The 269885-nt window shown below is 45.4% G+C and overlaps 1 protein-coding gene across 2 annotated transcripts; it reads right to left on the bottom strand.

Moving 5' to 3' along the window:
• Positions 1-35078: 35078 nt before the first annotated feature.
• Positions 35079-249956, bottom strand: MRC2 (mannose receptor C-type 2). 2 transcript variants are annotated; one of them, XM_068261975.1, is made up of 30 exons: positions 249819-249956; positions 193234-193620; positions 181261-181434; positions 169856-170020; positions 165163-165276; positions 163049-163186; positions 142680-142871; positions 137575-137729; positions 129054-129161; positions 123902-124017; positions 119637-119785; positions 116799-117013; positions 109436-109578; positions 109236-109338; positions 105215-105353; positions 102359-102391; positions 97906-98066; positions 97030-97097; positions 87833-87933; positions 82026-82171; positions 79535-79649; positions 78941-79101; positions 78692-78797; positions 77580-77818; positions 70869-71037; positions 67109-67258; positions 60008-60127; positions 43981-44160; positions 38961-38987; positions 35079-37401 (listed from the first exon to the last, which is right to left on the bottom strand). In XM_068261975.1, the coding sequence occupies exons 1-30, from the start codon at positions 249925-249927 to the stop codon at positions 37181-37183; spliced, it is 4404 nt and encodes a 1467-aa protein (XP_068118076.1). In that variant the 5' UTR covers positions 249928-249956; the 3' UTR covers positions 35079-37180. The 2 variants fall into 2 exon arrangements, with proteins under 2 accessions (XP_068118076.1, XP_068118077.1); XM_068261976.1 differs by lacking the exons at positions 193234-193620; positions 249819-249956 and adding an exon at positions 183764-183822.
• Between the last annotated feature and the right edge of the window lie 19929 nt (positions 249957-269885).

The raw sequence follows: 269885 nt of genomic DNA, 5'->3' as shown, positions 1-269885 counted from the left end.
AGCAGGACAATGACCCTAAACATAAAGCCAGGGCAACAATGGAATGGTTTAAAGCAAAACATATCTAGATGTTAGAATGGCCCAGTCAAAGTCCAGATCTAAATCCAATCGAGAATCTGTGGCAAGATCTGAAAACTGCTGTTCACAAACGCTGTCCATCTAATCTGACTGAGCTGGAGCTGTTTCAAAGAAGAATGGGCAAGGATTTCAGTCTGTAGATGAGCAAAGCTGGTAGACACATTCCCTAAAAGACTGGCAGCTGTAATTGCAGCAAAAGCTGGTTTTACAAAGTATTGACTCAGGGGCCTAAATAATTACGCACACCCCACTTTGCAGTTATTGATTTGTAAAAAATGTTTGGAATGATGTATAATTTTCGATCCACTTCCCACATGTACACCACTTTTTATAGGTCTTTCACGTGGAATTCCAATAAAATTTATGTATGTTTGTGGCAGTAATGTGACATGTGGAAAACTTCAAGGGAGCCGAATACTTTTGCAACCCACTGTATACTGGGTGCATATACCCCTGGCTACATACACTGGGGACACCTCTACCCCTGGCTACATACACTGGGGACACCTCTACCCCTGGCTACATACACTGGGGACATATACCCCTGCCTACATATACTGAGCACATATACCCCTGCCTACATATACTGAGCACATATACCCCTGCCTACATATACTGAGCACATATACCCCTGCCTACATATACTGGGGACACCTCTACCCCGGCCACCTGTTCTGGGGACACCTCTACCCCCGGCCACCTGTTCTGGGGACACCTCTACCCCTGGCCACCTGTTCTGGGGACACCTCTACCCCTGGCCACCTGTTCTGGGGACATCTCTACCCCTGGCCACCTGTTCTGGGGACACCTCTACCCCTGGCCACCTGTTCTGGGGACACCTCTACCCCTGGCCACCTGTTCTGGGGACACCTCTACCCCTGGCCACCTGTTCTGGGGACACCTCTACCCCTGGCCACCTGTTCTGGGGACACCTATAGACCTGGGGCTACCTATTTTTGGGGAACCACTGCCATATTATCTGTATTGTGGAAGAACCTCTGCCAGATTACGTGGATTTTTGGTGAAATGCTGTAAGATTACATGTATTTTCGGGGAAGGGGAGGAAACACTATGGCAGAGCTCAAACTGCCCCGGCAGACCTTTTACAGCACTACTAAAATCATGTATATTTGGCCCCACCCATGACCACGCCCACATTGTTGCGTGGCCACGCCCATTTTTCGGCAAGGAGCAGGGTATTTGGTTTCAGTAAAAACAATCTTTTGTCAGTAAATGTTTACGTATTTGTCAGTAAAAAAATAACGTGAAAGGTTGGCAACACTGATAAGCACTGATACATCAGTCATAATCATTACTATGCAGCCAATATTTTTCTTTTTTTTTTAATCCTATAGACTATTTGAAAACAGAAGCGCCAGTTAAGGATAAAACTATTAAAAACCATTTAAAACAGAGAGGGTAGTGGTGGACTTACCTCCCCCAAGTAGACTTGACAGTCTATATTCACTGAAGATAAATTTCTTTAATCAAAAAGGTACTCCAAAATAGCATGCAACGCGTTTCACAGGCTACAACCCGCTTCATCAGGCAGTAAAATGAGCTAGGAGGAGCAGATACATGCTAAGAACTTGTACAGTAAAATATAGAAAATTAAATTATAAACAGGGAACTTGTACAGTGTGTACTATTCAAATCAATCCAATCAATTACATATTTATGAAATGGTTATATGGAAAAGATCACAAATTTACTGTATACAATCCAAAGCAGAGCAATAAATCCAGTTATATGTATGTAAAAATGAGGGTCAACGAGGCTTATATTAGTGGGGTTTTTTGTTTTTCAAAAGGGTGTAAGATTAAATGTGTTTTTTTTTAAATCCTGTTAAAACTTGTCAATAAGCTACCATAGACACAACATGGCAGGCATTGGAGTAATTGGGAGACCAAAAACCATATCAATGGTGTGCCACAACACAAATAATATAACCATATAAGTACAAGGATATATAGTAAAAAAGTATTTTTGAAGAAAGTTTCAAGAGGATATTACATTTTAATGTATCAAAAAGTTATTTTGTAAAAACAGAGTTCACAAATCTTCTAGCAAATTCATCTTTGCAAACAACATCCCATTTTCAAGTACCAAAAACATATGTTGAAATATGCAATTGTTTAAAAAGGCGACAACGTCAACTTGGTTCGGAGTAACCTTCTTCAGGCCTTCACAAATAATTGTAATCTGTAATATAGAGGACAAAAATTGGGACGGGTACCATCTGGACAAAATCAAGCCAGGAAACACCACTTAGACTAACATTGGACACAGCACACAGGCAAGATGTACCAGGAGACGGATCCACTCTCTCCTGGTACATCTTGCCTGTGTGCTGTGTCCAATGTTAATCTAAGTGGTGTTTGTGAAGGCCAGAAGAAGGTTACTCCGAAACAAGTAGACGTTGTCGCCTTTTTAAACAATTGCATATTTCAACATATGTTTTTGCTACTTCATAATGGGATGTTGTTTGCAACTATGAATTTGCTTGAAAATTTGTGAACTGTTTTTACAAAATTTGATACATCCAAATTTAATATCTTGAAACTTTTTGTCTCTTCAAAAATACTTTTTTTTTTCTACTATATATCTTTGGTACTCATATTGGCATTGGATTAGGCCAGTTTGACTGAAGCAAGCATCCACATACACAGAAAAGTGCTTCGCATAAACCTGATGCTTTACAGTGCAAATATTCTGACAAACTTTTTTTTAAATTATCTATTACAATTTCATGTATAACGTTATCCACATTTTCCTTAAAGTGGACCTGTGTACCTCTGGGGTATTCACCTCGGCAGGAGTCTCTGGATTCAAGAGGCTTCCTCCATCCCCGCTGTGGGACCCCCCACCCCCACCCCAAAAAAAGAGCTTGTCGACAGGTCAGCAGCTCATGCAAGCGCAGTAGCTCCGTCCTGCTCGGCTTTGTTCAGAAAAATTCGCGTTTGATCAGGCCTGCAGTGCTGTGCTGGTGGAAGCGATCTGCAGTGTGCTGTGCCGGTGGAAGCGATCTGCAGTGTGCAGCAGCACAGACCTTATGGAGTTTGGCTATTTCCGTCGGAGCCAGAGCCGGAAGGAGCTACTGCACATGTACAGGGAGGCCACACTTTAAGGGTCCCAGAGCATCCTTGAGAGGTTGGATGATGGGGTAGCCTCTAAGATCCAGAGGCTTCCCCCTCCAAAGGAGAGTACCCACTAGGGGTGATTTTTCTTTATACAGGTTAGCTTTAAAACTATATGTAGTAGGAGGCACTCAACAGGCAGGAACTTGCTTTCAATTTTATTGCATGTCGATACACACTACATGATTCGGGCTCCGCCCTTCATCATCTGACACCTGATGAATGGCGGATCCCGAAACATGTAGTGTGTATCGACATGCAATAAAATTTAACGCAAGTTCCTGCCTGTGGAGTGCCTCCGTCTACTACATCTAGTATCACTGTGTGGAGCAGGGGTGGTGCACCTGCTTGGAGGAGCAGCACCGGCACCAGCTCTCCTGATCCAGGATTGAGCCAACAGAGCTAAGTTCATTTAAGTATATTATTAGCTTTAAGACTATGCTACTGTGTGTAACATAACATTAATAACGCTTTTGTGAATAAAATATTTCTGTATTAACTTTGCCAACAGAACAGCGGTACATAATTGGTGTGATTTATATAAGTAAGCAAAATTTTAAGAAATAAAAATGCATACTAAAGCTGAGAATTGTACATGGTGCCACTGGGGTTTGCATGCAGGAGTACTATTGCCACCTAGAGCCTACAAGGAGTATAACAGCCCTACTGATGTCTGTTCACTGTGTACATTAGATGGTGAATGAAATGATAATTCTGGTTTGCAAGTACATTTCATGCAGATTGTATGTGACTTGGGATCAAATGCCCTTTTCCAAGCTGCATACATTTTCCTTTAAATTTACATGTGAGTTGGGATTATTAGCATCTGACTATAAACACCATCATTACATTAAAGACAAAAGAAATACCGAGAGCCCAATATAGTGTAGTAAGCAAAACAAGGAGTTGGAAATGAAAAGTATATAATGTATATACTCAAACGTGGGTTACCGCCTAGGCAACTACTGTATAGGCAGGTGAGGAGATTAGACCTGTCCCCACTCAGAATTAAAAGTCGCTCTCTGTAGATAAGGGAATAAGGGGCAACACCCCTCCACCAGAGGTGGATATTGATAATGTAAGAGTGAACAGAGGCGCCAGCAGGATAAAAGGTTCTAAAAAGGCTTAAAATCCCTCAGGAGGTGGTGGTGGACTCGCCTCCCCGAAGCAGACAAGATACCGTCAGTTTTATGACAACAGGTTTATTAATATACTCCAAAACAGTGCAACACGTTTCATGGGTATGTTCCCGCTTCCTCAGGCAATAAACAGATAGGAGTACACAGTATAGTCTCAAGGTCACAAATAGTGCCTCTGTGACGCTATGCGTGACCTTGAGACTGTACTGTGTACTCCTATCTGTTTATTGCCTGAGGAAGCGGGAATATACCCATGAAACGCGTTGCACTGTGTTTTGGAGTATATTAATAAACATGTCATAAAACTGATGGTATCTTGTCTGCTTCGGGGAGGCGAGTCCACCACCACCTCCTGAGGGATTTTAAGCCTTTTAGAACTTTTTATCCTGCTGGTGCCTCTATTCACTCTTACATAACCATCATTACATAGTTGTGCAATAGGGGACCTGAGGTGAGTGATTAATAAGGGAAAATGAGTTTGTCTCTGTTCTTTTCCAGAGGAAGATGTTCATTGGTCAGACCAATGGACCAATGAGAAGCTTCGGTAGTAACATCACCATCCATGGAACACCAGCAAATAGATGTTTGAATCGCTTGCCAGGTTTTCTTATTGGTCTGTTGAACAGACCAATGTAAATCCTTCCTGCAGACAACTATTGTAACAACTTTGATTTATTCCACATATTTTGTAACTTAAATGTGTGAAGTTTTCCAATCCACCTCGGAAGGGGTGATAGCCGAACATCTGTAAAAATATCTAAGCTTGTGTACACATTGTGGGACTGGGAGTAAAACTTATCAACGGTAGAGTACAGTATGTATGTGCACAGAGTACAAAATGTAAAGGAACTACCATTTGCTTCCCCTGTACCTTTGTGATCTGCACAGTTCCAGAATTACACATAATGGTCGTACTCAGATCTAATATCTGATGTTTACTTCAGAACTACAATGCAAGGACTATTACGTTACATAAATATTGGGATATTTGGGCCAGATTCTCTGGATCTCTCTCATGGGGATTGTCAAGAGTGTGTATAGTAAAGTTCTGTGTATCAGCATAGAAACTGCCTGCCTGATGCCGAATGTGTGTTGTAGCCTAAAATAACACTTCCTGCATCTCTCCGCTGCTTTGCTGCATCTGTTCTGTACGGTTACTGAAGTGCGCATGTGACCCGATGCAGGTTAGGTGACACACTGGGAGCCGCACGAGGATCCAGAACAGCAGCTGCAGGAGTGAATAGGACCAGAGGTTTTGTGTATTTGCTGGTTGGTTGAGACTGTAAGATGCCTGAGTTCTGGATAGCTGGGACTTTATATACTTTCATCTTCTGAAAATAAAAAAAATATAAGAGAAAAAAAATTCTTTGAAATTGAAAAAACAAAAAAAACTATCAAACTTATTCTGGGTATTTTCTTGCTTACTGGAGGCTTCAAAGATTTTTTTATTAATAAGGTGTGAAAATAACTCCTGTGAGAAATCTCAGAAAGAAAGGTAATGGAGTATGTGGCATTTGGTGTTTTATTGCATTCATTCACATTGTTTCTAAGGCCCCGTTCACACTTGCGGTTTTGTCAAAACCGCACCGGATGTCCGGACCGCACCGGAGCCGGACTGGACCTGATCCGTACGGTTCCTATCCGGATCCGGTCCGGATCCGGTCCGTTTGCATCCGGTTTCCGTGCGGTGTGAACACGGTTGCGGTCCGGATCCGGTTTCTTAAGGAGATACCATCCTGTAAATACCTGGGGTCTGGGAGGTCAGCAGAAGGGTCTGGGGTCATTGTTGGAGACAGGTGGACGTGTGGAGACCATCCGTGGATACAGAGACTGCAGTTGGGAACATGGATCCAGGCATTTTTTACTCGTAAACCTGGGAATTTTCTCCTTCCTGTTGTTCGCCTCCTCGTTATCAGACATCAGACATGTTGCTGCCAAAACGAGCTCCAGCATGAAATCGCTGCTGCCCTACTCTTTGAACGCTTGGCCCATGTGGTCCCCATCCAAAATGCATAGGAAGTGGGGTAGAACGTCCGGTTTTTGTAGCCAGTGTGTTGTGCGCTCTCCGGCTCTCATTGCTTTGTATTGGCCGGATGGTGCAGTCCGGCTCCGCTCCGGATACGGCTGCCGGAGGAGCCGGACCAAAAAATAGCGCATGTTGGAACGGACGCCGGATCCGGTCCGGATCCGGTCCGGCTCCGGTCCGGCAGAACGGACGCATGTGAACGGACGCATAGGCTTTCATTGCTATTGCCGTGCGTCCGTTCCGTCCGTTCTGCAAGCGGTCCGGCTCCGGCACGGCGATTCCGGACGGCCACCGCTAATGTGAACCGGGCCTAAGGCCTGAAACCCACTAGGAGTGATTTCTAATCGCTAGCGATTTGTAAAATCTCTTGCTAATGCAATGCGATGGGGGATTTTTATAAAATCACATCACTCAAGTGGGATCACACCCATAGCATTACATTAGCAAGAGCTTCCAAATCACAACGGGTGTGATCCCACTTGAGCGATGTGATTTTATAAAAATCCCCCATAGCATTGCATTAGCAAGAGCTTTCACAAATCACCAGCAATTAGAAATCACTCTTAGTGGGTTTCAGGCCTAAAGGTTCGTATACACGTCCGATAAAGATCGTTAGAAATGAACGATTCGTGACGTATGCACGATATTAAAATAAGTGAATAATTGTTCGTAACGAATGACTGTGTACACACGAACGATTTTTGTAAAAAGTACTGGACAACCAATAAAAAAATGCGTGCGCAAACATAAGTGACACTATAAAAAAAAATAAAAAAAATAAAAAAAAAAAAAAATATTGGCCGACATATTACACATGTAACAATGTTTGTTTATAGTAGTTGTTTATAGTAGATTTCCAGGACACACAATACTGGCCCATTGTAATTTTTAGATATTTTGTAACCTCAAATGAAAACTTTCACAGCTAAGAGGGCAATTTGGCCTCGATTCATCAAGACTTATCGAATTGGTTAACGACAGTTTGGTAAAATACCGAATTCGTTAAGTAGATTTCAGGATTCATCAAATTTATCTACAGCTGTTAGCGAGCATTCGGTAATAATTCGGTAAGAATTCGGTAGTGATGCGTTAAAACGGAAGAGAGTGCAATTCATGAAAATTAAAGTGGGCGTGGTTTAGCGTTACATTTAGGATTAGTTATCTCCTTCACTGCTCTGTCGTTATCCTTGTCAGATGATTGCTGACAGAGAAGATGGAGCCATTTGAAGTGGTTAGGTATCAGCTAGGTCTAGAACCATATCAATTTGCAAGAGAATAAATTTATTTGCTATAACAGGACATCTGCATTTCTCTTGGATCATCTTGTAAGAGAACACAGGCAGTGTCAGGGTTAACTAAATCGCTAGCTGCACTATATTTTTTTTTAGAAAAGGCTCCTATCAAATTGTGGGATTGTCCCAAGCCACTTACAGAATCCTGGTCCAGGGGTTAAGCCCTATTCAGAATGTTGCTACGTATTGTTCAAAGGACTGCCTTTTACCCACAATTCCATGGGAATCTTATGGCCTTGTGTTAAATTACCGCTGTAAAATGGGAATATCGACACGTTACCGAATGGTTTGCCGAATTGTTATTGAATTCACACCGAATGAGGAAAAACCTTGATGAACACAACTAGAAATCGCTAAACTTCGAATTCGGTAATTTAACAAACTGGAAAAAGTCATCTCAAAGAGAATGATGAATTGAGGCCAATGTTTCCTAAACTACTTAACCTATCCTCAAGTTCCACAATACACAGTCTTACAGTGAAACTGCCCTATTTCTTAGGAAAAAGTCAATTCGGTCCACATTGAGAGGATTAATTGCATACCGTATGTCGACTTGCTTACACATTACTTTGCAGGATAGCAGAGATGGTAAAGTAGGAGTGCTCAGGCAGTGGCATAGCTAAGGAGCTCTGGGCCCCAGTCATAGCCGGCCTTTGATATGAGCGACCGGAGCGGTCGCTCAGGGCGCCAGCTTTCAAGGGGGCGCCTATAGCTGGTTGCCTATACTGAGGGCACCTACACCTGATTTCTTATACTGGGGGCACCTATAGCTGGCTACCTATACTGGAGGTACCTACACCTGGCTACCTATGGGGGGATGGAAACCTTCAACTGATTCCTATACTGGGGGCGCCTATGCTTGGCAACCTATATCGAGGGCACCTACACATGAGATCCTATACTGGGGGCACCTATACCTGGCTACCTACCTATATTGAGTCTGAGGGCGTTTGGGGGGGGGGGGGCACACTGCGGCTATAACGTGTGGTGCAAATTGTCAGTACTGTGCTATCATTCTAAATGGGGGAGGGGAGGCGGCTAACTGTCCCACTGATTGTTTTTATTAATATTCCTGAAAGGTTCTAGCCTTCATTTTTAAGTGTATTTAGAAAAATGCACTCTTTCCATCCATTCGTGGTTATTATATTTTTTCTATTATACATACGTGATATTTCACGGAGATCTGAGCATTTGGCATGATGTGTCACAACGTCAAAAAGGTTGGAAACCACTGTTCTAGGAGATATCTTAGAAGAAAAGGGGAATTGCATATGGGCCTGTGTGTGTATATATATGCACGTGGGAAGATGTGAAACCTAAGGCCGGCCCTGGCCCCAGTGCAAGCTTTACATTGGTTTCCTCTGGCACTCTATACATAATAAGTTGCACCAAAACCTGCCAAGGACGACCACAGCGTGAGAGGTGGAAGATGGGGAACAGCTTCTTAATGATTACTATTCAAAGCATCAACAGAAGATTACCAGCACAAAACCAATAAAGAGTTAATACTGTGGTAGAGGGAGGGCTCCTAGTGCATCCCTCTGGCCACAGGCCCTGGTGTGGTCACACCTCTGCACCCCCTATTGCTACACCACTGCGTCTAGGTTCGCTACCAGTCAATGGTTTTGTTCAAATCTGGAAAATAAGTAGCAAGTTCCTGCTTTGTGCCAGGATTGCCAACAATGTGCAGTCCATGAAAATTGCTCATATTAACCAAGCTCGTGAAAAAAAAATCTGGGCTCCAGTGTGGAGACCTCCCCAAGCCCGTTGACAAGGCCTTAAAGAGACTCCGTAACAAAAATTGCATCCTGTTTTTTATCATCCTACAAGTTCCAAAAGCTATTCTAATGTGTTCTGGCTTACTGCAGCACTTTGTACTATCACAGTCTCTGTAATAAATCAATGTATCTTTCCCTTGTCAGACTTGTCAGCCTGTGTCTGGAAGGCTGCCAAGTTCTTCAGTGTTGTGGTTCTGCTATGCACTCCCCCCTCAGGGGGGAAAGAAACACACAAATGATCTCTTGAGATTCAAAAGGAAGTCTGTATACAGCCTGCTTGTGTATGGATGTATTTTCTATGTGTGGACATACTGTACATCAACCTACTTCCTGTTTTGGTGGCCATTTTGTTTGTTTATAAACAAACTTTTTAAAACTGTTTTTAACCACTTTTAATGCGGCGAGGAGCGGCGAAATTGTGACAGAGGGTAATAGGAGATGTCCCCTAACGCACTGGTATGTTTACTTTTGTGCGATTTTAACAATACAGATTCTCTTTAAGAATGGCACTTGCCCAGACTCCGCAGGCAGCTCCCACCTGCGCACTAGCATGGAGCTGAATGGGCTCAGGTCTTTCTACAGAGCTTGATCAGTGGCTCTGTGCTACTGCGCAGGCAGGCCATGTGCGCCTGCACAGTGCAGTCAACTCTATGGAACTTGAGGACAGAGGGTCCAAAGACTCTCCAAAGGTAAGCATCTGAATTTTTCACTTTATAATTTCCCAGATTCGCTTTAACTGAACAATTAGAACAGCGACTTGACTTTAAAGTATGTTTAGAGGTCGGTGGGACATTGGTATTGATGCACGTTGACGTTTTCAGGCCAAAAGCATTCAAACTAAGCTTGATCTCTGCACCTCTTAACACCGCATTCAGTGGTCTGCCCATACCTTCAACTTTGTAAAAAAGGACATTTTAAGGGCAGGTTCAGATAGATGCAGCAGCTTGGAGTCTCGTAACAAATGCTTTTCTGCAAGCTTGCAGAAAAGCATTTGTCTTCTTGCGGTGGCACTTACCGGCATGCAACGTTATAGGGGAGGGAGACACCGATATGGTGCAGTATGTACTGGAAGGTTAGGTGAAGGTATACAATGTAAGAATGATACTCACAAATCAGGGTTACCTTCCAGGTAACCACTACGTAGGCAGGTGGGGAGATTAGATTTGTCCCCAACCAGGGTTAAGAAGTCGCTCTCTGTAGATAGGAAGAAAGGGGCCAAATCCCCTCCACCAGGGGTGGACAACTTGTAAGCAAGGTTACAGAGGCGCAAAAAATGGTAAATGGTGTAAAATTAGATAAAAAGTTTAAAAGCAGGGAGGCCGTTGGTGGACTTACCTCCCCAATGCAGACACAGGAAAATGTCGAACTTTCAACACAAAGTTTCTTTACATACAGGGTTGCTCGGATACCCCTTTATAAAATCCGAATTGATCCGGATAGCTAGGTATATCGGGTATCCGAATCCGAACGCATAGATATCCGCGTTCACGCGGATATCCGGACGCATTATCCGCGGATATCTGGGCGCATTTGGATCAAAAACCGGAAGTGCCCTTTAAATTGCTTTAAAAATGTTTTTAGGGTAAATGAGGCATGTAGCATCATTATTTTTTAAAGGGGAACACTAATTGATGATGTGGGGACTTAACCACTTAAAGAAAACCTGAACTGAAAATTAAAAGTCAAAATAAGCATACACAAGTCATACTTACCTTCCATGTAGTCTACTCCTCAGTGTCTTTCTCCTCTCCAGCTTCCTGTTTCTTCACTGTGATCAAGGGAATTTTCCGTCCTCCATTTTGAAAATGGCCATTACCCATAACAGCTTCCTGGTCAGTACACAGTTAAACTGTAACATCGCCCACTTGAGCCATAGGGAAACATGGACATTACCTGGTACATCAGTTTTCCTCTCAGCTATAACTGACAGCAACTGATATTTTATTGACAGCAACTGACTGCAGTCATAAAATCCCTTAAGGACCAGACACTTTTTCCCATTCAGACCACTGCAGCTTTAAAGAGGAGCTGTTAGGTATAGGGTCTCAGAGACAACAAACAAACACATATATCAGTAGATAAATACTGGCTGTACTTACATTACATATGCATTACACTGTCCACGTTCGGATTTCACAGAATTTTTATATAATAATATTTTCAGAGATTGATGCTCCTGACAGCTCATGGCAGGTTCCATGTTTGAGTGTCTTGTCTGAAGCCAGTTGTGATGTAATATCCGCCCTTATACCCTGCTTCCTGATTGATTATTCCTTAGCCCTGCCAAGTTCCAGCCCTCAGGCACTCCCACCAGTCTCTGGTCTAACTGGGTCATATTGTCTGTCACTCAGCGGGGGGGGTGATTGTGATGTTAGTCATTTTGGGGCATGGCTGCCGTCACTCGCGGGGGGTGCGGGCACGGCTGCCGTCACTCGCGGGGGGTGCGGGCACGGCTGCCGTCACTCGCGGGAGTGGGTGCGGGGGCACGGCTGCCGTCACTCGCGGGGGTGGGTGCGGGGGCACGGCTGCCGTCACTCGCGGGGGTGGGTGCGGGGGCACGGCTGCCGTCACTCGCGGGGGTGGGTGCGGGGGCACGGCTGCCGTCACTCGCGGGGGTGGGTGCGGGGGCACGGCTGCCGTCACTCGCGGGGGTGGGTGCGGGGGCACGGCTGCCGTCACTCGCGGGGGTGGGTGCGGGGGCACGGCTGCCGTCACTCGCGGGGGTGGGGGGATCTGGGCGCGGGGCATAGCTGCGGGCAGAGCTCGATGTGAGGGGCTCTCACAACAGGGAGGGGAAACCAGGAAGGAAGGACGAAAGGAAGCAGCCAAATCAGGCTGCAGTAAAGATTTGGAGGAGGGATAAGGAAATGAATGGGAGAACCAGAGAGAGCAGTGGGGAGGAAAAAAAAAAAACCCCTCCCAACATGCTTTGCAGCTTGTTAGGCGGCCTTGCAGCCTCCTTAGCTGCCTGGGGGAAAAGACACTGCTACTCAGCCGACAAAAAAAGTAAGAGAGATTTTTAACTTCAGTATTGCCTTTTTGCCTTCCTTTCAAACTATTTAACACAGGAGAATAGAGATTTAAATTAGTTTTTTTTTGCCTAACAGTTACTCTTTAACTGTTTCTTGCTCGGTCATACAACCGACTATCTAAATGAATTTTACCTCCTTTTGTCACGAATACAGCTTTCTTTTGATGCCATTTGATTGCTGCTGTGATTTTTAGTTTTTATTATATTCATCAAAAAAAAGACATGAATTGTCAAAAAAATGATTTTTTTTAACTTTCTGCGCTGACATTTTTCAAATAAAGTAACATTTCTATGTACATTTTTGTCCAAATGTATTGTGTCACATGTCTGATAAAAAAAAAATCCAATAAGTGTATATTTATTGGTTTGGGTAAAAGTTATAGCGTTTACAAACCATGGTGCCAAAAGTGAATTTTCTCATTTTGAAGCATCTCTGACTTTTCTGAGAACCTGTCAGGTTTCATGAGGTGCTAGAATTCCAGGATAGTATAAATACCCCCCAAATGACCCCATTTTGGAAAGATGACACCCCAAAGTATTCACTAGGGCCCGTTCACACTGCACGCGTTTCCAGCCGCGTTTTGGAAACGCGTGCAGGTGGCCAAAACGCACGACATCAGACATTGCATAGAGTGCAATGTCTGATGTTCACACTGCATGCGTTCCGGACCTGTGCGGTCCGGGAACGCATGCTGCACGCAGATTTTGCAAAAACGCGTGGCTGTCCCATTCACTTTTCAGTGATGGGATCAGCCACGCAACGCACACAAACGTGGATGGCCATGCGTTCGTACGCGTTGCGGTCCGCACGCGTTCCGCACGCATAGCCATCCGCATTTCTGATCTGAACGGGCCCTAAGAGGCATGGTGAGTTCATAGATTTTATTTTTTGTCACAAGCGAGCGGAAAATGACAGACAAAAAATAAAAAAAGTTTCCATTTCTGCTAACTTGTGACAAAAAAAAAATCAAATCTGCCACGGACTCACCATGCCCCTTTCTGAATACTTTGGGGTGTCTACTTTCCAAAATGGGGTCATTTGTGGGGTGTGTTTACTGTCCTGGCATTTTAGGGGTTGCTAAATTGTAAGCAACCCTGGAAAGCCTAAAGGTGCTCATAGGACTTTGGGCCCCTTAGCACAGTTAGGCTGCGAAAAAGTGTCACACGTGAAATCGCCGTACTCAGAAGAAATAGTATAATGTGTTTTGGGGTGTATTTTTACACATACCCATGCTGGGTGGGAGATATATCTATGTAAATTTATTTTTATTTTTTACACACAATTGTCCATTTATAGAGATATTTCTCCCACCCAGCATGGGTATGTGTAAAAATACACCCCAAAACACATACTACTGAGTACGACGATACCACGTGACACTTTTTTGCAGCCTAGGTGCGCTAAGGGGCCCAACGTCCTATGGGTACCTTTAGGATTTCACAAGTCATTTTGAGGCATTTGGTTTCTAGACTACTCCTTACGGTTTAGGGCCCCTAAAATGCCAGGGCAGTATAGGAACCCCACAAGTGACCCCATTTTAGAAAGAATACACCAATGTATTCTGTTAGGAGTATGGCGAGTTCATAGAAGATTTTATTTTTTGTCACAAGTTATTCGAAATTAATTTTTATTGTTTTTTTTTTTACAAAGTGTCATTTTCCACTAACTTGTGACAAAAAAAAATAAAATCTTCTTTGCACTCATCATACACTTGACGGAATACCTTGGGGTGTCTTCTTTCTTAAATGGGGTCATTTGTGGGGTTCCTATACTGCCCTGGCTTTTTAGGGGCCCTAAACCGTGAGGAGTAGTCTAGAAACCAAATGCCTCAAAATGACTGTTCAGGGGTATAAGCAACTGCAAATTTTGATGACAGGTGGTCTATGAGGGGCCAAATTTTGTGGAACCGGTTATAAGCAGGGTGGCCTCTTAGATGACAGGTTGTATTGGCACTGAAGTGCAGGAAGCGCAGGATGTTCTCAAATGGTGACATGGCAGCAGAGAACATGGGCATGTGATGTATTGGGTGCGTAGACCAATAAGACCGCAATACATTCTTTTTGACTAGATTCATCTTAAGGGAGAAGGCCCCAAAAAATGTTACGTTTGGAAACTTGGAGTGGTTTCCACCGAAAAGGCTGGGCATGGTGGCTTCTTGGATTGGCGGTTTCGTATTGTGTGGCATAACTGTTGGTCTCAGCCACAATTAAGTCGTAGAGACCAGCAGTGATCAGAAAAAAAAAATGATGTCACTGCGGTGGGGCGGGTGAGGGTTTGGCCGGGTGATCAGAAGCCCGCAGGGGGCAGATTAGGGCCTGATCTGATGGATAGGAGTGCTAGGGGGTGACAGGTAGTGATTGATAGGTGATCAGGGTGTGATTAGAGGGGAGAATAGATGCAAGCAATGCACTGGCAAGGGGGGTCTGAGGGCGATCTGAGGGTGTGGGCGGGTAATTGGGTGCCTGCAAGGGGCAGATTAGGTTCTGATCTGATGGATAGCAATGACAGGTGGTAATTGATGGGTGTCTCAAGATGTTATTAGAGGGGAGAACAGATGTAAACAATGCATTTGGGAGGTGATCTGATGGTGGGTCTGCGGGCGTTCTGAGGGTGTAGGCGGGTGATCAGGTGCCCGCAAGGGGAAGGTTAGGGTCTGATCTGATGGGTGGCAGTGACAGGTGGTGACGGGGTGATTGATGGGTGATTTACAGGTGATCAGTGGGTGATTACAGGGGACGTATACAGTACACAGGGGGGGGGGGGGGTCTGGGGAGGATCTGAGAGTGTGACCAGGAGCCCCCCAGGCGGCAGTTTAGGACCTAATCTAAAATATAGCGTTGACAGATAGTGACAGAGGGTGATTGGGTGCAAACAGTGGTCTGAGGGGGTGATCAGAGGGGGTCTGAGGGGTGCTGTGGGCGATCAGGGGGCATGATCAGTGTGTGCGATTACCAGGGGGGCTGCCTCCTGCCCTGGAGGTCCCTCGATCACTGGGACCACAAAGGCAGTAGGCAGCCTGTATAATACACTTTGTATACATTACAAAGCGTATTATACGGCAGATCGGGGGTTAACAACCCGCCGGCGCTGCCAATTGGCCGGCTGGTTGATGTCGCGGGTGGGCGGAGCCTAATGCCGGCGGATGCGCGCATGTGCACGATCCCCGGCTTTTCAGTCCTCCATTGGTAGTGGGCGGTTGTGAAGTGGTTAAAGGTTACCCGAAGTGACATGTGACATGATGAGATCGACATGTGTATGTACAGTGCCTAGCACACAAATAACTGCTGTGTTCCTTTTTTTTGCTTTCTCTGCTTGAAAGAGTTAAATATCAGGTATGTAAGTGGCTGAATCAGTTCTGACTCAGACAGGAAGTGACTACAGTGTGACCCTCACTGATAAGAAATTCCCATTTTTATCTCTTTCTTGCTCTCAGAAGCCATTTTCTGCTAGGAAAGTGTTTTATAGTTTGAATTTCTTATCAGTGAGGTCACTTCCTGCCTGAGTCAAGACTGATTCAGCCACTTACATACCTGATATTTAACTCTTTCAGGCAGAGAAAGAAAAAAAAAAAAAGGAAATACAGCACAGTTATTTGTGTGCTAGGCACAGTACATACACATGTCTATCTCATGTCACTTCGGGTATCCTTTAAAATATATTTCTGTGAGAGCAATACAATGTTTCAAACTGGGACAGTGCGCATGCGCAGCAGAGGGCTCACATCCCTGTTGCCATGGTGATGTATATACAGTTGATCCGCCGGGCAGCGGAAGTGTCAGAAACGTCTTCAGCTTCTCTTGGGTTTCAGCAACATCAGCAATTTCCTCGAGAGCCAAACAGGAGAAATACAAACTAACAGCTTGTACAATTAGCTGACTTGGGGGTTGATTCACTTTGTTGAACGAAATCTCTGCACATTTTTTTAAAAAGTGCTTAGAAAGTGATGAGTGCTGACCCAAAAGCACTTATAGTGTCTGAGCCCTAACACTATTTGAGACGAAAAAAAATAAAAACTCAAAATAGGAATATTGGCACCCAAAATATTAAAAATTGTTTTAGCGTTCGTTCACAGTACGGGCGTTTTTGCCTTTTTTTCGAGCGCAAGCGAAATCAAAATCTGGCCCCAAAACGCTTGTGCAATGAATCGCTATGAGAAGGTTCATAACAGCGCATTGCGTCCGCTTTGCGGTCGGCAAAGTGGTGCCTGTACCACTTATGAGGCAATTCCACCTCAATGGAAGGTATAGGAAAAGCGCTAAACGCTCACAAAATCGCTTTGTGGGGTGATTGCTGTCACATTTTAAATAATACATTGTATTTATTTTGCGGGTCAAAGAGTTCACTTCCTGACTTGCGTCAGGGAGTGAATGGGAAAAAAAAACGCTTGGGAAAAGTGCTTAGAAAAAAAAGCTTTGCACAAAACCTCAAGCGCCGGGAATCCAAAAAACAAAAAAAAAACAAACAAAAAAAACCCAATGCGAATGCTAAACGCGAGCACGAGCAAAACGCAATGTGAAGCTTATGTGACTTTTAAGTGTGGTCAAGCAAGTCTTAAGGTGGCCTATAATGATACAATTTGCTGAACAATAGTTTCCAAATTTTTCTTCATCTGAATGATCGGAAATGACAGTAATCTAACCTCCTTAGCGGTATGCCCGACACTGTGTTGGGCATAACGCCGGCTGTTCCCAGCATAATTTTAAGTGATCGTGTAGTAGTAATATCTTCAGCTAGCACTAGGCAACCTAGCAATGGTGGCCGGCATCCGCATGATTACTTCTGATCCTCCCGATTGCTGCGTAATACATTACCCCCCCCCCCCCCCTGGAACCAGCGATGGTGCAGCCGCCCTGCACATCTGCGGTTCTCTCTATGGGGAGGATCGGGTCTGCGCATGATGTCGGCGACGTCATGTTCAATCCTCCCCATAGAGAAGAGCGGAGCTGTCCGGGGAGGCTGCGCCGATCGTTGGATCCAGGCTGGGTAATGTATTTAGCGGCAATCGGGAGGATCAGAAGTAATCAGGGGGATGTCGGCCACCACTACTAGCTAGCCTAGTGCTAGCTGAAGATATTACAACTACATGATCACTTAAAATTATAATGGGGGACTGACTGTTGCAAACCTTCCGGCGTGCGTAACGCCCAGGAGGTTAAGCAATCCGATCCGATTTTTGAATCAATCCCGTCAATCTGATCTTGATTGTGACCAGTAATGGAAAAAAATTCCAAATCAAACGATCATATCCGATCGTTCACATGAAGAATCGTTCGTAAACGATGATTTGGCAAATTATATCGTTAGTGGCCACCTTAAAAATAAAAATTGTGTATGGGGGATAAAACAATGGGCTCTGATCACAAAGGGCAGGTGGTCAAATCATTTTGTTCGGTAATAAACCTCATTCGGTATTTTCCACTTTTCTACCCAAATACACTAAAATTATTCCGCATGAGGCAGAAGTTCGGTAACTTACTAAACAAACAGCCTCAATCCACTAAGCCCTGCTCGGTGTCGCTTACTAGCCGTGTAGCAGGTCGGCGGTGAGGCAGGAAGCTGCATGTATGACTCCCAAGTTTTCTCTGCAGTGTATCCTGTCATCCCTATAGATGTGCTGCAGCCACCAGGGGGCGCTGTTCTGTGGCAGAATACAGATTTACACATCTAAAGGGGTGCAGAAAAGCCCTCAAAAATCACATCCTCTGCTCTGCTACAGTGAAAGCCCCACCCAATACCCCATCGCATCCAATCAGAGTGAGAAGCAGGCTGTGTGGCTCCCCCTATTGGCTGCCAGGCTCTCCCCAAAGGCTGTCTGTCAAGTTACTGCACAGAGACAGCATGGAGAGCCAGTTATCGGCTGCTGTGGGCTGGAGAAAAATATCGAACACTATTGCCCGGTAAACCGAATGTGAAAATCTTTGTGATTTGGAATTTTACATTTGAGGCAATTACTGCATGTCAGTAATTTACCGCACTAGTTGGTGATATTCATTTTCTGTGCGGTAATCAGTTTAGTGGATTGTGATTTGGGAAGGTTATCGGTAAAATTAGCTGTTTTCAGCATTACCAAATGTGGCAATGCTTTATGAGTAGAGTCCAATGTCCTTATCTAGTAGATATCTTCCCCCCCCCCCCCCCCCCCCCCCCCAATTCATCCATCCTGCACCCTTCTGCCAGACCGGTCAACATTTTTTTATATAATGCTAAATGGTTTTGAGCGAATCCAAAATTTACAGCAGCATAGACTTGCTCTGCTCTTTACTAATCCTCACTCCATGGGCCTGATTCACAAAGCGGTGCTAACAGTTAGCACCCTGGTGAAAAGCCCTTTATCACGCCTAAACTCTGTTTAGGCATGATAAGTTTAGGCGTGATAAGTTTAGGCGTGATAAGTTTAGGCGTGATAAGTTTAGGCATGATAAGTTTAAGCACCAACTGGGTTAGCACCGCAGTGCACAGCTGATCAAAAGTTTTACGCTTGCAAAGTCTGGTGCACTTTGCATAGAGTTTAATGGCGCTGCTTTGCGTGCGGGACTTTGCATGCGATCTAAACTTAGCATGCCTAAACTTATCATGCCTAAACTTATCATGCCTAAACTGAGTTTAGGCATGATAAAAATGGTTATCACGCCTAAAGTCTCTAACTGGGTTAGCACCGCTTTGTGAATCGAGCCCCATGTTCCCTATAATTAGATATACTTTCAAATAAAATGTCTTTGTTATGCCCCCCCCACCCAAAAAAAAAAAAAAATTACAGAAAAATCAAATGTGGAATTTGCATGAAGTAGTTTGAAAGCTGCCTTAGGGCCTGAACACACTAGTGTGCGTTCATCCAATGTAAAGTGAACATGAGCACGCCAGCGTGTTCAGGCCCTTCAACTGCACTCGTTTTTAAATGTATGTCTCAAAAAAAAAAAAAAAAAAGTGTGATTTTCTCAAAAAGGTCTTTCAGGCTATATTCACAGCAGGCATTGTGCTTCCATTGTCACAGCAAAACACAACAGAAAAGCAGCACCACACAATGGCCTCTATTCATAAAGCATTCCCGCATGCTGTAATGTTCAAAACAGCTGACTTTACCGACCATTTAGCAATTGCCCATTCATAAAAGCTGTGTCCGCATGTAAAGCTACAATTCCTGAGCAGTGCGGGAAATTACCGCCTTATGCAGTGATTATCTCAACACGTCACTAAAGGCAGCCATACACTGGTCGATGTGCCATCAGATCGACCAGCTGACAGATCCCTATCTGATCGAATCTGATCAGATAGGGATCGTATGGCTGCCTTTACTACAAACAGATTGTGAATCGATTTCAGCCTGAAACCAATCACAATCTGTTCAGCTGCTCCTGCCGCCTGTCCTCCCCCGGCGCATACATTACCTGACGCTGGCTCCCGGGCATCTTCTCCACGCTGCACCGCTCTGTTCTTGCTCCATCTCGGCGCTTCCTGTGTCACTCCGTGACCAGGAAGTTCAAATAGAGCGCCCTCTATTTGAACTTCCTGGGTCACTGCAGTGACCCAGGAAGCACCGGGATGGAGCGGGTGCAGCGCTGAGAAGATGCGGAGAAGACGCCCAGGAGCCCGCATCAGGTAATGTATTTTTCATCGGATCGGCCGCCGCTAGCGACGCGCACTTTACCCGCGGGCGATCGAGGGTAATTTCCCGCACGGCGCGATCGACGGACCGATCCGATTTCGGGAGGGAATCGGATAGTCGGCGGCGTTTACCGCGAACGATTGGCAGCAGATTCGATCCCAGGATCGAATCTGCTGTCGAAACGGCCGGGAATCGGGCCAGTGTATGGCCACCTTAAATGTCAATTCATAAAGATTAGAGCAGGCGGTATCAGGACGGAGAATACCGGCTGTTTAGAAAAGGCGATAAGCCAGAGAATAACATTGAAGTTAATGGAGACAGACCTCCCAGGCAGCAGCAGTGAGAGGAGAGCAGACAAGGCATCCCGCAATACCAAGGCTGTGTTTTTTAACCCCATTGGGTACCTGTTTTTAGATAAATTTCACATCAGAAAGCCTGCATGTGTAACATTTCTTGAAGTTCTTCTAAGCTGCGGCATTTAAATAGATTTAGAAAGACTAATATACAGATTCAGGGCAAGGAGAGGCAGTTTAAAAAGAACGCACATGTAAAGGGATGCTGGGGCTACCTCCTTTATTGTAACTGTCTCTGCACAGAGAAAATGTATCAACTCAGCCAGCACAGCTAGTGTAGTGCGGGAATTCCCCGACCTTTTATCGCAACTATTAGTTTTTTTCATAAATTAGCACACAAAAGTCTAAAATACCGATGCAGTGTTTTCCCTCCAAGATTTTTTTTACGGCAAAATTTTTATGAATAAAGCCCATTATCATTGCATCATACCTTGCATCAAATATCATTATTTGGTGTATATGCAGAGCTTCTGTTTGGGTTCAAGGTGCGTTTGTAGTTCCTGGGGGGGCTCAGCGCACCTCTGATTGTAGGCCATTCGGAGGCGGCCTGGTGTTGCGCTGATCCACCTTTTGCGCAATTTTCGATTTTACTTGATTAGCCGCACCCAGGCTATGCATATACATAGGTTAGGATTTAGTTAGTGTTAGGCCCCTCCCATGGAGGATCGACTTCTTCGCAGTGGGAGGGACGAGTACTTAATAGGTTGCATGCAAGCTGTTACGGAAACCAACATCCTCCAGTGGTAGACAGGTCATGTGTATGCTCGGTGTGTATTATATCCCACAAGTGGGGCTTGCACTCTTTTGCAGGTAGGCACTTGCCTATTTTTAAGCAGCGCTGTTCATTTCCTTGCTATGTACGAATTTAATTCGTTTTTGGTCAGCTGCTCCCACTTAACAGCCATGCTTTTGGTGTATATGCAGAGCTTCTGTTTGGGTTCAAGGTGCGTTTGTAGTAGCTGGGGGGGCTCAGCGCATCTCTGATGGAGGCCATTCGGAGGCGGCCTGGTGTTTCGCTGATCCACCTTTTGCGCAATTTTCAAATATCATTATACGTTGCATCAAATACAATCAATGGAAAGTCCCAGCTGCTTACCTGTAGCAGTGTTTCGGCGAGTCCTCCATGATGGCTGTTGAGACATTGTTTGTCCCTCCCCAAACGGAAACACCTGTAAGAGTAATTAAAATTAAGACAGCACGCCCATAAAAGACACCTCCCCCTTCTCACTTCAGTTATTTGAGAGTATAATCCCATTTCCCCATATATTACATTACATACATTAAAAGAAAAAAAGGGTTGGGAACTAAGCGGCCATCTTGGAGGACTCGCCGAAACACGGCTACAGGTAAGCAGCTGGGACTTTCTCCCATCGTCCTCCAGGATGGCTGTTGAGACCAGCGAGAAATTTACCTTAGGGAGGGATAATAGCCTGTAACACCTTTCTTCCAAAACTTTGGTCCTGGCTTGAGAGCAACTCGACTCTGTAATGCTTCACGAATGTTGAGTGCGTTGACCAAGTTGCCGCCTTACAGATCTGTTCCAGGCTTGCTCCTGATCTCTCTGCCCAGGACGTTGATACGGAGCGAGTAGAATGTGCTGTTATTCTTGAAGGGGCTACTAAATCTGACTCTTTATAGGCCCAACTGATTAACTCTCTGACCCATCTAGCTAAAGTGCCTCATGAAGCCTGTAAACCCTTTGACGCACCCATGTATGAGACAAATAAGTGACTAGACCTCCTCCACTGAGCTTTTCTCTCTAAATAGGCTAGAACCGCTCTCCTGACATCTAGCTTATGCCACTGCCGTTCTCTCTGGTTCTGTGGATTGGGAGAGAAGGAAGGTAAAATGATTTCCTGGGAGCGATGAAACGCTGATGAGACCTTTGGAAGGTAGGTTGGGTCAGGCCTAAAAACTATTCTGTCTGAATGGACTATCATGTAGGGGTCTTTAATAGAAAGAGACTGGATGTCCCCTATACGCCTAGCCGATGTTATGGCCACCAGAAAAGCGACCTTAAGTGTCAAATTTTTTAAGGGGGTCTCAGCAATAGGTTCAAACTTATCAGAAGTAAGAAACTTTAACACTAGTGATAAATCCCAAGGAGGAACCAACTTCCCCGGAACTGGTTGTGCCCTTGTCACGGAAATCAAAAATTTTTTAACAAAAATATTTGAAAACTGTCTCTGCAAAAAAACTGATAAGGCGGATACATGGACCCTTAAGGTGCTTGCCTTCAGCCCCATGTCCACTCCTGACTAAAAATTCTAAAATAAATCTTAGATCATCCGATCGTATATTGTTTTTAACTTTCCAAGAAGAGTATGCCCTCCAAATTTTTGCATATTTCTTCCTTGTAGATTCCTTCCTACATCTTATTAAAGTGGCCGTTACACCTTTTGAGAACCCCAGATTTACAAGGATGTCTTCCTCAACATCCAGGCTGTCAATTTTAGCATCTGTAGATTTGGATGGAAATTCGAATCCTGCACCAACAGATCCTGCCTGTTGTCCAGATGCCAGGGCCCCTCTATTACTAGTGACCGGAGGTAAGGGAACTAGGCCCTTCTTGGCCACCAGGGGGCAATGAAAATTACAGTAGCTTCGGACTGCTCTATTTTCTTCAGAACTCTCGATATGAGGTTGAACGGTGGGAAAGCATAGAGAAGACCCTTCGGCCATTCCACTGTCAATGCATCCAAACGTTCCCTCGAGACTGATGGATGGAGAGAACAAAAGTCCTTCACTTTCGTATTGTTCGGGGCTGCAAACAGATCTATCAGGGGCCAACCCCATCTGTCCGTGATCTGACGAAACACCTCGTGGTTTAACTCCCACTCGGCTTCCTCTATCCATTGCCTGCTGAGAGAATCTGCCAGACTGTTGTCTTTCCCTCGTATATGTACAGCCGAGAGGGACTTTAGGTTCTGCTCGGCCCAGAAACATATTTCCAAAGCTAAATTCCTCAGATTCTGTACTCTGGTGCCCCCCTGTTTCCTTATGTAGGACACCGTTACCATGTCTGAAAAGATCAGAACGTCCTTCCCCACAACATGGTCTCGGAGTTGAATTAGTGCTAGTTTCACTGTCACTGGGCTCTATTCTCAGAGCCAAAAGTACCGCAAAATTTTACCGCTAAATTCCCGCCAGCGGTAAACTCCGCATTTTTTCAGCATTCACTAACATTTTCCGCATGTTTGCCGCATGCGGGAAAAAAGATGCGGAAACAGCCATTATTCATGCGGGAATGATGCGATAAAAAGGTCGCATGAAAAAGTGTTTAAAAAAAAAAGTTAAAGTCCAGCAAGCACAGCCCTTAAGCCTCCACACATTAAAGTCAATGGGATGCGGAATATATCACCTACTACTTGTAGGTGATAAAAAAAATAAATCGGTAATTAACGACGAAATGATGCGCCTGAACAATTTTGAGAATTGATCTTTTATTGCGGAAAATACAGACTTTTGCGGAAAGTTTTCCGCATGAATCCCGCACTTTTATCACACTTTTTCCACATGCGGAAAAAACATGCGGAACATTTTGAGAATTCCAACTTGACGGTATTTTGGGTGCAAACTTTCCGCATGTACTTTACCGCATGCGGGAAGTCTTTGAGAATAGAGCCCACTAACTCTCTGAAATTTGAGGATTGCCGCTTCATCTCTAATCCCCAAACTCCCTGGACCTGGTGTGAAAGGTAATGGGCCCCCCACCCCCAGGCACTGGCATCGGTGAAGACCTTCTGAGGGTTCTCCTGGATCCAAGCACGACCCTGGGATAACTGCTGTGGAACTAGCCACCAGTGTAGTGAGGTCTTCACGTATGGCGGAATTCCCACCTGGTTGTCTAGTGAGGACTGTGTCCTGTCCCAGCTGGATAAAAACCAAGTCTGGAGGCCCCGGAAGTGGGCTTGTGCCCATTCCACTGCTGGGAATGTTGATGACATCTGTCCCAACAGGGACATTACCTGACGACGGGATATCTGAGATGACGTTAAGAAAACCTGAATCTTTCCTGTCAGTCTCTCCTGCTTGCTTTGTGGGAGAAAAACCTTTCGTTTTACCGTATCCCAATTTAATCCCAGAAACACCCTTTCCTGACTGGGTTCTAACTGGGATTTCTCTACGCTTACCAGCCATCCTAAATTCTTCAGGGTCTGGAGAGAAAAATTTAGTTGCTCTCTTAAGATTCCCTCTGATTTTGCCAGGAAAAGAAAATCGTCGAGATACGGTAGAACCCTCACATTGTGGAGATGAAGATGCGCAATAACTTCCGCCACTACCTTCGTGAAGATTCTTGGCGCCGAGGAGATGCCGAACGGTAATGCCTGGTATTGATAATGACACAGAGTGTCGCCTATCTGAACTGCGAACCTTAGAAAACTCTGGTATGCTGGATGGATAGGAACATGAAGGTAAGCGTCTTCCAGGTCGACCGTTGCCATGAAGGCCCCTCCCCATATTAAGTTCCGAACGGAAGACACAGATTCCATGCGAAACTTCTTCTCCACAATGTGGGGGTTCAATGGCTTTAGATTCAAAATCATGCGGAACTTGCCTGAGGGTTTTTGAACTAAGAACACTCTTGAGTAAAACCCCTGACCTTGCTCCAGAGCAGGTACCCTCCTTATTACGTTCTTTTGGAGTAAGTCTAGGATTGACTGAGTTAGAGCTACTGACCTTTTCGGATCCTTCGGAGAATTTGTAATTAGTAGATTGGGGGGAGGAGGGGAATTGAATTCTATTTTGTAACCGTAGGTTATCAAATCGATAATGAACTCGTTTGTAGTTATTTGACTCCAAAGCGGAGCGAACTGAATTAACCTCCCCCCGACCTGAACCTGTGAGTCATTTACCGGGCTTTGGAGGAGGGGGGTTGGGTCTGTTGAACAGAAAGGATGACTTTCCCCTCCCAGTATTGTATGTCCACCTTCTATTCTGTGGTGTACCCCTGCCTGCTTGTTCTCTGCGGTTAAACCCTCTCCCAAACTGAAAGGGCCTCTGAGCAGTTTTCTTTCTTTTATCCGGAAATTTTTTACCCCTATTGGAAGATCTCTCCAGAACCGTATCTAGATCCTTTCCAAATAAAAGTTCCCCGGAAAATTCCATAGCGCATAGCTTATGCTTAGAGGTAGAGTCACTCTCCCAAGCATTGAGCCATACAGCACGACGAGACGAATTTATCAAGGCCGCTGCCTTTGCTGATGCGTGTAATGACTCCGATGCCGCATCCGCTAAGTATGAAACCGTTTTGGATATAACCGGCAAAGATTCCAAAATGGTTTCGGGGGGAGTACCCTTTGCAAGCTGATCCTGCAGACCTCGCATCCACTTGTCTAGATTCCTTGCTAAACAGATGGAAGCAATTGCAGGTTTAAATGCAAAAGATACTGCGTCCCATGCCCGTTTTAGCAAGATCTCGGGCCTTCATGTCCATGGGTTCCTTCAAAGATCCTGTATCTTCAAAGGAAAGGTCAGTATTTTTCGAATACTGCGCTAAAGCTGCGTCGAGCTTTGGGCATTTCGCCCAAGGCTCCTCCTCCTCTTCCTTAAAGGGGAATCTGCGCTTAAAGTATCTCGGGATAAATAAACGCTTTTCTGGATCTTTCCATTGGGATTTAATTAAATCTCTTATAGAATCATGAATTGGAAAAGCTCTAGAGACACGGCTCTTTAACCCTCTGTATATTTCATCCTGTACGGATGCAGATGGTGTATCTGTCTTGATATGTTCTAACTCATAAACTGCCTTCAGTAACTCATCAGTTTCCTCTCCATTAAACAGATATTTTGGGATTTTAATCACTACTGAACCCTCTGAAGTGTCAGAACCTATTGCTTCACCTTCCTTGGTTTCACCTTCAGAAAACCGCTGAGTCGCATTAACCGGAACCAGCGGTATGGCCTGAGCGGGTTGAATGTCAGAGCTAGCACGGGACTGGGGTGAAGATGGCCCTGCAGCATCAGGATCATTAATAGGCATAATCTGACCAGTACTTTGTGCAGTCGGATTAGGTAAGAAGGCAGACCTGAAGGCTGAAAAAGTATTTGTCGTCATTTCATTCATCGATTTCATTAAATCTAGCCGAGCTAGGGTAGTTTCTGACGATTCTCCCTCTGAAGCCTGCTTTTTTAAAACTGGCTGGCACTGTTTACAAATATTCCTAGTAGCCCCCTCATGCAATCTAATATTACACTTCTGGCATCTCAGCCTTTCTGATTGCTGCTGCGTGGGTCTCTGCAAAACAACCAGCATAAAACAATCAGTCAGCTGTGTACATAGACTGCTGAGTCCATTGCGGATGAAAGGCTCGGCTTGGCTTCCGCTGCAGTTCCGGAGGTCTGCTCCTGCTCCATGCTGCATGCTTTCAGCCGGCGTCCCACGTGTGTAATCGCGCTATATGCGCGTGTCAGTCAGGGCGCCGCCTCTGAGGTGAAAGAAGTACTTCCTGCCCTTTGACCAGTGAGCGACCGGCGGAAGTGACGCGCGCATGACGCGGACGTCAGTACGCCTTCCTACCCGGAAGACGCCAGCCGCTCTGACACCACGGGGAGCCCGATAGGCGGCGGGATGGTGGCGATCCTGATCCACCGGATAGCTGCAGCGAAGGTAACATCTACCACACACCCCTGTAGCTAAGGCCGGAGTCTCCCACTCACAGCCTCCACCACCATCCCCAGGCATACCCATGCGATAAATAACAAACTCTAAGACAGGTATCCGCTGGGTGAACATGGGAAACAAACAAAAACTGAAGTGAGAAGGGGGAGGTGTCTTTTATGGGCGTGCTGTCTTAATTTTAATTACTCTTACAGGTGTTTCCATTTGGGGAGGGACAAACAATGTCTCAACAGCCATCCTGGAGGACGATGGGAGAAAGTATGCTAAACTGTCACAGCGCACATTTTGAAGTAATACATTGCATGCCATGGGTTACAATGCCACACATCATACCGCGATGCACTGTGATCACATAAGTGGCACATTGCAGTGCGCCAAGCTGCAGAAGTGGCCATTACCCACCACTGTGGCCTCAGGAAAATTGTCAACTTGCTCCCTTGATTATCCTTAATATACAGACCAAATTTTCAAATGTTAATGCGCAACCCCCCCCCCCCAAAAAAAAAACAAACCCCAAAACAAAACACTAACGCATTTTGGTTGCAATTACACAATGGGCGGAGCAGTGCTTTTCAGCGCTGCTAGATTTGGGCGCAGCCAGCGCCTCCATAGACTTCAATAGGAATCATTTCTATTGAAGCGCTCAGTGAGTAACTTCGGCTCCATCAGAAGACGGAGCCGAGGTTGCTTAAAAACATAATAATTCGGCCTCCAGCAATCGCTGGAAGCCGAATTATTTCATTTCCCCACTATCCATGTCGGCCTGGAGGGGGAATAGTAATTAAATCGGCCCGGACTTGTGCAGAAGCAGGATCAGCCATATACCGCTGTATCCTGCGCCCAAGTCTACCGGCGGCGATTTCAAATGTACTCCACAATGGGCTCTATTCTCAATGAGTTACCGCATGAGTTAAATTAGGTAGTGAAACACCGACAAAAATATCTCCATTTTCAAATTCACAATTTTTTTTTGCTCCCTAAAATACCTCGTGCGATAAAAGTGAGGTAAAAGTGTGGTAATTACCTCAAAAGTATCTCCAATTTGAGATTCTTAATTGAAAAGTTGGTGTTAACCTCCTGGGCGATAATCCTGAGCTGAGCTCGGGGTATATCGCGCAGGAGGATTTCTCAGGCCCGGGTGGGCCGATTTGCATAATTTTTTTTTTGTTACACGCAGCTAGCACTTTGCTAGCTGCATGTAACTTCCGATTGCCGCCGATCTGCCGCGCAGCCCCCCCCCCAAACCCCTTGCGCAGCCTGGCCAATCAGTGCCAGGCAGCACTGAGGGGTGGATCGGGACTCCCTCTGACGTCATCCCGCCCCGTCGCCATGGCGACCGGGGAAGCCCAGCAGGAAATCCCGTTCTGAACGGGATTTCCTGATTACTCTGATCGCCGAAGGCGATCGGAGTGGGTGGGGGGATGCCGCTGCGCAGCGGCTATCATGTAGCGAGCCCTGGGCTCGCTACATGATTTAAAAAAGAAAAAATAAAAAAAAAACTGCTGCGCCCCTTCCTGGGCGATGCAATTGTATCGCCCAGAGGGTTAATTAAGGATTTTTTTTTATCACCTACAAATGGCAGGTGATAATTATCACTTCTGCTTTTGGCCTTCAGGGTGGAGCCTTTTCAGCTTGATTTGCTCGAGTTTATGTCAATTTTACATAGAAGGAGGCAGAGAAGACGAGTGTATCTAATCTCAAGGCGCACTTTCACACCTTATATAGTCTTTTAGATGATTTTATAGATTCCCGAGGAGGAAATTCATCTCTGCTCTAAAAGATAAGCAACAGCATAATAACCTTTAAAGAAAATGTTTTCTTTGTTACAGCTGATACAAATCCAGCAAAAAATCTCCAGTGTGTGTACTTCCTGCTTTCATGGAAGCAGACATAAGGTTAACATTCTGTGGTTACACATTAGCTGCTCTGCTTAGGCAGCCTGCTGGCACAGCCGAGAGCTAAAATTACAGTTGTGATTATTCACAGATGAGGGGGAATTAGACAGGCTAAATCATTCATCCAACCACACAAGCCCGCTGCCTGGGTGTCACCCTAGACTCGGCCCTCTCCTTCACCTCCCACATCCAAACCGTAGCTAGAGCCTGCTATTTCCACTTACGCAACATCTCCAAGATCCGGCCTTTCCTGACCCCAGACACTACCAAACTCCTTGTCCATGCCCTCATCATCTCCCGCCTGGACTACTGCAACTCCCTCTTGTCAGGCCTTCCTCAAAACCGCATCGCCCCCCTAAAATCCATCATGAACGCAGCAGCCAGACTCATCTACTCCTCCCACCGCTCTGTCTCCACAACTCCCCTACGCAAATCCCTTCATTGGCTTCCAATTCACTTCAGAATCAACTTCAAGATCCTATGTTTGGCATACAAATCCTTACACAAGTCCTGCCCAACCTACATCTCTGACCTGGTCAGCAGATATACACCTGGCCGCCCACTTCACTCCAACAACCTCCTGCTAACCACCCCACGCATCTCGCACTCCCATGCCAGACTGCAGGACTTCACTAGAGCTGCCCCTATCCTGTGGAACTCTCTCCCGCTGCCCATCAGGCTCGCTCCCACCTTCAACACCTTCAAAAAAGCACTCAAAACTCACTTCTTCAAGGAGGCCTACATCAAATCAACACTGCCCTAATCCTTTCTGCCAATAACTTCTTGATGCACCCCCTCCTTTTGTGTCACCAGCCCCTCCCTCTAGATTGTAAGCCTTTGGCAGGGCCCTCTTCCTTTGTGTATCATACTTGACTGTGTGCACTTTACCCAGAATTTGGAACTGGTTTACCACTACCATTCCAGTTTATGATCTGGCATTGTACTATTATCTGCATTGTGTTGTGTATCTTATTGCTATTACCTGTATTGTTGTATTTATGGTCTGTTACCTGTATTGTTCTGTCAACCCTGTTATCATTGTCTGTAATCCTATTTATTGTACAGCGCTGCGTAATATGTTGGCGCTATATAAATCTAATAAATAATAAATAATAATAATAAATTATATACATACTGGGTGCATTTCTCTATGTTTTCCTGCTGTCCTGCGCAAGAGTTGAGGTCCCACTGTAACTGTGACAGGCTTTCCTGGGTCCTCTGTGTAATGTAAGTATAGCAAGTATATGGGCTGCCCTACAGTGGTCAAAAAAGCTTTATGTCCGTACATATTACTGACTGTTTTATCACACTTTTATCAAACATTTATCACACTTGGTACATTTTTAGTGAATACTCACTATTTTTAGTGAATTATCACTGGAGGTAATTTTCACCCAGAAAGTTACTGCACATGGTTTTGTGACTAGAGCCCAATGGGCTCTATTCACAATCATTTTCCACATGCGGAAATGCACAATTTCCGACTGAAAAAAGACCATCTTGACATTCACAAATGATCATTTACTGCATGCGTAAAACTGTATGCATTGTTTACCACATACGTAAAAAATTCAGAAAATGTCCGCAAAAGTCAGTAATTCCTGCAAAAAAATAAATTCACACAAAAAAAAAAAAAAAAAAAGAAAAAGAGGGGCACCTTATTTCAGACTTAACTACCGTTTTTTTTTTTAATCACCTACTAGTACTTGGTGACATATTTCGCTTCCCATTGACTTAAATGGAGTCTGGAGCCTTGAGTGCTGTGTTTGCTGGACTTATTTATGCATGGTTTCCACATATTTACTATGTAATTACACATGTTTCCCAATTTGTTTATGCATTGTTCCTGCATGCGGAAAACATGCGGAACATTTTTTAGTGAATGTGCAAAAAAAGTGAAAATGATCACTGGCGGTAAAAAATCTCTTACCGTATGTGTGATTGTGACTAGAGCTCAATGTTTTCACTAAGCAAAACTTGCTGAAATGGTTTCAAACTTCTAAAAAACAAAGAAAAAGTGTATATCATTTGTATGTAAATGACCATCTTTATATACACATAATACCCACCTGTGTTTATCCACTGCAGCATATCCAGCATGTGTTTATTCTTCTGTGTAGCCCACCCCCTGCAAAACAACACATTCCCCAAGAGCAGACTGATTACTCTCTGGTCAGAAAGTAGCATGTATGCTGAGCTAAGGAGCCCACCTGTGCTCAGGGGGGAGGGAATTCCCACACTGCAATACTAATCCCTCCCTACTATTGCAATGTGAGAGTTCCCTCCCCCCTGACCACAGATGCAAATACTAACGAGTTCACACAGCTCATGCACATTTTATAAGCAAATCTATACAGCTTGGAAAAGGGCCAGTTGAATCCCGCCAAGGTGGTGGCCATTTTCAAGCTGCATACATTTGCTTGTAAATTTTGCATAAAACTGCACCAGCTTGGAATTCTTTGCATCTCATTGACCATCCCCAGTCAGGGGCTCTACAACATAAACATTGGCTAGATTTGATCTAGTTCTAAGTTGCAAAAAAAATTACATACAATTAGCATAAAATTGACAACAATACAGAATTGTTACCGTTTAATAAATCATCCCTAATCTGATGTAATTGCAATTGATTGTCTTGATTTCAAACTGCATTAGGGCCCATTTACGCTAGGTATGATTAGCATTAGCGTTTTGGGGCGGAAATTTTCACGGTAAAACGCATGTTTTTGCTGTACATTTTTGTGTTTTTTGAGCAATCGCGATTAGCTTTTTCTTAACATTGCAATAGCAATTGCTGAAAAATCGCGTTTTGCGTTTACCATGAATCTCCGGTTATCGCAGCAGTGAGATCACTGCCATATCCTTTACATTACACTAGCGTTTATAAAAGTGCTAGCGATTGCCGGAGATTTGACGATTAGTGGCAAATGACCGCTAACTGCCCCAGTATGAATAGGCCCTTATGCCCAATCTACACGATACGATTCTTTGTGCAATTTGATTACGATTCTATTTACAATCCGATTAAATCCGACATGTCTGATTGGGATTCGATTCAATTCGATTTGCTATTGCAAAACAATGGCATATCGAATCCCGATCAGACAAGTCATATTTAATTGGATCGTAAATAGAATCGTAATCGAATCGCACAAAGAATCGTATCGTGTAGATTGGGTTTAAGATCTGTTTTAAGCTGTGTACATATTTGAAAGATTAATGAAAGATCACAGACCAATTGTACCCCCTTCCATGTAGTATGAGAGCCATACCTACACAGTCTATTCTATGGAGCTGAACTCCCCATCAGACAGAAATCTTTTCAAGATGCTGCACACAATGGGCTCTATTTACAATCATTTTCCACATGCGGAAATGCACTGTAAATTCCCAACTGAAATGAGACCATCTTGACATTCACAAAATTGCGCGCATGAACATTCACCGCATGCGTAAAACGTTACGCGGTACTTATCCATTAGCCGGGTGCATCCTGCAGGTGGCACTGTTGATGTTAATTCCAATCATAATTACTTCACGTAAACCTGTGAATGTAACCGCCGGATGCGCCCGGCTTAAACAGATCAAGCCGCCGGCTTGCTTCGTGTCTCGCTCTCCTCCCCCTCTTGCCCTCTCTCCTATAGAACACTGGGGAGGGGACCTGCGTGTCCCCCCAGAGTCGGTCGTCGCAATGCCGCGACGACCGACTCTGGGGGGACACGCATGTCCCCTCCCCAAGGCTCATACGAGAGAGGGCAAGAGGGGGAGAAAAGCGAGACGCGAAGCAAGCCGGCGGCTTGATCTGTTTAAGCCGGGCGCATCTGGCGTTTACATTCACAGGTTGACGTGAAGTAATTATGATTGGAATTAACATCAACAGCGCCACCTGCAGGATGCGCCCGGCTAACGGATAAGTACCCGTTACGCATTAATTATGCGCATGTGTGAAAAATACGGTAAAAGTCCGCAAAAGTCGGTAGTTCCGGTAGTTTTTTCACAAAAAAAAAAAAAAAAAAAGGCGCCTTATTTCTGACTTAACTACTGAATTTTTAGCACCTACTAGTAGTTGGTGATATATTTCGCTTCCCATTGACTTAAATGGAGTCTGGAGCCCTGAGTGCTGTGTTTGGTGGACTGTAATTTTTTTTTTTTTTTGGACAAGTTTTTTATGCCACTTTTTTCCACATGGTTTCCGCATGTTTACTATGTAATTACGCATGTTTCCCAAATTTTTTTACGCATTGTTCCCGCATGCGGGAAACATGCGGAACTTTTTTAGTGAATGTGGAAAAAATGCGGAAATTATTACTGGCGGTAATAGAACGGTAAAAAAATCTTAGGCCTAGTGCACACCAGAGCGGTTCGGCAGCGCTTTGCGATCCGCTTGCGGCTGCGGATACGCTTGGGTAATGTATTTCAATGGGCTGGTGCACACCAGAGCGGGAGGCGTTTTGCAGAAACGCATACTACCGGGCTGCTGCAGATTTTGGATTGCGGAGGCGTTTCTGCCTCAATGTTAAGTATAGGAAAAACGCAAACCGCTCTGAAAAACGGCACTTCAGAGCGGTTTGCCAGGCGGTTTTTGTTACAGAAGCTGTTCAGTAACAGCTTTACTGTCACAATACATGAAATCTACTACACCAAAACCGCTAGACAAAACCGCAAAATGCTAGCTGAAATGCTACAGAAAAAGAAGAAAAAGCGTTTCAAAATCTGCTAGCGGTTTATGGTGTGCACTAGGCCTTACCGCATGTGTGATTGTGAATACAGCCCAATGATGCTGTACACATGCAACAGATCAGTATCTGCAAAAGATCAGTTCCTGTAAAATGCATTCATAGTCTGATATCTGCAGATCTTCATACACACCTTGCAGGTATGTTTGATAGCTCACATTTAACTGAAAAACACACAACATAAATGAGAGATGACATTACAAGTGATTGCGTTCATGTTTATTGCCACTGAAAATATACCAACATGGAAGAACCGAACACTCGGGTCCACATAATATAGTGTTTTGATGCCCGACTCCCCCCCCTGAAATTAGCACACGGTGCTCTGGATGTGGAACTCCTGGAACTGCCTGCACCTTTCTTTCAAAAGATGCTCTATAACAAACATGGCACATGGGTTAGGGCTGCTGGGCCACTTTTCCTGCTAGGGGCCTGTAGCAGACAGACTAGTGCCCACTTCTATTGGCTATTCACCTAATTGTGGCTTCACAGCAAGGACTGGCTGCGTCCACATATGTGCAATGTATTTGCTTGCTGACAAGGTACAGTATAAGCTGCTATATACAGCAAAGGCACAATTTGGTCTTTACAGTGAGAAAGAAAAGTGAGATTCTAACAAAACTAATCAGAGGAAGAATAGATAGATAAAGGTACACAGAGCTTAAAAAACAAAAAACAAACAAACAAAGGTAATCTCTATAGACCAGTGTTGCCCATAGTGTGTGATGGTAATCTTCCAGTACATGACATTTTGCAAAGTGGAGAATTCAAGTGAAGAACTGACAAGGGGAGGGAAAAATGCTTAATTGTTATTTGGGGTTTGTAAAGTCTGACCCACTGGCGTAACAATAGGGCCTGCAGCTCCTGCCCCCGTGGGGGGCCCTGGAGGGGTCGCAGCATGAGGGGAGAGCTATAGCCACATTCGGCTGGTAGGGGGGACGGACCCCCCTCCCCTCCCTCACCTCGGGCTCTGCGCTCCCCTCCAGCATCAATACATTTGGGTATGCAGGCGGCGGGCAGTGGCAGTTACATACCTTCCGTGTTAGTTCCTCTATCTAGCCTCTGACGCGACTTCCTGTATAAACAGGAAGTGGTGTCAGACACTAGAGGGAGGAACGTCCGCGCAGGAGCACACGGAAGGTATGTAACTGCCGCCGCCTGCATACCCAAATGTATTGATGCTGGAGGGGAGAGCCCAAGGTGAGGGGGGAGGACCGTCCCCCCTCCCCACCAAATGTGGCAGAGGGGAGAGCCCAAGGTGAGGGGGGGGGGGACCGTCCCCCCTCCCCACCGAATGTGGCCATAGCTCTCCCCTCATGCTGCGACCCCTCCAGCCCCCCCAAAACGGCCCGAGCAGGCCCGGGGGGGGGGGGGGGGGGGGGCTCAGAAATTCTGCAGGGGGGCCTAGTGGGGCCTAGTTACGCCCCTGGTCTGACCTATTACCATACCTCATCATTACAGGCCATGCTTTACTTCAACTTGGACACAAGTTAAATTTTTTGGATGTTCCCGCCCCCCCCCCCCCACTTCTGCAAAGTAGGACAGTGGAGCAGTTTAATATTTACCTGTCCCAGTGCTGCTTCTGCAGAAAATCCTCAAGATGAAATATGGCCCAAGGAAGGATGCAAAGCTTCCCCACTTACATTGACTTTATGGTAAGCTGCCACTTGAGTGGGATTAGCCCCCCCCCCGGCAATCCAAGAGGGAGCCCTGTGGTAATTTTGCTGAGGGGTCCCGTGGAGTTGTTGCCGCACCTGGCTCAAACTGACAATGTTTCAACTAGAAACCCTGTCACCGGTGTGCTCCACTGGAGGGGAAGGCAGTGTGCGGTCTTTCTCTTACGGCTTGCAATGATGCACGTTTGAAGCACTAGAGGGCCACATAAAATAGCAAGGGGGTCCTTGTGTTTGACACCTGTGACCTAGATGAACGGGTGCAAGATGGAAGTGTCTCCTGCACAGATCCATGGAAGAGGTATTTTCTTCCTGGTCCAGAACTGCTCAACTATGACATGCTGAGAAGGCATAGTAACAGCAAGTCAGCGATTTTTTTTTAGGTTCTTAGCAAGATGTTGTTGTAGAGAAGTAAATAGAACCTAAATTGGAAGTACAGTATTGCTTTCCTATTGATGGTAATAACAGGGTGTCACCTCCAAGGCCAGTGACAAAGCCATGCAAATTATTCCTTTATGCCAGTGGTCCTCAAACTAAGGCCCGCGGGCTTCCAATCCAGTTCTGCATCAGGTGACACTGCTGTCCAATTAGATGGCAGGTTGTCATCTGGGTATATTCACTGTCTGGTGCACAAAGAAGTTCTTTGGGCACCGCAAGACTGAATGGCTGCTGCTGCGAGTACTCCTCCGGGCATGACTGGAAGGAATCAATACCTTTTTTTTAACATAATTTTATGTATGTTCTGGCCCCCCCCGGCAGTCTGAAGTATGTTGATCGAAAAAGTTTGGGGTCCTCTGCTTTATGCCCATGTGGGGCAAACATGCAATTCATAGCACATAAACTGGCTTTATTGAACCAAGGTGAAAAGTGCTGTGCTTCCAGCAATACCCGTGGGGCCAATTCTCCTGACAGTTTTGTGGCCACTGTAGGCAGGGCCGGGCCGAGGCATAGGCTGGAGAGGCTCCAGCCTCAGGGCGCAGTGTAGGAGGGGGCGCAGTGTAGGAGGGGGCGCACAATTCATTCAGCTGTCATTCCTAATTGTGTTTGAAGCAGAAAGAAATAAGAAAAGGAGATACATGTCAGTGACTACAAGCCAGATAACTAGAGATTAAGGTGTTGGGGGCCCTGGGGGTGCCTCTTAGTCTAAGAGCAATCAGTGTGTGACAGCTGGGGTGGGAGGGATGGAGGGGCGCACTTTGGTGTCTCAGCCTTGGGTGCTGGAGGACCTTGTCCCTGCTCTGACTGTAGGTAATCGGCATAGCACAGAGCTTTGCCAATGAATCCAGAAATGTCCTCTTCTATTGAGCAAGTTACACCCTCTTTTGGATGTTGTTCCCCGCACCTTGCTGTCTAGAAAGAGGTCACATACATATAGTGACACACACTTTGGGAAACACTGGACTAGTCCAATCACTACATGAGAGATACAAGCACAATACTTTGGTCCCAATTTAGCAGTAAACATCAAAGTAAAAAGTTCATCATTGGAGTGAACGCAGCTTAAGCCTGACCTACCCTTCCCCATGTCAGGGAAAGGGCTGCTATGGAGAATATTATGGAGAGGAGGCTGCTGGGAGTATCATGGCAGCACTGTGTTACAGTTATGGCTTCTTGATGTCGGAGTAGCTGAAAAACAACCATTGCTCAGCAATGTATGACAGCCCCCAAATAACACTGACAGTGTACAAATTCATCTTCAGTAAAGGGGGCATCCAGCACCCTCTGTAATATCAACTACCTCGGTCACCAGGTAGTGGGAAGAATCAAAAGTCTTCAAAGACCCAATCTGTTAAAATGACGTCACTTTCATCCTCTCTTATTCCTGCTCGTTCATTTCCATATCTGAGACCAGTATATTCTTATCGGCCGATCCTCCTGGTCCGGTGCTGGCACGGCTGTATCTCGCACTCTCAAAGGCTCCCTGCTCGGCGGCAAGTTTCCGGCGTCGGTAAAGGTAGATGATAACCACAATTAAGATGCAAAGGGCGAAGGTGGAGAGCACTACTACTGCCACTGCTGTGCTGTGTGGCGGTAAAACTGCAGGAGAAAAAAACATCAGTATAAGTTTGGGTTTGAATGGAATTTGTACCAAAACAGTTAAAATGCAGCCCAGTTTACAGTGAAGCAGGACATGATCTGGTTCTCTCATCATATTGCTGATCGGGGAGATCTCCTCCTCGCTCACTGCCACCTATAAACAAGGGTGATCAATGGGGGTGAGGGCAGTGCCATGTTCTTGTATTTAACCTCCCTGGTGGTACAATAAATCCGCCAGGGAGCAGCGCAGCACTTTTTTTTTTTTTTTTTAAAGCATGTAGCTAGCCTAGCGCTAGCTACATGCTTCCCCCTCCCTTCGCTATCCCTCCCACCCCTCCGATCGCCGCCGTCGCTTTTACCCTGCAGGGAATCCCGTTCTGAACTGTAGGGGCTTCCCCGTCACCATGCCGACGATCGCGATGACGTCATCGACGCCGTGGCGTCAGCGGGTGTTCCGATCCACCCCTCAGCGCTGCCTGGCACTGATTGGCCAGGCAGCGTAAGGGGTCTGGGGGGGGGGGGGGGGGGCTCTGCGGCGAATCGGCGGGTAGCGGCAGCGATCAGACCAAACACGCAGCTAGCAAAGTGCTAGCTGCGTGTTTGAAAAAAAATAATTATGTAAATCGGCCCAGCAGGGCCTGAGCGGCACCCTCCGGCGGCTTACCCCGTGTCACAAAAGGGGTTATCGCCAAGGAGGTTAAAGGACACCCAAAGTGAAAATAAACTAATGAAATAAACAATTGTATCTATATTCTTTCTTCTAAAAATGTTAAGTTTTAACAGTTTTATTGTTTTTGCTCAATGGCACATTCATTGACGTAAGCCAGAGCTAAAAATCTGTTTTGCCGGAACCCGATTGGAGGATTTTAATACCGTGTAGTGATACCTATATTGATTTGATATCTCACAGTGTGTGTGGTGTTTAGGTGGTGGCAGAGAACCAAATTGATCGATCTCAGTTTTTTTTGCATAGGCTGAGGCTGGGCGATTATACTGCACAATTGAGTCGATCAGGTCCCTTTAGTGACAGCTAGCACTCCTGGTCAGGTAGTTGTTTTTAATGTGTCTGATTTTAATGTTTGTGATACAACATGATGCAGCCAAGGCATATAATAAAATATTTATAAGTGCATGAGACAGCAGATTTACTTATTGTGTGTTAAGAATTAATGGATTCCTTTTAGAAAGCAATCTATCGTTTTGGAACATTGGGTGTAAATCTGTAGGTGTATGGCCAGCTTTAGATTTTTTTTATTGCTTGAAATGGTACAAAACAATGTGGCTGTTGGCTGACCTGCCACCTGTTCAACAAAAATGTACCACTCTCCTAATTAACAGCCTGCTTAAGATTAATTATAACTTTATCAATGGGATAAGAGATGGTGAGACGGTTACTGGCTGCAGTGTTCTCCCCAGGTTCTTTTAGCCGGGTGCTCCACCCGACTAATTTTGGGGAACACCCGGCGGCTGTCATCGGCTCACCTCATCATCCTCTCCTATGCTGTAAGAACAGTTTGAAACAACTTTCTATTATGAAAACACTTAAGAAGAACACTTACTGGATTTCGCTGTTTTCTCTTCCTCCGCTATACAAGAACGTGTTTTGAAGAAAAAAGGGAGATAAAACAATTCATTATTTTGGGTTTGCTAAAAGTGCTTATCCTTCCAGTTAAAACATAAGTGTAGTTTAAAAAGTATCCATTAATTTCATTGTAATCATTAACTATATTAATAATAGTGGAAATGATGTCTGTCAATTATTTGGGCCAGGGATGCGATTAGAGCACACCTGAATCAGACCAAATAAAGTGGAGATTTACTTACCCGGGGCGTTTTCCAGCCCACTTTAGTTTTTCAGGTTTCTCTGTGTCCTCTGGGTCCCCAACATTGTGCCACTGCCCCTCTGGAAGATCTTCGACTAGAAGTCCAGTTGAAGGCCACTGCACATGCAAAGTCCCTTCCCCGCTCCTCCTCAATCACGCCTTCTTTCGCCTGGACCACATAACGCATGCGCAGTTGTACTGAGCATGCTCAGAATGCTCCCAATGGCAAGAGTGCGTTGAGAAGATGCACAAACAGGGCCATGAACGCACAATATCCTGTGACTGGAGTTCCAGTCATAGATCTTTCGGAGGAGGCAGCAGCACAATGGAGGTTACAGAGGGCCTTGAAAGACTACAAGAGGCTGAGAGAAGCCTCAGGTAAGTCTCTTTTGGTGTGCTTTAAAGGATACCTTAGCAGTAATTATTTTTCAAAAAGGGCGCCTAATGTATGTGGGGAGATGTGCAGATGCTTACTGCACCTCCCATGCCCTGGCGTCTCCCTCCGTTCTCCGATAATGATCTAAGTTCTTTCCTTCCTGGTCGGTGCCCTTCGAGCCACACATAATACGCTGCGCATGCCCAGTATTGGGTGCCCTCCGACCATGCTTAACCTCCCTGGCGGTAAGCCCGTGCTGAGTACGGGCTATGCCGCCGGGAGGCACCGCTCAGGCCCCGCTGGGCCGATTTGCATAATTTTTTTTTTGCTGCACGCAGCTAGCACTTTGCTAGCTGCGTGCAGTGCCCGATCGCCGCCGCTACCCGCCGATCCGCCGCTGTACGCGTCGCCGCAGCCGCCCCCCCCCCCCCTAGACCCCGTGCGCTGCCTGGCCAATCAGTGCCAGGCAGCGCCGTGGGGTGGATCGGAGTCCCCTTTGACGTCACGACGTCGATGACGTCGGTGACGTCATCCCGCCCCGTCGCCATGGCGACGGGGGAAGCCCTCCAGGAGATCCCGTCCTTTGAACGGGATCTCCTGATCTCCGATTGCCGGCGGCGATCGCAGGGGCTGGGGGGATGCCGCTCAGCAGCGGCTATCATGTAGCGAGACCTCGTCTCGCTACATGAAATTTTTTTTTTTTTTTTTTTTTTAAACGTATTTGCTGCCCCCTGGCGGATTTTGACAAACCGCCAGGAGGGTTAAAGGGGCACTATGGCGAAAAATTTTAACATTTAAAAAATGTGCAAACATAGACAAATAAGAAGTATGTTTTTTCCAGAGTAAAATGAGCCATAAATTACTTTTCTCCTATGTTGCTGTCACTTACAGTAGGTAGTAGAAATCTGACAGAAGTGACAGGTTTTGGACTAGTCCATCTCTTCATAGGGGATTCTCAGCAAGGCTTTTATTCTTTATAAAGATATTCCCTAAAAAGATTTAAACAATGATGCTGGCCAGTTTCCCTGCTCGCTACACAGTTTGTTGGCAGTTGGACAGAGCAACTAAATCCCTGAGAATCCCCTATGAAGAGATGGACTAGTCCAAAGCCTGTCGCTTCTGTCAGATTTCTACTACCTACCTAGTGACAGCAACATAGGAGAAAAGTAATTTAGAGCTCATTTTACTCTGGAAAAAACGTACTTCTTATTTTTATATGTTTGCACATGTTAAATTTTTCAATTCTTCGCCATAGTGTCACTTTAAGCCATATGGGGTCAGGGGGTGCGGCCACCAAGGGCCAAACCGGACTTTCTGCCCATGTGATGTGCAGCGTAGCATGTCCAGGTCGGAGGGCACCGACCAAGAAGGAAAGAACATGGATCACCACCAGAGAACAGAGGAAGATGCTGTGGCAATTTTGCTAATTGCTTAAAGGACAACTGTAGCAAGAGGGCTATGGAGGCTGCCATATTTAATATCTTTTAAACAATACCAGTTGCCTGGCAGCCCTGCTGATCTATTTGGCTGCAGTAGTGTCTGAACAACACCTGAAACAAGCATGCAGCTAATCTTGTCTGATCTGACAATGTCAGAAACACCTGATCTGCTGCATGCTTGTTCTGGGTCTATGGCTGAAAGTATTAGAGGCAGAGGATCAGCACAATAGCCAGGCAACTGGTATTGCATAAAAAGAAATACGTCTGGCAGCCTCCATAGCCCTTTTGCTCCCTTTAAGCAATTAGCACAGACCAATGAATGGAGTTCTTGTCCCTAAAATGGAATGCTCGCTGCCCATGCCCCTCTCTTTTTTCTCCTGTACTTCTCTTTCTCTCTTCTCCTACATACTATAGCTACTATCCCTGAAGACATTACAAAGCTACCATATAAATGGTATTGTATACTAGTAATTGCGTAAAGACCTTGATGGTGCTGTTTTCTTTACAATGAAAATTGTTCTACCAGCTAATTGAGCTTATTGCTAGTTCTTGTTATTTTTGTTGGAAGGCACTCCAGAATTGCACATAATTCAGAACATTCAGATTCCTGCTAGCCCATGTTAGTGAAGTGATTTTCAGTCACCTACCCATGTTATTAGTTAAATAAGTCATTCTAAGTGTGATTTTGATACCATTTATAATTAAAGAGACACTGAAGCGAGAAAAAAAAATTATGATATAATAATTTTGGTTGTGTAGTACGGAAAATTACTAGGATATTAGAAGCAAAGAAAATATCCTCATTTTTATTTTCAATTATATAGTGTTTTTATAACATTGCATAATTCTCTAATATTTGCAGTTTCCTTACTACTCAGCATTCTAAATGATTTTTACAGAGCAGGCTGTGAACTTTTGACCTGTCCTGAACTGTTCTCTGCAGAAGAAAAAGCCTGACAGCTGAGATAATGAACTTCAGATAAAACAGCTCTCTGCAACTTTGAAAGTCTTGGAGCTGAATGGCTTGTTTTGCATAGATAACAACTAGATTTTCTTAACTCTTCCTGTACTGGAAAACATATTAGACTTATGTCTCTGCTCCTAATGTTTTATTTCTTAGATGTACTACACATACAACTCAATATATCAATTCTTTTTTCGCTTCAGCGTCTCTTTAAGCGCCTTTCTGACTAAACAAACAATCTTCGGTAGGTTCATTTGATATGGATTTCAATAAAAACATTACAGCAGAAATATTCATATGCATATCAGTGATTTACTTTTTTGTGTATTTTAAAAATACAGTTTAATTATTGATGCAATAAAAAAAAATCAGTACACGTTAAAATAGCTTCAACCAAATCTAATTCCAATTTCATGGGAGAAGCTTAATTGTTGCCAGATTGCTGCTCCTGACCCCTTTTAGGAAGTGGGTAAGATACTCCAGAAACATGCCAAACGTGTGGTAACCCAAAAGGGTTGATTATACCCCATGCAGTGTTTGACCTTCTGCTGGAAAGTTATTCCTTATAGGTTTGTATTTTGGGTGCCTCCTATCTTGTTTAGCGGTTACTACTTTGGTCCTTCTGGGTCCCCTCCTTACATAGTTATATAGGTTGAAAAAAGACAGAAGTCCATCACGTTCAGCCAGAAACCCTAGTCCAATTTATTCTGGGTCTTGGAGAGCGACTGACACTAAGAAGACTTCCAGTAGACCCGAGTATTGACCAGGGGCGTAACTGGGACTCCTGCAAGACCCTTAAACTACCTGGCGTTATGATTATTTCCAGATTTAGGGTCTAAAAGCTGTTACATTTTTTTCACAAGCTTTTAGACCCTAACAGCAGGAATAAAACATATCAGAGAGAGAGATCTGCAGCAGCTCCTGCATATAACTCAGGCACGGGATTACCGCTCTGAGCTGCGGATTTCCGTCCCGAGCCTGACTCAGAATTATTGCTAAGGAGGTTAACCGCACCCCTCACCCTCCACAACCTTTCAGGATCAAATATTTGTGTCACATGACATGCAGGGACAGGAGCTGCAAGGAGTTATACTGTACGGCGCGGCTGAAGAGAGGAGTGAAGAGGTGTCACTATCTCCACTGACAGGTAATGAATGACTCTTCAGTTTCCGTTGCCATGCTCTGCATCTCACAACAGAGGCGGGCCCCCAGGCCTAAGCTTGTTTAAAGACTCAGCATGCCAGAGCTTTGAACTATAGCAATGGCTGAGCGTAATGTTACCCTCTTACTCCACCCACCGGAAGCCACTATGTTGTACGCTGCGCCATAACCTCCCCTCGCGTGTCTGTCCGCGGTGGGCTTATTTTGAGGCATTTTTTCTTTCCAATTCCCGGCGCTTTGGTGGGCGATTCTTTTTTGTGGTTAGCGGTTTCCGGCGCGTTTTTCCCGAGTGCTTTGGTAATTAACTCCCTGACGCAAGTCAGGAAGGGAACTCTTTGATCCGGAAAATAATAAATACAATGTATTTAGTCTTAAAAACGCGAACACAATCGCTCCACAAGGCGGTTTTGTGAGCGTTTTGCATTTTTCCTATACCTTCTATTGAGGTGGAATTGCCTCAAAAATGGCTCAAGCACCGCTTATGTAAACGGATCGGAAATGAACCGCTTAGATATGAACTATCTCATACAGAATTATTGTGTAAGCGCTTTCAGGGCGTTTTTGAAAAATCGACCACGCTTAAAAAAATAACAAAAACTCCTGCGGTGTGAACAAACCCTTACTGACAGCTTACTTCCCAGGCACCACAAAAGATGGCTTATTTAAGTTTCTACATCCTATTTATCAATATGCTATAAAGGCCAAACTGCAGCACATGGATATCCAGAAGGTTAGCAAGTAACAGCCACCAGTAACACAACAGCATTTCTCAAATTCCCCATGTGGCAGCTCTACGAATATGAAAATTCTGCTCACCTCTTAGTAGCTTGCATATAACCCCCTTGCTGATATTGGTACAAGAGCCCAGGCTCCAAACCCCATTGCTGCCTTCAATCCAGTAGCAGGAGTTGGGACTCAGCAGGCTGGGACCTGAATCTTGCTGCCCCCAGTTAGAATAATTCACTGGTGTGTTATCATTCCAAAGAAGAGAGCTTTCTGCAACATGGGAACAAACAGAATGTTAGGCAACAGCCACTCAAATAGACGTGTCATATACTGTAGATCAAATAGCTACAATCAAAAAAGCATATAGAAAACCATTTTTTTGTTCAATAACATTTTTATTGGAGGTATTTAAGATCACAGCCATCTATAACAATACATTGATATCGTAAATACAAATTTGCATAAACAACTCAATATACTATGAAAAGCCACATAACGACTAAATCTACTTGTTCCGTATGGTCTGATCACACTAGCTTTCAGACACAACTAACTTCTGATAACCCTACTATAGGACCAAAACCGGAATTCAATATCAAGGTACACCTCAAGTAAGATAAAAGCAAAAGAATGCTGAAAATTAAGAGAGGCTAGTATAGTTAAGATAAAAGAGAGAAAAGGGGGAAGAGAGGATCAGAATAGAGAAAATGAGAGAGAGAGCAGAGGAAGAAAGATAGGAGATAGTATGTTTGAATCTGGTAACCTTGGCTGGCCTTCTCCTAAGATACCACTAGGTGTTATAATCAAAGGGAAATCGTAACCAAAACCTTGTCAATAACATGTAATTTATCCTGAAATCTAGCAGTCAGGGGCTTTAAGAAAATTTCACCAGTTTTTGAGAAGGGCCGTTCAAATTTAGACATGGGTTTAGCCAACAAGCAAATCTCTGGTTTTTTAGGGATCACAAGATCCATTTGAGTCTTAATGCAATTGATGACTTCAACCCAGTATAGCTGTATCACCGGGCAAAACCAAAACAAATGATGCAATGTGCCTATATCGCCACAATTTCTCCAGCATGCTGGGGCACCACGGGGAACCACGTGGAGACTCACCGGTGTTTTGTACCATACCATAAGGATCTTGTAGAGATTTTCTTTCGACATGACACAAATTGACATTTTAGCAGCGCTCTGCCAAATGTTGGACCATGTTTCAGGAGTGGTTGAGGTTTGAAAAGCATATCCCAGTAAAGCATATATTTATGCTGGAAAATGGGGTAAAACTGCACTGGGTCATTAAACCAAGAGTACAACAGGTATATCAACCCTTTCTGAGTAGGGCCTTAATTCCAGATAGCCTCTAGCTCTGTTTTATGAGGGAACAAGAAAGTAGTTGATACAAAGCTAACAAAATGGCAAATTTGTAAATACTGTAAACGATAAGTATCGGTAAAATCCAAGCTATCCTTAAAGGAGAGAGGCTGGGGTCCCCGGCTGTCATGCGAACCAGTGTTTGTGATTATAAATTTCTGTTTTTGCAGCTACCAGGAAGCGGTTGACAGGTGAGTGGTTAGGGAGGGGACTGTGTGGGAGATGCCTAAACGCGGCGGTCCCTGTAATAGATGTAATCAATGATTACGTCCAACCAAGCCTCCCGCCTGAATGCTAATTTGTGCAGATCCTGCTAGATCGTTATGGCAGGCAAAGGGTGTATGACCGTGCACCTGATTGGCTGACTGGCGCCTGGTGGCCAGATAGAGGTAGGAAAACGCCTGAACTGGTAGTAAGCATTTGTGTGTGTTGCAGTGTGCATTCAGTTTGGAGGTGATGGGGGTGAAGTCCCTGGAGGTGAGAGAGCCAGGGCTCGCCCACATTTCCCTCTGTGTATCACATGGTGGTTTGGGGGCCCCGGCAAGTGAGAGAGGCTGGGGCCCCCGGCTGTCGTGCGAACCAGTGTTTGTGACTATCCTTAAAGAGGAACTGTAACGACAAAACGGCCCCTGGGGGGTACTCACCTCGGGTGGGGGAAGCCTCAGGATCCTAATGAGGCTTCCCACGCCGTCCTGCGTCCCTCGGGGGTCTCGCTGTAGCCCTCCGTACAGCCGTGACGCAATATTTACCTTCCTGGCTCCTGCGCAGGCGCTCTGATGGCTGTCGGCGCCGAAGTAGGGGGAAATACCCTTTCGCCGTCGGGTCTGCTCTACTGCGCAGGCGCAAGTTTCCGGCGCCTGCGCAGTAGAGCGGACCCGACGGAGATCGGGTATTTCCGTGCCGAAAGTCGCCACAGCGCCCCCGCTGGAGCCAGCAAAGGTAAATATTGAACTGACAGCCGGCTGTTCGGAGGGCTGCGGCGAGACCCCCGTGGGACAGAGGACGGCGTGGGAAGCCTCATTAGGATCCGGAGGCTTCCCCCACCCGAGGTGAGTACCCCCCAGGGGATCTTTTTGTTGTTACAGAGTCTCTTTAAATACATCAAAGGTGTATACTCTCCAAGTCAATGGATCCAGACAGTCAGAAATAAAGTGAAGATGTTTCTGATGCCATATTGGACCAGTCACGATATTTTGCGGAAGTAAAGTCATATGCCTACTCAAAGCAGATCATAGAAGATTAGAGCGGATTGATGAGTATAATCTTATAGCTGTAGAGTTCAAGCCTTCTTTACTCCACATAAAGGCACTAGGGTGACAGGGCTGAAAAGCATGAAATTCCATTTGGGCCTACCTAGCTTAAGGCCCCCATTCACTCCATGCTACCATTTGGGGGGGGGGGGGGGGGGGGGGGGGTGACAGGGGGCTGGGTCGGGTTGGGGGTGAAGCTGCCCATGCCGAATAGATTTCAATAGGGCTCACTGCACCGGAATTAAAATCATATGGGGATACCATATTGGTAGAACCGAAAATATATAAACAATCTTCAACAATTAATTCATTTTAAAGGCTGCCATACGGCTAAACCAAGAGGTATGGTAGTCCTCCCATTTCCTCAAGTCAGCCATAATATGGGAGATTACAGGGATGACATTATGGTGAACCAATTGTGAAGTACAATGCGATATGTAGATACCCAAGTACTTCAAATGGCTTTGCTGCCATCTATAAGGAAACAAAAGCTTCAAATCAGCCATACATGGTTCTGACAAGTGAAATGGAAGGACCTCTGGTTTATTTGTGTTTATCCTATAATGAGAGACCTTTCCGTAGCTGGAGAGCTCTGCGTGTAGTTTGGATGAGATAAGGGGATTTGTGAGGGATAACAACACGTCACATATCTTGAAGTGAAGTCTACCCATCCGGATACCCGTAATATCAGGGCTGTCCCTAATCCTCACAGAAAAACATTTATTGATAAACTACAATGTATCATTGAAAAGTCGACCCCGATATTTGACCATCTTAAGCTGGAATTTATTATTGACTCAAGTATACCCAGCAAAGTTAAGGGCTGCACTTGGGGGCCAGGAAGAATTAACAGCTGGACTTAGGGACCAGGAGGGGTTAATGACTGCACTGCATACAGTATTACAGCCATTAACCCCTCCTGTCCCTAAAGTGCAGCCAATACCTTCTCCAGGCCCCCAAGTTCTGCAATTATTCACTCCCTTTTATACAGCCCAGTATATTCCCCCTCCTGCACCTTTCCTTATTAATTGTTGTGGCCAGGACTTTCAGATCTGTGTTTTCTTGGCACTTCCTTAAAGCGCATCCGAGCTGAAAAACTAACTATAACAAGTAACTTGTCTATATATCTTATCTAAAGTTTAGATAGTTTACACTGCATATCTAGCTGCAAACAACTTCAAAAGTTTATGATTATTTATTCCTGTGATACGAGGGCAGCCATGTTCTGTTTGTCACATTGTCACAGACAGAGGGCTGGCACTGCTATTAGCTTGCCTGTGTGTAAATTCAGTCCCCTTTCCTCCTCCCTTCTGCCCTTGAAATCAGTGGCTAGTAACCTCCTCCTCCTGCCCAGCTCCCATAAGCCCTTGCTATAGTGCCAAGGCACAAAAGGAGCTGTGGGCGAGGCTTGTTTAGTTTATAGGTAATTAGAGTATTAAAACAAAACAAAAAAAAGTATTTGGCTCGAGGAATGCCCTATAAACTATATGAAAGGAACACAATTATGCAATGAGTAAAAGTTTATCTCGGATCCACTTTAATCAAGAAAGAGTCACTTGCCACTCAGTAAACTGCTGCAAATGGGAATGTCACAGTTTACACATTACTCAGTGTTGCTCATAACTTGTGTTTAAGTCAACCCCCATACTTTCATTTGGAGAGTCAGACACAAATTTCTAGACTTATAGTCGACTATATACTGTAGTACATCAAATTGGGATTCTTGCTTTGTATTTTATTATTTTGTAAAGCAAACTGTTACTTAAGAGAAGAACATAAAAATAAATGAATGCAAGGATCCGTGTTAAATAGTAAATTCAAACAACAGCTAATTTAAAAATGGGAGTAGCCCCATTTAAATAAATATATTGAAATAATCAAAAGGGCACTAAGTGCATTTAAAACACCACTAAGTGACAATTTATTAAAAAAGTGTGTGCAATAACAAGAATAAATCGACAGTCTAGACATAGTCTATTTATTCATTTATTCTTGTTATTGCACACTTTATGTTAATAAATTGGTACATAGTGGTGGTTTAAATGCACTTCTTTGATTATTAAAATAAATGAATTACCTCCTGTGCTACTCATCATCATTTCTCCACATCAGCACAGGAGCTGCATTAATGAGATAATGGACATCTGTGTATTCAGGCTCCTGTTGTCTTTGAAAACCACTTGTTGTGTGACGGGTGTTCTTTCAAAAGTTAGCTAGTCTAAGGTATTTAATTTTGTTCTGTCTTAGTGACAAAAGGCCAAATTCTCCAATAGTTTCTTAGGGCTATTCTATGTGGGCAACCAGTGGAAAATTGCCCACATGCCTTAACGTATAACGAACAGTATCACTTTAAGACAGATGCTGTACCATCTTTAACTAAAACAGTAGTGCCAGGCTTCCAGCAGTTACCACAACAGCACATCTCAAATTGCTAGCTAACCCTATGTCTATAATGTGAAGACATAGTACACTGATAAAAAGAGTGGCACTCGTAGCTGGGGAGATGGGTGCCCAAGCCTCAATGGATCCTCGCATCCAGGAATCCTATCCAGAAGTCAGAACGATGATGGAGGCTGGCACATCCAAAGTAGAAAAGCTCTTTATTGTAAAGACATTAAAAACAGTGGCACTACAGCAACAGCCCGCTGTTTCAGGTGTCAGCCCTTTCTCAAGCTGTTTCAACCACAATCACTGAGTCAAGCACGTATACTTAAATACTGCCCACCCTCAGTAACATCCAATAGATTCAAATCCCCAACAGCCAATCAGTTACCTGTATTGTCCTGCGGACCTGAGTGAAAACATGTCTCTGACCTGCAAGCGCAGCCTCTATGGCATTCACCTGAGGCTCTGTATCGTCATCACGCCTAACAGACGCCTTATCCGGCTTCCCATTCGCCGATGCAGGTACATGTGACACCATACTACATGACGTCACCACGCCGGCGCCACGCAGTATAATGTGAACACATGCATGTGAATCCCCCGCAAGCAATTGTGCCGCTAAGTGAAGAAATATTTACATGTAACTAAAGCTGCCTGCAATAGAGGTCTGTGCAGCTCCAAGCTGCTGCCAGAGTGTCTTATCAAACTGGCTGCATCTAATAACAGCAGCTGAGGTTTCCATCTCAAGTAATCTGCATTGTCACAGCCCTGGCGACTCTCTCTGCCGCAGCCCTGGCGTCTCTCTGCCGCAGCTCTCGCAGCTCTCTGCCGCAGCCCTCGCAGCTCTCTGCCGCAGCCCTGGCAGCTCTCTGCCGCAGCCCTGGCAGCTCTCCCTGCTGCAGCGCTGGCGCCTCTCCCTGCCGTCTCTCCCTGCCGCAGCCCTGGCGTCTCTCTCTGCCGCAGCCCTGGCGTCTCTCTCTGCCACAGCCCTGGCGTCTCTCTCTGCCACAGCCCTGGCGTCTCTCTCTGCCGCAGCCCTGGCGTCTCTCTCTGCCGCAGCCCTGGCATCTCTCTCTGCCGCAGCCCTGGCATCTCTCTCTGCCGCAGCCCTGGCGCCTCTCCCTGCCGCAGCCCTGGCGCCTCTCTGCCGCAGCCCTGGCGCCTCTCTCTGCCGCAGCCCTGGCGCCTCTCTCTGCCGCAGCCCTGGCGCCTCTCTCTGCCGCAGCCCTGGCGCCTCTCTCTGCCGCAGCCCTGGCGCCTCTCTCTGCCGCAGCCCTGGCGCCTCTCTGCCGCAGCCCTGGCGCCTCTCTGCCGCAGCCCTGGCGCCTCTCTTTGCCGCAGCCCTGGCATCTCTCTGCCGCAGCCCTGGCATCTCTCTGCCGCAGCCCTGGCATCTCTCTGCCGCAGCCCTGGCATCTCTCTGCCGCAGCCCTGGCATCTCTCTGCCGCAGCCCTGGCATCTCTCTGCCGCAGCCCTGGCATCTCTCTGCCGCAGCCCTGGCATCTCTCTGCCGCAGCCCTCAGGTCTCTCTGCCGCAGCCCTGGCATCTCTTTGCAGCAGCCCTGGCATCTCTGTTGCAGCCCTTGCATCTCTCTGCCGTGGCCCTTGCATCTCTCTGCTGCAGCCCTTAAAATACTGAGACATCACCGTGTTTGTACATATGGCTGAAAACTCTGAAAGAAGAACCTTGCAGCTGCCGCTTCTCTGCACAAAGGAGGTTATTAAAAAAAACCAGGATGATTCAGCTTGCCAAAGTCATATAAAGGCCGGCTTCACTTATAACAGAGATGTGCTGGATCCTGATGAATTCTAGTAGCTTCTTGTATCTTTTATTTATAAAGTGTCATCATACTACACAGTGCTGCCCAGGAGGAGATCAGGAACTGCCCATTCCAGAAAACAATGTGACATTTTCAGGTGACATTTCCTTCAAATACTTTTGTCTTTTCTCATTCTCACAGGACCAGAACAAAACTGTCTAAAGTGTAAACAGCAATTCAAATGCGTACATGTAAAAGGAATACACAATAATTTTGGGCGCCGACTATAGCCACTAGTAGAATATTGGTAAATATTACAGGTATAATACTATGTAATTACGATATTAAAATATCAGTTATTTTTTCAGATATTTAACTATTGCCTAACCTGACCCATTCTCACTTGAACTATGAATGCATAACCCTAACCAACCCCCCAACTGATGGCTAACCCTAACTGTCCCTCCCTTAGACGTAGTGGACCCAGTGCCCCCTATTTTATTGGGCACCAAAGGGTGCCAGAGATGCTTGGGTACCAGCGAAGGCAGTGTGGATATTGGTGAGAGATTGTGACTGGGAGAGGGATGGTTAGGGTTAGGCATAATTTGATGGAAGGGGGTTTGGTCATGGTTAGGCATCTATAGAGGGAGTGTCCAACTGAGTATAAGTATTGTGCTCATAAGTTTACTTACCCCGGCAGAATTTATGATTTCTTAACCATTTTTACAGAGAAAATAAATGATAAAACCAAATCCTTTTTTCACTCATGGTTAGCGGTTGGCTGAAGCCATTTATTGTCAAACAACTGCACTTATGCTTTTTCAATCATAATCACTACAAGAACTACCCAAATGACCTTCATCAAAAGTTCACATACCCCAATTCGTATACTGTGTATTGCCCCCTTTGAAATAAATGACAGCTTAAAGTCTTTTGTGGTAGTTGTGGACGAGGCTTTTTATCATCTCATACAGTAAAGCTGCCCATTCTTCCTGGCAAAAAGCCTCCAGTTCCAGTAAACTCTTAGGCTGTCTTGCATGATCCGTACATTTGAGGTCTCCCGAAAGTGGCTCAGTGATATTGAGGTAAGGAGACTGAGATAGCCACTCTAGAACCTTCACTCTATGTTGCTGTAGCCAATGACAGGTGGACTTGGCCTTGTGCTTTGGATCATTGTCTTGTCATGTTGGGATGTCCCATGATCAGCTTCCTGGCTGATGAGTGCAAATTTTCCTCCAGTATTTGTTAATAACTTACTGCATTCATATTGCCATCAATTCTGAGCACATTTTCAGTGCCTTTGTAGCTCACGAAACTCCAAAATATCAGCGATCCACTACCATGTTTCATAGTAGGAATTGTACCTTTCATAATAGGCCTTGTTGACTCTTCTCCAAATGTAGCATTTATGATTGTGGCTAAAAAGTTCAATTTTAGTCTCATCACTCTAAATGACTTTGGGCCAGAAGGTTTGAGCAGTGTTCTCCCCAGGCTCTTTTAGCCGGGTGCTCCACCCGGCTAGATTTGGTGACCACCCGGCTGTCATCGGTTCACCTCCTCATTTCCTCCTATGCTGTAAGCACAGTTGCCCTGCATTATCAACTCGCCCCACCCAGCTACTTTTTCATGCCACCCGGCTACTATTTCATGCCACCCGGCTGGAAAAAGATTCTGGGGAGAACACTGTTGAGGCTTGTCTCTGGGCTGTTTGGTATATTGTAATCGGGATACTTTGTAGCATTTTTGTAGAAATGGCTTTCTTCTGGCAACTTGACCAAGCAGCCTATCTTTCTTTAAGTGCCTCCTTATTGTGTATCTTGAAACTGCCAGACCAGATTTTTCCAGAGTCCTGTATTTCACATGAAGAATTTTTGTGGGGTTTTCCTTGCATCCCAAACAATTATTCTGGCAGTTGTTGCTGAAATCTTACATGATCTACCTGATCGTGGTTTAGTTTCAACAGAAGCCATCATTTTCCACTTCTTAAAGGAATACTTAAGTCACCTAAAAAAAATGACTTTTACTCACCCGGGGCTCCCCTCAGCCCCCTGCAGCTGAACGGTGCCCTCGCCGTGTCCCTCCGATGAGCCTGGACTCACCGGCGGCCACTTCCGGTTTGGCCGTCACCGGCCGACAGGCTGGGAACGCGGCTCATAATCCGCGTTCCTGGCCGCAACAGCATTATAGAGGGCGCTATTGCGACTGGGGACGCGGATAATCAGCCTCGTTCACAGCCTGTCGGCCGGTGAAGGCCAAACCGGAAGTGGCTGCCGGCGAGTCCAGGCGCATCGGAGGGACACGGCGAGGGCACCGTTCAGCTGCAGGGGGCTAAGGGGAGCCCCGGGTGAGTAAAAGTCATTTTTTTTTAGGTGACTTAAGTATTCCTTTAATTTGAGTTTGAACACTGTTGATTGGCATTCCCAATTCCTTGGATATTTTATAGTATCCCTTTCCTGTTTTATAGCTCAGCTGCCTTTCTTTGACATTTCCTTTGCTTTCCCCATGACTTAGAATCCAAAATCATCAGTGTCGCACTGGATGAAAGATGCAAGGGTCTGTTAGGAGCCCAGAAACACCGTTAACTTTTAAGTTTTATACACACCTACCAACTATCTGTTTAACTATCTGCCAAACTAGTCTGTTAAGCCCCATACAACTTTTGTTGTGAAACAAGTAAAAAGAATTTTGCTATTGCTCAAACAGCTGATAAGACGGATAAGAAGTCAATCCAACTGTTGGATTGACTTCCTATCAGCTCTTTAACAATAGCAAAATACCTTTTTTAGTTGTTTCAACTTGTTTCACAACAAAAGCTGTTTGACAATTGTGCTGCATAAAAGACCGCTGTTGAGCGTGTGAATGGGGCTTAACAGACAAGTTTGGCAGATAGTTGGACAGATAGTTGGTAGTTTTATACACACCATTACAAGCAAACAGATCACAGGTGAAGACGGTACCCTTTATCAGCCATTAAAACCTGTTGTGTCAAGTTGTGTGCATGTTATCTGGCCAAACTCCAGGGTATGTAAACGTTTGATCAGGGTCATTTGAGTAGTATGTGTACTGATCAGGGCTGTGGAGTCAGTACAAAAATCTTCAGACTCCTCAGTTTATGAAACCATGACTCCAACTCCGACTCCGGGTACACAAAATGGCTCGGACTCCTCAACTCTGACTCCTTAGTCTAATACTTACCAGGGCTGTGAATTTTGTTCAAAAATCATCTGACTGACTCCGGTTGCCCAAAATTGCCCCTACTCCAACTCCGACTTCACAACCCTGGTACTGATTTTGATTTAACCACTTTACCCCCGCCCGTACGAATTTCTCCGTCCCTTTTTCCATCCTTTAACCCCCAAGGACGGAGAAATCCGTACTTTCCGCGCTCCCGCCGCTGCCCGCGCTCCCGCTCGTAAACACGCCGCCCGCCGCTAGTAAACACGCCGCCCGCCGCTCGCCCGGAGATCAATGAATGGGAAAATCCATTCCCGTTCGTTGATCTAAGCCCCGCAATGATCTGCTGCTCTCCGATGAGCAGCGCGATCATTGTGAAAAAAAAAAACACTTACCCAGCCTCCTAGTACTTCCTCCAAGAGTCCGGAAGGACGCTTGGAGGTCGCATTAAAACAAAAAGTTACTGTGGCCATCTTGTGGCCAAATAGTAAAACTACACCCTAAACATTTTTAACATACAAATAAATTACTTTTACACAAAAAATTAACTCATTACCTCCCACACTCCCAAATTTTTTTTTTTTGTAATTAAAAAAAAAATTAAAAAATTTACAATAAAAAAAAAAACATAGTTACCTTAGGGTCTGAACTTTTTAAATATTTATGTCAGGAGGGTACAACACTGTTACTTTATAAACTATGGGCTTGTAATTAGGGATGGACGCAAAACTGAAAAAAATGCACCTTTATTTCCAAATAAAATATTGGCGCCAAACATTGTGATAGGGACATGATTTAAACAGTTTTATAACCGGGACAAAAGGGCAAATACATTTCATGGGTTTTAATTACAGTAGCATGCATTATTTAAAAACTATAATGGCCGAAAACTGAAAAATAATGAATTTTTTCCCACATTTTTCCTATTTTCCCATTAAAACACATTTAGAATAAAATAATTCTTGGCATAATGTCCCACCTAAAGAAAGCCTAATTGGTGGTGGAAAAAACAAGATGTAGTTCGTTTAATTGTGATAAGTAATGATAAAGTTATAGACGAATGAATGGAAGGAGCGCTGAAAGGTGAAAATTGCTCTGGTGGTCAGGGGATAAAACCCCTCAGTGGTGAAGTGGTTAAAAAGAGTAAACAGTTGTTTGCCAGTAAATAGCTTCAACCAACCACTAACCATGAGCGAAAAAGTGTTTGTGTTGTCATTCATATTCTCTGAAAATGTGTTAAGAAATCATACATTCTAGTTGGTATGTAAACTTATGAGCACAGCTGTAGGTGCCCCATGTTAATAGCTGCAATTACCGTAGCAGCCATAACTGGAAATTTCGGTGGCGGAGGCGTCAGGTAAAATAGTTGCTGCCAGTGCTGCCTGCTATACAAACTGCAGTGTTGGCTATTTGTAGCTGCAGTTTGTATAAAGAGCAGCCTAAGCGCCCGCTATTTTATTGGATGCCTCGGGTGCCCAAATTTACAGTTATAGCCTCTAATCATGGCTATTAACATAGGCACCTGTAATTACCTACTTTGAATTTAAATATCTAACTACTAAATCTGCCACTCATCCAGTGTGCTCTTCTCCGCCACCATATGGGCTCAGTGACTAGTCTGCTCTATTTAACCCTACATTGTTACATCACTATTATGTGTACCATTGTTTGATGCTATAATGTCCGTGTGTAACGCTGTTTAACATTGTAATCTCTCCCCTATCTATTGTATAGGTCTGAGTAATACATTACTCAGCTCTTTATAAATAAATTTTATTAATAATGAATATAACCCATAATTATATTTCATGATTGCTTTAAGTGACAGTTTAGCTGCTCGGCAGAGACGACAGCAGCCTATTCTATTCCACAGAGATAGGGAGGAAAAACAGAACAGGCAGCAATGATTGGAGACGAAACACCAACACAATGGAGGACTGCTATGGCTGGGTGGCACTAGTACACGTTAGATCAGGAATGGGCAACCTTGGCCCTCCAGCTGTTAAGAAACTACAAGTCCCACAATGCATTTGCCTTTATGAGGCATGACTGTGGCTGTCAGACTCCTGCAATGCATTGTGGGACTTGAAGTTCCTTAAAGGAATACTATCGATGTATGCATTTATTTTTAAATGCTGTATGTTGTAGCACACATTAGGGCAAGTACTAGGAGCAATTTGATTCCTCACACAGCTGTTCCTCTCAGCTGTAAAATCCTCTGTCAGTTTTGGCGTCAGTGTTGGATACAAAATGTATCTAATACGGATGGCTCCCAGAGGGCTAGACCATGTCTCTGCAAAGGGGAGTTGCTATCAACTCCTCAGTTTATTGTTTAATTATCACCTTGCTGAAAGAATCTTGTTGATATGGTGGTAAGGGGTTAAAGTGAATGTTTACCGGTTTAAAAAAGAAAAAGTCAGATACTCACCTAAGGAGAGGGAAGGCTCGGTCCTAATGAGCCTTCCCTCTCCTCTCCCAGTGCCCGGTCCCGCGCAGGATCCCCCGTGGCAGTATTCGACCAGTTCGGTCAAATACTGCCACTTCCGCATGCCGAAGGGAGCTTTCGGAAGCCTTCGGGAGCACTCGGGCTCCCGAGGATGCGGCCGCTCCATACTACCCATGCGCGAGCGCCCTCTATGACGCGCTCGCGCGTACGTAGTATGGAGCGGCCCGTCTTCGGAAGCCCGAGTGCTCCCGAAGACCTCCGAAGTCCCTGCGGCGGCGGACGCGAACGAGGGAGCCAACGCAGCACCGAGGGCACCGGGAGAGGAGAGGGAAGGCTCATTAGGACCGAGCATTCCCTCTCCTTAGGTGAGTATCTGACTTTTTTTTTTCCATTAGCGGTACCCATTGGCTTTAAAGATTCTAGCAATGTGTGTTTATTATCTTTGCTTCTCTTTACTGATAAAGATACTAATAATGCTAATTGTAGACAGTGGTCTGCCCCTCTCAGCAGCTTGTAAAGTGGATGCAGCCTGGAGTGAATCACCTCAAGCAGGCAGCCAGTCTGAGTGTAAACACAGACTAGTGTTATAGCTTAGCTATATTCCAGCAATATTACAGCTCATTTAGTTACCTGTTACCACCTCAGATCAGCCTATTTCTCCTCATGTCTGCTGCATGCTGTGAGTGACACAGTAAAATATGTTGTGAGCTGTGTGACAGAGTAACCAAGCAGCTTAGGGTGACCCAAACTACTATGAGCTGTGTGAGAAATGAATTTTTAAGCAGGGATAGCGAGAGAGAGACCTGGGTGAATAAATAAAGTGCCCCTAGCACTAGTGGTAATGTGTACACTAATATAGAGTATTAAAAAAAAAAGTCGTTTCAATCGATAGTATTCCTTTAACAGCTGGAGGACCAAGTTTGCCCATGCCTGCGTTTGATTGGCCCAATAGGCTGCCTGTCACATGTCTCACAATCTAAGTACGGGGATCACGTCTTAAAACAGTCCTACAAGACCCGACAGGATTGGGGTGGGATTTAGGGAGCGACTGCTACATACAAAGGAGTGCGCAGAGGATTTTTAACTTGCGCTGCTCAAATTAAGCTGCGTTGCTTTATCACCACAGCTTTATGAATCAAGACCAATGTTTCAATAAGTACCAAGACCCCGGTACGCTCCTCTGAAAAGTGGTGTGCTGTTCTTTTACTGCTCACAATGATTGACATCTGAAGCTCTCAAGGCCACATAAAATGGTGAGGAGGGCTGCATTTGGCCCATGGGCCTTGAGTTTGACACCTGTGCTCTAATCAGATCCCATCTTGACTACTGTAACACCTACTCTGTGGTCTACCAAAAACCAGACTGGCACCTCTCCAGTCTCTACTGAACTCTGCTGCCCGCTTCATCCACCTCTCCTTCAGCTCATCTGATGCAGCCTCTCTCTGACAATCTCTCAGTTGGCTACCTAATACCCAAAAGATCCAGTTTAAACTCCTCAACCTATCATACAAAGCTCTACATAACTTGTCACCTCCATACATTTCCTCCATCCCACCCGGAACCTTCACTCCTCCCAGGAGACCCTCTTGTCCTCTAGCTTAGTCACATCCTCTCACTCCTGCATACAGGACTTCTCACGAGCATCACCTCTCCCACAGCCTGTCTGTCATGCTCTGAGCCTTGAAATCTTTAAATACACCTGTTTAGAGAAGCCTATCATTTGCACATATGTGGCATTGGAAGTTTACTGCGTCATCCACTAACCCCAGTGTTTCCTTCCCTAGTGTCTCCAACCCACTGCCCTCTATATTGTAAGCTCACAAGGGCAGGGACCTCCTCCTAGTGTTTCTGATGTAATTTGTCATATGAACGTGTACCGGTATGGATGATGTCTCAAACCCCACATCAGCTATGTATGTATTTGTAATGCTGGATGCTTGTATATGTATACATGTTCACCATTATTTGTTTTGTGCTATGTACAGTGCTACAGAAGATTTTGGCACTATATAAATAAAACATAATAATGCTAGAGCATCTATAATTTATACCTATGCTCCATAATTCTGATGCTGGAATTCCTAGGTCTGTTCTACCTTCTCCTGACACTGTTTTTCCTACTTTTCTGGTAACATTTTATGGATGTGATGTTTTCTAGATGATTTAGCACTGCTTTTCTTGATAAAGAGGCACATGGTTGCTACGAAATGGTGGTTATAAGTTTGCCAAAGAAGGTGAAGTGAGGAGCACCTTAGCATAGGTGGGTGTGCCTCAACCCCGTACCAGTGTCTCTTGGGACCACAGTAGTCAAGAGGATAGATGGGTCGGCACCACCAAATTGTAAATAAAGCTATTTTATTGAATACAGCAGTTATAAGTTTGTAGCATGAAATAAAGTTTTTATGAACCATACTTTTTACCAGCCATTTACTGTTTTATTACTATGGAAGAAGTAAGATCCATAGGTTTGAGCACCCACTGGAAGTGCTAAACCATATGGAGTGCATTTTTATCAACCTCCTTTATTCCTCCATAGAAGCAGACGAGTCACTAGCCTGTAAGCCAGTAAAACGTCTGTATAGAAGTCGGGCTGAAATGTCACCCAGGGGATCGAGTCCCGAACCCTGCAGCGACAGTAATTGCATGTGTGTAGGTAGCTTAAGATGCAGGAGTACTTAACCCTCCTGGCGGTACGCAGTTTCTGAGGCTGCGTCCGCGGGAGGTATTTTTTGAATTAAAGTTGTTTTATCCGTGGTAGCTAGCCTAGTGCATTGTTCCCGAATCCCCGAGTACCCCGAACCCTTCTGATCCCCCGATCGCCGCCCCTATACCTTATCTAGCCGCGATCCCGCGAGAGCTGTAGCCTCTCCAATGTGCTTTAGTCGTCGCTATGGCGACGATCGGACATGACGTCTGACGTCATCATCCTCCCCATAGCGAAGCCTGGCGCTGATTGGAGAGGCTGCGCCATTGCGGGATCCCTGGTGGGTACGTATAATGGCGGTGATCGGTAGAGAGCAGAGGGACTTGGGGGGCAATGCTCGCTAGCGAACTGCTAGCTACAGTGTATAAAACAATTTTTATTGAAAAATACCCTCTCGGGGAAGAGAAATCCTCTGCGATGGCTACCCCGAGTGTAGGCTGAGCAGTGAAGGATGAAACAGAGAGCAGGGTAGATGTTTTCTCTAATGTTCCCACTGATATATATGGTAAAATACACGAGGGTGCTTCGTCTCTGGTTCACTTTAAGCTGGTAGAACACTTTTTAGAATTGCATGCAGCATAGTGGAAAATGCATGCAAATTCATACATAATCCAAATGCATTTTTGGGGAACAATGAAAAAATTTAATAATGTATTATTTCACTTGAACATGCATCTTCAAAGGGATCAGAACCTGCGACTGCAGGGGGGCCCTAACTACTACGTCATTTCCTCCGATAAAGGGGTCCGTCCTTCAGATCAGGTGTTTTTGTGGCTACACTTGTTATGGGTGTGAAGGTTTTGGGCTGTGAGGGTCAATAAGGGAGGAAAGGGTGTAAACACTGGGGGGCCTCCAAAGTTTTTCTGGGGGGCCCCATAATTTATCTTAACGCCACTGGCAGGGATGCAGGAAGAACCGCAGAAATGCACATGGCAGAAAATCCATGGCTTTGGCACAGAAAAGTGTCCTTCCTTTTGTTTTCTCCATCTCACAGGGCAAAACAAACAAATAACAACAACCTTACCTTTAATGCTAAAATACATGCCAAGCCAGGCTCCTTTGGACTGACTTTCATACGTCTGCAGGTGTTCCCACACAAATAGGTTTTCAGTCTCATCTGTGATGCTGAGAACGTCCCCGCCAACTGCAAGACAACACAGAGCCATAAAGCATCCCGTGCGTGCCACAGAACAAGCTGTAACCCATCTGTGAACCCGGCAGCAAAGGGACAGGATTCAGATTCTCATTAAACAAAACCACCGACCAAAAAGATCCATCAAAGAACTCTTAGCTAACCAAGAAAAAGTACAGCAGTGAAAGTCAGAAAGATTCATTCGGTTTACCTTTCATCAGCATTTACAGCACCCCTTACATCCAGCTTAGAGAATAAATGTTCCTTTCAAGCTTTCCTCAGGCAAACCTTTTTACCTGGAGGTAAAAGGCCATTCTTCCAACACCCAATCACTGCAGTATCATTAGTGGGGGAAAAAAGCTCTGCAAATTTCTTTTGACACTATTAGAAAGAGCGGTTCAGTTGTCTGGAAATCCTCACAGAAACCTCCTTTAGCAGCTATTTTCAACACCGAACTTTTGTGGTAGAACCAGGACCAGATTTACGTACGGATAGGCAAAAAGGTATCTCATAAATATCTCAAACAGTTCAGGACTAAGGCCTCAATTCACTAAACTTATCTCCTGTCTTTAATAACTCTTCTAGAGTTGTTACCATGGTGATAAGGCATGTAGTATTCAGGAAATATTTTACCTCAGGCAAGCCTAAAGTTAACTCTTCTGTCTTTAAATTAACTCTCCAATCCTTAAAATAACTCCAGAGTTAAAGACAGGCTGTTAATTAGCTGCATGTGAAAATAACTACAGAGGAGGTAAATTAACTACAGAGGAGGTAAATTAACTACAGGAGAGGTAACTTAAGGAATGAAGAGGTAAGATAACTCTCTCACTGTGTGGTGGTAAGTTTTCTCTTGCCTTATTATCTCCAGCATGATCTTAGTGAATTGAGGCCTAAGACACCTGACTTTGGCATCACAGAGGATGCAGGACTTTTAAAATGGATCTAAATTCAGAAATTCCTCTCTGCTCTAAATGATTAGCCACAGCTTGATAACCTTTAAGAGGGACTGTCGCGAAAATCTTAAAATGTAAAACGCATACAAATAAGAAGTACTTTTCTCCCAGAGTAAAATGAACCATACATTACTTTTCTCCTATGTTGCTGTCACTTACAGTATGTAGTACAAATCTGACATTACCTACAGATTTTAGACTAGCCCATCTTCTCATAGGGGGTTCTTAGGGTTTTCTTTAATTTTTAAAAGCACTTAGTGGATGGCAGTTGCTCCGTCCAACTGCCAAAATAGTGCGCAGCGAGCAGGGAGGCTGCCCAGCATCTTTGTTTAAATCTTTTTCAGGGAATGTATTTAAAAAGAATAAAGGCCATGCTGAGAATCCCCCATGAAGAGATGGACTAGCCCGGTAATCGGTAATGTCATATTTCTACTACATACTGTAAGTGACAGCAACATAGGAGAAAAGTCATTTATGGCTCATTTTATTCCAGAAGAAATGTACTTTTTATTTGTATGTGTTTTAAATTTTACGGTTTTCACAACAGTTCCTCTTTAGGAGTAAAAAAATATTTATTACAATTTATGGAAATTCTAAAAAGCCCTGAAGATTTAACTTGGTATCACTTTCCCGGGAGCTCCGAAAGGGTTAAAGGGGCACTACAGTGAAAAACTGTAAAATGTAAAATATGTGCAAACATATACAAATAAGAAGTACATTTTTTCCATAGTAAAATTAGCCATAAATTACTTTTCTCCTATGCTGCTGTCACTTACAGTAGGTAGTAGAAATCTGACAGAAGTGACAGGTTTTGGACTAGTCCATCTCTTTATAGGGGATTCTCAGGGATATATTTATTTTCAAAGGCACTTTGTGAATGGCAGTTGCTCTGTCCAACTGCCAAAAACTGTGTAGGGATCAGGGAAGCTGGTCAGCATCTTTGAATGAATCCTTTTTAGGGAATATCTTTATAAAGAATAAAAGCCTTGCTGAGAATCCCCTATGAAGAGATGGACTAGTCCAAACCTGTCACTTCTGTCAGATTTCTACAACCTACTGTAAGTGACAGCAACGTAGGAGAAAAGTAATTTATGGCTCATTTACTCTGGAAAAAACGTACTTCTTAATTGTATATGTTTGCACATATTTTACATTTTACAGTTTTTCGCTGTAGTGCCCCTTTAAGCCTCAGTGTTTCCGGTACAGCTGCTGATACAAGCTAATCAGAGCCTTTCATCTAGCTTAACCACAGAGCACAGTGCAGTGAATTTCTTTTGCGACTATAAATGGAATAAAGCCTTTTTCAATGTGTGCTCTGAAAGAGTTTGTGTCCACCTTAAAGTCACAAAACTTATACATGCTTTAAAATTTTACCGGCAGATTCAGATCTGCCGGAAATCCATAGCGCATGGAGCTGCACTGATGGTAATTGCAATCCATTTGTGGCAAAAATCAATAAAAATGAAGACGGAAAGTTTCAGCTGACCGGATGTGCTGGAGGGTAAACCATTGGCCCATAGCATTGCTATATCCAACAGTGCAACACTTCGGTTCAATAGATTTTATAGTGAAATCTATTGAAAATCTCTGAAGTATATGGGTGGATTCGCTCTCTCTCTGATCAGATTCAGTTGAGAGGGATTGATTTGTTTGCCACATTAGGTGCCAATCTAAACCTGTATGGCCAGTTTAATAAGTGACCTCAGGCTTTGCAGTTAGATTATCCACAGCAAATTCATATCTCTATATTGTAGAAGGTTGGATCTTGTTATGTTCAAGTTACTTTTATTGAATAAGACCAGATATCTACGTGGCAATCTGAAATGCCCTCTGCACAAGGATCATTCTTGTTTTTAATCACTAAGATGACACACCACTGCTTTTATACATTTGATAAGGGAGTTTGTATTTAAAGAGGAACTCCAGATAACGTAATGAAAAAAGTGCTTAGGTATAAATAATTACTCAATGTTTGCCCATTGTAAAATTTTTCCTCCTCCTGATTTACATTCTGACTTTTATCACATGGCGACATTTTTAATGCAGGCAGGTGATGTCAATGGAAGTAGCTGCTGCTTTCTTTTTTGGCAGTTGGAAACAGCTGTTATTTCCCACAATGCAACAAGGCTCTCACAGTGTGATGTCAGCACCTCAGTGCTGTGAGGCGCTGACGTCACACTGTGGGAGGGGTTTCACCACATTATCAGCCATACAGACCCCCCTGATGGTCTGTTTGTGAAAAGGAATAGATTTCTCATGTAAAAGGGGGTATCAGCTACGGACTGGGATGAAGTTCAATTCTTGCTTACAGTTTCTCTTTAAAAATTAGCTATACATGCCATAACTGGATAAATGTCCTCTAGACAGCGGTACAAGCTTCCTTCCTTCAGTTACGGCCTTATTATACTTAATGAATTTGAATGCATCTGTTGCGTTTTGGCTTCCGCAAAATACCATGCAGCAAAAAATGCATTGAGTGTAATAGAGAGCTTACTGAGGCATTATTGTCGGGATATCTCTACGCCATCTCCAACATACTGCCAAAGAAAAGCATTGAGTAATGCAATAACATGGCTTCCATCCAATTTTCTGCAGTAATAATCCAAATAATAATAATCTGGATATTTGTATAGCGCTTTTCTCCTGTCGGACTCAAACCACTTAAGAGCTGCAGCCACTAGGGGCGCGCTCAAGAGGCCACCCTGCAGTGTTAGGGAGTCTTGCCTAAGGACTCCTTACTGAATAGGTACTGACCCTAGTCAGAATTCGAACCCTGGTCTCCCATGTCAAAGGTGGTGCCCTTAACCAGTACACTATCCAGCCAGTATAGTATATTTGTTCATTGTGGTATAATAAATACACAATATGCAATTATATTGGTTTTAAGTTGTAGATGAAAGAAAAAGTACATGCACCAATCTGTCCTTGTCCATGTAAGGTTTATTCCATCCAAGAAAACATCACCAAACCTTATACAGAGGAGTCACTCCTAGATGATGACCCTTCCGTCTGACGTCTAGGACAGCCGTGGGGTCGGAAGTGGGGGAGCGGGCACTATGGCGGGACCTGCGAGGCAGCGTGACCAAGCATCGAGGAGGGACTAGGAGCGACTCCTTCGTATAAGGTTTGGTGAGATTTTCTTGGATGGAATAAACCTTACATGGACAAGGACGGATTGGAGCACGTACGTTTTCTTTCATCTACAATTGATGACAACTCTTTCTTCACCATACTGTGACCGGAGCATGCGTCTAGCATCGTCACCTCAAGTGGCTGCAGCAATACAGTAGCTTGATACTCAGTGGCGTAACGGGAACTCATTGGGCCCCCCCTGCGAAATTTTGGATGGGGGCCCCCCTTGACCCTACTGAACACTGAATAGGGACTGTCTGCAAATCTGTGTCTGCAAAACTTTGCACGATTCCTTATCAGTGACTGAGCAGATGCAGTCATTAGAAAAAATGTGTAGAGAGCAGAATTTTTTTTCTCCATACCCTTAGTTGTCAGTCTCTAAGGACAGGGAAAAGAAACTCCTCCCCCCACGGGGCCCCCTGCAGCTTCTGGGCCCCCCTGCAGCGTCTATTGTTACGCCCCTGTTGATACTGTACTATTTCGCTGCCATTATTCCTACACATAGGGGAATGCCACTCTTCACTGCTTCTTCGTCTTCATTATATTGGCAAGTGACCACTGTAATTCTTGTATTTTTATAAATTTACCATAATAAATTAATTAATTGAATGAATATTGTGTGGATAGCTGTAACCAATAGCAACCAATTCACAAATAAGGCACAAAAACACCACAATGGACTCCATCCTTACTAAGCACTACGATCATAAACTTGCTTGCTTGGGAGTGCTAAGCATAGGAAAGAACGTTTAGTTTTCAATGTAACCTATTGGCATAGTGTAAGTGAATAGAAATATGTGGTAAAAGCACCATCTAGTGGCCACATGTAGTAAAGTAGCCACTTATCAGCTGTACTAGAGCCATTAAAGGGCTAAACACATAGGCAGTAATGGTCATTAGTCACAATAAATTGATCATCTCTAACGCCCCTTTTACAATTAGTGCGTCGCCGCATACTTCATATGCTGCATTCTGTCACAAAAGCAATCATGGCCCCATGGGGCTATCACACTTACCGGTGTGTGTCATGACCCACCGCAGTGGGACCCTGCACACTAACGTACTGCATGCAGTGCATTGCTAGCCAATTTCTGCGTCTATCCAGGAAATCATGCATTTTTCAATAGAAAGTATGCCTCACTTTTTATTTTACCTTCCATCGCCCCGCGGCTACAACACGCAGTGTCCGTTTTTGTCTACGGTGAGGTGTGGTCGTTAAAGGCAACCTGAAGTGAGTAAAGTTATTTAAAATAAATCACATGAGGTCACTTCCAATGAACATTACATAGTTACCTTGCCATCAATTCCTCTCAGAAGCTCACCATTTTCTTCTGACAATGATCCCTTCCAGTTCTGACAACATTTTGTCAGAACTGAAATATATCAGTTGCGGTCAGTTATATATCAGTTGATGTCAAGTACAGCTGAGAGGACAACTTATGTGCCAGGTAATGTCCATGCTTCCCTATGGCTCAGGTGGGCGATATTACAGTTTAACAGTGTGTTGACCAGGAAGCTGTTATGGGGTAATGGCCATTTTTAAAATGGAGGACCGTGAATTCCATTGATCACAGTGGACAAACAGGATGCAGGAGAAGGAGATTGAGGAGTAAACTACATGGAAGGTAAGTATGACTTCTGTATGGTTATTTTGACTTTTAATTTTCAGTTCAGGTTTTCTTTAAGGATCGCACCACACCAACTGTAAAAGTACCCTGATTGTGTCAGGTGGATTTCCCCCCTAAAAACCTCACTGCTTGGCTATCTGCTCATCAGTGTATTTTCCTCTATGGAGAGGGAAGGAGGAAAATGAACATGAGTGAGCTGCTGGCACCTACGGCGGGTAATAACACTAGTGATTGGATATTAACAGCATGCCCAATCACTAATGAGCAATCAGTGTGCACCGGAGTATACCTGTACAAACTCTCATATGAAACTGCTGTATCATTCATTGTGGCCTACATTTCATGGGTATGGGTCTTGCCTCTGCTTTTAATATTGGAATTGTGATGACCACAGAATTCTCAAAAAAAAACAAAAAACTGACCCACAAAGAAAAATAAATAAATCGAAGCTAGCACAGCTGCCACTCAATAAGCTGATACTGGTTAAAGAGCAAGCGACACCCATGCTAACCTAGAAATAAAAAACACATATATAAGTAGATAAATACTACTTCTACTTACACAACAGATGTATTGTGCTATCCACGTACTGATTCCTGTGAATTTTATAAAGGAAAAGCAGAAAATCCTATTCTAGGCAGTGGCCATCTTGCCAAGCTAGTGCTGACATCATATCCATCCCGACTTTTGTTTTCCCCCCTCCCTTCTCTTGCTCATTGTGTATTCATTAGCTGCCCTCCTCCCAGAGTCTTCAGACACTCCCACTGAGGTGTATACTAGGAACTGCATTGTCTTATTTTTTTTTTTCTCCTCCAATCGATGAGTCACCTCAGCCTTGCTTGTAAACACGAGTGAGCAGAGGTGTTTCAGATAAGAAGCTAGGCAGGGAAATAAATGGAAGAGGAGGAATACATTATAGATCAAAAGAACCCCCAGCATTCAATGGCACTGACTACTAAAGGGCCAGTGCTCCTAAAGTATGTGATAACTCCAAACCATAACAGCAGAAAACGTTTTGCAAGTTTTGAATGCAGGATTAGCATCTTTATCACTTAATACACTCAGACCAGTTGCTGTTGAAATTTGATTTTTATGGTGACAATACTGCTTTAATAACTCATTAGCTAGAGGCTTTAATTGGATCTGTGTATGTTAGGAGCATCTTTTTCCTTATCACTAGCAGATAACTAAACCAAAAAAGTCAAACAAAGTCAAAAGGGTGTGTGGCTTATGACATTGGTAAAACAGCGGCCACAAGTGAGCTTGTGATGTCTGAATACCTTTCTGGCACCTCTTAGCAGCGTCCTTCTGGCTGACGCTGACCTCCATATGGAAAGAATAGCAATAGTCACGGAACGGAATCCAAGAAGAGTCTCCAAGTGAAGTAGGGCAGCTGCTGTTGAAGCTCCATTTATGAGTTTTGGTAGATTCTGCCCAAAGAGAACAAAGAACATATTACCAGGTTATAAGGGGCACATCAGCGAGTCTTAAAAAAATACCAAGGTGACATGATGAGATAGACGTGTATGTACAGTGCCAAGCACACACATAACATTACCTGTTGCCCCTAATTACATTAGTTACATTATTTATTATTATTTATTGAATTTATAAAGCACCAACATATTTTGCAGCGCTGCACAATAGATAAATGGGTTACCACACAAGGTAAGACATAAGGAGCTCACAACAAAACAACATCATGCAAATGATTTGATAACAGTAGTTCAGTGTCTTTGGTCAAAACAGAGACTGTTCTAGTCCACAAGAGGGGTGATGGATAGTAAGATTGCCTAATCAAGCTGGAAACACTAGGCAGGAGGGCCTTGCCAGAGGCTTACAACCTAAAGGGTGGTGGTAGAGACAATAGGTGCATTTTGCATCTTAAGGGCTTGTTTGATAAATTAAAGGTGGGGGCGAGTCTGATGGCTGGTGAGAGCAAGTTCCAGAGAGTGGAGGCAGCCCTAGTGAAGTCCTGCAATCAAGCATGGAAGAGAAATACGTGTGGTACGACCAGGTGCAGGTCATTGGAGGACCGGAGGGGGCGGGCCGGTGTGCGCCTGTGGACAGGATCAGAGATGTAGGTGGGGCAAGTCCTATGCACCGATTTGTAGGCCAAGCACACAATTTTGAAACTGACCCTGAAGCGGAAGGGGAGCCAGTGGAGGGCTTTACAGAGGGTGAGTTGTAGAGGCGCTGTGATGAGAAGAGTTTATTCGTCTGGCCAGGGGCGTTTCTAGCCATTTTGTCACTCCAGGCAAGAAAACCTGTGGGCACCCCCCCCCCCACCACATACTGTAGCGCCAGCCCTTAGTCCCCTCCCCTCTGTGCCCCCCACCACACACAAACAAACGCTATATCCTTAAAGGTATCCTGCATGACCAGAAGGCCCTGGCTGACTCAGACTGGTCCCAACTGAGCCAGTTACCAGGGATGATTGCGGACAAACAGAGGGCAACGGGATGACTGCCAGGGACGCATCCATGCTATGGGGCAGGAGGAAGCCCCGGGTAAGTAAAAAAATGTTGTAGTGTGTCGTCTCTTTCTGACTGAGGCTAAGATTCAGCAGCAGCAATGCTGCAGCATCACCGCAGACAGCATGATTGCGTGCTGCTGATATCATCATCAGTGGTGCTGCAGCAGCTGCGTCATTCAAACTTAGCCTCAAAACTTACAGTTTGTCCACCTACACCTAGTGACAGCTCAAACCAACTCACAACCTCTGACATTTGAAATGCAGCCACCACTACCTCCGACACTTGTAATGCAGCCACCACTACCTCCGACACTTGTAATGCAGCCACCACTACCTCCGACACTTGTAATGCAGCCACCACTACCTCCGACACTTGTAACGCAGCCAACGATCTTTCCGACACTTGAAATGCAACCCCCATTACCGCCGACACTTGAAATGCAAAAAACGCTACCGCCAACGCTTGAAATGCAGCAAACAGGAATGCAATAAACATTACCCCACACACAATAAAATGCAGTAAACATTAAATACAGCAAATGGTACATCTTACTCCTGTGAAAAACACGTTACCCCACAAATATATTAAATGCAGCAAACCTCAGGACATAAATGCATTAAATGTTCCCCCTCCCATTGGGTGCTGGTGGGGTGGGATGGAACTGCTTAGTGGGATGGGAGGGTAACACTGGGTGAGGAGGAAGGTGATAGTGGGTTAGAGGAGGGTGACAGTGGAGGTGAAACTGTGTGGGGAGGAGAGTGACAGTGAGGAGGAGGATGGTGACAGTGTGGTGGAGAAGAAGGTGACAGTAGGGAGAAGGAGGGTGACAGTGGAGGTGAAACTGGATGGAGAGGAGGGTGACAGTGGGAAGGAAAAGTAGAGTGAAAGAGGAGGTGAAACTGGGTGGAGGGAAAGGTGACAGTGAAGAGAAGGAGGGTGACAGTGGGTGGGGAGAGGAGGGTGACAGTGCGGGGAGGAGGGTGACAGTGGGGGTGGGGGATAGGAGTTACAGTGCAGAGGAGAGGAGGGTGACAGTGGTGGGGGGAGAGGAGGGTGACAGTGCGGGGAGGAGGGGAGGGTGACAGTGCGGGGAGGAGAGGAGGGTGACAGTGGGGGTGGGGGGGGATAGAAGAGTGACAGTGCGGAGGAGAGGAGGGTGACAGTGGTGGGGGCGAGAGGAGGGTGACAGTGCGGGGAGGAGGGGAGGGTGACAGTGCGGGGAGGAGAGGAGGGTGACAGTGGGGGTGGGGGGATAGAAGAGTGACAGTGCGGAGGAGAGGAGGGTGACAGTGGTGGGGGGGAGAGAAGAGTGTCAGTGCAGAGGAGAGTAGGGTGACAGTGGGGGGAGGAGAGGAGGGTCACAGTGGGGGGAGGGGAGGAGGATGACAGTGGGGGGAGGGGAGGAGGATGACAGTGGGGGGAGGGGCGGAGGGTGACAGTGGGGGGAGAGGAGGGTGATGTGGCTTACTAGCTAGCAGCTGGGGATCTCCTGCAGTGATTAGCTTCCAGGTCCTCACGCTGGGATCAGGGGCGGCCAGCCACGCAGTCCAACTTCAGGGCGAATCGGAGGGAGAAAGATGAGTGAATGCGGATGCCGCATTGGAAGAGGGAGGAGGCGGTGGAGGGAGATTGGATGCTGCATTGGAGGATGAAGGAGGAGGCGGGACCAGACGTCCAGAGTCACTTCCCCGACCCGACCCCGCCGGCAGCAACTTCCTTTGAAGTCCATGCCTCCTCCTCGCCGTCACTGGGCTTTGGCTGCGACCACCCTGCCCCCACCTCCCTATGCATCTGAGGGGGACACATCAAGCGGACACAGACTCCTGTCTGCAGCCGGCGTGGCACCCGAATGCCTGGTGCGTCACACGCTGGCTGCACGTACATGATTGACGGCGGGGGGCGGAGTTAGAGGCGGCGCCGCACGAAGTAAACAAAGTACTCGTGCGGCTGCTCGCTCTGTAAGAGAGGAGAGGGGGCGGTCCAGAAGGCAGCAGAGGCGTGGCCGCCACCGCGAGCATGACATTTAATGAAAAAAAAACACACTGCAGTAGTGGCCACGGTGAGCGGTCCCCCGCGTGGCGCCTTTTCCACTCCCGGCGCCTCAGGCGAAAATGTATTCTTGCCTAATGGGTGAGACGGCCCTGCGTCTGGCTGCCGCATTCATTACCGATTGAAGGAAGCAATATGGTTGGGGGGGGGGGGGGGAGGGGGGGGCAGATAAAGGGGAATTGCAATAGTCTAGGTGGGAAATTATAAGGGCATGGATGAGGGGTTTGGTGGTGTCAGGGGAGAGGTAGGAGCAGATCCTGGAGTTACTGAGGTGGAAGTTGCAGGATTGGAAGGTGCAGGAGGTGGAAGTGGGGGGATGTGGGGTGCAAAGGGGAGTGCAGAGTCCAGGGTGACACCTAGACAGCAGGCTTGGGAGGACACACACACATACATACAGAGAGTGAGTGTATGGAAACTATGTAGTGAACAAGATGCAGATCAGTATGCAAATGGAAATTCATCAAACAGCAGCACTGCAAGAGCCTGAAGCATGTGATAAGAGAAAAGGACTTACGGATGTTGTAGTTACAGATGGCTCCCGGCAATCTGTGCTCACAGCCCGCCGTGCTCCAAGTCCCCTGTGCATCCATATAGACACAGCCGCTCGCACGTTGTGGCTCCCCGTCTCTCCAGTTGGTATATGGCAGCCCATTATCCGTTAGCCAAGAGTAAGAGCGACCTCCCTATCAAATGAATGAATACCAGTTTCAGCACACATTTCAACCTCAGCAGCTTGAAGTGTTTCTCAATAAAGGATGTATAGTAATAATAGTGCACATAGCAGGAACATTGAAACAGTTACATTATTAATGCATCACCTGTGCTAGTCACACAAGACCTACCTTTACACTGGTGGATTATCCACACATATCGCTAACTGGCTGTAGAGGGACTATGGGGTGTATGCAGCAAACTGGGTTATGCAGAATTAGATGTGCATAGTCTTAGGCTTTGCTCATCATAACTTGCAAGCGTGATTGCAAGCACAGAGTTTTCGTGCACAATTTTTTTCCAAGTGATTCCCGGCATTTTTTGAGCGTTGGGTGATTTTGTGTAACCGCTTTTCTAAGCGATTTTGATGAGCGATTGAGTTTTTCACATCCTGACTAACGTCAGGAAGTGAACTCTTTGACTCGGAAAATAATAAATACATGTAGCCCCCGGTTTACGAACGCCCAACTTACGAACGACCCGCCGATCCGAACGGCCGCCGACCCGCCGCCATGACGTCACGCAACCGGGGACTACCTCTTCTGCTGCCGTTTTTAAAGCAGAGTAGGAGCAGTGGATGGCAGATAGGAGACATCTCACCTGATCCCCGGCGGTAGAAGGTCCCAGCGTGCTGCCCGGAAGCTGCGCGGCCCGTCCTCTCTCACGGTCCCCCTGGCGGCTTCACACGCGTCGCATAATGACAAAATCAGGAAAAGCCCCCTAGTGGCGGCTCCTCCTGATGCGTCATTATGTGACGCATGAGAAGCCACCAGGGGGACCGTGAGAGAGGACGGGCCGCGCAGCTTCCGGGCAGCACGCTGCGCCTACTCTGCTTAAAGAATGGGGGCAAAGGTGGCGGGCACAGTGTCCCGACTTAAGAACGGATTCAGGTTAAGAACGAACCTACAGTCCCTATCTCGTTCGTTAACCGAGGACTACCTGTACAATGTATTTATTCTTAAAAGTGCTCGGGAAATCGCTATACAAATCGCTTTTTCAATCGCTTAGCGATTTCCCTATACCTTCCATTGAGCCAAAGCGCTCAATAAACTGTACAGGCAGCGCTTTTGGAAGTGGATCGTAATCGAACCGCTCATATGTGAGCACTGCCATAGGGAAGCATTGCACAAGCGCTTTTAGGGCGTTTTCTAGAATTGCCAGCGCTTAAAAAGGACGCAAATGCTCATAGTGTGAAGAAGCCCTTCTAGACACGATGAGTAGTAAGACTATGCATTGCATGTAATGTATGGCATTCTGCTCTACTCCTCATGCGCTTAGACTTTACACATGCTATTCTGCTGAACACAGTTTAGTGCAGATACCCCTATGTTTACGTCTGAGGGTGGTGGGCACATCAGCCTGCAATCTCACTTCAGAGAAAAGTGTGAAAGCTTAATGTACTTTGTAAGCACTACTTAAAATGACCTTGTCACTATGTCATATATTACCAAATGTTGTCAAGACAGGAGATTTTAGGTCAGAAAGGACACTCTCTACACTAATCCTCAGGTAAATACTTTTATGTGCCTTAGGCACCGTTTACACTTAATCAGTTGGTACGCGGTTTTTTCTTCTTCTCCATAGCAGTGCATTGGGGAAAATATTTCAGTTACAACGCATTAAGTGTGAAAGGTGCTATAGGAAAACATGGGACTTACTTTCAAAATCAGTTGTCCTTTCAGTTATAACTGAGCGCAACTGATTAAGTGTAAACTGGGTCTTATGCTATCAGACTTGCCCACATAATAACACACTAGAGGGCGAATGCGCTAAAGTGCGTTAAGCAGATTAATGTCAAATTGGGATGTTTAACTCCAGTCCTCAAGGGCCATATCCATGCCAGTGTTCAGGGCTCATTCACATTGCGTTCCGCTCGCGTTGGCGTTCGTGTTGGGGTTTTTTGTGGTAGTGATTTTTTTTTTTTAATTTCCGGCGCCTGAGTGGGCTTTTCGTTTTTGTGAAAAGCACTTTTCTAACCGCTTTTCCCAAGCATTTTTTAATTCACTCCCTGACGCAAGTCAGGAAATGAACTCTTTGACAATGTATTTATTCTTTAAAACGCGAACGCAATCGCTGCACAAAGCAATTTTGTCAGCGTTTAGCACTCTTCCTATACCTTCCATAATAGTAAAATGGTCCCCCAAAATGGTGCAGGCACCGCTTTGCTGAATGCACAGCACACGAACCGCGCTGAAATGAATCTTCCCATAGACATTCATTGCACAAGAGTTTTGGGGCGATTTTAAAAATCTCCTGCGCTTGAAAACCGCCTCTAGTGTAAATGAGCCCTTAGGATGGACAGAGAAATGGAGAAATGTGTTCTGCTTGATGAACCCCACCATTCCCGATTCAGTCCCATCAATTCATTTGAGCTGTGCCAAAAATGTGGGAGGACTTTGGTCAGTGTTGCCAACTGTCAGCAAATTTACTGACAGTCAGTAAAAAAAAAAAAAAAAAAGTATACAAATCTGAGCTGCCAGTAATGAACGTGATAACTTTGTGGAGTCAGTAAAATAAACTCCCTTCCTTAGTAGATTACAGCACTTACAGCTTGTTCACACCTAGGGGGTTTTCGTTTTTTGTTTTTTTAAAGGCCGGCGATTTTTAAAATCGCCCTGAAAGTGCTTGTGCAATGATTCCCTATGAGAGGGTTCACATCTGAGCGGTTCGTTTCCAATCCGCTCAGCAAAGCACTGTCTGTACCATTTTCTATGCGTTTTTGCTCAATGAAAAGTATAGGGAAATAGCAACCGCTTGAAAAAGCGATTTCCACAGCACTTTCATGAATAAATACATTGCATTTCAGTGTTCTCCCCAGGCTCTTTTAGGCGGGTGCTCCACCCGGCTAGTTTTGGTGAGCACCCGGCTGTCATCGGCTCACTTCCTCCTCTGCTGTAAGCAGAATTGTGCAGAGCAGTGCCAGTCCTGTATTCTCTCATCTCACCCCACCCGGCTACTTTTTCATGCCACCCGGTTGGAAAAAAATTCTGGGGAGAACACTGCATTTATTCATTTCCAGGTGAAAGAGTTCGCCTCCTGACTGATGTCAGTAAGTGAAAAAACGAATCAATCTGCAAAAGCACTTGAGAAAAGCGCTTAGAAAATTGATTTTGTAAGCGCAAAGCGCAGGGAAAAAAAATCGGAAAAAAACCCCTCTCAATAAATCCTTCAGCGCTTGTGATAGTGCTGGCGATTTATGATGTAAACAAGCCCTTACGGCTTATCAGTTCATGTGTCACTCTGGAATGTACACTGCTCTAGCTCAAGGTGGCCATACATCTGTAGACTTGGCGGACGATCGACCATCAGATACATAATTATTATGGAATCTGATGAAAACCGGTGCTGCCAAAAACCTGCATAATGCACACTTCAATTTTGGATTAAAATTGGTCGCATGTATCGATAGGACATGGAAAAATCTCCAGCCGACATGCTCGATGAGGTGTGTGGCGGTAACGGCGTACGATAATCGCAAATGACGAATGCAATGGAGACCCCTGGTCACGCCCCCTCAAATGCAGATGTACCACCCCCAAGTGACCATGCATTAATATGTTACCTATCCAGTCTGTCTCTGCGCTCTTCTTCCTCATTCGCACCCCACGTGGTTGCCGGTGTATTGCACGTGGGGCGCATGTGTGACATCTTTTATTTAATTTCAGTAATATTAGTATATTAGTAAAATAAATATTTCCTCAGTACATTTTTTTCAGCTTTGTCAGTAAAGATTTTTTCCTGAGGTAGGCAACACTGACTTCGGCCCTTGGGGACTGGAGTTGGACATCCCTGCTGTTACGCACGATGAGTAGAGCATAACGTATTGAATGTAATGTATTGCATTCTGCTCTACTCATCACGCGGTAAGACTTTATGCATGTTATTCTGCTTAAAGTGGATCCGAGAACTAACTATAACAAGTAACTTGCCTAAATATCTTATCTAAAGTTTAGTTTACACAGCACATCTAGCTGCAAACAGCTTCAAAAGTTTATGATTATTTATTCCTGTGATACAATGAGGGCAGCCATGTTCTGTTTGTCCCATTGTCACAGGCTGAGGGCTAGAGATGCTAACAGCTTGCCTGTGTGTAAATTCAGTCCCCTCTCCTCCTCCCTCCTCCCATCTGCCTCTGAAATTAATGGCTAGTAACCTCCTCCTCCTCCTGCCCAGACTGAGCTCCCATAAGCCCTTGCTACAGTGCCAAGGCACAAAATGAGCTGTGGGCGAGGCATGTTTAGTTTATAGGGAATTAGCGTATTAAAACAAAACAAAAAGTATTTAGCTTGAGGAAGGCCCTATAAACTTTATGTAAGGAACACAATTATGCAATGAGTATAAGTTTATCTCGGATCCACTTTAACACAGTGTAATGCATACACCCCTAGCTGTAGTGCTGGACCACTTTCCAGAGCGAACGACAGCAGACCAACAGACATGCAGAATGGACCCCATGTTTTACTATGTTAAAGAGACACTGAAGCGAAAAAAATATATATGATATAATGAATTGGTTGTGTACTACGAATAATTACTAGAAGATTAGCAGCAAGGAAAATATTCTCATATTTTTATTTTCAGGTATATAGTGTTTTTTCTAACATTGCATCATTCTCTAATATGTGCAGATTACACAACACTCAGCATTCAAAATGATTCTTTCAGAGCAGTCTGTGAACTAATGACCTCTCCTCTGGCAGAGAAAAAGAAAACAGTTGAGATAATAAAAGTCAGATAACAGCCCTCTCAAGGACTTTGAAAGTCATAGAGATTAATGGCTTTTTTGCATAGAGATAACAACTGGAGTTTCTTAACTCTTCCTGTACTGGAAACAATTAGACTGATGTATCTGATCTTAATGTTTTATTTCTTAGCTGTACTACACATACAAATCATAATATCATAATTTTTTTTTCGCTTCAGTGTCTCTTTAAAGCAGTAACCTGTTCACATGTCTATGCACCGTGTTTAGGTTTGTCCAGGGCATTTCTGCAATGCACAATCCTGACCTGCGCAGGGAGGAGATGAATTGCCAAAGAGATGCACACATTAGCTCCCAAGTGCAGGGAGTGCAGCAGACACTGCCATAGATCACCAGAGTAGTACATCGTATCTATACTAGACTGATTCGCTGCCATTCCAGCACAGTGTGGTGTAGTGTGAACTGATACTGAGTGCATGGCGTACTCAGCATAGCACACTACATGGCTAGCTTTACTAGTTATTGTACTCAGCATACCACATTACTGGAACCATAACTACCAATTTGCCACAGCTCTAGGAATCCATGATATTGTAGCTTCCAGCAAATGTTCAGTTACAAATTCTGTCTTATTTATTGTGGCTTAAAATGAACCCGAGGTGAAAATAATCTGATGAGATAAACAATTCTATTTATCCTCCTACTACTAAAACTTACTTTTTGAAGTATTCCAGGGTTTTCTTTTATATTTAAACATTTACAAAGTAGGTGGAATGTTTTACTGTCTCTAATCAGTGGCAGCCTATTAAGTGCCCCAGAGTTGGAAAAGGTCAATTGTATTCTGCCAGGAAAACTTGTATGGCTGTATTTTGCTTATCAGTGATGTTTACTATATTCCCGACAAGCTACTGACAAGACAGAAGCTGCCACTTCCACGCCTAGAAATGAACTCTTTCAGGCAACAAAGTAAAACAAGTACAACAGCCTCGTTATTAAGTTTTGTACTGTACTTTAACCTTTTGGAAACCAACATAGTTTGAAACTACGTCCAGCAGAAGGTACTGCCGCCCTGACTGGACGTAGATTCAACGTCCACGATAACGAACCGTCCCGACGCGATCGTGCGCACCGGAGCTGGGAGATTAAGCTGTCATATGACAGCTGACGTCTCCACTCCGTGATCAGAAGCCATCGCGCGTATGGCTTCTGATCACGTGATCCCTATGATCGCCGGCGGATCATAGTGATCCCTTACAGAGCTGCGGCGATGGGGGGGAAAGAAGAGGATCCACTCATCTTCCTGCCGTTCTCCCGACAACCTGCGCCCCCCTCCGCTCTGGCCGGCATCCCTGCTGTATTGATGCTAAGTGCCGGGTCCCGGCTCGATGACGTCATTACGCTGCGACCCAGACCTTAGCGTCAGTACAGCGGGGATGCCAGCGAGAGCGGAGTGGTCCACAGCTGCTCATCGCTGGAGCCTGGGAGGTGAGTAAAGGCTGCTGGCGAAAGGGGGGACATCTGGAGGCAGAGGGGACACACAGCCCAGCAAACCCCAGCAGTAATCCGGCTGCCTGACTTCCCCAAACGTGCCCTTTCTCTTAAAAACACTGAAAAAAAAAGGTAGTGTAAAAACTAGCCGGTTGTTTTAAGCATCAAGACTAGTTCTTTCTTTAGACGTTAATAAGATTTTTCTCCATTATGGCACAGAATGAAATCTATCCCACAATCCACTCGATTTGGTCACATGAGATATGGTTTTAACCCTGTAATTTCATATTTAATCCTACAGCAGAGAGGACAAGAGTGCGTCACCTCTTCGTTTGACAGCCCAATCCACACAGGGGTCTTCAGACCAGTCACAGCCATGGTGAGGTAGGCCTGCTGGAAGGGGTCTGGGATGCTGGTTAGGGTGGCGTTTCGAGTCTCACAAAGAAGGCGGGCTTCAAGCCAAGTCATTGGTTTCTGCAGAATGAGATAGGAGCTGTTCCTGTATCGGAGACTAGAGCCTGGTGGGAACGGGAATGGCTCTGACGGTGGGTTCAGAGAGGGCACTGCAAGGAGAACAATAGCATTAACAACAGACACAGAGGTCATTTAAAAAAGCACCACAAAAGGCAACAACAGTAACCAAACACAGTGCAACCAATAGCATTTGAGTTTGATGCAATTAAAGTGGTCTGAAACTCTGACGTAACATTCAATAAAAATGTGTTTTCCTACTTTTTATTACTCATACAGTTATCATATTTGCTTTTGTGCACACGTAATATTGTCTGTTTACAAATTACAAATTTCCAAAGTGTCGTTTTTCTTGCCCTGAAAGCTGCCATTGCATTTTATTACTTGTCTATTATAACTGCTTTTTATTATGTATTAAAACCTTCTAATGAGCTATTCTGAGCTTCATGTGTGCCTGAAACAGAGAGTGTTTCTTTACATTCCAGTGTTGATACATTTGTGTTTAACAAGTACAAAAGATACTGTTATCTCCTGTTTGGATGCGGATTTGAAGCTGAATAGCAGGAGAAAATGCTTTGTTTAACCATTTCAACGATGTTATGCTTAAAATATTTTTTCTGGGATAGTAGCTTTCAAGCTGTGAGGAATCTTTTAGAGCAAAGTAGAAAGTCTGGCTTTCAGACCACTTTTAGGCTCCCTGCACACTGCATGCGATTCTGATTTTTAATAGTTTTTTTACATCCGTTTTTTTATCTGTTTTTCTGTTGATTGCATTCAGGGAAAATCGGATTTGCAAATCGGAAACAGAATCGGAATCGCAAAACGGATTTGCAGTGTGCAGGGAGCCTCAGTCACAGAGAAATAAAATCTGATTGGTTACTATGGTGGACTGCAGCAATAATGTACCTTTGCTTTATCCTATACACAATCTAGGCTTGAAATGTAGTTTCACACTCACAGCGCACCTTTGCTGATCTGGCAGATGTAGCCATGCTTCTCAGAACACAGTTTGTCGTCCCAGCGGCCGGTGAACTGTGGCGGGCCTCCATGCCAGACGGCTGCACAGCTAAGCTGCAGGTATAGTAGGGAGCAGTTCTTAGTATGTTGAGGTGTCAGCTGCTTTTCAGTACACTAATAACATTGCCATTCTCTATAAGCTCTGCAGTAAAGTGCAGTAAAGTGCAGTAAAGTGTATGAAACGTGGCGTGGCTTACCATCTTCCCACTGGACGAGCTCTCTCTGGATGGAGCTCCCGGCGCCCAGTTCACATAGGCCAGAGGAAGAGACTCCTCTTCCCACTGGAATCTCTGCTGTCCGTTGTGGAGACCGATCCAGAGGTCAGTACTGATACTGGGAAGTATGAATGTGATGAACGCTGATGGAATGAAAAAAGGATGACATAATGTCATGTTTCAGTTCTGCTATGACATTTCCCTGCTGCAGCTGAACGCTACAGACTCTTTCACGCCGTGCGCTGAAAAACAGATGCATTTGAACCGATCAGTTGTCCTGCAGCAATGCATTGTGAAAAAGCTTAAAACTCGCAAACCCGAATTAGACTGTCACCTCACTACAGCACCCAGACATATGGACAGGGTCAAGCGGAGTTCTTGTATTTGCAAAGTGGACTCCCCCTTACTCTGCCCACTAGTCTGGGTGCTGAAATGTGGTAACAGGCGAATTCAAGTTTATGAATTTCAATAACCCCAATTCGAAGAACAACAATATTTATAGTTATATATTTTATAGATATTACAGGCCTCAGTCAGCAAGACTGGAAATAGAGACTTACCAAAGTATTAACTTACCCTGTTCTAAGTAGTTGTCAATGGTGGCAATGGCTCCACCTACAAGTTTGCAGGCATCCCGGGCTTGCTGCCATGTCTTTATCTCACCCTTACTGTCCGCTCTCACCCCAAAACACTGCGTGGAGAGAAGAAGTGAATGAGAAAAGGCTGGGCACAGGACAGTATATGTTTTGTCCCTGGTGGAAGGTGTGTACTATGCTAGACGATTATGACATTTTCTAATGTACAGTTGTCATTTGGCTTGATTCTCAGCTGATAATCTAACAAGTAATAGTTTTGACTCCCTCTTTCAACCACTGCTTCTCCGTCAGCCACGCAGAGCAAGTTCTCTGTAATACTGCCATGAACAGCCCCTCCAGCGAGGACCACCCTAAAAAGCACGCTGATCACAAATGCCTATACTTTCCTTGCCTGGATTAAATAACAATCAAGCAATGGTATTATGACTGCGTCAGTGCTCAGTGAATCCAGAGCTGCAGAATGTAGTACCGCCATGGTCCCACCTGTGACATGCCAGGATAATGACATCACTGGAGGTGACAAATGAGACAGAAGATGTGTGACGATGATCCAGTGACAGGAGCCAGTGTTGCAGTGGCATGAAGTCACACAGTGTAGTGTGGTAGAGCGGAAGGCAGAAAATGAGCCAATCGGTGCTGGTATAAGTATCATCAACTGTCAGTTTGTCTTATCGGTTTCCTAAATTTTTTAATTAAGGTAAGATTAAGCTGCATTTTTTCTATGATTTTATTTATAGAATCAGTGATTAAACTGGATCCGAGATTAACTTTTACTCATTGCATAATTGTGTTCCTTTCATATAGTTTATAGGGCATTCCTCAAGCCAAATACTTTTTTTGTTTTGTTTTATTACTCTAATTCCCTATAAACTAAACAAGCCACGCCCACAGCTTCTCCAGTGCCTTGGCACTCTCAGACCCATGTAGCAAGGGCTTATGGGAGCTCAGTCTGGGTAGGAGGAGGAGGAGGTGTTACTAGCCAAAGATTTCAGAGGCAGAGAGGAGGAGGGAGGAGGAGAGGGGAGTGAAGTTTTCACAGGCTGATGGGTGGAGATGCAGAGCAGCTTGCCTGTGTGTAATGATCACAAGCAGAACATGGCTGCTCTCAGTCTACATCTAAATTTAAGCAGCTTAAAAAAATGGACCAATCAAGTCCGGCAAAGGTGGCGTTTGATTGGTTCATATTCAATAATACATGCATTTGCATGCAAACTGTGTGTAATCCTGCATCAACTTGGATTTACATCACACTGACCATCCTTGTTAGGAATCTAATAAAGAAGACATTTTTCTTATTCTCCTGGGGACTTGGGCTTTAAAGAGACTCTGAAGTCTCATAAAATTCAGGTTTTTATTTTAACAATCTCTTTAACATCAATGCCCTACCTAAAACGCTGCATCTCTGCGGCTGAACACTAACTAAATCACCCCAAACTCCCCAGCAAAAATCCATGACTTTCTTGGTCATAGATTTTGCTGCCCAGGGAGACAGAGCTTTGAGCTGCAGCACTGCCTCCATGCGCGTCAATCTGAGCGTATCTCCACCTCTCTCCCGGCCCTCTCAGTGAAGGAAGACTGAGAGGGGCGGGGAGAGGCGGCGATCCACGCTGATGGGCACTTGTAGAGGCAAAGCTACAGCCTAAAGCTCTGCCTCTCACGGAAGCGCTCCTTGCAATGTCCCCCTGGGGAGTTTGGGGGGGGGGGGGTGTTTAGTTAGTGTGCAACCTTAGGGATGCAGTGTTTTAGTTAGAGCAATGATATTAAAGAAATTTTTAAAATAAAAACCTGAATTTTGAGAGACTTCAGTCTCTCTTTAACCTCCCTAGCGTTCTGATTACCCGCGGCTGCACGGCCGCGGGTGGCTTTTTGCAGCTATTTTTTTTTTTATCATGTAGCTAGCCTAGCGCTAGCTACATGATTCCCCCCTCCTTGCTCGTTCCCTTCCACCCTTCCGATCGCTGCCGGCGATCATACTCATCAGGAAATCCCGTTCTGAATGGGATTTCCTTGAGGGCCTCCCCCGTCAGCATGGCGCCGAACGGAATGTCGTCATCAACGTCGTGACGTCACAGGGAGTCCCGCTCCACCCCATAGCGCAGCCTGGCGGCGATTGGCCAGGCTGCGCAAGGGGTATGCGGGGGGGGGGGGGGCCTGTATCGTGGCGGGCAAAGTGCTAGCTGCGTGTATAAAAAAAAAATAGCCAAATCGGCCCACCAGGGCCTGAGAAATCCACCGCGGCGTTACTGGACGAGCTGATCTCGTCCGTAACGCCCAACAGGTTAAATTAATAAGGTTTAAGCCCACCCATTAAACGCAAAAAAGTTCAGAGAGTGTGGTGAATCCCAAAATTGTTGCCCCCATATTATAAATTATAAATCCAGCTTTTTTTTTTTTTACCAGAGCGGTTTCAACTCTGCTTTCTGCTGCTAAACACAATATTCAAACTGTATGGGAAATGTTTGTGTACTCACCTTATTCATGAAGGGCAGCCATGTCTTAGGGCAGCCGCCAGCGCTGGGCGGGGAGAGGGGAGGAAGGGTCGGTGCTGGTGCGGTGCTGTTAGTCCGTTTACAGATATAAGGCAGAGCAGTGATGCATTTCTGATCACCCCACTCACCTAGGAATAGAAACAACGTAGTGTGTGTCTGCAAATCTGGCAGAAGACATATCCAAGCAGTTAACATTGGAACCCTATTCATTGAACTGCTTCAGCTGTAACTTTCCATGTAATGAGATGTATCTGAGAAGCAGCCTAAAATGCAGAGCCTGTGAGGGGAAACTTCATACAGTGGGATAAAAGCTATTTATTTAAAGAAAACCTGAACTGAAAATGAAAAGTCAAAATAAACATACACAAGTCATACTTACCTCCCATGTAGTCTACTCCTCAATCTGTTTCTCATTTCTTGTGTCCTGTTTGTCCACTGTGATCAAGGGAATTCTCCGTCCTCCATTTTGAAATGGCCATTACCCCATAACAGCTGTCTGGTCAGCACACTGTTAAACTGTAACATCACCCACTTGAGCCATAGGGAAACATGGACATTACCTGCCACATCAGTTGTCTTCTCAACTATAACTGACAGCAACTGATATATAACTGACAGCAACTGAAATATTTCAGTTCTGACAAAATGTTGTCAGAACTGGAAGGGATCATTGTCAGAAGAAAATGGTGAGTTTCTGAGAGGAACTGATTGCAAGGTAACTATGTAATGTTCATTTGAAGTTGCCTCATGTGTTTATTTTAAATAATTTTACTCAGTTCAGGTTACCTTTAATGGACATATTCCTAGAACTTTATGCAAAGCACTACTTCACGCTCCTGGATTGTTCCTACAATCTTATTAAGTATCAACGTTTTTATTACTGTTGGTGTTTGAATCCAGGTTTACTCATTTGGAAACACTGATTATGCCGTACTCCGAACTTCAGCACCAAAGCTAGTGGAGGCAGTCACAGGGTTGCTGTCCATGTCACGTTTCACATGACTACTAAGCTTCCTCTTTCCAAGCTGGAAGGAGGAAGCAGCAGAGTCATGTGATGTGCAACATGGATCGCAACCCTCTCCACTAGCTTTGAGGCTGAACTGCAGTGTACAGTATAATCCAGGTTACACATTGAGGAAACCAACTAGTTATTACACACACATTTTTCATATTTGATGCAGACACTCTTGAGAAATTCCCTTTGGAAAAGTCAGTCACATGACCCAAGAACTGTGCATACAATTTTCAGCTGCCAGGCTTCTCCAGCACAGAACTCATAACCTGACTAGCCCCACCTCCTCCTTTCTGTTGTTAGGTTACCATCACTGTGACCAACATGCTCAGCGTGTAATGATGCAGTTCACCTCTCCAACACCCTCTCCAGTCATATGTGCCTCTCATCACCCTGACCTGCCTAAAATAAATATACAATTTTGCACAGTGCAGGTTAATGCAGATTTATCATAATATGCATTAATAAATGGGAGACTGTACTATGGCTTTAACATTGTGGGGCTAATAGTTACCTAGTTCTTCAGTCACATACAGTATTTACAAATTACTGACCTCTTAATACACATATAGCATATCTATTTCTTTTTCTTGTGGTTGATTTTCTTTGGATCTTACATCTCCCTGATAGGGAGTTGTTTTGTCTTTTAAGGGCCCGCTTCCACTTGTGCTGTGGGAATCGCCACGGAAATAATTCGGATGCAAATTTCGCATGCGGTTGCATGCGAATTCGCATACGATTTTGCATGGATGACTATGTATGCGAATATAACCATGGCAGTGACTGGGTGCTTTTCCATTGTTTCTATGCGAAATCGTATGCGAATTTCACATAAAAATTTGCATACCAAATCCGCATGTGCTTTTCCTATTAAATACATTGTATGCAATTCGCATAGCGGTGTGCGGTATGCGAATTCTGATGGCTCTGCCATGCAGATTTTTTCTGCACAGAAAAACGCTCAGAAATCCTGACAAGTGGAAACAGTCCCATCCACTTGTATTGTCTATGCGAATCTGCATGCAGGAAACGCATGCAAATTCGCTCTAGTGGAAACAGGCCCTAATACAACACATTTCAGTATTGATTTTAATGGCTGGAACCCGACCCAAATTATTTTCTTTTTATGTAGGATAGAATAGGGTAAAGGTTGTAAATTCAGACAGTTTGGGTTCCGGATGGGCAGATTATCCAATACCGTTACTTCCTGTACCATGGACAGGGTCACTGAAAACAGGAAGTGAGGTGGCATGGCATAGAAAATCTGTGAGCATCATGTGTGCCAGCTAAAAAAAATTGTGACCAACTCAGGAATTCATATTTGTTGGGCCTGTGTCTGATTTTTTGCAATTAATCTAAGTAACGTTGAGAAAACACAAACTCTATGCAGATGGCTGGGATATGAAGATTGGACACTGTCTTTGGAAGGCAACAGTGCAAAGTACTAAGGGTGCATACACACATCAGACCATAGTCTTTGGAAGATGAAAGATCAAAGACCAATTTTACCCCCTTCCATGCAGTATGAGAGCCATACTCTACACCAGGGGTGCTCAATAGGTCGATCGCGACCGCCTATTTGGTAGATCGCGGCCTCTTGGCCGCGTCTTGTTAAATATAGCCACGCGTGTTCTCTGTGTCGTGCTGCGGCTGTCAGAATCTGCTTCCGAGCGAAGCAGCGCTGATGGGAGAGGCGCGGCTAAACAGAGAGGCGTGGCTGGAGGAGGAGAGGAGCCAATTGAGCAGCGCTGATAGGAGAGGCGTGGCTGGAGGTGGAGAGGAGCCAATTGAGCAGCGCTGATGGGAGAGGCGTGGCTGGAGGGGAAGAGGAGCCAATTGAGCAGCGCTGATGGGAGAGGCGTGGCTGGAGGGGAAGAGGAGCCTATTGTGAGCGTCTTCTCTCCCTCCTCTGTGATGGTCAAGCGTTGTGGCCACGCCTCCCCCTTGTCCCGCGGGCTTCTACCACCGCATCCATCTTTGGAAGGACTAGACTGGAGAGCGGAGGAATTGCATTGCTGCCAAGGTGGGGAATAGAATTATGGTGCTGGTGGGTCGGGTCGCGCTGCAGGTCGGGGCCAATTAGTTTACTGTGGGGCTGCAGGGGGAAGGGGATTTAGTTATTATTCATAGAAGCCATGCGGGGGGAGGGGAGGGAGGGATGGGGGTGGCAGGGGGTTTAACTGAGCTTAATGTGGGCACCCCTAGTTGAGGGAAGGATTGCTGCCAAATATGCTGGGGTGGGGAGGGGGTTAATGTCACTGTGTGGGGTACATTTGTGGGGAAATCTGCCAATGAGATTGTATTTGTGGGGAAATCTGCCAATGAGATTGCACTTGTGGGGAAATCTGCCAATGAGATTGCACTTGTGGGGAAATCTGCCAATGAGATTGCACTTGTGGGGAAATCTGCCAATGAGATTGCACTTGTGGGGAAATCTGCCAATGAGATTGCACTTGTGGGGAAATCTGCCAATGAGATTGCACTTGTGGGGAAATCTGCCAATGAGATTGCACGTGTGGGGAAATCCTCTGCCAATGAGATTGCACGTGTGGGGAAATCCTCTGCCAATGAGATTGCACGTGTGGGGAAATCCTCTGCCAATGAGATTGCACGTGTGGGGAAATCCTCTGCCAATGAGATTGCACGTGTGGGGAAATCCTCTGCCAATGAGATTGCACGTGTGGGGAAATCCTCTGCCAATGAGATTGCACGTGTGGGGAAATCCTCTGCCAATGAGATTGCCTGTGTGGGGAAATCCTCTGCCAATGAGATTGCCTGTGTGGGGAAATCATCTGCCAATGAGATTGCCTGTGTGGGGAAATCCTCTGCCAATGAGATTGCCTGTGTGGGGAAATCCTCTGCCAATGAGATTGCCTGTGTGGGGAAATCCTCTGCCAATGAGAGATTGCAATTTGTGGTCGTCCCATGCTAAACTTAGCATTTATAATGTTGTTATATGACTATACAAGACTTGTATAGTAATATACCAGCATTATTAATGCTAAGCTCAGTATTTGAAATGTTGGTAGATCTCCTGGCCTCGGCGAATTTTAAAGTAGCTCGCGAGCCGAAAAAGTGTGGGCACCCCTACTCTACACAGTCTATTCTATGGAGCTGAACTCCCCATCAGATAAAATCTTTGCAGGATGCTGCACACAAAGATGCTGTACACATTCAACAGATCAGTATCTGCAATAGATCTGTTCCTGCCAAAGATCCGTTCTTGCAAAATGCATTCAGGCTAGGTCCACACAAGGCACGGTTGCAGGACGGACGCTGCAGTCCAGGATCAGGGGAAGTACCACCAGACCGCAAACTGATCCGTTTAAAAAAAAAAAGTGCATCAGTTTTGCATCAGTTTCCCTTCAGTTTATTACCCCAAAGAACGGACAGAAAACGTATCTATCATTAGGAAGGTAGTGGGAGGATTTTTTGGGCCAACAATAAAGTACATGCTATCGGTTTTTGGTGCTATTTTGCCTTTGGAGATGGAGTTGCATTTTCCCATTGCATTTCACTACCCATCCGTGTATCCGTGGTCCGTAAAAATGCAGCAATTCCGGACCTTCCGTTCAGGTTTTGAAAACGGGTCCCTGCAAACGCAGACGGATTTGTTTTTTTCTTGGGTGAGGACGGCTGCTATTTTTAACATTAGTATCCGGGACTCTGTTTTTCATCAGGGCTGAAAAACGCAGCCACGGATACGTTTCCGGACCTAGGGTGGACTAGCTCTCATAGTCTATGATATCTGCAGATCTTCATACACACCTTGTTTAACAGACATTCATCTGCAGATCAGATCCACCAGGATGGATCTTCAGATCTGCAGATGATTGTCTGATCTGCAGATGAATGTCTGTTAAACAAGGTGTGTATGAGAATCTGCAGATCTCATAGACTATGAATGCATTTTGCAGGAACAGATCTTTTGCAGATACTGATCTGTTGAATGTGTACAGCATCTTTGTGTGCTGCATCTTGCAAAGATTTTTATCTGATGGGGAGTTCAGCTCCATAGAATAGACTGTGTAAGTATGGCTCTCATTCTACATGGAAGGGGGTACAATTGGTCTGTGATCTTTCATTGTCCAAAGACTATGGTCTGATGTGTGTATGTACCCTAAGGGCGTCACACAGCTGAGTCGCCAATAACTAATTGATAATCACAGCAATGAGTTCCTGCAAATAGTTGCAGCCAAAGCCAACGCTTCGTGACCAAACCGGGTCCCTTGAGCAAGGCAAATTATGCACAACAGGCAAAGTCTGTCAGCAGCTGCTCAGACACAGCACAGCACTGCTGTGATTGCACCAGTGGTGGTCGCACACAAGACATACTTGTCTGTGATTGTACAGTACGGCTGGCAGACTTTGCCTTTGAACATAATTTGCATGCGCAGAAGAGCCCAACTGATGCGACAGTCAGACAGATACTGGGGCTGATTGCAGTCGAACGGAGCCAACCAGGAGGACGGTGAGGGACGCAGCAGTGCTCATGGGGCTGGAAGAAGCCCAGGGTAAGTATAAAATCTTTCTGCTTCGCGCTCTCAGGTTTCTTTTAATAAAGGGACCTGACGCAGTCCAGAAACCCTGGCTTTGGCTTCTTTGTCTTGAAATATAAGCATAATTTAAAGTGGTCGTCTTTGATTGATTGAACTGCACTGAAGTCAAGTTTCAACAGCTCAGTTGCCCCTGACACATAGGCCTTACAAATTATACAAATGAGCATCTTTGCAGTTCACCAAGACGTGTTCTGCTCAGAAGAACTATTATTCCTTACCTCGAACTGCAGTCATATACACACATTTCTTGTCTCTGGAAATGCGGCCAATCCGACCCGGGGCCCAGTTTACAAAATTGAGCACAGTCTTGTCTGACCATCTGCAGAAAGCACAGTTTACTAAATAAGTTACCAGAATAGCAGTAGACCAATTTCCGTATATTTCGGCATATAAGACGACTTCCCAACGTTACAGTTAAAATATACATTTTAAGATATACTCGCCCTATAAGACTACCCTCTCTTGACTCTTGGACTTTACAATACTGTACTGTGTGTACTGATTGTGGCACCCAGTATGCAACCACTAGCCAATCACGGCAAGCGATGTACCTTACCGGCGATTGGCTGGTTGGTTGTTTTATACAAAGCCTGCTTGGATTGGTCAGCTACCCCCATCTCCAAGATCAGAGTGGTAGAACAAACATGCCTCTTTCACCCATCTGGCCCGCCCTTGTGTACTATTACCTCCTTCTTTGCCTCTCAGATCTCGCACATGTGCTCCTTCGCCTCTTCACTAAAGTCCTAAGGAGCGAGATCTGAGAGGCAGAGACGTATGTATGGTAATAGGATGCAAGGGCAGGCCAGACGGCTGAAAGATGGGTGGTTTTCTGGGTACAGTGCTGCTCTCTTTTTTCCATACCCCGGGCGTCCCGGATGCCTGCAGCCTGCTCCGCCCTTCACTTACACCTTCCCAGTGAGGTGCCCCTCACCTCGCTATCAGGACCATGTTAAGTCACTTCTTTCCAGGAATCCTGGTGAGTGGGTTTTCTCTTACCATACTTGCAGAGCACCGCCCTTGCTGCTTGCATAAGGTCGCCGCATACGGCGGAGATGCAGCCGCAGAGGTTTATGAGCTCACCCACTGTATGCGGCAACTGCAGATTCTCCAGTCCGGCTCGGAAGTTTCAGCATCCTACACCCGGCGTATAAAACTACCCCCTCCATTCATTTAACAGTGAAGCTGTGTCTCGCTCTCTCTGACACAACTAAGTTCAATAGCCAAGATTACATCTTAAATTGGACCTGAACTCTTGCACAGGATGAAAGGAAAACAGAGAGAAATGCACCCAGTATGTATTTACAGAGTTTAGCCTGTCTAATTCCCTCATCTCTGACTAATCACAACTGTAATTTTATCTCTTCAGCGGTGTCAGCTCAGGAATCCCCTCTGCCACGGCCAAGTTGCAAATTGGTAAACACAGGATGTTAACAATATGTCTGCTTCCATGAAAGCAGTAAGTAGACACACTGCAGATTTATTGCAGGATGTGTACCAGCTGTTACAAATAAATGTTTTTCTGTAAAGATTAGTATGCTGTTTCTTTTAGGGCAGAGAGGAAGTTCTGTGTTCAGGTCCGCTTTAATGCCATATTTCACTGTCAGCAAATACTACAGCTAACCACAGATGAGAGGTGACAGCTGGTTGGACTAATAACAGATGATAATTGCTTTGCGTGAAAGATCAATTATAATGGCTAGAAAACATTGTTTGATTTTTATTATTTTGTCGACTATCTGAGATAAGCGTTTGTAGCATCTGGATGTCCCTTTCTCTTTATTCTGGGCAATTGTGAACAATCCACTAAAGACAAACTAACGTTTAGAAGCTGGCCAACCAATAGACATGCACCTGGCTGTTGTAATTGTGCCCTTGTGATGGATTGTCCACAAATACCTACGAACGCGAAAGGAAACATATTATTCACAGCCAACATACAGTAGAGGGAGTCATAGGCTTGCCTACATAGTCCCAGCAGACTGCATGGATATGTTTTCAATAGATCAGACATTAGATACACACTGAATATTTCTGCCAAATCCTTGTCTAACATCCAATGGTAAAAAGTGGTTGAACAGGTAATCAATCAGTATCAGGACAATTTCAATCTTTTACCGGATTTAGCACTAATTGACTGGTGATGTTCAATGTTAAGACATTGGGGTGAGGCTGTGAATCCAAGGTTAAAATAAACTGATGAGAGAATTATATTTATCCTCCTAATCCTAAGAATAACTTTCTTAGATATGGTTATATTTTATATTTAAAGAGCAGATTAAATGTTATGTTGTCTTTGCTCAATGCCAGTCTAGTAAAGGTTGCCGAACGCGCATCGATTTTCTTATTATATTCCTTGCAGATTCGATTAATGTGCTGGAAATTGTTTTTGATCGATTTTGACTATAAATTGATCAAAAGTATGGATCGGACAGGATGGAAAACGCTAAATAATTGGGGGGGGGTTCAAGAGCCTTGGCAGAACGATGGCCTATAGATTTGCTCTGCATCGAACAGTGCAACTCTGCAGTTCGATTGATTTTCAATAGGATCCCTGCTGGAATCTATTGTAAACTGATGGGCAGTGAATGGTAGGAATCGATTCTTCCCCCCCGCCCCCCCGCAGGATGGGCGGCCCCCCGGGGGCCCCGCGCGGGGTCGGTGCGCCCCCCCCTCTCCCCTCCCCCCCTCCCCGGTGGGTCACTTTTTTGATCATGAGACAGCTCGTTGATTGGGGACCTGGGCCCCTGAATGGCTCTCTTTGATGACGCATTGGCAGAGAGGGGGATGTGAGGGCGGGGATGGGAGATGGGAGATGGGGGCTTGCTTCCCCCCCCTCCGCCCCCCGCCCCCCGGCCTGCGCCCTGATTTGGGGGGCGGCGGTCGGGGGGCGGATGGCCCGCGGGGGCGTGCGCCTGGGGGGTGCTCGGCAAGATTGGCCGGGCGCCCGCTGGGCGCGCGCCGGCGCGGGCCGTCGGTGGGTCCCGGGGGGGGGGACGGAGGGGGGGGGGGACGGGGGGACGGCGGGTTGTGTCGGCGCTTTGTACCCCAGGGACCATGGAAAAGGGTCCAGAAGGGAGTAGTGGATGTCTCCCCAGAAAGAGACGTGTTCTCAAGAACCCCCTGAGGGGGTATAGTGGATTAAATCCACTAAGATGGTGGGCTGTGTATGTGTTGAGTGGTGTAGAGAATGAGGGGATGAATGGAAAGGTCTTCCACTTCGAGTATCTCTTTGAATATGTTAGTGTCAAGAACTTGTCCTGGATGCCATCCTTAGCTGAGAAAGAAAACGATAGGATTAATGAGCCAACTTAAATTTCTGTCCTTAAACGTCTGTGGCTTGAATATCCCGGAAAAAAGGACAATGCTGTTGCAGTTCCTCCATAGATCTAAAGTACATATAGCTTTCATTCAAGAGACACACTTGAGGGGAGCAATACACCCAAAATTAACGGATAAAAGATTTCCATATTCTTATTATAGTAATTCTCAGGATACTAAAACCAAAGGGGTGGCAATAATAATTTCAAAGGAGGTCAAGGTAGAAAATATAGAGAAATATATAGACAATGAAGGTAGATTATTATATATTAAGGGAACCTTTAACTCACAAAAATTAACCTTGGGCACAGTGTATGCCCCGAATGTGGCTCAGGTGGCATTTATGGACAAGGCCTTGGACGCATTGGATGGATTTGCGGATGGTCCGAGACTGATAGCGGGAGACCTCAACTTTGTCCTTGACCCAGATCTAGACTCATCTACGGGAGGGTCTAGCCTCTCTCAGGGGGTAATAAGAAGATGTAAACAAAGATTGGTTAAATCACAATTGATAGATATTTGGCGAATACAGCACCCAGTGGAGAGAGACTATACCTTCTATTCAAACCCACATGATAGATACTCGAGATTAGATTATTTTTTGATCTCGCATAGTCTTCTCTCGGAGAAAATAAATACAGATATAGGGGTGGTAACGCTGGCAGATCATGCCCCAATCTTCCTGGAGTTGGGATTAAGGGATCAAAGTAAAAAACAGTATAACTGGAAAATGAATGTCTCCTTGCTGAGTAGGGAAGATATAGTTAAAAGGATAACGGAGGAATTGAAGGAATACTTTGAAATTAATACTGCCACTGATGTGTCTCCTATAAGTATATGGGAGGCACACAAGTGTGTGATTCGGGGAATTTTAATCCAGGAGGGGAGTAGAATCAAAAAGGAAAGGGAAAGGGAAATGATGGAGTGTATACAAAGAATAACCAATTTAGAAAAGATACATAAGAAGACCCTATTACATGAAATAAAAGGGGGACTGGTGGCAGAGAGGGAGAAATTAAAATCAATGATGTTTACAAAGGCACAATATGCGGCTCATAGATGTAAAAGATACTATTATCAATATGGAGACAAGGCAGGAAAGATGTTGGCCAGAGCCCTAAGAGATCAACAGACAGCAAATCATATCACATATATTTGTGACCCCAGTGGGATTAAACATTATAAAAGTGAAAAGCAGGCGGAATTATTCAAACTGTACTATGGAAAATTATATAACTTAAAGAAAACAAAATTAAAGGAATATGAGCTCACGCAATACTTAGAAAAAAGTGGATTGGGGAAAATAAGTATAGCAGAAATGGAACAGATGGAAGCTCCAATTACGGGGTGGGAACTGAAAAGAGCCATACAAAGTATGGCCAGAGGGAAAGCCCCTGGCCCGGACGGCTTTGGGATAGAATATTTTGAGAAATTTTTTCAAGATTTGGAATCCCACTGGGTGTCAACATTAAATGCCCTGGTAGATGGGAAGGGGGATCAAAGAGGATGGGGTCGGGATTCCTTGGAGTCCCACATAGCAGTTATACACAAGCAGGGTAAGGATCCGTCTCAGTGTGCAAATTACAGGCCAATATCGTTATTAAACGTAGACCTTAAGATATATGCAAAAATATTAGCAAACAGAATGCTGCCATGGGTACAGGAAATAATACACCCAGACCAGGTGGGGTTTGTCCCTACTAGGGAAGCACGGGATAACACTATGAGGACACTAGATCTGGTCCAGTGGGCTGGAACCTCAGCCGACCCTGTCATGCTGTTATCGACTGATGCTGAGAAGGCTTTTGACAAGGTCGGCTGGGAGTTTATAAAAGCTGTATTACACCATATTGGTGTGGGAGTGAACATGAGGACGTGGATCCTTGCCCTGTATGGGGGTTTGACGGCTAGGGTAAGGGTTAACGGTATACTCTCTGATCCTCTGGAAATACAAAATGGCACACGCCAGGGGTGCCCACTGTCACCAATGTTATTCGCATTGATATTAGAACCATTCCTATGTTCTGTAAGAAATAACCCCGATATCCTGGGTTTTAAGATAGGACAGAGAGAGCATTGTGTTGCAGCATTTGCTGATGATCTGTTGTTTTACGTGCGGAGTCCACACATCTCATTACCAAATTTAATGAAGGAATTTGTGAAATACGGGGACCTGGCAAATTTTAGAATTAATTGGGATAAGTGTCAGGCAATGGGGATTAATATGTCTGAGATGGAGAGGGAAAAGATAAAAACGAATTTTAAATTCCGGTGGGTAGCAGAGGCGATTACGTACTTGGGAGTAAATATACCTGGGGATATCCAAAAAACGTATCAGTTGAATTATTATCCAATCCTGGCTAATCTAAAAAGAGATTTATTAAAATGGAGAAAGATCAAGGTCTCAATGATAGGGAGGATCAATATCCTAAAGATGAACGCAATGCCTAGACTGTTATATATATTCCAAACTGTACCAATTCCTGTACCCATGAAGTACTTCAGAGAACTCAGAAGGGAATTTACGCGTTTTATATGGAAAGATAAATCCCCGAGACAAAAATTTACTACAATAACGTTACCAAAGAATAAGGGGGGGCTAGCGGCCCCAGACCCATATCTGTATTATAGTGCGGCGGTCCTGACCAGGGCCGTGGATTGGCATAGGGGAAGTGAGGTGAAATTATGGGTAGATATTGAACAGAATACGGTGGAATTCCCTTTACATAATATCCTATGGGTCTTAGGGTCTTATAAGAGCAGACATCCAGCAAGTATATTGATAAACCAGACACTTAAGATATTTAATAAATTTAGAGATAAAAAAGCACTCGCCCCAACCCCATCTCCCCTTATGCCAATTCTGGATAATCCAGAGTTCAAGTTGGGATGTAATAGGAAAGAGAATGGAGAGCTTAGAATGGGGAAGGGAGTAAGAGCTAGAGCGTTACTGAAAGGGGAGGGATGGAAACCTGTGAAAGAGTTGGAAGAAGAGTTTAGAGGCGTAAATATTAAGTGGTGGAGCCTAATGCAATTCCAACATTTTGTATTATCTAAAGGAAGGAAGGAGGATTTTGGCCGTGAGTTATCAAAGTTTGAACAGATGTGTGACTCCGCACAGGGAACTAGGAGAATTTTAGCAAAAATATATGGGGAATTACTAGAGGGGGAAGACCCAACCAATCAACTAAAGTTGAAATGGCAGGAGGATTTAAAGTATTCCTTTACAGATGAGCAATGGGGGAAGATAATAAAATTGTCATATAGGACATCGATCTCAGCAAGGATTCATGAATCAGGATATAAAATACTTACAAGGTGGTATCTGACGCCGGATAAATTAAAGAAGATGTATGTGGATTTGGATGGGATGTGTTGGAGGTGTGGTGAAAGTGAAGGTACATTTTTTCATATTTTCTGGAACTGCTCAAAGATAAGAGGATTCTGGATGGAAGTCAAATACTATATAAGCAAATTAACAGATATGAAACCTACAGATGATCCAGCTTTTTTCTTATTACATTATAGTGAGATTAGTATTGGTAATTATAGGCAATCTTTATGCTGCCATCTGATAAACGCGGCTAGAATTTTAATTGGGAGACATTGGAAGTCCTGTTTGACTCCTCGGATCGCAGAGTGGTTCCAAGAGATACACCATATACAACGTATGGAGGGCTTGACCCACTCAATAAATAAGAAAGAGAAGAAGTTTAAACTGACATGGGAAAAATGGGATAGATTTAGTGAGACTCAAGAGTATAGACAAGTGATGGGGTATCTTTGATCACGAGCGGAGGGGACAAGGAATACATGAGAGCTTGACGTCAAAGGGGGTATGGATCCGGGACGGTGGATGAATTGGGAGGGAATAGAGGAGAGAAGAAAAGGGGAAGAGAAAGGGAAGGGAAGAAGAAGAGAGAGAATGGAAAGGGAAGCCGACGTGAATGGGTAGTGTGGATTTGTGAGAAATGAATGAATGAGTGGAAGGCACAACAAGAGGGGTAACGATTGGTTTTATGAGAAGAAAGAAAAGTAGATGGTAGATACTCAAGTAGAAAAGGTTGTTGATAAATCTGTCAATGATAGGGGGTCTCAATATGTATACCCTGTTGTGGTCTATGTTAGATGTTTGTTGTATATGATAAATATTTGATATGAAATTACTAAAATAAAGAATTTGAAAAAAAGGAATCGATTCTTTGTAGAAAGGAATCGATCAATTTGGAACAAAACATTGGGTGGAAATCTATGAGTGTACGGACAGCTTAAGTGTCCCGGAGTTAACATACATAAACTGTTGACCTTTTTCTCTCTCCCTCCTGCCCTCAGAAGTTGTATTCTGCCAGGAAAACTTTTATGGTTGTAATCTGCTTATCATTGAGGTTTACTACATTCCCGACAAGGTACCGACAAGACAGAAACTGTCACTTGCATGCCTGAAGATTAAAGGGACCCTGAAGAGTAAAAATAAATGAAATTGGTACTTACCTGGGGCTTTCTCCAGCCCACCGGAGGTCCCCCGGCGTCCTCCTGGCTCCTCTCCCGATCCCCCTCCGCTGCATACTGCACTGGCGACACCCATGCCGGGTGTTGGGCTCCCACTTCCTTATCGGTGACGCTCGTCGTCATCGCACCGCCCGCTGCGCGTCCTCATGGCTGCCGTCGTGACAGTACTGCACATGCGCAGTTTAATCGCGCATGTGCAGTACTGTCACGTCGGCAGCTGTGATGACGACGAGCATCACCGTTAAGGAAGTGGGAGCCCGATGCAGTATGCGGCGGAGGGACCGGGAGAGGAGCCAGGAGGACACCGGGGGACCTACCGACCTACGGTGGGCTGGAGAAAGCCCCGGTAAGTACCAATTTTGTTTATTTTTACTGCTCGGGTCCCTTTTACGCTTTCAGGCAGCAAAATTAAAAACAGTCTGGTTATTAATATGTTTTGCACTGTACATACACATGTTTATCTCCCACGCTCTCCTCTAGTGCCCCATTGCCGAGCGCCGGCCTCATGAAGAATTCAGACTTATTGGAATGAAGATCGCAGTTCCGCTCCTCTATAGGCACAAGCATGGCTGTACAGTGCCTGCGCAGGTACGGCCATGATCTGCTGAACTACCTGACCAGACCACTGCCAGCCACATAACTGTTTCTGCCGCTACTTCTGCCTACCTATATCTCAAGTCAGAGACTCTTCCACAGAAGAATGGTCTATTCCTGCTGACTTCACGGTAAAATGCCATGGGCTGTGACTTGGTGGCACCTTGCAGCAAATTACAGTAAGCTGTCACTCACTAGCAGAGGAAGTCCTTCATCTCTAGCAGGGTCTCACAGTGAGGACTGGGTGTCATTTATAACAGTGTTCCCCAATAGCAATCACTAACAGAAGGGTTAAATTGTGGAACGGGATTCATGACTCCTTATGTAACATGATTGACTTGGCTTCATGATCTTCAGATACCTGCTAGATTTCATGTTTGCTTGCATGAGCTCACTGGCTCCAGCCTGCTGATCACCTGACATCTAACTGCTAAACAGTAACCAGCACAACTGCCATCTTCATGTTTGCTATTTACCTGCATCAGTGTTTTACTTCAGCTTACATCTGGAAATATGCCTGAAGAAGGGGACTAGATCCCAGAAAGCTTGCATTATTTAACTTTATCAGTTAGCCATTAAAAGGTATTACTTTTACAAGACTTTTTTTTCTACCAACCCCAAATATTCACAAGTAAGGTAATTAGTGTCTCAGCAGAGATGATTACGGTAACTACATCTGTAAAACATGCACTGTTGGTGGGCCTGAGGACAGGGTTGGGGAACACTAATTTAGACCCTCTATACTGGCTGAGTCTGCATCGCCTGCCGATTATTATCAGAGCTAAAAGTAGTGAGCCAGTTGGACTAAAGCCGCTGCTAAAAAAACATTGGACGCCAACATGAAGTGCACTCCGGTATTAGATGTGAGTGGAGATTGTATGTATGTGTAGGTCTCTCACATATTAAAGAGAGTTCAAGACATTTGAATAACTGAAAATTACAACCTTGCTGCAAACAAGTCTGATTACTGTAGGTTCACATTATAGCTACTCACCTGAATCTCCCATCATTTTCATAGGTGTGCAGCCCAATCCACCAGTGCTGCTCCTGCACCCGGAGGGTCTTGCAGAAAGAAAAACAACAAATGAGATAGAACTAAAACTAAGTGAAAAAAAGAATATTGCATGACCGCATATTGAAAGTGCTGAAATTCTTGAATCCCTCACGCTCTAGATCAGGCATGGGCAAACTTGGCCCTCCAGCTGTTGAGGAACTACAAGTCCCACAATGCATTGCAGAAGTCTGACAGCCACAGTCATGACTCATAAAGGCAAATGCATTGTGGGATTTGTAGTTCCTTAACAGCTGGAGGGCCAAGTTTGCCCATGCCTGGTCTAGATTCTGGTTTACTTGAAGATAGGAGCTGGAACTGTAGGAGAGCAGCAGTGTTTCAATTGACTTGCATAGCTATAGAGAGGAGGTGGCACTGCCGTACTGACTGAGGATGAAGGTGGGAAGTTTGTTTGTCACAGCCAGCCAGTTTGCTAGCGTGTTGAGCTGCAGCATGTCATGTGAGAACATGAAATGAAGCAGAGTAAATTGTCAGGTGGTGTGCGATCATTACAAATTGTGTGTGTGTTGGTTGGAGGGGGGGGTCATCCTCACACGTTTGCCCAAAAAGTCTAGAACCGGTCCCACCACCCAGCGTCCAACTCATGTGGCAGCACTTCAATATGTACTCACATCAACTGCTACAAAAAAACTTGACAAAACAATGACCTAAAGATCTTCCTAATTTGTCATTAAGAAAACTTTTTGTCGAGACTAGAATAATATTTTAACAAAGAAGTCAAATTGAAGTATGAATACTTTTCTACAAAGTGTTATCACTGATGGCAAAGTCTGCCTCATATATAGGCTTGTTGTGTACCTTCTGTAAGTTCTGCATAATGAAGTCCAGCTCCTGCTGACTGTGAACTGATGACAGTTCAGCACCAAACCAAGTGCAGATCCTCTGGGCCTGCTGCCATGTGGAGCGATGCTCAAAGAATTTATACTCTGCATTCTCCAATCTGACCCACTCTGTGTTACCTGTAGGGGAAGACGGTGAATAGAAACCAGACACAAATCAGAAGAACATTTTATAACATCCATGTACAGTATGTATGGATAATAATGAAAAATGTTTAGGGAACTTTAAAGAAAAAAAAAATTACTAAACTATATTTAACCACTTCACAACTGAGGGATTTTACCCCTTGAGCACCAGAGCAATTTTCACCTTTCAGCGCTCCTTCCATTCATTCGTCTATAACTTTATCATTACTTATCACAATGAAATGAACTATATCTTGTTTTTTCCGCCACCAATTAGGCTTTCTTTAGGTGGGACATTATGCCAAGAATTATTTTATTCTAAATATGTTTTAACCAGCCGGGCGGTATGGACGAGCTCAGCTCGTCCATCACCGCCGGAGGCTGCCGCTCAGGCCCTGCTGGGCCGATTTTCATCAAATAAAGAGCAGCACACGCAGCCGGCACTTTGCCAGCCGCGTGTGCTGCCTGATCGCCGCCGCTCTGCGGCGATCCACCGCGAGCAGCGGCGAAAGAGGGTCCCCCCAGCCGCCTGAGCCCAGCGTAGCCGGAACAAAAAGTTCCGGCCAGCGCTAAGGGCTGGATCGGAGGCGGCTGACGTCAGGACGCCGGCTGACGTCCATGACGTCACTCCGCTCGTTGCTATGGCGATGATGTAAGCGAAACAAGGAAGGCCGCTCATTGCGACCTTCCTTGTTTATTCTGGGCGCCGGAGGCGATCGGAAGAACGCCTCCGGAGCGCCCTCTAGTGGGCTTTCATGCAGCCAACTTTCAGTTGGCTGCATGAAATAGTTTTTTTTTTATTTAAAAAAAACCCTCCCGCAGCCGCCCTGGCGATCTTAATAGAACGCCAGGGTGGTTAATGGGAAAATAGGAAAAATGTGGGAAAAAATTCATTTTTCAGATTTCGGCAATTATAGTTTTTAAATAATGCATGCTACTGTAATTAAAACCCATGAAATGTATTTGCCCATTTGTCGCGGTTATAAAACCGTCTAAATTATGTCCCTATCACAATGTTTGGCGCCAATATTTTATTTGGAAATAAAGGTGCATTTTTTTCAGTTTTGCGTCTATCCCTAATTACAAGCCCATAGTTTATAAAGTAACAGTGTCGTACCCTCCTGACATAAAAATTTAAAAAGTTCAGTCCCTAAGGTAACTATTTATGTATTTTTTTAATTGTACATTTTTAATTTTTTTTTAATAACAAAAAAAAAACGGGGAGTGTGGGAGGTAAGGAGTTTATTTTTTTGTGTATAAGTAATGAATTTGTATGTGAAAAATGCTTTAGGGTGTAGTTTTACTATTTGGCCACAAGATGGCAACAGTAACTTTTTTGTTTAATGCGACCAAGCGTCCTTCCGGACGCTTGGAGGAAGAACTAGGAGGCTGGGAAAGTTTTTTTTTTTTCCACAATGATCGCGCTGCTCATCGGACAAGCAGCGAATCATTGCGGGGCTTAGATCAACGAACGGGAATGGATTTTCCCGTTCATTGATCTCCAGGCGAGCGGCGTGTTTACGAGCGGGAGTCCGCGCTAGAGCGAGCGGGAGCGCGGGCAGCGGCGGGAGCGCAGAAAGTACGGATTTCTCCGTCCCTGGGGGTGAAAGGATAGAAAAAGGGATGGAGAAATTAGTACGGGCGGGGGTAAAGTGGTTAAATGAAGTAGACATATCAATATGCAGCTAAATTGCCTTAATTGCCATAATCCAATAGAAGAGAACCGTAGTGATAATTAGCCATTTTCAAAAATTAATAGGCTGAACAACAGTTTCCCGCGAATAGTCCAGTAACTCAATTTCAAGACCAGACAGACAATTTTAATAAGCAGCAATTCACCATAATATATACTTTATTCACAAGTAAAATAGCAACACTATGATGAAATGCACACAGCCATACAGGTGAAATTTGAAAAATTTGAGTATTTTGCAAAAGTCCAAAGGTAAAACTAATCTATGGAATAGGCTCATTACATGCAAAGCGAGACATTTAAAGCCTTTATTTGTTATAATTTTGAGGATTATGGCTTACAGCTTAAGAAAACCCCAAAATCAAAATTTCAGATCATATTGTGAAAATGTTCAACATTCTCGGCTCAAAGTGTCAGACTCTAATTAGCTAATTAATCCAAAACACCTGCAAAGGGTTCCTATTTTATTACCTATATTAGTTTCACCTTTTAAGTTAAATTACTGAAATCAGGGCGCTGCTAGCCCCAAAGATCAGTGGCACATGCACCGGATCTATTCTAGGGTACCCCAGATCAGTGGCGTTCCTACCATGGGGCGGTAGGGGGCGCCCCGCTCCGGGGGTCGGATGCCCCAGGGGGTGTCATCAAGGCCTCCCACAGAGGCCTGTGCAGGAGGGGGAAGCAACACCGAATGGAGGGGTGGTGGGTCCCCCCTCCTTCTGGCGCTTCCCCCCTCCTAATTAACAGCAGCTTTAGATATGAGGGCAGGAGCGGGCGGAGAGGACTTACTCACCTGCTTCCTGCGTTCCAGGCGATGGCGCACAGCGTCATCGTCACGTGACGCTGCTCTCCGCCTTCTCCACCGCCCACTGTGCTTACCTGATTAGTTACTGGGGACAACTATACTAGCTTTACTGGGGGGCAACTATACTAGCTATACTGGGGGCAACTATACTAGCTATACTGGGGGGCAACTATACTAGCTATACTGGGGGCAACTATACTAGCTATACTGGGGGCAACTATACTAGCTATACTGGGGGCAACTATATTACTGGGGCAACTATACTGGGGAGTGGGGGCAAATATACTAGCTATACTGGGGGCAACTATACTAGCTATACTGGGGGCAACTATACTATCTATACTGGGGCAACTATACTAACTATACTGGGGGCAACTAAACTAGCTATACTGGGGGCAACTATACTAGCTATACTGGGGGCAACTATACTAGCTATACTGGGGGCAACTAAACTAGCTATACTGGGGGCAACTATATTACTGGGGCAACTATACTGGGGAGTGGGGGCAACTATACTAGCTATACTGGGGGCAACTATACTAGCTATACTGGGGCAACTATACTAGCTATACTGGGGGCAACTAAACTAGCTATACTGGGGGCAACTATACTAGCTATACTGGGGGCAACTATACTAGCTATACTGGGGGAAACTAAACTAGCTATACTGGGGGCAACTATACTAGCTATACTGGGGGCAACTGTACTAGCTATACTGGGGGCAACTAAACTAGCTATACTGGGGGCAACTATACTAACTTCATTGGGGCAACTAGTTTCACTGGGGGCAACTGCTGTACTAGCTATACTGGGGGCAACTATACTAGTTATACTGGGGGCAACTATACTAGCTATACTGGGGCAACTATACTAGCTAATACTTTAAATTACAGTTAGCTCTGCCATCTGGTCATGACCACTCCCATTTTTTACTGCAGGTTTTGGCCACGCCCATTTTTCCGGGGGGGGGGGGAGGGGGGGGGGGTGTTGTCTTGTGATGGGGGCATGCAGGCTGCAACCGAACCCTGGAGCTGCATGACCTAAATTTGTGGATGCATATAAATGCCACCTTCAAAGGAAGCATGGGCCGAAAGTGGTTAAAGGACAGCTGAACTGCGAGAGATATGAAGGCTGCCATATTTCTATCTTTTTAAAAAATACCAGTTGCCTGGCTATCCTGCTGATCCTCTGCCTCTAATACTTTTATCCATAGACACTGAACAAGCATGCAGATCAGGTGTTTCTGACTGAAGTCTGACTGGATTAGTCACATGTTTCTTTCAGGTGTGTGATTCAGACACTATTGCAGCCAAACAGATCAGCAGGACTGGTATTGTTTAAAAGGAAATAAATATGGCCGCCTCGAACCTGCCACCCAACGTTCAGTGGCTGGGTCCCTATCCAGCTGCATCTATCTTCCTGTGGCAACGTGGACAATGTATCTGTCTGCATATATATTGTCCGTCACTTCCAGGTATTGTAACTATTAACATGGTTATTTGGGTATAGATGTGGCTCCAGGGGGAGTTCCTTACATACATACAGTACATGCTTGAAAGGAAAATGCCAGGCGCCACACTTAATCGGGAGGGTTGTGGACGTGGTGTTTTTTTTTTTTTTTAATCGTTTGAATACTTTTTTTTTTTTTGCAGCATTTTTAAAACGGAAATTTCCCCCTTACGAAGGATTTTCCGCTCCCAGGGATATACGCCCTCTGTGGTGTCCATTCAAACAATCAGTAGCATGGAAATACATCTGCAGCAATGCAAAGACCATCTTTCTGCTCACCTTTAGGTACTTCTGGTTCTTTGATGTCTGTTCCTGGAAATAAAGAGATGCAATAGGTCAGGGACTCGTAGGACGAGTGTTCTAAGCAGAAGCTGCACTAATAAAATAAGTAGTGTCCCCATATACCGATCTCCTGCAACTGCACCATGTTGTGGCCTATGCAGTGCACTATGAATTCCTACTATAGTAGCATCATACAATGTAATGCTGCCTAGGGCAGGTTTACTGATGAACATACAAGTAAGAAGCGGGTGTTTTTACCCCAACTAAATACTGAACAAGTGGAATTCTCAAAAGAATCTAGTTGATTAGCACAAATAAATATTACATTTTGAACAAAACCTCTCAAATAGAAAATGTTTGCAGCTCTGCTTGCCTGCAGCTGTGTACCTACCCACACTGACTTAGGGCCTGTACACAGTGCTACGCTTTTAAAGTCGCATGCGATTTTTAAATCGCAAAGCCTTTATGAAAATAGAAAAATTGCATTGCCCCAGTGTGTACAGGTCTTCGCGACTGTCATGATTTTTCAAAAGACCTTGCGATTTTAAAAGTGCAGCAGAGTGTACAGGCCCTTAAAACGTACCTGAGATGGGGTCCTTTTACAAATTTATACATACCTGGGGCTTCCTCCTGCCCTCTCTGGCCTGATCGCTTCCTCGTTGTCCTCAGACGCCTTCTCCTTCACCCGCAACTGGCCCTGCAAAATCCTCCAGTTGGCGCAGTCCTGCCAGGTGCATTCCCCGATCTCGTTCTTGTTGTTGGGAGCGTTCTGCACCTGGGCAGTAGTACTGTGCAGGCGCAGAGTGCTCCAGATGACAGGAAAACGGCGGGAGCGCGCGTTCGGCCTCTGGCCGAAACGTTGTTTTTTCTGCTGCTGTGGCGCAATACAAGTTTTGCTAATATTGCACAAATCCAGGTCGAGACCCAGTCTTCCTTTTCCTCTGCTAATGTGCCTAAATACCCTGATCTCCTGCATTTGATTCTAGCTGCAACCAGAAAAGCAATATTTAACAGGTAGATATATCCAACCGTTCCTACCATTTAATATGTTAAAAATGTTCTCGTTGACTTGTTCATGATGGACAAAATAGACACTTTCCTCCACAAAGAGAAAAAAAGCAAAAAAGTTTTTCATGAAGTGGAAACCCTTTATCCTGCTGACTTTCACCAAAGATGAGATTCAATCACTTGCTACCCCCACTGGCTGGAATTGAAAAGAACACCTATGTGGCACTCTAGGTCCTTCCTTACTGGCTACATGAGGTCAGATAAACAACACATCAACTCTGCCCAAAAAGGTTTTTTTTGTGTCTTCTTTTCCTTCAGAACTCAAGTTTTTGCGGATCTCTAAGAGAGAGCAATCGGGGTGGGGGGTGGGGGAGTTTTAGGGAGGGTCAAGGGTGTTGGGATAGTGTAACATTTTACTCATATTTTATATTTACCACCTGCAGGTGCTGTCCTTGCAGTGCCTTCTGGGACTTGGATAAGAGATGTGATAGTTTGCATACTTCTCTCTTTCTGGTTTGACTGTATTAGGAAGCTGAAACTGGGAATTGGTTGGTTCATATCTTTTATGCATGAAAATCTCCAAATAAAAATTATATAAAAAAAAAACAAAAAAAAAACGATTGCTCTGTCAGCTGAAGCCTAGCATGAAAGTCAGGGTACGTACAGACATACGATAACGATCGTTCGTTCGTTCTGAACGACGAACGATGTTAAAGGAGGTATCGGCCGATGATTGTTTGAAGAAAGGCTACTTTGAACATCGTTCGTGTACGAACGATCTTGGAACGAGCGTTGCGTGCGCAACATGATGTATAAACTGATTTCAAACACAAGTGTCAAAAAGAACTGTTTGAGCATGTGCAAAGCTTTGAGAACGAACGATCAACGACCGATCGTTGTACAGACATTACTTTTTGAACGATGGTCGTTGGAAAAGATCTGGCAGAATGGATCGTTCTTTACCAACGACATATCTCGTTGGTCGGTCGTTTTAATGATCGTTCGTGCACTTTTTACGAACGATCGTCGGGCAATGCCGTCGGTAACGATCGTTTTAAACGACTATAGTCGCATGTCTGTACGCACCCTCAGGCTACATCAGGAAAATCAGTAAAGTATCTGGGGAGGGAAGAGAGGTGAGGGAATGAGCCGGCATCTGTAGGTTGCGAAGAACATGACAATAAATGAAACAGTACAGTAGGTATTTTCCTTAAAGCTACTACTACTTTTTTAATAAAACTTTTGCATAGGCAATTTATTTAAAACAATGTTCTATGAACTGCACATGGAAAAAAAAAAAAAAAGATGTGCCCGAGGTTGGACTTTAACCTGTTAGCGGTATGCCTGACACTGTGTTGGGCATACCGCTTGCTGGCCCCAGAAATCCCCATGCATAATTAATGCGATCAAATGGCTGTAAAACATTTAGCTAGCACTAGGCTAGCTAGTACTTTGTCCAGCTCCCCCCGATTGCTGCTGATCCCCCCGTTAATACATTACACAGCCTGGATCCAGCGATAGCGCAGCCTCCCGGCACAGCTCCGGTCTCTCTATGGTGAGGATCGGGTTTGCGCATGACGTCATGTGTGATCCTCCCCCTAGTGAAGACCGGAGCTGTGCGGGGAGCCTGCGCCGATTGCTGGATCCAGGCGGTGTAGTGTATAAATGGGGGAGCGACGGGGATCGGGGGGTGCCGCACACTTGTACTAGCTAGCCTAGTGCTAGCTAAACGTTTTACACCCATTAGTTCGCATTAATTAACTTGGGGACACAAACTGGCAAAACCTCCTGAGCGGCCTAACGCTCAGGTGGTTCATGTAGCTAAACTGCCTGCACATGGCCTACCTTTAGGAAGTTTGCAAACCCAATCGATCTGCAAGTCACACTCAGTGGCCACCCACTGCAGAGACGACAGATCCAGCACGGCACACCGTCTTATGTCATCGTGATCTTGATAGCTGCGGCCAAAGTTGTGATAGGAATACTGGAAACAAAAACAGCAAGTCAGTCTTCCCGTGTCTGTGTTTAGAAATGTTTACCATTCTCTGCAAGTATATATTTTGTGGGCTCAGTCATTGTGCATGAGTATACCCATTATTATGGTGCAACACATTACAGAGGGTACAAATACATGTACTCGTGTGAGCACCCAGGAGCGTAACTGAAAATCATGGTGCCTTCCCAGTAAAACTTTGATGGTGCTCCCCAATGTTCATACTCCACGCCCTGTCCACCCCTGTTGACCCTCACAGCCTGGGGGCCCATCTTGCAAGAGTCATAAAACAAGTGTAGACATTGTAATCATCACACCATAAAAATTATAGACCAAAACTCCCCTGATCTAAGGATGCCTCCCTAGAGCATAGAGGAGGACACAAGAAGGGCAGAGGCGGACCCATGGGAGACACAGGAGGACAGAGGCGGACCCATGGGAGACACAGGAGGACAGAGGCGGACACATGGGAGACACAGGAGGACAGAGGAGAACACAGGGAGACACAGGAGGACAGAGGAGAACACAGGGACACCCAAGAGGTGGAAGGGGGCTTGAGGTACAAAGGGGGCATAATCCACAAGATGCCCCTTCACCATAGATGCACCAGGTTTAGTATACATTTTTTCCCCCTGGTTTTTGTCCTCAAAACTTCGATGGGTCTTAAGGTCAGGAGCGTCTTATAGTCCGAAACATACGGTATTTTATTCCCCAAAAGTTTGAAGTTCTCTTGTACAGCAGTCATTAACATGCTCATTCAGATTCTGTGGAATTTAAATTTTCGCATTTTCAATCAGAATTTGGAAATCGGAGTGCTGAGGAAATCTTATTTACTGCAACTCGCTAATTTTTGCCCAATCATAGAACGCTGAAGCATTAGACCAATCAGAGGATGCAGAATTTTTCTGCATAAATCAGATTACCGTGATCATTTTATACCAATTCCAAGATTTTTTTTTTCTCTGATGATTTCTGACCATCCCTGGTCACATCTCTTCCTTGTAAAGCCCGGCCAGCAGCAACACCGAGATAGGAGATCCACGTTCTTTTATGAAAGCAGGCGTATCTGGACTGACTAACATCATTCACAGTCCATCCTACCACAAGAAGTGCCCTGACTGCTGCGATTTTAGCATTAAAATACTATTGTGAGTCCCCCTTTTCTCTATCAAAGTGTTCCTGAGCCAAAGATCAGGTACAAAATTAGATACTTACCTAAAGGGAGGGTAGCCTCAGGATCCTATTGAGGCTTCCCTCGCTACTCAATTGTCCCCCACTGCGGAGTACGGCCCCACGAAAGATTAGCGATGAGGCATTGTTGCTTATTACATGGCCGCACAGTAACAGGCGCCTGCCCATGTGCAGTAAGCCAGAGCCGCGAGCTCCATGCTACTGCGCATGTGGGCTCATGCGGCCACACTATAGGAAGAGGAGCAGCGTGGCCCTGATTTGGAGGGGGGGCCGTGCACAGCAATGGGGGAAGATGGAGTTGCAAGGGAAGCCTCAATAGGATCCTGATGCTTCCCTCTCTTAAGGTAAGTATCTGATTTTGATCCGGAGCTTCGGCCCAGGTACACTTTAAAGCTGCCACAATAGAAAACTACCTATCTCCTTCTGTTTTAGAACCCTTTAAAGTGACCCAGAGACTACAGCTTTTAAAGATTTTTACTTACCCGGGGCTTCCTCCAGCCCCATAAGTATAGATGCGTCCCACGCCGTCCTCCATTAAGCCGCGGTCAGCTGTCAGTATTCGGCACAGTTAGGCCCAGTCTGACACAGTGACATCAGCCGGGATCTTCTGCGCTTGCACAGAAGGTCCGTGCATGCACAGAAGGCCCCCTGCTGACGTCACGGAGCCAAATACCACAGCTGATTGCGGCTTAACGGAGGTACTGGGGGACGCATCTGTGCTTATGGGGCTGGAGTAAGCCCCGGGTAAGTAAAACATCTTTAAAATCTGTCATCTCTGGTACACTTTAAAGAGAACCCGAGGTGGGTTTGAAGAATATTATCTGCATACAGAGGCTGGATCTGCCTATACAGCCCAGCCTCTGTTGCTATCCCAAACCCCCCTAAGGTCCCCCTGCACTCTGCAATCCCTCATAAATCACAGCCACGCTGCTGACAAACAGCTTGTCAGAGCTGGGTGTGTTTATCTCTATAGTGTCAGTCTGCTGCTCTCCCCGCCTCCTGCAGAACTCCAGTCCCCGCCTGCATCCCTTCCCTCCCTGCTGATTGGAGGGAAGGGACGGGGGCAGGGACCGGAGCTATGCAGGAGGCGGGGGAGCAGCTGAGACTGACACTACAGATGTAAACACAGCCTCACAGCATGGCTGTGATTTATGAGGGATTGCTGAGTGCAGGGGGACCTTAGTGGGGTTTGGGATAGCAACAGAGGCTGGGCTGTATAGGCAGATCCAGCCTCTGTATGCAGATAACATTCTTTAAACACACCTCGGGTTCTCTTTAAAGTTGAACTAAAATAATTTAAAAAAACAAAGCGTTTTACTTACCTGAGGCTTCTGCCAGCCCCTAGCAGCCTTCCTGTCCCATGCCGGTCCTCCATGATTCTTCCACGGCAACTGTGCCTGCGCACCCCAAGCCACTCGTATCTTTCTAGCATCCTGCGCTAATAGCGCAGGACGCTATTGCAGAGAAAGATACACGTGGCCCTGGGTGCGCAGGCACAGTTACCGAGTCCACTGAACCGGAAGCAGCTAGCGGCGCGAGAAGACAGAATCATGGAGGACCGGCGTGGGACAGGAAGGCTGCAAGGGGCTGGCAGAAGCCCCAGGAAAGCGAAACGCTTTTTTTAAAAACATTATTGTTATTTCAGTTCCGCTTTAAGTAGGAAATTGCAGCCTCTTTAAAAATCTGAGACAGTTCACTAATTTCTAGTAACATCCTGCGATTTCCCATTGACACACTATTCATGAAACTGCCCCTCTGTTCTTAAACAGTTACCCTATTTGCCTGCCAAGTGTTTCACAGAGTGGTGTACCCCTCCCCGTCCCCACTTGCAAAAGCCTAGGCTTCTCAGGGATGCTCTTTTTGTACCCAGGGCTGTGGAGTCGGTACAAAATGTTACTGAACTGTTACCAGTTAGCCTACGTATCTGACACTGGGAGCTGATGAACTAAGCGTTTTGTTTTTTTTCATAACATATTGCCAACATAAAATTCAAAAGAAACATATATTACATTACAGAGGTGCTCTGCTTGCTACAACTGAATTGCTGTTGTTTATCCCCTGCTTATTGCCTGAAGAAGTGGGCTGTGCCCGCGAAACGTGTTGCATCTTTTGGGGTATTTTCAATAAATGTGTAGATCTAAATATATACAGTCCTTGGTGTCTGCTTTAACGGAGGCGAGTCCACCACTTCCTCCCAGCAATTTTTTAAAAATTTTATGTACTTTTATCCTTCTGGCGCCTCTGTTCACCTACCAATATATTTGAATCCACCCCAGGTGGAGGGGTGATCTACCCCCTTTCTTTGCTATCTACAGAGAGCGACTTCTTAATCCTGAGTGAGGACAGGTCTAATCTCCTCACCTGCCTAATGAGTGGTTACCTAGGTGGTAACCCGTGTTTGTGAGTATTACCATCTCACTGTTTCATTTATCCAATCAATTTTGACATACTACACCATATTGGGCTCTCGATTTCTCTTCAACTTTATATATTACATTTTACATTTGATACGTCTATACTATTTTCTATTAAATACACTATTTAAATGATTTGCAAATGATCATATTCTGTTTTTCATTTGTATCTTACACAGCGTCTAAACTATTTTGGTAATGGGATTGGAGGATGTGTAAATCGGTTTTATTTTGTTAAAGTTGCGCAAGGACTGTTACTGTCACTAACCCCTTGTCCATCGCTCCAGATCCAACTTTGGTCACCGCTGGGATCTCTTCGGTTAAGGCCAATCCAAAACCAGTTCTGTTCTTGGCTATCAGGGTCTGATTCACTAAAAAACAATTACAAACAAAAGAAAAATGACATCAATTTAGATCCGTCACAAGCTCTGGTGCGGTGGAAGGGTTTAGGACAATATAAGGACTTACCCAAATATTTTGTTCAGTAGATGGGCCACATAGTGCTCTTCTTCAACACTGGACACACTGAGTAGCTGAGCCCCAATTTCCCGGCAGGACTGCTGAGCTGAGATCCAGGTTTTCTTGTCCTGCAGGTTCTCTGAGTGATACACCTGAAAGGAGGAGACCATAAGAACAAGCACCATCTGACCAACAACCAGAGAGATGTGTGAGCAGTTCTGAGTACATTACAACAGAATAGGTTAGCAGTACATAAACATCAACAGAGTTCTGACACATAAATACAGGGGCCTAGAACTAAAAATACAAGATTGCAGCCAAGTAAATGTATGTATTTAACATTTTACAACAATGCTTATCATTTCAGTTCTTAAGTATGGACATTTTTGTTCAGTTTAATTTAAAGCCCAAATACATCCAAATAGAACAAGATTAAAGAGGAACTCCAGTGAAAATAATGTAATAAAAAAGTGTTTCATTTTTACAATAATTACTGTATGTATAAATGATTTAGTCAGTCTTTGCCCATTGTAAAATCTTTCCTCTCCCCGATTTACATTCTGACATTTATTACATGGTGACATTTTTACTGTTGGCAGGTGATGTAGCTGCTGCATGCTTTTTTGGCAGTTGGAGTACCACGGTCCTCAGTTTCTTGTGGGAGGGGTTTCACCACAATATTAGTCATACAGCGCCCCCTGATGGTCTGTTTATAAAAAGGAATAGATTTCTCATGTAAAAGGGGGTATCAGCTACTGATTGGGATAAAGTTCAATTCTTGGTCGGAGTTTCTCTTTAAAGAGACTCTAACAAATTTTTCAGCCTTAGTTCTCCTATCCTATAAGTTCCTGTTCTAATGTGCTCTGGCTTACTGCAGCCTTTCCTAATTGCACTGTCTCTGTAATAAATCGTATCTCCTTTCCTCTGTCGTGTCTGTCGGGCTAAGGCTTGAATGTGTGGAATGTGCAGGGCTGCTTGTGATTGGATAGAAGCGATACACACCCTCTGCATGCCCCCTGCACACTCTGTATGACTCACACACTCTGTTTATGTGAGCCTATTACAAGCTGGTTAGTTTGTAAACACTGTCTAAATTGTTAATTACAAGCCAGGATTACAGCAGAGAGTGGCAGAAACAGCACAGAGGGGCACAGGAGAAAATAAGGAATAGAATAAGGAATAGAATGGTATGCTTTTTAGTGTAAGAATATTAGAGTACAGATTCTCTTTAAGGGCCTGGACACATTAATATGTGTTTGTCCACTTTCAGCGTCTGTAACATTGATGTGTTGTTGAAAAGCGGACATAAGCGCATTAGTGTGTTGAGGCCCAAATTCTGGAAGCGGTCATGTTGATTAGTGTAAATTAGAACTATTACTACTGAGTTATATTCAAGTTAACAATTCTCTTGAGACATTGTCTTTGCGTAAACACATATTAAACCGAATCAGGTAAAAAGGGCGCCCTTATGGGAAAAACGGCGCCTATTACAAAAGCCGCGATTAGTGGTAAAGAACGGAAATATGGGTGCTTGGTGGCAGCTGCTTTCAGGCACCTGCGGGCAATAAAATTTACTGGTCTTGTCTCAAATCACAGTTTTTATAATTCGGCAAATATGCATTTGGGTGCCGGGAGGTGTCCTATTACTGGCAAGCAGGGAATATTTCCATATTGGGAGGCACCGGATAGAATAACGGGCTCCGGGGGTTTGCAGAAAAAGCAAGTAGCAGAGCACTCGCTATTTGTATAACAAGAAGAATGGCATTCGGTGCTAAATATACAGTACTGTACAAACAAGCAGCCTGGGGGAAATGAGGAATAATGTGAACGTAAACAAAAGAGTATCCAGTGTTACTACTTCCACTTTGCAATCACTGTTAAGTATCGTCAAAGTACTCCTAGGTATTCTCTTATTGGTTCATTGAGAAGCACAAATCCTGGGTGCCTAGAGCAGGGGTAGGGAACCTATGGCTCGGGAGACCAATGTGGCTCTTTTGATGGCTGCATCTGGCTCACAGACAAATCAGTAGGGTTTGATTCACTAAGCTACACTGCTCAAGCAGCACAGCTTAGTGTGGCAGCGCAACCTCAAAACGAACGGCTGCTTTGATTGTCCCCACTCTGGACCCTGTCAGGTCCAGTGACTTTGTAGGACGAAATCCCCGCACTTTGATTGGCCCACTAGGCTTCCTGTCACTTGACAGGCAGCCTATTGGGCCAAAGTGCGGAGGTTTTGTCCTACAAAGTAAATCAACCCCCAAGTCTGCTAGCTAATTGTACAAGCTGTTAGTTGGTATTTCTCCTGTCTGGCTCTCTGGGAAATTGCGGATGTTGCTTAAACCCAAGAGAAGCTGAAGACGTGTCTGACACTTGGGATGCCAGGCAGATCAACTGTATATACATCACCACGGCAATAGGGATGTGAGCTCTCTGCTGCACATGCGCACTGTCCCAGTTTGAAACAAACCGTATGGCTCTCACAGAATTACATTATAAAATAATGTGGCGCTTATGGATCTCTCAGCCAAAAAGGTTCCTGATCCCTGGTCTAGAGGATGGATCTGCTCTCTTCCTGCAGCATTTTGTGACCGTATTCTACATTACCTCCTGGTTGAGAACAGATGTACTGAATATGGAGTTTACAGACTATGTCAAATGCAAAAATATGCTGCTATTTGTATTTACAATATCCAGAGGCACTCTGTTTAAATATATTGACTGTTCTTTAAAACAGTTTATAAAGTTTGATTAAAAAATTGTTGAGGATAGTGATGTTATAGCTTCAAATTTAAATAAATAGTTTATTCTACAAACTAACATTAAATACAGGTTGCAACCACATTACTTTTCTGCAAGCTGAGCTCTGTGTTCTAATGACAAAGTCCAGCATTGCCCGGAGCAAGCATGGAATGCCAATGATAGACTCTTGTATCATTTATGAGGGAGGAGATCAGCTGCATAGAAATCACACAGCAGTATGTATAACCTGATCTCAAAGCAGCTCATTGCCATTCAGGGCTGGAATGTTCACACTCTGTACTTGAGAGCTTCATCCACTGGCTGCAAAGGGTGAATATGAAATACTGATCTTTAATATTTCACCTATTTATCCTGTTTCCTGAACTAACTTCCTAACTTCAAATCATGAGGCCCCCCGGCAAACTTTGTGATGGGGCCTTCCAATGGACACCCCCTTTCCCTTGCCTACTGGCGACACTCACAGTCTAGGGGTGTCATCTTGGAGGGGTCATTAAACAAGTGTGGGCACCATAATCTCTACACCCATAACAAATGTAGCCACCAAAGCACCTGATCTGAAGGATGGAGCCCTTTATTGGAGGGAGTGATGTAGTAGATGGGGCCTCCTTGCATCTCTGGGCCCACCTGCGGTCACATTGGCTGCTCCTCTCTAGTTACGCCCTTGTCATGAAATCTCCTTCCACGGCACTGAACAATAAGGAGGATGCTGTGAAATGTCATTGGATTTGGGCATTCAGTAGAAAAGTTTGGCAATAACTGGGTCGGGCTGTACAGCTGATGACAAAATCTGTTGTGGGGAGGTGGAGGGAGGGAGATGGAGGGACGACTGAGCAGCGCAGATGTGACGTCATGCGGGTGAGCGGCGTGCACAATAGTGATGGGAATTCCGGCTCTTCTCGGAGAATCGGCTCTTCTGAATCGGCTCCCATTAAAGGGCCGGCTCTTATGGCTCTCAATCGGCTCTTCATTAAATATTACTAGACACCACTCAGAATCGGAGTAAAAGCCGCGCCCCCGTCTCCATGACAACTCCAGACTGCTTCTCTGACTGGTGCAATCCCTCCTGCTACTGCTCTGCTCCGCCCCATACAATCCTACAAGCTGTGAGAGGAGGACTACATCTCCCAGCATGCCTCAGCGCCCTTTATTACACAGCAAAGCAGAGCTGTGTGGGGCGGCTGAGGCATCGGCTCTTTTGAAACTGAGAACTGGCTCTAGTCGTTCGCAGCAAAGAGCCGGCTCTTAGAGCCGGCTCGTTCGCGAACGACCCATCACTAGTGCACAAAGCAATCGGCCATTGCCTTGTGGAGTTGATCCACCTGGCTTATCGCTAGCCGAGTGGTGGTTTGCACATAAGCGGCTGCTGTCAGGGCTGGCTCTAGGCTGGCAAACTTGAGGATGCGCCCCTCCCCGCAATGATCGCTCGCATAGCAGTGGAAAGTGGGTGAGCAGCTGTTCGCCGGAGGGGGGCCCGATTTCTCTCCTCCCTCCCCTAGGGTCCTCCTCCGGTGCTCTCCTCCGTGCAGAACGGCAGCGGCAAGGCACTTATGTGACATCCAGCTGCCGGCAGGTCTCCTCTTTGATGTGCCCGCAGCTGCCGGTCTGTTCTCCGTAGCCACTGCTCGTCTACTTCCTGCAGCAGAAACAGTAAGTAGAGGAGCAGTAGGTAGCTATGGAGGGCAGATCACAGCTCCCTGCAGCAGAAACAGGAAGTAGAGGAGCAGCGGCTATGGAGGGCAGATCACAGCTCCCGGCGGCTGCAGGCACATCAAAGGGGAGACCAGTCGGCAGCTGCAGACAAGTAAAGTGAGCATGTAAGTGCCTTGCCACTGCTGTTCTGCATGGAGGGGAACCCTGGGGGGAGGGGGGGGGGGGAGGCTGGACGCCGCCCCGACGCTGATGCCGCTTGGGGAAGTGGCGTCACCTGGAGTATTGGACGGCCCAGGGCTGGCTGCTGTACACACACCAGATTATTGGCTAAGCCGGTCCTTACCGGCCGCCTCAGTCAACTTAAAGAGAAACTCCAACCTAGAATTGAACTTTATCCCAATCAGTAGCTGATACCCCCTTTTACATGAGAAATATAATGATTTTCACAAACAGACCATCAGGGGGTGCTGTATGACTGATTTTGTGCTGAAACCCCTCCCACAAGAAGCTCTGGGTACCGCGGTACCCTGGGCAAACTGCCACAATGTAACAATGTTCACAGACAGGAAATGGCTGTTTACAGCTGTCTGTAAAGCCAGAACAGCTAGAAACAGCTACATAACCTGCCCACAGTAACTATGTCACCATGTAATACATGTCAGAATGTGAATCTGGGAGAGGAAAGATTTTACAATGAGCAAACACTGACTAAATCATTTATACATAATTATGGTAAAAAATGAAGCACTTTTTTTACTACATTATTTTCACTGGAGTTCCTCTTTAAACCATGTGTATGTTTGCAGCATTACTGCATCAAGGGTAAAAGTGTTATCTTTCAGCATAGTGCAATAGATATTTCTGCCTCAGAGAACACAACACAGAGGTCAATTTAAACTCATTCTATAATAAACAGTGGCCCCTATTCAATTCACCTTTTCTCATATGATTTTTCCTAGGCATTCTATTCACACCTTATCAATAAAATGCCTTTAAAGCAACCAGCAATCAAGAAAATACTGAGAATAATTTTGACAGTACTTTTCACCTGCTTTCCGGTACTTTTTAATTGCAGAGTGCTGAATAGGGATGATCAATGAGATGCAAATTGTTCTGAAATGATGCAAATTTTTATGCAAATGTATGCAGTTTGAAAACTGACCAATCAATTTAAACCCAGGTTTAAATAGATTAGTCTATTTTCAAGCTGCATTTAATTGCATAAAAATGTGCATCAACTCGGGACAATTTACATATCTGTGATCATCCCTAGTGCTGAATAGTTATTTTATACAGATGAAAAGATGAAAAATTAGCTCCTAGGGGAAAAAGTATTAAAGGGCCCGTGGGTTTTAATTGCAGAAATACTAGTTTCAACTATCTTTCCAAACATATGCAAATAGGAACAAAACTAAAAGATTAATTGCAGTATCTGATAATTAGATGACACTTTTATTTAAAGGGAACACAAGGTAATGCCTGGTACACACCATGCAATTTCCCATCAGATAGATGTGTTCGAATCGATTACTTCCAACCGCCCGTATCGGATTTCCAATCGATTTTGTATAGAAGTTTTCGGAAAATCAATCAGAAATCGTACATGTCAGAAATAATCGATTAACCCATCTATCTGATGGGAAATTGCATGGTGTGTACCAGGCATTGGAGCTATATGGACACAACAACTTGGGCTACCAAGGACTCTGCAGTTTAAACTGCAATTATTTCTAGTGATGTTTAATAACATTGACCAGCGAGTTGGTGCAGCCATTATAGACTACAAAACCTTTAAAGCATACAGATTGGCCATTGACACCATTTCATCCTGGTCCAAATAATTGTATCTTTATTGCACAATTTTCCTCAACAGACAAGATGCTCCTCATAGGAACCAATACACAGACAGAAATAAAAACCTTTTTCTGCGCAGAAATAAGTCAAAAGTTAAAGACTAGGAGCCAACCAGCATTACTCGTATTTTTGAACCATCTAGGCTTGTGTCCATTGGAGCTATAGGGAGGCTGTCATAGAGCCATAGACCCTGAACAAGCATGCAGATCAGGTGTTCTGCCTCAAGTCTGACTGGATTAGCTGCATGCTTGTTACAGGGTTGAGACTCAGACACTACTGATGCCAGAAAGTCAACAGGACTGCCAGGCTTACTGGCATCATTTAAAAGGGAAAAAAATGGCAGCCTCCATATCCCTCTCACCTCAGGTTCATTGTAATGCTGGGAATACACCATGCGTTTTTTAGGCAGATAATTTCCGACATGTCCGATCTCACCTTCGATCGTTTAACCCCTCGATTTCTGAAATAAGTGAATGGAAATTGATAAGAAAAGATAAGAGAATCGAGCGGGAAATCGAGCAGAAAAACAAATCAAAACACGATCAAACGGCAAATCGACCTCAAAAACACATCGTGTGTTCCCAGCATAACACATTAAAGTGGATCCGAGATAAACGTTTACTCATTGCATAATTGTGTTTCTTTCATATAGTTTATAGGGCATTCCTCAAGCCAAATACTTTTTTTGTTTTGTTTTAATTCTCTAATTCCTCAAAAACTAAACAAGACTCACCCACAGCTTTTCAGAGTGCCTTGGCATTTTCAGACAGTAGCAAGGGCTCATGGGAGCTCAGTCTGGGCAGGAGGAGAAGAAGGATACTAGCCATTGATTTCAGAGGCAGAGGGGAGGAGGGAGGAGGAGAGGCTGCCCTAATTGTATCACAGGAATAAATAATCATAAACTTTTGCAGTTGTTTGCAGCTAGATATGCTGTGTAAAAGATCTAAACTTTAGATAAGATATATAGACAAGTTACTTGTTATCGTTAGTTTTTCATCTCAGATCCGCTTTAATTAGTTGCAATTTAAGAAACACCAAATTCCCGTCAAAGCAGCCTATCACCTTGTAGCAAAGCTTGATTCCCACCACTTGGTCTTTCCTTGCTCACCTTGTAGCAATGCCTTAGAGTTGGTGTAGAACTCCAGCCATCCGGGCAGCTTCCATTAAAGCTGGGTGTGGGGCGAACTGCAGGTAACAGAGGGGTCATTGGGGTCAGGCTCTGCATACAGATGTATTTTGCTCTGAATGTAACGCAGTCCTTTACCTCCCACAGACCAAGAGCTCGTCCTGTAGCCAACACGACGCATCCCCCTTTATCATACCCTGTGTGGGGAGGAAAACTCAGTCAGATAGGTGTAAGCACCAAGAACAATGCTCCCTATCACAATTGAAGAACAGGATGTGTGGGTCCCCGGTTCAAATCCCAGCCAGAGCACTATCTGCATGGAGCTTATATGTTCTCCCCCGTATCTGCTTTGGTTTCCTCCAGGCACTCCGCTTTCTTCCCACATCCCAAAAACATACAGATAAGTTAATTGGCTTCCCCCTAAACTAGCCCTAGACTACGATACATATACTACACAATACATGTAGGGCAGCACGGTGGCGTAGCGGTTAGTGCTCTCGCCTTGCTGCGCTGGGTCCCCAGTTCGAATCCCAGCCAGGTCAATATCTGCAAGGAGTTTGTATGTTCTCCCTGTGTCTATGTGGGTTTTCTCCAGGTACTCCGATTTCCTCCCACTTCCCAAAAACATACAGATAAGTTAATTAGCTCCCCCCTAAAATTGACATTAGACTTCAATAATGACTATGGTAGGGATTAGATTGTGAGCCCCTCTGAGGGACAGTTAGTGACAAAACAATATATTCTCTGTACAGCGCTGCGGACGATGTTGGCGCTATATAAATACTAAATAATGATAATAATAATACATAAATAGACATGACTACGGTAGGGATTAGATTATGAGCTAGTTGGTGCTATATATACAGTGGGTTGCAAAAGTATTCGGCCCCCTTGAAGTTTTCCACAATTTGTCACATTACTGCCACAAACATGCATCAATTTTATTGGAATTCCACGTGAAAGACCAACACAAAGTGGTGTACACGTGAGAAGTGGATTGAAAATTATACATCATTCCAAACATTGTTTACAAATAACTGCAAAGTGGAGTGTGCGTAATTATTCGGCCCCCTGAGTCAATACTTTGTAGAACCACCTTTTGCTGCAATTACAGCTGCCAGTCTTTTAGGGCATGTCTCTACCAGCTTTGCACATCTAGAGACTGAAATCCTTGCCCATTCTTCTTTGCAAAACAGCTCCAGCTCAGTCAGATTAGATGGACAGTGTTTGTGAACAGCAGTTTTCAGATCTTGTCACAGATTCTCGATTGGATTTAGATCTGGACTTTGACTGGGCTATTCTAACACATAGATATGTTTGTTTTAAACCATTCAATTGTTACCCTGGCTTTCTGTTTAGGGTCATTGTCCTGCTGGAAGGTGAACCTCTGCCCAGTCTCAAGTCTTTTGCAGTCTCCAAGAGGTTTTCTTTCAAGTTTGCCCTGTATTTGGCTCCATCCATCTTCCCATCAACTCTGACCAGCTTCCCTGTCCCTGCTGAAGAGATGCACCCCCCGAGCATGATGCTGCCACCACCATATTTGACAGTGGGGATGGTGTGTTCTGAGTGATGTGCAGTGTTAGTTTTCCGCCACACATAGCGTTTTGCATTTTGGCCAAAAAGTTCCATTTTGGTCTCCTCTGACCAGAGCACCTTCTTCCACATGGTTGCTGTATCCCCCACATAGCTTGTGGCAAACTGCAAACGGGACTTCTTATGCTTTCTGTTAACAATGCCTTTCTTCTTGCCACTCTTCCATGAAGGCCAACTTTTTACAGTGCGTGACTAATAGTTGTCCCATGGACAGAGTCTCCCACCTGAGCTGTAGATCTCTGCAGCTCGTCCAGAGTCACCATGGGCCTCTTGACTGCATTTCTGATCAGCGCTCTTCTTGTTCGGCCGGTGAGTTTAGGTGGACAGCCTTGTCTTGGTAGGTTTACAGTTGTGCCATACTCCTTCCATTTCTGAATGATCGCGTGAACAGTGCTCCGTGGGATGTTCAAGGCTTTGGAAATCTTTTTGTAACCTAACCCTGCTTTAAATTTCTCAATAACTTGATCCCTGACCTGTCTTGTGTGTTCTTTGGACTTCACGGTGTTGTTGCTCCCAATATTCTCTTAGACAACCTCTGAGGCCCTCACAGAGCAGCTGTATTTGTACTGACATTAGATTACACACAGGTGCACTCTATTTAGTCATTAGCACTCATCAGGCAATGTCTATAGGCAACTGACTGCACTCAGATCAAAGGGGGCCAAATAATTATGCACACACCACTTTGCAGTTATTTGTAAAAAATGTTTGGAATGATGTATGATTTTCGTTCCACTTCTCACATGTGCACCACTTTGTGTTGGTCTTTCATGTGGAATTCCAATAAAATTGATTCATGTTTGTGGCAGTAATGTGACAAAATGTGGAAAACTTCAAGGGGGCCGAATACTTTTGCAACCCACTGTAAATACTAAATAATAATAACTACTCATGATACACAGAGTTTTTAATTGTAGAAATCATGTTTTCAGCTAAAATTGTAATTATTTTTTAAGTGGGGAAAACGTAATAATAAAAAAAAAAAAAAAAGAAGGGATATAACTAAGGGAACCGTCTGATTTACCACAATCTTGTAATTCTCCTTTAAATCAGTTCTGCAGAATTGGAGGACGCAGTGAAGGTCACCCAGTGCTACTCTCCAATGGGGAGCACTGATCATCAATAGCTTGTACTGATGCAGTGTTTGGCTGCCTCGAAGTTCCAAGCACCTTTCTGTCATGGTAGCCATTAGGCAGTCAGGCAACATACGGTTGACAAGTTACATACCGGGTTCATCCCGGTTCCAGTGTGTGTAGGTCACTTCATCACCGTTGTACCAGCGGAATACTCCAGTGCGGTTCAAGTCCTGCAGTGCTGTCCAGTAGTAGCTTCCCTCTGACTCATACAGAAGACTGTTGACAAACGCCTGCTCAAACCTGTGTGCAGGAAAAGGAGAAGTACTTTAAAGAGGAACTCCAGTGAAAATAATGTAGTAAAAAAAGTGCTTCATTTTTTACCATAATTATGTATAAATGATTTAGTCAGTGTTTGCTCATTGTAAAATCTTTCCTCTCCCAGATTCACATTCTGACATTTATTACATGGTGACATTGTTACTGTGGGCAGGTTATTTAGCTATTTCTAGCTGCTCTGTCTGTTACACACAGCTAATAACAGCTATTTCCTGTCTCTGAACATTGTTACATTGTGGCAGTTTGCCAGCAGTACCGCGGTATTCAGAGCCTCTTGTGGGAGGGGTTTCAGCACAAAATCAGTCACACAGCGCCCCCTGATGGTCTGTTTGTGAAAATCATTGTCTTTCTCATGTAAAATGGGGTATCAGCTACTGATTGGGATAAAGTTCAATTCTTGGTTGGAGTTTCTCTTTAAGACTTCTAACAGCAACTGCATGCTAGGTAATTACAGAGTGATCAATGAAAGCTAGATGCTTCAGTTAAAGCCAGTGTTTACCAATTTAAAAATAAAAAAGTCAGATACTCACCTAAGGAGAGGGAAGGCTCGGTCCTAATGAGCCTTCCCTCTCCTCTCCCGGTGTCCTCGGTGCTGCGCTGGCTCCCCCGTACGCGTCCGCCACCGCAGGGACTTCGGAGGTCTTCGGGAGCACTCGGGCTTCCGAAGACGGGCTGCTCCATACTACGCACGCGCGAGTGCGTCATAGAGGGCGCTCGCGCATGCGTAGTATGAAGCGGCCCGTCTTCGGGAGCCCGAGTGCTCCCGAAGGCTTCCGAAAGCTCCCTTCGGCTGCGGAAGTGGCAGTATTTGACCGAACTGGTCGAATACTGCCACGGGGGATCCTGCTCGGGACCGGGCACTGGGAGAGGAGAGGGAAGGCTCATTAGGACCGAGCCTTTCCTCTCCTTAGGTGAGTATCTGACTTTTTTATTTTTAACTTGGTAAACATTCACTTTAAGTTCACTTAACTTTTTGACCCAAACTGATGTGCTAAGTCTGTAGCATCCCTACAATGGAAACGCCATTTGCTCTGCATACCACCTCAGCCTCCCCAGAGCATCTACAATGGCCTTGATTCATAAAGCATTACCACATGGGGTTCCTTGCAATGCTGAGAATAGCTGACTTTACCGAGCACTCAGCAATGTGTCAATTCATAAAGGCTGTTACCGCATGAAAAGCTACAATTACTAAGTATTGAGGTAAATTACCTACTTGAGTGGGAAATATGTCAGTAAATGCCAATTCATAAAAGTTCGAACATGCGATAACAAGTAGAAAAAATACAGGCTGCTCTGGGCTGGCGATAGGGGATTGATAGGAGAGCAGTAACACTGTGAAAGCCACAAGCAGAGATAAGCTGTGACTGACAGGAGCAGAGCCAATAGAAACAGATCCTGTCTGCTTCAGGTCCTGCTGATCCGATGCTGATAGGAAATCACCGAACTTCAATAACACCTCTGAACATTTTTATGAATCATTTGTATGTAGAAGAGAGGAGCCAGCAGGATAAAAGTCAATAACATTGAGGAAGTGGTGGGCTTGCCTCCCAAAAGCAAACATGAGATTCTGTCTTCATATAAATCAATACATTTATTATACGGTACCCCCAAAAAATGCACTGAGATGGATGGGGGGGGGGGGGGGGGGGTAAGGGGCGAGGCTAAGGTTAGTTGCACACCGGGGAGGGGGGTAAGATTGAGGGGTTTCTGTGTGAGAGAGAGTAGGGAGTAGGGAGAGGTTAGACGATAGTAAAATATCGGAAAATAATACCGATATTTCACTATATGAATTAAGTAGCAGGATATTGGTACATTTATCAACATTCTACTACTGGCTATTTCCTGCTCCCTTCATAGTGGTAAAACAATTTTCAGTAAAGCCCATTCCCAAATTAGCTTGCAGCGCTTTCAGATGCATGCATTTTCAGTATGCATTTAAATAACCTTTGCATTTTCTTACACATAACAAAGATATGGCTTGGACTCCGTAAACATGCCCCCTGAGTTAATTCATAGGAGAAGTGTACAGAGTCCATTTTCAGCACTTCAAGTGAAATAGTACTAAAAGTACAGGCAAACAAAAATGTCCCGCTACACCATGGGTGGGTAAAAAACTTTCTTCAATTTTATTGGCACATCAGTAGAACAAAAAGGCTGATGCGTATCGGAGCTCAAGGCTCCTTAATCATAGCGTCAGCCTTTTTGTTCTACTGTGGCTATGATTAAGGAGCCTTGAGCTCCGATACGCGTCAGCCTTTTTGTTCTACTGATGTGCCAATAAAATTGAAGAAAGTTTTTTACCCACCCATGGTGTAGCGGGACATTTTTGTTTGCCTGTACTTTTGAGACTCATGATCCCTGCTCCTTTGGGCTATCTACTGGTGGTTGTAGCGATTCCATTTCGCCATACTGAGTACTAAAAGTAGATCAGAAAGTTAATTTGGGACAACTTATTTTGACCACTTCTTGGCTTGTTGAGGGCTGATAAGGTATGTATGAGCCCTAGTGGTTTGGGTCACCCTGAGCTGCTTAGTTACTCTGTTGTACTGGTCCAAGCCCTATCTCATACAGCCATATCAATCCCTACCATGTACTGATGAGGGCCAAAAGCCCGAAACAGGCTGTCTACATGTGGGATTGGTGCGAGACAAAGGGAGGAAGGATACCGCTCTACTCACAGGAGGGAGACAGTGCTGGAACAAGGGCTGCCCAGCCCAGACACAATGACAAGTGAAGATCTGCACGATGTCTCCACAATCCAAAAATGTATTCAGGACGTATCCCAATCAGATAAAAGAGTAACAAGCTGACATGTTTTGAACCAGCACGGTTCTTAATCATGGGGTTAGTGTGGCTGTGTTACATTTAAAGCTATAGACTTGCTATACACCAGCGGTTCTGGATGCTTGCCTTGCTTTCAAGGGCGAAAAAAGGGATAATTTGCATATTCAGTAGTGGTGCATTGTGGGTATCCACAAATGTTCACTTATAGCTGAATTATTGCAAATTTACTTCTGTTTTAAGAAGGCAAATTCCACCAAGCATTGCTTATTAGTAGGAGGGCTTTTCGGTCTCTTTTATCCCCCTATACATTCCTAGTGGTTTGGGTCACTCTGAGCTGCTTGGTTACTCTGTTTAACCATCCACTGTAAGAAAGTTCAGGAGAAAAGTTTATTGAATCAGGGGCAATTTCAGTTTTGAAACAATTTGTTTTGTTTTAAAAAGAGAAGGAAAACTAAAGACTCTGCCAGAGCTACAAAACACATCTCTCCTTTATCTGGGAAAGTGCAAAGTAACTAATTTTTCCAGCCTTTCAACCATGTGGACAAACTTTGGTCAACGCTGGATCTTATATATTGGTAAGTTTAAAACATTGGTAAAAGGTAGTTGACGTAAAAGCACATTGAAAATAGCACATTGAAAACAGAAAAACTTTGTTTACAATATCTTATGTCCAAATCCAGAGTTGTCCAAAAGTAAATAATTTATCTATGTTTCACCATGGATCAGGGCCGGGCCGAGGCAGAGGCTGAAGAGGCTCCAGCCTCAGGGCGCAGTGTAGGAGGGGGCGCACATTCATTCAGCTGTCATTCCCAATTGTGTTTGAAGCAGAAAGAAATAAGAAAAGGGGATACATAGCAGTGACTGCAAGCCAGATAACTAGAGATTAAGGTGTGGGGATGTTGGGGGCCCTGGGGCGCCTCTTAGTCTAATAGCAATCAGTGTGTGACGGCTGGGGTGGCAGGGATGGAGGGGCGCACTTTGCTGTCTCTGCCTTGGGTGCTGAAGGACCTTGTCCCGGCTCTGCCATGGATAACCCACGACTCAACTTACAAACTCACCGAACAGAACCTGATTGTAAGTAGGAGACTGCCTGTACCAGCCAGTAAAACAGGTTATTTTTGAGCTTCACCCACGCAACAAGTGTTCAAATTTCATGAATGACAAACTGATTTTAAAAGAGGAGTGCAGCCACACTAAGCTACAGTCTCCTGGATAGCATCATTGGCTTCAGCACACCATAAAAAGCTGACATGATCATGTAAATATTGACAAGTAAGTATGTAGCACATTCACCTGTTCCTCACAGTGACCAGCCTAGAGGAGCGGTCAGCGCATGACTTGAGGGCTTCATTGTACGTCAGCTGCTCATCACCCCACCAGTAACAGGAAGGACTATGCCATCTCCAGCCCTAAAGTAGTTAAGAATTATATTATTATACCATAAAGTAAAACTATGCTTAAAAGGGCACTTACCGTATATTCCGGTGTATAAGACGACTGGGCGTATAAGACGACCCCCAATTTTTCCAGTTAAAATATAGAGTTTGGGATATACTCGCCGTATAAGACTACCCCTCTTCCAACGCACACCAAATTAAAATAAAAAAATCATGTACTGGTGCTCAGTGGCGTAGCTAAGGAGCTGTGGGCCCCGATGCGAGTTTTACAATGGGGCCCCCCAGGCACTCTATACATAACAATTGATACGGCGCACCAAAACCTGCCAATGGCAACTACAGTGTCAGAGGTGCAAGAAGGGGATGGGGTAGAGCTTGTTAATGTTTACCACTACTCAATGTATATATAGAAGTGATTATTATGAGCACAGGACCAATAGAGAACTAATACTGTAGTTGAGAGAGGGCCCTTCGGGGCCCCTCTGGCCCAAGGGCCCCGATGCGGTCGCTACCGCTGCACCCCCTATTGCTACGCCCCTGCTGGTGCTGTGTATGAACAGATACTGGTGCTGTACCGTATGTGTTACCCAGTATATAGTCCATTGACTTGTTGCATTGGTCAACTCTCCTTAAGTAGACTGGTCAGCTCTCCTTGTCTACCTGTTTATCAGAGCGGTATGGAAGAATAGATTGCGCTCCCTCAGCAGGGAGATCTGAGAGGCGGTAACAGGATAGGGTGTATCACCCGGCATCAGTGACACCCGGCGTATAAGACGACCCCTAACTTTTCAGAAGATTTTCAAGGGTTAAAAAGTAGTCTTATACGCAGGAATATACAGTAACTGAAAATAAATAAATAAATAATTGCCCAGTTACTTACCGGGGGCTTCTTCCAGCACCGTTCCCTTGCCGATTTCACATTTCACCATTCCTCCTCTGTTCCTCTCCGTAACCCGGGTGATTGCACATGCACGCTGCCGGCCATGCGCCGCCTCTATCCCGCTCCCGAGGCCAGGCATGAACTCTATTGGAGATCTATGAGTGATGTATGATAACAGAGGCGCCAAATTTAGAGTAAAATTATTAAAAACAGTTTAAAAGGAGGGCGGTTGGTGGTTACCACCCTCAGGTATATGATGACCAGCCAATGAGTCGTTATATATAAAGAATATAATTTACGATGAGATCTCCAGGCAAACGACGCGTTTCAAACGCCCGTTTCCTCAGGCAATCAATTTGGAGACACACGAAGCTGTATCAATACTCGGGCCCAGCGCCAACAGTTGGCGCTGGGCCCGAGTATTGATACAGCTTCGTGTGAAACGCGTTGTTTGCCTGGAGATCTCATAATAAATTATATTGTTTATATATAACGACTCATTGGCTGGTCATCATATACCTGAGGGTGGTAACCACCAACCGCCCTCCTTTTAAACTGTTTTTAATAATTTTACTCTAAATTTGGCGCCTCTGTTATCATACATCACTCATAGGTCTAGTCCACCCTGGGTGGAGGGGTGCATCCCCATTTCTCTCCTGTCTACAGAGAGCGACTTCTTAATACCTGAGTGGGGTCAGGTTACAATTCTCCCCGCCCGCACTTCCAGTGGTTACCTTAGTGGTAACCCAGACTTGTAAGTATATTACTTATCGTTAATTTGTCTTCTACAATTTGTTCCGGACGTACTGCACTATAATGCATACCCCTTGGACCCATGGTAAGTGTGCAGTGTCATTTTGGCTCACCTGTCCGCTGGTAAACCATCTCCTCCGCGTCTTTCTTCATCTGGGGGCACCTGTACCCCGTGACCCCGCTGCATGTATGTAGTATGTAGTACAGCAGTAATTTGTCTTGGTGAGCACACATGTACATAGGGAGTAGCATGTATGTAATAACTCACCACATGTCCACGGGGTAAGTATTACATATGGAAGGGAAGATCGATCAGGAGTCTGCTGGTTGGGGGGAAATCTGACTACACTACCACTGCGCACCGACTGAGCGCCTTTCAGCAAGATCTTCCCAGCATGCCGGATTGGTCATTTCGATCCATTTCAGCTTAATTTGATTGAAACAGAAATCAGGTGGCCACGTTACTGGATCAATCTCTGCCAGATTGAATCAGTATCATCATTATCAAAATATGATCTAATCTGTGCGATATTGATACTGCAAGTAGAGTAATGTATGGCCACCTTTACACATATACAACTTGTAACATAATATCCACTGCATGTCACAACTTTTATCTCCACTAGATGGAGATATTATATATTGCCAAAAGAATGTTATGTCTATGAAAATTTCTGTGTTTTTTTAATGTTAGCTGTGCTCACACGCAACCCTTCATTTTCTGTCTGATTCTGTTTTTAGTACACTGAGCAAGATGAATGCAGACCGGATCCAAACATGACAAACACAGATGATTTACTGGAGAGTAGGGGGCGTTAGCTGTGAAGTAATAGCAACCTCTTCATTTAGGGAAATATTGATTAGAAACCTACTACCTGCAAATATTAGATAGAATTCACATGAAGCCTACATAAGCCCCAAATTTAGTAAAGCAAATATATCAAGGACAATTCTCACAGTAATAAGGCTGATTAGACAAGCCAAATAACATTTATTTTGCTCTTTTCTCCTGCTGGAGCTGCAGCCACTGGGACACGCTTACTGTCTTGCCCAAGGTCTCCTTACTGAATAGGTGCTGGCTTACTGAACAGGAAGAGCCGAGATTAGTGTAAATCCAGTACTACCTTTGGAAATTACAGTAACTTTTTAAATTCAAACATTGATTGTGTACCTGTGTTTGTCTGCAGCTGTGGACCTTCATATGGACTAACTATCTCTTATCTGATTGGTTGACTTTTACCAAAATATTATGTTACTATTTGTACAACACTGACATCAGTCGCAGTGTTTTACAGAGTCTATAGTCTTGTCACTGTCAGAGAGGGGCTCACAATGTAACCCCTACAATATTAATTTGTCCATTGTAGTCGAAAGCCAATTTAGGAGGAAGCCAATTAGCTTCTCTGTATGTTTTGGGAATGTGGGAGGAATCCAGAGCGCTCTCGCAGACACGGGGAAAACATACAAACTCCATATAGTTAGTGCCCTGGCTGGGATGTAAACTGTGACCCAGTGCTGCATGGCACGAGTCGATTTTCCCAGCAACCGACAATACTTTGAGTGACGAGCAATTGCTTCAGCGATCTCGCGGCGTGGGTACCGATGGGCGATCACATGGACGTCATTTAGCATCGCGTGGTGATAAGGACCGTCACAGTAAATCGGATCTTTAAGATCCCAACGACTCCGCACAAAGTATCGCGATTGCTTGACTTCCTGTTCGCCCCCCCGTCATGTAACGTTGCACATATACTGGCTGGAAGATGTCGTCGCTGGACCCATCTTCCTCGTCGCTGCGGTGAGTGGTCGGCTTTAGATTTGCTCCATCCCCAGTAGGGGATGGTTTTTAGGTAGGTCAGTTGCCGGCCCTCTTTTACCTAAGAGACCCTTCTGGTGCTCACTATATCCTTTTACTTTGAGGAGCAACCGAACCAGAGGAGATCAATGTGCTCTACAGAGAGGTTGGACTCACCGCACTCAAAGCTTTTTACTGTGGTTGTCATTTTGCAACTTTGGTTTGTGAGTACAATATTTATTTCCCCCACCAATTCATTGATTCATTAATACACCATAAGGGGCTCCCTGTTCTCTCCAAATACTTGAGGATCCGCACGTTTTCCAGACTCTCGTCATAGTGGTTGTCTTTAGCACAGCATGGTTTGTGAGTGTCACTCTTATTACAGTAGATTACCTTGTTTCCCCGAAAATAAGAAAATGTCTTATATTAATTTTTGCTCCAAAAGATGTGCTAGGGCTTATTTTCAGAGGATGTCTTATTTTTGGGGGAAACACTCGTAGTTTTCCCTTACAAAATGTATATACTGCATGCCATGCTGCAACACAAGCAGCATGCACAGAGCTTGTGGTTTGCAGATATTGGTTCTCACTTACAAGAAACTGATTCTGCTGATCATGTGGGGAAGAGACTATTTCTTGCAGGCAGAGAACTCTTAGGCCTAGTGCACACCGAGCGGTTTTTGGAGCGATCCGCCGGCCGCATCCGCCTGTAAAAACGCTTGGCTAACGTATTGCAATGGGATGGTGCACACGGGCGGTTTGAGGTTTTTGCCCAGCCGCAAACGTGCCTCCTGCTGCACGTTTGCGGTTTGCAGAAGCGTTTCGTCCTCAATGTAAAGTATAGGAAAAACGCTACTTCAGAGCGGTTTGACAGGCGTTTTTGTTACAGAAGCTGTTCAGTAACAGCTTTTACTGTAACAATATGTGTAATCTGCTACACAAAAACGCACCCAAAACCGCTAGCCATGTTTAGAAAACCTCTCTAAACATACCTAGAATCGTTTTGAAATCCGCTCCCAAAACTGCTAGCATATTGCGGATCTGCTAGAGGTTTTGGTGTGCACTGGGCCTCAGTCAGGCTCAGCTGTGTGTCCTGGGAAAAGGTGACGAGGTAAAGTTCTGCTGATGCTTATCACAACAGATCAGCAGGGCTGGCTCCAAAGAAAACACACATTTCCTGATACACATATACAGGACTGTAGAACTCACACTATACTGCTGCTATTTTGTATTCAGGCTTTGTATTGCGCGTGACTTGCTGGTGTCATGTGGGCTGCTGCCAGGTAGGGCTTACATTCGGGGGATGTCTTATATTTCAAGCATGCTAGGAATTCCTGCTAGGGCCTATTCTTAGGGGATGTCTTACTTTAGGGGAAACACGGTACCTTCTAGATATCTTGAAAATACATAACTATTGTGATTCTTGGTCTTGTCCTCTGAGTTTTATCTTTCAGGTTCTCTGACTCATTCTAACTGGAGGAGGAGAGCTGGACTTTCCTTTGGTTCTTTGTCCCATATCAGTGAATAGCTGTTACCAATACAGTATGCATACTGCACAAAGCACCTAAGAGTACATGTATATTAAGGAACTACAAATCCCAGCATACCCTGCTAGTACCTTTTGGCACCCATGATTGTCCTCAGTAGTCCCCTGGGTGACCAATCCAGGCTTCTTGCAGATAGAGGGCAGGGTCTGGTTGCATGGACTATCATTCCATTTTCCCTCCTATGAGTACAAGAAGGGGAAAAATATATTGTCACAACTTTAAGCAAACCTGTCACAAACAAGCATTAAATAAATCTCCACACTGCCTCTGCCCTTATTGTGAAGTTTTGCCTGTCTGAATTAACAGTTTACCCTGCCTTTTTTTTTTTCATGTAAACAAATAATGTAAATCTTGCGTCAAAATATGAGGGGTTTTTACTCTGTAGTACATGGAGGCAGGGTACTGTCAATGTGAATGCTACTTGTTTACAACTAAAGGGGCCCATACACTGGTCGATTTCAGCCATCGATTCTAAAGAATCGGTCGATCAGAAATCGATTCTTTCAAATCAGCAAATTGATGGTTTGCTGCTGGCAGATAGATCCATGGCCCATGGAGTTGCATTGGATCTAATGGTGCAATAATGCATATAAATCGATTTTCAATAGATCTGTTCCTAGAGTGTGGTACACATCAGATAGAACACTGTCAGATTCAACTTGACAGGCATCTGACAGAAATCGATCTGATGGTCGAATCTGCTGTAAATTTATAAGTGTATGGGCACCTTAAAGGGACTCCGAGCTCAAAATAAAAACGAAATCGGTACTCACCTGGAGTTTTCTGCAGCCCACCGTAGGTCGGGAGGTCCCACGGTGTCCATCTGGCTCTTCTCCCAGGGCCTGGCCAGAAATGGCTCCCCGGCGGCCCCCGGCGACACTGGGCCAGAGTGTCGGGCTGTCACACCGGCCGCCGTGATGACACGAGGCGGCCGGTGTGGTGACGTCAGACGTGACGTGACGTTTCAGGAAGAGAGAGCCCGACACTTGGGCCCAGTGTCGCCGGGAGCTGCTGGGGAGCCATTTCTGAGCGAAGGCCTGGGAGAGGAGCCAGATGGACGCTGTGGGACCTCCCGACCTACACTGGGCTGCAGAAAGCCCCAGGTGAGTACCGATTTCGTTTTTATTTTGAGCTCTGAGTCCCTTTAAGGACTTAGCAAATAAGCTCAGAAGAAGACAAATACACTCTGTCTGCTCCTTTGTTGGGGATTCAGTGGATTTAGAGGATGACACACAAAGCACTTCCAGTGTTTATACAGGACAATAGTCATTATTTGGTAGAGAGTGGAGCTATGAGTAATCGCAGAGGATCATGTGACGTGAAGTCATGGAAACGTTATGCTTAAACTCTGAATTAGATATTTCCCCAATAGGCTTAATTAATGGGTTGTAAACATCCAAAACATTTTTAAAAAATTGCCCAAAAATTATTAGTGCCCCTCAAAATACTGGATGTAAACCCACTTTTTTTGCCATTTTTTTTCTTTCTACCTGGTTTGGTTGCCTTTACCTAACTTTAGTAACAGTACAGTGCCTGTGGAATTGTGGGAAGTGGTTTATTTTAGTTACAGTAACTAGCTTATCTCAGCATGAAAATAACAGAAAGCTTCTATGTTGGGTACGATAAGGACACTAATCGAATCCCTCCCTCATTTTGAAGAGTTATTACAGTACTGATTTATAAAGAGCTAACATATTCCATGGTGCTGTACAAAGTAAGAAAAAAACATGGGGTACATAATACTACAGACAATGGTATACACCCCCCCCCCATTTGCCCCAGTATAGGGAGTTTAGTTACCCCAGGATTGCAAGTGTAGTTGCCCCAGTATAAGTAGTATAGTTTAGTTGCCCCAGTATAGCTAGTATAGTTGCCCCAGTATAGCTAGTATAGTTGCCCCAGTATTGCTAGTATAGTTTCCCCAGTATAGATAGTATATTTGCCCCAGAATAGGTAGGTAGCTAGTACAGTTGTCCAAGTATAGATAGTATAGTTGCCGCTGTATAGGTATTATATTTGCCCCAGTATAGATAGTATAGTTATTATTATTATTTATTGTATTTATAAAGCGCCAACATATTACGCAGCGCTGGACATTAATTTAGGTTACAGACAATATTTAGGGGTGACATACAGCAATATGACAATACAGGAATACAAGAAAACCAGATCACACAGCACAGTATGAGTACCAGGTAATGCTTAGTCAGTCACTGGAGGGGAGCATGGAGATTAGGCAAGTTAGGTTCACTCAAATGCATAGCATGGGTGCACAGTAATGGAGGTGCATAATCAGGTGGGACACAAAAGGATGACGACCCTACCCAAAGGCTTAAAATCTAGAGGGAGAGGTAGGGACACGAGAGGTAGGGGACCAGAGTTCAGCTGTGGGTTTAGAGCAATTGTGAGGGGTGGTAGGCCAGAGTGAAAAGGTGAGTTTTGAGGGCCTTCTTGAAGGTGTTGAAGGAGGGGGCTGCCCTAATGGGTGGAGGTAGGGAGTTCCATAGTGTTGGAGTGGCTCTTGAGAAGTCTTGGAGGCATGCATGGGACTGGGTGATGCAGGGGACGGTCAGGCGAAGTTCATTGGAGGAGCGGAGTGAACGGCTTGGTGTGTATCTCTGAGTAAGATCAGAAATGTAGGTTGGACAGGTTTTGTGGACGGATTTGTAGGTCAGACACAATCTTGAATCTGATTCTGGACTGGATAGGAAGCCAGAGGAGGGATTCTAGGAGGGGAGCAGCCCTAGTGGAGTGATGGGAGGAGTGGATAATTCTGGCTGCCGCATTCATGATGGACTGCAGCAGGGCTATTCGGGTCATAGGGAGACCAGACAGAAGGTCATTGCAGTAGTCGAGGCGGGAAATTATGAGGGCATGGAGGAGGAGTTTGGTGGTGGCAGAGGTCAGGAAAGGGCGAATCTTACAGATGTTATGGCCCATACTCACGGGCTACATTTGTGGCCTGTCACCAGCACACGTGAGCGTGTGCGCGACTGGCCGGTGACAGCTCGTCGCCAGATCCCTCCGCGTACACACGCGGAAGAGGAATCAGCTGTGCGATGGAAGCTGTCGCCGATGTTCCTCCCCCCAGCCGGAAACTCAGTTCTCTGGCTATCAGGTTGCTGTCGCTAGTCCGCATACACACGCGGACTAGCGACAGTTGCGGCGGCAACTGTCGCTAGGCGATTGACTGCGCCAATCGCCTGGCGACAGCAGCGACGATTCGGGGTGCGCGCCCGTGTTGCGTCTCATACTCATGGGCGACCTGTCGCCGCAACGCGCGCGCGACAATTGTAGCCCGTGAGTATGGGCCATTACGAAGGTGGAAGTTGCAGGACTTTGTGAGATTTTGGATGTGGGGAGTGAAGGAGAGTGTGTTGCAGCAGTATAGCTAGTATGGTTGCCCCTGTATAGATAGCATAGGTGCCCCCAGTATAGCTAGTATGGTTGCCTCAGTGCGTGCTCACCCCTCCACCGCGCAGCTGCCCCTCCTGTTACAGTATGAGCTGGCAGCCGCTTCCTCCATAGTCCCAGCCGGCCCCTCTGCGTGCGTGTAATGTCATAATCGCTCACAGCAGTGCATCTCGTGGCTGCTGCGTTGAGTCAGGAAGCAGGAGAGCGGCTCACTGTAGCAGCGATGTATATCGCTGTTACCAGTTACCATGGGAACTGCTGCCCTGCTTCCTAACTCTACACAGCAGCTGCGAGATGCGTTGCTGAGATACGAGCAGACCCGCGGCCAGGCACAAAACATCCCGCGGCCCAATACGCGGACCCCTGATGTATAAATAAAAGGTAATACTGAGAATCCTATCCTATGATGAGATAGACAAATCTGTCGAGGATTACTACCTACTGTAATGCTGGGAATACGCCATGAGTTTTTTTGGCAGATAGATGGCTCGATAGATTTGACAGGTCCGATCTGATTTTTTCTGATAGATTTTCTCATAGGAGTGGAAATTGATCGGAAAATCGATCGGACTGTAAATTTGCCGAAAAAACTTGTGTATTCCCAGCCTAAGGGTCAGCAGCAAAGGAAAAAAAATATTGATAGTGCATTTTAGTTTGAGAGAAATGTAAATTTTATTTTTATGCATTTTAAATTTTACAATTTTATCACGATAGTGGTTCTTTGAATTAAAGGGCAATGCACTGCTGAAATCTGATTCAGACCTGAACTCTTGCGTAGGGCAGAAGGAAAACAAAGAGACATGCACCCTGTATGTATTTAGATAGTTTAGCCTCTCTATTTTCCCCTTATTGGTGACTAATCACAACAGTCATTCGATCTATCAGCTGTGTCAGCTGGCTGCCTCAGCAGAGCAGCTAATTTGTAAACACAGGATTATAACACTGCCTGCTTCCATGAAAGCAGGAAGTAGACCCACTGCAGATTTATTGCAGAATCTGTATTGGCTGTAACAAAGACATTTTTTTCTTTAAAGGTTATTATGCTGCTGCTCATCTTCTAGAGCAGAGAGGAAGTTCTGAGTTAAAGAGGAACTTCAGCCTAAACAAAAATACTGTCATTAAGTTAAATTAGTGATGTTACTTAAAATAGATAGGTAATATAATCTCTTACCCTCCCTTTTTTTAAAGAACAGGCAAATGTTTGTGATTCCTTGAGGGCAGCCATCTTTTTGGTTGAAAGGAGGTGACAGGGAGCGTGAGACACAGTTCCAACTGTCCTGTGTGCTGATCACCCCTCCCAGTTGCTAGGGAACGTGAATAAGAACATAGGAAATCCCATCATGCTTTGCACAGCATCAGGAAAAAAAATCCCGGGCAGTTTTCTTTTATGGGTGGAGCTTAGCTAAAAATGCAGCTAAAAATGATGCTTTGGTAAGAAAAACAAAGTTCTAATGCTGTGAAACTGTTAACGAAACATCAAGCCTTTTCAGCACTGCTGAGTAGATTTTTAGTCTGGAGGTTCACTTTAAGGTCTGCTTTAAGGTGAGTACACACCTTTGATGGATGGTGCCGTTGGAGATCGGTACCCAATACGCTAAGGCAACATTGCTGGGCCAGGCTGCACAGACACGGGGCAGTTGAATCGGCCGTAGCGGGGGGGGGGGGGGGGAGCTGATTGCATGTGGGTTCAGGGATCAGGCGCCTATGTACACATGCCTGAATTTTGGCTGAAGCTGTCGCTATCAGCAGCCTCAGCTGACGTTAATGAAGCGTGTGCGAGACTTTAGAATTCGCACTGTCCAAAATCAACTGGAGGTTTACGAGTCACCTACATTGGAGTCAATTGTTCTCTGGAAGATTCAATCACTTTGACTGAATTTCCCTAAAAGAAAAAAAAAAATCAATTTGGTTTCTATTCAGTTGAAAGCTCATCAATACCCCAATTAGAAAAGAAAAAACAAACAGCAAGGCTAGTGCTCACTGCTTTTCACGGTTATTTCATGTAGGTTTAGTGGTAACGTAGCCTCCTCCTCCCACCAGGTGCTACCACTATCTTCTGAATAAGGTAGCACTGACATAGACCTAGCTTAGAAGACCATTATGGCACCTGGAAGGGGAGGAGCTCGCTATGGAAAATATCACCAGGCATTACTGAGACGGTCAGGGTATTGCTGAGCTAGTGAGAACTAGCCTTGCTATGGGTTTTTGAAAACGAGGATTTATGGGCTTTAAAGAGACACTGAAGTCTCTTTAAAATCCGTTTTTTATAACAAAATCCTGTTTAACATATTAGCCCTAACTAAACCGCCACATCCCCGCGGCTGTAAGCTATCTAAATCCCCCCTAACGCACCCTCCCTCTCCCCTGCAAAATCCACGACTTTCTTGGTCGTGGATTTTGCTGCCTTGTGCGCTTCCGTGTGAGGCCGGGCTATGAGCTGCAGCCCTGCCTCACATGTGTATCAGCGGCGGATCTCCGCCTCTCCCCCGCCCCTCTCAGTGAAGGAAGACTGAGGGGCGAGGGAGAGGCGGCGATATGCGGCTCATAGCCCTGCCTCACACGGAAGCGCAGCCCGGAGTGCCCCCCCGGGGAGTTTGGGGGGATTTAGTTAGCGTAGAGTGGCGGGGATGCAGCGGTTTAGGTAGGGCTATTATGTTAAAGGGAATGTTGTAATAAATGTTTTTTTTTAGAGACTTCAGAGTCTGTTTAAAGGGACTCCGAGCAGTGCAGAAACTATGTAAAGATGCATATCATTTTAAAGCTCTCTTTCTCCTCTTTCCAATGATATATAAACCACCGCCCTACGCCTTTTAGTTTTCACTATTTTCGCGATCGAAATTGTGACTTTTTCTCAAAGTCAGCAGCTCCATTCAGCAGAAAAAGTCGCCTGTGTAATACAATGTAACTATGGAAAGATGGATATCATTTTAAAGCTCTCTTTCTCCTCTTTCTGGCGACACCTAAATCGTCGCCCTACGCCTTTTAGTTTTCTCTATTTTCGTGATCGAAGTCGCGGCAGCGGCAATTTCGATCGCAAAAATAGTGGAAACTAAAAGGCGTAGGGCGGTGGTTTATATATCATTGGAAAGAGGAGAAAGAGAGCTTTAAAATGATATGCATCTTTCCATAGTTTCTGCACTGCTCGGAGTCCCTTTAAAGAGGAGCTGTCAGCCATGCTATGCCAGATAAAAAAAACTACATAAATAAGTAGATAAATACTTGCTCTACTTACATAATAGATGTATTGCACTGTCCACGTGTTGAATTCTGTGAATTTTATAAAATAAAAAAGGTAAATGGAGAGAATTCTGTTTGCTAGCAGGGGCCATCTTTAGCCCCTCTAGCTGAAGCCAATGCTTAGGTCACTTCCTCCCTTATTCCCCCCTCCTCCGCATAGCAATAGCATTAGCATCCATAGGAACCCCCCAGCCCTGCTACTATATCCATAGGGATTCCCCCTGCATTTACCCTCAACCCTGCAGCATCCCCGCTCGTCCCGCAGCATTACAGCACCTAGTGGAGAAGAATAAGTGCAGCTCCATCGCCTGGAACCATGTTGAGACGAGTCTGTGTGCGCTGTAAATATTCTTCCCTGCTATGCTCTACAATGATGCAGGACAGCATTGGATGAGGAGGTGCCCACTGAATGAATCCGCAGAGATGCCTGTCGGGCTGGAGTGCGGGGAGGGGGCGGACGGTGGCAGACTCGGAGGCAGCCAATGAGAGGAGTAGGCGGGAGAGTGACACAGGCCAATCAGGCTGAACTAGCTGTGTCTGTGGAGAAGGGGAGGGAAGTAAAGGAGAACTCCCCCCGCCCCAGCCTGCACTGCAACTTCTCTTTTGCGGCTGAATACTGCGTACTAGAAGAGCTGGGGACATGAAGATTAATAGCTGCAATAAAAAAAAGTAAGCTTGATTTTGAAATTAGGCACTGCCTTTTTAGCATTCATTTCATCTGTTCAACAGATAGAAATAAAGAATTGTATTTGGTTTTCATGTCTAACAGTTACTCTTTAAAGAGAAGATCCGAGGGAAAAAAAAAGTTCTACTTACCCGGGGCTTCCTCCAGCCCCTGGCAGCCGATATGTCCCTTGCCGCAGCTCTGCTCTCAGCCGGTGGCTCGGGGTCCCCTCCGTTGGAGATGCCGACCTCTCCAAGAAAGGCCCAAGTAAGCAGAATTTTTTTTTTTAATCTTCCCTTTACGAAGTGTAAGACAATGGAAAGGAGAATAAAACAAGAGAACATAGTGCTTTAGGGCTGGACTGTGAGATTGTATTCCTGGTGGTAGCAGCTAGCTGTACGCTATGTCAAAGGAAAGAGGCAAACAGAAGATGTCTCTACAACTACAATGGTGGTCAGCTAAGGACTTTTAAGGTAGCCATACACTGGTCGATTTGCCATCAGATTCGACCAACAGATAGATCCCTATCTGATCGAATTTGATCAGAGAGGGATCGTATGGCTGCCTTTACCGCAAACAGATTGCCGCCTGCCCACCAGCTATACATTACCTGATCTAGCCGGCGCGACTCCCCCGGTCTCCGCTGTCTTCTTCTCCGCGCTGGTCTCCGGTCCGGCTGGCTTGCTTCACTGAACTTCCTGTCCAGGGGAAGTTTAAACAGTAGAGGGCGCTCTACTGTTTAAACTTCCTGCCGGGACAGGAAGTTCAGTGAAGCTGGAGCCCGGAGTGGAGAAGAAGACAGCGGAGACCGGGGGAGTGGCGCCGGCCGGAAAAGGCAATGTATCTCCGCTGTATTGCGTCGGTCGTCGCGCATTCGAACGCCGCTATCGACGCACTCCCGACCCGCCAGCGATCGAGAAAAATCTTCCGCACGGACGGATCGATGGGAAACGGCGGGAACGATTGATTTGGGACGAAAATCGATCGTTCTGTCAGCGTTTGCGCGACAATTTCACAGCAGATTCGATTACAGTGATCGAATCTGCTGTACATCGGCGGGAAGATCGTTAGGTGTATGGGCCCCTTTAATCGCATAAGATAATGGTTAAGAAGTTGCCAATGCCATGTGACATATAGACATGCTGGATTGTCAACAAAGACTAACCACAGATTATCTTTTCAAGTAATAAACATTTGAAATGTGTACATAGCTTTAGCTGATCAGAAGCAATCTTGCATTTTCTGATCACACTCTTCACTGCCAGAAGCTTACTCACCGGCCCCCAGATGGTTACACAGTCCTCCATGCTGTCCCTGAAGTTGTTGGGTTCAAAGGGATGCCAAGAGGTAAACGTAACAACACTCCCATCTGACCACTCAAAGTTCATCTGATGCTTTATATCATTCAGTCCAATCCATAACTCTTCCACATCTGCAGGAGTAGAACTGGTGTTAAAATAAAGTCAATAATAAACGTTTCCTTATTTATTTCAAGACAGGTTTTCTTTAAGTGATGCCAGAAAGAGTTCTGAGCCCCCATTAAATGTCTTTAGTATTTGTGGATACTACATCACAGCAGGAAATCAAAACCATTCACAAGCGGGCCTGACTGTCTTCAGTAAAAGTGGTGAATATCAAAGAATAGGGCGTGGCCACACGGGCAGGAGAGGATTCAGTGCTGAGAGGAGACATCCTCTGATATATGCTCTTACTTCGAATGCTTGTCAGTAGTACTACCCATATTTTATACTTTAGTAAATGGTTTTATGCGATGAGATTTCTGTTTAGCAGTGCACTTTGATACTGTGAGAATATTGGCTGTGAGAGAGGCATAGAGGTGGACACTTGCATAGCTCCCAACTGTCCCTCTTTTGGAAGGACAGTCCCTCTTTGTGAGCCCTGTCCCTCTGTCCTTCTGTGTCCCTCTTTCAGGACTTTGTCCCTCTTTCTATGTAAATATATATATTTCTCTACTAAAAAAATGTGTTTGACTGACACTAAACTTTATTCCCATCCTTTAAATTGATATATTACTAATTTGAGAAATGTTAATATGAAGGAAAATGAACCAGGATAGAAAGGACCAGTGTGGTCTGAAATATAAAACAACCCTTTGCTTATGAAATCTTTCTGGTGTGCGCGACTAGGGGTGTGACGGGGGCGTGATCAGAGGCATGGCTTAAAGAGGAACTCCAGTGAAAATAATGTAATAAAAAAGTGCTTCATTTTTACAATAATTACAGTATGTATAAATGATTTCGGCAGTGTTTGCCCATTGTAAAATCTTTTAAAACCCTGATTTACATTCTGACATTTATCACATGGTGACATTTTTACTGTTGGCAGGTGCTGTATCTGCTGCATGTTTCTTTGGCAGTTGGAAACAGCTGTAAACAGCTATTTCCCACAATGCAACAGGGTTCCCAGACAGGAAACTGCCAAGAGTACGTACTCAGAATTTCTTTGTGGGAGGGGTTTCACCACAATATCAGCCATACAGCGCCCCCTGATGGTCTGTTTGTGAAAAGGAATAGATTTCTCATGTAAAAGGGGGTATCAACTACTGATTGGAATAAAGTTCAATTCTTGGTCTGAGTTTCTCTTTAACCACTTGCCGACCGCACGCTTATACCGTGCGTCGGCAAAGTGGCAGCTGCAGGACCAGCGACGCAGTATTGCGTCGCCAGCTGCAGCCTAATTAATCAGGAAGCAGCCGCTCGTACGAGCGGCTGCTTCCTGTCAATTCACGGCGGGGGGCTCCGTGAATAGCCTGCGGGCCGCCGATGGCGGCTCGCAGGCTAAATGTAAACACAAGCGGAAATAATCCGCTTTGTTTACATTTGTACGGCGCTGCTGCGCAGCAGCGCCGTAAGGCAGATCGGCGATCCCCGGCCAATCAGCGGCCGGGGATCGCCGCCATGTGACAGGGGACGTCCTGTCACTGGCTGCACAGGACGGATAGCGTCCTGTGCAGCCCAGATCTCCCGGGGGTGGCAGGTAGGAGAGGGAGGGGGAGGATTTCGCTGCGGAAGGGGGCTTTGAGGTGCCCCCCCCGCAAAATGCCAGCCAGGAGGAGCGATCAGACCCCCCCTGCACATCATCCCCCTAGTGGGGAAAAAAGGGGGGCGATCTGATCGCTCTGAGTGCCCTTTGATCTGTGCTGGGGGCTGCAGAGCCCACCCAGCACAGATCACCTAAAACAGCGCTGGTCCTTAAGGGGGGGTAAAGGGTGGGTCCTCAAGTGGTTAAGTGTCCCTCTTTCTCATCTCAAAAAGTTGGGAGGTATCCACTTGATCCAGGACTGTGCATATCCATACTGTACTGTATCTGTTGGTCTGGGCAGCCAGTGAGCACAGTCCCTGTAGGTGGGTGTCACAAGTTTTGAAGGGTGACCCTCTAAAAACACACAAGGTGATACCCTCAGATCTTAGGTGACGGTGTATATAAGTGGATAGCAGTCTGCGCTATGATTTGTATCTCTCTCGTTTTAGAAGTCCAAAGGAGTAAGAGCAAGGTAAGGAGCTGAATCGCCGGATCTATATCACATGCTGTTGTTGCTGTCTGTGGGCCAGGGCAGCGACATACTAAGGTGAGAGCGGTCCCTAAACGTGGTGGACACAAGTGCCGTGGTGTTATTGGTAGAAACCAAACAAGGGGACTATTGTATGGTGAAGGAGCCATATATAATTGATGGTCTATATGTGATAAAAATCTTTCTCTCATTGTTTTTTGAGGGGACCTGTCAAAAACTTTCTGTTTGAAGAGTGGTGGATATAACATCGTTGGACTTTCTGATTTAGTGGACTGTAAGGCAGCGCAAGGTCTTTTTTGCTATAAATATCAAAGAATACTCAGCAAAAATTAATAAATAAAACTTTGTAAACGCAGATTATTATTTGACATTAACAAAAAAACAAAAAACAAAAACAAAAAAAAAAACTTACCCTTTACTCCAGGATGGCCTGTACACAGGAAAATCCAGAATACAGACTAAGCACTTCCCAATTCACAGAGCAGATGACTCAGAGTCCCAGTCTGGCTCTAACCTTACAATTCCGTTCTGCATAAGTGATCACACACTGAACCTCACTTCTAAAAATGTATAATGGAATGTGCAGCATTTGTACATTTGAGATGTCGATTGCGTTTTGAATTCAGCCTGATGTGAAAAAAAAAATCCTTACATTTTAGCGAGTGTCTGATTCTAAAAACATAGCCCCAGTATCCTGGCGTTGTCCATATCTGCATAATCGCTAGGTATACTAGGTGTTATAAGGGCTATAAGGTTACTCGAATGTCATATTTGTTTAGATTTGATTAGCTATCCTTTAAAGAGACTCCGTAACAAAAATTACATCGGGTTTTTTATCATCCTACAAGTTCCAAAAGCTATTCTAATGTGTTCTGGCTTACTGCAGCAAGTTCTACTATCACCATCTCTGTAATAAATCAACTTATCTCTCTCTTGTCAGACTTGTCAGCCTGTGTCTGGAAGGCTGCCTAGTTCTTCAGTGTTGTGGTTCTGTGATGCATCTCCCCCCCTCCTGGCCCCTCTATGCACACTGCCTGTGTATAATGATCTCTTGAGATACAAAAGGAAGGATGTATACAGCCTGCTTGTGTATGAATGTACTTTCTATGTGTGGACATACTGTACATCAACCTACTTCCTGTTTTGGTGGCCATTTTGTTTGTTTATAAACAAACTTTTTAAAACTGTTTTTAACCACTTTTAATGCGGCGAGGAGCGGCGAAATTGTGACAGAGGGTAATAGGAGATGTCCCCTAACGCACTGGTATGTTTACTTTTGTCCGATTTTAGCAATACAGATTCTCTTTAACAATTTTCAAACTGTTTGCTTAATTAAAACTAAGGCTACGTATCCACTGTAGTGTGAAATTTTCGCCTGCAAAAAAATCGTATAAGATTTTTCTGATTGGTGAAAACTCGCATTTAAATTTTTACGCGTTTTTATGCGAATTTTCGTACGTGAACATTGGCATTACTTAAATATAACAATCTGCCTAGTAACAGCTTAGTCATGACTGCTGACGACTTTTGGTGGAGTACCTGATGGGGAACTGCATCTGGTGGAGGACCTGATGGGGAACTGCATCTATTTTTATGCTCTAATCGCTCTAAAATGGCCGCTGGAGCGCCGACCAATAAGGGTAGAGCATGTCCTGAATAATAAAACGTCATACAACCGACGCACACGAAAATCCGCATTGGAAATTTGCATGCGGGTAAATCAATGCATATGCGTAAAAATGTACGAGTAAAACACCCGGAAGCGTAAATAGTCTAAGACAGACGTTCCAATCCAATCACCTATCACGCATAAAATCTGCCTTTTCAAGCAACAAAGTGGACATGCTCCTAACCGTTAATGGGTTTAATATCAACAGTGTAGAATAAGACAAATAATTTAAGAAAAAAAAGAAAAAAATATCAAAAAACTTCCGCTCGGTGTCTGGCGGCCACCTAAAGCGGCGGGCCAGACACCAAATGTCACAAAAAAAAAAAAATAACATCCCACCCTCCCAGACTGGCGTCCGCTAATAGCGGTGGCCGGTCTGGGCTGGCGAGAACATCAAAGTACCAACTCTCTCCCGACTGGCGTCCACAAACATATGGCGGCCAGTCGGGAGAGAAGCAGGTAGACAACAACAAACAACAAAATATTAAAAGGCTCGCCCGGACTGGCGGCCGCGTCCTATCCGGGATAGCCAACAAAACAAATATATATATATATATATATATATATATATATCTCCCGACCGGCGGCAGCCGGTCAGGGGGGGATTGGAAAAAATTAAACAGAACCGACCCGAGAAGAAGACTCCAGGCATCCAGACCAAAATATTATCAACAAGACCTCTATCCTTAAAGGGAACCAGAGACGCCGGACATGGAAAAAGAAAAAAGACTTCATACATACCTGGGGCTTCTTCCAGCCACATAAGCCTGGATCGCTCCCACGCCGCCTTCCTCCGCTTCCTGGATCCGCCGGTACCGGGTCCCGCCACTTCCGGCGGATGCGGCCAGATGTCCGCATGATCAGGGGATCCCTCCATATCCTTACGCGTGTGGCTGCGCAGTATGCAGCCGCACGCGTAAGGGTATGCTGGTAGCCCCGGTGATGCGGACAATTGGCCGCGTGCTGACGCTGACTGGCCGAAACTATGGATACAGGAAGCGGAGGACGGCGGCGTGGGAGCGATCCGTGCGTATGGGGCTGGAGGAAGCCCCAGGTGTGGATAAAATCTTTTTTCTGGCGTCTCTGGTTCCCTTTAAACACATGGATCCAACTCGCACTCCCGGTTGAGAGTACTGATACATGTGGCTATGCAAAGGTCACACAAAACGTGGAAAACGTACCTTGTTTGATCTGCTTGGTGATAAATTCCAGTTCCAGCAAGGCATGAATGCTGGCCAGGTTGCCCTCGTTCCGCACACATGTTTTTTTAGCGTCCTGCCAGCTCTTTTTCTCATTGATCAGGCGGTAGCAGTTGGTGCCATAGCTCTGCCATCCGGGATCACACTGCATTATGACATCTGGCTCGATGGGTTCTGTCAGGAACAGGAGGTGAGGAGTTACAAGACATTTGATAAAATCGTCTCCTTTAAGCCAAAATCATACTTTAGAAACCAACCAAAGCCTCCACCCCGAGCTGTGCAGAAAATACACAAACCCATAAAGGACAACCTTCATGGCTTATTTCTAAGTAAACAATGTTCATCTGTTTAGAAAAGGTAATTTATCATTTTTAAGCTGGCCATAAACATGGTACTTTTGTCTGTAAATCACAGACTGCCTGTTCTTTTGGTTGACCTGCCTTTAAACTAGTATCAAACTCAACAAAACATAAAAAGACTGGTAACTTTTTTTTTTTTTTTGGAAGGCTTGCACTAAAGCTAATTAATAACATTGCTAATTACAGGAAAAATAATCAGATGTGCTCTGCATGTACTCCTGTCATTCAAATATTGCACAATTAACCAATGCATCCTTACAGTAGGTAGTCAATAGAAACGTTCCACAAGAAAGTGAATGACACTTTTACTCCTGATTTACATGCGGTGCTGTGACGTACGGTATGTCACAGCCCAACTGCACCCTCCAGCACCCCTAGTGGTCCCCGCCCTGCTCAGTCGTAATCTCGGACTGAGCAGAATGTTGAATATGGACCGGGAGGAACTGGCAGTTCCTCTCCCCTAACCCACCCCAAGAAACTGCCGGCTCATGGTTTCCGATATCACTGTGTGTAACGCCACACAACGCAGGAGATCTGCAACTTGTGTGGGCTTAGGGAGATTGAGCTTGGAATGATCAGTGCACTATTGTTCCGAGCTCAATCTCCCTAAGCCCACACAAGTCACAGCTCTCATGCGCTGTGTGCCGTTACTGTGTATCCGGAACCATCAGCGGAGAGTGAAGTTCCTAGGGACGGGCAAGGGGAGAGGAACTGCCACTTTCCCCCCGCCCATATTCAACGTTCTGCTCAGTCGGAGATTACGGCTGAGCAGACCAGGGTCACAAGGAGGTACTTTAACCCTTTCAGTCAGCAAGAAAATCAAAATATGTAAAATGGGTGGCTGATGTTTTTTCACAACAAACACGCATGCAAAAACACACCCAAAATTTCCTATCAAATACATTACTTGCGAATCGCATAGGCTGCATGCAGAGTGCAGAAATTGACAACATTGCTGTGCATATTTTTTTCTGCGCACAGTGGAGACAGGCCAATTGCAATACATAGCTATGCGAATCTGTGTGCAGAAAATGCACACGAATTTGCATGTAGTGGAGACGGGCCCTTAAAGGGAACCTGAAGCGAGGAAAATTATTTGAACTAAACACATGACATAGCTGCAAATTAATATTACATACTAACCTCACCGCCAGTTCCACTTAAAGGCTTACAATTTTCTTCTTACAGTGCTCCCTTCCAGTTCTGACAATATTTTGTCAGAACTGAAATATACCAGTTGCTGTCAGTTACTGTATATATCCACAGCAGTCAGTTACAACTGAATGTGCAAGGTAATGTCCATGTTTCCCTATGGCTCAAGTGGGCGATATTACAGTTTAACAGTGTGCTGACCAGGAAGCTGTTATGGGGTAGAGGCCATTTTTAAAATGGAGGACGGAGAAATCCATTGATCACAGTGGACAAATGGGACGCAGGAGAGGAGAAAGAGATTGAGTAGTAGGCTACACAGGAGGTAAGAATGATGTGCATATGGTTATTTTGACTTTTAATTTTCAGTTCAGGTTCTCTTTAAAGAGGAATAAAACCGAGCATTTCTTCTTTGCTCTAAAAGATTATTTAGAGCATATTATATACTACCACCATTTTTTTACTAGAACATCATTCAACTAGTTAAACACAAGACTTACCAGCTCCCTGCAGGGAAAGCTGGACTCATCTGAAATGGAGATAATGTTATCTTGTGTTTACATTCCTCACTTAATACAATTAAGTAAACACATTCTCTGACACTGCAGACTCTCCTAAACACAGTCAGACACTCAGAAAGCATGTCTGCTTATATTACAAGATGAATTAACCAGTTATGAATAAAATGCAAAGTCAGCTCTCAGAGCAAGAAAAGTGTACTTTGGGAACTTGTAATTTCTAAATGAATAATAATGTTTATGCACAAAAGCAAATATGATAACCGTATGGCATATAACAAGTAGGAAAACATGTTTTTATTGAATATTATGTCAGGGTTTTATACCGCTTTAATCCTGATGGTTTCAGGTGAAGTACTCAAAAACACACACACTGATCAGCTCTCTCCCAAACCGCTTGTCCTGCCCTACAAAGAAGACAAGAGGCAGCACAAGCGGGAACAAGCTGCAGCTGGCAATAACCGTTAGCTGGGTAACGTTACTGTGTTATTTTACATATGTATTAATACAAGCAACATCAGAACCACATGCGTTCAGTGCCAGCCCGCAACAGTGTTTGTGTGAAAAGATCCACCCAGTGCATGTTGTTATATAGTTCTTTTGTTGGTCTCCCTTTTAGAAAACTGTAGAAGATGGTTTAAACAAGGACTCTAACTTCTTGTGCTGGTACGATGGGTTTTAAATGCCACAATTCTTTTAATTTTAATGTTTCTATCTTTTCATTCATTTTTGTGCCATATGCTGTGTAAGATGTAATTCACTGTCACTATTCATTTTATTTGCTTTCAGGTGCTGGCTTTAAATGCCACAATTCTCTTAAGCTTAGAATTAATGGTGCATGTAACCAGGCCAGTTACCATTTGAATTCGGAATTTACGATGTCTCTTCATCACCAGAGTCTGCTTTATGTCATGTTGAGGATTCTATTGATCTTATCAGTTTACATAGGATGCCTGGGAAAGCCTCCTCAGTAACAGTTAAAGGGAACCTTAACTGGCGAGGAAAAATTAATTCACTTACCTGGGGGCTTTCCCTAGCCTCCTGCAGCCGTCCGGTGCCCGCGCCGGTCCTTCGGTGCCCTCCGGTCTCCCTCCGCCGCTAAGTTTCGTTTTCGGACGACTGCTAGTCGTCCTCGGGCCACTTCCGCATTCTTCGTCGTAAACTGCAGTAAAGCGCGTCCGCATGACGCGTTTGGCGTCATGCACATCACACGTTTGGCGTCATGCGGACGCGCTTTACTGCAGTTTACGACGAGGAATGCGGAAGAGGCCCGAGGACGAGGGAGACCGGAGGGCACCGGACGGCTGCAGGAGGCTTGGGAAAGCCCCCAGGTAAGTGAATTAATTTTTCCTCGCCAGTTAAGGTTCCCTTTAAGGCATCTAATTACATTTATGTTTGCTAAAGAATGTCTCTCCTCTGTATGTCAGTGTATATAAGCTGTGTTTTTCAGTTTTGGTCAGGAACCAGTCCGACGAAGGCTTTTTATAAGCCGAAAGCTTACTGTTTATCCATCTCTAAGTTAGCCAATAAATGGTATCATCCTGATTCAAAACTTCTTGCTTTTAGAAAGAGAATTGAAATGTCATGTATTTTGTATGTGTATCCAAATCACTGGAGACCTCAATAAACCAAATCTACATCTAATCAATGAGGAGAACCCCCATGGCCTCACATTAGGCCAACCTCCGATGATCTGCTAGGCCAATCAATCATATTATGATTTGTAAAAAATTGACAGTAAACTGACTGAGTTTGTTTTTGTAATCTTTCACACATAAGAAACCATCAATTTCTCCACTGATCATTTTAAAGAGGTGCTGTAATAATATAGTAATAATTCAAAACACCCACAGTAAATTTTCCTGGTTTTAGCATCAGAAACACTTCCTATAGTTATATACTGTAGCGTGTGTGTGTGTGTGTGTGTGTTTGTGTGTGTGTATGTGTGTGCGTGCGTGTGTCACAAAAACGCCTTCACCGATTTGAACGAAACTTGGTATACAGATCCCTTACTACCTGGGATGATATGTTCTGGGGGTCTCGCGGCCCCCCTGCACACCTGGGCGCAGCTACAAACAGCCAATCAGATTTCACCCATTCAAGTCAATGGAAAAAATGTAAAAGGCTGCAATTCTCACAGTAACCAAGCCAGAGTCCCCACACATGGCACAGTTGGACACTTGGTGACAGAGGTTACAAATCCAGGAAAAGTGGGCGGAGCATAAAACAGCCAATCAAATTCAGCCATTTATTTTATATAGGAAAATGTAAACTGCAGCCATTCTTAGACTGTTAATCGCAGGGTTCTCAAACTTGCCACAGTTGGTCACTGGGTGAATCCGATTAAGATTGGAAAAAGTAGGTGGAGCCTACAACAGCCAATCAAAATTCACCTATTGATTTTCAAGGGGAATATTTAAACTGCTGCCATTCTTACACTGTTAATGTCAGAGGCTTCAAACTTGCTACAGTCTGTCTTTGGGTAACTGGGGTCCAAATTCACTAAAGGGGCGGGGCCACAAACAGCCAATCAGATTTCCTTGGTGGATAAACTGCTTCCATTCACACATTTTTGGTGCCAGGAACCTGAAAGCCCACAAACTTGACAGCCAATCAAAAACAAATTTGACAGCCAATCAGATTTGTTTATTTTTTTAATGGGAATATACAAAGTATTGATACCAAGGACCCCAAAGCTGATAAACTTGATAGAGTGACTGTATGTCAAGGTTAGAAAAAGTGTGCGGCGCCAACAACTTAATTTTTCCCATGGCAGGGTTCCCAAACTTGAAACAATTGGCCACTGGGTGACTGGGATTAATATTCAAAAATGTGGGTGGAGCCTAAAAACAGCCAATCAAAATTTACCTATTGATTTTCAAGGGGGAACATTTACATTGCTACCATTCTTACACTGTTAATGGCAGAGGTCTCAAACCTGATACAGTCAGTTATTGGGTGACTGGGGTCCAACTTCACTAAAGTGGGTGGAGCCACAAACAGCCAATCAGATTTTTTAGATTGATTTCAGCCATTCTGTTATTAGCAGGGTTCTCAAACTTGACACAGATGGCCACTGGGTGACTGGGACTAATATTCAGGAAAGTGGATGGAGCCTACAGCAGCCAATCAAAATTAACCTTTTGATTTTCAAGGGGAATATTTACATTGCCGCCATGCATACACTCTTAATGGCAGAGGCCTCAAATCTGGTATAGTCAGTCACTGGGAGACTGGGGTTTAAATTCTGAAAAGAGAGTGGGCCAAAAAACAGCCAATCAGATTTGTTTAATTTCAATGGTAAAATGCAACTTATTAAAGCCAAATACCACAAAGCTCATAAACTTGGTCAATGAGTGACTGTATGTCAAGGTTAGAAATAGTGGGCAGAGCCAAAAACAACTTTTTGCATGGGAAAATATAAATTGCAGCTATTCTTACACTGTTAATGGCAGGGTTCTCAAACTTGACACAGATGGTTACTAGGGGACTAGGATTAATATACGGAAAAGTAGGTGGAGCCTACAAGAGCCAATCAAAATTCACCTATTGATTTTCAAGGGGAATATTGAAACTGCTGTCATTCTTAAGCTCAACACACACCATACAATCTTGGTTGTACAGATTTACCAAATCTATGTAGTATAAGGGCCAACAGATTGAAAATACCTAGTATGATTGATTGGATAAGCTCTTATACTACATGAAGGTGGTAAGATTGAACAACCAAGATTGTATGGTGTGTGTTGAGCCTTACACTGTTAATGGCAGAGGCCTCAAACCTGCTACAGTCTGTCATCAAGTGACTGGGGTTGAAATTCACTAAAGGGGTGGAACCACAAACATCCAATCAGATTTGCTTTTTTTGGATAAACTGCTTCCATTCACACAATTTTGATGCCAGGAACCCAACAGCTCACAAACTTGGTCATTGAGTAGTGACTGTGCGTCAAGGTTGCAAAAAGTGGGTGGAGTCAAAAACAGATTTTCTGGGAAATTGTAAACTGCAGCCCTTCTTCACTGCTAATGGCAGGATTCTCAAACTTTGCACAATTGGTTACTGGGTGACTGGGATTAATATTCATAAAAGTGGGTGGAGCCTAAAAAAGCCAATCAAAATCACCTGTTGATTTTTAAGGGGAATATTAAAATTGCTGCGATTCTTGCACTGTTAATGGCACAAGCCTCAAACCTGGTACAGTTAGTCATTGGGGTTCAAATTCAGAAAAGGGGACAGAGCCACAAATGGTTTCATTTCTTGGGAAAATACAAATATTATTGATGCCAAGGACCCCCAAGCTCACAAACTTGGTCACTGAGTGACTGTATGTCCAGGTTACAAAAAGTAGGCAGGGCCAAAACCAAATTTCACTGGGAAAATGTAGACTGCAGGCCTGCTTACACTGTTAATGGCAGGGTTCCCAAACTTTGCCCAGATGGTCACTAGGTGACTGAGATTAATATTCAGGGAAGTGGGTGGAGCCTATAATAGCCAATCAAAATTCACCTGTTGATTTTCAAGGGGAATATTTAAATTGCTGCCATTTTTACACTGGTAATAGCAGATGCCTCAAACCTGCTACAGTTGGTCATTGGGTGACTGGGGTTCAAATGCTAGGGAGGGGCAAAGCCACAAACAGCCAATCTGATTTGTTTACCGGTAATTTCTATGGGAATATACAAATTATTGATGCTAAAGACCCCAAAGCTCACAAACTTGGTCATTGAGTGTTTGTGCGTTAGGGTTAGAAGAAGTGGGCGGAACCAACACCAGTCAAATACATACCCGGGCAGCGCCGGGTCATCAGTAGGTGGAGACAAATACAAATTTCACTGGGAAAATGTAAACTGCAGCCATTCTTACACTGTTAATGGGAGGGTTCTTTCTTAAACTTTGCACAGTTGTTCACTCAATGAATGAGATTGATATTCAGAAAAGTGGGTGGAGCCTACAAAAGTGTATAAAGCTTCACCTATTGCTTTTCAAGGTAATATTTAATTGCTACCATTCTTGCACTGTTAATGGCACAGGCCTCAAACCTGGTACAGTTGGCCATTGGGTGACTGGGGTTCAAATTCAGAAAAGGGGGTGGAGCCACAAACAACCCATCAGATTTTTTCATTTCAATGCAAATTATTGATGCCAAAGACCACAAAGCTCACAAACTTGGTCATTGAGTAATTGTGTGTTAGGGTTAGAAAAAGTGGGTGGAGCCGACACCAGCCAAATACATACCCGGGCAACGCCGGGAAATCAGCTAGTATTTTGTAAATGAATATTAAAAATTATAAGCAATTTTATTCATAAGTTATTTTCACTACAGTTCCTCTTTACAGTTCTGTTCTGCTTTATAAACATAATACAGACCCTGAACTAAAGTTTAAACACAACAAGATTACCCCTTTGGACTGAATCTAAAACGTAACTTTTAATAAATCACTAAAAGGCAAACTCTGGATGATACTTAATCTGATTCTGCTTGTACGTATTGCAGGACCTACTAAGTCAGTGAGTCATAGGGTAGCAATATGCTAACCAGGTCCCCTAGCAATACAAATAACATATAAAATCACACAACCCCCACCAAACAACCCGACATGTTTCACTTCTACATGAAGCTTTTTCAAGGGTAAAGTGCTAAATAAGGATAAGGTGCGAATTTACATTATAAAACAAGTATAAGATATAGCCTATAGGCTCCTAGCATTATAGCAGCCAAAGCAGCAAAGTTCTCTTGTACTGCGCCTGCGCAGTAAGCTCTGATGACGCGTGCGGAAGCGAGAGCTCGGCCGCGCAGCCGCAGTGTAATTACTTGCGTGATTACACAGGGACCGTAGGCGAGGAACGGCGCATCGGGGGAGGACGGCGCGGGACATTACAGCTGCAGGGGGCTGATAGAAGCCCCAGGTAAGTGTCAGCTTGTTTTACTTTTTTAGTAACACAGAACTCCTTTAACCACTTCAGGATTCTGCATACGCTTAAGTACGGCCCTGAATCCTGAAGTGGATTCCATGGAAACGGCTGCTCGTATGAGCGGCCGTTCCATGTCAGTTCACGGAGGGTGTCTCCGTGAACACCCTGCGAGCCGCCGATCGTGGCTCGCAGGATAAATGTAAACACACGGGGAAGATCTTCCCTGGTGTTTACATATATACGGCGCTGCTGCGCAGCAGCGCCGTAGAGGAGATCGACGATCCCCGGCCTCTGATTGGCCGGGTATTGCCGGCATCTGATAGGCTAAAGCCTATCCCATTAGGCGCAGGACGGAAATCCGTCCTGCACTGCTCACAGGGGGAGGGGAGAGGAAGGGAAGGAGGCCAGGAAGCGCTGCGGAGGGGGGCTTTGAAGAGCCACCCCCCCCGCAAGCGCAAGCAGCCGGCGGCGATCAGACCCCCCCAGCAGGACATCCCCTAGGGGGGGAAAAAGGGGGGAAGTCTGATAGCCCTGGCTGCTATCTGATCGGTGCTGCGGGCTGGAGAGCCCACGCAGCACCGATCAGCAAAATACCCCCCTGGCACAGAAGTGGTTAAATGATTCTTGTACAGCCGTTACATGTGTGCAGGGCCGGATTTACCATAAGGAACTGTAGGCACGTGCCTACAGGCGCCTGATGCTGGAAAGGCAGCTCCCTCCCCTCCCCTAGTGCCTCCCTCCTTCCTTGCTTCCTTATGCCGAGTCCGAGCAGACTGTAAATGAGAGGTTACTTACCCAGCTCTCGACCTTCCAGTGACGAGATCTGCGGTCATTCGGGGGCACCACTAGCTACTTAATACTGAGGATACCCAGGGCCAGTTCTCTCCTGAAGTAGAGTGAAACATTTGCATCAGGCGCAGAGATTTCAGGGGCAGCATTTTTGTACTGAGTGTACTTTCCTGAGCAGGAATGGAGTGGCTGAGGGGGAGCAGTTTGTCACAGATTCACAGCCAAACAGTGTGCTATAGTGTTGAGCTGCAGCATGTCATGTGAGAACATTAAATGAAGCAGAGTAAATTGTCGGGTGCTGTACTATCATTCCAAATCGGAGGGGTGGGGGGCGCATCCTCACAAGTTTACCACAGGCAGCAAAAAGTCTAGAATCCGCCCTGAGGGTACCTCTGGCTGCCTAATGCTAAGGGACACCTTTAGCTACAGGCAAGGGAAGTAAGGGAGAAGTGACAGCTGGGACCGCCAGCACACTTGTGCGGATCCGTGGGGGTTGTAGGTTCATGGAGGGAAGTCTAAGGTGCCAGGACTCTGTGTCTATAGGCTCTAGTGATGTAAATCCAGGCCTGCATGTGTGGCCAACGTACCTCCTTCAACTAGAAAACAAATGCCTGGTCTTTCTTTAGCAAATGTAGCGTAAATGGGCACTACAGCGAAAAACTGTAAAATGTAAAATATGTGCAAACATATATAAATAAGAAGTACATTTTTCCAGAGTAAAATGAGCCATAAATTACTTTTCTCCTATAATGCTGTCACTTATAGTAAGTAGTAGAAATCTGACAGAAGTGACAGGTTTTGGACTAGTCCATCTCTTCATAGGGGATTCTCAGCAAGGCTTTTATTCTTTATAAATGTATTCCCTAAAAAGCATTTAAACAATGATGCTGGCAAGCTCCCTGCTCCCTACACAGTTTTTTTGGCAGTTTGACAGAGCAACTGCCATTCACCAAGTGCTTTTGAAAATAAATATATCCCTGAGAATCCCCTATAAAGAGATGGACTAGTCCAAAACCTGTCTCTTCTGTCAGATTTCTACTACCTACTGTAAGTGACAGCAACATAGGAGAAAAGTAATTTGTGGCTCATTTTACTCTGGAAAAAATGTACTTCTTATTTGTATATGTTTGCACATATTTTAAATTTTACAGTTTTTTGCTGTAGTGCCCCTTTAAATGTAGGTAAAGGGAGAGGAAAATGTAGGAAAAGCATAAGAAAGAGGTTATATAGACAAGATAACTATAGGAGGAGCAGAGAGACCAGAGAAGAAAGGACAGGAAACTAGGTAGACCTTGAGAGTTTTAACTTAAACTTCTGAATTTGACTTGGCAACTTAAAGAGGAACTCTAACCAAGGATTGAACGTCATCTCAATCAGTAGCCGATACCCCCTTTCCCAGGAGAAATCTTTACTGAATGGATCATCGGTGGGTCTGTATGACTGATATTGTGGTGAAACCCCTCCCATAATGTGATGTCAGGACCTAGGTACTGACAGTTTCCTGTCTGTGAACCTTGCTTCATTGTGGGAAATAACAGCTGTTTTTAACTGCCACGCAGCCAGTATCTCGCCCTGTGCATATGTATAGCTATAAAAAAAGAACAACACAACCTTTTCGCCTATCGCAATGTTTGTTGCTGTGGTTATACATAATGGCAGTTGTTGCTTTGTAGCCTTTTCCCTGTCTGCCAGTAGTAATGATTGATGCAGGCTCAGTGTGGATCAACCAACATGAACGAATTACATGGCGAATATCCAGCATTTCTTGATCTCGCCTCTATTTTTTAACTTTTCATTTTGCAATGTATTGATTTATCCCCCCCCCCCCCCTCTTTTTGCTAAAGTTCCTCTTTAAAGAGAAAGCGTAAGGTATTCATGGCATTTCCTACTTTCGTTTATGGGGTCCAAGGAGACCAAAAGTTGAGTAATAAATTAGAACTAGTGATCATTTCTGTTGCGCGGTCTACAAGACTTCTCACAGCCTATGCGTCTATTATACCGCTAAGAAAAAGGAGTAGGATAATTTATCATCTCCTTCCAGTACTTCCATCTGGATTCCTACTCTAAGACGACCTCCTAAGGTGTTTTCATGAATTATGGTATATAAAGACGTCGTAAAATTCAATCTGTGATGGCTCATTATAGTAAGTCTTAGCTTGTCAAAGGATATTAAAATAGGCTACAAATGTTGCTTACAGCAGTGATTTATGCCAGCATTAGGTTTCTATATTCATCTAAACAGACACTTAAAGAGACACTGAAGCGAAAAAAAAATGATGATATTATGATTTGTATGTGTAGCACAGCTAAGAAAAAAAACATTAAGATCAGATACATCAGTGTAATTGTTTCCAGTACAGGAAGAGTTGAGAAACTCCAGTTGTTATCTCTATGCCAAGAAGCCATTAAGCTCTCCGACTAAGTTTAGTCGTGGAGAGGGCTGTTATCTGACTTTTATTATCTCAACTGTAAGTGAACTGTTTACTTTTCCTCTGCTAGAGGAGAGGTCATTACTTCACAGACTGAAAGAATCATTTTGAATGCTGAGATTTGTGTAATCTGCACATATTATAGAATGATGCAATGTTAGAAAAAACACTATATAACTGAAAAAAGTATGAGAATATTTTCTTTGCTGCTAATCTTCTAGTAATTATTCATAGTACACAACCAACTCACTATATCATATTTTTTTTCCGCTTCAGTGTCTCTTTAACGGTTACTAGGCTTTTTTTTTTTGGTTTTTAACTACAATGCACTAGCATACTACAGCGCCCTTAACCACATAACGACCGCCCCCAGCCGATGGGCGGCGGCAAAGTCTGGGCCCAAACGACCGCAATACGCCCATCGGCGGGGGCGGCTGCGGGAGTGGCTATGCGGCGATCGCGTCATTCGTGACGCGATCAGCCGCCGGGGACTGGCTCCGCCCCCCGTTCGCCGTAACCCGCCGGCCGTTCGGAAGCGCCGGCGGGTTACTGGCATCCGGATCGCCGCTGCAACAGTGTATAATAGGCTTTGTAATGTATACAAAGCCTATTATACTGGCTGCCTCCTGCCCTGGTGGTCCCAGTGTCCGAGGGACCACCAGGGCAGGCTGCAGCCACCCTAGTCTGCACCAAACACACTGATTTCCCCCCCCCCTGCCCCCTGATCGCCCACAGCACCCCTCAGACCCCCCCCTGCCCACCCCCCAGACCACTGTTTGCACCCAGTCACCCTCCTAATCACCCATCAATCACTCCCTGTCACTATCTGTCAACGCTATTTTTTTTTTAAGTCCCTAATCTGCCCCCTACTCCCTCCTGATCACCCCCCCACCCCTCAGATTCTCCCCAGACCCCCCCCAGACCCCCCCCCCCCGTGTACTGTATGCATCTATCCCCCCTGATCACCTGTCAATCACCTGTCAATCACCTGTCAATCACCCGTCAATCACCCCCTGTCACTGCCACCCATCAATCAGCCCCTGATCTGCCCCTTGCGGGCAATCTGATCACCCCCCCACACCAATAGATCGCCCGCAGATCCGACATCAGATCACCTCCCAAATCCATTGTTTACATCTATTCTCTCCTCTAAACACCCACTAATTACCCATCAATCACCCCCTATCACCACCTGTCACTGTTACCCATCAGATTAGACCCTAATCTGCCCCTTGCGGGCACCCAATCACCTGCCCACACGCTCAGATTGCCCTCAGACCCCCCCCTTATCAATTCGCCCGTGCAATATTTACATCTGTTCTCCCCTGTAATAACCCACTGATTACCTGTCAATCACCCATCAATCACCCCCTGTCACTGCCACCCATCAATCACCCCCTGTCACTGCCACCCATCAATCAGCCCCTAACCTGCCCCTTGCGGGCAATCTGATCACCCACCCACACCAATAGATCGCCCGCAGATCCGACATCAGATCACCTCCCAAATCCATTGTTTACATCTATTCTCTCCTCTAAACACCCACTAATTACCCATCAATCACCCCCTATCACCACCTGTCACTGTTACCCATCAGATTAGACCCTAATCTGCCCCTTGCGGGCACCCAATCACCTGCCCACACGCTCAGATTGCCCTCAGACCCCCCCCTTATCAATTCGCCCGTGCAATATTTACATCTGTTCTCCCCTGTAATAACCCACTGATTACCTGTCAATCACCCATCAATCACCCCCTGTCACTGCCACCCATCAATCACCCCCTGTCACTGCCACCCATCAATCAGCCCCTAACCTGCCCCTTGCGGGCAATCTGATCACCCACCCACACCAATAGATCGCCCGCAGATCCGACATCAGATCACCTCCCAAATCCATTGTTTACATCTATTCTCTCCTCTAAACACCCACTAATTACCCATCAATCACCCCCTATCACCACCTGTCACTGTTACCCATCAGATTAGACCCTAATCTGCCCCTTGCGGGCACCCAATCACCCGCCCACACCTCAGAACGCCCTCAGACCCCAGCCCTGATCACCTCGCCAGTGCATTGCTTGCATCTATTTCCCCCCTCTAATCACACCTTGAGACACCCATCAATCACCTCCTGTCACCCCCTAGCACACCTACCCATCAGATCAGGCCCTAATTTGCCCCGTGTGGGCTCCTGATCACTCGGCCAAACCCTCAGATCCCCCTCAGACCCCCTTCCGATCACCTCCCCAGTGCATTGATTGCATCTATTTTCCCCTCTAACCGCCCCCTGAGACACCCATCAATCACCTCCTGTCACCCCCCTAGCACTCCTATCCATCAGATCAGGCCCAATACATCCTGTCATCTAAGAGGCCACCCTGCTTATGACCGATTCCACAAAATTTGCCCCCTCATAGACCACCTGTCATCAAAATTTGCAGATGCTTATACCCCTGAACAGTCATTTTGAGAAATTTGGTTTCCAGACTACTCACAGTTTTGGGCCCGTAAAATGCCAGGGCAGTATAGGAACCCCACAAGTGACCCCATTTTAGAAAGAAGACACCCCAAGGTATTCTGTTAGGTGTATGATGAGTTCATAGAATATTTTATTTTTTGTCAAAAGTTAGCGGAAATTGGATTGTTATTGTTTTTTTCACAAAGTGTCATTTTTCACTAACTTGTGAGAAAAAATAAAATCTTCTATGAACTCACCATACCCCTAACGGAATACCTTGGGGTGTCTTCTTTCTAAAATGGGGTCACTTGTGGGGTTCCTATACTGCCCTGGCATTTTAGGGGCCCTAAACCGTGAGGAGTAGTCTAGAAAACAAATGCCTCAAAATGACCTGTGAATAGGACGTTGGGCCCCTTAGCGCACCTAGGCTGCAAAAAAGTGTCACACATGTGGTATCGCCATACTCAGGAGAAGTAGTATAATGTGTTTTGTGGTGTATTTTTACACATACCCATGCTGGGTGGGAGAAATCTCTCTGTAAATGGACAATTGTGTGTAAAAAAAATCAAAAATGTGTCATTTACAGAGATATTTCTCCCACCCAGCATGGTTATATGTAAAAATACACCACAAAACACATTATACTACTTCTTCTGAGTACGGCGATACCACATGTGTGACACTTTTTTGCAGCCTAACTGTGCTAAGGGGCCCAAAGTCCAATGAGTACCTTTAGGATTTCACAGGTCATTTTGAGACATTTGGGTTCAAGACTACTCCTCACGGTTTAGGGCCCCTAAAATGCCAGGGCAGTATAGGAACCCCACAAGTGACCCCATTTTAGAAAGAAGACACCCCAAGGTATTCTTTTAGGTGTATGATGAGTTCATAGAAGATTTTATTTTTTGTCACAAGTTAGCGGAAATTGATATGTATTGTTTTTTTTTTCACAAAGTGTCATTTTCCGCTAACTTGTGACAAAAAAAAAATCTTCTATGAACTCACCATACTCCTAACAGAATACCTTGGGGTGTCTTCTTTCTAAAATGGGGTCACTTGTGGGGTTCCTATACTGCCCTGGCATTTTAGGGGCCCTAAACCGTGAGGAGTAGTCTAGAATCCAAATGCCTCAAAATGACCTGTGAATAGGACGTTAGGCCCCTTAGCGCACCTAGGTTGCAAAAAAGTGTCACACATGTGGTATCGCCGTACTCAGAAGAAGTAGTATAATGTGTTTTGGGGTGTATTTTTATACATACCCATGCTGGGTGGGAGAAATCTCTCTGTAAATGGACAATTGTGTGTAAAAAAAATCAAATAATTGTCATTTACAGAGATATTTCTCCCACCCAGCATGGGTATGTGTAAAAATACACCCCAAAACACATTATACTACTTCTCCTGAGTACGGCGGTACCACATGTGTGGCACTTTTTTGCACCCTAAGTGCGCTAAGGGGCCCAAAGTCCAATGAGTACCTTTAGGATTTCACAGGTCATTTTGCCACATTTGGTTTCAAGACTACTCCTCACGGTTTAGGGCCCCTAAAATGCCAGGGCAGTATAGGAACCCCACAAATGACTCCATTTTAGAAAGAAGACACCCCAAGGTATTCCGTTAGGAGAATGGCGAGTTCATAGAAGATTTTATTTTTTGTCACAAGTTAGCGGAAAATGACACTTTGTGAAAAAAAACAATTACAATCAATTTCCGCTAACTTGTGACAAAAAAAAAAAATCTTCTATGAACTCACCATACATCTAACGGAATACCTTGGGGTGTCTTCTTTCTAAAATGGGGTAATTTGTGGGGTTCCTATACTGTCCTGGCATTTTAGGGGCCCTAAACCGTGAGGAGTAGTCTTGAAACGAAATTTCTCAAAATGACCTGTGAAATCCTAAAGGTACTCATTGGACTTTGGGCCCCTTAGCGCAGTTAGGGTGCAAAAAAGTGCCACACATGTGGTATCGCCGTACTCAGGAGAAGTAGTATAATGTGTTTTGGGGTGTATTTTTCCACATACCCATGCTGAGTGGGAGAAATATCTCTATAAATAGACAATTGTGTGTAAAAAAAATAAAAAAATTGTCATTTACGGAGATATTTCTCCCACCCAGCATGTGTATGTGTAAAAATACACCCCAAAACACATTATACTACTTTTCCTGAGTACGGCAATACCACATGTGTGGCACTTTTTTGCGGCCTAACTGCGCTAAGGGGCCCAAAGTCCAATGAGCATCTTTAGGCTTTACAGGGGTGCTTACAATTAGGCACCCCCCAAATGCCAGGACAGTAAACACACCCCACAAATGACCCCATTCTGGAAAGTAGACACTTCAAGGTATTCAGAGAGGAGCATAGTGAGTCCGTGGCAGATTTCATTTTTTTTTGTCGCAAGTTAGAAGAAATGGAAACTTTTTTTTTTTTTTTTTTTTGTCACAAACTGTCATTTTCCGCTAACTTGTGACAAAAAATAAAATCTTCTATGAACTCACCATGCCTCTCACTGAATACTTTGGGATGTCTTCTTTCCAAAATGGGGTCATTTGGGGGGTATTTGTACTATCCTGGAATTTTAGCCCCTCATGAAACATGACAGGTGCGCAGAAAAGTCAGAGATGCTTGAAAATGGGAAAATTCACTTTTGGCACCATAGTTTGTAAACGCTATAACTTTTACCCAATCCAATAAATATACACTGAATGTTTTTTTTTTTATCAAAGACATGTAGCAGAATAACTTTCGCGCTCAAATGTATAGGAAATTTTACTTTATTTGAAAAATGTCAGCACAGAAAGTTAAAAAAGTCATTTTTTTGACAAAATTCATGTCTTTTTTGATGAATATAATAAAAAGTAAAACTCGCAGCAGCAATCAAATAGCATCAAAAGAAAGCTGTATTAGTGACAAGAAAAGGAGGTAAAATTCCTTTAGGTGGTAGGTTTTATGACCGAGCAATAAACCGTGAAAGCTGCAGTGGTCTGAATGGAGAAAAAGGCTCTGGTCCTTAAGGGGCGAAAAGACTGTGGTCCCGAAGTGGTTAAAGAGACTCCGTAACAAAAATTGCATCCTGTTTTTTATCATCCTACAAGTTCCAAAAGCTATTCTAATGTGTTCTGGCTTACTGCAACGTTCTACTATCACCATCTCTGTAATAAATCAACTTATCTCTCTCTTGTCAGACTTGTCAGGCTGTGTCTGGAAGGCTGCCAAGTTCTTCAGTGTTGTGGTTCTGTGATGCATCTCCCTCCTCCAGGCCCCTCTCTGCACACTGCCTGTGTATTATTTAGATTAGTGCAGCTTCTCTCTGCTCTATTATCTTTTACAAGCTGGATAAATCATCCTCTGAGCTGGCTGGGCTTTCACATACTGAGGAATTACATACAGGCACAGCTGTCTGCACTCTGCAGGAAGAAACAGCCTGACACTTCAGTGGAAGATAGCTGCAGAGGGAAAGAAGCACACAAATGATCTCTTGAGATTAAAAAGGAAGGCTGTATACAGCCTGCTTGTGTATGGATGTATTTTCTATGTGTGGACATACTGTACATCAACCTACTTCCTGTTTTGGTGGCCATTTTGTTTGTTTATAAACAAACTTTTTAAAACAGTTTTTAACCACTTTTAATGCGGCGGGGAGCGGCGAAATTGTGACAGAGGGTAATAGGAGATGTCCCCTAACGCACTGGTATGTTTACTTTTGTGCGATTTTAACAATACAGATTCTCTTTAAAGGACACCCGAGGTGAAAATAAACTAATGAAATAAACCATTGTATCTATCTATCTTCTCCTAAAAATGACTTTTTAGGTTATTGCACAGTTTTATTTTATGTTTAAATCTACTTTTTAAGTTTTAACTGTTTTATTGTTTTTGCTCAATGACACATTCATTGAAGTATGCCAGAGCTAAAAATCTATGAACTATTGACCCTTTTTATCTCTTTCCTGCTCTCAGAAGCCATTTTCTGCTAGGAAAGTGTTCTATAGTTGGAATTTCTTATCAGTGAGGGACACACTGTAGTCACTTCCTGTCTGAGTCAGGACTTAGTCAGCCACTTACATACCTGATATTTAACTCTTTCAGGCAGAGAAAGAAAAAAAATGAACACAGCATAGTTATTTGTGTATTAGGCACTGTACATATACATGTCTATGTCATGTCACATGTCACCTCGGGTATCCTTTAAGTTGCCATTTCTTTGCATAGTGACTGTTGCTGATTTAGCCTGTTTTTTCAAGCTCTGATTAGCTACCAATCTCTCTGCAAACTCATTTTTTTATCTTGATCATCAGCATTGTGAATATCTTTAAAGACAAACTGTAACCAAGGATTGAACTTTAGCCCAATCAGGAGCGGAAACCCCCTTTCCATGAGAAAACTTTACCTTTTCTCAAAGAGATCATCAGGGGGCTCTGTATGGCTGATTGTGGCAAAACCCCTCCCACAGAGTGATCTCAGGACCCTGATCCTGACAGTGTGCAGTCTGTGAACCTTGTTGCATCATGGGAAATAGCCATTTACCAACCGCCAAGCAAGCAAAACCTCCCTCTGCGCATAAAACCCTCAGCAAATGAACATTCCGTACAGATCAATTGGCAGAACTAAAGGTGTTGCCATCAGTGATACATTTTTAGAATGTAAATCAGGGAGAAGAAAGCTTTTACAATGGGCAAACACTGACTACATAATCTACAAATAAATATTGTAAAAAAAGCTAATGGTTACACACAAGGTACTGTTGCCATGGTAGTAAGGAAGCACACACAGTTATGGGCTTACTATCAGTGCTGAAAAATTTCTGCTGGTTGCAAATGGAAATGGAAAGTTAACTTTTAAAAACAAGCTGCAAAACAAACTGAGCAGCACTGGTCTAGGTTCAATGCTATATAACTGGACTTTCCCTTTACATTTCACATTTAACAGTCAGACTGGGCAGTGTTAATAAATCATGATATTGTTTTGAATAACCAGCGGTTCTTTACCATAAGCACATCAAAACCAAACATTCTATAGCTGAAACACTTTTTGTTAGGGCGGTGAAGTAGAGACTTTTCACTTGCACTTTTATACAAACCCCCACTAGAACTTTTTTCCAACAGCCTAAATAATAATAAGAAAAAAATCTCCTTGCTATAAAAACCTCCAATTCCCTAATCTTGTAGTAGGTACAGGAAAGCTCATACTTCCATCCCCCATGGATGGTGCCAGGCCATCCTTCCACCAGGCAACAATATGTACAAGAGCCCGTAGCACACTGTAGATGGATAAAATGCAGATGCTTTATTGGTGCATCAAAACAGACAGCTACCGCAGAACGCTTGTCAGACACGTGGTCTTCAGTATTAGCTTTGGGCTCCCTTTGCTGAATCTGTCATTTAGTTTGGCGCTGTTATTGGCCTGAGGAAGCGGGCTCTGACCCGCGAAACGCGTTGCCTGTGCTACTAATAAAAACCTTTGTAAAATACAAAGATTTTTTCGTCACTGAGGTAAGCTACCTCAAATTTATTTCCCGTTTTTAAACTGTTTTTAGATGCTTTTATTACACCAGGGCGCCTCTTATACCCTTATTGTTCAGTAATAGCTTATCAGACCAGGTATCTAAAAAGCGTCAGATGCTCTACCTGTCTTTTTGGATGTTACCTACCTACTAGGTCTAAGGCCCGTTTAAAAACGGGCGCTAGGCTCTGGCCGCGAACCCTGCACTGGCTGTCCTCTAAAAAGCTGAGCACACGACCGCACACGCCCACCCCCCGGCCTCCTCTTCCGGCCGCGTCATCCTCCCAGCTCTGCGCTGTGCGTCCCTGTTGCCCTAGCAACCACAGGGAGCCGGCTGAACTGCACACACATGCGCAGAGCAGTTCAGCACAGACACAGGGACAGGTGTACGCAGGGACACTTGTCAATTATTATATAGAATGCTGTGCTGTGGGCTCTTGTACACACTAGTTCACTAATCTTGTAGCAACCCACTCTATGATCCAGATACAATATGACACTGATGTTCTTTTTTAACTGGTTTGAACAAGTTCACAAACTTGTGTTAAGTGGGAGAACAGCGAAGAATAGCCACTAAAAACTTATCATGTATAAGTAAATAATAGAGGAACATGAGAATAAAGACAACACAGTCCTAATACTGTGTTTAGACACAGCCCATTTACATGGACAGTCAAAAAATAGCCTTAAAGTGGACCCAAATTAAAAATACAAGATTTCAGAAATCTATTTTCTAAATTATAATAATAAATAGCAGCCCTTTTTCAGCTGCATGACGACAAATATAAAATATTTTACATTTATTGGAGGAACCCCTCCCTTCCTTTCATATTGCCGGGACAGAACCCGGCAGATTGGTGGAGGAGATAACAAACAAAACACTGATTAAAAAACAAAGCTACTGATGATGTCACAGGGGAGGTGATCTCAGCTTGTGTGAGATCTCACATAGATGGCGCCCCTGTGAGGGAGGGTAGCTGATGACAAACACACCCATGATCTAAACCTCCTACTAAGCTCCGAAGTAATGGCTGCCACCTGTATAACCCTAGTTATGAAAAGAGAAGGGTGAAAAGCATGCACTGAAATGCTCATAGGCTTGAAGGAGTGTTTATTTATCTTTGTATGTGTCAGAGTGGTGCAACTAAATATTTTGAATTACAAAAATGTTTGGTTTGGGTCCGCTTTAAGCTAAATGCACATTGCAGAAGCTCTCCAAATGCCAGACTCACCCACAGGAGAGAGGTTTCTCTTCAAGCTCTTCTTACATACGTAGGGGAGGGCATTATAGCAATTACGGTTTTGCCAGGCACCCGAGGACTCTGTACGAATGACGGCACAGTTTTCTTCTTCTTCACCACTTGGCTGATCTGAGAGAAGAAAACAAATCTTTAGAGGAAGAGATCGAAAGCAAGCAACACGTATAATTACAAACGACACAGCGCTCACCACCTCTTAAACATTTTTTGTCCAGTATGCAGCTAACTGCCACACAGAGTAAAACTAAGCAGTTCTCCTCGCAAGCTTGTAAACAGTTCACAGCAGCGCCTCTGGAATGAGATTCTGTGCAGCGTTATACCTGTATCAAGATAAAAAAACGCACATAGCGGGTAACCTCCAAAACACTTGTACACCCTGTGCATATATCAACACACAATGTGCTTGGGATAACAGCCACCGCATGCAGGACAGGGGGTCACGCTCCCCCCCCCTCGATCCCCTGCTCACCAAATCACTGCTTGATAATCAGGCACATAAACAGATGCTGCCTGGGCGGAGCCTGGATACGCACGCTTTTACCAATCCAACACGGAACACGGAAGAGGGTTTGTTCCAGCGCTGAGACGGGGAAACCTGGAGGGCGCCCATGCCGTTTGAGTCGGCTATGTGGGATGCGTTTTATTGTTCTTTTATCTGGTACGCTTATTTTTATTAGGGGCTAGACCCATATTAAAAAAGATTTTATGCTATGCAAGGCGAATTCTTTATGCTTTATCCTAGTTGTCTGCTGCAGCATCTGTTTATGTGCCTGATTATCAAGCAGTGATTTGGTGAGCAGGGGATCGAGGGGGGGGGGAGCGTGACCCCCTGTCCTGCATGCGGTGGCTGTTATCCCAAGCACATTGTGTGTTGATATATGCACAGGGTGTACAAGTGTTTTGGAGGTTACCCGCTATGTGCGTTTTTTTATCTTGATACAGGTATAACGCTGCACAGAATCTCATTCCAGAGGCGCTGCTGTGAACTGTTTACAAGCAACACGTATAGACCCATGTCATGAACACAAGTGAATATCCTGGACAGTTTGATATCAGCAGAGTTGTGTAGTGGCATTGCTGGGCAAGTTAATTCGGGGCACGTGCCCCGCTTCAGTAGTGAAGTGCCCCAAACCTTTTTCCTCCCGCATCCACAGGAAGCACACTTGCATATCTCTGGTAACTATTTATCCCCCCTGTTCCTAAATATATTGTTCCCAGTTCTACAGGTTCACCTCTGTAATTTGTTCTGCTCCAGCTCCTATGTCGTAGTTATGTAATTCCAGGGAGGGGGCAGGTTATAGAGCAGGCGACTGGTGAAGATGGCACGACACACATGAACATCTGGTGATGTAAATATAATAAAGCACACTCACTGCTTGAAGTGTTGCTATAATGATTGAGCCACAATCGTCATGGGTGACACGTGAATTGACTCAACATCCAATCCACAGAGTGGTTTCTACATCTAGCGAAAGCTTAAAGAGAACCCGAGGTGGGGTTCTGACAATGCAATCCACATAGAGAGGCTGGGTCTGCCTATACAGCCTCAGGGTCTATGGCATAAAGTATCAGAGGCAGAGGATCAGCAAGAAAGCCAGGCAATGTGCATTATTTAAAAGGAACTAAACATGTCAGCCTCCAAATCCCTCTCACCTCGGGTTCCCTTTCAACAATGTGTTCTAAGCACTCTCAATCTGGTGGCTCCTCTACAAACCTAACTTAATATCATTGTACAATCAAGATTATACAGTGTATGGCAAACTTTATCTAGCACTACATATGTTTTATTTAGTAGATCCAAGTAATATGCATTAGTTGCGACACGTCACACTATTTGTATCAACATGGAGTCTGAGTTTTCTTCCTATGTCCTTAGATTTCTTCTTGGTCTTATAGCAGAAGGGGACCCCATTCTGCAATAACAGAGCCTGATGGCAGCGCCTGGAAACCATAACCTTCCTTGTCAAAGGGGCAAGACTGATCTGAAGTATCTATATACACTATAAAAGGCAATGAAACTTACTGGTGCTGTGTATATATTAAAAAGTAAACGAGAATAATGAGACTGTCATTCCTTCTATACTTACCACTCTCCCAGTTCAAGTATTTTAATGGCGAGCCATCTGACCACTGCCAGCCCCCATTAACATTGAGATCATTTAGGCCTATCCACAGAGTGGTACTGTAGCCAGTCAGCAGCCCTATAAAGGAAAAAACAGAAATAGAAGTGAAATATATTTCATCAGCCAAGGTTACCGAGAGGATCCATTTTAAACTCTTAACCCTAACCTAGAAAGTTCTCCACAATCTCTCCCCTCCCCACACATTTCCTCAGTTGTTTTTTGATACCAACCCAACTGCAATCTCAGATCTGCACATAAGCTTAATTTGTCCTCCTCTACAATCTCCTACTTGCATTCACCTATACAAGACTTCTCACGTGCCTCAACCCTCCTCTGGAATGCCCTTCCACAGCACATCTGTTATTCTCCAACCTTTGAAATCTTTAAACACTCTCTCCCTTGTCCCTCGACAAGCATATGCTCTAACTAAGCTTAGGCTATTCCCCGTTTGACCGCTCGTCAAGTTTTACTCCTTTGTAGATGACCTAAACCCACACTGCCTGTATGTATACTGCATACTTCCCCACCTCTTGCCCCCCCCCCGCCCACATTCCTTTATATTGTAAGCTCACAGCGACAGAGCTCTCTCACCCTTTTGTGTCTTGGAATTTGTTAATCTTTCATAGATTGCATTCTGTTATATATTTTATTCATCATATTACATTTGTCATTGTAATCAGCAGTTCTGTATTTTGTACCAGTGTCCATATTTGATGTATATTGTCTGTATCGTTATGTACCCCTTGTTTGTTTTCCTACTTTGTACAGCGCCATGGAATACGTTGACACTTTATAAATCAATAATAATAATAAAGGTTAGGATATGCCAAATGGCTCTCTACAGTCATCATCTGTAAAGGTAAAAACAAACCTATACATTCCCCAGGTTGTATAAACCACACGGTACCCTTACTTGAGCTTAAAGAGACACTGAAGCAGGAAAAAAATAAATTATGATATAATGATTTGTATGTGTAGTACAGCTAAGAAATAAAACATTAGGAGCAGAGACATAAGTCTAATATTGTTTCCAGTACAGGAAGGTTAATAAACTCCAGTTATCCAATCTATGCAAAAAAAAATCCATTGAGCTCCATGACTTTCAAAGTCGCAGAGAGCTCTGTCTTTTGAAGCTTGTTATCTCAACTGTGTGTGACTGTATCTTCTTTTTCTCTGCAGAGGACAGCTGAGTTCTATAATTCACTGGTCTACTCTGTAAAATCATTTAGAATGCTGAGTAGTGTGTAAACTGCAAATATTAGAGAATGATGCAATGTTATAAAAAAAAACACTATATAACTGAAAATAAAAATATAATATTTTCTTTGCTACTAATGTTCCAGTAATTATCCGTACTACACAACCAATTCATTATATCTTAATTTTTTTTTGCTTTAGTGTCTCTTTAAGATAGTAGACGTGACACAATTCCATTCTATAAGCCAACGACTCGTTTTGGGGCCCCGAGGGGTCCCCTTTGTCAAGGTAATAACACAGAATGGTTACCATTCTGTGTTATTACCTTGACAAAGGGGACCCCTCAGTGCCCAGAAACGTGTCATTGACTTATAGAATGGAATTGTGTCACGTCTATTGAATCAAAGCAGACTTGGTCTACTATTGAGTGTGTGGACCTCCTGGATTCATCATTGACTGCATGCTTGGTCCTGCACCTCCGCAGTGGTGTGCAATTTTTCTTCTGGCATTGGATTATCTCTTTAAGACAGCACTATAAAGCTTGATGGCTCAAATCAACCTGACCAACTGAAGCATCACTTGTGATGACTTAGTATCCACCAGGCCACACCAAAGTTCACATGTTCTGATACATCATGGAACATTTTTCTGCCAGTAGCATCTATTGCACTCACTTCTCTAGCCAAAGGAGTAATTTCCATGCATGCAACACATCTACAAATCAGTAGTTTGGGGAGAAGATAGCAGTAGTTTCCCTCTATGTACGGCCAGATGGATGGACAGATGTCTCGCTACCTTGGTAGTCCAGAACACCATGTGAACTGCACTTTACATCATGGTCATAGTAGCTCTGATTCCTGACAAAGTAATTCATAAAAGGTCTCCATCTGTTCACTGTATGATATCGAAGACTTTAGAAAGACTGCACCATAAAAATACACAGGGGCTGATTTATATAGCCCGGTAGAAATCCAAAACACAGCAGCTGTCTACGGTGTTGGCTTTCGCTATGTATCCTATTGTAGGGAAATGGCAGCTGGCATCTGTTTATCCCCGGAAACCTTCCCCCTTTGAGGTTTCTTTTGGAGACGAATGGGTCCTTCTGTGATAAGCGCTCCCTACACAGGCGGCTTTGGCTACCTAAGATCTCTCCCTCTGGACAGGAGGTGGCCTGGAACGTGACAGATCTGCCAGGAGGTGCCAACCCTGCATGGTACTTTCCATCCCTTCTGATTAATATTCATATACATAACTATCTGGCAGGAATGTCATGGGTAATTTGCAGACTCTCCAGATATCAGCAGAACATCTTAAAGAAAACCTGTAATGAGAAAAACCTCCCCTGGGGGCTACTCACCTGGGGTGGGGGAAGCCTCTGGATCCTATTGAGGTTTCCCCCGTCCTCCTCGGTCCCACGGCGGCGGAGGAGATAAAGATCCCCGAATAGCGGGGATGTAAATATTTACCTTCCCGGCTCCAGCGCAGGTGCATTATCGGCTCTCCGCTTGAAGATTGGCGGAAAGAGCCGATCGCTGTCGGCCCACTCTACTGCGCAGGCGCAAGTCTCCTACGCCTGCGCAGTAGAGCGGACCCCACGGAAATCGGCAATTTTCGCCTATGTCCATGCGGAGAGCCGCAACAGCGCCCCCACTGCAGCCAGGAAAGGTAAAGAAATCAGCGCTTATCAGGCTTGTCGCGGGAGGATTCCGGGACACTTCGGGGGAGCCTGCAGCTACAGGGGAGGGGGAAGCCTCATTGGGACCCTGAGGCTTTCCCCTCCCGAGGTGAGTACCCCCAGGGGAACTTTTTTGTTACAGGTTCTCTTTAAATTACACACAATGGCCCATATCCTATTCACATTTCTCCAAGGAGATATTTTCAGACTTTGCCAATGAATTACCTTTAAAGCTCTCACCATGCAAAAAGAACCCAAACACAAAAATAAAATCAAAGGAAACCTGAGAAGAATAAATATAAAAGTTTTATACATACCTGGGGCTTCCTCCAGCCCCTCCGCACCGAATGCTCCCACCCGGTCTTCCTCTGCCTCCTCTTTCTCCCGGTAGAAGCCGCGTTAGCTTGGCCAGTCGGGGCACTCTGCGCATGCGCGGCCCGGCCACACTCTGCATCTGCACAGTACTACTGCGATAACTGAGAGCCACTGATATAGTGTCAAAGGACCCCAACATTGATGAGAGTCAGGAAATAGCTAGAGAAACAGACTACTTTATGATCAGCTCCAAAAACAATAGTGCGGGATTTCAAGACAAAAGAATTGGGTCCTTCCCAATATCTGAATTTTGGACTTTCATAGCACACTCTATTAATGAAAATACTACACAACAAACTGAACTCTCCCCCCAACTAGCTTTACTCCATGTTGGACTAGACCAAATCCTATACCCAGAAAGATGAATAATCTCCCACATCTTATGTTTAGCAAGAGCATTAATTGTAAGCAACTGTGGAGGTGCAGATCCTCCAACTAACTCTCAGCTCAAACAACAAATAGAGCTTAATCTACAAATGGAACAGCAGATTAGGAGATCTAGAAGTCCTGGAAGAAAAATACCTTACAACTTAGAAGTAATCTGGCCCCTTGACTTGACATATCAATCTAATATTCTATAGCCACTAACATCCTAGACTATAATTACAACACAACATAGATGAAGAACAGCACAGTGTACTTTGTGTGGTATCAAACTTCAGTCTGATCAAACCTTCTCTTGGTTACTCAAGGAATTCAAGACCAAATCTATCCTAAAAATGTGTACGAATGTCTACAGACACACGATACCTCCTCTTCCTGTCCTGTCCTTTTCCCCCCCAAGTTCATATCCCCCTGCTGACAACCTTCTGTTATCTTAATAAAACAATGCATAATTGTTCAGTCAAGAAAATATGTGTATATCTGAACGATTATGTATAGTCTACAGGCGATGAATAGCCTGTTCCACATAGCATATCTGATATCTTTTCATTAAAAGTTTTCTCTCCCTATAACAGGGTCCAGCGCACCAGCCATTTAGACTCCTTAAGTGTCTATAATTGGACAATCAACAATTAGTAAACAACGTACTGGTAATTGTAAACCGTTAAATCTTCTCTGATGTTATAATATTTCCTGTTACTATGTCTGATTTCTGCAATTTGTATGCTAATGTTTTAAAAACTTAATAAAAAATTAAAGATTAAAAAAAAAAAAAAAGACAAAAGAATTGCTGAGCGCTGACTAGGAGAAGGTACTAGTCATTGTGAACATAACAGGAACTGCAAGAACACATCTTGAGAGTTCTTTTATATTCTCTATACAATATGTATTTTCACTGGCAGAAATAGTGTCACGTGAGGGCGGGGACATAACTAGGGTGACACCCACTCCTTTGGCACCAGCGGTAACAGACCTTGGGAAGAACCCACAAATGGAAAAACTTTACTAGGCAAGTATGAAGTTTACCATTTATGTACGTCTGCTCGTGTATCTCGTTGATGCTGAGTAAGTTGGCATCCTGCTGTAGGCAGCTAGTCCAGGCCTCTCCCCATGATAGTGACGACTGGAAATTGATCTGGTAGCAGCTATGGGTTAGTGGGTCCTTGTCCCAGAAAGTCTCACAATCGGCACCTGAAACAGTACAGGAGAAAAAGAATTGTTATTACAGAGTGTCTGCACATAATCATATACTCTGCAGATATTTCATCATTTCTCAAATCAGGAGTGTTTCTCTGCTCACGGAAATACAGGTAGTCCCCAACTTATGAACGACCCACCGATACGAACAGCATGGATTCTATGTTGCCGTGGGAACAAGTCAAAACATTTTTTTTTCAAATTGGACTTACAGATTTTGAGAAAATCGATTTTAAAAAAAATCTAAGAAAAAATGGCTTTTATACATTTTTACGCGTTAGTGGATCAATGCGTAAAAATTTACGTATTGAACCATTAACGCGTAAAAATGTTAGTGTTGGGCGAACATCTAGATGTTCGGGTTCGGGCCGAACAGGCCGAACATGGCCGCGATGTTCGGGTGTTCGAGCCGAACTCCGAACATAATGGAAGTCAATGGGGACCCGAACTTTCGTGCTTTGTAAAGCCTCCTTACATGCTACATACCCCAAATTTTACAGGGTATATGCACCTTGGGAGTGGGTACAAGAGGAAAAAAAAATTAGCAAAAAGAGCTTATAGTTTGAGAAAATCGATTTTAAAGTTTCAAAGGGAAAACTGTCTTTTAAATGCGGGAAATGTCTGTTTTCTTTGCACAGGTAACATGCTTTTTGTCGGCATGCAGTCATAAATGTAATACATATAAGTGGTTCCAGGAAAAGGGACCGGTAACGCTAACCCAGCAGCAGCACACGTGATGGAACAGGAGGAGGGCGACGCAGGAGGAGAAGGCCACGCTTTGAGACACAACAACCCAGGCCTTGCATGAGGACAAGAAGCGTGCGGATAGCAATTTGCATTTTGTCGCCATGCAGTCATAAATGTAATACAGATGAGAGGTTCAATAAACAATAAACAGTAATTGGTGTTGTCCAGAATGCGCACAATGCGTAGGTCGCGTTCAATGCAGTCCTAGGCCGAAGAGGTCATAGCCTAGGGTCACAAAAACCTGTTTATTTGGGCAATTTCAATGGTGGCGAGTCAGACGTACATAAATCGCAGCAATGGCCGTTAGCAACGTCTGAATCTCACGAAATGTCTCATGCAGGTAGAAGACATATTGTTAGACTTGGGCTCCAAAGATGGGTTCCCTACATCTCTGCAAACCAGAGTTACAGGGCTCCAAATTTGGTAAAATCCCCCATAGGCTTTCATTGGGCCTCCTATTTACAGTTTCAAAATCTCACATCTTTTCAAAGGGCAATTGCTCAGCAGTGGCAAATTTTCTAGCATTGTAGGGACCCTTAGGGGGAACATGACTGGTGAGTTTTTGGCCCCTAGGCCAAAGAGGTCATAGCCTAGGGTCACAAAAACCTGTTTATTTGGGCAATTTCAATGGTAGTTATGCTGACGTACATAAATCTCAGCCATGGCCGTTAGCAACGTCTGAATTTCACGAAATGTCTCATGCAGGTAGAAGACATATTGTTAGACTTGGATTCCAAAGATGGGGTCCCTACATCTCTGCAAACCAGAGTTACAGGGGTCCAAAATTGGTAAAATCCCCCATAGGCTTTCATTGGGCCTACTATTTACGGTTCCAAAATCTCACACCATTTCAAAGGGCAATGGCTCAGCAGTGGCAAAACTCACCAGTCATGATCCCCCTAAGAGTCCCTACAATGCTAGAAAATTTGGTACTGCTGAGCCATTGCCCTTTGAAAAGATGTGAGCTTTTGGAAAGTGAAATAGGGAGGCAATGAAAGCCTATGGGGGATTTTACCAATTTTGCACCCCTGTAACTCTGGTTTGCAGAGATGTAGGGACCCCATCTTTGGAATCCAAGTCTAACAATATGTCTTCTACCTGCATGAGACATTTCGTGAAATTCAGACGTTGCTAACGGCCATGGCTGAGATTTATGTACGTCAGCATAACTACCATTGAAATTGCCCAAATAAACAGGTTTTTGTGACCCTAGGCTATGACCTCTTCGGCCTAGGACTGCATTGAACGCGACCCACGCATTGTGCGCATTCTGGACAACACCAATTACTGTTTATTGTTTATTGAACCTCTCATCTGTATTACATTTATGACTGCATGGCGACAAAATGCAAATTGCTATCCGCACGCTTCTTGTCCTCATGCAAGGCCTGGGTTGTTGTGTCTCAAAGCGTGGCCTTCTCCTCCTGCGCCGCCCTCCTCCTGTTCCATCACGTGTGCTGCTGCTGGGTTAGCGTTACCGGTCCCTTTTCCTGGAACCTCTTATATGTATTACATTTATGACTGCATGCCGACAAAAAGCAGGTTACCTGTGCAAAGAAAACAGACATTTCCCGCATTTAAAAGACAGTTTTCCCTTTGAAACTTTAAAATCGATTTTCTCAAAAACTATAAGCTCTTTTTGCTAAAAAATTTTTTTCCTCTTGTACCCACTCCCAAGGTGCACATACCCTGTAAATTTGGGGTATGTAGCATGTAAGGAGGCTTTACAAAGCACGAAAGTTCGGGTCCCCATTGACTTCCATTATGTTCGGAGTTCGGCTCGAACACCCGAACATCACGACCATGTTCGGCCCGAACCCGAACATCTAGATGTTCGCCCAACACTACACGTGACCCGTTCGGCCAATCACAGCGCTAGCCGAACGTTCGGGGAACGTTCGGCCATGCGCTCTTAGTTCGGCCATATGGCCGAACAGTTTGGCCGAACACCATCAGATGTTCGGCCGAACTCGAACATCACCCGAACAGGGTGATGTTCTGCAGAACCCGAACAGTGGCGAACACTGTTCGCCCAACACTAAAAAATGTATGTGTTAATGTTTCTACATTAGCGTGAATGCGTAAAAATGTACGCAATGCGGCCCGCCGACCTCCGAGGTTGGCAAGCTGCCAGCGGGGGACTGGAGCAGCAGTGAGTGACTACGAGGGCACAGGATGGCTGCATGGGGCTGGTAGAAGCCCCAGGTATGTGAAACTCATTTTTTTTTATTTTGCTTGGACCATCCCTTTAATCCCTCCCCCCCCCCTCTTTCAGTAAAGGTATGTAAAGGTGTCACTCATTTCATCTCGTCTCCAGTGTCAAAGCTTCCTGTTCCTTTCCGTCTCCAATGCTGTCCAAGTCCATAGCCGCCGGCCACAATGCAAACGTGCACAGAGAGCAACCTGCACAGGCAGCTAACAGCAGAGTACCGAGATCAGGCACTCGTCTGATCTCCTGCATTGCAGCATTTGCAAATGCTGCACCAGCTTAGCCTGCTGCTTTGGTGCCCTTGCTCCTGTGGTGCCATAGGCCATGGCCTAGGCGGCCTTGGCCTAAATCCGGCCCTGGTTCTGGCGGATCGCTTCAGCTGAGAGCATTGTTCTCCTCACAAGGCTCCTGTGTGGCATCCCTCACACACCACTCAGTCTGCCCTCCGCCACCACATCCCGCTGCATAGCAAAACTTGTGCAGGGTAGTGACTTGTCTGTCAGCCTCAGCCGTGCAATGTGCAGGGGTTGGACAAAATAATGGAAACCCCTAACATTTTGGCATCATAATCTTTTAACATGTTTTAAGCAATCAAAACTTGACATATGGTATTTTTTTTTGTTTATTATTTTTGTTATTTGATATGTTTAATTAAAATAATTGTTTTTTTTAAAGATGTTTAAACCAACGTTGGTTATAATTTCTAAAAAATGGCAGATCTCTCAGACTTTCAAAGAGGCCAAATTGTTGTTACTCGTATGGCAGGCGCTACTGTAAAAGAAACTGCCTGAATGCTTGGCATTTCAAGAGGTACTGTTTCAAAAGTAATGACTGCCTGTGAAAGAGAAGGAAATACGTCCTCAAAAAAGCACAGTTGTGGCCGAAAGTCGAAGTTGTCTGAGAGAGACCGTCGGACTCTAAATGGAATTGTTAGAAAAGCTCGCAAGACCACAGCTCCTAAAATCACTGCAGAGCTGAATGAACACCTACAGAACCCAGTTTTCACAAAAACTGTTTGTCAGGAGCTGCACAAATCTGGATTCCACAGAACTGTAAAGCGTTTACAGTGGTGTAGAAACCACCCGAATTAGTCCATCGAGCATTGGAAAAATGTGATTTTCTCTGACGAACCGTTTACCTTATTTCTGACCTCTGGCCGAGTGTACGTTTGGAGACAGCCGAAAGAAGCGTTTCATCCAGACTGCCTTCTCCCAACCGTAAAACATGGCAGGGGTTCTGTAAAGATCTGGAGTGCCATTTCTTGGAAATCCGACAGCCAATGATTTCCCTCCATGGAAGAATTAACAGCCGAGACTATTTAGCAATTTTGGGAAAGTTCATCCTATGGTTCAAGAACTGTTTCTGGAGGGGAATGCCACCTTTCAAGATGATGATGCCCCAATCCATACAGCTAGAATTGTTAAAGAATGGCACGTGGAACATTCTAATGAAGTTGAGCATCTCATCTGGCCACCACAATCCCCAGTGTAAGAAAACGCGGAAAAGCCGCCGCGTGCGCTCAGAGTAAGGCTGCTGATTCCGCGTCCAACGCGGCGGTCTGCACGCGTGGGCCTACATCTGCTAGTATGGCCGAACGCAGAGAAACCGCCGCATGCCTTGATAGTGGTGTCGCGGACTCCGCGTCCAGCGCGGCGGGTGGTACGCAAGACATGTCTGGTGTGACAGCCAGAAGGGAGTCAGCTGACCAAGCCGGTCAGCTGACGATTGTACCAGTTCCCATTGGTCCAGCACTTAGGGGAGGTGCTGGAGAGCGCTGGGCTATATATACTGGGTGCTGGTCATTCACTGGTTGTCTGCCGTTGCGATCACTACATGGAAGCACTCAGACTCAGACCTTTTTGTCAGAATCTGTGTTATCATTCTGTTATACTTCAGACTAGTGCCAGGGTGTTGATGATCAAGGACCTCACACCCAAGATTAGGAATCTGTGTTACCATTCTGTTCTACCTCAGACTAGTTCCAGGGTGTTGATGATCAAGGACCTCACACCCAAGACTAGGCATTGTTTATTATCTGTTATGACCTTCTGCTTTCCTGACCACTCTTCTGTTCACTGATTTGGTACTTCGCTATATCTGATACTCTGTTGCCAAACCCTGCTTGTCTTTGGATTACCAAATCAGCCTCCTGTCTTTGTACTTTGTATGTCCGTGTGTTACCGACCTGGCTTGTCCGACCTTGAGAGCTATCTCACCAGTTAAGAGATAGTTCACAGATCAGTCAGTGGCATCCTTCTATTGGTGTCACTCACGCTCTGGTCCTTCCCTCTCCCAGTCTGACTCTTCCCCACGGGAGAGTCTCAGGCTGTTGATAGGTACTTCTCCAGCAGTATTCCTTACTGCCTTGTACCTGTCCTCCTGGTATTGTTCTCAAAGTATTACTGTTGCACCAAACACTCTTATCTCTCAGGTGTCCAGAGGTTAGTAATATATCTGATTATCGGTGATACTGCAGATCGTCAATATTCAGGTATATCTGTATTCTTGGTGATACTGCAGATCACCAATATTCAGACCCTCTCTGTGTTACACCGATCGTTACACCTAGACCTCAACATTACTGAGCATTTAGGGTCATTATTAGAGATTTAAGTAAGAAGTCGATTTCCGCCGCCATCGTCTCTAAAAGAACTGGAGGGTGTTTTTTTGTTTTTTATTTTAAGAACTCAAGTTGTACATAAAGATATAAACAAAAAGAGAACAGCGGGAATAGCTTATACAGATATCTTCAACTTTTAACTGAGCTTGTTGGGGAAGGAACAGGCATGATAACCAGTAGCATAATTTAGCAAATGAACTGGTGGGTGCTTTAACTGAAGAATGGGCTGAAATTCCTTTGGAAACAATTCACAATTTGTATGAATCAATACCTCGGAGAATGGAGGCTGTAATTGCCGCAAAAGGTGGACTTACACCATATTAAAATATATTTTGTTGATTTTCAAGGTGTTTCCATTATTTTGTCCAACCCCTGTAATCTTGCATGTGTATGGGCCAGTGCTGGTCGTAAAGGAGAAATCTACGCTTACGGATCATTACACGTAATTTTACGCTATTACGCATTACGCAATTACGGTTACGGCGTAGGAAATTATCTACGGTTCATCACTGTAATTACGCGTTAACTTACGCAGTTACGCGTAAGGATACCGTAATGTAGGCGCTTACACTACGATGTTACGCGTAGTGCTGTAATACCCATTAATGCGTATTTTTTGACGCATACGGACGATGTGTACGCAATAGCCATCAATGTGACAGCTATTGCGTACACATCATTCGTATGCGTCAAAACGTACGCTTATATACTGAAGGGCGGGAGAAGATACTATTGGTTGCTTAGGATGTTGACTGATTGGCTACTCTTAGAAAAGGGGAGTTTTTACGTTAGTAAGTATGCGTAAAATTACACGTAAGTCTTCGTAAAATTACGCCTACCTAGCAATTACGGTAGACAGTGTAATTACGATACCACTTAACTCCTTACGCGTAAATAATTACGTGTAAGACCGTAAGTTACGCGTAGCACTTACGCGTAAATTTACATTGAATTACGATGCGTAATTACGCTCATGCGTAATTTCGGCCCAGCACTGGTATGGGCCTCTACACAGAGTTTACTAACTACCGTATTTTTCGGAATATAAGACGCACTTTTTCTTCCCCAAAACTGGGGGGAAAAAGTGGGTGCGTCTTATATTCCAAAGGTACGGTATTTTCGCCCCATAACATACTTACCGGATCCTGCCGCCGCGATCCTAGCCTCCGTCTGTCCGCCGTCATCCAATGTCGCAGCAGCCGTCATCAGAGGGTCCAGCAATCCCATCCAGTATCCCCGACTGATCCCCGCTCTTTAAGTGTCCAAGTCGCCGGCTCCTCTTCACTGCAGTCATGCTTGTATGCAGGCTCGCGGTGATTACGCGCTGCCGGGGCCGCCTTCCTCCATAGTTACGGCGTCCTCTTCTTAGATACAGTGCCCCCTTCTGTGTGACGAGCGGCGCATGTGCGCCAGGGTCACGCATGACGTCAGGCGCACGTGCACAGCTCGTCACGCAGAACGGGGCACTGTATCTAAGAAGAGGACGCTGTAACTATGGAGGAAGGCGGCCCCGGCAGCGCATAATCACCGCGTGATCACCCCGAGGCTGCATACAAGCATGACTGCAGCGAAGAGGATCCAGCAACCTGGACACTTAAAGAGCGGGGATACTGGATGGGATTGCTGGACCCTCTGATGACACCTAATGGGACCCTCAGATGACGGCTGCTGCGACTCTCGGGTGATGACAGGCAGATGGAGGAGGGGAGGATCGCGGCGACAGGATCAGGTGAGATGCAGCAGGGGTGTAGTGTAGTGTTGTTTGGGTTGGCTGAAGGGGTTACTTAGTGAAGTGTAGTGTAGTTTGGGTTGGCTGCAGGTGTTAGTGAGGGAAGTGTAGTATACTGTAGTGTAGTGTAGTGTAGTTGTAGTCAGGGTTAGTGAAGTAATGTGTAGTTGGTGGGGGCAGCAGGGGTAAGGGAAGTGTAGTGTAGCAGGTGTTAGTATAGATGGGCAGTGTAGCTTAGATAAAGACAGTTTTGGGGGAGTTAGAGGTCCATAAGAAGCCCCTGCACCATAGACGCACCTAGGTTTAGTTTATTTTTTTTTTCCTGATTTTTGCCCTCTAAATCTAGGTGCGTCTTATATGCCGGAGCGTCTTATATTCTGAAAAATACGGTACATACTATACATGTGCCGCTAACTTTTCCAAGTTATCTGAAGTTGGGTATGATCTCTCTCTAAGGTAACAGGGACTGTGTGGCTTGGAAAAAAATATCTTACCTGCTGCTGGATTTATTAAAGGGAACCTGAAGCAAGTAAAATTATTTGAAATAAACACATGAGGTAGCTGCAAATAAATATTACATACTTACCTCGTTGTCAGTTCCTCTCAGAGGCTCACCATTTTCTTCTTACAGTGATCCCTTCCAGTTCTGACAATATTTTGTCAGAACTGAAATATACCAGTTGCTGTCAGTTATATATCAGCAGCTGTCAGTTACAACTGAATGTGCAAGGTAATGTCCATGTTTCCCTATGGCTCTAGTGGGTGATATTACAGTTTAACAGTGTGCTGAGCAGAAAGCTGTTAAGGGGTAATGGTTGTTTTAAAATGGAGGACAGAGAATTCCATCGATCACAGTGGACAAATGGGACGCAGGAGAAAGAGATTGAGTAGTAGAGTACACGGGAGGTAAGTATAACCTGTGTATGGTTATTTTGACTTTTTATTTTCAGTTCAGGTTCTCTTTAAGGATCTGAGGTTTTTAGGAGATTAGACATTAGATTTTTTATAAAAGCCCTGAAACTATTGAAAATATATTCGTATAAACTTATTGATCAGAAAAGATATTCTTTTCAAGATTGCCGTGGGTGGGCACCAAGGTGGGGAGCAAGCAGACACCGTGCCTAATGGCAGTCTGAAGCCTTAAAAAAAAAAAAACAACAGATACTCATCTAAGTAGAAGAAAGGCTCTGGGTCCTATAGAGCCATCCCGCTCCTCTCATGGTCCCCACGTTCCAGCCCCTGCTCCAGGTCACTGCGGGAGGCTTTGGCAGTCTTCAGGAGCCTGAAGAACAGGATGGCTCTACAGGACCCGAAGCCTTCCCTCTCCTTAGGTAAGTATCTGTTTTTTCCCATGGCTTTAGACTCACTAAACAAAATTTCTATAGCATTGAACTGCAGCAATCAGTAGAAAAGCTAATGTTGGTAGAATTAAAGATTGTCAGATGTCTGCTGACAGGTAACAAAATATCAGGTGGTGCACAGCAGTACCCAAGTGAGCGATCAATAATAAGTAGATGAAACAAAGGTAAGTTATGGCCCACTATGTCTATCCGATTGGAATTAGATCAGATAGTACTTGATTTCTACTCTATACTGCAAACTCAGTTTTGATAAGACTTCAGCAGAAATCTATCGAGCTTCCATTGATCTACAAACATTGTACTGTGTGATACAATATTGCTTCTGTCCTGTCCGACCCCCCAAGATTTTCTACATGTCCAATTAAACTTTTGATCAATAAAATGCAAATAATTAATCAAAAGAGCACTGACTGGATATGTTGGAGCAACTCACAACTGGAAATGCGATCAAAATGGTCAGTAAAAAAAAAATCCATGCATGTATGGCCAGCTTTAGTCATACATTAACTGTTTACCTGATCGTAAGCCCATCTCATAGTGTAGATAGTGTGATTCAGAGCAGGGCTTCCCAACCCTGTCCTCAAGGCCCACCAACAGTGCATGTTTTGTGGCAATCCACAGAGGCAGTTAATCAGCTCGGCTGAGACACTAATTACCTCACCCGTGAATGTTTGTGGTTTTCTGCAAAACGTACTGTTGGTGGGCCTTGAGGACAGGGTTGGGAAGCCCTGATTTAGAGCAATGGAAATTCAGATTTTTACAGATTCCATTTTGTAACAGGTTTACTCTAAAGGGGCCCATACACCTAACGATTTTCCCGCCAATATACAGCGGATTCGATCACTGATCGAATCTGCTGTGAAATCGTTGCGCAAACGCTGACAGAACGACCAATCTCCGTCTGAAATTAATCGTTCCAGACGATCCGTCCGTGCGGAAGATTTCGCTCGATCGCCAGCGGGTCGGCAGTGCGTCGTTAGCGGCGTTCGAATGCCCGACGACCGATGCTAGCTGCAATACATTACCTGTTCCGCCAGTGCGTGTCTTCGCTCTCTCCGCGGTCACTGTGCTTGGCTCCTCCAGCTTCACAGAACTCTACCTCTACTGTTTAAGCTTCCCCGCAGGAAGTTCAGTGAAGCTGAAGGAGCCGAGCACGGAGAAGGGACAGCGGAGACCAGGGGACGCGCGCCGGCCGGAGCAGGTAATGTATAGCTGGGGGGGCAGATTGTGATCAGTTTCGTGCTGAAATCGATTCACAATTTGTTTGCAGTAAAGGCAGCCATACGATCCCTCTCTGATCAGATTCGATCAGAGAGGGATCTATCTGTTGGTCGGATCTGATGGCAAATTGACCAGTGTATGGCTACCTTAATTAATAATAATAATAATTGCAGTATTTGTATAACGCCTTTCTCCTGTCGGACTCAAAGCGCTTGCGAGGCAGCCACTAGAGCGCACTCAGTAGGCAGTAGCAGTGTTAAGAAGACTTGCCCAAGAAACTCCTTACTGAATAGGTGCAGGCTTACTGAACAGGTAGAGCCGAGATTTGAACCCAGGTCTCCTGTGTCAGAGGCAGAGCCCTTAACCATTACACTATTCAGCCACCTTAAGGCTATCCATACACTGGAAAATGTGGCAAAATAATAGATCTCTCTCAGCAGAGCCAGATCATTCACAAGGCAAACCTAGGCAGTTGACTAGGGCCTGAATAAAGTCTAAAGGTGCGTACACACGCACTACTACAGAGAACGACGGGTCCGTCAGACCCTCCCGCTGGGCGGTCGTTCTCCCGACGGTAGTGCGTGTGCACAGTCTGTCTGCAGACTGATAAGGCTGTTTCTGAACGATCCGCTCAGCGGACAGACTGTACACACGCACTACTACAGAGAACGACGGGTCCGTCAGACCCTCCCGCCGGGCGGTCGTTCTCCCGACGGTAGTGCGTGTGCACAGTCTGTCTGCAGACTGATAAGGCTGTTTCTGAACGATCCGCTCAGCGGACAGACTGTACACACGCACTACTACAGAGAACGACGGGTCCGCAGACCCTCCTGCTGGGCGGTCCCGCACTACTGTCGGGAGAAGGACCGCCCAGCAGGAGGGTCTGAGGAACCCGTCGCTCTCTGCAGTAGTGCGTGTGTACGCATCTTAAGGGCCTGGTAGATGATTGCCCCCATCAAATCTTGCTAAAAAAAAGTCAGGAGACCACCAGCGGTGGACAAAAAACTGCTCTCTTGATCAGACCCCATAAAATCTTATTTTCCGCAACGGGCTGTCGATCTGCCAACCTGCCCAACCTACCATTTAATCAATTTAAGCCCAAAATAAAGTGATCGATCCGACACGTTGGGGTTTGATTTCTAGCAAACTTGATTGAATCGGCTGGATACCGAGAGTAAAAGTCAACCAGTCTATGACCAGCTTAGTGAATTGCCAGTGAGGTGAGAGTTTACAGAGGGAGTTACTACAATATGTAATAAGTGATATCTTACAACACCTATGTAAAAAGTAAAAAACAAAAATAAATGATACACGACACGAGTAGATGTTCTAAATAACTCTGCTTACTTTTCACAGGGCAGAAACCCCATTTCTCATCTTTGCCATAGTCTACAGTGGTTGCACACCAGAGATGACCGTCCTCACGTCCTGTGCTCGTGCAGCTGTAGAACCACTGGTTGTCATACTTGAAAGGTATTGCACATGGACGCCCATTGGAATTTCCTTGAATGGTGTAAATATCTGAATAAAGAATGATAGAAAAAACATTTAATCAGTACTGAAACAGAAGAACAGCATGCCAATAGTAGAATCATTCAGAATAGGGAGCACTTTCAATATAGCTACCAACCTTTTAAGAGAAGAAAGGGGGACGCTTAAAGAGAAACTCCGACCAAGAATTGAACTTTATCCCAATCAGTAGCTAATACCCCCTTTTACATGAGAAATCTATTCCTTTTCGCAAACAGACCATCAGGGGGCGCTGTATGGCTGATATTGTGGTGAAACGCCTCCCACAAAGAAACTCTGAGTAGTACTCTTGGCAGTTTCCTGTCTGTGAACCTTGCTGCATTGTGGGAAATAGCTGTTTACAGCTGTTTCCAACTGCCAAAACAGCAAGCAGCAGCTACATCACTTGCCAGCAGTAAAAAATGTCACCATGTGATAAATGTCAGAATATAAATCAGGGATTTAAAATATTTTACAATGGGCAAACACTAACTAAATTATTTATACATAATTATTGTAAAAATGAAGCACTTTTTTTATTACATTATTTTCACTGGAGTTCCTCTTTAAAGAAAACCTGTACTGAAAAAAAGTTCCCCTGGGGGGTGCTCACATCAGTAGCGGGAAGCGTCTGGACCCTATCGAGGCTCCCCCCGTCCTCCTGTGTCCCATGGCGGTCTCGCTACAGCCCCTAGAACGCACAGGCGACAAATCCGACAGCCTGTGCAATATTTAACTTTTTGGACTCCAGCCTGCGCCTGTGCAGTAGAGCGGCCCGACGGAGATCGGCTATTTTCGCCTATCTCCGTGGGAAGGAGCGGATACTGCACCTGCGTTGGAGCCAAAAGGTAAATATTTACATCGCCGCCGCTCCGGGAGTATTTTCTCGGCCACCCTGGGACTGAGGAGGACGGGGAAAGCCTCAATAAGATCTGGAGGCTTCCCCCACCCGAGGTGAGTACCCCCCCAGGGGAGGTTTTTACATTACAGATATTCTTTAAAGACACGCCCCTGCCACACCTATAACCACGCCCCCCACCACAAACCCTCATCATGCATACCACAAATGATTTAAAAGCCAAAGATGCAGTTTTATCACCACACTGGCCTCTTCTAGCATTAGTTTTTATTAATTTTAACATGTGAAAACAAGAAATATATCAATTTAAATGAATACACATTAAATGAATAATGTTTATATTCAACTGAACACATTTTTCAGTAGAAAAATACTAATATTTACACAGATCTGTACATTAGTCCTGAAAGAGGGACAAAGGGATTTGGTTCTTAAAGAGAGTCTGAAGCGAGAATAAATCTCGCTTCAGACCTCATAAATAGCAGGGGCACGTGTGCCCCTGCTAAAACGCCACTATAGCGGGGCTTAACGGGGGTCCCTTCACCCCCAAATCCCCCTCGATACACCCGGGGAGCGCTTCCTGGTTGGGGCAGGGCTAGTCGCCGCAGCCCTGCCCCACGCGTGTCTGTCAGCGCGTATCTCCGCTTCTCCCCCGCCCCTCTCAGTCTTCCTTCACTGATAGGGGCGGGGGAGAGGCGGCGATGCGCCGCTGACAGACGCGACAGGAGGCAGGGCTGCAGCCGTCAGCCCTGCCTCCAGGAAGCAATAAATCACGACCAAATCTGCGACCAAGTGTCGCAGTGGTCGTTTTGGGGGTGAAGGGACCCCCGTTAACACGTGCCCCTGCTATTTATGAGCTCTGAAGCGAGATTTATTCTCGCTTCAGAGTCTCTTTAAAGCCTCTGAAAAAGAGACAGTTGTAAGCTATGCTTTAACCTTCCTGGCGGTAAGCCAGGTATGCCGCGCGGGAGGATTTCTCAGGCCCTGCACTTTGCTAGCTGCGTGTATACCGCGATCGCCGCGGCCGATTCGCCGCTACCCGCCGCGTTAGAGGCCCCCCCCCCTGAGAGGCAGCGCTGAGGGATGGATCGGGACTCCCTCTGACGTCACGACGTGACATCATCGCGATCGTCGCCATGGCGACGGGGGAAGCCCTAAAGGAAATCCCGTTCAGAACGGGATTTCCTTATGGGCAAGCGCGCTGGCGGCGATCGGAGGGGTGGGAGGGACGCCGCAGGGAGGGGGGCGTCATGTAGCTAGCGCTAGGCTAGCTACATAATAGAAAAAAAATGTTGCAAAAAAAACCTGCGGCCGCGGGAGCCAGACCGCCAGGGAGGTTAACTATCGGTCTACTCAAAACCATCTTCTGGGTTCTTCTATCTCTTGTGGTCTCTATTAACAATATTCACCTGTTGTAGTTTATGTCTCTTCTTCATTCTATAATGTCACAAAGTAATACTTCACTAAGTTATTTATACTTACTCATGAAATATTTTATAGAGCCTGCCTGATACTACCATATAGCCTTGGGATGGTAGCAGTTGTTGGTCAATAGAAGGATTATTATTATTAGGGAAAAAATCTAGAAAATGTAGAAAAACAACAAGATGTGAATCAGATTCCCAGCAACAATGCACAACTGAGTCTAAATTCACAGCAGGGTCATCACCTGGTGCTGGGGCACATGACCTGAGTCCCACGAGTGTCTAATATGGTGGGGATGTTATATCTTGTGTTGTGTGGTGCTATCCGGTCATCATCGTACCAGCCCTTGGCAGGTAGACGGGCCAACCCCTGTGTAACTAAAGAATTGCAGTGATCTTTGGGTACTTTGCAGTTGCCTGTAGTGCCATATTGATAGAGCATTAATCCCCTGCCCGTCTCAAGAGGGAAGTTATAGCAGCTTGCAGCTCAGATTTACATGGAGGAGATCAAGAGGGCAAGAGGCATAAATAAGAAACAGAAGGAGTTAGAAGCAGGGGGTGTTATGGCAATTGGCAATGAGGGAAGTGTAAGAAGCATTGATGAGGAAGAGGGTATGACAGAAGTAGTAAAAAATTGTCACACATGTTAAGGATGTGAAAGCAATGTAAAGTGCAGTCATGGGGGTGGGGAAGGGAATGGGGTGGCAGCAGAGAACATTCTTGAGAAGGAGAATAAGGTAGCTGAGATAGGAGAGGTTTACAGAGGCACACAACATGAGAATGGGGAAGCAGAACAGGGCGAGGAGGAGATGCAGCAGGAAGATTCATAGAGAAGAAATGTAGTGAATATGATGTAGAGCAGGGGTCTCAAACCCGCGGCCCGTGGGCCATTTGCGGCCCTCGATACAATATTTTGTGGCCCTCGCTGGCAAAAGCTTCCTTATAGTTCGCTTCAGTGCTCCAAAGTAATCCGTTGCATCCCCGCCACTAAACGAGGGCTGCAGAGCCCCCAAATTGCCCGGGGGGCAATCCGCCTGCATTTCCTGGAAGAGGCAGAGCTTTCAGCTTCAGCTCTGCCCCTCCTGATGTCAAACGCCTCACGGATCGCCGCCTCTCCCCACCCCTCTCTGTGAAGGAAGAGTGAGAGGGGTGGGCAGAGGCGGCGATGCGCCGCGATTGTGAAATTCTTTATGCGGCCCAGCCTCATCCTGACTTCGCCTCCTGCGGCCCCCAGGTAAATTGAGTTTGAGACCCCTGATGTAGAGCAACAAGAGGCAAAAAGGATAGGGGCAGCAGGGGAGATACCAGATGATATAGATAGGGGTAGCAGGAAACACACAGTTTGAAAGGGAAGGGGTGGCACAAATAGGGGTGTACGCAAAAAAACTGCGTTATGCAGAATTCCATGCGTAAAGTCTTACCGCGTGACAGGGGTGTAGGCAATAGCCATAGCAGCTGCTATGGGGCCCTGGAGCATAGGGGGCCTAGGTGGTACTTAAAGAAGATCCGAGATGAAAAAGTAACTAGAACAAGTAACTTGTCTATATATCTTATCTAAAGTTTACACAGCAAACCTAGCTGCATACAGCTTCAACAGTTTATGATTATTTATTGCTGTGATACAATGACAGCAGCCATGTTCTGCTTGTCACATTGTCACAGGCTGAGGGCTGGAGATGCTATCAGCTTGCCTGTGTGTAATGTGACAAATTCAGTCCCCTCTCCTCCTCCCTCTAAAATCAATGGCTAGTAACCTCCTCCTCCTGCCCAGACTGAGCTCCCATAAGCCCTTGCTACAGTGCCAAGGCACAAAAGGAGCTGTGGGCGAGGCTTGTTTAGTTTATAGGGAATTAGAGTATTAAAATAAAACAAAAAAAGTATTTGGCTTGAGGAATGCCCTATAAACTATATGAAAGGAACACAATTATGCAATGAGTAAGGGCTGGAACCCACAAGAGCGGTTTTGTGAGCATTTTGGCAGCGCTGCGATACGCTAGCGTTTTGCCAAAACGCTCAGCTAATGGTAATGGATGGGGCAACTTCCACAGGAGCGTTTGCATTTCCCAAAATCGCTAACGCAGGACATGCAGCATTTTTGGAGCGTTAGCGCTTCAATGTTAAGTATGTAAGCGCTGCGCAATCGCTGTGCAAACGCAATGGCGCGCGTTTTGTGAGCGTTTTCAAAATTCAGAAAGTACCCAGAAAGCTTACAGCTTCCCAGAATGCTATAAGATAAGGTTTCTGTTTCCTGTTGACGGCTTGTGGTACAACGGAAGTGCGACAGAGCTGCAGGCTGTGTGGAAAGTGGCTTCTTCAGGGCAATGTCTCGGAAAAAATGGTTTGCAACGGAGGATGTCATCTCCAAAGTGCAGCCACATGAAGTTCTGTACAAGAAAACGAGCAGAGACTACAAAGTGAACCAGCTAGCCAACGAATTATGGGCAAAAATAGCAAAGGAGCTGTATGAGGAGGCTGGATTGACATGGAATATGCTGTCACCCAAACTTCAGGATACAAAAAGTGAGTACCTTTTGTATGTATGTATAAATGATGTCAAGAGTCCCTCTCTCTCTGTCTGTTTGTATATATATAAATATATATATATATATATATATATATATATATATATATATATATATATATATATATATATATATATAAATATTATATATATATACATACACACACACACAGACACACACACAATCGATTGATGATGTTACATTGCCTTTTTTTTGGATGCTGTATGAGGTTGTAATGGAGCTGGTGGAAGTTATTCATGCACAATGATGTCCTATTTATCCCGCACACAATTATGTAGGACACATGCAGCCTTTACAATTGTCACAGCATTTGCAGTGTTATAATGGTTGTCCTGCCCGGTCGATACTGGTAGTTCAATGACACATATGTATGTACAATAGCGCGAAACCTGTCACAAATTAACATATTTTAATACTGTTTTTATATTATTTTACAGTACAACAAGTGAAAACTCGCTGGAAGTCCATAAAGGATAACTTTAGAAGGGAGCTGCTGGAAGAGAAAGTGGAAAGCAAAAGTGGTTCGGGGGCATCCAATAGGACAAAATATAGCTTCACTGCAGAACTAGCATTCTTAAGACCATGTATGGAATTGGACGAGTTAGTGTATAATTATTTTTTACTATTCTTAACATACATTCACTTTCTGTACAGGCCAACACACACATCTCTCAACACATTTCTTGCTCACACTTGCAATACTTAACAACCTTTGTCCTTCCATAGGACACAAGATAACATGCCGGCTGATCCTGTGTTGACAGTTGATGACGAAGATGCAGAAGAAGACAGGGGAAATACTACTGTATCTTTATTAAGCACCTCAGACACACCAAGTGATGATATGTAGCAGTGCTACTGTATTGTCTCCTGCGCCTCCTACTACCTCCACTACAAAACAGACAAAACAAATAAGCAGAGGAAGGCGACAAGGTGGAGGTGGCAGATCACAAAGCAGTTTTGAAAGTGGTGTATTAAGTTCTATGCAGGAAGCTGTAGGTGTTTTACATCATGCTAGCTGCGATCACTACAATTTTGCTGTAAGTCTTTGTGAGGAAACGCGGAAGAGCCGCCGTCTCTCACAATGAGGCGGCTGTTTCCGCGTTCAGCAGCGCGTCACAACGCGGAAAAACCGCCGCATGCCGCTTAGGCAGAGCGGCGGAATCCGCATCAGAGGCGGCCCCCGCTCTAGATACATTGCATGACAGTACTGGTGTGGCTGGGACTGATAGTCCACCAAGATTCAGACTTACACGCGCGCGAGCACAGAGGCAGAGTTTAAATAGCAGTTAGAAGGGTGTCGGCTGACCAGCTGGGTCAGCTGACAAATTCCACTGCTCTCATTGGACCAGCAATTAGGGAGGTCCTGGAAAGGTCCTAGAGTATATATACTGCTGGTTGTTCACTTGCTCTTTGTCTGGCGTGCGATCACATATGTGGGAGCACCCAGATCCGTAGTCAGATCCGCAAGTGTGCCAGGACCAGCTGGAGCTGTAATCCTACACTTAGCTAGATTCTGTTGATAGCTAAAGTACTAGTTTGATTGTATTTATTTGTTATGACTTTTGCCTGCCTTGACTACCCTTTCGAACTCTGATCTTGTACCTCGATATTTCTGATACTCTGTTGCCGAACCCCGGCTCGTTCCTTGACTCTGCTTCTGCCTCCTGATTTTGTACCCCGATATTTCTGATACCCCGTTGCTGAACCCTGCCTGTACTTTGACTCCGCCTTTGCCTCCTGATTTTGTACCCCGATATTTCTGATACCCCGTTGCTGAACCCTGCCTGTACTTTGACTCCGCCTTTGCCTCCTGATCTTGTACTTTATCTGTCCGTGTGTGTACGACCTGGCTTGTCCGACCTCGAGAACCGACCTTACTGTTAGAGGCGGTTCCTCGTTCTGTTAAGTGACCCTTCCGCCAAAGGGTTACTTTCAGTATATCCTTCCCGCTGGCAGCCTGACTCCTCCCACCTTGGAGAGCTCAGGTTTGCGGAAGGAATCTGTACAGTACGCCTTACTGTACTGAGGCCCTGTCCTCTAAGTGTTACTGTTACACCAAAACACTACACTCTACTCAGGTGAACAGAGGTTAGCTAGTATATTGGATTATCAGTGATACTGCAGATCACGTATAATCTGGTATACATCTGTATTCCCAGTGGTTCTGCAGATCACTGGTAATCAGATCCTCTCTGTGCTTCACCGATCGTTACAGTCTTGTCCCATACATGAAAAAAGTACCAGAGGATAGAATTTTAGATCTCAGACAGGCGATCATAGATCTAGTTAAAAAAGCTATCAAAAATACACCCTCTACCTCTGCTGAACAATCACAGAGCTCTTCTTCATCCTCAACACCCTCACCATCCCCTCCAGTGGCAATTCCACCATATCACAAGCAAGCACCATATGGCACCTTTCCATACCATCACAGCTATTATCCGGCTGAAAATGAGTATGCCTACCAAAATTATCCATATAGGCCCCAAAGCAACATGGGCTATTTCCCCCCTTACCAGGGACAACCAACCAATAATGAGCCAACCCAAGAACCACTGTTATATACAGATATTGCACCAAGAAGGCCTCAACCAACAAGTGACAATACTGGCCCAAAAGCACCATGTTTTATGGATTTGCTATCACGAGATGAAAATTAGTTATGTGTAAGGAGTTTGACACAATCACTATGTGTTTACAATGTTATTGCTTTGGCCTTCATGGGCGTACATATGACGCCCATGATTTTTTTATTTTTTTGGATGTTACTGTTCTATTATTTATTAATATAACATTGTAATACCAATCAATACTGTATATATGACATCGGGCACAATAATTAGTGTCTTGAAAGCCATGGTTATAAAAAAGTAACATATGTTAACGTACATATTGGTACACAAAACAATGTTTGACATGGAAGGACAACTGAAGTGAGAGGGATATGGAGGCTGCCATTTTTATTGTAAACGAATCAATGCCAGTTGCTAATAATCTGCCTGTAACACTATTAACCATAGCCCATAAACACACAAACAGCATATCATGGGTTGATGACCTTAATATCAGACTTCAGTACAATAGCTGCATGGTTGTTTATTGTGTTATTTAGATACTACTGCAGCAGGGCTGCCAGACAACTGGTATTGATTACAACAAAATAAATATGGCAGCCTCCGTATACCTCTCACGTAACTTCAACTTTATTACTGTTGCAATGTTAAACAGATATCTTTCTTTCTATTATGCATGAACAATCGATATGAACAACAATTACTACTTTATGCAAGCATGCAAGTAAGCATGCATGTTATACTTCCTGTAAGGCCACAAACTGCTGGTTTGTTTACAACTTTTCTTGTACAGTTGTTCAGGTGTGCCTCTAGTCATTTTGTCACTCCAGGCGAGAAAACCTGTGGCGCCCCCCCCAGGAAAATAATCATAATGCGGCAGTGTTTCATCAGAAAATAATAGTAATTATCGTAATTCAGAATCGTAATTCACCAGAAAATAATCGTAATGTGGCAGTGTTTCACCAGAAAATACACTTATTGCAGCAGCATTTCACCAGAAATTAATCATAGGGCAGCAGCGTTTCACCAGAAAATAATCGTAATGGGGCAGCGTTGTCAGAAAATAATCGTAATGTGGAAGCGTTTCACCAGAAAATACACGTAATCCGAGCAGAGGGAAAGAGTAGAGAGGGAGAGGCAGCATAAGATGTAAGAGGGGGGTACAGGAACAGAGAGGGGGAGGGATAGACAGCATAAGATGGAAGATGGTGCAGAGAAACAGAGGGGAGAGGGAGAGACAGCATAAGATGGAAGAGAGTGCAGAGGAACAGAAAGGGGTAGAGACAGCATAAGATGGAAGAGGGGGCAGAGGAACAGAGAGGGAGAGACAGCACAGCACTAAAGCACAGGTTTACAGCTTTACCAGCCTACAGCCTAACCAGCTTTCAAAGAAAACTCTAGTATCAAAAGAGCAGGGCACATTCTAGCAGTTATAACAGTACTGGGAGTCTGCACACAGGACAGGAAGTGTTCTTAGCAGCCTGCCTGCATACCTTTTCTTCTGCCTGTGCATGCAGCTTATCATCTCTGGAGCAGAAACTTCCCTTCTCCCGGGCTGTGTTGCTGTCTTGGGCGGGGACGGGGCTCCAACACGGACACATCACATTCTTCTCTCTGTGACTGCATCTGTCCCCTGGCTGTCTCGCTCCAGTGTCTGTGTGCAGCCAGTGACACAGGTGGGGGGTCAGACTGTCGGGGGCATAAGCTGGCTGGCCGCTGGCTCCAGGTTTGACTGGCGTGGGGCGGAGTTAAAGGCTGGGCCACACGAGGTAAACACCTTACCTGTGTGGCTACTGAGAAGAAGGGGCACGGCTTTAAAGAAGGAGCCTGGCAGAGAAGAGCAGTATTGATTGCTCTATTGGCTGGGGAGAAGTGGAGGTGGAGGCACTGCTGAGCACATGGTAGCGTGCCGAGCACCGGGGACTGAGTCGGGAGAAAATATAATATAAAAAAAAAAAAAACATGGTCACAGTAGTAGCGGCGGGGGAATGCGCCTCACCACCTCATGGCGCCTCACCACCTCATGGCGCCCCAGGCAACCGCCTATACTTGCCTGGTGGGTGAGACGCCCCTGCAGTTGTTACAGTAAACTGAACTCCTGTTTTAGTGATTGTGTTAGTTGACATGACATTAAAAAGAAGAATAACATATTGGCCTGTTTTATTTTTTGAGTGTATTTCCAGCTAAATTATACGATATATTGATGACATATATTGAGTAACCATTGTCAAGTGTGTTTATTCCATTAGTTACATTATGTCATTTCTCACATGGTGACAGTTTCACTGCTGGTAGGTGATGTTCCTAATCCTTTTTTGTTTGCACATTGCAAAGAAATTTAAACAGCTATTGCACACAATACAGCAAGGTTGACATACAGTAAACTTCACAAAGTAGCTACTTTTCTTGCTTCTTGAGGGAGGGGTTTCACCACAATATCAGCCACAATATCAGCCATACAGCTCCCCCTTATGGTCTGTTTGATAAAAGTAATATATTTCACATGTAAAGGGAGGTATCAGCTACTGATTGGGATAAAGTACTATTCTTGGTCTGTGTTTCTCTTTAAATCTTGGCCAAACCTGACATCATTTGAAACAACCAATGAAATAGCAAAACGCTTTGATACAATCGCTAATCGCAAACGCTGACAAAACGCTCATCATTTTGCAAAAAACGCTCCAAAAAACGCCGGAAAACGCTTCAGTTATCGCTGGTAAAACGCGCATACCAAACGCTAGCGCTTGCGATTAGCGATTGCGTTATGCAGTGGGTTCCAGGCCTAAAAGTGTCTCGGATCCACTTTAATGTATTCACCATTAACTTTCTTGTGTTCCTCCACCCTCAAACTTTGGTTTGGTGCCCATGGACTATATGCAGTGTTGATCTGATGAGAATGTAAATAGCCCAATGAACTCATATACATAGAGTAAGGTCCGGTGGTATTGCTTAAAGGGACTCCGAGGAGTGCCCTAATTTAAAAGAATACACTTACCAGTGGCTTCTTCCAGCCATGGTAGGTGACGAGGTCCCGCGGTGTCCTCCTGGCCCCTCTCCTTCAGCCTCCGCCGGCCCCCACGTTCGCGGCGTCACCCGGCAGCGCCTACATCTGAGGGTCCCATGAAAGTTATGGCTATGGGGCCCCAAGATCTCTAGCTACGCCACTGTCACATGATGAGCAGAGCGTTGTGCATTTTGTAGGGGACATAGTGGGATATAACTGTTACAGTACATAGTTAGTTTGGTTGAAAAAAAAAAAAAAGATCTGTCCATCAAGGTCAACCAGAAAGAGGGAAGAAAAACCATCCTGAACCTGCACATATCCCAGCTGATCCAGGGGGAGGCAAAAAAAAAACCTTACAAGGCCTGGGCAAATTAGTCTTAAGAGGGAAAAGTTCTTTCCTGACTCCAGATGGCAGTGAGATAAACCCATGGATCAACTCTCCTGTGACTTTCTTACTAACTATAGCCATGGATGCCCTTCAATGCAAGGAAAACAGCCAAGCCCTCTTTAACCACTTGCGGACCGCAGCGTTAAACCCCCCTAGTGAACAGGCCATTTTGCTAAATTGGCAACTGCAGCTTTAAGACCTCGCTGCAGGGCCGCTTAACTCAGCACACAAGTGATTCCGTCCCTCCTTTTCTCCCCACCAACAGAGCTCTCTGTTGGTGGGGTCTGGTCGCTCCCCCAGTGTTTATTTATTTTTACAAATTTTTATTTTATTATTTTACTAATAAATTTCCATTTATTTTTTAAACCGCCCTCCCTTCCTCCCCCCAGCCAATCACTGTGATCGGCTGTCATACGCTTCAGCCTATGACAGACGATCATCCCTGAGCCTCTGGAGGGGACAGCCGTGTCACACTGCTGTCCCCAGTACAGTGCTGCCTTAGATCGCAGCGCTGTACGGAGTGAAAAGATGGCGGTTTAGCTGTCTAACAGTGTCCTAGCGGCGATTGCCGTTGAGAGTCTGAAGGCGTGGCGGAGCTACCAAGCGGAGATGCGCGCGCATCAGCACACGCAATCTCCTGCAAAACAGGCCCGCAGGACCTTACACCGATCGGTGTTAGGCGGTCCTGGGGTTGCTGCCGTGGCCACGCCCATCGGCATGACGCGGTTAGCAAGTAGTTAAGTGCAGATAAAAAGTTTGCCAGAACTACTTCCTGAGGTAAGATATTCCAGATTTTAACCACTCTCACTGTGAAGGACCCCTTTCTATATAGGCAAAATCTTTTTTCTCCATAAGCAGATCATGGCCCCTTGTCCATTGTACAACCTTAGGGACAAAAAGCTCATCTGCCAAGCTTTTGTATTGCCCTCTGATGTATTTATACTTGTCAATCAGGTCACCTCCTATCACCTTCCTAGAATTTGTAAAGGAGACCTTCCAAGAGAAAGCCATGCTTACCCTGGAACACAGCAGTGCAGATACTCTTATCGGTTCCATAAATCAGCCACTGTCCGATTCTAGCTGGAGGCTGCTGCAGACCGGTGGCGTTAGAGGTTCGTGGGAGTAGCGCAGCAGTCAGCTGCTCCAGCAAAGTTTCACAGCGGCGAATAAAGAAAAGGTTCTCATCACATTCATAGGTAGAGATGGCAGTGGAGGTACTGTTGGTGGTGGACGGCACAGATAAGCAGCGGAGCGTGCCTACATTGAAGAGCCGACGGCGGGACACCCAGAGCCATTGCTGTGCTGGTGAGCTGGAGTTACACGGCCGCGACATCTGAACCACACTATCCTGCGCTTCCAGGCATCCTTCAACTTCAGGACTGTAGACAAGGAATGGTTCCGGGTCTATCAAATGTAAGAAAGAGGAGACATTGTCACTATGTGCACATTATTGTCCACAGATTTAGAGTACTGTAATCAACAAAGAATAAAAAGCAACAAGAAAACAGAAGTATAAAGCAATACATAATCATGGTACTGGTATTACAGGGATGTGGAGGCAGCCGTATTTATTTCCTTTTAAGCCAATACGGCCTGGTTCACATTATGGATTTCTGGAAAGAGATGGAAGACATCAAGCTATACAGCATCGAGGACCTGATTGTCCAAGTGCAGGGGCAACCTTCCAAGGAGTAGGCCTCCGTCCCACATAGTAGTAGGTGGAAATTAAAAACAAGGCTATTCCAAGCCAGAAGCTGTACAAATACACTTGAATCATTGTCCAAACAGCAAGCTCTCTCCTCAACAATGACCACAATGTATTTACAGATCATTCAGAGCTCTGGTGTACGTATAGCTTATCTTTAACCTCTTGACGACCAGCTAACGCCGATTGGCGTAAACTGGTTGTCTGAGGGTTTCCATGGAAACGGCCGCTCGTTCATGTAAGTTCACGGAGGGTGTCTCCGTGAATGGCCGGAGAGCCGCCGATCGCGGCTCGCCGGCAAAATGTAAACAGGCGGGGAAGAAATCCCCGCTGTTTACATCATACGGTGCCTAAAGGCAGATCGGCGATCCCCGGCCTCTGATTGGCCGGGGATCGCCGGCATATGATAGGCTGAAGCCTATCCTTCAATGCGCAGGACGGAAATCCGTCCTGCACAGCTCACAGGGGGAGGGAGAGGGAGGGAGCGGGCGAGACGGCGGAAAGCGCTGCGGAGGGGGCTTTGAAGAGCCCCCCCCGCTAAGCAAATGCAGCCGGTGGCGATCAGGCCCCCCCAGCAGGACATCCCCTAGTGGGGAAAAAAGGGGGGTAGTCTGATCGCCCTGCTCGCCCTTGCACTCCTGATCGGTCCGATCAATGAAAAATCCCCTGGTCGGCAAGTGGTTAATGCTAATTTTAGAACTTCCCATAAAACGTAAGCAAGACGTATACAAACGGAACTGAAACGGACCAGAAACGCATTTAAACCGGTCTGCAACTGATCCGTTCAAACAGACAATGGATCCATTACAACTGACAGTTTTGCACGAAATGCTAATGTGAACCGGGCCTACCAGTTGCCTGTCTGTCCTGCTGATCCTCTGCCTCTAATACCTTTAGTCATAGACCCTGAACAAGCATGCAGCATATCAGGTGTTTCTGACATTATTGTCAGATCTGACTACATTAGTTGCATGCTTCCTTCTGGTGTGATTTAGACACTACTGCAGCCAAAGAGAACAGTAGGACTGCCTGGCAACTGGCATTGTTTCTAACTTCAGTTGTGATTTAAGCTTGATGCAGCAATATAGAAATGCATGATAAAAATCATTTATCCAGTTGTGATAAAGGTGGCCCCTATAGCAACCATAGGTAAACAGGGGATGATGGAGGATATTACATGCTATGGCATGCTCACATTCTAAAGCATACAAGATAGGATGAAATATGCATGGTTTTTTATTCATTCTCTTTTACTCAAGTTATATGCATAACAGACTTGTCAGCAATACAATATGTAATGCGTTTAACAGTGAGAGGACTAGAATGAACACTGCAAATGCAACACAGGAGACTTGGGAGCAGCCGGCGCCACCATAGACCATAATACCATAGACGGGAACTTGTGCAGCAGCAGGATAAGCCATATACCGGCTGTATCCTGCGCCCAAGTCTCCCGACGGCGAATTCTATCGGACGAGACTATAAAGACTGCCTTTGATGACCACTGGTAGGCTGTATTCAGCAATGAAGATCTACTCTACATGCTCCTCTGCAGCAGGCTCTGAAGTTGAGGAAGGAGGGGAGTGAGGATGGGGTTGACAAGGTTATTCAATTCTTTTATGGGCGCACCAGGCCATTTTAGTCTTTAAAGTATACATGAGGTGAGAAAATAAAGAAAAAAGTTTTACTCACCTCGGGCTTCTTCCAACCCCTAGAAGTCTATCGGTGCCCACGCCGCAGTTCTGTTCCTCTCCAGGTCTCCGCTGTGCCCCCTGTAAGATCGCGACCGGGTCGGGATCTTCTGCGTAGGGATGAGCTCCGGATGAATTCCAAATTGGTTTCATTTGTAATTCATCCGGATAATTAACGCATCTGAGCAGGTGGGTGAGGGAGAGTTAAACTTACCCAGCTGCCGTCTGCTTGAATCTGTCCCACGGCGCACCCCACGCTGCGTTCACGTGACTACCGCACTTCCTCGTTTCAAGTTGAATGAGGAAGCATGGTAGTCACGTGACGCAGCTTGGAACGTGGCGTGTGAGACCGGTTAAAGAAGACGTCTTCTGGGTAAGTTTAACCCCCTACCAGCAACGTCAGATGCACTAATTATCTGGATGAAATCCGCATGAAACTCACTTATCCCTGCATGTGTAGGCGTGCATGTGTTGGAGCGCTCCCGTGGGTGGGAGCGCTCTGTGTTTGAGCAGTTGAAACCTTTGTGAACTGTGCAAAAGCAGAGTGCTCCTGGGCATGGGAGCGCGATATTGAGAGGTGCGCCCATCCATAAGATCCTGACCCAGCTGTGGGTCGCCATCTTACAGAGGGCATAGCAGCGACCCGGAGAAGAGTGGAACTGTGCAGTGTGGGCACTGATAAGACTTCTAGGGGCTGGAAGTAGCCCCATGTGAGTAAAACTTTCTTTATTTTCTCACCTCATGTATCCTTGAAGGGCTCTTTCAGATGAATGGCTAAACGGTGCGTTAAATTCCCTGTTTAGCCATTCATTGCTGGTTGTTACTTACCTTCCGCTTTTAAAATAATGCAACCGAATGGTAGAGTTAGTAATCTCAAGCGTGCCGGCAGTTGAAATGTAGTGCGGTTACTGCCCGGTAAAAAAACCCCGCAATATCTAGTGTCCAGGAATAGCTGTCGCCAGCTCCGTTGCACATGCAGAGATGCCGCAAGTGCTATATGCTTACAGACCCTGCACATTAACAGGAGCGGCTGATAAGCAGTTAAGTGCGCTGCTGTCAGCCAGTCGTGTGAAAGAGCCCTTACAAGGGCATCAACCCAGAGGCCTGCGCGCATTTTTCAGACCCGCACCCGACCCGCAACCCACTTTCTGGTGAATCTGGCACATGCAGCAGACAACCCGCTACCTGCACTGCAACCCGATTAGATCAAAATTGCCCTGTGCGGGTCTAATTTTTCAGACCCGCACCCGTTACCCGCACCCTACCCTGCTTTCTGGTGAATCTGGTACCCGTACCAGACGACCTGCTACCCACACCCAACCCGCAACCCGATTAAATCAAAATGGGTACCTGAGCCCGACCCGCATTTTGGGTAACCGTAGGTATCCAACTTGCTGCCCTGTGCGGGTCTAATTTTTGCAGACCGGCACCCCCGCTACCTGCTTTCTGGTGAATCTGGTACCCGCACCTGACCCGCACCCACACCCGACTCGCAACCTGATTAAAATCAAAACGGGTACCCGAACCCAACCCGCATTTCGGGTAACCCGCAGGTACCCGACGCGATGCAGGCCTCTACACCAACGTTCTCTGAAGTGAGGGTTTAGATCCCAACAGGAAACTGTCACTTTCAGTTTAGGCTCTAGCCCTGTAACTAGCACTGACAATCTAATAATAAAAAGAAAAAAAATATTTTAAAGGGTTTTTTTTAAATTTCATTATTAATCTTGAAGTTGGAGGTTGTTGTTTTTTTCTGTACTACAGAAATGAGCAGAGTGATACCAAAATCCTCATAGGAAGCAGAATTAGCACTTCTGACTAAACACTTGCATGAAACCTCAGAGGAAGCAGAATTAGCTGTGACTAAACACTTGCATGAAACCTCGGAGGAAGCAGAATTAGCTGTGACTAAACACTTGCATGAAACCTTGGAGGACGCAGAATTAGCTGTGACTAAACACTTGCATGAAACCTCAGAGGAAGCAGAATTAGCTGTGACTAAACACTTGCATGAAACCTCAGAGGAAGCAGAATTAGCTGTGACTAAAAACTTGCATGAAACTTCAGAGAAAGCAGAATTAGCTGTGACTAAACACTTGCATGAAACCTCCAAGGAAGCAGAATTAGCTGTGACTAAACACTTGCATGAAACCTCGGAGGAAGCATAATTAGCTGTGACTAAACACTTGCATGAAACATCCAAGGAAGCAGAATTAGCACTTTTGACTAAATAGTTGCATGAATCCTCTGAGGAAGCAGAATTAGCTCTGACTGAACACGAACGCCTGCATAAAACCTCAGAAGAAGCAGAATTGGCATTTCTTCCCAAACACATAAAAATAAAGTTCAGTATTTCAGTTCAGCTCAAGATTTGCCCGTGTGAGAGCTGAAAAATAATTAAAGGAGAACTGTGTTCCCTTTAAGCTATACCAGTTGCCTGGCTATCCTGCTGATCCTCTGCCTCTAATACTTTCAGCCATAGCCCCTGACCAAGCATGCAGCAGATCAGGTGTTTCTGACAATTCTGACAGATATGACAAGATTAGCTGAAAGCTTGTTTCTGGTGTTATCCAGACACTGCTGCAGCCAAATAGATCAGCAGGGCTGCCAGGCAACTGGTATTGCTTAAAAGGAAATAAATATGGCAGCCTCCATATCCCTCTCACTACAGTTCTCCTTTAAACAACTGTTGACATTTACCTAAAGTAAAAAACGTCAAAAATACATTTTTATTTTTAGTTACAAGAGTTTATTATCTAGCCAGTTTTTTGGGGGTTTTTTTACCCTTCAGGTTTGCTTTAATGGGAGATGATGATTTATACATGGAATCTGTGTTTTAACTGGCCATAGAGATACATACATTTCTCAAGAAATGTTGCTCAGCGATTTAGTCTTTGCCCCAACGTTGTGACACCAGATGTGCAGATGCAGGGGTATGAGGAGAGTGCAATGTGCTGTATGGGTATGGAACTAACTCCCACCAACATGTTGCTCAGTCTGCTGCAATGAGGCCAGAAGTCATTTCCTATAATGTGGCATCTGGGATACAAGGGTGAGGCTCGCAGGCCCTCTCTGTGGAAAGATATATGCTTGGTGAATTGAAAGCAGCTGACTGAGGTCACTATTCTATCACCACCATTAGGGATACAGCCAAGGAAGCTTCCTGGATTTCTTCCATATGTCTCCATCTATAAGCATGACGTGCCTCCTACTAAGTCAGTGTTTGTCATGGGCATGTGGTAATTGGGGATGCAGAAATAATGGCTGTAAAGCTGAGACATGGTCCAGTAATCATGGCAGAAGACTGGTGCTAGATTATTTACAGAAATGAGGATACCATTCAGGCAAAAGGCATTGCCTGCAAAGAAAGAGGTGAAATAACAGTTCAGTGTATATAAACACATCAGTCAGGGTAGTGTAGTTCTCTTTACTGCTGTTTTGATTGCTTCAGATCATACTTTCTGTATGTTTAGCCATAGACAGTAAATTGTATGGGGCCACGTATGAACATTTCTGGTAACCATCTGACAGCACTTAGCTGTAGACTGTCAGTTTCTTCTGCAGATGATCTGCACTGGAGACAACATACACTATACCTTTATGGGGGGACATTTAGGAGCCATCACAAAGACGATACCTCAAGGTTTTTTCTTCCACTATACTAAGTACAATGCTGAAAGCCAGGGCCAGGCCAAGGCAGAGGTGAGAGAGGCTCCAGCCTCAGGGCGCAGTGTAGGAGGGGGCACAGGGCGGGTCAGAGGTGAGAGAGGCTCCAGCCTCAGGGCGCAGTGTAGGAGGGGGCGCAGGGTTGGGCAGAGGTGAGAGAGGCTCCAGCCTCAGGGCGCAGTGTAGGAGAGGGCACACAACTCACTCAGCTGTCATTCCCCTATTGTGTTTGCAGCAGAGAGAAATAAAAAAAGGGGATACATGGCAGTGACTGCAAGCCAGATAACTATAGATTAAGGTGTTTGTGGGGGTTGGAGGCCCTGGCGTACCTCTTATTCTAATCAGTGTGTGACGGCTCGGGTGGCAGGGATGGAGGGGCGCACTTTGGTGTCTCAGCCTTGGGTGCTAAAGAACCTCCTGTCTCTGCTCAAAGTTATTATAATCTATAAAGCAATTATAATCTATTGTTGCCCGCAATCTATGTTTGATGTTACCAAAAACCCCTGTTCCCACTACCCCAAAAAAAACTGATCTTTTCCACATTGGAGAAGTGGACATGTGCATGGTTGCCATGTTATTTATAGGATCTGTACACACTTGTCAGTCCGCAATGGATCTATCTGATCCGTTATGGTAAGTAGCACACAAATTTGGAACCTGCATGCAAATGAGAACGGACAGATCTGTTCTCACTAGGCTGGTGGTCACGTACATTTCTGATCTACTCGCCTGTCTTCTGTGTCTTCAGGGCTCTTTCATACCAAAAACCGCAAAACGTAAACAGGTATTGCATTGTGATTTTCACTATGTTGGCCTCAATCTAAACGCAGAAAACGTACAGCAGGACTACAATAGCCTGTTTAGAAAATCGTAAATTCATTCAGTTTAAATGGATTCCCACAATACCAATTGTAACCTTATTGTACTTGCATTAGAAAAACCGCAAGCATTTTCAAAGACCAAATGGAACGCAGCCAGCGTGAAAATGCCCTCAGTCATCTCAGGTCCTCTGAGGTGGACTTGACATGCTGCTCGACTCCACTGGTGGGGACAGTTAGCTGATATATAGATCAGAGACCTGAAGGATGCAGGCTCCCATTGGATTGCAAAACACCAATGAGAATGCTGCCTAGCAACAAGGAGGATACTCATTGGTTCACTGAGTGGTGGAGCAGCGAGATTTCTCCCTGTTGCTAGGAAGGATTCTCAATGCAACCCAATGGGTGTCTGCTTCTGCCAGGACTCTGATCTATATATCAGTTAAAGTGGATCCGAGATGAACGTTTACTCATTGCATAATTGTGTTCCTTTCCTATCGTTTATAGGGCATTCATCAAGCCAAATACTTTTTTGTTTTTGTTTTAATACTCTAATTCCCTATAAACTAAACAAGCCACGCCCACAGGTTTTCAGAGAGCCAATGCACTTTCAGACAGTAGCAAGGGCTCATGGGAGCTCAGTCTGGGCAGGAGAAGGGGGAGGTATTACTAGCCAGAGATATCAGAAGCAGAGGGGAGGAGGAGGGGGGATTAGGTTTTTTTTCTCAAGATACAGATAAGCCTGCCGCTAAAGCATAAGTATAAGAAGAAAGAAAACCTGAAAAAAGTGTAAATTCACCATCCTGATTGGACTGGTGTACTAATCTAAGGCCAAAAATATGCCTTTTAGAAAAAGGTCCCATTGTCCCTTCCTTCTCTGGAAAAATGAAGAAAAACATACCAGACACAAATATATTCTATCCTATACAAACAATAATTGTAGAGATTTAGCCACTTCACCTCCAAGGGTTTTTCCCCTTAAAAAACCAGAGCAATTTTCACCGATCATCGCTCCTTCCATTCATTCGCCTATTACTTTGTTACTACTTATCACCACGAAACGATCTATATCTTGTTTTTTTTCACCACCAATTAGGCTTTCTTTTTGCAAAAAATTATTTTATTCTAAATGTGTTTTAAAAAGAAAAGGAAAAAATTCATTTTTTTTTTTTTCACAAAAACATTTTTTTGGGGGGAACTATCAGAGAATGTGGGAGGTAAGGGGTTAATTTTAAATGTTAAAAAAAAAAAAAAAAAAAAAAAAAAAAAGAGTGTTAGTAAAACTACATCCAAAACCTTTTTTTACTATTTAGCCACAAGACGTCCTAGTGCATAACTTCGCTATGCGTAGTAGTACTACGCAATTAGGAAGTTATGCGTGGACGTGTAAGTATCGGCTTTTGTGGACGACTGAGCCGTCTCATATGGGAACTTAGATCAATGAATGGGAAAGAGCATGGGGGGGGGGGGGGGGAGGGGAGGTTGGGGGGTGAGCAGGAGCACGCGGCGGGGAGGGACGTAGTAGCTATGCCGCTGCAAGGAGATATGGGATTTTTCTGGGACATTGTTACTCGTACCGGGGGAGGGGGAAGTGGTTAAGGGGACTGGAGAGTATACTGTTGCTACTATGGGGCCTGAAGATTTACATGGAATAAAGTATTCTAAAAGGTGCTAAAGTGCTAAGGCTTGATTCACACTAAACTAAAAAAGTTCTGCTTATCAGACTGGAGTGGAAGGCATGCAAACGGATACTATGCAAAGTAATGGGATTGGAAGGTCAGTGCGCACTGCACAGGGGCTGCGTGGCGATGCGTGCCCTTGATTGAGCACCCGGGGCAAGGAGCAAACTGCACATGTGCACTATGTCACAACTAGTGGGCATGAGCAGAGCAATCCTGGCTGCAGAGGCGCGATCAAGGATGCGTGTCGCCAGGCAGGACCTGCACAATGCGCACTGACCCTTCCTACCCAGAAGTTGGTTCGGGAGGGGAGGAGGGGGGGGGGGGGGGGGAGACATTAGGCCTTAAACGAATATGCAGTCCTACCAGGACAGGGTCAACTCAAAAGCTGCCATATTTATTTCTTTTTAAGCAATCGCAGTTTCCTGGCAGCCCTGCTGATCTATTTGGCATCAGTAGTGTCTAATTCACACCAGAAACAAGCATGCAGCTAATCTTCTCAGATTTGACAATTATGTCAGAAACACCTGATCTGCTGCATGCTTGTTCAGGGTCTAAAAGTATTAGAGGTAGAGGATTATCAGAATAGCCAGGCAACTGATATTGCTTATACTGAAATAAATATGGCAGCCCCTCCATATACTGTACCTCTCACTTTAGTTGTCCTTTAAAAACACATCTAAGTTCCTTAGTCATAAAACTGGGAACCATTAGAAAGCAAAACCTAAGTGCAGGTCGGCAATAAGTCCTTCTACTGGCTCTGCACTTGGTCAAGCTCATCAGGGTTACAGTGATTTAATTAACGTCATACTAGTTATCGCAGTAAGGTGTAAATATATCCATACAGGAAATGCTGTTCTGTACCATTCTTAGATGAAAAGCGGGCACTTATCCATAGCAGACATGGACTCTTTGCACAGCCAATAACAATTACGCACTTAACCTCCTTAGTGGTAACCCTGAGCTGAGCTCGGGGTAAGCCGCCGCGGAGGATATCTCAGCCCCTGGTGGGGCGATTCCTGTTCTGTAAAGTGCTGTACGCGCAGCTAGCACTTTGCTAGCTGCGCGTCCAGCTCGATCGTCGCCGCTCTGCGGCGATCGTCCACGCGCAGCGGCGGAAGAGCCCCCCCCCCCCCGCCAGAGCCCTGCGCAGCCCGGACCAATCAGTCTCGGGCAGCGCAGAGGGCTGGATCGGATGGGTCTGACGTCAGGACATCGGCTGACGTCCATGACGTCATTCCGATCGTAGCCATGGCGACAGGAGAAGCCAAACAGGTGATCGTGTTCTATACGCAATCTCCTGTTTACTTTTGTTGCCGGCGGCGATCGGACTAGAGGGACACATGCGCCCTCTAGTGGTGTTTTATGTAGCTACCACTCAGGTAGCTACATGAAACAAAAAAAAATTAAAAAAAAAGTGCAATGCAGCTTCCTTGGCGGAAAAATTGTACTGTCAAGGAGGTTAAAGTAACAAGTCTTGTCTTACTGTTACAGTAGGAACATTTGTTAGGATTATAATGCACACATATAAGAAAGCCATAGCAGCCTAATAAGCTTTCTTAACCTATTCGCGTTCCGTCGTTTTCACTTGAGCAATGTTCACCTCCCATTCATTAGCCTATAACTTTATCACTACTTATCACAATGAACTGATCTATATCTTGTTTTTTCCGCCACCAATTAGGCTTTCTTTGGGGGGTACATTTTGCTAAGAGCAACCTTACTGTAAATGCATTTTAACAGGAAGAATAAGAAAAAAACCAGAAAAAAATCATTATTTCTCAGTTTTCAGCCATTATAGTTTTAAAATACTACATGCCTCCATAATTAAAACTCACGTATTGTATTTGCCCATATGTCTTGGTTATTACACCGTTAAAATTATGTCCCTATCACAATGTATGGCGACAATATTTTATTTGGAAATAAAGGTGCATTTTTTCCGTTTTGCATAGATCACTATTTACAAGTTTAAAATAAAAAAAAATATAGAAATATTTCATCTTTACATTGATATTTAAAAAGTTTAGACCCTTAGGTAAATATTTACATGTTTTTTTTTTTTTATTGTAATGGTTTTTTTTTATAGTAAACATTTTATTTGGGTAGTTTTGGGAGGGTAAGAGGTAAACAATATATTTATAATGTAAATGTGTGTTAATTTTTATTTTTTTTACTTTCAGTTGTAGTATTACTTTTTGGCCACAAGATGGCGGCCATGAGTTTGTTTACATGACGTCACTCTAAGTGTAACACACGCTTAGAGTGACGCATGGGGGAGGTGACAGCCAGAAAAAGCACAGCTTCCGAGAGAAGCTGTCGCTTTTTCAGCGGGGGAGAGGAATCAGTGATCGGGCACCATAGCCCGATACATTGATTCCGTGGCTACCAAATCCGCGGCTGGGAGTGCGCGTGCACGCGCGCGATCGGCCGCGGGAGCGCGCATGGTTCCTGGACATAGATTCTACGTCCAGGAACCAAAATAGGTTAAAGAGAATCTGTATTGTTAAAATCGCACAAAAGTAAACATACCAGTGCGTTAGGGGACATCTCCTATTACCCTCTGTCACAGTTTCGCCGCTCCCCGCCGCATTAAAAGTGGTTAAAAACAGTTTTAAAAAGTTTGTTTATAAACAAACAAAATGGCCACCGAAACAGGAAGCAGGTTGATGTACAGTATGTCCACACATAGAAAATACATCCATACACAAGCAGGCTGTATACACCCTTCCTTTTGAATCTCAAGAGATCATTTGTGTGTTTCTTTCCCCCTCGAGTTCTCATGCACTGAAGTTTCAGGCTGCTCTTTTCTTCCTGCAAACAGCTTTGCCCTTGTCTGAATTTCCTCAGTATGTGAAAGCCCAGCCAGCTCAGAGGACGATTTATCCAGCTTGTAAAAGATAAGAGAGAATAGAGAAGCTGCTCTAATCCTAAATATCACACAGGCAGTGTGCAGAGAGGGGCCTGAAAGGGGGAATTCATAGCAGAACAACAACACTGAAGAACTTGGCAGCCTTCCAGACACAGGCCGACAAGTCTGACAAGGGAAAGATACATTGATTTATTACAGAGATGGTTATAGTAGAACATGCTGCAGTAAGCCAGAACACATTAGAATAGCTTTTGGAACTTGTAGGATGATAAAAAACAGGATGCAATTTTTGTTACGGAGTCTCTTTAAAGTGTCTGAGATATCATTCAATAAAAATGTGTTTTCCTACTTTTTATTACTCATACAGTTATCATATTTGCTTTTGTGCATAAGTAATATTGTCTGTTTACAAATTACAAGTTTCCAAAGTGTAGCTTATCTTGCCCTGAAACCTGCCACTGCATTTTATTCAAACTGATTTTTATTATATATTAACATCTCCTAATTAGCTGTTTTGAGCTGTTTGTGTGCTTGAAGCACAGAGTACTTCACAGAGAGCTCCTTTTCACTTGTTACACTGTGTTTACACATGTATTAACATTGGAATGCAACCAAAGTTACTGTTATCTCCAGTTTGGATGCGGATTTGAAGCTGAATAGCAGGACAAAGTGCTTGTTTAACCATTTCAGTGATGTTCTGCGTAAAAAAAATTCTGGAATAGTAGGTTTAAAGGTGTGAGGAATCTTTTAGAGCAAAGTAGAAATGCTGACTTTCAGACCACTTTAACAGCATTGCTGAGCAAGTTCATGCACCAGAAAATGAACAATATGGGCAGCACAGTAACATAATGGATAGCACTTCCACTTTGCAGCACCACAGTCCAAAGCTAAGTCAGCACTGTATGGGGTTTGTATGCTTTCCCCTTATTTTTGTGGGTTTCCTCTCACATTTCAAACATACGGTTCAATTGGACAGTTAAGAATGCGTAAACGCACAATTACTGATGCCCACAGGAATTGAGACTTGATCCCTCAAGAAACAGTTCAGGGATGAGTCCTGTGCAGAAGCATAACTAGGCTATAGGCTTGCAATGCGTTCTGTTGCTAGGGAGAAGGGCAGAAGGTTGATTCATGGCAAATGATGCAGCACGGTGCAGAAGGTGAGAGAAGATGGACTTGGTCAGCTCTCTGACAATATGATCTGGCAGCCCGCCGTACCCACACTAGATTGTCACCAGAGGTGGACCCGATATGAGGCCCAAACGGCCGCCTCGGTTAAGATCCATCTAGCAAGTGTACAAGGCTTTAGTGGCATGACTATTAACACTGTGTACAAATTGTTTAAATATCTGTAATACCTGGCATACTGTAACGAATGGGGAATCCTCCACAAGCGTTTAAATAACAGAACCCAGCAATGCACCTGTAGAGAGGAATTCCCACCGGCAGATGGAGCTGTGGAGTGCAGAGGAATAAAACCTCTGCACTGCCACAGATGCCAGATGGAAATTGTACGAGGTGAAGCAATACAGGGCAAGATAGCCCCTAGAGAGAGAGAGTGAGCACAGAGATAGAATGTATGCATGTCCACCAATCTAGTCGCCACCTGGCGACGGTGAACACACAACAGCGAAGACCAAGTGGGAACGCAATCGCAAGAATGGCGATTGCTAATAGCGACACAAGACTGAGTAAAGACAGAGCATAGGAAGGATAAAGACAGAACCGATAAACTGTAATCCAACACAAAGGAGCAGACAGGACTAACTACACGCGGTCACCACACGTTAAGCGCAATAGCGACAAAGCGCATGCACGACACGGTCACCGCACAATAAGCGCAACAGCGACAAAGCGTACCAACCCTGACTAACCAATGAAACACGAAAACAAATAGAGAACGTGTGAGAAAACGCGGAAAAGCCGCCGCAAGTACTCAGAGTAAGGCGGCTGATTCCGCGTTCAACATGGCAGCTTGCGCGCAGGGACCTGCATTCACCAGCCTGACGGAACGCGGAGAAACCGCCGCATGCCCAGAGAACAGGGCGGCGGATTCCGCGTCCGATGCGGCGGTTTGCACGCATAGGCCTACCTCTCTCAGTACTGCTGAATGCGGAGTAAACGCTGCACGCTCTGACAGCGGTGCGGCGTATTCCGCATCCAATACAGCAGAGGCATTACAATACATGTCTGGTGTGGCTGGGACTGATAGTCCACACTGGTTCAGAAGGACACGTGCGCGCGCGGAGAGGCAGAGCATTTATGACAGCCAGAGGGGTGTCAGCTGACCAGGCCGGTCAGCTGACAATTGTTCCCGTTCTCATTGGTCCAGCACCTAGGGGAGGCGCAGGAGAGCGCTGGTGTATATATACTGGGTGCAGGTCATTTCTCTGGTGTCTGGCGTTGCGATCACTACGTGGTAGCACTCAGACCCTGTCAGTATCTGTGTTACTTTAGACCAGTTTCTTAGGTGTTGATGATCAAGGAGCTCACACCTTAGTCTAGGAATTCTGTAATATTGTGATATTATCTAGACCAGTTTCCAAGGTGTTGACGATCAAGGAACTCACACCTTAGTCTAGGAATTGTTGATTATTTGTTATGACCTTCTGCTTCCCTGACCATTCTTCTGATCTCTGATTTTGTACCTTTGTCATTCTGATACTCTGTTGCTGAACTCGGCTAGTCTCTAGAATCTGCATCTGCCTCCTGTCTCTGATATGTCTGTCTGTTGCCGACCTGGCCTGTCCGACCTCGAGAACTATCTTCCCTGTTTGGAGATAGTTCACAGACCTGTCAGTGACACTTCACCATTGGTGTCACTCACTCTCTGGTCCTTCCCACTCTCAGCTTGGCTCCGCCCCTTGGGGAGCTTCAGGCCATTGGAAGGAATCTGTTCTCTGAGCAGTATCTCTTACTGTACTGTACCACTTTACGGGGATCCTCCTCTAAGTATTACTGTTGTGTCAAACACTCATATTACTCAGGTGTCCAGAGGTTAGAGATATATCTGATTATCGGTGATACTGCAGATCATCAATAATCGGGTATATAATGTGCATTCTCGGTGATACTGCAGATCCCCGGTAATCAGATCCTCTCTGTGTTACACCGATCGTTACAGAACGCTAACGCTTGCTAGTCGGTTACCTCACCCAGACAACAGCAAGCGTTTGTTTCAGACAAGACAGATGGAAGGAGTAACCAGTAGCAACCGCAGCTCTGGCTACCCTCCTAGACAGAGTACAGAAGGAACCACCGCCTCTACCGCTAGGGCGGCTGCGATCCAGACAGAAATATAGATGGAGCAACCAGTAGCAACCGCTGCTCTGGCTACACTCCTAAGACAGAATACAGAGAGATCCACCGCCTCTAACACTAGGGCGAATGCGATCCAAATAGAGCCATTTCCTGTCAGCCGCCGCTGGCTACAGAACAATCGCAACAGATAAGACAGAACAAGGCAATACAGGTAATAAACGACCTGACTATGCTAGAAGGAATGCTAGTGCACTCCCAAGGATAACTACTCTAAGATAATATTAGCAAACAATTAGCAGAGGGCTGAGACTTAAAGGGATACTGTAGGGGGGTCGGAGGAAAATGAGCTGAACTTACCCGGGGCTTCTAATGGTCGCGCGCAGACATCCTGTCCCCGCGCAGCCACTTACCGATGCTCTGGCCGCCTCCGGTTCACTTCTGGAATTTCTGACTTTAAAGTCAGAAAACCACTGCGCCTGCGTTGCCATGTCCTCGATCCCGCTGATGTCATCAAGTGCGCACAGCGCAGGTCCAGTATTGTCTGTGTCTGCGCAGTACACTCCTGGTGACATCAGCGGGAGCGAGGACACAGCAACGCAGGCGCAGTGGTTTTCTGACTTTAAAGTCAGAAATTCCAGAAGTGAACTGGAGGCGGGGCCGGAGCATCGGTGACTGGCTGCACGGACACAGGATGTCTGCGGGGGACCATTAGAAGCCCCGGGTAAGTTCAGCTCATTTTCCCCCGACCCCTACAGTATCCCTTTAAGGTAAGTCTAGCAGGACCAAACTTTTATGACCAGCAGGGAATTCTGGGAGGAAATGGTAGTTATACTGCAAGCCTTCAAAGGAAGCAGCTAAGCAATTTGCATGACAAGTGGATGCAAATCCCTCACCAGAACAGCAACTCTGAAAGTTGCAGAGTGAAGACAGGTCTCCTTTCCAGGGACCTGCAGCATTCAGACCTGAAAAATGGTAAAGAAGCTGCCTGCCTGTGCAGACAGCAGAGCAGATCATTACACATACTTGTATAATTTCTTCTCTTCCTTGTTACTATCACTATGTTCCCTATAAGCACCGTGGGGATGTTATGAAAAGTAATTTGGTTGTATTACACAATGACAATAAAGTGAATTGAATTTGTAAAGCGCTGCTCAGGATTACCAGTGCTATATCGTATTATATAAAACCCTAATGTCCCTGTGTCTGTCCGTGTGTCAGTGCTATTTAGCACTGCGCATGTGCAGGGACAAGACGCAGAAACACTGCCGAGAGCCGCAGGAGGACGGCGCCAGGAGGGGCGGGCGTGTGTGTGCGCGCAACGGGTGTGCGCTCATGCGCGTGCCACATTAGGAACAGACCTAGCCCGTTTTTAAATGGGCTAAGTCACTAGTAAATATATAATTATTGAATGTAGCTTAGGCTTTCCAGGAAAGTAAATCGGAGGCAAGACACTTCAATAACTTATTTGCTTGTGTAATTTACAGATCTGGCATACTAAGATTATCGTATGAGATGGCACCAAATGATCTCCTAGGCCAAAGAGATGGCACCAAATGATCACCTTGGCCAGAGAGATGGCACCAAATGATCACCTTGGCAAGAGAGATGGCATCAAATAATCATCTTAGCCAAGGAGATGGCATCAAATGATCAACATTGGCCAAGAAGAAGGCATCGAATTGATCACCTTGGCCAAAGAGATGACACCAAATGATGACCTTGGCCAAGGAGATGGCATCAAATGATCAACATTGGCCAAGGAGAAGGCATCGAATTGATCACCTTGGCCAAGGAGATGGCACCAAATTATGACCTTGGCCAAGGAGATGGCACCAAATGATGACCTTGGCCAAGGAGATGGCATTAAATGATGACCTTGGATGGGTAGATGGCACCAAATCATGACCTTGGCCAAGGGGATGGCACCAAATGATGAGCTTAGCCAAGGAGATGGCATCAAACGATGACCTTGGATGGGGAGATGGCACAACATGATGACCTTGCCCAGGGAGATGGCACCAAATGATCACCTTGCCCAGGGAGATGGCACCAAATGATCACCTTGGCCAAGGAGATTGCACCAAATGATCACCTCAATACACACAACTACATATATGGACTAATGGATAATTTAAAGCGGAACCAAACCAAACATTTTTTTAATTCAAAATATTTAGTTGCCCCACTCTGACACATACAAAGATAAATAAACACTCCTTCAAGCCTATGAGCATTTCAGTGCATGTTTTTCACCCTTCTCTTTTCATAACTAGGGTTATACAGGTGGCAGCCATTACTTCTGAGCTTAATAGGAGGTTTTAGATCATGGGTGTGTTTGTCATCAGCTACCCTCTCTCAAAGGGGCGCCATCTATGTGAAATCTCATACAGGCTGAGATCACCTTTCCTGTGACATCATCAGTAGCACCCTGTGTGTTTTTGTTTTTCATCTCCTCCACCAGTCTGCTGGATTCTGTCCCAGCAATATGAAAGGAAGGGAGGGGTTCCTCCAATAAATGTAAAATATTTTAGATTTGTCATCATGCAGCTGAAAAAAGGCTGCTATTTATTATAATTTAGAAAATAGATTTTATTTCTGAAATCTTGTATTTTTAATTTGGGTCCACTTTAAGAACCATCAGTTGATTGAGGTAATTTTAGATCCAAAGTCATAATTTCATCATATGGGAACTTTTGAAAATATTCAAGGCATTGAATCAAATCGCTCATTTTTAGGCATTCAGATGATCACTTCGGATGTCTTATGTAAATATGATTGCTATCACTTTAAAATCTATGCATGTGTTGATAGGGTTTGATTGAGCTGCCTAACTACAAAGGATAGACATCTCTGAAACTGCAAATTATTACCATGTGACATTTTATATGCCTGCTCATTAGATGGATATTTCTTGCAAACAGGCACTTGCACTGTAGGATCTAAAAATATCATCTAATCGCCTGCTGTGTGATCAGAGGGGGAGATGAGGCTTCAATAACCTTTGTAAAAATCTCACGTTATCTACAGCAGTCAGATATTCCGCGTGGATTTGTACGCTGTTACTATATTCTGCCTGGATGTGTGTACCAAGGGACGTATACACTGTTACTATAGTTAGGAATATGATGGAGGCCTAGAATGAATATACAGAGTAGACATAGGGCTTGGTTCACTAACAAATAGCGTGCCTTATCAGAGTTAAGGGGCCTTATCAGAGTTATGTGAGAAAACGCAGAAAAGCCGCCGCGTGTACTCACATCAAGGCGGCCGATTCCGCGTCCAATGCGGCGGTCTGCACGCGGAAGCATGCATCTAGTGATATGGCAGAACGCAGAAAAGCCGCCGAATGTACTGACAGCAAGGCGGCTGGTTCCGCGTCCAGTGCGGCGGTTTGCACGCAACAGCGTGCAGCTGGTGTGGCTGAGCCTGTTAGTTCACACAGGTTTAGGGCTACGCACGCGCGCGCCAGAAGTCAGGACCTTTATGCCAGCAGGAGATGTGTCAGCTGATCAGGATGATCAGCTGATTCCTGCTGGACTCCTGATTGGCTGAGTGGTTCGGGCGGGGCGGCAGAGTCCTGCAACTATATACAGCTTGCTTGTCAGTTGCTGGTTGTCTGCCGTTGCGATCACTACGTGGAAGCACTCAGACCTTAGTCAGATCCAACAGTGTATTTGAACCAGGAGGACACCAGATTACTTGTGTTATTATTCTGTTATACATCAGACTAGTTCCAGGGTGTAGAGACCACGGACCTCACACCCAAGACTAGGCATTGTTTGATATTTGTTATGACTTATTGCTTTCCTGACTATCCCTCTGCTTTCTGATTCGGTACCACGCATATCTGATATCACGTTGCCAAACCCTGCCTGACTTGGATACCGAATTAGCCTTCTGTCTTTGTACTTTATCTGTCTGTGTGTTGCCGACTTGGCTTGCCCGACCTCGAGAGCTATCTCTCTCCACCTAAGAGATAGTCTCCAAGATCAGTCAGTGACATCCACCTTCAGGTGTCACTCACTCTCTGGTCCTTCCTACCTTCAGCCTGACTCCACCCCTTGGAGAGTCTCAGGCTGCTGGAAGGTTTCTGTACTCTCCATAGCAGTGTCTTCTGTACTGCTTAGGGTCACCTGTTCATTAGGTGGGTTGCTCAAAGTCATACTGTTACACCAAACACTAACCCTATATATATCTAGAGGTGTCCAGAGGTTAGCACTATATCTGTATTATTGGTGATTCTGCAGATCATCCATAATCAGGTATAGATCTGTATTCTTGGTGATACTGCAGATCACCAATAATCAGATTCTCTCTGTGTGCTGACACCGATCGTTACAAGTTAAAGTGAATCCGAGATAAACTTTTACTCATTGCATAATTGTGTTCTTTTCATATAGTTTATAGGTAGGGATGATCGGAACCAACAAATTCCGTTCCGCCGGAATTCACGGATTCCGTCAATGATAAATTCCGTCTCCATAAAATTCCGCCGGATTTAATGAAGTTCCGCGGAATTCCAAATTCCTTCGGAAATTTTTTAAAATCTCTCTCCCTCTCCCTCTCTCTTCCACCCATCCATCCATCCATCCGTATCATCCTGTAGGGAATTGCAGTTTTTCAAAACAGCTTACATACCTTAGCCAGGATTTGAACACAGGTCTCAGTGTGTAGTGGGTATCTGTCTTACCCCCTAGACCACCAACCACACTACATGCTAAAGCTGGCCTAGCATGTACCATTATGATCAATTCAATAGAAAAAGTAGCATGATTAAGGATTTGTACTTTTTTAAAAGCCAGCTTACATACCTTAGCCAGGATTTGAACCCAGGTCTCAGTGTGTAGTAGGTATCTGTCTTACCCCCTAGACCACCAATAGAATCCAATCCAATAGAAAAAGTAGCAAATCCCGGTACCCACCAAGACTATAATGCAACAGAAAGTATCAATAAGAAATATTATAGAGCAGTGCTGTCCAACTCCGGCCCGCCAGGCTTCCTGCTGCGGCCCCCCTGCGGCCTGTTCCATGTAGCGCAACATTTATTTATTTTTATTTAAATTTTTCTTTTTTAGATAAAAACCCTTTCCCCCATGCTGTGCATACTTTATTTACAGGCTTCCCCCTCTTTGTCCCCCGTGCTGCCGCCTCTAATACACCTCAGATCGGCGGCAGCAGAAGAAGATAGGAACCAGTCACACCAGCGCATGACAGCCGCACGGGGGACTTTACGCGGTGGACGCGACAGATGATGTCACGTCCTCCATTCAAATTCACCGCGCGGCTGCTATGCGTCGGTCTGACTGGCTCCGAGTCCGATCTCCTGCCCGCCGCTGCTGATCTGAGGTGAGTTACAGGCGGCAGCACGGGGGACAACGAGGGGGGGGGGGGGTTGGGCAATCTGAGTGCATTTTGTGCCCACATCTGCGGGCAATTGAGTGCATTTTGTGGGCACATCTGAGGGCAACTGAGTGCATTTTGTGGGCACATCTGCAGGCAACTGAGTGCATTTTGTGGGCACATCTGCGGGCAATCTGAGTGTATTTTGTGGGCACAACTGCGGCCAATCTGAGTGCATTTTGTGGGCACATGCGCGGGCAATCTGAATGCATTTTGTGGGCACATCTGCAGCCAATCTGAGTGCATTTTGTGGGCACATCTGCGGCCAATCTGACTGCATTTTGTGGGCACATCTGCAGCCAATCTGATTGCATTTTGTGGGCAAATCTGCAGCCAATCTGAGTGTATTTTGTGGATAAATCTGCAACCAATCTGAACATATTTTGTGGGTAAATCTGCAGCCAATCTGTGTATTTTGTGCATAAATCTGCAGCCAATCTTTGTGTATTTTGTGGGTAAATCTGCAGCCAATCTGAATGTATTTTGTGGGTAAATCTGCAGCCAATCTGAATGTATTTTGTGGGTAAATCTGCAGCCAATCTGAATTCATTTTGTAGGCACAACTGCGGCCAATCTGAGTGTATTTTGTGGGTAAATCTGCAGCCAATCTGAACGTATTTTGTGGGTAAATCTGCAGCAAATCTGAATGTATTTTGTGGGTAAATCTGCAGCCAATCTGAATGTATTTTGTGGGTAAATCTGCAGCCAATCTTTGTGTATTTTGTGGGTAAATCTGCAGCCAATCTGAATGTATTTTGTGGGTAAATCTGCAGCCAATCTGAATGTATTTTGTGGGTAAATCTGCAGCCAATCTTTGTGTATTTTGTGGGTAAATCTGCAGCCAATCTGAATGTATTTTGTGGGTAAATCTGCAGCCAATCTGAGTGTATTTTGTGGGTAAATCTGCAGCCAATCTGAATGTATTTTGTGGGTAAATCTGCAGCCAATCTGAACGTATTTTGTGGGTAAATCTGCAGCCAATCTGAATGTATTTTGTGGGTAAATCTGCAGCCAATCTGTGTATTTTGTGGGTAAATCTGCAGCCAATCTGAGTGTATTTTGTGGGTAAATCTGCAGCCAATCTGAATGTATTTTGTGGGTAAATCTGCAGCCAATCTGTGTATTTTGTGGGTAAATCTGCAGCCAATCTGATTGCAGTTTGTGGGCAAATCTGCGCCCAATCTGAGTGCATTTTGTGGAGAATCTGCTGCCAATCTGGTTGTACTTTGTGGGGAATCTGCTATCACTCCAATAGCATTTTGTGGGGAAATCTGCTGCTAGATTTTTTTGTTCCGGGGGGGGGGGGGGGGGGGGGGTGTGTCAAGTTAGATTGTATCGGTCTGCCGGCCCTCCACCATGTGGTCTGAAAAAAAAACCGCCCTCCATGCCCGCGAAGTTGGACAGCACTGTTATAGAGGAAATACCACGTCTGCAGTGAATAGGAGCTGGAACCAAAGTGAAGTGATGAGAGACGCAGAGTAGTGAGAGTCTTACCCAGTAGCAGTAGCTCAGTCAGAGGCAACTTCTCTGACTGAGCTTTTTGAGCTAAACTAGTAAGACTAGCGCGTCCAGCGCCAGCATGGTCCGGCCATCCAACTTACAACTGGGTAAAAGTATGGCTAGTCTCAGCTTCATTGTGATAAATGTCTAAACTAAGGATTCTGGTTTTGAAATTATGGTTGTTATTCTCTTTTCTTTTCATTCCACCACTGCTTAACCACCTTAGCGGTATGGACGAGCTCAGCTCGTCCATTACCGCCAGAGGGTGCCGCTCAGGCCCTGCTAGACCGATTTGGATCAAATAAAAAGCAGCACACGCAGCCGGCACTTTGCCAGCCGCATGTGCTGCCTGATCGCCGCCGCTCTGCGGCGATCCGCCGCGAGCAGCGGCCAATGAGGGTCCCCCCAGCCGCCCGAGCCCTGCGCAGCCGGAACAAATAGTTACGGCCAGCGCTAAGGGCTGGATCGGAGGCGGCTGACGTCAGGACGTCGGCTGACGTCCATGACGTCACTCTGCTTGTCGCCATGGCGACGAGGTAAGCGAAACACGGAAGGCCGCTCATTGCGGCCTTCCGTGTTACTTCTGGCCGCCGGAGGCGATCAGAAGAACGCATCCGGAGCGCCCTCTAGTGGGCTTTCATGCAGCCAACTTTCAGTTGGCTGTATGAAATAGTTTTTTTTAATTAAAAAAAACCCCTCCCGCAGCCGCCCTGGCGATCTTAATAGAACGCCAGGGTGGTTGAACGTGAACATCTGACAAAACATAATGCATTTTATAAAAAGGAGGAAATACTAAACACTACTAAAGACTTCCTTTCCATGCCAAGGCTCTAGATCAAGTCATGTGAAGAATCCTGGAAGGGGTAGGAATGTAGTTGAAGTGTTTTGCATCATTATAGCGAAGATTCTACAGGTTTCAACCAGATTAACCCTGTTTGTGTAGAAAGAAGCAGCAATAATTGAAATTTAAGGGACACCCGAAGCGAAAATAAACTAATGAAATAAATGATTGTATCCATCTTCCTTCACCTAAAAATGACTTAAGATATTCCACAGTTTTATTTTATATTTAAATCTGCTTTTTAAGTTTTAACTGTTTTATTGTTTTTGCTCAATGACACATTCATTGAAGTATGCCAGAGCTAAAAATCTATGAACTATTGACCGTTTTTATCTCTTTCCTCCTCTCAGAAGCCATTTTCTGCTAGGAAAGTGTTTTATAGTTGGAATTTCTTATCAGTGAGGGTCACACTGTAGTCACTTCCTGTCTGAGTCAGGACTGAGTCAGCCACTTACATACCAGATATTTAACTCTTTCAGGCAGAGAAAGAAAAAAGGAACACAGCATAGTTATTTGTGTGCTAGGCACTGTACATACCTATGTCTAACTCATGTCACATGTCACTTCGGGTATCCCTTCAAGTAGCAGTAAAGGTAGACCGAAAACAAACCAATATCAGCAGATGCACAAACATGCACTTCAGATTCTGATCTGATTACTAGCAGAGATATAATCAGAACAGGGTGATACCACAGTGGCTTTGCACTGTCCGATGCCTCTTAATGGATTCTGAATTTTTAAATCACTGTTCTGATCAACTCTTCCTTGAAAATCAACTGAACACTGACAATGGCATTTGTGGTGAGGCAGGGGATTGCACAAAGATTTAGTTAAAGTGTGATTACACATTTGGCCTTAAAGGAATCATCTGGTAAAAAAAGGTCTTTCTCCAGCCCCTTGCAGCCGACTGTCCCACGCCAACCGCTCCGCACCGCGGACAACGTGGCCATGATTGACAGTGGTTGTCAGGTTGTCCTCTGCACCGTGCGGGGAGCCCGGGACGGCGGCGGAGAGCGGAGCGGTCGGCGTGGGACAGTCAGCTGCAAGGGGCTGGAGAAAGTCCGAGGTGAGTAACGCTGATTTTTAATTTTTTTGCCTGATAATCCCTTTAAGTATAATTAAAGGGGCACTATGGTGAAAAATGTTAAAATTTTAAATATGTGCAAACACAGACAAATAAGAAGTATGTTTTTTCCAGAGTAAAATGAGCCATAAATTAGGATAAAAAAGGATATATTTATATATCCTTTTGTTGAAATACACAGCTTATTGTGTCTGCTTATAGGAGGTAAGTCCACCGCTGCCTCGCAAGCAATTTTTACCCTTTTAATATTTGATCTTATTCTTTTGGCGCCTCTGTTCAAATTGCTATACATTATATATCCACCCTTGGTGGAGGGGGATACCCCTTTTTAAACATCTGCAGAGAGCAACTTCTTAATTCTGAGTGAGGACAGGTCTAATCTCCTCACCTGCCTATACAGTGGTTGCCTGGAGGTAACCCTGGTTTGTGAGTATTCATTTTACTCCTTTTCATTATATCAATTGTGTTGACATACTACACTATATTGGGCTCTCGGTTCTCTTTTTATATATACTTTTTCCCCCTATGTTGCTGTCACTTACAGTAGGTAGTAGAAATCTGACAGAAGGGACAGGTTTTGGACTAGTCCATCTCTTCATAGGGGATTCTCAGCAAGGCTTTTATTTTTTATAAAGGTATTCCCTAAAAACGATTTAAACAATGATGTTGGCCAGCTTCCCTGCTCGCTATACAGTATTTTTGCAGTTAGACAGAGCAACTGCCATTCACCAAGTGCTTTTGAAAATAAATAAATCCCTGAGAACCCCCCCCCCAATAAAGAGATGGACTAGTCCAAACCTGACGCTTCTGTCAGATTTCTACTATCTACTGTAAGTGACAGCAACATGGCAGAAAAGTAATTTATGGCTCATTTTACTCTTGAAAAAACATACTTCTTATTTGATTATGTTTGCACATATTTTAAATGTTACAATTTTTTGCCACCGTGCTCCTTTAACCTCCCTGCCGGTTATCCCGAGCTCAGCTCGGGGTAACCTGCCGCGGAATTGTTCCTCAGGCCCTGCTGGGCCGATTTGCATAATTTTTTTGTTACACGCAGCTAGCACTTTGCTAGCTGCGTGTAACTTACGATCGCCGCCGCTCCGCGCTGATTCGCCGCAACCCGCCGTATCAGAGGGTGCCCCCCCCCCGAGACCCGTGCGCTGCCTGGCCAATCAGTGCCAGGCAGCGTCGAGGGGTGGTTCGGGACTCCCTCTGACCTCACGACGTCGATGACGTCATCGCGCCCATCGCCATGGCGACGGGGGAAGCCCTCCTGGAAATCCCGTTCAGAACGGGATTTCCGGATGGGTATATGCGCCGGCGGCGATCGGCGCATTCGGGGGGACGCCGCAGGGAGGGGGGGAAGCATGTAGCTAGCGCTAGGCTAGCTACATGCTAAAAAAAAAAAAATAATGCCAAAAAACACCCTCCCTGCCGTGCGCAGCAATTTTTTATAACGGCAGGGAGGTTAATAGTTTTTTTTTAAATACAGGTGGCTATACAGTGGCCAATTTTTTTTTTAAAGTAAACCAGTCCAACTGTGACACAGAGTGAGGTAGCAATGCAGAGCTGCTTATATAAGGAACGCTCAGCTTTGGACGATGCAGTTATCACGGAAGTTAGTGTCAAAATGGGTAAGACATAAGATTTAAGTGACTTTGAATGAGGGATGACCATCAGTGTAAGAGCAGCTGGTGCAAGCATCTCTGAAACCACAACTCTTTTAGGATTTTGTCGCTTGACAGTATCTTGGGTGTTTAGAGAGTGGCAGTTGAGAAAACAACTTCAAGCGATGAGGACTAATCTGGTCGAAAAAGACTGGTGAACGAGAGAGGTAAAAGGCGAGTAGCAATCATAGTCCACAGCAACAGAAGGGCAACAGCTTGACAATTTACAGCTGAATTCAATGCAGGTGCATTACAAAGCATATCCCAACACTAACAAGACGGACTTTGCAAAGGATGGACTTTAGCAGAAGATCATCAAGAGTGCCTTCGGTATCACAGAAAATGACAAAATTGTTCCCTTGATATCTGTGGACACAACTCTGAACTGCACAGCCTACATCAACATTGTTGCCAATCACGTTCACTCATTTATGGCTATAATGGTCCCTTTTGGAGATGGTCACTTTCAGCAGGGCAATGCACCTTGTCACCGTGCTTGATCGGTTTCAGATTGGTATGAAGATCATCAGAGTTTAACCTGCTTCCATGGCCATCTCAGTCCCCTTACCTCAATCTTATTGAGCATTTGTGGGACAAAGTCGAAAGATCACTTCAAAGCTTGGAAACGCTACCATCCAATCTGACCCAACTTAGAGCTGCCATTATGCCAGCATATGCCAACATTCCTCAGCAACAGTATCAGAATGTTTTTGAGTCCATGCCAAGAACAATATTGTCTGTGATCAGAGCTAAAGGTGGACAAACTCGTTATTAGAGGGTGTCTCTAATTGTTTGGCCACTCAGCGTAGATCATGATAACGAAAACCAAAAACACTGAAGTGATTCTACTAGTAATGTCCTCTTCCGTATATGTATCTAAAAACCATTACAATCAGTATTCATGGATTTCTTAATTTCGGTAATGATGGCAGCGACTTAGTTCTGGCTGGCAGGGGACACGGCATGGGAGTCAATGGCAGCCTTGTATATCTGTTTGTTCCAATAGAGAGTGCTGCAGATCAGCAACATCAGTCAAACAAAATTCATTCATTATGGATGATCTACTTCTGGTTTATCTCTCATTTTCTGTGTTATTTAATTAAAGGGAACACGATATGGGAGGGATATGGAGGCTGCCATATAGGCTTCCTTTTAAACAATACCAGATGCCTGGCAGTCCTCCTGATTCTGTGTCTCTAATACTTTTAGCCATAGACCCTGAAAAAGCACGCAGCAGATCAGGAACCCTGACTCAGCTGACTCTGGTTTTCCTGGATTAGCCATATGCTTGTTCCAGGGTTTTGACTACCATACTTCCTGTTCCCAGTGACTCAGTCACTACTTATGCCAGAAGATCAACAGGGCTGCCAGACAACTGGCAGTGTTTACAAGGGAATAAATATGGCCGCCTTCATATGCTGCTCACCTCAGGTTTCCTTTAATTATATGTTTTTACCTGTCTTAACGCTGACGTATCTCACATCCATTTTATCTCATGAATGATTGCTCTTTACAGTTGAGATGAAGCATAAAGCCTTGTACACATGCCAAATAGTCCTAACCACTTCAGCCAAAGATCCAGTGTGTGTACAACGGTTCCTGGGTAATCTTCGAGAGTTCCAAAGTATCAGATCATAAAGACAACACTAAAAACCTCACAGATGTGTAACTGTTATCCACAGACCCCCTAAAATGTTTGTTAACCTCCCTGGCGTTCTATTAAGATCGCCAGGGCGGCTGCGGGAGAGTTTTTTTTTTTTTTATAAACAAAAATCTATTTTATGCAGCCAACTGAAAGTTGGCTGCATAATAGCCCGCTAGAGGGCGCTCCTGCCGCATATTTCTGATCGCCTCCAGCGATCAGAAGTAACAAGAAGGGCCGCGAAGAGCGGCCCTCCTTGTTTTGCTTTTCTCGTCGCCATGGCGACGAGCGGAGTGACGTCATGGACGTCAGCCGCCTCCAATCCAGCCCTTAGCGCTGGCCGGAACTGATTGGTCCGGCTGCGCAGGGCTCGGGCGGCTGGGGGGACCCTCTTTCGCCGCTGCTCGCGGCGGATCGCCGCAGAGCGGCGGCGATCAGGTAGCACACGCGGCTTTTTATTTGGCGAAAATCGGCCCAGCAGGGCCTGAGCGGCACCCTCCGGCGGTAATGGACGAGCTGAGCTCGTAAGGATTAATACCCAAAGGAACAAACAACAAAAACCAGCCTGCTCAGTGCAGATAGCGGCTCATGTTCTGACAAAAAGCTGCACAAGAACGGCTCCATGCTACTGCGCAGGTGCGGGCCGTTTGCTATCTTGAATATTATCGCTGAATATTGTTGAGGGTCTCAAAAAAGTGCAGGAGGGGCATAGGAAGATCAGGAAAGCCATCCAGAGGCTTCCCCCCACTGAGGTAAGTATCTTTTTTGGGAGGGGGGGGGGGAGAGACTTCAGGTACCCTTTAACTACCTGGGGAAAGCCTAACGCCGATGGGCGGGGCCACTGCAGCAGCCCCAGGACCGCCTAATGCCGATTGGCATCAAGTCCTGGGACTGCAGTTTCCCTTCCACTTCACCATGATTAGCCCGCTAGCCGCCAATTGCGGCTAGCAGGCTGTTTGTAAACGAAAGGGGAAAGAAATCCCCTTTGTTTACAACTGTACATCGCTGCGGTCCCCGGCAGCGACGTACGAGATCATCGACCCCCGGCCTCTGATTGGCTGGGGAGCGCTGTCCTCTCATAGGCTGATGCCTATGAGAGGCAGAACAGGACGGATCGCCGTCCTGTTCCAATTTTGATGACGGAGGGGAGGAGGGAAGGGGAGGGAGGGAGAGAGAGCCTCATAGAGGCTAGGAAAAAAAACAGAAAACGGCCACAGCGATCGGACCCCCCGGTGGCATGTCCCCTTAGGAACAAAAAAAGGAGGAGAGTCCGATCGTGGGGCTCCATAGCTGGGCCGTGCAGGAGGCTGAAAAGCCTGCAGAGCCCAGAGCAACCAAAAAAAAAGAGCGTGGTCGTTAGAAGGGGAGGGGGGGGGGGGGTGAGCACTGTGGTCGTCAAGTGGTTAATACGGTCTGTGTCCCCACTGGAAAGGTTCTACCATACTTCCTGTACCCAGTGACCCTGCCAGCACATTTTTTGCTAGTAAATCTCCACTATGTGCAAAGCTATGAAAAAAAGGGTTTTGGCTGGAGTTCAACTCCAAGTTATACAAAAAAATCTAAATTACAGGCACGTTTCTAGAAGGATTTCATGAGCTGGGCATTGTGGTAAAAAGTGAGAAGATGAAGCAGTCGGGTCCCTGAGGTATCTGAAACCAGCGATGAGGGAATTAAGAACTCTGTCCATTGGACGAAGTCACACCCAGCTGGAAGAGAACTCCAGAACACAGCCACTATTATACGATGACTGACCACAGAGCTGACCCTCCAGGGAGCCTTCAGAAACCTTGGCTGTACTTGCCAGGACGAGAGGGAGGAGACAGGAGGAGGTCAAGAGCCTTATGTGTTGCAGAACATAACAGCGGCCTATTAAATCATCTCTACTGTTAACTCTTTATGCCCCATCTATCCATTTCGCTCATGGACAGAAGAATTTTGCTTACTTGAGGCAAAACAAGACATCTTTACCGCACAATCTACGCGGTGGATTTAGCCTACAGCAGTCAGAGGCGGTGATGATTCACTGGGCACACAGTACACAACTAACAGTGTGCAAAGAACAATGTACAAATTCACAACAACCCGAAAACACTTCCTTCATAGCTTCTCCTGGAGAGAATTACCACCTCATTTTATTTGTTTATTTTAGTATTTATATAGCGCCGTCATATTACACAGTGCTGTACAGAGTATATTGTCTTGTCTCTAACTGACCCCCAGAGGGGCTCACAATCTAGTCACTACAATAGTCATAGGTCTATGTATGTTTTGTGTAGTGTATGTATCATACTCTAGGGCCAATTTTAGGGGGAAGCCAATTAACTTATTTGTATGTTCTTGGGAGTTGGTAGGAAACCAGAGTGCCAGGAGGAAACCCACACATACACGGGGAGAACATACAAACTCCTTGCTGATATTGACCTGGCTGGGATGTCAAACTGTGGACCCAGCACTGCAAGGCGAGAGTGCCAACCACTACGCCACCGTGCTGCCCACCTCATTCAACATTTCTGGTTAGCGGAGGTTTAACATTCTATGCTTAATTTAATTCAATCAATGTACAGTATTGTAAATACATATTGTTATTGACTATTATTCTTTAGTATTTATATAGCACTGACATCTTCAGCAGTGCTTTTACAGTATATACAGTATATACTATATCAGCGCTGCGTAATATGTCGGCGCTATATAAATACTAAATAATAATAATAATAATATACAGTGGGATGCGAAAGTTTGGGCAACCTTGTTAATCATCATGATTTTCCTATATAAATCGTTGGTTGTTACAATTGAAAATGTCAGTTAAATATATCATATAGGAGACACACACGGTGATATTTGAGAAGTGAAATGAAGTTTATGGGATTTACAGAAAGTGTGCAATAATTGTTTAAACAAAATTAGGCAGGTGCATAAATGTGGGCACCACAAAAAAAGAAATGAAATCAATATTTAGTAGATCCTCCTTTTGCAGAAATTACAGCTTCTAAATGCTTCCTGTAGGTTCCAATGAGTCTGGATTCTGGTTGAAGGTATTTTGGACCATTCCTCTATACAAAACATCTCTAGTTCATTCAGGTTTGATGGCTTCCGAGCATGGACAGTAGAGTTGGGCCGAACGGTTCGCCGGCGAACGTGGTTCGCGTGCGGGTACCGCACGCGAACCTTTTGCGGAAGAAGTTCGGTTCGCCCCATAATGCACTGAGGGTCAACTTTGACCCTCTACATCACAGTCAGCAGGCCCAGTGTAGCCAATTAGGCTACACTAGCCCCTGGAGCCCCACCCCCCCCTTATATAAGGCAGGCAGCGGCGGCCATTACGGCCACTCGTGTGCCTGCATTAGTGAGAGTAGGGCGAGCTGCTGCAGACTGTCTCTCATAGGGAAAGATTAGTTAGGCTTAACTTCTTCCTGGCTGCATACCTGTTCTGTTCAGTGAGCCCTCAGCCCACTGCATACCTGTACTGTGATCCTGCCACTGCATACCTGTTCAGTGATCCTGCCACTGCATACCTGTTCTGTTCAGTGAGCCCTCAGCTCACTGCATACCTGTACTGTGATCCTGCCACTCCATACCTGTTCAGTGATCCTGCCACTGCATACCTGTTCTGTTCAGTGAGCCCTCAGCCCACTGCATACCTGTACTGTGATCCTGCCACTCCATACCTGTTCAGTGATCCTGCCACTGCATACCTGTTCAGTGATCCTGCCACTGCATACCTGTTCTGTGAACCCGCCACTGCATACCTGTTCTGTTCAGTGGACCCGCCACTGTATACCTGTTCTGTTCAGTGGACCCGCCACTGTATACCTGTTCTGTTCAGTGGACCCGCCACTGTATACCTGTTCTGTTCAGTGGACCCGCCACTGTATACCTGTTCTGTTCAGTGGACCCGCCACTGTATACCTGTTCAGTGAACCCGCCACTGCATACCTGTTGTGTTCAGTGAACCTGCCACTGCATACCTGTTCTGTGAACCCGCCACTGTATACCTGTTCTGTTCAGTGGACCCGCCACTGTATACCTGTTCAGTGAACACGCCACTGCATACCTATTGTGTTCAGTGATCCTGCCACTGCATACCTGTTCTGTGAACCCGCCACTGTATACCTGTTCTGTTCAGTGGACCCGCCACTGCATACCTGTTCTGTGAACCCGCCACTGTATACCTGTTCTGTTCAGTGGACCCGCCACTGTATACCTGTTCTGTTCAGTGGACCCGCCACTGTATACCTGTTCTGTTCAGTGGACCCGCCACTGTATACCTGTTTAGTGAACACGCCACTGCATACCTATTGTGTTCAGTGATCCTGCCACTGCATACCTGTTCTGTGAACCCGCCATCGTATACCTGTTCTGTTCAGTGGACCCGCCACTGTATACCTGTTCTGTTCAGTGGACCCGCCACTGTATACCTGTTCTGTTCAGTGGACCCGCCACTGTATACCTGTTCTGTTCAGTGGACCCGCCACTGTATACCTGTTCTGTTCAGTGGACCCGCCACTGTATACCTGTTCAGTGAACCTGCCACTGCATACCTGTTCTGTGAACCCGCCACTGTATACCTGTTCTGTTCAGTGGACCCGCCACTGTATACCTGTTCTGTTCAGTGGACCCGCCACTGTATACCTGTTCAGTGAACCCGCCACTGCATACCTGTTGTGTTCAGTGAACCTGCCACTGCATACCTGTTCTGTGAACCCGCCACTGTATACCTGTTCTGTTCAGTGGACCCGCCACTGTATACCTGTTTAGTGAACACGCCACTGCATACCTATTGTGTTCAGTGATCCTGCCACTGCATACCTGTTCTGTGAACCCGCCATCGTATACCTGTTCTGTTCAGTGGACCCGCCACTGTATACCTGTTCTGTTCAGTGGACCCGCCACTGTATACCTGTTCTGTTCAGTGGACCCGCCACTGTATACCTGTTCTGTTCAGTGGACCCGCCACTGTATACCTGTTCAGTGAACCCGCCACTGTATACCTGTTCAGTGAACCTGCCACTGCATACCTGTTCTGTGAACCCGCCACTGTATACCTGTTCTGTTCAGTGGACCCGCCACTGTATACCTGTTCTAATCAGTGGACCCGCCACTGTATACCTGTTCTGTTCAGTGGACCCGCCACTGTATACCTGTTTAGTGAACACGCCACTGCATACCTATTGTGTTCAGTGATCCTGCCACTGCATACCTGTTCTGTGAACCCGCCACTGTATACCTGTTCTGTTCAGTGGACCCGCCACTGTATACCTGTTCAGTGAACCCGCCACTGTATACCTGTTCTGTTCAGTGGACCCGCCACTGTATACCTGTTTAGTGAACACGCCACTGCATACCTATTGTGTTCAGTGATCCTGCCACTGCATACCTGTTCTGTGAACCCGCCTCTGTATACCTGTTCTGTTCAGTGGACCCGCCACTGTATACCTGTTCTGTGAACCCGCCACTGTATACCTGTTCTGTTCAGTGGACCCGCCACTGTATACCTGTTCTGTTCAGTGGACCCGCCACTGTATACCTGTTCTGTTCAGTGGACCCGTCACTGTATACCTGTTTAGTGAACACGCCACTGCATACCTATTGTGTTCAGTGATCCTGCCACTGCATACCTGTTCTGTGAACCCGCCACTGTATACCTGTTCTGTTCAGTGGACCCGCCACTGTATACCTGTTCAGTGAACCCGCCACTGCATACCTGTTGTGTTCAGTGAACCTGCCACTGTGTACCTGTACTGTTCAGTGAACCCACCGCATCAGTGCGCATACCTGTGCAGTTAAGTGAACCCACCTACCTACGTGAGTGCACGCAGTGTGATATACCACTCCGTGCATACCCGATATGGACAAAACAGGTAGAGGAAGAGGAAGAGGTAGTGGCAGAGGCAGAGGAAGGCCACCCGGCAGGTCTGCGCGAGGTCGTGTAAATGTAATTTCGTGTGGACCTGGCCCACAGTACAGTGCTCGGAAGAAGGCACGTCCCATCACCTCCCAAGATTGTCAGGACGTGGTTGAGTATTTAGCGACACAGAACACCTCATCTTGCTCAGCCACCAGCGCTACTACTAGCACCACTTCCGCTGCATTTGACACTTCGCAAGAATTATTTAGTGTTGAAATCACTGATGCACAGCCATTGTTGTTACAGCCAGATGAATTTTCACCAGCTAATATGTCTGAGTTACGCGGCAACACTATGGATGTAACGTGTCAGGAGGATGAAGGACCTACTGATGGTGCAAGTTTGGATTTGTCTGAGGCAAGCGAAGCTGGGCAGGATGACTACGATGATGACGGTAATAGGGATCCTCTGTATGTTCCCAATAGAGGAGATGAAGAGGGGGACAGTTCAGAGGGGGAGTCAGAGAGTAGTAGGAGGAGAGAAGTTGCTGAAAGAAGCTGGGGCAGCTCTTCGTCAGAAACAGCTGGTGGCAGAGTCCGGCACCATGTATCGCCACCTATGTACAGCCAGCCAACTTGCCCTTCAGCATCAGCTGCTGAGGTCCCCATAGTGCCCACATCCCAGGGTGGCTCAGCGGTGTGGAAATTTTTTTAATGTGTGTGCCTCAGATCGGACCAAAGCCATCTGTTCGCTCTGCCAACAAAAATTGAGCCGTGGAAAGGCCAACACTCACGTAGGGACAAGTGCCTTACGAAGGCACCTGGAGAAAAGGCACAAACAGCAATGGGATGGCCACCTGAGCAAAAGCAGCAGCAGCACACAAAAGAAAAGTCACCCTCCTTCTCCTCTTCCTCCTTCAGGTGCATCATCTGCTTCTGCCGCTTTCTCCCTTGCACCTTCACAGGCACCCTCCTCCACTCCGCCTCTGCCCTTGAGCGGTTCCTGCTCCTCTGCCCACAGCAGCAGTCAGGTGTCCGTGAAGGAAATGTTTGAGCGGAAGAAGCCACTTTTGGCCAGTCACCCCCTTGCCCGGCGTCTGACAGCTGGCGTGGCGGAACTGTTAGCTCGCCAGCTGTTACCATACCGGCTGGTGGACTCTGAGGCCTTCCGTAAATTTGTGGCCATCGGAACACCGCAGTGGAAGATGCCAGGCCGCACTTATTTTTCGAGAAAGGCCATACCCCAACTGCACCGTGAAGTTGAGAGGCAAGTGGTGTCATCTCTTGCGAAGAGCGTTGGGTCAAGGGTACACCTGACCACGGATGGCTGGTCTGCCAAGCACGGGCAGGGCCGCTACATTACCTACACAGCCCATTGGGTGGACCTGGTGGTGAACGATGGCAAGCAGAAAGCGGCGGACCAAATTGTGACACCTCCACGGCTTGCAGGCAGGCCTCCTGCCACCTCCTCTCCTCCTGCTACATGCTCTTCGCTGTCCTCCTCCTCCTCCTTGGCTGAGTGGCAGTTCTCCTCTCCAGCTACACAGCCCCAGCTCCGCAGGGCCTATGCTGCATGCCAGGTACGACGGTGTCACGCCATCTTAGACATGGCTTGTCTCAAAGCGGAGAGTCACACTGGAGCAGCTCTCCTGGCTGCTCTTAAGAAACAGGTGGATGAGTGGCTGACCCCGCACCACCTGGAGATAGGCAACGTGGTGTGCGACAACGGCAGCAATCTGCTTGCCGCTTTGCATATGGGGAAGCTGACACACATACCCTGCATGGCACATGTCATGAATCTAGTGGTTCAAAGATTTGTGGCAAAGTACCCTGGCTTAGCGGATGTCCTGAAGCAGGCCAGGAAGTTCTGTGGGCATTTGAGGCGCTCTTACACAGCCATGGCACGATTTGCAGAAATTCAGCGTAAAAACAACATGCCGGTGAGACGCCTCATTTGCGATAGCCCCACTCGCTGGAACTCGACCCTGCTCATGTTCTCCCGCCTGCTAGAACAGAAGAAAGCCGTCACCCAGTACCTCTACAACTGGAGTAGAACGAAACAGTCTGGGAAGATGGGGATGTTCTGGCCCGACAACTGGACACTGATGAAAAATGCATGCAGGCTCATGCGGCCGTTTGAGGAGGTGACCAACCTGGTGAGCCGCAGTGAGGGCACCATCAGCGACTTAATTCCCTACGCGTACTTCTTGGAGCGTGCTGTGCGTAGAGTGGCGGATGAAGCTGCGAATGAGCGTGACCAGGAACCGTTACGACAGGAACAGGCATGGGACCAATTTTCATCAGACCCAGCTGTTTCCTCAACACCTGCGGCAGCACAGAGGGGGGAGGAGGAGGAAGAAGAGAGGTCGTGTGCAGAAGACGAGTCAGACTCAGAGGATGATGAGCAAGGTGTTTCTTTGGGGGAGGAGGAGGAGGAGGGGACAGCGGCAGGAGAACAACCGCAGCAGGCGTCGCAGGGGGCTTGTGCTGCTCAACCTTCCCGTGGTATTGTTCGCGGCTGGGGGGAGGAGGTTGACTTACCTGACGTCACTGAGGAAGAGCAAGAGGAGATGGAGGGTACTGGATCCGACTTTGTGCAGATGTCGTCTTTTATGCTGTCCTGCCTGTTGAGGGACCCCCGTATAAAAAACCTCAAGGGGAATGAGCTGTACTGGGTGGCCACACTACTAGACCCTCGGTACAGGCACAAAGTGGCGGACCTGTTACCAACTCACCGGAAGGTGGAAAGGATGCAGCACATGCAGAACCAGCTGTCAACTATGCTTTACAATGCCTTTAAGGGTGATGTGACGGCACAACGCCAGCAAGGTACCACTGCCACTAATCCTCCTCCCGTGTCCACGCAGTCAAAGACAGGACGCTCCAGCGATCTCATGGTGATGTCGGACATGCGGACGTTCTTTAGTCCAACGCCTCGCCGTAGCCCTTCCGGATCCACCCTCCACCAACGCCTGGAACGGCAGGTAGCCGACTACCTGGCCTTAAGTGTGGATGTAGACACTGCTGTGAACAGCGATGAGGAACCCTTGAACTACTGGGTGCGCAGGCTTGACCTGTGGCCAGAGCTGTCCCAATTTGCCATCCAACTTCTCTCCTGCCCTGCCGCAAGCGTCCTGTCAGAAAGGACCTTCAGCGCAGCTGGAGGCATTGTCACAGAGAAGAGAAGTCGCCTAAGTCACAAAAGTGTTAAGTACCTCACCTTTATCAAAATGAATGAGGCATGGATCCCGGAGGGCTGCTGCCCGCCCCAAGACTAAGTCAGTCCCCGCACACACAGCATCTCTGCCTGCACGCCGTGTGACTGGCTGCCTGGCCTGCCCCAAAAAGACTAAGTCGCTCCCAGTCCCTCCACACAGCATGTCTGCCTGCAGGCCGCTTCACTACCTTCTCCGCCACCACCAACAGGGTCCGGGACTCCAGGCGGATTGCTGAATTTTTTAGGCCGCTGCTAGCAGCGGCCGCTGTAATAATTTTTATGGTGCGTGTACATGACTGCCTAATTTTTCTGGCTGCACTGAGGGCAGCTGCAACAACAAAAGAAAAGGCATGTACATGCGCCCATTCCCCTTCGTGATCATTACCTTGCCGTGGTGAAGGGGCTTGCGTATCACAATGAAGCAATGACCGGCGCCTAGATGAGTGTCTCGGGGGGCACACAAAAGATAATAAGGTCGTTGCTTCATTGTGGTCAGACCAAATTTGATCAGCTGGACAGTCACTGTTCTGTCATTCAGCTACATCAGCCAGGCCGACCATATGGGCTGTAAAGCCACCAAAACCTGCACTCTCGCCATGGTGCGCACCAGTCCAGCACGGCCGTCACTAGTACAAACAGCTGTTTGCGGTGCGTTACACGGTGAGTTTGGTGTGTCAGTGTGAAGCAGTACCTTAATTACACTACCTGATTGATGTATACACATGCAAGATGTTTTAAAGCACTTTAGGCCTGTCATTTAGCATTCAATGTGATTTCTGCCCTTAAAACGCTGCTTTGCGTCAAATCCAGATTTTTCCCGGGGACTTTTGGCGTGTATCCCACTCCGCCATGCACCCCTCCAGGTGTTAGACCCCTTGAAACATCTTTTCCATCACTTTTGTGGCCAGCATAATTATTTTTTTTTTTCAAAGTTCGCATCCCCATTGAAGTCTATTGCGGTTCGCGAACTTTAACGCGAACCGAACGTTCCGCGAAAGTTCGCGAACCCGGTTCGCGAACCTAAAATCGGAGGTTCGGCCCAACTCTAATGGACAGCTCTCTTTAACTCACACCACAGATTTTCAATTATATTCAGGTCTGGGGGCTGAGATGGCCATTCCAGAACATTGTACTTGTTCCTCTGCATGAATGCCTTAGTGGATTTTGAGCAATGTTTAGGATTGTTGTCTTGTTGAAAGATCCAGCCCCGGCGTAGCTTCAGCTTTGTCACTGATTCCTGGAATTGGTCTCCAGAATCTGCTGATACTGAGTGGAATCCATGCGTCCCTCAACTTTTACAAGATTCCCAGTCCCTGCACTGGCCATACAGCCCCACAGCATGATGGAACCACCACCATATTTTACTGTAGGTAGCAGGTGTTTTTCTTGGAATGCTGTGTTATTTCTCCTCCATGCATAACGCCCCTTGTTATGCCCAAATAACTCAATTTTAGTTTAATCAGTCCACAGAACCTTATTCCAAAATGAAGCTGGTTTGTCCAAATGTGTTTTAGGATACCTCAAGTGCCTTTGTGCTGTGGGTGGAGAAAATGCTTCCTCTGCATCACTCTCGAATATAGCATCTCCTTGTGTAAAATGCGCAGAATGGTTGAACGATGCATAGTGATTCCATCTGCAGCAAGATGATGTTGTAGGTCTTTGGTGCTGGTCTGTGGGTTGTCTCCGACTGTTCTCACCATTTGTCGCTTCTGTCTATCCAAGATTTTTCTTGGTCTGCCACTTCAAGCCTTAACTTGAACTGAGCCTGTGGTCTTCCCTTTCCTCAATAAGTTCCTAACTGTGGAAACAGACAGCTGAAATCTCAGACAGCTTTCTGTATCCTTCCTCTAAACCATGATGGTGAACAATCTTTGTCTTCAGGTCATTTGAGAGTTGTTTTGAGCCCCCCATTTTGCTACTCTTCAGAGAAAATTAAAAGAGGGGGATTAATTACAAATGACCCCCTTAAATACTCTTTCTCATAATTGGATTCACCTGTGTATGTAGGTCAGGGGTCACTGAGCTTACTAAGCCAATTTGAGTTCCAATAATTAGTTCTAAACAGTGCCCAAATGTATGCACCTGCGTAATTTTAAACAAATATTGCGCACTTTCTGTAAATCCAATAAACGTAATTTCACTTAACTCAAATATCACTGTGTGTCTCCTACATGATATATTTAACTGACATTTTTTATTGTAACAACCAATGATTAATACAGGAAAATCATGACAATTAACAAGGTTGCCCACTGTAATTGTGTGACTTAAGGTGCCCATACACTCGTCAGATTGGCAGCAGACAGATAAGAAATGCATCTGATGATCTATCTGATGCGTTTTTAGAACATTTTTTACCAGGATAGAATTCCAATAGATTTCAGTTTGAAATCTGTTGAAATTCGATCTGATGGCATTTTTTTGCCATCAGATTTCCATTAAGGTCAATGCAAACTGATAAGCAATCTCATCAGATCGACCTAAATTTTCCACCCTGCTAGTTCGATGGAAATCCATCGAAATCGATCGAAATCGGCCGTCGATCGGTCGATTGGCCAACCGATTTGCGATCGATCGATCGATCGATCGATCGCGATCGATCGGTCGGCCAGAAAATCGGCTGAGTGTATGGGCTGCTTAACTGTCCCTCAGAAGGAGCTCACCATCTAATCCCTACCATAGTCATATGTATAGGGACAATGTGAAAAGGGGAGGGGGGGGGGGGAGGAAGAGGGAAGCCAATTAACTTATCTGTACGTTTTTTCAATGTGGGAGGACAAGACTTACCACATTTATATCGCGCTCTTCTCTGGCGGACTCAAAGATGTTCAGCAAGTTGCAGCCACATAGAGCACTCTCTACGGGCAACCAGGAGAGCCTTGCCCTAAAGACTCCTAAAGGTCCATACCTACACGATTTTCACAGCAATTTTTCTAACAAGTTTTGAGTGAAACTATCGTTTCCGCAGTCTTGCAATGTGGGTAAAGGCACGCGACTACACGAACGACGTTTGGCAATGCATGGCTATTACGACTGATCAGATCTTTAACATACCTGATGACTCGCGTGCAAAGTAGCTTGGTCACTTGACTTGCCATTCGCGCCTGTTGTGTACCGTCACGTGTTCCCGCGGAGAGGAAGATGGATCGGGGAACCTTGTTCATCAGGGGGAGTCGCTGTGAGGTTTCCCGATTGATTTCAGGCGAGTATTGAGCTTTACTATTTTATGTGCTGGCTTGAGCCAGGATTCAAACCCTGGTCAGAGGCTAAACCCATACATCAAAGGCAACATCTTTAACCAATACACTGTCCAGCTGCTCCTAGGATAAATACCATACCATCATAGGGAGGAAACCAGAGTTTGCATGTTAGCTTCTGAACGTCCCTAATTTACAACTGCAAAGGCAGTGGCGTAGCTAGAGATCATAGGGCCCCATAGAAAACCTTGGGGCCCTCAGATGTAGGAACTCTTAAGAAATGCCACCTTCCCTTACCCTATGGATATAAGTTAATTGGGTAATTTACATTCTCATGCATTCAACACTGCACATAGTTCATGGGCACTGAGACAAAGTCAGAGGGTGAAGAAACAAGAAAGCGAATAGTGACTACATCAAATACCCACTGAGCCCCCTTTGCTGAAGGGCCTCCCAGGCAGCTGCTATGGTTATTGCTAAGTCCCTGTGCAAAGGAATCGGAATCGATTATCACAGTATCACTGCTACTTGGAACAATATTCCATCGGGAAGTAATCGATCACTTGCAGGACAGGGCTATTGTCATTTCAGACGGAAGAAACCACCAGCATCTCATTCTGACAGCACAATTACAGCTAAGGAGGACCAAGAAGCCTTGTCTGAGGCAAGCATTGATATTTATAGTGCTGATGGCCAGTGGGAAGCCTTGAGGGCAGATGGATAATACCTATATCTGTATGTAAATATATGGAGGCAGCCTAAACAAACTGCCTGCTCTGCCAAATGTATAAACACAATAAGGTTAGCTGTGCAGAAAAACATCCTAGGTTGACACAGTAAACAGTGACTGGGGGGGATGTGTCCAGCCCTTCAATCACTCTGCTGACAGCTGGACACAATTACAGGGTGCTTTACTGACCACTGCTCAACTCATGGGTTTTCGTTTGTAAAGAAATTATTATATTAACTTTTGACTGACGTAATGTACAGGTTTGGTCAATTATGATATTAACAAATAAACTACAAAAAAAACCTGACTACTAGGCTTTCACAATTTCATGATTAATGTTCTAATAAAAACGCAATACCATCCAGGAGAAGAACAAGCGATCTCTTAAAGGATACCCGAGGTGACATGATTAGATAGACATGTGTATGTACAGTGCCTAGCACTCAAATAACTATGCTGTGTTCCTTTTTTTCTTGCTCTGCCTGAAAGAGTTAAATATCAGGTATGTAAGTGGCTGACTCAGTCCTGACTCAGGCAGGAAGTGACTACAGTGTGACCCTCACTGATAACAAATTCCAACTATAAAACGGCTTCTGAGCGCTTCCTGCTCTCAGAAGCCATTTTCTGCTATGAAAATGTCTAAAGGGATACTTAAGTCAAATAAAAAAAAATGAGTTTTACTCACCTGGTGCTTCCCTCAGCCCCCTGCAGCTGTCCGGTGCCCTCGCAGCATCGCTCCGATCCTCCTGTCCCCGCTGGCAGCTCCTTCCGGTTTCAGCGACAGCCACCGACAGGCTGGGAACGCGAGTGATTTTTCGCGTTCCCAGCCACAATAGCGCCCTCTATGCTGTTATTGCGGCAAAAAGGCCGCAATAACAGCATAGAGGGTGATATAGCGGCTGGGAACGCGAAGAATCACTCGCGTTCCCAGCCTATCGGCGGCTGTCGCCGAAACCGGAAGGAGCTGCCAGCGGGGACAGGAGGATCGGAGCGATGCTGCGAGGGCACCGGACAGCTGCAGGGGGCTGAGGGAAGCCCCATGTGAGTAAAACTCATTTATTTTATTTGACTTAAGTATCCCTTTAAGGGCTTGTCCACACGGACGCTTGGAGGCGTTTACCGCCAATCATTCAGGACCCGTCGACTAAACGCTCCCATTCAAGTGAATGGGAGCGTTTAGCATCGTGCGACCGGAAGCAGATAATCACTGTACCGCCGCCACCGAACGCGACGTCACAGGGCGATGCGGCTTCCGGCTGCCCCGACGCCGCCTGCCATCCGTGTGAACCAGCCCTTGTAGTTGGAGATAGAGATAAAAAGGACAAGAGTTCATAGATTTTAGCTCTGCTTACTTCAATGAATGTGTCATTGAGCAAAAACAATAAAACTGTTAAAACGTAAAAAGTAGATTTAAACATAAAATAAAATTGTGGAATATCTTAAAAAGTCATGAGGTGGTGTGACTATAAATAGACTTGCAGGGTAGGAGGCGGCCAATCAGTGATGTATATACTGTACTTATAATCAGAGCAGAATTATGCAGTAAGCAACCTAGGCAGGTGCCTGGGGCCCAGTCTGTGTCAAGGGGCCTACTTGCCACCTTCTCTGATAACCCTCCACTTCAGCTTACCAAAAATACCACAAGGAGGCCCGAATCTACTACCTTGCTGAGGGCCCGATTACACCCTAATCCATCTCTGATTGTAATTTATATTAACTTTAGGAGGTATTCTTACCTCTCTACATGAACGACACCAAGTTAATGGATAGGATGTTATTTAAGCACTACATTTTATTTAAGCACATTTTTTAAAATTAGTGTTCAAATAAAACCAGGGCTGTGAAGTCGGATTCAGAGTCGAGGAATCTGAGCCATTTTGGGTACCCGGAGTTGGAGTCGGTGGTTTCATAAGCTGAGGAGTCGGTGTCTGATGATTTTTGTACCAACTCCACAGCCCTGGTAAGTATCAAACTAAGAAGTCTGAGCCATTTTGAGTACCTGGAGTCAGAGCTTTCATAAACTGAGGAGTCGGAGTTGATGTCAGATGATTTTTGTAGCGACTCTACAGCCCTGAATAATTCCATTAACTTGTTGGGAAAATTTTTTTATTTTGTAAAGGATATTATTACATTCCTCTTTGAGCAGAGCGGAAGTCCTGGGTTTAGGTCCGCTTTAACCCCGGATGCCCGCTATAACCACAGGTGTAGCCGGCGGACCTGGCACCCGCTATTAACCTCCTTGGCGGTAACGCCGTGTGTGACACGGGGTAAGCCGCCGGAGGGTGCCGCTCAGGCCCTGCTGGGCCGATTTACATAATTTTTTTTTTGCTGGACGCAGCTAGCACTTTGCTAGCTGCGCCAGCACCCCGATCGCCGCCGCCGCGCGCCCGATCGCCGCTATCCGGTGCGGCGCGCGCCTCCCCCCCCCCAGACCCCTGCGCTGCCTGGCCAATCAGTGCCAGGCAGCGCCAAGGGGTGGATCGGGTCTCCCAATGACGTCCCGACGTCGCTGACGTCGGTGACGTCATTCCGCCCCGTCGCCATGGCGACGGGGGAAGCCCTCCAGGAAATCCCGTTCTTTGAACGGGATTTCCTGATCGCCTATCGCCGGAGGCGATCGGCGGGGCTGGGGGGATGCCGCTGAGCAGTGGCTATCATGTAGCGAGCCCTCGGCTCGCTACATGATTTAAAAAAAAAAAAATTTAAAAAAAACTGCTGCGCTGCCCCCTGGCGGTATTTTTCATACCGCCAAGGGGGTTAAAGTGGGCACCCTTTCAACAGAACGAGATTCACGCCCATTTAAACTGCTCTGCTAGAATGAGACTCCTATGTTGCCTTGACATATAAAAGTCAAGGTTACGAACATCATATATGGCTAGGCCTTATACCCAAGCTGTGCAATAACCTCCTGAGGCCCCATTCACACTTGAGCCTTTTGCCGGCGATTTCAGCAAAACGCTCAAACGCTGGCGCTTTTCAAAGCGCTAGGGTAATAAAAGTCTATGGGCCCGTTCTCATTTGGGCGATTTGCGCTAATCGCTGCAAATCGCCCAAAAACGCAAAACGCAAACGTGTAGCCTGCACCATTTTCAGGCGATTTCCCGTCAGGTGTGAATGGTGATTTTTTTTGGGTGTTAATCGCCAAAAAAAAGCCAGAGCAAATCGCTAGCAAAATTGCTAGCGTTTTGCGATCAGCAAGTGTGAATGGGTCCTAAGCAATCATTTTCTGCTGGATCTCTGTGCAAAAAGTGGTTTAATTAATTTTCATAAAATGTTTGCCTGTCACTTACCAAAATGTGTCAAGCAAGGGTCTAGTATACATTTTGAGTATAATAAAACTTTCAAACAGAAAACCATGAATAAAAAATAAATCTAATGTAAATTTCTTCCAGGTCAAAATCTCCCCACGCCTCAGGTTTTTGGCAGAAAACGTGCAGTTTTCTTGCATGCATTCTTTTTTCATTAAAATTCACGTTTGTGTGCTTATTTTTGCATGCAGGGTTCCAGATCACGTGAAAATTTGCACACGAACACAAATTTCAAAGTGAAAAAAAGGAACCCTGCCTAAAACTGCTGGACGAGCCTGACTTGGCAGTTGGCTGATGGTGTAATGGTTAAGCGCTCTGCCTCTGACACAGGAGACCAGGGTTCGAATCTCGGCTCTGCCTGTTCAGTAAGCCAGCACTAATTCAGTAGGAGACCTTTGGCAAGTCTCCCTTACACTGCTACTGCCAATAGAGCGCGCCCTAGTGGCTGCTGCTCTGCTCTGGTGCTTTGAGTCCGCAAGGAGAAAAGCGCAATATAAATGTTATTTGTCTTGTCTTGTCTTGTCTCGTCCATACTGTTTTCAGCTATTCTTCCCTGGATGAGTCGGGCTTGTCCCTACCCCAAGGAGGATTAAAAGGGAACCTAAAGTGAGGAGCATATGGCAGTTGCCATATTTATTTCAAAGTTGCCATATTTTATTAACAAATACCAGTTGCCTGGCAAGCCTGCTGATCATTCTGGCATCAGTAGTGTCTTCATCACACACCTGAAACAAGCATGCAGCTACTCCAGTCAGACTTCAGTCAGAAACATTATTGGTCTTCTATTATGTGGTGTTTGTTAAAGAGAAAAAAAAAAAGTTTGGCTGATGGTACATTTTTGATTGATGTAATAAGATTAGGCAAGATTGTACAATCAAGATTGTATAGTCGTTGAGCATTTTAATTATGCATCCCACCTTAAAGTGAACCAGAGATGAAGCACCCTCATGTATTTTACCATATATATCAGTGGGAACATTAGAGAAAACACCGACCCTGCTCTCGGTTTCATTCTTCACTGCTCAGCCTGCTTGTTATCAGCCCTGATAAAATCCCTGACTGAGCATTCAGTCTGGCTTTGCTCAGGAATCATTATAGCCGAGTCTGTCTTCTCTGATGTCTTTTCAAGCCCAAGCCTGCCCCCTTCTGGCTCTGCTATAATGACTCAGCTATAATGATTCCTGAGCAAAGCCAGATTGAATGCTTAGTCGGGGATTTTATCACGGCTGCTAACAAGCAGGCTGAGCAGTGAAGAATGAAACAGAGAGCAGGGTAGGACTAATGTTCCCCATTGATATATATGGTAAAATACATGAGGCTGCTTTGTTTCACTTTAAGGTGGCCATGCACTAGTTGATGGCCACCAGAACGACCGTCTGAGAGATCCTGAGGGATCTATTACCTGCCCGCACACTACACATAGATTTCAGGGGGAAATCTACTGGAAATGTACCTACAGCCAAAACCGCCTCCCCTGCCGCCTCCCCCCCCACCCCATGTTCTGTCCTTCTCCCCCTGGGCCCGCGAGTGTGAAGAAGCTCACCTATCCACCATGAGCATCCTCTAGTGTCTTCTCTCCATCCCGAGGAAACTTGGGCACAGGGTAAAGATAAAAAAGTCTCACCTTGCTCCTGCAAAAGTCACGGCAGTGTTGTTCATTTCTATTCCCCTGGCAGGTCGCTGTGGACAGTGGGAGATTACTCTGTTTTTATAGCAATTTGGGCACCGTCTTTTGACAGTGCCCAAATTACTGTTTGAGCGCCACTTTACCCATAATTCCTATTACAGCCTATGGTGGCGCCGGCTGTGCCGAAACATCTGACGCAGTTTTTACTTGCTTTGCATGAGACTGGATCTCGGAGTACTGGAATGATGGAGAGGAGGTACGCATCGGTTAGGTGAGCTGCTTCCACATTCAATAAGGCTACACACCAAGACGTTACAGGCGCACGTTAGTGCGCCTGTAACGCTCCCCCAACGCACAGCAATGTAACACAAGTGGGCTGTTCACACTGCCCACGTTGCGTTACATGTAACGCTGCACGTTCTCCGCAGAGTGCAGCATGCTACGGCATTGGAGCGGCTATAGCCGCGTTAGACTGTTTGCACATGCGCAGTGGGGGGCGGAGAGGAGGCGGGGAGAGCCAGCTACAGTAGCCGCGCACATGGCTACTTAATATTCACTGCACTGGCGGGCGCTGATTGGCCGGCGGGACCACGTGATGCGGAGTGTCTCGCTCCGCATCACGTGGACCCGCTGGCCAATCAGCGCCACTCTGGGAGACATTATAGGAATCGAGCCGCCTAACGCGGCTCACTCTACCGTCGGCTCTTGCAGCACCATACGTTGTGTTAGGTGCACGTTATGCGACCTTAACGTAGCACCTAACGCAACGTCTTGGTGTGCAAGTAGCCTAAAGGCCCGGGAGGAGGGTGCACATTACATGGGGGAGACGAGCCTGGGGTCCGCCGGCTCCATCCATCGTAGAGGTCAGACTTGCCTAATAACCTGCTATGAGTCAGACTGTATGCCCATATGACTGACATATAACCCAGCTCTAACACATGCGAAAGCTCCTGCCGAATACAATCTACAATACCCTGCAGGCAGATGTAGCATAAAGGCTGGCAGACAGCAAACACCAAACACAGTAACGCAATGTATCCAGTATACTGAATAGTCACCTGAGGACTAAAGATTGGAGCAATCCAGACGAAGAAAAGGTAACAGGGAATGGCTGAAGAAATCACTAGACATATGCAAGGTCAATCAGGCCAGGGTCAATGCAGGCAGCGTACATGTGAATCCTTTAACAAGCCGGGTCGGTAACGAAGTATCCAATATAGAAGAAGCTTAGTCAAGAGACAAGACAAACACTTGGTGTGAGCGCAATTTCAGCAACAAGCCCAGCATTGGCTATCACGGGCGATAACTGAGGGCGCTCACCTTACATTTATAGTAGCACTAAACCAATGAAAACTAAAGGAATCCAAAGTGACCAATCCACAGAAAGCGTGTCAGCAGGCCAGCTGACATGCTGTGCACGCACGTGGTCATGGTTTACAGCAGCGGAGCGCGCTCAGTATGAGAGCGTGTCCGCCGCTTATCCAATGGAAGCTGAGCGCCATGCGCTCCAGTGACGTCAGAGACAGGCCGAGACCCAGAGGCTTGCGCCTCAGCGTGGGTCTCGGCGTTCTGCCATGAGCGGCCAGAGAATCTAACAGTAGACATATTGAACGCCAGCACCACTGTGCCCCTGACAGCAAGATCTTTTCACCATACCGAATCGATCACTCCGGCCGTTTCATCCAGAAATCAGTTGAAGCGGTCGATCGGCAACCGTCTTGCAGAATTGCTCTCTGCCCGATTCGATCATTATGCATGAGTCAGCCGGATATGGATGCCGCAAATAGAGTAATGTATGGACACCTTAAAAGCAACAAGTTGATGACTTTAGCTGCGATTGCTGTGCAATTGCTGTGCATCCCACCTACAAAATACGAACTGCTCCCTTCCCAACATACGTATTCCGTCTGGACGAAAGACACAGTGCTCATGACAAAGGCCATCACAGCTGCACTTGAGCCTATTCAGACCTTCCAAATGCTCTGTGATTAAAGCGTAACATTTTCAAAACCATTTTATTTACAAACACAGGACTTCCTGCCCCAGCCAGCAGCATGTAAACGCCCGTCACTGCAGAGTGAACCATACCCCAGCTGCTCTACAGTGCTGTAAGCTTCATGTCATCTGTCTCTAATTTCTGAGTATCTGTTTTCCATCAGACTCAGCTGAATAGCTGTCACCTCCATCACAAAACTATGTAATGTACGGCTATCGCACAGGGAGTTTTAAAGAAAGTCAGAAGATCTATGTGGCTAAAAGCTTTGTCGCATTCCAGAGACAGATCTAGAATAGTAGAATTTGCTATGTCAGCAGACTATATGTATTTCTGTGGGATTCACGACCGCAGCTTCAGAATAAGGCTCTGTTTTCCTCTTTGCTTTTATGTTACAAAGCAAAGCGGAAAAACTTTACTACAGTGCTGAAAAAATGGGCATCTCTTAGGGTAGCACAGAGGCTGCAGTGGCGGATAGGTCTCTCAGTATGCAGCAGTCAATGTCTCCCAACTGTCCTGGTTTTGCTGGGACCATCCCGGGTTGGGAAGCAAAGTCCCGCATACTGTGGCAACCTTCCCCTCTTCCTCTCAGATGTTCCAAAGCAGAGCGGCAGCAGAAGGCACAGGATGGAGAGCAGCAGCAGAGGGATCACAGCTGCATACCGAGGCAGCTGCAATGACAGCCCAGCTGATGCGGCTCAAGTTCAGATCATATCACATGACCTGGGCTGTCGTTCCAGCCAGCTCAGCGTGCGGCTGACTAGTACGGGGCTGGAACAAAGAGAGAGGTGAGTTACGTACCTAGAATCGCTTCCTGTGCCGATTTATGTATAGGGAGGAGAGAAGGAGGGAGAAGGATCCAATAGGCACCAGGGAACTCTAAAGGGGAGGGGGCAACACTAGACATCAAGGAACTGTATAGGGGAGGAAGCAACACTAGACATCAGGGAACTGTATAGGGGATGGAGCAATACTAGACATCAGGGAACTGTATAGGGGAGGGAACAACACTAGACACCAGGGAACTGTATAGGGGAGGGAGCAACACTAGACACCAGGGAACTGTATAGGGGATGGAGCAACAGTAGACATCAGGGAACTGTATAGGGGAGGGAACAACACTAGACATCAGGGAACTGTATAGGGGAGGGAACAACACTAGACACCAGGGAACTGTATAGGGGATAGAGCAACACTAGACACCAGGGAACTGTATAGGGGAGGGAGCAACACTAGACATCAGGGAACTGTATAGGGGAGGGAACAACACTAGACACCAGGGAACTGTATAGGGGAGGGAGCAACACTAGACACCAGGGAACTGTATAGGGGAGGGAGCAACACTAGACATCAGGGAACTGTATAGGGGAGGGAGCAACACTAGACATCAGGAAACTGTATAGGGGAGGGAACAACACTAGACACCAGGGAACTGTATAGGGGAGGGAGCAACACTAGACATCAGGGAACTGTATAGGGGAGGGAGCAACACTAGACACCAGGGAACTGTATAGGGGAGGGAGCAACACTAGACACCAGGGAACTGTATAGGGGAGGGAGCAACACTAGACAATAGGGAACTGTATAGGGGAGGGAGCAACACTAGACAATGGGGAACTGTATAGGGGATGGAGCAACACTAGACACCAGGGAACTGTATAGGGGATGGAGCAACACTAGGCACCAGGGAACTGTATAGGCGATGGAGCAACACTAGATACCAGGGAACTGTATAGGGGAGGGAGCAACACTAGACACCAGGGAACTGTATAGGCGATGGAGCAACACTAGATACCAGGGAACTGTATAGGCGATGGAGCAACACTAGACACCAGGGAACTGTATAGGGGAGGGAGCAACACTAGACACCAGGGAACTGTATAGGGGAGGGAGCAACACTAGACACCAGGGAACTGTATAGGGGATGGAGCAACACTAGACACCAGGGAACTGTATAGGGGAGGGAGCAACACTGTACATCAGGGAACTGTATAGGGGATAGAGCAACACTAGACACCAGGGAACTGTATAGGGGATGGAAAAACACTAGACACCAGGGAACTGTATAGGGGAGGGAGGAACACTAGACACCAGGGAACTGTATAGGGGATAGAGCAACACTAGACACCAGGGAACTGTATAGGGGATAGAGCAACACTAGACACCAGGGAACTGTATAGGGGATAGCACAACACTAGACACCAGGGAACTGTAAAGGGGAGGAAGCAACACTAGACACCAGGGAACTGTACAGGGGAGGGAGCAACACTGGACATCAGGGAACTGTATAGGGGATGGAGCAACACTAGACACCAGGGAACTGTATAGGGGATGGAGCAACACTAGACACCAGGGAACTGTATAGGGGATAGAGCAACACTAGACACCAGGGAACTGTATAGGGGAGGGAGGAACACTAGACACCAGGGAACTGTATAGGGGATAGAGCAACACTAGACACCAGGGAACTGTATAGGGGATAGAACACCACTAGACACCAGGGAACTGTATAGGGGAAGGAACAACACTAGACACCAGGGAACTGTATAGGGGATAGAGCAACACTAGACACCAGGGAACTGTATAGGGGAGGGAGCAACACTAGACACCAGGGAACTGTATAGGGGAGGGAGCAACACTAGACACCAGGGAACTGTATAGGGGATGGAGCAACACTAGACACCAGGGAACTGTATAGGGGATAGAGCAACACTAGACACCAGGGAACTGTATAGGGGAGGGAGGAACACTAGACACCAGGGAACTGTATAGGGGAGGGAGCAACACTAGACACCAGGGAACTGTATAGGGGATAGAACACCACTAGACACCAGGGAACTGTATAGGGGAAGGAACAACACTAGACACCAGGGAACTGTATAGGGGATAGAGCAACACTAGACACCAGGGAACTGTATAGGGGATAGAGCAATACTAGACACCAGGGAACTGTATAGGGGATGGAGCAACACTAGACACCAGGGAACTGTATAGGGGAAGGAGCAACACTAGACACCAGGGAACTGTATAGGGGATGGAGCAACACTAGACACCAGGGAACTGTATAGGGGAGGGAGCAACACTAGACACCAGCGAACTGTATGGGGAGGGAGCAACACTAGACACCAGGGAACTGTATAGGGAATGGAGCAACACTAGACACCAGGGAACTGTATAGGGGATAGCACAACACTAGACACCAGGGAACTGTATAGGGGATGGAGCAACACTAGACACCAGGGAACTGTATAGGGGATAGAGCAATACTAGACACCAGGGAACTGTATAGGGGATGGAGCAACACTAGACACAAGGGAACTGTATAGGGGAAGGAGCAACACTAGACACCAGGGAACTGTATAGGGGATGGAGCAACACTAGACACCAGGGAACTGTATAGGGGAAGGAGCAACACTAGACACCAGGGAACTGTATAGGGGATGGAGCAACACTAGACACCAGGGAACTGTATAGGGGAGGGAGCAACACTAGACACCAGCGAACTGTATGGGGAGGGAGCAACACTAGACACCAGGGAACTGTATAGGGAATGGAGCAACACTAGACACCAGGGAACTGTATAGGGGATAGCACAACACTAGACACCAGGGAACTGTATAGGGGAAGGAGCAACACTAGACACCAGGGAACTGTATAGGGGATGGAGCAACACTAGACACCAGGGAACTGTATAGGGGAGGGAGCAACACTAGACACCAGCGAACTGTATGGGGAGGGAGCAACACTAGACACCAGGGAACTGTATAGGGAATGGAGCAACACTAGACACCAGGGAACTGTATAGGGGATAGCACAACACTAGACACCAGGGAACTGTATAGGGGATGGAGCAACACTAGACACCAGGGAACTGTATAGGGGATAGAGCAACACTAGACACCAGGGAACTGTATAGGGGATGGAGCAACACTAGACACCAGGGAACTGTATAGGGGAGAGAGCAACACTCGGCACCAGGGAACTGTATAGGGGAGAGAGCAACACTAGACACCAGGGGGTTGTATAGGGGAGGGAGCAACACGAGACACCAGGGAACTGTACAGGGGAGGGAGCAACACTAGACACCAGGGAACTGTATAGGGGATAGAGCAACACTAGACACCAGGGAACTGTATAGGGGAGGAAGCAACACTCGGCACCAGGGAACTGTATAGGGGAGAGAGCAACACTAGACACCAGGGGGTTGTATAGGGGAGGGAGCAACACTAGACACCAGGGAACTGTACAGGGGAGGGAGCAACACTAGACACCAGGGAACTGTATAGGGGAGGGAGCAACACTAGACAATAGGGAACTGTATAGGGGAGGGAGCAACACTAGACACCAGGGAACTGTACAGGGGAGGGAGCAACACTAGACACCAGGGAACTGTATAGGGGATAGAGCAACACTAGACACCAGGGAACTGTATAGGGGATAGCACAACACTAGACACCAGGGAACTGTATAGGGGATGGAGCAACACTAGACACCAGGGAACTGTATAGGGGATGGAGCAACACTAGACACCAGGGAACTGTATGGGGAGGGAGCAACACTAGACACCAGGGAACTGTATAGGGGAGGAAGCAACACTAGGCACCAGGGAACTGTATAGGGGATGGAGCAACACTCGGCACCAGGGAACTGTATAGGGGATAGAGCAACACTAGACACCAGGGAACTGTACAGGGGAGAGAGCAACACTAGACACCAGGGAACTGTATAGGGGATAGAGCAACACTAGACACCAGGGAACTGTATAGGGGATAGAGCAACACTAGACACCCGGGAACTGTATAGGGGAGGAAGCAACACTAGGCACCAGGGAACTGTATAGGGGAGGGAGCAACACTAGGCACCAGGGAACTGTATAGGGGAGGGAGCAACACTAGACACCAGGGAACTGTATAGGGGAGGGAGCAACACTGTACATCAGGGAACTGTATAGGGGATAGAGCAACACTAGACACCAGGGGACTGTATAGGGGATAGAGCAACACTAGACACCAGGGAACTGTATAGGGGAGGGAGTAACACTAGGCACCAGGGAACTGTATAGGGGATAGAGCAACACTAGACACCAGGGAACTGTATAGGGGAGGGAGTAACACTAGACACCAGGGAACTGTATAGGGGATAGAACAACACTAGACACCAGGGAACTGTATAGGGGAGAGAGCAACACTAGACACCAGGGAACTGTATAGGGGAGAGAGTAACACTAGACACCCGGGAACTGTACAGGGGAGGGAGCAACACTAGACACCAGGGAACTGTACAGGGGAGGGAACAACACTAGACACCAGGGAACTGTATAGGGGAGGAAGCAACACTCGGCACCAGGGAACTGTATAGGGGATAGAGCAACACTAGACACCAGGGAACTGTATAGGGGATGGAGCAACACTAGACACCAGGGAACTGTATGTGGGGAGGAGAAATGCCAATAGATACTAGGGAACTGAATAAGTGAAGAAGGAACCACTATCATTGGCTAATCAATGTTGGATTCATGTACCAGATCAGGCTTAAGCATGGTACACACATCCTATTTTGGTTAGCCAATCACTGGCTAATTTTACCATCTCCCTGAAGTAATAGAATTTACCTAAACAATCTGTCCATTGTATTCAAATTCTGTTGGCCCTCATACTGGAGGTGGTAAAATTGGCAAATCAAAACTGAAGGTGGGCAGCAAGCTTCCTTGCCTAACCATTCCGGTCTCACTCAGTTCTATCTAATGCAATCATGGCCTGAAGCTGGCGATGTTCTTAAAGTAAACCAGAGATCTCTGAAATGCAAGATTCTTTACTCACCCGGGGCTTCCTCCAGCCCATAAACACGCGCGAGTCCCTCGCTGTCCTCCTGCAGTCTCCCTTAATCAGCCCCGGGAACTGGCTCAGAACTTTGTTAAACTGTAACATCGCCCACTTAAGCCATAGGGAAACATGGACATTACCTTGCTCATCAGTTGTCCTTTCAATTATAACTGACAGCAACTGATATTTCAGTTCTAACAAAGTCTTGTCAGAACCGGAAGGAATCATAAAAGAATAAAATTGTTGAGCTTCTGAGAGGAAAGGACGGTGAGGTAAGTATGTAATATTCATTTGCAAGTACATCATGTGCTTATTTTAAGTAATTTTACTTGGATCAGGTTCACTTTAAGAACAATTCTGCTGTGAATGGGCAGACTAGTGTCATTACACAATGGGCAGACTAGTGTCATCACCCGTTCATTAAACTGTACCTGAGCGAACAGGTGAGGGAGGGTTTCTTACCCATGCTTCCGTCTCTTCCCCTTGCGTCTCAAGTCACGAGACTTCTGGGTTGAAGGAGGAAGCATGGTGCTCACGTGACACGACGTGGTACACAAGGGGAAGAGACGGAAGCCTTGGTAAGAAACCCTCCCTCAACCGCCCGCTCAGCCGACCGGAGTCACAACGGAGTGAAAACGGATCCAATCGACCGGTGATCAGATTCGTTTTCTCATTGTGGACCAGTCCTACAGAGCCGTTGAAGCGGAGACTGGATCCGCTTTACTGGATCAGTTTGGCTTTAAAATACCTTTAAAAAACACACACATACACACACACCTTTCTGACGTGTTTGGGAGAGGAATATTATATTCTCCAAGTAGTCAAGTAGTACTGGTGGGTTGAGGAGCTCAATAATAAAATCAATAAGACAATAATAATAAAATAAATGAGAGGTAGTAATAAACTTTCCTCTCCTGTAGATTAAATAGCCTATAGCCAAGAGACTCAAGTGCCTCTAATGGCCCATACGCACGGGCTACAAATGTCGTAACACGCGGCGCACGCGTGTTGCAGCGACAGGTCGCCCGTGAGTATGCGGCGTTGCACGGGCGCGCACCCCGAACCGTCGCTCGTCGCTGCTGTCGCCGGGCGATTGAACCGCTCAATCGCCTGGTGACAGTCGCCGCCGCAACTCCGCCGGAACTGTCACTAGTCCGCGTCAGTACGCGGACTAGTGACAGCAACAAGATAATAAATGCATTGGGCTTCTGGCGGGGGGAGGAGCAACAGCGACAGCTTCCGCCGCATCAGTTGCCAGGTCCCTCCGCCGTGTGTATGCGGAGGGACCTGGCGACGAGCTGTCGCCGGCCTGTCGCACACACGCTCACGTGTGCTGGCGACAGGCCAAAAAGTTGCCCGTGAGTATGGGCCATTAAATTGCTTTGGAGACACTCAAGTCTGTTTAACTGCAACCTAGGGCACAATATTTCTGATTTGAAGTACTGCTTGTGATTCCAACCTCGGGTTTTTATAGCTGTTTGTCTCCCCACTGGATACCTTTTCCTACAATTTCTTGGACCTCCATTCCTCTGTAACTTTAATATAGAACCAGTAGTCCCAGAAATAGGAAATGACGGACAACAACAAAAACTATTTGGGGAGACTTGTTTGTTGCTGTCTCTGTTACCTGTGGAGAGAGACTTCCCCACTAATTATCTGGACAGGATGTGATGGAATTTGTCATAGATGGGTGCAAAGAACAGCAATAAAATCTTAAAAATAGGTTCTAACCTCTTGACACACTTCTCAAAATATACATATTATTCCAATAGTATTAAAAACCCATCTTCTGCAGCGCTTTACATATTAATGTCACTAAATGTCCCTCAGAGGAGCTCACAATCTAATATCAGCCATAAGCATATGTCCATTGTAGTCTAAGGGTAAGCCAATTAAAGTGCCAAATTAAAAATACATGATTTCAAAAATAAAATATATTTTCTAAATTATAATAAATAGCAGCCTTTGTTCAGCTGCATGTTGACAAATATAAAATATTTTACATTTATTGGAGGAACCCCTCCCTTCCTTTCATATTGCTGGGACAGAATCCGGCAGACTGGTGGAGTAGGTGGTGTCCAGCAAAGAAGGAGTTGCTAATAGCTGCCACCTGTGTAACCCTAGTTATGCAAAGGGGAGGGTAAAAAGCATGCACTGAATTGATCATAGGCTTGAAGGAGTGTTTATTTATCTTTGTATGTGTCAGATTGGTGCAACTAAATATTTTGAATTAAAAAAATGTTTGGTTTGGGTCCACTTTAACTTATCTCTATGTTTTTGGGACGTGAGAGGAAACCAGAGTGTCTGGAGGAAACCCACACAGACATGGAATGTATGTACAAACTGAGAATTTAGTGCCCTGGCTGGGATTTCAACCAGGGGCCCAGCTCTGCAAAGGCAGTGCTATTCACTATGCCACTGTGCTGCCCACACTATCCAAAACTTGACTTCTTTCCATTGCTGGTCTGTAGGGAACTGTTTCCGTTACCGCTTCCTAGACAGTCTGCCTATTTTCCTGTCAACCAAAACTGGCTTCTTTAAAGGTCGCTTTTAAATGCACAGCTGCTCTATTCTGGAATAGGATGAGAGGCAGACGTAACATTGTGCAACAGTTACTTGTTGGACCACAATGCATTTTTTTCAGAAGTATTCTCCAGAGAGCTGAAAGCCCACCCATATGATTATCCAGGACTCTGTTGCCTTCCATACAGTCTTCAATACCACCCATACGATGGTCCAGGACTCTGCTGCCTTCCATACAGTCTACTAACCCACCCATACGATGGTCCAGGACTCTGCTGCCCTCCATACAGTCTACAATCCCACCCATACTATGGTCCAGGACTCTGCTGCCTTCCATACAGTCTACAATCCCACCCATACTATGGTCCAGGACTCTGCTGCCTTCCATACAGTCTACAATCCCACCCATACGATGGTCCAGGACTCTGCTGCCTTCCATACAGTCTACAATCCCACCCATACGATGGTCCAGGACTCTGCTGCCTTCCATACAGTCTACAAGCCCACCCATACGATGGTCCAGGACTCTGCTGCCTTCCATACAGTCTACAATCCCACCCATACGATGGTCCAGGACTCTGCTGCCTTCCATACAGTCTACAATCCCACCCATACGATGGCACAGGACTCTGCTGCCCTCCATACAGTCTACAATCCCACCCATACGATGGTCCAGGACTCTGCTGCCTTCCATACAGTCTACAAGCCCACCCATACGATGGTCCAGGACTCTGCTGCCTTCCATACAGTCTACAAGCCCACCCATACGATGGTCCAGGACTCTGCTGCCTTCCATACAGTCTACAAGAAGAAAATCCTTTCACCAAAACAGGCGGAAAATCAAAAGTTAAGAGTGGTTATAGGATGTCTTCATAATATTCAAACTCATAACTCTTTCTGATGACTTGGCAAGTAGAGAATCTGGGCCCAGTCTGTAGCACAGCAAAATCTCAGCACAGGACAAAAAGAATACAAACTTTCTGCCTAGCACATGAAAAGGTATCTTTCTCGGCACGGAAAAGACAATACACACCCATAATTGTAGCCGTCTAGGCACTTAGCCGCAGTACTAAAGAGAAGTTTAATTGTTCACGTGTTGTTTGGTGGATTCAATGAGAAGTCTTAACTTGTTCAGGAGAGAGAAACTGCTTTTCAGAAGTACCAACCTAAAAAGTTTTAGTGATGTCCAAAAGTTTCTCCTACACCTCCCCCATCGTACGAAACTGTCCAATACACATCTGCTTTCACTCAGTTCTGCACATTTTTTCTCACCCCTGGGTTTTCTTTCCCCCCTCTGCTAGGCCACCTCAATCCCACAGCAGCTCCCTTCACTAGCCAATTTCTTCTACTCAGCAGACTCAATTCAAAAGGACAGCATTAAAAGTCAATCCCTTGCACAGCACATTCCCAAACTGGAGCAGGGGAGCCAGCTCCTGAATTTCCAAACAGCAACTCTGAGCAGAACAGCAAAGTTAGGAGAGCACACAACAGGATGAAGCCCCTTACCTGTGTTGGCTCTGGCATGCTGCAGATCAGTGATAAAGACCAAGAGGGTGCATTTCATGAAGAGGTTGAGCCACCGAGAGAGGACTAGATGCCGGCTGCACAGATACATTCTAATACAAGCTCTATCTCCAGCAGAAGGATGCAGGGCTGAGTGGGAGAGAGTGAGAGAGAGATGGAGGGAGGAGAAAAGGGGGAGGGCTGAGAGGACAGATGTAAAAAAAAAAAAAAAAAAAAAAGGTCTCAGCTAGTGTGAGTGCTAAGTCAATGGGCTGGACCAGACATTACGTAAGGAAGTGTGAAAAACTGGGGGATGAGCTGAAACAGACAGAGCTAAAACATTGAGAAACTTTTGCTGAACTTCATTGTGGCACTAATAAAAGTAAGCAAAACAACACACACAACACACATAACACAACGCAGATGAAGCGCAATCTGCTAATGCCAGAGAACCTAAAACAGTTTTTTTCCTCTTCTTATTTGTATCTCCTTGGTTGCTCTGACCACAAAATTCCAGCGCAAAGCTGCAGTCAGGGGTGCAGAACAGGGATACATAGCTCCCAAATGTCCCTTTTTCGGAGGGACAGTCCCTTTTTGGCAGCCCTGTCCCTCTGTCCCTCTTTCCTCCCCATTTGTCCCTCTTTCAGGACTTTGTCCCTCTTTCTATGTAAATATATATATTACTACAAATAAAATGTGTTTGTTTGACTCTTAACATTATTCCCATCCTTTAAATTGATAGATTACTAATTTTAAAATGTTAATATAAAGGAAAATGAACCAGGATAGAAAGGACCAGTGTGGTTTGTAATAAAACAACATATTTTTCTCATGAAATCTTTATAGTATGCGTGACTAGGGGTGTGGCAGCAGGCGTGTGGTTTAAGTGTCCCTCTTGCTCATCTCAAAAAGTTGGGAGTTATGGGAATATGCCTTAAAAAAGTTAACTTGTGTTTAAATGGATATCAATATAAAAACTTGGATCTGGTACATTGGGCTTCTTATGCCGTGCCTCGGAAAAATACCCCTCATAACATTGTTGGGGTCAAGCAAAGTATTATTATTTAGTATTTATATAGCGCCGACATCTTCCTCAGCGCTGTACAGAATATAAATATATATATATATATACAGGGCCGAGGCAGAGGCAGGAGAGGCTCCAGCCTCAGGGCGCAGGGTAGGAGGGGGCGCACAGCCCACTCAGCTATCATTCTCCTATTGTGTTTTAAGCAGAGAGAAATAAGAAAAGGATGCATAACAGTGACTGCAAGCCAGATAATTAGAGATAAGGGTGTTGGGGGCCCTGGGACGCCTCTTACTCAAATAGTAATCAGTGTCTGATGAATGGGGGGGGGGGGCACTTTGGTGTCTCAGCCTTGGGTGCTGGAGGACCTTGTCCCGGCTCTGTATATATATATATATATATATATATATATATATATATATATATATATATATATATATATATATATATATATATATATATATATATATTTCCCTCAGAAGGAGCTCACAATCTAGTCCCTACCATAGTCATATGTCTATATTGTGTAGTGTATGTATTGTAGTCTAGGGCCAATTTAGGGAGAAGCCTAACTTATCTGTATGTGTTTGGGATGTGGGAGGAAACTGGAGTGCCCGGAGGAAACCCACGCAGACACGGAGAGAACATACAAACTCCTTGTAGATGTTGATCTGGCTGGGATTCGAACCGGGGACCCAGCGCTGCAAGGCGAGAGCGCTAACCACTACCAAAAACTTTATGGTAAATGAAAAGTTGAGCATTCTTCTTGATAAGCAAAAGTGAGCTACATGTCCTTTAGTACTTTTTTTGTTTCAGTAAAGCCTGGTTCACACATACATCTGTACATTTCCAATCCGCTCCAGTAAAGTCCTGTCCTGTCCGTTTTGAATCAGTCAGTTTTAGTTGACTAGACAGCAAATGTATACCTATATGTGTGAACACAGCCATAGCAACACATGCAAAAATGATGCCAATCGTCAAAAACCGACAGGGCAGATCTGCACACCTTTTGTTGTTTGAATCAAGTATAAAGGACTTTGTACAGTGCCACAAAATATTTTGATAACATTATTAATAATCATAAAGGATGCGGCGGGGAAGAGTAATGCAGTGCAACGCAGCATGCAAGTGTGCAAGGAGCCAGAGTCTTCAAAGTGAACCCAAGTTGAGAGTGATATGGAGGCTGCCATATTTATTTCCTTTTAAGCAATACCAGTTTCCTTGTAGCCCTGCTGATCTATTTGGCTGCAGTGGTGTCTGAATCACACAAGAAACAAGCATGCAGCTAATCTTGTCAGGTCTGGCAATATTGTCAGAAACACCTAATCTGCTGCATGCTTGTTCAGGGTCTATGGCTGAAAGTATTAGAGGCAGAGGATCAGCAGGAGGGCCTGGCAACTGGTATTGCTTAAAGAAAATCTGTAACAAAAAAAAAACTTCCCCGGGGGGGGTACTTACCACGGGTGGGGGAAGCCTCCGAATCCTATTGAGGCTTCCCCCGTCCTCCTCATACCCACGGTGGCGGCGAAAATCCTCCCGGAGTGGCGGCGATGTAAATATTTACCTCTCGGGCTCCAGCGCAGGCGCAGTATCCGCTATTCCCACGGAGATAGGCGGAAATAGCCGATCTCCGTCAGGCCGCTCTACTGCGCAGGCACAAGTCTCCTGCGCAGTAGAGCGGACCTGACGGAGATCGGCTATTTCGGCTTCAGCTTATTTCGGCTTCTCTGCCAGAAGAGCCGCAACAGCGCCCCCGCTGGAGCCTGGAAAGGTAAATATTGCACAGGCTGTCAGGCCGCTGTTCAGAGGGCTGCAGCGAGACCCCCGTGGGACAGAGGAGGACGGGAGAAGCCTCATTAGGATCCTGAGGCTTCCCCCTCCCGAGGTCAGTACCCCCCAGGGGACGTTTTTATTGTTACAGAGTCTCTTTAAAGAGACTCCGTAACAAAAATTACATCCTGTTTTTATCATCCTACAAGTTCCAAAAGCTATTCTAATGTGTTCTGGATTACTGCAGCACTTTCTGCTATCACAGTCTCTGTAATAAATTAATGTATCTTTCCCCTGTCAGACTTGTCGTCCTGTGTCTGGAAGGCTGCCAAGTTCTTCAGTGTTGTGGTTCTGCTATGAACTCCCCCTTCCAGGCCCCTCTATGCACACTGCCTGTGTATTATTTAGATTAGGGCAGCTTCTCTCTTCTCTCTTATCTTTTACAAGCTGGATAAATCGTCCTCTGAGCTGGCTGGGCTTTCACATACTGATGAATTACAGACAAGGGCAAAGCTGTTTGCAGGAAGAAAAGAGCAGCCTGAAACTTCAGTGCATGAGAACAGGGGGAAAGAAACACACAAATGATCTCTTGAGATTCAAAAGGAAGGCTGTATACAGCCTGCTTGTGTATGGATGTATTTTCTATGTGTGGACATACTGTACATCAACCTACTTCCTGTTTTGGTGGCCATTTTGTTTGTTTATAAACAAACTTTTTAAAACTGTTTTTAACCACTTTTAATGCGGCGGGGAGCGGCGAAATTGTGGCAGAGGGTAATAGGAGATGTCCCCTAACGCACTGGTATGTTTACTTTTGTGCGATTTTAACAATACAGATTCTCTTTAAAAGGATATAAATATGGCAGCCTCCATATCACTTTAACCTTGGGTTCACTTTAAGGCTTGCTTTGTGTTGATTAGTTTATGCAATGTAGGGTCCATACACACATTTGAATTAAAAAAAAAAAAAAAAAAATGTAATAAAATGTAATAAAATGTATGGTACTTATCCGTTAGCCGGGCGCATCCGGCAAGTGGCGACAAAACTCCACCAGAGTTACATCTTTCTCTACTATCCATGGCGGCCTGGAGGGAGGAATAGTAATTAGCGCCACCTGCCGGATGCGCCCGGCTAACGGATAAGTACCAAATGTATATATTGCATGCACCCAACAGCTAATTATTCCGCTGGTTCTTTCTAATAAGGATGCCTTTGAGCCTGAAGCCCGTTTCCACTTTCACATCAAAAAGTCTCATCTCTAAATATTTGATTTGTTACACGGGCCTACCTATGACAAGTCTGATGTTTCCCAAGATCTCTCCTTTGAATCACCCTAGCATGGCTCTGCTTTTTGTGTATTGGAAGTGATTGCCTTCAACATGCACATAAGAACATCCCTCCACCTGGTGGAATGAATGTGTCACTGCAGTACATCTTGCAAGCTGTAGAAGTTCAAATGAAGTAATAATTTTTACTTCCTTCTTTGTGCAAACTTATGAACCATTTTCCTAAAAAAAGAAAAATGTATATATAGCAGCTACAGACTGAAGATAAAATGTATTATTTATGGCTACAACACATTCACTTTAGGAAAATGCATCATTCACAGATATATTTATACTTGCATACACTGTACATGAGAACATTCATTAGCATTTATACAGATTTATTGTTACTATACTGGATACTGAATGCGTGACAGTGAGGGCCCCAATGAATACATTATGCAAATACTGATATTTCTGATTCCATTATATTTATATGCTTTAGACCAGGGGTCAGGAACCTTTTTGCCTGAGAGAGCCATGAACGCCACATATTTTAAAATGTAATTCCATGAGAGCCATACAATATATTTCAAACTGGGACAGTAGGGCTCACGCCCCTGTTGCCATGGTAATGTGTATACAGTCGATCCACCAGGCAGCGGAAGTGTCAGACACGTCTTCAGCTTCACTTGGTTTTCAGCAACATCAGCAATTTCTTTGAGAGCCAGACAGGAGAAATACCGACTAACAGCTTGTACAATAAGCTAGCTGACTTGGGGGTTGATTCACCTTGCAGCATGAGATCCCCACACTTGGGCACAATAGGCTGCCTGTCAATTGACAGGAAACCTATTAGGCCAATCAAAGTGTGGGGGTCTCGTCCTACAAAGTCCCTGGACCTGGAAAAGCCTAGAGTGGGACAATTGGAGCGGCCGTTAGTTTTGGGGTAGCGCTGCCACACTAAGCTGCGCTGCTTGAGCAGTGTAGATTAGTGAATCAACCCCTACTGATTTGTATGTGAGCCAGATGTAGCCATCAAAAGAGCCACATCTGTCTGCAGAGCCATAGGTTCCCTACCCCTGGTTTTGATGGTTTGCTTGAATTTGTGAGAGTGCTGTTTGGTCTGATTGTTCAGCATTTTCCATCTTCCCGGTTTTGCTCACATGAGCCCTTATTTAATTTGCTTTTTCTCCTAAGTTTTCTCCAAGGTCAGTGATCTGCAAACTTAGCTCTCCAGCTGTTATGGAACTACAAGTCCCACAATGCATTTGCCTTTATGAATCATGACTCTGGCAGTCAGACTCCCGTAATGCATTGTGGGACTTGTAGTTCCTTAACAGCTGAAGAGCCAGGTTTGTAGATCACTGTCGTGATCTTTTCATACCTTATCAATAAAATGCCTTTTAAAGTGAACCGGAGATGAGAGTGATGTGGAGGCTGCCATATTTATTTTCTTTTAAACAAAGCTAGTTGCCAGGCAGCCGTGCCAACCTATTTGGCAGTAGTAAGTGTCTGAATAACACCAGAAACAAGCTTGCAGCTAATCTTGTCAGATTTGACAATAATGTCAGAAACACCTTGACATATGGTGGCATGTGTTGTCAGGAACCGGCCCGCGGCACGCCTGCGTATACGGTTCCCGACTGCGGGTTTGACCAGATTAAGCGGGGAACAGCCTTATTTAAGCTACAAACAAGGCTGGAACCCCTCAAAACACCTCTCACTGCCACCACTAGCGTTGCTAGACACTTCCACTCTGCTGTCGAGTCCTCAGCGCGCACTCCGCGTTTTCGTATTTGGGTCAGCTTTGCGCTTAGGCCAAATACGGGAACGCCACGCACCCACACACACACACAGTTGCAATCTTACACTGTCGTGAAGCAAAGACCCACTAACAGTCGTTCCGAACGATACTGTTAGCTACTCGCACTGGCGTTGTTCGTACGTTGGGTCAGCTGCGCGCTTAGGCCAACGTATGACAAACGCCCCCACACACAGTGCAATTACAATTTCCTACGGTAGTGTTGCTCAAGCGTACAATTAGGCATGAACTTATACACGGTTACACTTCAGTCTCTTCTAGGCTATGAGTGTTAGTTTAGTACGGCAGAAGTCAAACTTATTAAATAATAATTTAATATTCTAGAAAAAACATAGAACAGTGCAGAACTGAATATATACAAAAAGATTACAAAAAAACAAAGTAAAAATAGTTACAAGATAAAATGTACAAAGAGAACACACAAAGCGATTTTGCTTACCAAAATAAACGGGAAATAAACGTACCAGCGTATCGATCTGGTGTTGTTGCGGGCGGTACGCACTTCTGGTCAGGAACCAGGTTAGTTCTAGCCGTGTGAGCTACCTCCAAGAACTACAAGTTGTGGCTATCCTAGCTGCGGTTTTATACTATGAAATACGCCTGGAGGCTGTAAGCCTGTGTGGACGGGGGGAAGCTAGATTTAATAACATCCTCAGACATAATTTGATTTCCCAGAGATCTGACATCCACATGTGAACAGTGTCCTATACAACAAAAGACTTTGTTAACCTCCAATCTCCCCAGGTTACAGGTGACAATTGATTAAGGCTTTCACATTGCAGCAGGATGTCCTGTGTGATCTGCTTCAAAGCAACTGTCTGATTAAGTGTTTCCTAATTACCTGTTTTCTGGCTGTCCAGAGGAACTGTATGCTAATGTCCCAGCCCCCTGCTTCCAGAGAAATTCACTGCAAATGTAGTACAGCCAGATAACCATCCCTTCAAAGCAGAATACACATGTGAGATATAGCAGACAGACAATGACAGAGATATGTTCCTGTATTTCCTAATATCATCAGCACCTCAATATATTCCTGACATGTGTGGAGATAATCCCCGCACAAGGCGGTAATTTATCGCTCTGCTCGGGAATGTCAACTTTTCATGCGGTAACAGCTTTTATTAGCATTTTGCTAAGTGCTCGCCAGTAAATTCAGCTGTTTTCAGCATTTCCGCATGCGGGAATGCTTTATGAATGATAGCCATAGTCTGAAGGAAAACAGGATTCACCAGACCAGGCCACCTCCTTCATTTGTAGATGTTGTATTGTACAGAGATGTACTCGCATCTACGGACTACGTCTCCCGGCAGGTATTGCTGCGCACTCGCGGGCCCTTACCGGGAAAATGAAAACGGTCTCTGGTTTCCGTTAAGGAGAGAAGATTGCCTAATTTGTGCACTCAATGGAATAAAACTTGTGTTTAAAAAGAACCAGAGATCTCACATGATAAAGTTTTTTTTTGTTTTTTTTTACTTACCTGGGGCTTCTTCCAGCCCCATAAGCATGGATGCGTCCCTCACCGTCCTCCCGTTGTCCTCCATTCATCCGCAATGAGCCCCGGTAACTGGCTCAGACTGGGTCTTCTGCACATGCGTGGACCTCCTGTGCATGGGCAGACGACCTAGGCTGATGTCACCGAGCCAGATACCGGGGCTGACTGCTGCTAAATGGAGGACCGCGGGAGGACAGCAAGGGACGCATCCATGCTTATGGGGCTGGTGGAAGCACCAGGTAAGTAAAAAAACATTATCATGGGAGATAGCTGGTTATTTTTAATTACTTAACTTATGATAAAACCAAGTGGCATCAGGCAGTCAGGGAGGTGCGGATCTATAGCCACCTTCTTCCATTGCTGCATGGTCCAATTCTCAAGCGTACATGCCCATTAAAGGGATTATGGACACACCGACTGCAGGAGAATACAAATTAGAAGGCCAGTGCAGACATCAGGCTGTAAGCCAAAAAAATCATTTGGATGGGAGTTGAAAGTAGTCCCTAAATGAGCCTTTAACCAGAGGCAACCAGGGTAGGTAACTCATCTCATGTAAATGGGTATCTTTACATATCATAATAGAGTAGATATCTGACAGTAATGTCTTGACAAATACTAGGAAGTTATTTAGTGATGTATTGGCAGATCAACCAAGAAAGATCTCTCTCTAATTGGAGAGAGATCTGTTGGCTGCCCATACAACGCAGACCAATTCCCAACCAAGGGAATTACCAAGGTAGGTTAAGTCCTAGATGGGAATCTCTGCACAATTCCCAATTGATTTCAGCATGAAATCGCTCAGGAATTGGCCTTGCAACACTGCTAATTTCACCCACCGGCCGCCCCCCAAATGTATATGACCCCCTGGTGTCCGTGCATTGTAAATGTCACCTCTCCAGCTGCCACGAATCCTTATTTTATTATTATTTATTGTATTTATAAAGCGCCAACATATTACGCAGCGCTGCACAATAGATAAATGGGTTAACATACAAGGTAGAACATACGGAAACTCACAAAACAAGATCATGCAAATGATTTGATAACCAAGATCAGCTCCTACCTGTCCCCTGACACCACTAAACTACCTGTCCCCTGACACCACTAAACTCCTTATCCACGCCCTTGTCATCTCCCGCCTAGACTACTGCAATTCTCTTTTGTCTGGCCTCCCCTCTAACCGTACTGCCCCACTTCAATTGGTAATGAATGCGGCAGCCAGACTGATACATTCTTCTCACCGCAGGGCCTCTACAACTCCGCTCTGTAAAGCCCTACACTGGCTCCCCATCAGCTTTAGGATCAATTTCAAAATCCTGTGCTTGGCCTACAAATCAGTGCAAGACCTGCCCGACCTACATCTCTGATCTGGTCCACAGGCACATACCAGCCCGCCCCCTCCGATCCTCCAATAGCCTGCTCCTAGTCGCACCACGAATATCTCAGTCACATGCACGATTGCAGGACTTCACCAGGGCTGCCCCTACTCTCTGGAACTCGCTCCCACCAGCCGTCAGACTCGCCCCCACCTTTAATACCTTGAAACAAGCTCTCAAGACTCACCTCTTCACACTCGCATACCCCCCTACACCAGCACCATAATATGATCTGTTAGACACCCTCAAAAGATGCACCTATTGTCTCCACCCCCACCTTTAGATTGTAAGCCTCTGGCTGGGCCCTCCTCCCTAGTGTTTCCAGCTTGATTATGCAATCTTCTGACAATCACCCCTCTTGTGGACTAGAACAGTCTTTATTTTGACCTATGACACTTCTCTCCTCTGCTGTCTCCTCTGAACGCCACTATCACATGGAGCCACCACGTTATAGTGCATATACCACATTGTGCATGTGTGTTACATACACGTGCCTGAAGCCTGATGGGGGAGACAGCAGAGGAGACCAGGAGTTGCGGCAGTTGGACACGTGAGATTTTACACTGCACGGGCACCAGGGGGAGACATTTACACTTGGGGGCGGCCGGACAGGCGGCAACCATCGCATTACTTGTGATATGGAGCTGCTGTTCCTGCCACACACACGAATGAGCACTTGCAACTGAGGTTTTTCCAGCGTGTCAGATTGACGGATTTGAATGATGTCTGCCAAAAAGCGGTCGCGTCATTGATCGGGCATGCTGGTTGCAGCACTGATTTTCATCAGATTTGATAAAATTATATCGGACAGTCAATCAAACCACAAAATTGATAGACATATGGCCAACTTAGAAGTCTCGAGCAAAGAAAGGAATCTGATACAGCAATTGTTCTCATACTCAAGTGGGAAAAGTAACCAATTGTAAGTAATTGTTCTCATACTTCTAGAGGAACTGTCGCGAACATCTTAAAATTTAAAACACATACAAATAAGAAGTACGTTTCTTCCAGAGTAAAATGAGCCATAAATTACTTTTCTCCTATGTTGCTGTCACTTACAATAAGTAGTAGAAATCTGACATTACCGACAGGTTATGGGTTAGTCTATCTCTCCACAGGGGATCCTCAGCATGGCCTTTATTCTTTATAAAGACACCCCCTGAAAAAGATTTATAGACAAAGATGCTGACCAGTCACCCTGCTCACCGTACACTTTTTTGGCAGTTGGACGGAGCAACTGCCATTCACTAAGTGCATTTTGAAAATAAAGAAATCCCTGTGAACCCCCCCATGAGGAGATGGGCTAGTCCAAAACCCGTCGGTTCTGTAAGATTTCTACCACCTACTGTACACAACATAGGAGAAAGGTAACGTATGTGTAAGGATCGGTGTAGCAACCAGAGAGAATCCGATTATTGGTGATCTGCAGTATCGCCAATAATACAGATGTCACCCGATTATTGATGATCTGCAGAATCACCAATAATACAAGCGCAGCTAACCTCTGGACGCCCAATACAACAATTGACAATGAGACAATAATAATTCACACGTATGTGGAAATATCCACCACACGGTAATTCCTCGGAGGTGTGGTTACCTCTGAATGGGAACCCCGTGTGTGAGATCCTAAAGCCAGGCAGAGAGAGGAATCTCGGCCCCTGGCAGTAATCGTCTGCTAGGGCAGGCGTCTCGGAGAGGCAAGCCTCAGAGATAGCCCACCAGTGGGAGACGTTCCACTGGAGGGAGAAAGGTCAGACAAGCAGAGGGTCGGCAACAGAGAGACAGTACAGGAAAGGAGGGCTGATTCAGAGTCGGTAAACAGGCAGGGTCGGGAACTTTGAATCAGATAGGCAGAGGTACAAGATCGGCAAGAGAAGAGAGTAGTCAGGGATAGCCAGAGTCAAAACACAGATAAATATACAATATAATCCTAACTGAGGTGTGACGTCCTTAGTATCAACACCTAGGAACTGAGCTAAGGTCTGAGCGTTTACACCTAAGTATTCACGACAGCAGACAACTTGCTACTGACCAGCAAGTCCTATATGTAGCCAGAGAGCTACTCAGCGCCGCCCCAGAGCCCCAGCCAATCCAAACTACTGCTGGAGTCAGCTGACCGACCTGGTCAGCTGACTCCTCTTCTGGAGCGATAAAGTTCCTGTCTCCTCGCGCATCACGTGGAGACTCTGAGCCGGCAAGAGAGCGGGCGACCCCCCAGGCAGCAACTGTGCGGCGGAGTCCGCCGAGCTCACGGACTCCGCCGCCTGCCCTACTCCACCCGCCGGCAGGACTGCGGAGACCCCTGTCTGAGATGCGGAGTCCGCCGCCATGTGCGTTCTGGCGGTGGCTCCGCTATCTCTCACAGTATGGCTCATTTTACTCTGGAAGAAACGTACTTCTTAATTGTATACGTCTACATATCTTTTAAAATTTTAAGGATTTTGCGAGGTCCTTTAAAGGGGCACTATGGCGAAAAATTGTAAAATTTAAAACATTCGCAAAGATAAACAAATAAGAAGTACGTTTTTTTCAGAGTAAAATAAGCCATAAATTACTTCTCTCCTATGTTGCTGTGACTTAGGTAGTAGAAATCGGATCAGTGAATAATGGCGCACAGTGCCTATGCATAAAAATGGCGCCGCATTAAAAAGATACGCTTATCGCTATTTATTGTTAGTACTCCATAATAATGGCGCACAGGAAAAAAAAGAAGAAAAACGGCACACACTAACGTTATTTATCAATAGTGGCACACACTAACGTTATTTATCAATAGTGCCGTTCATTTGCCAAACAGCAGACGTTATTGCCCACAGTAACGTTATTTATCAATAGCGCCCTACATAAGCCAAACTGCAGACTTTATTTAACTGCAAAACGGTGAATGGATTTAATGTAACACTGTCAAGGTTAGGGTTAGGCACCACTGGGGGGGGGTCTTAGGGTCAGGCACCACCAGGGGGGTCTTAGGATTAGGCACCACCAGGGGGGTTTTAGGATTAGGCACCACCAGGGGGGTTTTAGGATTAGGCACCACCAGGGGGGTCTTAGGATTAGGCACCACCAGGGGGGTGGTTAGGGTTAGGCACCACCAGGGGGGTCTTAGGGTTAGGCACCACAAGGGGGGGTGGTTAGGGTTAGGCACCACCAGGGGGGTGGTTAGGGTTAGGCACCACCAGGGGGGTGGTTAGGGTTAGGCACCACCAGGGGGTCTTAGGGTTAGGCACCACCAGGGGGGTGGTTAGAGTTAGGCACCACCAGGGGGGTGGTTAGAGTTAGGCACCACCAGGGGTGTCTTAGGGTTAGGCACCAACCGGGGGGTCTTAGGGTTAGCCACCACCAGGGGTGTCTTAGGGTTAGGCACCAACCGGGGGGTCTTAGGGTTAGCCACCACCAGGGGGGTCTTAGGGTTAGGCACCACCGGGGGGGGGGGGGTCTTAGGGTTAGGCACCACCAGGGGGTCTTAGGGGTTAGGGATAGGTACAGAGAGGGTTCTGTGTGTTAACGCTAAATAACAATAAGGCTTTAACGTTAAACAACAATAAGGTTTTAACGTTAAATAGCGATAAGCGGCAAACGGATTAGCGGCAACACCGTGCGCCATTATTCTCAGGCGCCATTTTCAGATGGACCAAGTAAGTAGAAATCTGTCAGAAGAGACTTGGACTAGTCCATCTCTTTATGGGGGGATTCGCAGGGATTTTTTTTATTTTCAAAAGCACTTAGTGAATGGCAGTTAGAGCAACTGCAAAAAAACTGTAGCAAGCAGGTAGGCTATCAAGCATCATTGTTTAAATCCTTTTTATGGAATATCTTTATAAAGAACTAGTCACCTTAGCCCGTTTAAAAACGGGCTAGGTCTGTCATTACTTCGTTGCGTGCGCCCCCGTGATGCCCGCCGCGTGTGCCCTCGTGACCACACACGCCTGCCGCTTCTGGTCCCGTCCTCTGGCTCTCTGCACCGTCGGCAGTGTCTATGCATCTTGTCCCTGCACATGCGCAGTGCTAAAAAGCACTGACACAGGGACAAAAACGGACTAGTCCAAATCCTATCAATTCTGTCAGATTTCTACTAACTACTGTAAGTGACAGCAACATAGGAGAAAAGTAATGTATGGCTCATTTTACTCTGGAAGAAACATACGTCTTATTTGTCTATGTTTGCACATATTTTAAATTTTACAATTTTTCACCATAGTGCTCCTTAAAGCGGAATATAACCCTGCATTTCAACTTTGCTCTAAAATATTATTTACAGCATATTATATGCAAAAAGCATTTTTTTTTTTACTAGACCAGCATTGGAAGGGTTAAACACAGAGGTTTAAAGTTCCGTGGAGAGATATGCAGAAGTTCAGATAGATACATTCTATTTAGTTACATGTATCTATTGATAAATGTTAAACACTCTTTGGCTGTCCTCCAAGCTCCTTCTCAGTCAGAGAGATGAGTCACATTCAACACTTACATACATTTATGTAAACAAAATGTATCTATTTCAGCTTTGGATGCGTCTGCAGAAATCTCCAGGAACTTTAAAGCCCTGTGTAACCCTTCCAATGCTGGTCTAGTAAAAAAAAAAATGCTGGTTGCATATAATATACTGTAAATAATGTTTTAGAGCAAAGTTGAAATGCAGGGTTATATTCCGCTTTAAGCAGGACAAACATATTGCACTCCAGAGAAGTCTGAAGAGGAAAGACATTGGTCAATAAGGAATACATTGTGTCAGTGGCTTCTGGTCGGGACCTGTGCAGTGGAGATGCAGGAGGCTGTCTAGGCACATAGTAGGATGAAGAGTTTAATGTGCCCCAGGCAAGTTACCAAGCACTTCCCTTCTGCTACCAAGTTTAAACCACAGCCTGCGGTCTGCTGTCTTGAACAGCTTTCACTGTAACCATCTTTTAAAATAACCACTAAAAAGTGTAAAAACTGCCTGGTATGACAAAGTAAGTGCATCGTATTGGAGGGATAGCCACACATTCCCACAGTGAAATATCTCTTTTCTGGAACAATGGCAGCTGGATTCAGACTGGTTGGTATAACAACACGCTGTTATTTGTGGTGGCTTCCAGGCCCCAGACACAGACGTTAGGGAACCAGAGAGGATGAGATATACATACCTGGGGCTTCCTCCAGCCCCATACGCACGGATCGCTCCCACGTCGCACTCCTCCGCTGCCTGCATCAGCCGCCACCGGGTCCCGTCATTGCCGCGAGTCGGCAAGTCGGCCGGCGGACGCGGCCAATTCTCCGCATCACAGGGTGCTCTCCCCATACAGATACGCATGTGGCTGCTTACTGCGCAGCCGCATGCATACATGTATGGAGGGAACCCCTGTGATGCGGACAATTGGCCGCGTCCGCCGGAAGTGACGGGCCCGGTACCGGCGGATCCAGGAAGCTGAGGACGGCGGCGTGGGAGCGATTCAGGCTTATGGGGCTGGAAGAAGCCCCAGGTATGTATAAAATCTTTTTCTTTTTCCACCCCCCGTTCCTCTCTGGTTCCCTTTATGTTACACAGACTTATTACTATAAGTAGCCCTGTTATTCTTTTTACAGCACAGGAAATATACTGGGAATGTGAGGTACACAAATAAGTATAGTTTTAAATAAATGTGCAGCTAAAGGAAGCATCTACTCTCGCTAAAGAAGCCAGAAGGACTCCTGGAGTGCTATAACTCACTATCCTTACAGATAATCAAACATAGAAATGTGCCTTCTTCAAACAGAAGGTATTTGGATTATTCCGGTTGGAGTGAGTATATGAGGTGTCCCACGATGCATCACTGCTGAATATGCAAATAGTCAGTTGTCCCTGAAAGCCAAACACACCTCCAGGACTGCTGGAATGCAATTATATGTTAGCTTGTTAATTGTACAGGGCCGCACTAATCCAACATGCATATAGACTGTTTCAAACTGGTACTTATGCATGCTTTTTAAAAATGCCATCATTCTTTTTTATTTATACAGGGTAGGGGACATTAAGGGTTAATATCCTTTTTGTTTCCTTACTGCAATATAACATTTGGTCACTAGAATACAGAAGCATTCTAAGCAAAACAAAAATTTAACTAAAAGTAAACTTTTTTTTTTACATAGGTTTATTGAATGATCAGTGCTGTTTGGTACAGCACTGGTAATTCATGATTCAGGCACTACAGATTGGCTTTGGGCACACATGTTCCCATTCACCAGTCTGAGCTCGAACGGTGGGTGACGGGTGCATGCACACACACAACGTGCATAGAGAGGCATAGGCATACATAGAGAGGCACACACTCTATAATACTGTATAAATAGATACTAATACAGTATTGGACAATCAATTATCTAATTAGAAAAAGATCATTACTGTAGGACACAGGGGTTCAGGGTTTGAATCTCAACTCTTCCTGTTTAGTAAGCCAGCACATACAGAGGCATATAGATGAATATCTACACCCCTGGAGCTTTAGATGAAGTGCTGCTGGGCATAGATATACTGCCTCATATAGCAGAAGTGGTTAATTTAAGTTTTTAATAGCTCTTCAATAAATTCCATAATTATATAGATAATAACCTGTAACTGAATAGAGTATTAATACTAGAACAGTGTATGCCTGCCTTAAAGGCCCACTCCAGTGAGAAAAGAAAGCAGTTAAAATTTGACAAAACCGACAGGTTTTGGACTAGTCCATCTCCTCATGGGGGATTCTCAGGGGTTTCTTTGTTTACAAAAGCATTTCCTGAATGGCAGTTGCTAAGCTTAACTGCCAAAATAGTGTGCAAGTGAGCAGGTAGGCTGGCATCTTACTATTTAGGCAGTTAAACTAACATTCAGGAAACGCTTTTGAAAACAAAGAAAACCCTGAGAATCCGCCATGAGGAGCTGGACTATTACAAAACCTGTTGGATCTGTCAGATTTTAACTGCTTACTACTTTTTTCTGCTGGAGTGGTCCTTTAAGTCGTTAAGCTTTGCTACAACTTCTGCTTTCATGTTTTGCCCACTTGCCTTCACTGGCCGGAGATCAGTCCAAACCAGTACTAAAGAAATTGGTCGGAGATCAGTCCAAACCAGTACTAAAGAAATTGGTCCAGAGATAGCGGATCGTAGCGGCAGCTTCCCCAACACAAGGAATCAGGATGGCTCTTCAGGCCAGGACTTGCTCTATCCCATGTGGTCTCCCTTTGAAGAGCTTCCTAGGAAAAAAGAAAGCGATGAAACAACAGTACTAAGAAAAAGAAAATATAGGGTGATCGATGCTGCTAAAATTACAGAAAGAAAGTGGTCAGTCCAAATCCTGCCTTTATACAAAATGTGATATTATAGGTTTGCTAGGAGAGACTGTAAGATATAATTCAAGCCATACAATAGGCTGCAGAATAAGGAGGAAAGAAGTCATCTCAGACAGCACCTGTATGCTACCCATATGTTCCTGGTTAATACATATGTGTTAACCGCTAACACACTATAAAGAATCTCAGCCTAAACCTTGAAAATAAGACAGAGAATTAAATGTCCGCAGCAGAAATAGCATACATCGTGAAATGTATACCTTTGTAAAAATAAGACTGTAAAATCCAGATTCCCTGTACCCCAACACTCTCTAGGATATAACAAGACACAATTCATACATTTGAAAGGCATGAAATTGGAATCTCCCCATCAGGCGAAAAGTTTTCATTTATGTCCACCCAGATTATAAATCAGGACGTTGAGAGGCCTTATAGGATGCCTGAACATTGCATTCACAAACCAAAACTGTCAATAAAAAATGGTTTAGCAAAGTATTTTAAAAAAGGAGTTTAAAGGAAACCTAAAGTGACAATAAGGTGTCCAGTTTAACTTACCCAGGGCCTTTTCCTGCCCCCTGAAGCCCTTCTAGTCCCTTGTCATTCCGCTCTGATCCATTCGGCAGCTGCAGGGCTGGATTTACAATAAGGCACTGTAGGCATATGCCTACAGGCGCCTGATGACGGAAAGGCAGCTTACTCCCCACTCGCCGAGTGCCTCTCTCCCTCCCTCATTCCCTATGTAGAGTCCTAATGAGAGTGCAAATTAGATGTTACTCACCGGGGTCTTGGTCCACTGACCAGATCTCCCTTCAGCCCGGAGCACCTCTAGCTACTTCATACTGAGCGTATTACTAAGGCGCACCTGTAGCTACCTATAATGGGCAAGGGAATTAAGGGAGACATTACAGCTGGGCCAGCCAGCACACTTGCGGCACAGTCTCGCTGGGTTATTTAGGTTCATGGAGGGCTAGTCTAAGGTGCCAGGACATCTGTGCCTATAGGCTCCTTTGACGTAAATCCATTCCAGACCTGAGCAACTGTCACCTCCAAACCAAAAGCTGCCATGTGCCCATGGGGCCGCGTGCCTCCTTGACCGCTCTCCTGCGGCTGGGAGTGTTCTGCACTTGCGCAGCCTGTAAAGATTTCAACTGAGCATGCGGCAAACGAGGAGGCGGCACCTGGCACAGTAGCCTGCAACTAGCTCAGTCGACCAGCTTTCAGAGGGGCCCAGCTGCTTAACAGATGAGAGCGGAACGACAATGGGGAACCAGAAAGACTACAGGGGGCTGGAAGAAGCTACAGGTAAGTTAAGAATATACAAATAAGAAGTACGTTTTTTCCAGAGTAAAATGAGCCATACATTACTTTTCTCCTATGTTGCTGTCACTTACAGTCAGTAGTAGAAATCTGACAGAAGTGACAGGTTTTGGACTAGTTAGTTTTAAAAGCACTTGGTGAATGGCAGTTGCTCCATCCAACTGCCAAAAAACTGTATAGCGAGCAGGGAAGCTGGCCAGCCAGAAAATAAAGAAATCCCTGTGAACAACCCCCCCCCCCCCCCATTAGGAGATGGGCTAGTCCAAAACCTGTTGGTTCTGTAAGATTTCTACCACCTACTGTGACAGCAACATAGGAGAAAGGTAATGTATGGCTCAATTTACACTAGAAGAAACGTACTTCTTAATTGTATATGTTTACATATCTTTTAAATTTTAAGATTTTCGCGACAGAGGTCCTTTAACCTATTTTGGTTCCTGGACGTAGAAACTACGTCCAGGAACCATGCGCGCGCACGCGCGCTCCCGGCCCGTGATTCGTTAGCCAGACAATCAGTGAATCGGGCTATGGTGCCCGATCACTGATTCCTCTCCCCCGCTGAAAAAGCGTCAGCTTCTCTCGGAAGCTGCGCCTTTTCTGGCTGTTACCTCCCCCATGCGTCGTTCTAAGCGTATGTCCCGCTTAGAGTGACGTCATGTAAACAAACTCATGGCCGCCATCTTGTGGCCAAATAGTAATACTACAACTAAAAGTAAAAAAAAAAAATGAAAATCAACACACATTTACATTATAAACCTATTGTTTACCTCCCACCCTCCCAAAACTACCCCAATAAAATGTTTAACCACTTCAGAATTCTGCGTACGCTTAAGTACGCCCCTGAATCCTGAAGTGGATTCCATGGAAGCGGCCGTTCCATGTCAGTTCACGGAGGGTGTCTCCGTGAACACCCTGCGAGCCGCCGATCGCGGCTCGCAGGGTAAATGTAAACTCACGGGGAAGATCTTCCCCGGTGTTTACATGTATACGGCGCTGCTGCACAGCAGCGCCGTAGAGGAGATCGGCGAAATTGGGCCAAATCTGCTGAGTTACTTCTGCCATAGGAGATAATGCTGCCGCCAGCCGAATCGCTAGCAGTAGCGATTCGGAGGACAGTAGCATTTTTTTGTGCGAGAGGTAGTGAATCGCATAACCGTGCATGGCACGGCTTCTGGGATTCGTCTGCGTACTCGCCGACCAGGAACTGCTGCGACGCATCTTGCAGCCATGTGCGGCCGCTAGTGGAAACGGGCCTAAGGTAAACTGCTGAACTGAACACTTAAGCCCCATCTACACCATGCAATTTTTTGTCCGATTCGATTCATTGATTTGATTTGATTCAATCCGAATCAATCAATTTGATCAATTCGATTTGATTCATGTCCGATCGGGAATTCGATCCTCGGACATGTTGGATTGAATCAAATCCAATAAATTAATACAATTGAATCGGACAAAAAAACTGTATGGTGTAGATGGGGCTTAAAGGCAGCCATACACTGGTCGATTGCCACCAGATAGATCCCTCTGTGATCTAATCTGATCAAAGAGGGGTCTATTGGCTGCCTACACTGCAACCAGATTAAGAATCGATTTCACTATGAAACCGATTCACAATCTTTAGAGCTGCCGCCGCTCCCTGCATACATTAACTGATCCAGCCGGTGCGAGTCCCCCGTTCTCTGCTGTCTCTTCTCCACTCTGGGCTTCAGCTTCACTTTACTTCCTGTCGGGGGATGTTTAAACAGTACAGGGCACTCTATTGTTTAAACTACCACGACAGGAAGTAATTGAAGCCAGCCGGCGCCCAGTGCGGAGAAGGGACCGCGGGGACAAGCGGCGGCACAGGTAATGTATTGCCGCTAGCGTCAGTCATCGGACATTCAAACGCAGCTATCGACGCACTCCCGACCTGCCGGCGATCGAGCAACATTTTCCGTGCGGACGGAAATCGGTCGATAGGTCAGCGTTTGCGCATCGATTTCACACCAAATTTAATCACAGTGATCGAATCTGCTGTCTATCAGCGGGAAATCGAGTAAAGGTGGCCACACACGATACAATAAAATGATCTGATTTTCCGGCAATTCGATAAAAACGTTCGGATCTCCCGAAAAAATTGAAAGCTTTTTTTTTTAATTCGACTGAAAAATCCGATCAGTTTTCCCATTTTTTTCCATTTTTATCTATCTGGAATGCCAGATATTTTTCTTCAATTTCTTCAAAGATTGTATGGTGTGTCTTAGATTGTCAATTTATTAATCTACACACCCAAGCAATTTTCTCAGAGTTTCCAATCATTTTTATCATAATTGGGGAAAAATTGAACACAGGTGTGTGGTACATTGGTCATATTTTTTGAAATGTTAGTCAGTCAGAAAAATTGATTGCAATTCTTAAATTGAACAAAAAATTGTATGGTGTGTGGCCACCTTAAGTGTATGGGCACCGTAATGCAGGAACTATTGAGATGTGGGACATGTAAATTTAGTACTCTAGTCTACACAACTGATGATAGCTTGGAAAACGCTGCCCTACCCAGATGTCAGACCACGGCCAGTAAAGTTGTTGTGGGACAAAGATTTCTCTGTGTACATGACAGAAGGGTCATAAAGTCAAAGATTGCAATCTAGTTTTGTCAATAAAAATACTGACTACTGTACTTAGAAAACAATGCTTCCAAACAAACTTTTAATTGCCTCCACACCACACAA

This window comes from Hyperolius riggenbachi, chromosome 12, assembly GCF_040937935.1.
Source record: "Hyperolius riggenbachi isolate aHypRig1 chromosome 12, aHypRig1.pri, whole genome shotgun sequence".
Lineage (NCBI taxonomy): Eukaryota > Metazoa > Chordata > Amphibia > Anura > Hyperoliidae > Hyperolius > Hyperolius riggenbachi.
This window is presented reverse-complemented; position numbering and strand designations above follow the sequence as displayed.

Coding starts and splice junctions, on each gene's coding strand:
- MRC2 (XM_068261975.1), bottom strand. CDS start 249,927: ATGTATCTGTGCAGCCGGCATCTAGTCCTCTCTCGGTGGCTCAACCTC. Junction 109,579..116,798: donor CTCTAAGGCATTGCTACAAG/GTGAGCAAGGAA, acceptor TCCTCCTTTCAG/GTGTATCACTCAGAGAACCT. Junction 105,354..109,235: donor TCTGGAGCGATGGACAAGGG/GTTAGTGACAGT, acceptor TTTTGTTTCCAG/TATTCCTATCACAACTTTGG.